The sequence below is a fragment of the Trichoderma aggressivum genome, assembly GCF_033847375.1.
Source record: "Trichoderma aggressivum f. europaeum strain CBS 100526 chromosome Unknown scaffold_051, whole genome shotgun sequence".
Lineage (NCBI taxonomy): Eukaryota > Fungi > Ascomycota > Sordariomycetes > Hypocreales > Hypocreaceae > Trichoderma > Trichoderma aggressivum.
The window spans coordinates 1-253,285 of NW_026946417.1; the positions used below are offsets into that span (position 1 = coordinate 1).

A 253,285-nucleotide genomic window follows, 5' to 3' on the forward strand; every position below is an offset into this window, starting at 1 on the left:
ACGAGAGTGGGACTCGAACCCACGCGGATTGCTCCACCAGGAATTGCTGTTAAGGTAGCCTTAACCTGACGCCATAACCAACTCGGCCATCTCGCCGGATGATGTCGCAGGGGAACTATTTCTTACTATGAAGTGAACAGACCCTGGTGTTGGAAAAAAAACAAAGACTCCCAGGCAAAAAGAAATAGAACAGATAAAAAAAAAGATTTAACGGGAGCGGGACTCGAACCTACGAGGATTGCTCCACCAGGAATTGCTGTTTAAAGTAAGCCTGAACCTGGCGCCATAACCAAACTCGGCCATCCCGCCTTATGATTTTCTATGATAATTGTTTCAATTATAAGGAAGTCAGACATAGAGGTAGCCCTGGCTTTATACAATGTTGATGTTGTAAAGAGTAGAGCTCGCTGTATGTCAGAAGTCGGGTTGGTGGAAGAGAGCGAAGAGGGATAACAATGATTACAGGTACGGAGTAGTTACACAGCGGATACGCAAGTACGCAGCAGCGGGGTGTCTCGGGCCTTTTATAGAACTCAACTGGAGCTGGACTAAGGGGTTAGCGAGCCCCTAGTTTGCGCCTATCGCTTTAGTCTACGCCTTAGTATCGTGGTCGGTGCGGGCGTTCGCGACGACGCGGTTCTAGTGCCGTTGGTTGGCAGTTGGGTCCTGACGCTATAATCACCTATAAATCACCGCTAAAGAACGGGGTCGTAAAGTTTCAATAAATACATGTATTTGGTACTGTATTGTCACGGCAACTGTAAAAGAAGTTATAAAGCTAATGAAGAGTAGAGGTAGAAAATGGTGAAAGATACATGGTTTTGGTGCTGGCGCTCTGATAATGCCCAGCCCGTGATATCCTCCCCATCTCTTGCATAATTCGCCTTGGCTCATTCTGAATCGCCATTGGGCGTGCCAGACGTAATTTGGCCAAGAAATTCCAAAAGGGTGCATAGAAAAGGTAGAAGAGACTGATGCTGCCAAGATACACCATTGGGATAACGGAAAGGGGAACGTTGCCTTGAGTTACGCATGGTGTAAGCAAGATCCTACAGGACAGGAGAGATAATGGGTTGGCATTGTCAAGAAAGGACGAGATGCTTACCAAATAGACCTTCACGGCGCGAAATCGTCTCCCACAACTCGCCAGTCATGACCTCGCAGGCTCCCTCCCATTTCCATGGGCCCCTCATGCGGAACTTCGTGTTGAAGCTCGCTCCCGCGGCCCATATATACGGCAGTCTCCAGCCATTCTTGGTTGTGAACGCCATTTTGAGCACTTCTGGGAACGATGGTGCTCCATCGATATCCTTGGCCAGCTGATATGCGTAACTGTCATGCTCAACGCCGTAACTGACACGTGCATCAGGGGCGTGGATAATGCGATAGTGCCACTCATCCTCCGGGTCCAGTGGCCTTGGGATTCGATTAATCAGATTCATTGTAAAGAGCATTGCCTGCATCTCCGCGAGCGGTGGGATAGCGCCAAAGCCTGGACGAACGAAGCCGATGAAGCCGACGGTTGGGTCGTCCGAGTTCCAAATTTGCCTCACATCTGCGTCAAATGCTACAGGATAAGGCTTGCGTCCGTCGTTTTCTGGAGTGTTGAGGTAAGGAAATGCCGGAAGGTAGCCGGTGGCGAATATGACAACGTCTGGCTTCACAATAGTTTCATTGATGCGCTCGGATTCCGGGCGACCGTTAAGAGGAAAGTGAGCCACGCCATCCTCAGAGATGTGCGAAGGTGTTGGTGCAACCTCTATTATCCGCGAAACCGAAGGGATATCCGTATGAAAGAAGAAGCGACGGATACGAGTGGCAAGGGACCACTTGGTTGGTCGCCAAGGTGTGGAAACATGGTTGCTGATACGCTGCCAAGCCTTGTTGAAGAAGACTATGTCGAATATTTCATTGTGTTAGTAGCACGTAATACTACGTCCGCCGTCTGAAGAGAGCGTTGCTCATACCTCGTGATGCGTGAAAGCGCTCACTATAAATTTGGCCAACCCATTGGTCGATTCCGTATATGGAACCGCCGCAGAGCCAGCCTCCGGCGGACAGTCCGACAAAGTGATAAAAGTTCCAAACGATCATGCTGTCTCTCACTATGGGGTGTACATACATGGAGTCAAACAAGGTGACTTGGGATACGTCGAGAGGAAGCTGCGGATAATCGTACTTGGAGCCAAACAGCCACGGCAGAAATCTCTGTCCGGGAACTCTCTACACGTTGTGTAAGTAACTCTGTGGAAGTGGTGCCGTTGCATGAAGATATAATGACCGAGACATGCCTTGGGTGCGCCGAGCCAACCATCCCGATGGCATAGGATGATCCTATCCGTGCCTCCTGTCACTGCCAAGTGACAAATGTCTGCGCCAGTCTCACCGCTGCCGATAACCATGACAGTTTTGTCCTTGCCAAATTGCTTTCGAGACTTGAAATCAGCAGAGTGCATGACAACAGGGACATGTTCAATGCCAGGCAGATTCGGTATATTGGGGATGGCATGCACACCGGAACATATCGCGATGGCGTCGCACTCCCACTCGATTTCTTCGCCTGATGCTGTCCGGTAAATGACGACATGCTCACTGGAGTCTCCTCGTCGAATTGACTTGACCCATGTGTTCAAGTTGATGTACGGCCACAGCTCAAAATGGGTAGCATACTCATCGAGATACTCGAGATAGCGGTCGGAGCTGAAGAAGTCCGGATCATCACGACGGGGGCGGAAGTCAGAGAAGGCTGTAAGATATCTCGAGGAGACGAGCTCTGCATCTTCGTAGGAATGGTGTGAGAAGATGCCTCCAAGCCTATTATGTGATTCAAAAAGCCTGAGCTCAAGAGGTGGTATGGCAAAGCGTCGGTGTGCCTCGGTTAGGACTTTGAGTTGTACGATACCTGAGGGGCCTCCACCGATAATCGCAACGCGCATTGTGTTTGTTCACAAAGTATGTTGAGTAGTCAGAAGAGGGCTTAGTGATGGGTAGGGCGAATTGGTTGGAAAAACTAGTCAGGAGATGGTAAACAAAGATAAACGCCAATGGGTTTTGGCAGATGTTATTTTAAAAGAAATCATGCTGTAACGAGGAACACGAGGATAGAGACAGACAAAGACCTGCAATAGGTTCGGGCCCCTCCCTTAAGTCCTATATGTTTCGCTGACAAACTGGTACCCCCGGGCTGGCATACAGCATGGTTCGAATATTACCTCGGAGGCTGGCCCTGAAAGCGGTCGCGACCCCGGCTTTGGGATGACATCTCCTAGCTTGTCGTGTCACCCATGCCATACCTATGCTTCAACATAGAGGATGCTACTTTACACTATAGGCAGGCTAAAGTTTGCAGACAACATGTTGCAGGTCTGCCAACCATGAGGAGATGTTAACAAGGAGGCAATTCATATAGTTCTGTGACTTAACGGCGTATATACATGTAGTAGGCTGGATAATTGTATCGAAACTCCAGGTTTCATGGCAATACATGAGCTATCCCACAAGGAGCCATCATTGTCACCAGTGAACCAAATGGGCCCTTAGATTGAGGATACCAGATCCCGAGTTAGCAAATGACAGTTGCGCGTTGCAAAGGAGGGAAGCAGAGGTGACAGCGCCCCGTATTGGTGTGCTGAATCTGACCCATGGAGTTTGCAACCCCTTCCCGGCATTGTGGTTTCAAATGAGCAACCCACATTGTATACATGTAATTAGAGTTGGAGAATTCCAATTTGGGCACAGCTGAGCCAAGGACCCGAACGATCGGGACCAGAGAGCGATGGATTTGCAATACATAAAAAGACGAGAACCAACAACACGATGCGATCGCGATGCTAGCGGTGCTCAAACGGCCGCAGGATGTGACTGATCAAGTAGCGGTCTTACAAGTAGGAGCACACACAAGCCGAGCTCTTGCAGGGACTTGGCCGCGGACAGAATCACTGTGCTTACCATGAGGTTGCCAAATTCATCCACGTACATGATACGAGTTACTCGTGGAACCCGGATCATCTTGAATTTTTGGACGGATACACAAAGAGAGCGCGGGGAACATGAAAAGTAAATGGTCTTGCTATTGGAGAAAGAAAGTAGCATGAGCTTGGATGGTTCAAAAGGGTTAAAAGGAATGCCAGAGAAACCATAATTTCAAGCTAATGATGAAGAAAATGGCCTCCATGATTGCAGTAAAATAGTCACACGTGCCTAATGCATGTCAGAAATATAGGTAGGCACTATGCTGTTTCTTATCACGGCACCTTGGCCTCTGATTAGCAGAAGAACAACCGGGGTCCCAGTCAGGATGATGCCGGAAATGCAGTTTTCGGCGTCAATTTCAGATTCGAACAAGTTAGCAGCTTGAGTAGAACCGAACTGCTTTAAAGAAGATAACCTATCCCTTTTTAGATTACCGGTAGTGCGTTAGATGTAAGTTGGAACGAAGCATCTTGGATACTTCTCCACGGATCAATCAATATGACAGATGACTAACGCGGATAGTCGCCCAAACGCCCCCCCCCACAGCCACCCGGACAATAGCGGGGATAGCGTGACTTCATACTTGGAGCTCCGTCTCGTGAGCACGATTTGCGACATCATCCATACATGTACCTTTGGTAAGCACACTGCCATCCAGATCTTGCATCAATTTCATCTCAATCGCCCCCCCGCAATCTCAAACTCACCGCTGCTGGCTAGCCGGTTCAAACTGAGATGACCTCTCTTATCCCTCCCTCATAGCTACTTCTCTCTCCCTCCCACAAACTCCCCAACCATGGCCATCAAACCATCCGTCGCCCTCGTCTCTCCCCTCTGCAGCTCACACCATCTCACCCACTGCACCCGCCCTTCCTCATCTCCCCTATGTAAACGCTTCAAAAGACAATACGCCACCATCCAAGACGCCAGCGAGAAGAAATGGTCCGACTGGAAACCCTCTCCCGAAGACACCGTCCACGAATGGCCAAAGTCGCCACGGCCCACGCCATACGAAGTCCTCGGCGTTTCCAAGGCTGCCGTCTACGACAAGCGACGCTTCTATCATCTCGTCAAGCTATATCACCCAGACACGCATGACCACAACCATCGTCACGCACCCGTATCACCCTCGTCCGTGCACATCGGGAACATCCCCCACGCCACCCGCCTCGAACGCTATCGCATGATCGTCGCCGCCAACGAACTCCTCGGCAACTCCTCCAAGCGTCGCATGTACGACACCTACGGCCTAGGATGGTCCCACGGCGACCACGCCACGTCCCTGCGCGACATCGACAAGAACTGGCGCCACCAACAAGGCACCGCCGCGAACAACGCCACCTGGGAAGACTGGGAACGCTGGCGGGATGCCCAGGACGGGAAGTCGAGCGAGCCCGTGTACATGTCGCATGGGGCGTTCGCATCCATCTTGGTGCTCATGTGTCTTGCGGGAGCCATGGCGCAGACCAATCGTGCCGAGGCGAGCGGCGCGCAGTACGTCGGGTGGGCGGCCGATCACAGCGCTGAGATTGGAGGCCGGCTGCGGAGGAACGGAACGGCGGTGGCTGGGCTCAGCAAGGATGAGAGGGTCGACTACTTTTTGAAGGAACGCGAAAACGTCAATTTTCAGTTTGTGCCGACCAAATACGAGACGAGTGACCGCCCTAGGCCGTCATAGGCTGTCGAGGTTGGTTGAGCCAGAGATACTGAGTCTCGGCAAAAGGAGAGGTTCATGTTGGAGGACCAAATCCTGTGTACAATTATAAATGATGATATTATGAAAATTTTCCAATCTAACCATCGCTCAGCGATATACCTACTAGCTAATCTATTTACTGATGGTCTATTAGATGCTGAGAATTACAAGAAAAAAGTGATGTTACATTCATCATGACGGCGTTAGTCATTATCCAGCAACTCATACAGTCGTAAAAAAAAAAAAAAAGAGATACCAATATTTTAGTCTCGTCCACCAGAGACATATCTGTCTCCAGGCTCGAAAAATGTCGTCTCCGGTCGGGAGTAGGTCGTTCCCGCAGTCTTCAAATCAGGCCTGAGCGTAAGCGGCTCGTCCGGCCGAAGCGTGATTTCGTCGTCGTATTCTGATATCAGTCTATGGTTTATGATGTTGTCTATACGTAATCGCGGTGGTCCGGAATTGAGTCGTTCGCCGTTCTTTGGCGGCCCGGCTATATACTCGTTAGAAAAGAAGATGCGACAGTAGGACGGGTGGTTTCGATGGAAAAGGACTGGACTTACATATTATGAGGTCTATCAGTTTGACAATGACGGGACCCCAACAAGTGATGGCAATGATCTGCCCATAGGACCATTTGTTGGCCTCGAAGCTCTTTGCGTTAATGACCGTGACGAGAGAAACCATGTACAGGATATTGATGATGAAGTAGGCTATTTCCAAGCCTCTCCAGAAATACATGGTGATTGTCTTCCAGTGGCGCCGGAAACTGTTCTCAGGCCATCGACCAGGCGTCCAGCTACCGAATCTCAAGTGTTTCGTCCGTCTATGTTTTCGCAGTGTCCAACTTAGCTGGTCAACCACAAGCGCAATAAAGGCAATGCTGTCCAGACCCAAAAACACAATCTTATAGAGGAGTGGATGCGGGAAAAATGTCAAGTGTAGTCCAGAGACGCCATGCGTTGCCGCACAATACGTTCGAGGGCTCGGGTTGCCACCGCATTCCTCAATGCTGTGCTGCTGCTTGAACAGGTCAAAAGTAGATGCAAAGCTAATTTTCTGTGTCGATGCAATGATTGCCAATAAATATTCGGCGCAAAATCCGAGAAACGTATGCCAATTGCGAATGCCTTCGTTGTGAAGACACACTTGGACCAGAAACATGGGGAGAACGCCGTTGAGACTGACATGGAAGGCAACGGCGCCGTTGACGATAATCTCGCCCCAGAAGGTGCCTTCCTGAGAGTTGATGACTATGGCAAGGATAGAGGCGATCTGCAATGCAAACACAAACCAGCACTGGGCTTCTTGAAACTCGACGAGAGTGGTGGCCATGGCCACACTGGTTCGTGACAGGGTGGACGTGTCTCTCCAGACTAATGACTGGGCACGGGTAAGACTAAAGGGCTCCCGCTTCTTCTCGGTGCGGCGTGCCCAGATGGTAAATCCCTGGACGGCCAGATACAGAGATCCTGAAAAGCATACTTGAAGCACATAGGAGATTAGCACCTGTCCGAGCAAGGTTAGTCAGTGTCACTTTTGTTCTACAAGTCGTTGATTTTGGGTATTGACGGGGGATTCGCCGGCATGGTAGGTAGTCTTACTCCAGGCCCAAAGATGTCAGGATCAATATTAGCAGGAATATCTGGGCAAAAGGTATCCATTGCTTCGAATATCTGATCAGCACTCGATTTGTCTCTAGAGAGTGCCTTGATCGAGGGGTCGCATGATACGCTTAACAAGTCACTTCCACATGCTGCTTGGGCGCAAGTTATAAACGAGTCGAGAGTAGGCTTATAATCGAATTCGGCGAGGCTGCCAGAGCCCATGATGCTGCTGGCATTTTGCTCCGCCTCGGGAGTGATGTAATAACTCTGAGTGTCATGAGTCCAGTGGGAAATGGAAGATAGCGCGATGCAGTTATAGAACGTCTCGAGAGAGCCGAAGAAGGTGTCAGTGCGGTTGCAGGCACGGGTGCAGTCCTCGACGCCGTCAACCTCGCAACCGGTGCTGAAGAGCAAAATGCTCTGGTCACCATCAATGCTCGATTTGATGAGATTCTTGAAACTGAAGGCGTCATCGTCCGGGTTTCCGATATTGGCAAGGTCGCGAAAGGGGAAAAAATCCAGCGTTCCCCCAATATCAGGCTCGATGACGATTTGGAGCGGCAGCGAAGACGGAACCGGTGCCGCAGTAATCGCGGTGGAAACGACAAAAGATGGAGATAGAGTACTAGTCACTGCCATGGCTCCCCTCAAAGACCGCGCGTCGGCCGCCAGCGACGATTAGGTACAGATGCCAGAAGCATAGACGCCCTACCGATGCCTTGAGGGACAGTTTTGGCCTGCTTAATCAGTCGTCTCGCTAGAGTTGCGCCAACAGCCAGGAGCCCGCCCAGATCTGCTTAATGGCCTGCAACGAGAGTGTCATCTCCCAAGCCAAAGTGGTACAAGGAAGACGAAGTCGGTGAGGCGGGCAGGGCGCCGTCGTTTCGGTGCTTCTTTATATCGCTACTGACAAATATTCCCTGATGACGGATAAGAAAGTGATTTGCTGTCATCCGTCCAGTAGTGGGTCGATACGCGACCATGTCCGTTCTGGCCAATCGAGTCTCTCAAGAGAAGCAGGCATCATGTCCATGGCGAGCTTGGCGAGTTGGGTCCCGGAATCCAGCTGGTAGCCCAAGTCGACATTGGGCTGGCTGGGCGAGATCAACACTCTGGCGGCCGCTGCGAACCACGCTGTCGTCTGCACATCATCATGGACACAGTCGAGCCGGGGGTTGACAAAGCAGATCGATCAGATAGCCAGAGCTTCTGCAGGGTTGCCTTAACCCTTAACCAGCGGCTGACACGATGCTGGCTGCAGTGCTGCGCCTCCCCCAGATTAAGGCACGCGGTAATGATTGTAGTGCATGACTGAGCGTGCCAATGGCAGCTAGCGGCGGAGCGGCGTGGAGGATCGAGCACCCCCTTGAGGGCTTTAGTGGCTGGAGGATGTGCATTGATGCAACATGAGACGGTCTTTTTGGAAGTCGGCGATGGTTTCTAGAAGATGCGGATCCAGGCATCTGAACAGGTACATACTTCAAGCATGACTAATACAATGACATTGTAGAGGTGAAGCCTCGTTGAGGTCAAAGGAAGGTGCGGCTGGCCTTGGTAGTGCGGGGACGGTTCTATAGGTACTTTAATTCCAGCCATTCTTGACCTGTAGGTACTAGTACCTACTAACTAGGTTAGTAGTACCTACCTGGTACTACTAAAGTATTTGATGCTCAGGTACGGAGTAATCTCATCTCATCTTATCCAACAACTCCATCAAACTCGTCAATGACGCTCCTCGGCTTGACAAACGCACCCAGCGGAGTGAATTCCAGGTGGTCGATCCCGAATCCCGCTGGCCCGCCAATTTCGATTCCTCTCTGGCTTCCCGTCCATTTATCACTGGCGGCCAGCCCCAGCACTACTACTAGCAGCCCGTATCTGTACTCTGGAGTGCCGATAGCTTCACCGTTCTGAGCGTCAATCACGGTGATCAGGTCCGGGGCAATAGCCAAGACGTCCTCCTGCTGCTCCTCTTTCCCATCATCTCGGACCTTGAGGGCTGCAATGTTTTCGTTCTTAAAAGGGATCTTGAGGGTCCCTTGGAATGACGAGGGGTTGGTGGCATCTTGCTGTAAGCCGTCGCTGTCTTGTCGTACATCAACTCCTTCGATAAAGCATTCGCCATAGACATATCCTCCCCTCAGCGTCCTTTCAACGCCGACAATCTTACCCTTCCAGAGCACTTTGCCAGCTGCTTTTCCGCCGCATTCCTCAATGATGGACTCGGCTACGTTGTCGACTCTATTCTCCTTCCGAGCACGAACAACGCCTCGCCCGATTCTCCAAGCTTGAGAAATGGTGTGTTCTACTACCCATCGCTTCGTTTCTGCTCCTGTCACCGGCGACTCAGCACAGCCTGCGTATGATCCCATCTGTGTCAGAGCCGCTCGCAGGATGCGCTCAACAGCAAGGTCAGAGGTTGCTTTCGGCATGACAACAACATTACCGTTACCGTCAGACATGGCGATGGGAGACCAGATAGGAGACCGTTCGTTAAAAACAACAGGGGTTGTCTGCCATTTCGTTGGATAAGCCCGTCCCATCCAGTCGCCATCCACAGCTGGGAGATTCATATTCGTGCTGGCGCCCAATATCATCGCTTGGAGGCCATTGCCACCTCCAATTTCGATGGAGATCATGTGAGAGGCTGGGTTAGGACAGGCCTTGAACAATTCGTGCTGAGCTTCCAACAGCTCGTCGGCAGGCAGCTTCTCGATTCCGACTGTGGGACTGCCCACGCCTCCTCCACAACCGATCTGATCGTCGTCGGCAAGATCATGTGGATTTACAACCCTCACAACTGCATGTTTACGGAGCTCCTGCTTCAGACGCACCAGATGGGAATAAGGGGATCCTCCACCGCCCGTTCCAAGGATGTAGCAGCCGGTGGCAATCCAATCAGCATCCGTTTCCGAAATGTACCAAACGCGATTCTTCACTGTTGGTTTATATAGAGCAATGTCGATGTCCTTGTCTATTTGTTCTTTAGATGTGGATTCCGGTCGCTTTGATAATTTCTCATATTGGCTCATATCGGTGTCATTTGCCTCGTCATCCGCTTCTGGAGCTGCGTGAACTTGGACTCGGCCCAAATCAAAATCCCCCGCTGCACGGACGATGAATCTTGTTTTATGAGCAATGTACTACACAAAACGTCGAATTAGTAATGGCTGTTCGTTTTTAAACTTCAACTTTGCGGTTCCTACTTGGAGCGGGAGAGTCTCTTTTTCGACAATCTCCACGGATGCAGGAGATGCCCCGGCTGATATAGTCTTTGCAATCGCCTCTTGACCAACTTCTTCCAGCAGCTGAGCGGTGGTCTTGGACTCGGTGGATTTGACAGTATCCACGACTGCACTGACTCTTGCCATTGCAGCTCCGATTGCGTTTGCAACTTGCGACCACTCCGGCTTTATCACTCGACTCGCACCTTTGAGCTCGTTAGGCGATAGTATAGCTCCACCGCCAACAAGCAGCACTGGGATATCTTCTGGCGAAGTTTTCATCTTGTCAATCGCCTTCTCAATCTTGTCCTTAAGAGCGGTCTTGAAAAGGCTCAGCTGTTCATCAGTAAGCACAGCCCTCACAAGATCTGCATTGCCTATTTTTAAGTCCGGATTCGCTTGCACTATACAGTCAGTCGCGGTGATAATCTTGCCACCGAAAACAACAGACTCTTGCTGGAGCTTATGCCCAACGCTGTCTGGTCCGACAGCTAGACCCTTGTCAGTTCTGACGATTGACCCTCCCCCAAGTCCGATGCTCTTGATATCCGGACAGGAAAAGTTGACTCTGATGCCTGCCAGATCGCTGTAAGCAGCCTGCTGCCGGGGAAACCCATTTGCATACAGCAGCCCAACATCTGTCGTTGTGCCCCCAATGTCGACGACCATGACTGCTTCGGATATCTCGCCCTGGGCGAGGAATGCCGCGCCCCTCATGCTGTTTGTTGGGCCACTTGAAAAGGTCCTGATGGGCAACCTCGCTGCCATGTCCCCTGGCAAGACGGTGCCGTCATTCTGGGTGATGAAAACGGGACAGTGTAAGCCAAGGCGTTTGATTGGCTCTTGAAAAGACCTGATGGTTTTCCTAGCGAAGGAAAGGATAGAAGCGTTCAGAATAGCCGCGTTTTCGCGCTCCAAGAATCCTAGGTTAGCGATGTCTTTGGAACAAACAACATCGCACTCGGGCAATTCTGCTTTGATAATGTCCGCAGCTCGTTCCTCCTGCTTCTCTATGGTGTCTATGGGGCTAAACACTCCATTGACTACAACATTTCTGATGCCTTTTTCGCGAATAATGGCACATTGCTCTTTGATCTCTCGCGTATCAATGTCTGAGATGAGGTTTCCGTCCACCTCCAAGCCGCCTTTGAGCAATGCATAGTGGCCCAGAATCATCTGCCTCATATCATCCGGCCAATCGACGCAAGGAGGGGCATGCTTTGAAAAAGGTCCACAGAGTCGAATAACCGCCACAGTAGACAGTCGTGAAGCATCCCGTTCAACAACAGCATTGACGAAATGGGTCGTGCCAATGGTTACACTCTCAACCTCGGACGGGCTGATGGCAGCGGATTTGAACATGGCGGTGGTTGCATCGTTGATTCCAATGCTTGGATTTGTGGTTGTGGGAGCCTTGTGCCATGCTAGGATGCCTTTGCCCGGAGACGACGCCCGGAGGGGATCGAGAATGACGCCGTCTGTGTTGGTGCCGCCGACGTCGACTCCTATGCGGAGGTGCCTGGAGATGTTTGCAGCGGGCATGGCTGTGTTGTATGTGTACACAATAGTAGGTAGACAAACGCCTTTAGAGCGCATTAATGGAATGATGAGAGGAGGATCTGGAGTTGTTATCAGAGGATCAGATAAGATGGGATTTGCACTTACATCACCTTCTACCGAAGCAGAGCACCAAAGGATCGGCTTCCCGATTGCGGAGAGGGGCAGCGGGGTAATAACGATGAGCACTGCAGCAGCTCGGCATGACTGATGGAAGGGCTATGAGAGATTTCTTGTCTTGTTGATAAGTTGATTTTGGAGGACCCGATGCTACATATGTCAATGATGAGTTGTGGATTGGGTCACAGAAGGTATTAGTCCAGCGATTGCGGTAGATGAGGGGAGCACGTGGCATGTGAAGAGATGCACGATAAAGGGTCTCATCTTAGAAACAGATGTCAATGCTTTCCTCGTCCAAGTTGGATTCTTTCATTTCCATATTTTACACCATGAAATATACTGTATGAGGGCAAGATTTATAGTTAGTTTTCATATCTTACTACTAAGGTGGTAGTTTAGTACCTACTTAGGTAGGCTGTAATTATCGGAGCATGGCGTCTACTAAGGTACGTTTGGAGCAGCCCGCTTTGACTAGGAGCAGTTGGTATCAGATGAACCAAAGTAGAATTAGATGCATGTAGTGAATTAATTTGTTTGAATGATACGCTGATTGCATACTTTTGATGGTCTACAGATACAAGGCAGATGGGTAGAAGGTTGAAGGACTGAAGACAGAGACCAAGATAAGTAAGTATTGGGCGGATGCGAGCTCAGATGAGTCTCTCTTAGATGATCATGTACTTACACGGCTTCTGGAATATTGTCGTCTCTCCCTCTTTCGGGCTTTGGATTGATTTGTTCATGAGATTCGCAAGAATAAAACCAACAACCTAGAATTTCCATTCACTGGAGCAGTGCACTCAATATCCAATTACTGCCGACTCTCCTCTGCCAAATGCCGACTCCTCTACCAAATGCCGACTCCTCTGCCAAATGAAACAATCCACCGACACAAGCCGCGCCAGAAAATTAAGCTCGGCTCATTCCCATCGACGTCACCTTTGAGCCGAAAACCATCAACACCAAAACCCCCTCCCAAAGCTACCTCCAATCCCTTCTTCCTCCAACTTCCCCCCCCCCCCCAATTGAATTCTCCCCAGTTCCAATCTCCACCGCCCAAAAAAATGCCTCCTCGAATCCGCCTCGCCTTCTCCCCCCTCCCCCTCCGCCGCCTCTATTCCACCGCAGAGCCCCTCATCCGCATCACCAACCTTCCCGCGACTTCTCCGGCCGAAGCGTCCAACGGCCACATCCGCATCCTCGAGCTCAACCGGCCCAAGGCCCGCAACGCAATCTCAAAGGACCTGCTGGCTTCTCTGCGCGCCGAGATCCACGACGTGCAGAGCCAGTACGGCCCCGACGGAGAGGAGGTTGCGCCCAAGCAGCAGTTTGGCGGAGCGGCTGGGCTGGACGAAAAGGGCCCGACGAGAGCTCTGATTATCGCGAGTGCGGTGGATGCGTGCTTTTGCGCTGGTGCTGATTTGAAGGAGCGCCGAGGCTTTACCCAGGAAGAGTGCGTCTGACCATGAGATTTGCTCAATCTGCCCCCCAACTCACCTCCTCTCCTCTCTCGACTTCTCCCGTCCTCCAATCTCCATACTAAACAGCATCTCCAGAACGGCCAAGTTCCTCTCCGACCTCCGCGGCGCCTTCACCGACCTCTCCAACCTCCAGATCCCCACAATCTCCGCAATCTCCTCCCTCGCCCTCGGCGGCGGCCTCGAGCTCGCCCTCTCCACCCACTTCCGCGTCCTCTCCTCCAACGCCTCCGTCGGCCTCCCCGAAACCCGCCTCGGCATCATCCCCGGCGCCGGCGGCACCTTTCGCCTGCCCGCCATCGTCGGCCTCTCCCGCGCCCGCGACCTCATCCTCACCGGCCGCCGCGTCGCCGCTCCTGAGGCCTACTTCCTCGGCATCGCTGATCGCCTCGTCGAGGTCCTGCCCGAGGATGAGCGCGACGGGGCTGACATCCTGCAGACGGCGCGCAAGTCTGCGCTCTCAGAGGCCGTCAGGCTGGCGCAGGAGATTTGCGAGGGAGGCCCCATTGCTATCCGCGCTGGCTTGCAGGCCGTTGCCTGGGCTAGGGAGGAGAAGGAAAACGAAATGTACAAGAGGGTTGTCAACACAGAAGACAGAGATGAAGCCCTGAGGGCATTCCAGGACAAGCGAAAGCCCGTCTTCAAGGGCCGGTAATCTGGGAAACACGGTAGAAAAATTCAATTCCAAAGCGAAAACAAAAATAAATAAGCAAGCAAGACAAAAATCCAATCCGAGTAAACAAATCATGATGCAGATACCAATCGCGGGAATTAGAGAATATACCATATTCCCTCTAAGTCTTGCTCTCTAATATACATAATCCTCAGGACTTTCTAATGCCACATTTTCGCCATCTCTCATCATCTCATCATAATGCTGCTAGCTTCAACGACGACGCCTGGGACGGAACTCATACTCCCTGGGTCTTGTCTGGTTACTCCTCGCGTTATTTCTTCTCCTTTGGCCGCTCCCCCTCTCCGTCTTATGCCGTGGACGTGGACTCCTCACATTAGCATTTGTCATGTCAGCGAGTCCATCAACAGGCCCCCCTTCCATTACGGGTTGATGTGTATCCTCCGTGGCAGCATTTTTCTAAGATTTTTCTTCTGACTCTTGTGATACTGCATCCACCGTAGGAGTGGCTTCCAGGTCACTTTGCGGCTTCGCATCGTTGAGTTCAACATCGCCATCCTTGTCTGCGGCCACCGAGGGCACCAACACAGCTTCACCGGCTGGCTCTTTCTCCTCAGTTGCTTTTGTGTCTCCCCCTCCTTGGTTTCCCTGTTCGTCTTGCACTTTGTCTGCGTCTTCCATAGCTGGAGGTGGAGGTTCTCTCTTGGGAACGCTGACGTATTGATCCTTGTCTTCGTCGCGAACATAGCAAAGGAAGTACGGCTCTCCGCTAGTACTTAGAGTCCGGAGTACTTCTGCCGTGTCCTTATTCTCCCTGACGTCTGCGTCGTTGTACCACCTCCAAACATTGGCCTCGAAATCGTGGATCCACACCCAATAGTGGCCAGACGTTAGGTGGCCGCGATGGCAGATGACGGCGTGAAGCCGGTACGAGGCTTGTTTCTGGCTGCTCAAGCTTTCCTCCAGCATCTCCTGTCGCTGCTGTAATTCCTTTTCCATCATTTCCAACATTTCAGCGTGTGTTTTCTGGATATTGCCTAGCCTATTGCTTGATTTCCCAGTTGCAGCCACCACTTTACTATTATTTGCTGGTGTGATGAGCATAAAGTCATCCTCCACGGGCCCGTCAAAATCCCAATTTTCGATAGAGTCCTCTTGCTTCGTGGGCTCAGCGGATCCATCCGAGGGCTGGTTGGCCGTGTCTTCGGCCGGTGCAACTTCGCCCTCATAAGTCTGAAGGAACGTCATATAGCTAGGATTGGCCTCGACCTTGGCCAGTTGAGATTTTAAATCAAGAATCCGTTCTGCTGTGATCCAGTCCTGGACCCTTTGCCGGAAAATGGGCGAATCGTGAGGCGCGTCCATGTATCGGTCGAGGTACAGCGTTTCGGGAATCACAACCGGGTTGCCGTTCTTGCTGCCCATTGACTGTGAGCGCTGGATCAAAACGTGAAGCACGGGAGGAAGTGTCTTGATGGCGGTGTATCGCGAAAGCTTGCTGTCTTCCAAGATCTGCTGGTCAAAGTTTCTTCCCAGGGCGTCGTACAACGAACAGGGACCTTCGGCAGCTGGGAATGCCGTTATCGATCTATCAAAGCTAATTTCATGCTGGTATTCCTGTTCGTCAAATTTCTTGGTATAATTGACCGTTGTCACGAAGAACGTCTCCATGATTTTCTCCAGCTGAATGCCTGTTGTGGCGTCTGTCGAGGTTGGGCGAATCGCCGCCTGGAGGCGATTGATAATGCTGCCCATGACCTCTTCGACGTCTTGTTGGTCTGTTCCTGAAGACCTCTTTTGATGTTCAAGAGCATTAAGGACTTTTTGATCAACCGTTTCGGGCTTCTCTGCGTCAACCATATCGACATCTCGATTATCCGTGTTAACAGGTGCCTCAGTAGCCTCGTCCAGATTCTCAGGGTCTGCCGGCTTCTTGTCGTCCAGTGCAACCTCTGCCATAAGAGTGTCGTCTCCTGGTTCATCCACAACTGTTAGGGCGGGTTGAAGTTGGCTGCCTCTGTCCTCTACTACCGTCTCTACTTTCTCATATGAGTGGTCAGACAGTGCATCATCTTGGCCGACTAGCGTTTGGGTGCTGGAGCTGCTTTGCGTTTCGAGCGGATCGGGCACAGCCTGGACCGAAACGCTGACCATGTTCACGTCATCATGGGTATCCGCGGGGGGAGCAGGTGATGGACGAGCAGGCAGTGGTGGGGGATTCGGAGCCGTGGGCGTTTCAGAAGGCTGCTTTGGACCAGAGAGCAGTGTATGGGTTGACAATAAAACCGCATTTGCGAGCCTCTGAGAAGGTCGAGTGGCAGTTCTGTCAGAAGTTCGAAGATTTTCAAACAAAGTAGCCATTTCTTCCGCAACTATACACTGATGTCAGTCGTCTGAATTGTCAAGACTCGGATGTCCCGTGAATTTGCTGCACTTACATGCTTGCGCAACGACGGCCTCTCCCCTATCCATGTGCATTTTGTTTCCACCCAGACGGCGTTCTTGAATGCTCTCGTCATTCAGGTCCAGTCGTAAACTATCGTAATTGAATACAATGTCTCGGATAGGTTTGACGGTAAATAGATATTGGAGTAGACTATTCAAGTAGCAAGTGTTGCCAATGTTATGCAGTCCTACGGGAAGGTCGAGGTTCGTTGCTCTGGGCTCGCTAGAATTACCACCATCAAAGTGAGAAGCATTGAAGCCCTGTTCAAAGCGAAGTTCGATCACAGCTTGCTTAATAGTTGGTGAAACTGTGTGCTCTGCAATAGAATCTAAAGCGTCGAGATATATGCCCTTGGCCTCGACAGTCATAGCCGTGGCCAGCTGAAAATGCATGCAGTCAGTAAATGTACTTGATGTTTTCCATGAGTGATTGGGAGACAATTATTTTCCCTTGCCAGTTTGTAGTGTGTATACCCGCTGACTTACCTTTGCTTTCGTGGCTTTAACGGCATCCGCCTCTTGCCCATTCTTCAAACCGAGTACCGCCAATGATGTCGGTAGCGACATTTTGGTATCGGCCTCTAGTAGAATAGTAGTCTGGTAAGAGTCGTCGTTTGTAGCCCGAGCAATGACTAACAGCATGTTTCTAGCAGTGCTGGTGTCAGCTGGGTCTCGGGCTATTTTTTCCCGAAATGCGTTGATCAAGGCCTCCGCGCTATAGGTATTCGGCGGGCTCAGCCCAAAGTATTCTAGTGCTTGGGAGGCAAGCCCGTCATCGTCAGTGCCGCCGTGCCTTTGAAGCTGGCTCTCGAAGACGGAGGATTGAGTAATTGCATAATCGGACAGTAGGTCATCATTGGCATCATTTGCAATTGCCATCAAGTTCTCGACCAGATCTCTCCTCCTTGTAGGCACAAGCTCCCACTGTCGTTTATATGCGTTGACAATGATCTCTTTGGATTGGGAAGGGAGAACTCCCAAGAGCTTATATCGTTCCAAATTAACCAGCGCATCTGTGTTCACATGGGGGACTTCAACGCAGCCTAGATGATTATGCAGGGCAGTAACGCAGAATGTCGGGCGCTCTGCGGTGCTACCAGACTTGAATATGAGATTCTGTACTTCGGAGCGTACATCCTCGAGGTATGCGCGATAGGTGCCAATTTCCGTACTCCCAGAAGGACCTTCTGCCGCCGGGGGAGCTGTTGGGGTAAATGAGCCCTCGTCGACCCCATCCTGGATATCAACCTGCTCTTTGAACTCAAGGTCTTGAAATATCGAGAAACAGCGCGGACCAAACAGTACAGCAAATCTCTTATTTCTCTTGGATATACTCCTAGCCGCATCAGAGGTCGTCTCCAGAAGGTTTTTGAGGTATGTGTTGAGGTTAGACGGTGCTTGGTGAGCCCAGTCATCAGTCGCAGTTTCATATCGCGTAGGTTCATCTTTCCTCGCAGCTTCTAATTGCTGAAGAATCGTCTCGTGGTCCAGCAGGAGATTAGCCCACCAAGGCGGCATTCGAGGCTCCGAAACTTCAAGTGTAACCTGAAGCGTACACGGCGGTGCTGAGCAGGCAAAGTATTCTCGAGCCAATAATGGGTAGTACTTTGAGCGATCAGATTGAATGTTGGCCTCTTCATCTGAGCAAACCCAAGCCAGGTGATGCCAAGGAAACTGAGTGTCTCCTATGGGCCACTTGCTGTGGCTCTGATGGCACGAGAAGTCCGACTGCGCATCTTCCCATTCGACGCGGAACATGAAGTGGAAATGGCACTCTAGGCAGATAGCGGACAGCACCTTGCACGACGAAGTCGAATGGGACTGGTTGCCATTAATGACGAGCTGGTGAGGGTGTTCCCAGTTGTAGTGGCTATCCAGGTCGGTACGTCGAGCTCGTTCGAACAGGTCGCATGCGGTGAAGTTGTTGTTGATTAGCTCGTATATCCACCGACTGGGGTGACATCCTATGCAAGACAATTAGTTGAAGTCTGAGCCAGCACATACCAAGGGTTAGCAGCGTACCAAGCACTTCTCGCCCGACAAGAGCAGACTTCATCGGCGTCAGATTGTGCGGAACAAAGTCGGATTGCAATGTTCCCGGCAACGCGGCATAGACGTTGGGCTCCGGGTCTTGCGACCGCAAGTCGTATCTGGTGCCCATGGTGTATTGTATGATGCGTGAGAGGCTGATGAGCGCGAGGAGGCGGTTGTTTGGGTATCGCAAATATCGAAATGGAGGGGTAGCAGGGAGCTGTCGCCCGAGATGCCAAGGGCGAGGATGGCCAGATCCCGCTGTATAATGTTGATCGATGAAGCTGCTGATGCGGGAATCTATACAATGGAAGAAGAGGCGAGCTGCAGGTCTGGAGTCGCTTCAGATGCTCCCTGTGGGATTTTCGAGCTGAAGAAAGCCGGGACAGGGCATCGAGGACTCGGCAGGCGCGCAGCTGGTTTTGAAGCAGGTCAGCCGCGGGGATCGCAAAAAGGAACGTTCCGGTGGATGACGAGCCTCGGGACAAAGAAGAGATGCTGGAGAGAGGGCAAACGGGCGTGTGTAATTGCTTGCGTACGCAGTGGCGACCCGCGTTCGTGGCCCGAGTGCGTTGTTGCAAGGTCTGAAAGGTCACCGGGCTGACGCAGCCTCGTTTGCTCCAAAGCCGATTGTTGTGCCTCTGTACGGAGCACGAAGTAACTGTAGCTCCCCCGCGACGAGGTTTAGCAGTGACGGCAGTGCGTTTGCAGGCTTATCTCAGTTGGGAATGCTCTGACGTTTCGACGGCCATATGCGGGCTGAGTCAGCACTTTGTGCGTGTGATTGAGGCGTCACTGCAGGAACATCTACTAATACGTGTGTTGTTGCACCAGGGAATATATAAAGAGAATGTATTCTCGCCGAGATGATAATAATATGCCTGGGGCTTTTTTTTGCTCCTCATGTACGTTGGACAAACATGGCCAATAGCAGATGCCACGGGGAATTAGCAAGTATTGGGAGACACTATCGCCAGGGGGTAGCAGAAACCACCTCTGGATGAAGACATTCACAATATCAGACACCTCCGTTGAGATGATGAATAGACACTCCCAAAATAAATGAGTGATTCATATTTATCCAAATTACTATACACAGAAACGAAACAGAGAATAACTTTCCATTAAAATATTACATGTCGTAATCCGATAGTTTGTGAATAGTGCAGCAAAGTAGAACATTTAACAGGTACCTTATTCTGGACAAAACCATGCCATGTATTCAGCCCTTGAAATAAATCTAGTATCCATGACAACTCAATGCGCTGCCAGTCACTGGAGACTAAGATAGATGTATACGGGGACTTCACACTAAAATTGAAATAGCATCTAACGCTGCCTAATCATTGGCAGTTGTTGTCTTGGAGGTCGGTCGACGACAATACTACAAGATATCAAGGATACAGCCTAGACTCTTTTGAGGTTCATGAAAATCCATGTTAACCTCAAGATGACACACTCTCGGGTCTAAAAGATATTTGTATTTGTGAAATTCCAATGCCAATTTGCAACTCTTTGGTGCACCAGCCTGTGTATCAGCTCTTCCACCTGTGTCAGCTGTCAACGCTGCCATCAACATCATCCTACTACTCCAGAGCACGAGATTCAATGCAAAGCGCATGTGATTTATCGCTTTTCTCATTACAGCTGCCAAACCTCAATTTTCTGCCTGACAGCCTCAACCACAACTCACCGCTCTCGCCCTTCAAATACAATCTTCACAGCCAGCTGCCATCCTTCAACTTCTTCCTTTCTTTCACTCCAACCATTTTCCGCCGTTGCAAAATCACTTACTCGCTCCGTTAGAGAACCCAAAACCTCGTCTGTTTATTTTTTATAATCTCTTCAGCTCCTTTTTTCTCATTGACATTCTACTCACTCGCACGACCCAAGCATTACCTTCTTCTCTTTTTTTTTCTCATTCAGCTCCAGCGGCCATTCTTGAACAAACATCTTGGAGGAATCAGTCAAACTCAAGCTACTTCCCAAACATCTGCATATTTAGCCTTCGTCAATCAACCTGATCAAGAGATACATCGCTCAGCAGCGCTTTTTGATTAAGCTCGACATCATGGCGTACCTTGCCCAAAAATTCCTTCCGTGGGGTATACCTGAAGATCCAAGAAAACGAGACTATCTCAGCACTGCCCCCCCTGAAATCCTGTCCAAAATCATCCAAATATTACCCGTCAAGACTCTTGGACGCGTGGCTCAGCTTTCTCGATTCTTCTACGGACTTGCTACTCCGGCTCTCTACAAGAAAGACGCCCGCAGCAGGTGGCCGCTATCCATACTCTGGGCTACATTGTATCCCGATACTACAGAAGCTACTGAGAGGTTCATCAAAAAACTGTTGGATCTTGCCGTTACTTATGGCGGGAATGTGAATCGGGTATATCAGCTGCGCAATCCTGTGAACTTCACGCCTCTCCATGTAGCTGCTGCCAAGGGGAACAGAGTAGCAGCTGAAAAGCTCCTACAACTGGGGGCTGATCCAAATGGCTTGGGTCAGCATCTGTTCTACCTTCCACAGTTTTCAGCTGGCCGTAAGGAATTCGAGTCGAGAATGCCAAACAATTCGATAACCATTGTTTCTCGTCACTCCAAGTGGCGCCCCCTATTTATTCCGTTTCTCAACGAGGATAAGAAGATGATCCGCCTTCTTCTGAAGTATGGTGCCTCGCCTATACTTGCTGTTCCTATTGAAGACACCACGGCATCTGCACTTGTTCCATGCACCATTAATGTTTTACATATTCTTTCAGCCCGTCAAAGAGAAGATTTTACCAATGATGCCGGCCTAAAGCGATATTTCGAAAAGTACCCTGAGCTCATCAATGTTCCCATGATGGCAGGATTGAACCCTTTATTTTTCTCACTGGACTGTGGCAACGAAATCGCTTTCAAAGAAATCATGGCCAACGGCGGCAACATTGAGAATGTGGACCAGACGGGAAGAACTCCGTTGATGCAGGCCATCATACACTACTGCAGCAGTGAGGATAAAGAGATGAACGAGAGGTATAAGGAAATTATCGAGCATATGATTGAGACTTGCAACGCCAAAGTTGGTAACGTTAGCAACATGGGCGTGCTGGAGACACCGTTGGTCTGTGCCATCAAGGCAATTCCCACGCCTCTCCTCGAGGGTCGGAAATATATAATCCACAACGTTGTGGAATTGGTCAAATTGCTTATAGGCCATGGGGCTGACGTTAATGAGCTATCAAACGCGGGATTCACCCCGCTCCATGTTCTTGGCGAAGTCATTTGCAAAACTCAGCAAAAAGGATTTCTATCAGAACTCTTTGAGACACTCGTTGAGAAAGGTGCCGACCTCAATATCCCTTCACATAATTCGCAATCTATTCTGGGGACTTGCATCATCAAATACAAGGGTTTGCCCACCAAATTTTACACTCGTCTCCTCGAACTAGGTGCGTCGCTCGCAGCCCAGGAAGTCGACACCGTTTTCGCGGAGTGGGCAGAGTCCTCCAGTTTTCGTAAAACCTTCGATATTACCCTGTATAAAGATCATGTTACTCAGCCTGCTATCGATGCTGCCTATAGGATCGCGTTCGCCGAAGATGATAAGCTGTTTAAACTGCTGAAGGAGGATTTTCCAAAAACGACAATTGCAGAAAGAGTGGCTTCCCAGGCTCTCCTTACTTTAGAAAATTACTCCAAGCCGTTCGATCTCGCTCTCTCATTGGAGTGTTTCGACGGCAGCTACATCCACAGCAACGGAAACAGCCTGTTGCATTCAATTGTGGACAGGTTGGAGAACTATCCAAAGTACAAGGACAAGGATGCCAGAGCTGATACTTATCAAGTGCTTCTCCGAGGCACGCCTTTTGTACTTAGACATGAGGATTCTCAGGGCAAAACTCCGTTGCAGAAGCTGTTCGATCTTCGAACAGAAAGAGACTGTCCATTTCTGAGGCTATTCTTGCACGACGTGACAGCTATTTGGGGGAATGTGAAGAAGGAGGCCGAGCAGCAGGGTGGCGATAAGAAGGTCTCACGGAAGCAGTGGAGGGAGGCTCTTGACAATGCTCTGGAATAGATCATTCCGTAAGAAGAGGGATTGGGGTGGATGAGAATGCTTGGGTCTGCTTCAACAATGATGGTTTGAAGCCATTTACAAAACGATATTCAATATGGGAACATTCGGATGGAATCAGCATTGGGGATATTTTCACATCAAAAGTTTGCATTTACATAAAAAGTTTACTTATCGTTGCTGGGGCTCGTCTATCAATTACATTTTACACATTCGCAGATAATAGGCGCTTCGACTCTCGTCTTGAAAGTGATTGTTCAGCACGCTGCGTTTCAAACTTAGACGTAGTTAGCAGTGGCAGCATATACGAGAAATAAACGACAATAATAGCATTAAATGGTGAGAAAAGCGACAATAGCAGATATTAGAGGAGCAAGTGCTCCTAAACAAAGGGCATTTACTCTGAATCCTATTACGCCATTCAAACTCGATGCGGTGTTTGGTATTGGATAGCCCTCCTTTGTTGGTGGAGAAGACAAAACTAATTAGAGAGACTGATATGAATTGGATCACCATTCAACCTTTTAATCCTGGTAAAACCTCACGACGGAGCCTCTTGGCCCAAATTGTAGACCGAAATATGCACACTTTAGTTGTCTGCGATGCCCGCTACGAAGACCGGCTGTTTCTTTCTTTCATCTCTTTCTCATTGTCTCTCTCTTTTCCTCTCTTCAATCCATGTTATAACTCTACTAGCTTATCTATCTCACAGCTTTTCTTTTTCTCATCACCATCTTTTTCGCGTCCATCTCAGTCACATGTCCCGTAGGAAGCACCTCCTTCATCTGGAGATCTCGGGGTCTAAAAGACCCTTATTTTGTACGCTTCATTTATGCCCCCCCGCTGCAGATCCCGACTTAGAGAGGGGAAAGCCCAGGAAGCTGAACAAAGACGCCAAAAAAAATCACCAACCTTCCTGAAGAGGAAATGCTGAAGCGACGCTGTGGAGATGCGTCGATTACCACGTGTGGCGGCATTGGCTGTGATTGGGATTAGCCTGATATGGCTTTCTTTGTTGGTGGTTTAAAGCCGAAGATTGGATTCTCAGTCAAGGCAACGTTCGAATATAGTATACTCTGCGTCTTTTGGGCGATACTACGTCTCTATCTACCTATCTGGCTTGTCGGATACGGCGGGTGATTTGCAGCGTCTAGTCATGGCAGCAGATGTAGTGCATGCGGCTTATTCTTGGTGAGTCGCACACGCTGAGACATATTATGTGATGGGGGCATGATGTCGCCGAAACGAGCCTATGGGCTTGGTATGCATTAGTAGGCGGCAGATGGACGAGTAAGGAAGCAGGTAAGAAGTCGAGGAGACTATAAAACTGCTCTTCTTGCCCTTGGAACTCGCTCAACGTTGAGATTTCCTGGTGCATTGTTGCGTTGTGAACTGCGGAAGCGACAGACAAAAAGATAGGCGAAGACATCTCTCAACTTCACGTTCAGAAGACTTTATACCAAATTATATTATACGAAATAGTCATCATGAAGCTGTCCATCTCTGCCGCTCTTACTTTAGCCATCGCGGTTCTCGCCGCTCCGGCTCCTATGCCCACGCCGGTATGTAGCATCAATGCAACATGATATATCTTGCATCTCAACTCTTTATATCAGACTAGCTAATGCTTCGTCTCATTACAGCCCGGTATCCCTACCGCAAGCAGCGCCAGAACCCAACTTGCCGGCCTCACTGTCGCCGTTGTCGGCTCTGGAACTGGTTACTCCCGCGACCTGTTTCCCACTTGGGATGCCATCTCTGGTAACTGCAATGCTCGGTATGTTAACATCCCAGCACCTTTCAAGCTTCAAAAGTACGACGCAAAAGCTAACAAAGCGGATGTACAAATAGCGAATATGTGTTGAAGAGAGATGGTGAAGGCGTCCAAGTCAACAACGCTTGTGAATCTCAGTCCGGCACCTGGATCAGCCCTTATGACAACGCCAGTTTCACAAACGCATCCAGCTTGGATATCGACCACATGGTACCTCTAAAGAATGCCTGGATCGTAAGTTTCCTCCTTCTTCACTGCGTATATTCCGTCTCTTGCCTTTTACCATACTATATCACGCCACATCACTAACATGGACAAATCTCTCAACCAGTCCGGTGCCTCAAGCTGGACCACAGCCCAACGCGAAGCTCTCGCCAACGACGTCTCCCGTCCCCAGCTATGGGCCGTCTCCGCAAGCTCAAACCGCTCCAAGGGCGACCGCAGCCCGGACCAGTGGAAGCCTCCTCTGTCCAGCTTCTACTGCACCTACGCCAAGTCGTGGATCGATGTCAAGAGCTTCTACAAGCTGACAATCACCAGTGCCGAGAAGACGGCTCTGAGCAGCATGCTGGATACTTGCTAGATTGATAATGGCAAATAAGTTCTCCCTTGTCTCGATTATGTTCGTTCTCCTTTTGCCTTTTTTTTTTCGTCTAGGTCCCTTTCTCGCTTGTGTTGCCCCTGTTGTTGTGCTTTGTGCCTCCGTGTACGGATGCCCGCAGAGGAAATTATCGCGACGTCCCCCGTTTCTTCCACACGTCCAAAGTGAGGCTATATCGTACTCTTCTTGAGCAACAGCGCGCGCAATCGCGTGGAAGCCATCCGTTCGTTCCGCAGCCGAGAACTGATGACGGCTGGGGGTTACAATGGCATCGCTCAAGGGGAGGCCGGCATTTGTTTGATGTCACCTGTCAAACATGTCCGAAACAGCGTATTGTATTACAGCCTCAAATATACCAGGGTGGTCTTGTTGAGGGCTGTGATATTTATGCATATAACAAGAATACAGCATCGTGTTATTGTTGTCATTCAACTCATTCAATCATAATCATGCTCATGGTGACTCCTCCTGTACATTATGATACTATCATGATCAGCCCAGGCTATTAGTCAGACATTTCCTTGTCTCATATCTACAGCCAGAATCCGGTCCTTTTTTCCCTTACCCTCATCCCATGTCGTTAGTTGTGCTTCATCTCACCAGACATGCTGTGCTATGTGAACAACTGCTACACCTAAATACTGCCGAGAAGCTTGCCCAAAAGAATGGAGCTCGTGATAATGAGAGCGATTAGACAACCCACGTCTAATTTCATTTATATATAAACACAAGCAGAGCTATTCTCTTCTCGCGGACGAGTTGTTAATCTTCTTCTCATATTATCGCCAATCACGTTTACTCCCGTCTCTCATATGCCTTTTAAGCAGTGATAACGCCAATTCTGACTTCCAACATGTTCCACTGGCTCCTCCTTCTATCCATTCATCTAGCTCTCCCCGTGTTAGCCAGTCTAAAGGATCTATCACAATGCGATCCCCTCAAGAAAGATGCTCGTAAAACTCTTCTCCCCATCACCTCACAACAAGGATACAAAAAGAGGAAACTAAAAAAAATGTTACTGCCACAGATTGCCCTCCTGATCCCGCTTTCGCCAGCAAAACCTCCTTTGACTTTACAAAAGCCACCTGGGACGACCAGTTCACTTCCTTCTGGACCGTCGATTCTTCTACATCGCAAGACAAACGCCAGCTCACTTTCAACAACACCGATGGCAAAGGCGCCTCCTTCAACATCTGGCAAGACAGCCAAGCACCCACTCTAACCAGCAACAGATACCTCCTCTTTGGTAAAGTCAGCGTCCAAGTCCAAGCCGTCAAAGGTCCCGGCATCATCACCGCCATTGTCCTCAAGTCTGACTCAGGAGACGAAATCGATTGGGTGAGTCCCTCTCCACCACTTTCTTATATAGCTTGCCAAATCAAGACACCAACTCTGACAATAACAGGAACTCCTCGGAGCATACGAAAACCAAGCCCAAACAAACTACTTTTACGACGGCCAGCCCCTCTTCAACACGTACAACACAACATACCATCTCGACACCTCCTCCTTCGCCTCGACACAAAAGTACGGCATCGAATGGACCCCCACAAACCTCAGCTTCTCCATCAACAACATCATCCGCAAGTCCTGGCACGTCGGCGACATCCCAGCCTACAAATGGCCTCAAACCCCAATGCAAGTCAAGCTCGGCATCTGGACCGTCAGCAACAGCGGCGATCCAGGCACCGTCGTCTGGGCCGGCGGTCTACCCAACTGGACCACCCACGACGCCGACAGGAACCCCTACAGCGCCTATTTCAAGTCAATCGAGCTGGAAGATTATACCGGCGGCTGCAACGAGACTACCAAGGGCGCCAACGTCGAGTATCTGTATGATGAACGCACCACAGGCTGGCAGGACATTGACATCAAGGGATGCGTCAAACGATCAACTCCTGGCGCCTATCCTCCCCCTATTGCTTCATCTGATGGCCCCCAACCCACACATACCAGCGACGGCGATAAATCTCACCCTTCCTCATCGGCTACTACTGAGGAACAGCCATCGCAAACGGGAGAGCAAAATCCAGACTCGTCTGAAAACAGCGGCAATGAGAGTGACAATGCGGCGCTACCCAGTGGGAGACCATCTTCGCCACTCGGTGCAGTGCTCTTCCTCCTTTGGCTTCTCGCTGCGTGAGCAAGGCGAAAAGGGGGGGAAGAGAGGATGTGAAATTGAACGCACTGCAATAGGTTTGCATCTTCTTCCGATGTCATGATGGTAGGGGTTTCTACACTAGGTAGTAATAATAATAATGCTCCTTTTTCTTCTTCCTTCACTTCACATCTCTACTGCATGCAGGTACACAAGGTTTTCTTGAATGCAAATAAATGACCGCTGTGATGCAGTTGTCATTGCTCTGTTATTTTCATAAACAAATGCTCGCTTATGCTTCCAACATTCCAAACGCTTTCTCAACAGCTACTTAAAATACTAACACAATCAAGCGAAATGCAACTAGTAGTACAGTATATATCCCCCCATCTCTTCCCAGTATTAATTGACGAGACTGTTACAAGTAGAAGAAGAAAAGTTCCAAAAGTAGGAGGTATCAAAAAAGGGCCAACGGCCACAGTGATAAGAAAACAGCAACAGAATAAAATGAGATAGAAGAATTAAAATAGAAGCTCCAGCTCCAACGCAGCTCGCAGTATCTTGCCTTTTCCCTCCTTGTCTAGCCCTGGCACAATACGCAGACAAAGCAGGCAATCAAGTTAAACCGTCTATGATGAAAACAGTAGTCAAGGTCGCAGCGTCTCATCACCATCTTCGTCGCTGACGTCCATATCGCCGTCACTGAGCTCACCCCTGGCCGCTCGTCTAGCCAAGTCTCGCTCTTTATAAATCTCCCGTCTCCTACTCTCCGATTGCTGCAGAGTTTCCACGTAGGTTCTGAACTTGACAATCTCCCTAAGCAGGTATGCGCTCTTGCGTTCCCAGTTCGCCATGGCCTTGTTCGCGTTGTTGCCTCTGGGAGTGAAGGCGAGGAGCATGGGGCTGCGAAGTTGGTTGTGGTTTTGTAAATCATCCTCGATGCTCTTGACATATGTTGAGAGCGTCTCTAGCTGCTCCGGTTCCGCCAAGTTGCTCGGTCGCATGCTCTGTGTTGGCGGCGCCCACTCTGAAATAGTGATGCGATCCCCCGGTAGTTTTCCACGTCCACTGGTGAAGGCTCCAGAACCATGGTCCATGCTGGAAGAAGGCAGGTTGACGCTTTGAACGCTGTTTTGCCGACCATGGGTGGCTCGGCTACCAGGGCGCGAGTTCCGGCCGCCACTCATGATGGAAGCGTTGTCATTGATGGCGTTTACGAGCGAGTTGTTGACAACGCCGTCACTCCATCCGTATTCGATGTTGCTTATGCCACCGATGAGCGGATGCGTGCTCAGCCGCGCGCTCCAGTAGTTGGCCGTATTCACGAACTCCTTTATAATCTCGGGAGTTCCGACCTGGAATAGGTGAACGGCCCCCGTGGGCAAGCTCAGCGCCCACACGTACGGCCTCGACCGCGAATAGCCAGGAGACGGGAGTGCTGACGCGAGGGTGAGTCGCAAGTTAAACGTGCCCAGGTTTACGGCATTGTCCTGCCAGTTACCACCTCCAACAGGAGCGTTGGCCTTTTCGGCATTCCTTGTGCGGCTCTTTTGCCGCGTCGACTTGGGCGCATTGAACGAGAAGATGCTCATCTGACCCCTTTGGATGACGGCAAAGACTTCGGTCCAGTTTCGGTCCTTTGCTCTCTTGCCAACTCCATCCAGATGATGCTTGTGCATGACTCTGCCTTCTTTAATCCAGGGAGGGCCCGCCAATTCTAGGGATTCGTCGTCCAGCAGTTGAGTGGCAGGTACTTCAGCGCTCATGATGGACATGCCATCATTGCCGTGCGCGTCGTCATCACGGACAATGGCCTGGCTGAGAGCATTTGCAAACCCAATAGATTGCTGATAATCACCTCGGGGCACTGCTGAGCCAAACGAGTCCTGAGACATGGAGCCTTGTGTTCTCCCCAGCGAGTAGCGGCTCCAAGTTGCTGATGACATGGCTGGGCTCCAGAGAGAATTCGAGTCGTCGAAGCTGGTTCGGCTAGAGTTAAATCCATTACGTCCAAGCCCAGGCCGTGACCGGCTCTTGGAGGCCCATCGCGAGCCTCCGTTGCGGCTGTTATCTGCAACCCGGCCTCGTGTCGACATTTGGCCTTCCGATGGTGCCTTGCTGAGAACACTGGGACTCCTCTTGAGCATTCCCATGACGGACAGACTGCTTTGCGATGGCATGGTGTTGAGGTGCCTCTCTGGCTCCGCACCAAACAATGGCAGTTTGTCATCTCGAATCGAGTTATAAATGCTCTTCAAAACTATCTCGATTTGCTCTTCCCAAGCTTTCATTGAACCATAAAAGGCCGTCTTAACAAGCGGTCCACACTCGTCGTGGGCGTCTGACAGCTGTGTATCGGTGCGAGGGGGAGGTCTGAATGAGTTCCTGAAAGTTTTCCGCTCTTGCGGCTCAGCTGCTGGCCGCGCTCCATCATGGAGCACGGAGCCTTTCTCGGGCAGGATACTGGGGCGCTCAAAGGCATCAGGGACAGACTCTTCAACAGCTTGGGTAATTGTTGTCAGAGTATTCTTCACGAATTGGCTGCGAGTCATCTTTTGTTCAATATCGGCAAGATGGAGATCAGTGTTAAGAAGCATGATAGAGTAGCAAATGGTGTGGATGACGTCTAGACAATGTTAGCATGGCTCGTCTATAAGTCAGTTGAGCATGAGAACTACTCACCAGTCGCTTTGAAGCCGTGGTTCGGATTGCAATCACACCATCGCTTGGAAAAGGCCACCAAGATGCGATCGACTTGCTGTGTCTCACCGCGCAGTATCAAACGGCCACACACTTTACGTAGCGCATTGAGGATGCTCAGCTCTGTGAAGTCATACAATTCAATATACGCCTGCAGAGTCCGCTGGCGAATAGGGCCTTCTTCGCCCATCCAAGAAGCAGCCTTCTCCTTGGGGATGAAGTCTTCCGCTCCATCGAATATCTTTTGCGCCTTCTGTCGATCATCTTCGGTAGGCTCGCCAATGACGAATTCGGGTTCATCCAAGCGACTCTTGAGCATGTCAAGTGTTCCCCTGGCACTTGACTCACTGGATCTTTCGACGCGGACACTGGGCGGTGCACTGGGGGCGGTTTTGTAGTCTCCGTCATCGGTCGATGCCGAGGCAAAGGAAGTCGACCGGCGATCAGTCGGTATTGTTATCTTGGGACGAACAGGTGCGTCACTTGATTTTTCTTGTTCGGCAACATACGGCGATTTCTTGGCGCGAATGGTACCCGTAGAGTCCCTGTTCTTGTATGCAGTAGGAGAGGCCAATATTCCATCATTCTCCTTATCGTCTGCTGAATATGTAGCCCGCTGCCGAATGGGAGAGTCCTCATTATCACTGCCCCCGTCAAGATCCAAGAAGGAATTGTTCCTGTGTTCAAGTCCTTTCTGAGGGCGTCTGGGACCATCAGAGGATGATTGGTCTCGGTCAGAATCAGAGTGGACCGTTCTAATCTTTGCATTGGGACTTGGCTCATAGTCAGGTGAGAAGTCTCGCTGGAAATCTGGTCGGTCGTCATCATCGTCATCGTCAACTCCTCTGGCAGCTGCTTTGTTGGTAATATCGCCAAGAGGGCGCCCTGTGCTCTCCCGCAGGTATGGATTCATGATTTGCCTTAGGCTACTGGCAGGGCTTGCTGGGGGTCGGTCGAAATCGGTATGGAGGTTAGCATCGAAGGAGGGAAGCGGAGGCACTTCACCCGGTAGTGGCGGCGCCTCATCAACAACTGACTTCTTCCGGCGACGGAAGAAGGACGACGGCTTCTTCTGTAATACAGGGGTAGGCTGCTGCTGCTGCGGTGGCGGCGGCTGTGGAATCTCTTTCTGGATAGGGGCGACCGCGTTGCTCACTTGGCCGATGAAGCGTGGAGTCGGAGCATCCGCAGCGGCGGGTGTGGTATTCTTGGAGGAGCCGAAAACACGCCTGAAGAAACCCGGCTTCTCTTTGGGCTGGGAAAGTCCCCCGGCAGTCTGGGAGGCAGCAAGCTGATCTGTTTTAGACTTGCCATAGCTAACGCTAGGTGCCGGGGCGGCATCGAAGTCGCTTAAGGCCATGGCAGGTGCTACCAATTGGTGGTTTACCGGCCGTTTGGTGCGGCCCGAAGAGCTTTTGACGGAACGAGTGTCCAGACCCGAGAAATCAGTTGGATCGGCTGGTGGACGAGGAAGAGCCAAGTTGGAGGCTACACGTCGTGGCCCCCCAGGGATTGTGGGCGTTGGTGCGGAACCGTAGTCGTCAGATGCAGAGTTGTTCGGGAAGTCGAGGTGGAACGGGGACATCAATGACGCATTGAGCTGCGTTTGCGTCTGCGGCGGCCCGAAATCAAAGCTCGCCGAGCGCCTGAAGCCGCTACGGGCCCAGCTGGAAGGGCCAGCAATGTTCTGAGGGTAACCCGCGTCGATGCTGGCGCTGCTGGTGCTGTCCTTGGTGCCGGCTCGGGGTCGAGAGCGGTGGGCGGGATCTCCTGGGCCGTCGACCCTGGGATAGGGCGCCTGGAAGATGGAGCTGCTGTTGCTCCTTGGTCGAGGAGGACTCCGGCTCCGTGGCCTGGGCAGCTGGACCGAGGTTCGGTTCGAGTCGTCTTCGTAGTCGGAGCTGTACGAGTACTGGTGCCTCGATCTCGAGGGTGGTGGGAATCCGCGGGAAAAGGTGTTGGTGTCGTGGGCCCAGGGCCGCGGGTCGTCGTATGTCAGCGCGGTGCCGCCAAACAAGCCGCCTGCGGATGTAGATGTGGATGTGGATGTGGTGTGTCCCAATGAGAACTGGTCGAGGGATAGGAGCATGTTATTCACAAGCGAGTCCCGGGTGACGTTGCGGGGGGACAGCGAGAGGTCGTGAGAGTCCCGGACTCGGCCTCTGCCTCTAGACGCGTGTTGGTCGGCCATGTCGGGTTCGATTGGCGTCGGGTCATCTAAAAACGAAGCATTGACGTTGCGGGTCACAGTCAGCTTCGGGGACGTGCTCAGCGAGTGCAACTCTGGCCTTTGGGCGTTTGGATCCGTGGAAATGAGTGGCTTGGCCAGAGGGCTAGTGGTGGTTGAGTGCGGAACCTCGTTCCTAGGCCGCGACGCAAGGGACGTGACGAGGCTCAATTTGGGCGCAAGAGCCTTGTGCCTTTGGTTTGACTGCATTGTGGGGGCATTTGCACGCCGGTTGATTTGATCAAATGGCGCTGGATCTGCTCCGCCCCCGTCAGTTTGGGGTGGGCAGGGGGCACAATCGCGAGAGGCCGGCCAGGGGGTCGGTTGGTGATGGAATGGTCGCACAACCGATCCGAGCGAGCGATTCGAGGCCGATCACGACAGACAGGCTCATACTCGTACGGTGCTGCAAGTACCAAGGATGGAGAGAGGGAGGGAGAAAGAGGGCTGCGGATCGTGTTTCATCGTAGGAGGGCTAATTACCTTAGTACATAGCAGTAGCAGCAGTAGTAGTAGCACCGCTTATTATCCTCCGCGGCTAGGGCCATGCATGTACTGCAGGTAGGAGCATGTACTCGTACGAATATGTCAAGCCGTAAATGAGTGGAGGGAGAAGAAAACAAAGTGCGAGCAAGGGGTTCAATGGATGTCGTGAACAGAGGGGCCGCTCTGCAGCAGCGTGCCGCGTCCACTAAATCTGCTGTCGAAGTGGGCTTTCTCCCTTCTGTAAACCCATCACATGAAACGCTATACTGTGTAGGTACTTGTACATGGTTCGGGGTGCAGTTGGTTGGCAGCACGTGTCTCGGTCTGCAGCAAAAACCCCAGAAGTTCCAGGCAAGGGGATTGAATGAATTTCGAGGGCATCAGAGACAGTTGTGATGCTTCTACAGAGCCAACTACTACCTCAATAAGGTGTATGTGATGTGCTTTACTGTTCTGAACTTTCATACTTACACACACCTGTCAAACAACCCGTTGCACTAACAAAGCCCTCAGTCTTTAGCGAAACACAAAGCCAGTATAATCAAAACCCATCATCACAAGCTCGCTCAGTTTCCCCCCTAACTCTGTAGTACGAGCACTAGGAAAGCCACCAAAAAAGAATCAATCGCCCTACCTAGCCGTGACAGATGCGAAAGCGGAAAATATCCAACAGCCACCGGCGGCAAGAATCTTTAATTGCTGGCTGCGGTGGTGCCTCATTTCCTCCGAACCTCATTGGCCGACCCCTTTTTTTCCCACTCTTTGACTTAGTACTAAAGTGATGTAGGGAAGCGAAGCGCCTGCAAGGGTCAATCAAAGATCGCAACGATTCGTACCAAAGTATTTGTACGGAGTACAAAGAGGTTCAATTGCAAGCGCGGGACAATTTGCCACTGCTGCAATGCAACACAACACCTTCGTCAGCGTACCCGGCTTGCCCTGGAAATTGTACAATTTGCAAATTGCGAACTGCAGACACTTGTTGGACAGGCGGTAATACAATTGCAGGTTTGCTCTTGTCACAGATTAATTACACTCTGATATTTTGTCCTCTTGCTGGTTGCTTTGAAACACTGCCTTGCACAAAACAGGCACATCTCAGCCGTGTCCAGCTACTCATAAGTACGAGCCGCGCTTATTCACCTTTTTTATGGGCCAGTTCCAAACTATTGAGGCCGAGATAAGGCTAGCTAGGCAAGGGAGCCATATGGCAATTAAAAGGAACTGGATCCCTGATGCTAGTCAACTCATACAAGCACGCCCCATACGGTACTCGTATATTCCAGAAGCTTTCACATATCCTCGGCACGATCCCATCATGTGCTATGATGTCGACTACCCGGTAGCAGATGTGATATTCTATAAAGAACTGATTGATATAGTTGTCTGCAGCGATATACTGGGCATGGCGCATAACTTTGTTCAAGCCAATGCTCACTCAGCGAATTTACCAGATTCAAGGGTAGGTCTGTATGTATACAATCTCAAAATCTGACATTTCCACGTCAGCTGGTGGTAATCACAAAGCATAATATATATCAAAACATTTCATTTCGGTTTTCTGAGTGATATCTCATAATGATCAATGTTGCTCAGTAAAATCCAAATCATCATCTGTTGAGACTTCGAAGCATGTCTCAAGAAACCTTGCACCTCGCTCCTGTTCTCTATACCAAGAGACTGACTCTAACCCTCATCGATTTCGACAAAAAGGACGACAAGGAAGCTTTCATAGAATTACTGGGAACCATGGTCGCAGGATACATGAAAATCTCCGCTCAAGAAGCCAGAAAAAATGCAGAGGAAACCGTCGATTTCTACCGCTCATACGGCCGGATCCAACCAACCTTCTAGGTGGTCAAAGAATTGATCAATCTGCTATTTGGCTCATACCCCTAGGAGCAAATTCACCGCACGGCCAGTGTATTGGTACTACCTTAGTATGTGATTCAAAGAAGCATCATGCCTGACCAAACCTGGATCGTATTGCCAGACTGCCAGGGCATGGGCTATGCTACCGAGGCTTCCAACGCAGTTTTACGATACTTTGTGACGGGCTGGGGCTCCGAGATATGATGGCCGTCATAGCTCCGGGTAGCCTGAAGAGTCCCGGTGTAGCCAAGAGACTAGGATATGTGCTTGTCGAAGGTGGCATACAGTATGGGGATGGATCGACTCTTCTTGTACTTACACTTCCTACAGCCATGCCACTTCCCAAGGACTTGGTATTTCGGCGGTTTGACCGTTTGGAATAAAATTTGCGGCTTATGCCAGACAAAAAGAGAATGCGTGTTGGCCATCAAAGTGAATGAAACTGTGCTGTGCTATACGTCTACATACATGAAGAAAATTGAGCTGTTTTGAAATATGGGAAGATGGACACCCAGAAAGCTCAGTTACTGAATAACATTATTATCAGAAAACAGCACTCCCTATACAGAGTTCAATTGATGATTGTATTTTATGCTTCATCAGATCTTGTCACTCAGTCTGTGTAAATCGCGAGTGTTGGAGCTAGATGACGGCCCACTCAATCTTTGAAGCTAGGCTTCATATAGCCAAAACCTTCTAGACCAACCATGAGCAAATGGGCGGATGGTTTAGTGGTATAATTTTCCCTTAGCATCGTCTGACCTACGAGTCGGATAACCGCATGGGAAAGGTCCGGGGTTCGATTCCCCGTTCGTCCATAGTTGTTTCTTTTTGCCGTTTTTTTGTCGACTTTGATATCAATCATATATACAACTAGATAGATGCATTATCCTCGCCCATTCATTCATTCATTCATTCATACCCTGTTGTTCAGATGTATATAAAACTCTTTCATTCATCATTAATTCGTTCAATCATTTACTTAAAAACTATGGAAAGCACCTTAAAGATCCCGCATCAGATACGCTCAACCATCCTTATCCCAGAGCTAAGCAAGCGGCTTTTCATTCCACATCAAATAATACCAGCAATCACAGCCATTACTCCTCCATATACACCCGCACAAAGAACCCAATCCAACGTGCTTCGATCTTCTGCCAATGAGTTCAACAACCCGGATTGGAACAAGGCGGCAGCTCCTCCAAGACCCACTAGAAAGACGACAGTCATACGGCCGACGAATCCTGGGATCACGGCGAAGCAAATAATAGGAGCGAGCACAATCATCGCCATGGCCAAAACGAGGCGTTTGAGGGAAGAAACTTGTGCCATGTTTTGATAAGTCGAGCTGCCGGCATTAGAGATTTGGCTACTGGGAGGTGGAGGAAACCCAACGACGCTGGATGACCGGGGCATGGGACTGAGAGGATCATCTTGAGGGTTGCCGTTTGAGCGCCGCCTGCGCCGTCCCAGATTGATGAGATCATCGGCGGCTTCGAGAAACTGACACTCGTCCTCTACAAGAGGGTTGATGGCGTTGAGGTACGATCGATAGTTCACAACGTCCTGGATGCTCGGCTCAGCCATGTTGTAAGTTGCGCTGAATGAAGTGATGACTTGATCTGTTTTCTCATTAGACATAACTTGAGTTGACCCATGCGAGATAGGGATGCTCACTATACTGGTATAGCTTTGCCGCAATGTGGCCTATAATTTCTTTCTTCTTCCAGGTTGCGTCAGTCGGGCTCATGTTTTCTTTTCGACGAGATGCTGGGAATATCCCTCCTGGAAATTTTCTCTTTTGCGTGTCTGCCGCATCAAGGTTATGCAGCTGCTCTTCTAATTCTATGAGTTCATCCTGCATATGCAAAAGTAGCCGGTGATGAAGGGATTCAAACCGTCGGTAGATGGGAGCAAGTCTTGGTCCTGACAAGCCCCCTGACAGTTTGGCAGCGAGGAGTTCGTAGCCGCTGAGAGGCAGTCCGCTGAGCTGATGATGTGGCGGTGGCATTGGGGGCATCTGCGGAGGGAACGAAGCCTGCATGGGCGATGGAATAAACACCGGCGGCGGGTCAGGGACGACAAATGGCCTTTCTGGAGAGCCAAATCCGTTGGGGAAGTTCCCTGGGAGAGTCTGTATGGGCGGGAAGCGAGCGTTGTCATTCCTGAGCGGTCCATTTGGCATTGGGGGCCGCCCATTGAAATAGCCGTGAGGTGGCCCTGGTGAACGATGTCAGTGATGGGATGAGATATTAGGGGGCAAACTAATGGTGATATACCTCTTGGTGGATCGTCCGGACTCTGCGGCGCATATTCCATAGGGTTTGGCGATCGTCCCGGACTGGCATGTCTCCTTGAGCTCATACGCCTATGGTGGTGTTTTCTCGGCCTCTCCCTGATATGGCTATTCCTGTCGTCTTCTTCGAAAAAAGCATTTGGCTGGTCTCCCTCTCGGTCGGCTTTTGCTGCAGACGCTGTTGACGAGGAAGGGAATGACGAGGAGGAAACTCTCGGGTTCTCATCAATGCTCCCATGGCGAGAGTGTGTTGCTGCCCCTTTGCTCTTATCGGCTCTGGACGGGACCGGAACCGATTGCTCCATCCCGGCACTCTTTCTTTGATCGTACAGATTAATTCAATCACTTATACGGTTGGATATTTGATGGCGCTTTTAATTGTAGTCTCGCGACGGCGCGGGGAAGCAGTGCGGATGAACAAATCCTTCCACCTGTCCTACCCCAAATCGCATGCTCAGATCTCGTGAGAGGCGCAAACCGCTAGAGAGATGAAATCACATTGATTTACCTTGTCGAGAGCCCAGACGGCGGAGCGGATTACTGGTGGACAATGAGAGCTGAATTGGGGTCTTCACAGGTCACTTCGAGCAAGCTGAGACACTCCAGGATATCCGAAGAAGTGCGGGCACACGCACAAAAACGTACTTGTTGTGAGTATGAGATCATCCAGATCGGTTTCCCTTTGACGGCAAATAGATGAAACAACGGCGGCTAAAAGGATGCGCTTGCAAGGCTTAATTCTTATCTACTAGTTGCAGCAACGAGGACCACCATGTTGTGGCATGATTTGCGCAGCGACGACGACTAACAACGAGGAAGAGAGAAGACAGCCGAGGGGGGAATAATTTCTTCTTGATTGTTGGGGGGCCAGGCTCTGTAAAATAGAGGGAAAACAAGAAGCACTGCTTAGCCCCGATCATGCGTACAATCTTCACACACTTGTGTCAGCTCATGCCGAATCGAGCTGGGATTGGTTGCCTCTGATTCGGGGGGTATGGCAAGAAGGCACATGGCCTGGAAGCCCTGATCAAAGCGCCGCTGATTTTCGTCTGTGGCCAAACACGAGCCGGTGCCCGGCATGGAAGGGCCTTGCCTCGTCGAACTGGAGAGAAATCTTTGCGCATAAGGCAAACTATGGGCGCTGTGTAACGGATCCTTTGCGAGATTCGGTGTGTGATCGCTGGCTGGGCGGGGGAGAGGAGGATCTGCGAGATGGGTTTCTGCTATGTATGTATGTATTCTTGGTTTGGATTCACATTCTGAAGGGATGCATTCCATGCTTGGGTAAAAAGAGGAAAAAGAAGAGGAAGAGCGGGTTGAATAGAGATGCATTCGTTTAATCTATTTATTGGACGAAGCACACCCTCTTATAAGAGCCACGACTTTGATTGATGGACCGACTGGCTGCCGGTGGGTTCCGCCCTGCCGGGTTTTCTAGCGGGCCGGCTCGCGGCCTCACTGCATGTCAATTGATCAAATCAATATCTGGTCTCCACCTGAAGGGTTCGGTTTTGACGAAGCGACAATTTGGCAGCACATTCACATTCACGTTCACGTTCACATTCAATTCATATTGTGGCGGGCAAACCACGCCTATTTGGTGGCACTGCCGACATACATCGAGGGCGGATTGTCCCGGTTGGTGGGTTAGACGACGGCATCGAGCGAACGGCAGTGCACAATGAGTCGCAAATCCGTCGGCGAGCTCAGCAGATATCTGCTCGAGGGCCGTCTATCCCAGCGAGGATGCATTAATGGCCGGCGGCTGTCTTCACGAACAGTGCCCGTCTGGTCGTCTCTTCGTCCGCCTTATGCCCTGCGGCATCTCCATACGCAGCCCGAACCAGCAGCAGCAGCATCATCATCATCATCGTCACAGCTAACCCATGTCCCGCTACGGAAGCAGCTCAAGGAGCAGGCCAAGCAAGCCAAAAAACAAGGCAAAAAGAAATCCAAGGGCGATTCCCAAACCGTTGACGGCTGGGAGCTAACCGTCGGAATCGAGATCCATGCCCAGCTCAACACGTCTCGCAAGCTGTTTTCGCCAGCCGCAACCTCCTTCAACGATGAGCCAAACAGCCACGTGGCGCTGTTTGATGTTGCAATGCCGGGCAGCCAGCCGTTGTTTCAGAAAGAGACTCTGATTCCGGCTATTCGGGCAGCACTCGCCCTCAACTGCGAGATACAGCCCGTCAGTCGGTTTGACAGGAAGCATTATTTTTGGTGGGACCAGCCTTCGGGATATCAGATTACGCAATTCTACGAGCCGTTTGCTGCAAAGGGACACATTACGCTCCTTGCTCGTGATGGCATCTCTGCGGAGGATGGCGAGAGCGTCACTGTCGGTATCAAACAAGTACAGCTCGAGCAGGACACGGCCAAGACCCTCGCACAGACGGGAAGCGTTCACTGGCTAGATTTCAACCGTGTGGGCGTGCCCTTGATTGAGATAATCACCGAGCCTGAGATCCATCACCCTCGCACGGCTGCTGTGTTTGTGCGCAAAATCCAGCTGCTTCTCAACACCGTGGACTCGTGCGTTTCTGGGATGGAGACGGGCGGTCTCAGAGCTGATGTCAATGTATCTGTACGGAGGACCGACGACCCTAGCAAGAAGCTTGGCACCCGTACAGAGATTAAAAACTTGAGCACGATCAAGGCCGTGGAAGATGCCATCATTGCCGAGCGCGATCGTCAAATCCAACAGTTGGAGGCAGGCGGCGTGATTGCTGGCGAGACGCGTGGCTGGACAATTGGATCCAAGGAAACCCGTCGTTTGCGTGGTAAGGAGGGCGAGGTTGATTACCGGTACATGCCCGACCCTGACCTACCGCCGCTTGTCATTGGGAACGACCTTGTGCAACGTCTGCAGGCATCGCTTGCTGTTCTGCCGGATACCGAGCTTGACAAGCTGGTTAATCACTATGGCCTCACGCCCAAGGACGCCCTCTCACTCATCACACTGGACAATGGATCGCGTGTGCAGTACTTTTATCGCGTCCTAGCTTTGCTGGAGAGTAACTTGCAGGCCGAGCTTGACATTGCGGAGCTTCCCGAGGTCAAGTCGTACTCAACATTGGCGGGGAACTGGATCCTTCATGAACTCGGCCGCCTGACGACCTACAAAGCCGGTCCGCTTGCGTCGGGAGACCTGTCGTTTACCCAGCTCGGGGAGTGCGCTCAAGTATCCGAGGAGGAACTGTCGCAGCTTCTATATCACCTTTATCGCAAGCACATCACGGGCAAAGTGGCAAAGGAGCTTCTCATGGCCGTATACTTGGGCGAACTTGAGGGCGGAATTCTGGAAGCCATCAACAGCAACGACCTGTGGTTCAAAGAGATTTCCCAGGAAGAGTACGAAGCCCTTGCTGCCGAGGCCGCCGCGGGTGAGGACAAGGTGCTGGAAGAATTTGCCGACGAGCAAAAGTATCCCCAGGGCAAGCTCATGTATCTAGTGGGCAAGATGATGCGCCTCGGACCCACCGAGAGGATTGATCCCGCAGTGGCAGAGAACGCGATGAGGCAATGGATCGAAAGATTCCACGGTAGGTGAAGAGACAGCCTCAATTGAGGGGAAAGTTGGATTTCTTGGACAATGACACAAACAGAAAAGAATAAACGTCTTCTAGAAACACAATTCAACCATTATCTAGATTCAGAATAAGCTTTTATCCTGCAAAACAGGGTTATTCGGTGTTCAAGGAGCTGCCGGTACTGTAGTATTGATGATGCAAACATTCCTCCACCAAAATCACCACCGCCAAACCACTCCACAAAAACGCCAATCGCAGACCCAATGCTTAAATAAAACCAACAGGTAATGACAAAGAAGGAAAACAGCTGCTGTGCACATCAGAATCTCGATTTAGTCTAGAGTGAAAGACACATGCTAGAAAAAGGGTCACCGTATCTGCGTCATCATTGCGCTGCTCTACATGTGGAGGCATGTGTGGCGATGACATCACGACCTTGGTGGCCACTCACAGTGTCTCGTCTGTTGCTGCTACCCTTTGTTCTTGCCCATCGCAGGTATATAATATACTTTTTTTTTCTTTTGCATTCTTTTTCCCCCTCTTTAATCAATCAATCAATCAATCAATTTACCAACAAAAAACTCATCACAGCTCAATACCGAATAATCGAACTCATCATGTCTTTCCTCACCCGAACCCTCAATGTCAGCAGAACCGCCGCAGTCGTGACCCCCGTGTCACGGATCGCCGCAGTTCGGACATCGCGCACATTCACCACTTCGTTGGCGGCGCAGAGAACCGCCACCGAGGCTGTCAAGGATGAATTGAAGCACATTGACAGGGCTGTGAGCGATAAGCTCGTCGACGGCATCAACATTGCTAGTACGTCTTCATTACCACCACTTTAAACCATTTTACCTGTGACTAATCAATTCCTTTTGAATAATACATAGCCAAGGCATCGCACAAGGTCATGGAAACAGCCGAAGATCTGTCAAACAGCGGCGTCTCCAGCCAGGTGGAAGGCGTGGAGGCCCACGCCAGAGGCAAAGCGGAAGCCGTCAAGGGAACCGTCAAAGGCAAGACCGAGGAGTTGAAAGGAAACGTGAAAGGCAAAGCAGAGGAGATGAAGGGTCAGGCAAAGGGTACTGCCGCCAAAGCAAAAGGCAAGGCAGACGAGACCCTTGACGAGGTGCAGAGTTTGTATGACTGACGAACGAAAGTGTAGGACAAGTTGCATGATTGATGAGGACCATTCACTATGGGAGATGAATGAGGGAAGCATTCATTACTATTGTATTATTACAAGTCATTGCGAGGTTTGCTTTTGGTAATTGGTTTAATTGGAAATATCATTATTATAACATCAAACGAAAAAGTTGCTTCTGTCCTTTGTAGCATTTGGGTATAGTTATTGAACTTGGGACTTCCCTCAAGTTTCCATCCGTATTACTTGTCCACTGCCATTACCCTTGCCACCACCACACACAAAAACAAAAACAAACGAGCCGGTGGGTATCAAAAGCGAGGGTATAATCAATGCACATAGCCAAAGCCGAACAACATTCAACTCTCCTCTTCGTCCCACCCGTTGAACTTATTGTCCTTCTTCGATTAGCTCATTCTTCAGCGCATTACCTCCTTATCAGTAATTGAAAGCCATGATAATGTAAAATAAAGTACTACTCCATAAAGTAGTGGCATACTCTGACCATGAACTGACTTCACTCGTGGCTTTAAACATTCTTCGCTGCGGCCGCCGCGGCCTTCTCTCGCTTGACCGAGGGATACGGAATCTCTCCAAGCGGGAAGGTAACAAAGGTCGTGTCTTTGAGCATGAGGCCTGCCGCTCCAGCATAGAATGCAAACATGGCACAAAAGACGGCAAAGGCACCACCGGCGCGGTTCAGCCGCACCGCCGCAGTGGTGTGCTCCGTTGAGACGAACTGCGCAATGCTGAGGAAGAAGAAAGACAACGCAAGCAGGCCAAGCACCATCAGGATGGTAAAGTTTGTCTTGAGCGCCGCCACGAAGAAGATGATGGTGAGGAAGCACCATATGATGAGGAAAATGCCAACAGCAAAGCTAAAGGCACGTTGATCTCCGTTATAGGCGGCCTGGATGCCCAGCGTAGGGACTGAGAACATGGCAAAGGCCAGCCAGAAAGCCCCGTATGAACAGTGGAGGGTGCAACCAAAGGTATTGCCGAGGACGAATTCCATGACGCCAGCAACAAACTGGGCCATGCCTCCGAAGAAGACAGCCACGCCGAAGACAGCTTGGTCAGGGCCGACATCGCCCAATGGGTTGGAATTAGGGAGGCTGTTGTTTGGGTTAGCGGACGCCAAGGTATCAAGAGAAGGAATGGGGTCATTCTTGGGGGAGCATACCCAGCACCGCACTGGTAGAGTCCGAGCACAAAAGTCGTCAAAGCGAAACCGAGCAGACCAAGAGGACCTGGGTTACCAATCTTACCGAGGGTAGGCTGGTAGACCTGGGAGACCATGGCCTGGTGAGGCCCGCCCCGAGGATCCTGCGCGTTGCTAAACGGAACATATTGTCCATAGCCAGGGTATTGTTGATACTGCTGGAATTGCTGTCCAGAGCCCATGCCATTGGAAACATGATGCCCGTTGGTGGGCTGCGGCACGTCGGCCGCGGATTCTTTGTTATATTGTCCCTCGATAGGGTCGGTACCTGGAGTCGCCATACTTGTATAGAGTCTTGCAATCTTGTATCAAAGCAGTTGTCGACGATGACTGGGAGTAGACAAGATGATGTCTACTTAATGCAAGCGTCTGAGAATGAGTAGACAGACAAGGCGAGAGAGAAGAGCAGGCCATTCCTGGGCTGAGCTCCATACCTACCTCGTTTATATATAGACGACACGGCTCCATCTACTTCTCGTGCCGTGTCCACTGTCCGTACCTCATTTGCGTTCCCCTCATGTCGGGCATGTCGGTTCTAGCCTATTTCCGTTCTCCCGAGTAGGTTGGTGATGTTTATTGGTATGAAGCTTGCTTCCCCTCTTCGCGCCGCGCCTTTAGGCGAACGTCTCGATGCCCCGAGAGCTGGTCCAAGCAAGTAGTGATCAGCTACCCAAAAGCAGCCATCGGAGGTCAAACTCCACGCCGGGATTCAGAATATGCCGTCTTGTTACTAGCTTGGGATGGTTTGGATGGAGTACAACAACTGGCTTCCTCAACGCCGAAGGAAGATGCGAAGCTATCTCCGTAGCCAAGCGTCAAAGATCGTGTGACTTGCCCGGGCTAGAGGCCGGAACTCTCGGGACACGGTCGAGGGGCGAAGTTAGCGACGGTGGTGATTGCGCAGGTCTGTCGATACTTTTAACCCCGGTGGCTGCGGTTGGTGGCAGCAAGTTGGAGCCTTACAGAGACAGCTTCTCGAGCTCCACCAGAGCTCCGGCAAATGGCAGCAGGGGCTAGTTCAGAGCTAAGAGTGCCGAGGCGTCGGCAGGGAGGGTTGGCAGATGGAGATGGAGTTGGAGAAACCAAGCCAAGGAGAGTCGTGGCGCCAATGGTGAATTCCATGGATCTTTTCTGGGTCTGGGGCCCCGCCTCGAAGCCATCACGGCCTGGTCTTTGATCTCATCATGATGTGCCCACTCGACGGCAACGGCGACAAGAAAGATTGAATCAGACGTGGCGCCCAAGCACGTTGGAGAAGCATGGCTCAGAGGTATGAGAGGCTTTTGGAGAGAGGCTTTTGGAGGCCCAATTAGGGACGCGGAGTGGCTCGACTTGGACAACGACCAGCTTTCCATTCTCGGCCATCCTGGTGTGACAGCAGTAGTAAGCACAATTGCCGGCCTTGCATGCGAGGCTAGCTCTCCAAAGTTTAAAGCTGAGACAGGCCATTGGGTTTTGAGGGCATCTCACGCACGAGTCGGGCAAATGTCCGCAGAAAGACCGAGCAGGACATACGAGGCTGGAGTTTCTAGTGAGACCGGGGCAATGGAGATGATGATTTCGGCATAACAAGCTGCCGGTGTTGCGCGCGGTCAAACGGCGATGGAGAAGAACCTCCAAGGTTTTCTCTCGTGTTTGGTGCTTCTGCTTCGTGAGTTGGTTTCTAGTTGAAGAAAGGAAAGTTAATTGATGGCGTTGAGGTTTTGCTTTCTTCCCATCACCTGACAACGGGAGTATCATGTATTTTCGTACTTGTGGGTTATACTTTATGCTCATCCCACGGCCAAGGAACTTAACCGACGCCCCTGGCTTGTGGGCATAATAGGAGCAACACAAGAGAAGAAGAGAAACTAGAGGAGTACAGTGTTTGAATAGACAAGACAAGACAAGCTCAAAGACTTGATGCCTGAGTAAGATGAAACTACTTGGTGCCGTTGTGTCGGCTGGTTGGTGCCACAGAACGGACAGCTGCGTGGCATCGTGGTTGAGACCACAACAAGTCGAAACCACTTCGCATGGGTAGTTTGTAAGACTTGATGGTTTTCTCTGGTTTCTGGTTAAGATTCAATATATGGACTCGTTATATTCTTTGAATTCACCATATAAACTCCTACAACGATTTGCCTATGCTGCATTGGTACATCGAGTTGCGCTGTCTGTAGTGGGTGGTATGCAATTTCGCGGGAGGGGTCAAATGAAGCGGCGGGCGGCAAACGAGATGGCACAGACATGTCGTTTTCCATGTCAATATTCCCGAAATCCGCGACAATGTGCTGCACTGGATTCCACGCGTGTAACATGCAAGTTGATGGGATTCATCTCTCCCCTGTTGTCGAGTATTCTCTCATGTAGCACCTAGGAGTAGTGATATCTTCCCCTTCCTGCACTCTCCCACACTGCCTATCCAACAACACCAAATAGATCGTCTTGCACAAAGACATGGAAATATCTAAAATAACTCTCGAAACCCCTGAAACTAGTCAAAATAACTTAATCGTCATACAATTCTGCAAATCATCGTACCGTATCATCTTGGCAATCGTCAACTCCTGCAGCTATGATTCACTCACTCACTTCAACCATCTTCCGCTGCCAGCTGCCCACCACTTGTCACCCCCGAAATTCCCAATAAACATCTGCCTGCACCGAGAAAAAAAATAGAACCAAATTAAAGACGCGTTTACTGATTTCTTCACAAACACAATTGTGGGGCTGTAGCTATTTACCTCGCTGCTGAATTTCCTCCTCCTCCTCCTTCTTCCTCCCCCGTCACCATCTCGCAACTCCACGAGCAAAACATTTTCACCACACTTTCAAGGTAACTCATTTCAATCACCCTCTCGTGCAACACGTCATGCTTGGAGATGTCGTTTTGATGCCTGCTATCATCTCGATCATCTCTCCGAGGCATCACCGCCGCCGCTAGCCTTCCCTCTCTCCAACTTCTAGCACGCGATGCTCAACACATTTCCCTCCTCAACAAGCTTCTTAACACTAGTGACTCTTTGCTAATAGATTCATTCCAGAAAACTTCCATCATCACAAGTATCGACAATTCAATCTTCCTCTCAACCGACGTCGCAATGGCCACGCCCAAGATGACCATGGCTCTCGCCAGCCTTCTCCTGTCCGGCGCGTTTGCCGCTACCCAGTATTGTGAGCCTCTCCATTTCTTCACCAATCGCCGTGAATAGTTTCACATTAGTTGACAATGACTGACTCTTCTTTAGCGGATAGCCAGTCCACTGTCACTGTTGAGTCTCAGCAGATCGGCACCACCACCTCCAACGGTTCGTTCTGTCCCCCCTGACCATGAAATCTCCCGAATCACTAACCCTGTCTAGGTATCCTCATGTATTCCATGAACTACTGCACCGTCATTGAGAACACCCAGTGCCAGATTTCTCTCTCCACTGCTACCGACGTCGTTGTTGCCGAGTCCTCCATCGGCTACTCTGCCTCTGTCGACTCGACCACCCAGGCCGTGTCTGTCACTTCCGTCATCGAGCCTATTCCAACCACTGCCTGGCCTCACGTTGATCCCGGTGCTCCTCAGCCCACTGTCGTCACGGTGGTTTCGACCACTGATGCCCTTGGCAGCCCCTCGATGGAGACCAACTCCGTCCTTGCTGCCACTGGTTCTGCTGCCACTGACTCTACCGTCATCACCAGCGGCACGGCTACGGCTTCGGGCTCCGTCACGGGTAAGCAGCAGACCAACTCGACGTCGGTCATGAGCCACGACAGCCCTTCTGGCAGCATCACGGCTCCTTCTGCCCCAGACCGCACCAGCGCTGGAGTGGCTCTCAAGGCCATCTCTGGCGTGGCCTTTGGCGGTCTCGCCATGGTCATGACTTTCTTCATGTAACTTGAGCACTTCTATTTACTGTGAAAGAGCCAGCGGTGCTTTTACCAGATTTCGTCACTTACATGGCATTTTCGATGGAACTCGGCAGTTGGGACAGGTTATAAAGGTAAAAACCTGGATTTGCACATTTGGGAAATTTTTCAGTGGCATCACTGTGTGATAGGCGAACAGGAATAGATTTGCTCTGAATTCCGTTAATTGTACCAACAATTCAACGCCTTCTGGTAGTGGGATAAAAATTATATTGACGCGTGATTTCCGATCCTTGCTTCGTCTCTTCTTTGCCGTACAATCCTCAACATTTAGTGTCACAACTCGCACAAATTTGTAAAGGCATCAAAGTTTCCTCAAAAACAAGAATTAATTATCAAATCGTCTATCTCCACCGTGCTTAAGCAATACATTATGAATGGACCCAGGGATATATAAAACGAAACGCCCAATGTACATACATACATACACTTCTAAGCTTCGGTTGGGTGGCAAATTGGACAACCTCCTCTCACTCTGTCCCTCAACAACCTCGCCTTCATCACCTTCATACCAACTGAATACCGACTTCCCTCCTCGGGCCCATTTCCAAGATCAATGTCGTTTTGTTTGCCCTTGTGTAGCATTTCGAGCAAATGGCTTACGTGGAACGCATGTCCGCACACAAATCCCATCAATGCTTCCATCTCGTACTCTGTGAATGTCTCGAGACATTTTGCGCATTGCCCAGGCTTCGGGACGCCTTCAGACTTTTCGTCCTCGGCAGTTTCTCCCTCGTCAGTCGAAAGGACTTCGAATTTGATGCCCTTGCGTTGCCCTGTTCGAAGCTCATTCTGAGCTGTCGCAACTTCACTTCGCAAGACTGTTGCTACGCCCCAGCTAATGCTGTGCTGAAGTTCATGCTCCTTCATCATATGGATTAGTCCTTCTCTTAAACCCTGAATTTCGAGACCCTCCGGTATTCGTCGAACCAAAGTTATTGGATTTATGGTCGTGCCAACTTGCTCAAGGAGTGCACGAATGAAGCTCGGCTTATCCATGCTATAGTTTAGCAAATCTTCCCACAAATCAGGATCGTCTTGCTCCTTCGCGAAGTCTATCGCCTTGTTGACGTCGTTTAACCGGTCTATGATGAGGTACAATGCGCGCTTCATTTGACCAGTCTTGGAATAAAGATATACCAACTCATCGTAGTATGAGTGCTGCTCACACTCTTGGACGGCCTAGTTCATGAATAGTGTAAGCAGCTATCAGGTTTGGGGTGGAGGGGAGTTAAAGACTATACCTTTTCGAATCCATAAGAGGTCGACGTCTTCAAAAACTCCATGAGCAGCGGTCTATCATATATGGCAAAGAGGCGAACGGCCAGATCCGCAAAGTTATCCACCAAAGATTGACTGTCCGAGATCAGCCGTTCAAGATTCTCTCCAGTGTGCTCTGCGATTCCTTGGCCCTTCCATAACCCACGCAAGTAGAAAAATAGGTATAACTGGAGATTTCTTTCTTGCAGCTGCTCTACAACAACCTCAGGCCGCACAAGGCCATGTTGAGCCTCATCAACCAGCAGAGTAATAGCTTCGGCGGTTGCTGCAATCAGTTGATGCTCGTCCATATACTTGAGTCGTTCGGGGGAGACTCGTAGTCCGATGAAGGCGGGAATGTCGTCTGCTACGGCGTCCGCAAGATGGTAGTCACCAATCAACCGGAATGCCGAGTCTGCGTCTTGAAGTCTGATGTAGCATCTGAGCGCATCACGATGTCGGCCGCCAGCTTCGTACAGCTTGGCCAAACTTTCTACGACGATTTTCCAATCCCGACCTCTTTCGCCATCCTCGACGCTGTTCTCGCGAACATCGCGGTACTTAAGCTGATTCTCCAGTGTCGTTGTAATGGCAGGGATATCGAAAAGATCGGTTGGCCATATGTCTAATAATTCTCTGAATCGGGGCTTGTTATTCTGTATATAATGTCCCAAAAGCACCTCATATATGGTCGTTGGCAATGGTGGCTTCATAGGTTTTGTTGGCATGTGTTTGGTGATTTCGTCAAACTTGTTGGCACCTGCAAAGGTCCAAACCCACTTCTCCCAGCGATCGGGAGTCGTGAGAACCTTGCCACAGACTTGGCCAGCCATCTCCCAGTCGCCGTCATCAATCACTTCCCGGATCCACAGCTCACCAACTCGCCTCTTCTCCTTTTCCACAGCCGAGTACATATTTCTTTGAGTTGTGTCTGCCACAGACTCGTCGTCAAAGAAATCATCGGCTCCGCTCGGGTGTTTGGATGGCGTAGGAGGCATCGCTGGATCGGTAATGCCATCGAATGACTCGGCCAAGATTTCAGGGTTTTCGTCGAGAAGTTCCCACGCTTGTCGGTACTGCTCACGCTCCAACAGCCACGTGAGATGATCGGAAAGATCTCTCTTAGTAGCCAGAACGCAGTCGTAGGGACTATGAAGGAATATTTTGACCCCTGGTTTGGACAGCGTAGGATGTACGGTAGGAATTCTGGTTCTGATTGGACTCGATCGTATGGTGCCCGCAATGCTCCCAGCTTTGGAAACAGAAGCGCCGTCATCACCACTGCCTCCGCTGAGGATACTGGCGCCAGAGCTAAACAAGGATCTTGGGTTAACCGCAACATTCCACATTTCCGACCCGATGCCGGCAAGTGCCTCCAATGCGCTCTTCGTTGATGCTACTACGGAGGCGGCATTCCGTGCAGGTAGGAGACACATGTGATAGTCAGCAGCAGAAAGCCTATCGACACGATTAATGGAGAGGCTGTGCCGATCTACCTCAGCCTGAGACTTGAGATCAATTAGCCTCAGCTCGGGAGGCAGGGCGTTCAAACGTTGTCGTTGACTATGCTGTTGCTCAATTTCTGCAGATGATGTGGAATGCTTGGATTTATGGTTCTTAGATGCGTCTCGTGCATGTGATGGACCGGATTTGTCGCCTTCTGCGGTATCGCCTTCATCTTCTGGAGAGCTGAATGCCAACACTAGCAATTGATTCTGGGCATAGAGGGAGATTCCAGAAATGATGCAATCTATATGAAGACTAGACGGCTGTTAATAAGATACTAATTGACTATTTCCATCAAAATGGTATAGAGATAAAAGGGGCCACTTACATCTTGGCTATCTCGGCACGTGCAATGGTCTTTTCGCCAGCTTGCTTACCATGGCCGATGCCTCCTGGGTGGACATGAATAATCCACATTGTCCCTCCCCAACCAACGAGAAGCCTTTCAAAAGTCTTTGCGCTTGGCACGGTAGGTGAAGAAGCGGTAGGGTCGTGGGAGTCCTCCGACTCATCACTCTCGACCGACTTCTCATCTATCCACTCGGCGCGGCCTTTCCAAACGCCAGCCATCGTTTCCCATTCGCTGGTATGTGGTCGGTCAACGTGGCCAATCCTCTTCCAAGCGTCTTCAATCTCCGTGTTATCAAGATGAAGCTTGGATCTCATAATCTTGGTTCCATGTTCGTTGAGCCATGCGACGTATTTTCCTGACAGAGACCATTTGATGGTATTAATCGTTCCCTCACCAGAATGAAGCACCGTATCTTTTCCGCCGCTATTCTTGACGCCTATTGTAGAAAGCCAGTCAGATGCCACAGCAGCCGCAGTGCCAACTGTAGTGGAGGTACTGCGGCCTGGACCACCGCCTACAGTGAGAATGAGTTGCCCTGCCCGCCCGCCCGATAAATATGTTCGATCTGACTTGTAGTCCGGTGACAAAGCGACTGCTTGTACCGGTCTGGCAAAGTTTCGAAGTTGAACATCCTTCAGGTCGACCAAGGACTGCACACAAACATTGCCGTCCATCGACGATGTAGCAATATAGATGTCATTCGACGGTATCTTAGGTACTTGAGGGATCTCCCTCATCCTCTTCGTTGCTGCCGAGGGAGAAGTTTCATATGGTCTTGTTGGTGGCCCAACTAACCCGGTCTGTGCTCGTTGAATCATCTCGGCTTTTTCGTCTGGAAGGGGGGGAGGATATGGCGATATCGATATGCTAGTGACGGAAGCTGAGTGCGCATGATATACTCGTAGAGTGTTGAATCCAGGCAATTGAATGACGTGCTAGGCGGCCAATTAGTTATATGAGCTGCGAGATGGCCTTGGACTTACTCACGATATTGCCATTATGCGTACCGACAATCTATATGCGTTTGGTCAGTAAGTCTCGTATAAAGGCTAGCGGTGGTTGACCCGTACCATCTTGTCGCCCGCGACTAGACAGGCGCTGGTCGCGTCGCCATTGCGATAGACTGCGCCGAGGTGTTGGGTCAGTCTCGTTGATTTCAAGAGTGGTTCCTCGTCGTCTTCCTCTTCTTCGTCCTCTTCTTCGTCCTCTTCTTCGTCGTCGTCGTCATCATCATCATAATCGTCCTCCTCTTCTTCCTCTTCCTCCCCCTCCTCCTCGTCTTCGTCATCCCCGTCCTCTTCCTCTTCATCGTCTTTCTCGTCCTCGTGCTCGTCTTCTTTGCCCTCTACCTTGGCGCTTGGCTTGCCCTCTTCGTCACCGCCATCTTTCCCAGCCGCACCCCCCTCAACGCTCTTCTCCGCCCTTTCAGTCGGTCTGCCCTCAGGCTTCTTATCCTTTAACGACCCCGTCGAGAGGGACTGCGCATTGTCTCTGTTTTCCGTCTCGTTGGCTGCCGTGGAGCTGTCGCTGGGCGCATCGGGTACTGGCAGTGGCAGAGCTTCGGAAAGCTCCGACTGCTGAGGCGACCGTCCTGTCATGATGGCAATAGAGCATGTGTCATGCTGGATTTCAAGCGATGCTGGATTCAATTCGGGCTTTAGAGCTTGCAGCGCCCGGCTGCCGCTCAACAGAGTGGAAACTGGGAGCAAAGCAAGGCGGTGATGATGCTGCTGCTAGGATGCCGATGCAATGCAGGTACTCCGCAGTTTGGGTACCTGATGGGCAGCTATTGATGCCGGGTCGCATCGACGTCACGAGCTACAGAGAGCTGATGCCGCTAGTGCTGCTGGAGAGCTAGAGCCTTAAGGGAGCTGGAGCTCGCCGTTTTAGTGGTCAGCGCCCTGAAACTGCCCTCCACTGCTATCGATCCAGCGCCGGATTTTCAATCGCTGTCGAGTCGACCCCACCAAAGCTTGACCACCAACCACGCGCCGACACGCGAATATCTCGATCTTCAGATGCTTCAGAGTCAACAAAAAGAAACACACATGTCCCGCCAAAGATATTAGCCGCACGTCTATATAGCAGCCGTTGCGTGGGATACGATGCCTCGGCTGGGCTCCAGCAATCACTAAGTGGGCGGCAATATTGACAACCTGAACCGAAGCCATTGCCAGCCGGCGTATGGGGTCCATCGTCCAGCATGGCAACTGTTCAATCTCTGGGGCTGCATCAACCGGCAGGGCTTCGGCATGCTATTGACGAACAGCTGCTGCCTCCCGATCCGCCTGCCTCGTCTTATTCCTGGGAGATTTTCACCGACGATGGAGATGGAAACCAGGTGGAGGACGAGCTGCTCACTACCGACAGGTGTGTGGTTTGGTGCCGTGGGGGGATATTCCGCAAATCGTTCAAATTCGATCTTGAAAAGGAATCCATCACACAAGCTCTTCTCACATATTTTCCAACCTCGGAAGATAAAGGCGGTGGCCGCAAAGCTTCTGGTGCCGCGGGCCAGCGTCCTGCAGCCCTTGAAAAGGGCTTGGTGGTCTTTCTCAAAACCCAGGCCCATATCTACATGCTGTCGGGGACAAGTCACGTAGTCCACATGCCGTTCGAAGTTGAATCAGCCTGTGCCGCCCCTGTTGGAGTCCTCATCCAGACGAAGCAAAAGGCCGAGAACTTGGCGCCTATTGCCTTCAAGTTTCCTCGAGTTCCGCCCAACTCTTTCGTGTCGTCTCAGCTGACTGCATTCGGCAGCTCTCAGCAAACTGCCTTCTCCGTGGAAGGCCTCGGAAAGCCCAAGTTACTACCGGTAGGGCTGAACATGACGCTGGAAAACATGTGGAATGCGCCGTTGGAGCAGCCTGAATCTCACTGGCCTCGGCTTGTGGCTCTCACCGATCCGTTGTTAGACATTGGGCTTGTTGTGACAGATGTCGAGAAAGCGACGTCAACCCGAAGGAATAGAAACAAAGCTTCAAAAACGCATGGCCTCCTCGATCCCGCTGAAGAAATACTCTATGTTGAGAAGGTCGTTATCCCTGGTACTTCCCCTGAACATCCCCATGAGCCTCTGATACTTGGCGTCACCATCAATCGCGAGGCTAATGCCTACACAATCTGGAGATTGTCTTATTTGGAACATGAGGATCACTTCATCAAGCGTCATGCAAATCCAAACACAAAGGCGTCCCGACGTCGAAGCTCCATGCAGCCTGGGTTTGCCAGCGGCGCATCCACCCCGGTACAGGCAAATCATCGCGACAGCTTTGGTGCACCGCTTCCAGGGAAGCGATCACGCAAAAGTGAAAAGCTTGAGAAACCCCTAGATTCGGTATCATCGTTGGAAAAACAATGGGAAAAACAAGACATGGAAAGTGTTGGAGTTGGGCGGAGGAGCTCACGCAGGCTGAGTTCAATGCTAGCTCGTGCGGATCTCTCGGCCTCCTACGACAGAGCAGTTTTCCCAGATCAAGCATCACTTCTCGGAGGTGTGTCTTCCAAAAGACATGATTCTCTTGGTAATCACGGCCGTTCCAGCTCTTCCTATATTCACCAGGCTCATCATAGCCTCGGGAGTCTTTTGGAAGCTCCGTTAGACGGCGGTTTAGATGATCGCATGCATAATATACGGCTTGATGACCATGAGTTTGACGGATTACAACATGAAATACTCTTCAGCAAAATCCACATCATCCCGATAGATAGCTCAAACGTCCACTATTCACCACCCGGCGGCATTTCTCGGAATCAGGCCAAAGTGTTTGTTCTTGCAGCCCCTCCTTTTGCTACAAATGGTTACCATATGGGCCAATTGCTTATAGGTATTCAAGAAGTTATGGAGAAACGCCTCCAACTGGTTACCTTTTCTCTCAAACTACAGCAAAAGACTTATGTTACGACAACCTCGAGGGGTGAGAAGTCATCTTCCACGATTACAGTATCAGTTTTACCAGGCGAATTACGGAGAGCGCAAAATGTGGTCGACTCATGCAAAATAGTTGATGGAGACCAGTCTGCAATTCTTGTGTTGTCGGAATCCATGGACGGTCGACATGAGCTGAGCACTCAGGCACCTTGGAGTGAGATGACAAAACTCTCGCTTTCTCTCCTTTTTGTCGATGACACAAAAAGTCTGCAGTTCCGGGGAAGGGCAGTCGACAGAGACGTCAGGCAGCGAAAGAGCGAAATCATAGATCTCACTAATGGCAGTATTGTGGGCGTCTGCCACTCCAGGCATCGCGGAGTAGTCGACGTAGTTGACACGCAAGGGCGTCTCCATCAGTTGAAAATCCAGCTGCGGCCGTCTTGTGCTCCAGTGTCTGCACTTCTCAACATCTGCAGAAGTGTCTTCCCCGACTCAGTTGGAGAGCGTATTCACACAGGGTGGCTACATGTCATGCAATGGCTCTATAGCCAAGGCAAAGCAGATGGCAATGTGGAATGGTCTGCCTTGACTATCCTGCTCCTGGCACTATTCTTGAACCTCGATCGGTCAGAACTTCGAAATCCCCCGTCTGAGAGACTTTCGGTTCGGAAGCGGAGACATCCTTCCGGGTCATACGCTTCCCTTAAAGATTCCGACGACTGGAAATCTCTTGAAATGGGAGAAACTGCAAACTCTCTTGGGTGCCCAGCATGGATGATCAATCGCGGATGGCAATGGGTCATTGATGATGAAGAGGAGACCACTTCTCAAAACAGTACTCAGGGTCTCGGCACAAAGTTCATGTCCAGACACGTTGTTCTGGCTAAAGAATATATGGGTTCTTCATTTGGTATCAATGCTTTCGGGCCCTCCGGATATCTCCCAACCTCTCTAGGCAGAAGTTCTGAACACAGACGAAAAGCTGCCGAGGACATTTTCATGGCTATCCATCTTCTGTTAGAGGAACAGAAACTTGACATTATGTCCGCAGAATATCTGCCATCTGGTCGAGCCGATCTTCGTGTGATCCTATGCCAAATTGCTAGATGGCTAAAGTGGCACAACTACTCGTCATTCTATGAGCTAGGGATACAAGAGGACCTCGACCCACGTCACGATCAAGGTATGTTTTCGTTATTCTGATTCAATAGAACAGCTCATTTACTAACTGGTTATTCATTAAAGAGCTTCGACTGAAGCCACCCATCTCTGAGCCACCAGCTAGGCCAGATATACTGGAATGGATTCAATCCCGTTTTATAGGGCTCCACGACCAACACTATATCATTCCAGCAGATATATTTTATACTGCTGCGCAATTATCTAAGTCTGACAAATTGCTTGACAACCGCTGGAACTCTATTCTCCCCCGAACTCTCATGTTTAAACGCTTCTTCAAGCTTATAAAAGCAAACACCACCGCAGTGCAAATGGTGGAAGCTATGAAAGAGTGCGGATTGACCAATCATGTCCTTGAGACCCTCCCAGAAGCTATTTTGATACCTCTTCAGGATGCCATAGCACTCTGTCAACCTCACCCTCCTTCTTCCTGGTCCGATGAGATGCTGGAGCTGGTAAAGCGGACGGATATCAGCCTGATTCTCACCTCCAACAAGAGCCATCGTCCGGTCATGTCAAACATCTTGGTGAGTTACTTACTATCATTACTCCACGCTTTAGTGCAATCTATTAACAAGCCAATTAGACGCCAACGCATACTGCAAGTTGGGAATACAAGTTGCTCTGTGAAAGTGTTGAGCAAACAAATAGCCATGGTTATGACGAAGGTGAAGGAACCGAGCGACAAGCTGTGATTAGGACGCTATTTAGGGATGATCGCCGCCTTCAAGAAGCCCGAGACTTGTTGGCAACTCATAAACCTAGAGTTGTGAGTCTGCCACAAGACCCAGGTTTGCCCGAAAGTGAATACCTAGAGAAGCAAAAAGAGCTGGTTTCCAGGATTGCCACTGGAACTTTGGCTATACCAGCAGGGAGAGGACTTTTTTGTTACAGCCTTCGCTTCCCTCTCATTACTCAGAAATTCCATATTGCCGGATTCAACCTGAACTGTCTTGTAAAGCCCAACAACGTCACGGTAGGCGTGGACAAGACCTTATTCACAGAGGAGAAGGTTTGCTGGGGGTACTTCCATCAAGGTGTCGCGGCTGGGCTGGCAATTTCTCCACAAGCAAAGGGCATTGATACTTCGTGGATCCTGTACAACAAACCGAGCCAAGACATGAGCAACCGGCATGCTGGATTTCTGCTAGCCCTTGGGCTGAACGGCCATCTCAAAGGCGTTGCAAAATGGGTGGCTTTCAAGTATCTTACGCCAAAACATACCATGACCTCTATCGGCCTGCTGCTTGGCCTGGCTGCGTCATACATGGGCACCATGGATTCTCTCATAACTCGCCTCCTCTCCGTACACGCTACCCGCATGCTTCCGCGAGGCGCTGCGGAACTTAACCTCTCGCCCCTCACTCAAACATCCGGCATCATGGGAATCGGCCTTTTGTACTGCGGTAGCCAACACCGACGTATGAGCGAGATTATGCTTTCAGAAATTGAGCATGTTGACGATGAAGATGAGGAAGAGCCCTTGAGGAGCGAATGCTATCGTCTTGCAGCCGGTTTTGCACTTGGCTTCATCAATCTTGGCAAGGGAAACGATCTCAAAGGCTTGCACGACATGCGCCTCACAGAGAAACTCATCACACACGCTACCGCAACGAAGAATGTTGAGATTGTCCATGTTTTGGATCGGGCCTCCGCCGGCGCAGTAATGGCTATTGCACTTATCTTTATGAAATCGGAGGATCAGATCGTTGCGCGAAAGATTGATATTCCCGATTCGGTGCTTCAATTTGACTACGTTCGCCCCGACATTCTCCTTCTACGGACTATGACAAGAAATCTCATTCTTTGGTCTCAAATTGAACCCACGTTTGACTGGATTCAGAAAAGCCTTCCTGTTCCGTATCGCTCACGGCACAAACTACACAACACGACCAAGTTGAGATCATCTGACCTGCCCTTTTTCAGCATTTTGACAGGCCTCTGCTTTGCTATCGCTCTGCGTTTCTCCGGAAGTGCCTCTCCCAAGGTGCGAGATTTGCTATTGCATTATCTAGATCAGTTCATGCGCATCACGGGGCTGCCGGCAACGCCGAGAATGCATCCTGATGCCGCTCCACTCTACGATGAAGAGCTCGCTAGAACAAATGCCCGAATGTGCCAGGATATTCTCGCAGTTTCTTGCTCCATTGTCATGGCTGGCACAGGCGACATCCCTGTGCTCCGTCGACTTCGAGCTCTGCACGGAAGGGAGGACCCTGATACCCCTTATGGCTCACATCTCGCAGCCCATCTTGCCATCGGAGCGCTGTTCCTTGGCTGTGGCACCGCTACTTTTGGGTCCAGTAACAAAGCAATTGCAGCACTGCTGGTGGCCTTTTATCCGATTTTCCCGGTAAACGTTATGGACAACCGGTCACATCTTCAGGCCTTTCGACACTTTTGGGTCCTGGCGGCTGAACAACGCTGTCTTGTTGCCAAGGATGCACTCACAGCACAACCAGTCTCTGTGCCCGTACATATCAAGATGCGAGGCAGTTCGTCTATTGAGTCAGTGTTGTCGAGAACAACCCCGTGTCTGCTGCCTCCTCTCGACCAGATATCCAGCGTCACCACTGCCGGCGGTCCACAATACTGGGATGTTGAACTTGACTTCTCAAACGAGGAACTCCGAAAAACATTCGCGCAGACGCAGAATATCTATCTCCGTAGACGGCCACATCGCGAGGGCACCTTCACGTCAACCCTGAGAGCTCTCGGCGAGCAAGAAAAGGGCGAGAATCCCCTCGAATGGGTCCTCAGCCTAGATGCTTTGCAAGATCTCAGCTACGCAGAGAAAGCAGCCTTGTTGGATACCGGTGATGAACAGCAAGGCGGCATGGGAAGCGCCGTAGATGCAAGGCTCGAGATGGAACGGGGCGTCATGGAAGGCGGCGATAGAGAGCGTCTCGAAGGTGCGAGATTGCTCTTCGAATGGGGCGACTCTCGTGATACCCTCCGCCAATCCTCGTTGATGGCCATGACGGATAGCCAGGGCACTATCAAGCCGGCAAATGCCCAGGACGAGTCGAGAGAGGATGCTCCCGCACAACATGAGGAGACGGAGGATGAGGCGGAGGATATTTGGTGGATGAGAGACGGCGCTATTGAGGCTTTGAAGGGAAAAGTCTGGATGGCGGCCCGACACCATGAGCAGTAGTAGATTTTGGCTGGAGTGCGTGGATGTTTTTTTTTGCTACTGGGATGTTGTGGTAGTTGAAATCATGATCATGATAGCGTTATGAATATCAGTGGTATATAATCAGGTAGAGTAGAAAAATGACGATAGACATGCCTGAGAAACATGGGAATTACTTTTATCGTGATGGTTAGCCAGCACTCAATTATTGATTTGATGCAGTAGCAACTCAGAGAAAGAATAATATACATAATCTTCACATTTCATCACAACACACAGCAAAAAGAGTCGATCGAAAACGTTTGAAAAAACTTCTCATCATTGCACAAAAGAATAATTTCATTACAGCCCTGCTCCCTCCCTCAAGAAGACATCCTCCCTTGTCCCCTGGTCTTATCCGAATAAACGCCATGCAATGCAAACCGCATCACTACAGAGAGAGAGAGAGAGGGAGAGAAATAAAGCATACAAAAAAAAACAGGGCCGGTCTACCGTTTTTCTTTGCTCTTTTATTTCCCCTTTTTCTTTTTGGAGGAGCCTCGAAATGCGAAAAAAAAAAAAATCGCCGGTTTTTCTTTGGTGTCTTCAATAAAAAAAAAACCCCCATCCCGTCCGCGAGCAAGCCCAAAAGTGTGTCCTCTTTTGCCTTTTCAAAATCTCGGAGTTTTTTAGAAGTGAGGCATGAGCATTTCATCTGTCCCCGAAAACCCCCCCTCTCTTCCCCCTTCTTCAGAAAAAAAAAGTCGATCTCTAGACGAGTTTTCGCTTTTGCTATTTGATTTGTTACGAATACATCTGCTGGCAGTCCCCGTTACTTTTATTTGGAGACAGCAGCGTTGAGGACTTGTGTCCTGAAGAATCCGCCCTTGGTCTTCTCAATGACCTGCTGGTAAACGTTGTTGGGAGGGTGGTTCATAATGACAGTGCCATCCTGGCTATCAATCTTGGCGTCCAGGCGCGTCTCGCGGATCAGGTTCACGATCCACTTCTCTCCATCGTCAGGGTTCAAGCCAAGCTTGGCGCTCAGGTCCCTGATGTTCATCCGGCTGAAGATCTTGCAGTAGCTCTCGCAGATGAGGTGTCGAGCAGCGTTGACAAAGGCATCAGTGGACGCAGCCAGGAAGAAGTCGCCGCGGCACACCTCCTCGGCCATGCGGAGAGCCTCACGAGCAGCGTTAAAGTCGTGGGCAATGTAGAGGGCGTTGACAAACTGGGTGATGGGGTCGGCGTACTCGTAGGCCTCCTGTCGAACATATCGAACGATGTCTTTGAGCTGCTTTTGCTGGACAGAGCTGTTGCGTGCACGTGTGCGGCCGGTGATAACGGCGGCAATCAAGTACCGCAGAATCCAGGGGCAAGAGGTCTGGACGGTGTTGATGTAGGAAGCAGAGAAGAACATGTCCAGGATGGGTTCCCGGGCACCCTCAAAGTTGAACAGGGGGAAGAGAGACCAGTGGATAAGCATGGTCCGGTGGTCAAGCTGGGCTCGAGGGTTGTTGAAGAGTCTCGTGTCAATGCCCTCTCGGACGTTCTTAAGCTCATCAACAGCAGACTCCCAGTTTGTGGAGAGGATTTCGGAAGCCAGCTTTCCCCATGTAGCAGCGGCCACCTTGTCATTGTCGGTGGAGAGAACTCGGAACTGGTAGAGCATATCGGCAGCAGGGCCATATTGACCGCATCGGAACTGGAACTGTCCAAAGTCGTACAGAGCATTCACCATCTCAATAGTGACCTGCGAAAGAGTTAGTATTTTGGGACACGCAAAGCAATTTCACTGGTTTGCTTTGTGCTAGGGATTTCCACCTACTCCGTGCTGGTTCTTGAGAAACTCCAAGTTGGCCACCTTGTCACTTCTCAGCCCGTTGACGACCTCGTCCTGGGTCAGGAGGTTTGCAATCTGCTCCGTCGCCTTCTCGTACTTGTCCAGCTGTGCCAGCACATCCTGTCTCTTCTTGGTGTACTCGGCCGGGGCCTCGGCCACCCCGTGCAGCTCGCAGTATAGCGACGCTACGTAGTCCGTCATGTTGGTGTCGTCCAGCAGCTGAATCTTGCCCGACAGGATCTTCTTGGCCAGCTCGGCATCGCCCTTCTCCTCGGCCTGGTCGCCCTCGAACTGGATAAGCGGGAAGAGCAGGTGACGGCTTAGGTGCGGCGCAACCTTGGGCATGATTGACGCGCCATCGGCTGGCAGGGCCTTGAGAATATCCTCCATGATTGGGAATTAATTTCGTAGGTGAAGAGTCTGACCGCGGCGGAGGTGAACGGGGGTATTGGGAGGTGTTTCCTTGGGTCGGTCGAAGACGAGGAGGATTTCCGTCGCTAATTCTGCAAAAAAGGATCGCCTGTAAATGGAGGGGCAGATTTTTGGTGAATTTCGCGAATACACAAAGTGGTGTGGGGGGGTTTGCGCTTTTTTTACCCGAACATCCGCCGGTTTCTGTCGCCAAAGAACCAAAGTTTTGCGGCGCATCATGTGATCTGGAGATTTGAAGCAAAAAGCAACTTTGAAGGCTCTAAAGTAGAGACGCAAGACGGCAACCGAGCTGAATTGAAAGCTCGTGCGTCGTTGTGACGGTGGCTTTCGCCGTTTACTAGGTCATTCAGATCTTTTGCTTTTTCAATTCCCTAACGAGACGATCAAATACGAACCCTGCCGCAAGGATCCATCTCCGCCATATGATCGACTTTCACCAAATCCGATCCGAATCACGAACCCAAAGAGCCCAAGCCGTTGTCTAATACATTGTACCGCTACACTCAACATGAGCTACCTTATGCCTAGAGCTCTCCCTTTGAGGAGTGCGGGCCTCTATAGGCCTGCAGTACAGACGCAAATCAGCGCCTTCGCATCAAGAACCGCATTCCTCTCCACCAACCAAGCAGCATCCATCTCGACAAAACCCTCGTCTCGACAAAACCCCAACCAGAAGCTCAAAATTCCCCAACATTTGCGCCAATTGAGTCGCGCTCCTGTACCTCCGCCAACCAAAACCCCAGAAGAGCTTGTGAGCCTTGGCTATATAGTGCGCCGCACACCTTCTGTCCAGCTGCCTATATACCGGAGGTGGCAGTCAGGCGGCACACGCCAGGTGGTCTTGATCAAGAAGGTCGACGGAGATCGTGTACGGCTATTAGAGGATCTAGTTGGTGCGCTTGGTGTCGCTAGAGAGGATGTGCGGATCAACCCAACAACACAGCACATAGAACTAAAGGTAATAATGGATGGATCTTCCTTCTGGCGCCTCAGCGGCTAACAACCCGTTTCTTTGTTCTAGGGTGATTATTTCGACAAGGCCAGGGGGTGGCTGCTTGAGCGTGGTTTCTAAGCCCGTGTATAAAAGAGGAAGAAGCAAACTTCTGAGGCTGAGATGGTGAGCGTTGGCAAGAGATGACCCGAGCTTGACGCTCCTTTGTAAGATGTGGCGCATGTTATGACTTAACATATATATGTACAACAAACTCAATAAACGAATAATCCAGGCCACCAAAAAGAGGTATCAGTGTGTATGTAACATCCCTACTCCTATGTACACAGACGCCGCGATGAGTCCGCGAGAATTCCGCCTTTCCAAAACCCGCTGATATTGAACACCTATGCACCATCGCAATTGTGATGGGTGGTTTAAAACAAACATTATCAACCCCAGACATAACATTTACACGTTTGATCATTGTCGACACCGTCAACTGTAAACCCTCAACGTAACCTCCTTCAACCTTCGCTTCCTGGTTTTTCTTTCTTTTCTTTTCAAAGTGAACGGGACGATGATCCCGCAAATGCTCATATTTTAGACCTTTTCAAAACAAACATTAAAACATTCAAAATCAGGACTTAGCCTGCCAGAGTTGTGATTGTTGACAAATGCTGTAATAAGCCCTCCTTGGACCACTCAGGGCTATGCATACTTAGGGCTTCCAATAACGCCTGCCCGGTCGGTAAGAAGGCTCCGGCGGCTGAAAAAGCCGGGTTATTCGGGTCTCTCGACTTTTCGACCAACCGCCGAAGCAAAGCAATCGAAAGGACAGAGATGTAGACAAGCTCAGGGTCTTTCCTCGGTGGGGCTCGTCCTGCTCCACGACCAAAGGCTTGTTGTGGCTGTTCGTACGTTCGACTCAGCTCTTGGCCGAGACGGAACAGATTGTTCGCCAGGCCGTTACCCGCATTCAACCAGCTCCTGACGAGATTTGACTCAGCCCCTGGAGCTAGAGATGCAAGGATCTCCGCCGACAACAGGCCTTGCATCAAATACGGCTTCCGTACCTCAACGAGCGAGGGGAAATTTGTTGGTCGATCGCGCTCCCGAACTTTGTCTGGAATTGGTGAAATTGCCAGTGCAAATGTCCGAGTGAGAAGCTCGTGCGGAACGGCGTTGGCAGCATCGTAAGCGAAGAGGTTTTTGTAATGGCCTCTATTGGGCTCGTCGCGAGCGAGAAGCTTTGCCAATGCATCAACAGCATGGGGAAGGTAGGTATGAACGCTCGGGTCGTAATTGGTGAAGAAGAGTGTGTCGTTGGTCAAAACTGGACTGGGAACCGGAGCAAATGACAGCAAGAACTGCAACAGACACAATGCCTGTTCTCGGCCGGGTATTTCGATTGAACTGGCAATGTTAGAGAGGAGGGTAACGACATCCTTCATAAAGTCCAGAGTATTATTATGAGTTCGGAGGAGCATTGTCCTGGTGCCGAGATACCTGATGGCAGTGCAGAGGAACTTGATGACGGACTCATCGGCGAGTATGTTATGGTTGTCGTTCTGCTCGCCCGGGAAAGACACGTTTCGTAAAATGGTTGAGATGCAAACTAATCGATCGACGGCTCGGTCAAGTTCATACTCGTCAGTGCCAAAGGCGGGAACGTCCCGAATTGCCCATCGCTCAATGCGGCATGCTCTGACAACTTCCTCGTATGGGGTGAGCTGGATATCATCGGATACTTCTGCCGTGTGCTCTGTTAATAGCTCGAGCTGCTCCTCTGCGCAGTCGATGAGCGCATCCACCAAGTCATCACAGTATCGCAGCTGCAGGAAATGTGCCTGGTTCGGCGAATGGGATACTGTCGCAAGCGTATCCAGAGCAAGACGAACTTCTCCGTGTATCCCACTTTGCAAGCTACGCGTCAGTGCAGCTATATCAATGTTACCAAGGTCGTTTACTGGAGGAACAGTTGGCTTCCACCGCTCCAGCTCTGCGCCTAACAGATTCGCTGCATGGAGGTCGACACCGCCATACGTGGAAAGCTCTCGCGCGCACGGGTTATAGCTATCAGACTTCTGGGGAGGCCGTGGCATTTGCTGCTCGGCATTCATGACACCAACTGCTCTGCCGTCGGCTGGCCCCATAAGCATACTTCCCGCCCGCGAGTGAGCTGGCGATGGTATTGAAAAGTCATTTGGTCCAGTTGGGTCAATACCGCGCGATAAGCTGTTTCTGTTGTGGCCAGGGATGGTGTTTGGTTGCTGAAGCTGCTGTGGAGTTTGCGGAGTGGAGAAGCCGTTGACTGAGTGTTGACCAGATTTCACAGGAGTATGTTGCTGTACATGAGGTTGGGGTGGCGCTTGCTGTTGATGTTGCTGTTGATGTTGCTGCTGATGTTGCTGCTGATGTTGCTGCTGATGTTGCTGTTGATGTTGCTGTTGCTGCGGCTGTGGCTGCTGGTGTTGCACCGGCTGCATTTGGCCTTGATTCATCTGTTGAGGCGGCGCGGCATGCTTTTGCGGCGCGGCTTGGTTCGCGAGATTTGCCTGTTGCTGCTGCATCATTCTCTGCTTCTGCTGAGCTATCCAGACTTCTTCGAACTTTGACAAATTACGCTCGTAGATCTGTTTGAGCGCAAAGGGAACATTAGGCTGCTGCGCCGGAAGTCCCATGGCCTGAGCGACATGACCCCAGCCATTGGCAACGGTCACCGACTTCGAACCGCCCTTTTGTTGTACAGCTTGGAACAGAATCATCAAGTTGACCAGCCGGTCTCCAATCATGGGATTTGGATCAAACGGGAGGCCCTTAGCATTCATGAGCCCTGTTAAATTCTTCATGAACTGCTCTCCGTTGATGCTACCAGTTGGTCGGTGTTGAGGTCGCATCGGTCCTTGGGGCATCTGGCCATTTGGTACACCAGGCATCTGCGGCTGCTTCGCCATCATTCCGCGGCCCATACCCTGGGCTTGCATTTGAGCCTGCATTTGCATGTTGCCTTGGAGTTGCTGCTGGAGCCGCATCTGATACGCGGCCATTTTCTGCCCTTCAGTCAGGTTTTGGGGTCGCTGTTGTTGCTGCTGGGGTTGTTGAGGCTGTTGCTGTTGCTGATGCTGTTGCTGATGCTGTTGCTGCTGCTGCTGTTGCTGCTGAATTTGTTGCTGTTGTTGTTGCTGCAACTGAGCATACATGCCAGCTGGCATTTGGCCCATGGGCTGTCCCATCTGAGCCATTTGCTGGGCCATCATGGGATTGCCCGCCATCGCATTTGGATTTGGTGATGGGCGCGGATTCGATGGGGACTGCGCGAAAGCCGGGTTGTAGCCTTGAGGCATGTTCTGCATGTAAGGATTCGGCTGGGGCGTCCCGTGTTCCGAGGTGATGGGCGACGTCTGAGAAGCAAACTGCTGAGCGCCCGGGGAAAACGGGTGAGGCGAGGCCGTCGCCACCCTCTGGGGGACACTGCCTGGGCGCATCTGGTTGCCCATGATGGGCGAGGGGCTTGCGTTGGCCGAGCCGTTGGTCTGGAGGTGGGAGAACTGGCCAGCATTCTGCTGCGGCAAGGCGCCAGGCTGGAAGCCGGGGAAGCTTTGCTGCTGCGGCGTTTCGGAGCGCGACGTCGGAAGCATGCCCGGATTCTGCCTGGGAGAGCCGGAGATGGAATCCTCACGGGGCCGAGGCCGCTTTGATGGAATGACAGAATTGGTCTGGTAGACCTGGTTCGCCTGGTAGCCGGCGGGCGAGGCGTGGCGCATCGGGCCGTTCTGCAGGGCCATCTGCTGTTGATTGGAAAACTGGGCGGCCGGATTGAACTGGCCCGGGTTGGCCATGAAGGCAGAAGGGTCCATCATGGCACTGGCAGCGCTGGGGTCATTCATGTGCGGGAAGCCGTTGCCATTGTGGTTCGGGACTGCGTCGTTCATCCAGGTGCTCATGGCGATGAGCCCGACAAGCTGTGCGCGGCGACGTCAGCGAAATCAGCAGGCACGGAGGCCAAGAGCCCATTGATGGGCGCAGGGATGGATGGAGACGGGGCCGTAACACGGCACAGTGGGTGGTTTGATGGACGACAACGTTGAGTCGCGTCGCGGGTTGGCGGAGAGAATGTATGTGTATGTGTGTGTGTGCGTGTGGTGTCGGGTGGGAAATGGCAGACAGCCAGACAAAGAGCGCTGGCTGGGGGGGGCTTCGGGTGGGCGCTGGGCAGGTAGCACTAGCCATAGCAGGCTGGCCAGGCAGGCTGTTGGGCCACCTGCGTGCTGGGAGCGGCGCAGCAGGCGCTGAAGCCGGCAGAAACCCAGACACCCAGGGCTCTCGAGAGGGGGGAGCGGCCTCTAATGGGGGTACCTCGCGGCAGGGCGGCAGACGCTAGCAAACGGACGTACCTAGTGATACCCGCGACGGGTCCGAGGGTGTCCAATGGCTGCTACTCGGACTTGGTGCAGGAGATTAGGAGACGAAGTAGCGGCGCTCGTGTACGGATACTTTGCGCTGGGCAGGTCAGCCGCCGCGAGTCGGGCGTGTCGAGGTACCGGTACGGCCGTCCAGCCTATAAAATTATGGCCACCAGCTCCAGTGGATGTAGCGCAGGGGCAGCGAGCGCGTGCTGGAGGAGAAATTTTCGGTGCAGGCGTCGGATCAGCGCTGATGCAGTAACAACGAGCCACCTCAGCGACACCCACGCAGCGCCCAGACTCTCGACAACTCGGGGCAAAAGCGTTCGCTAGCCGTCGCGATGCGATAGAGACAACTCGGTATGTCGCCTGGGGGGCAGCAGAAGGCAAGGAGGTGCAGGCAACGTGAAGTGAATGGCGAGCCAGGTCTTACCTAAGGCGCGTTGAGGTGGATGACTGCGAGTCCTCGCTGGATTGGCAGATTAGTTTCAGGCCGATGTGAAATGCTCCCTTCCTGAGATCGCTAGCCGGTTTCGGATTAGCGCTGACCGGCGCGAATAAGCCAAGTGGACCGCCAGCCAATGGACGTGCTGCGTTAGTGTCGCGATAGTAGCCTTGGCTCTCCGTATTAGCAGAAGCGCTGTATTTGCAGCTGTTGCACTAACAGGATGGACTGATGCTGCTATCAGTTCTCTATTTTGCAATGAGAATAAGATTGTGTCGTGTTGAAGTAACCGTTTTGAGAGGCGTTGGGTTGGTACTTGGTTGTTGGTCTTGAAAGAGAGACTTGGGATAAGAAATTCAGACCGACGTCTAGCCAAAAGCGAGCATCTGCATCGCAAGCACCGATATCCTGCTGGTTGTATCAATGAGCCAACAAGTAATAGTTAGCAGTCTGGTGTTTCCTCTTGTTCTTCCGTCGGTGCAAAATGTATTGTGAAACGAACGCAGATGTCGTCACAAGTAAAACAAAGCAATTGCCGTGATCGATCGCCAAAAGGTCGCACTGAAAGCCAACGTCTTCGGAGCACTGCGAATAGACCGCAGCCATTGCTTTCTCGGCTTTCACAGGCTATATGACGCCTTGCTCAGTTTTCTCCTCGCTTGCTTCGATACAGCGACTGGTGGGCTCAATAACCTGACCAGTACGGCTGCATCCATCTTGAAGCCGCGAAGGAGCCCATAAGCATGCTGCGACGCAATGCTGACTTCAACCAAAGCGACTAGATCCAGTCGTGAAGCACATTCTGTCGGGCAAGCGACTCCCTCGGGGTGCAGGCTCTCCGGATACCACTCTCGTTCCAGCAAGTGCATGCTCTTCCCCTGGTCAGGCCCAGTTTGCGATAAGACAAGTAAGAAACATGGTCGCGGAATTCAACCACTGCTCCTGGGCGTGAAGTCGATGGCATATCCCATTGAATGCTGCCAATGCGGGTGTGTCGAAGAGGATTGGGCTCGACTCCTAGCTGCATCATTGCTTTGGCTCATTTGCTGCAGCTCAAAATGCAGCGGCACTTGGCGTTGATGTGGCGCCGATGTGGCTCTGGTGATTTTCATCCTTGCCACCATGGTTGTATATGCCACGCAGAGTGACGAGCGACCGCGCGCACCTCGAAATCCAGAAAAAGAAAAAACACATCCAATTCCGGGCCAAACTCCTGTCCAGCGTGCCGAGCCAATGGATGCTGCATCGCCTTCCCAACGACTCAGCTTGCCTCTGGTGTTACTTTGTTGATAGGAATCGACTGCAGGCTGACCAAAATAGGTGCCCAGGGCGGCCCCACCAACAAGCCACGAACCAGGCTCGGGCTTGTCCAGCGCATTTTGTTTGGCTTAGACGCTCGCTTCGCTTCAGTCGCTCCAGGCAATTCCAATTTGCGTTTTGCAGCCGCTAAGGCCTCGCAGCGGCATCAAAGCTGAGCAAATCCAGCACGAGAGAGTGGGCATGGCGCCAGCCTGCTCCGAGTCGACTGGGATGGTACGAATCCTGGGGTCGTCGTGTCGCCTTGTGACACCGTTTGATGCCGCTGTCCAGTCTCCACAAGGGTCAGCCACCCCTGTCACAGCGCTCTGATGGCAGCGCCGCTGGGCCATGGTCGAGTCTCTCAGCGGCCCCTCCGACATGACCGGTTCTCGCATCGTGATGTTTTCCGTCTGGCCATGGTGGTTTCCCGAGGGCGAATCTGGGCCATGACGGGCACCTGTCGCCCTTTTCCTCTGCCGTTGGCGATCCGTCACTGCCTCCGTGCTGAGTATTTCGCTGGCCGCTTTTGCCCTTCCCGACTGACACCAGCCCGTGGGGGGTCCTCCACACAAGCTGGGTGAGGTAATCAGATCCTAGCCATGTAAGTGAGCCCGTGAAGCAAAAACGAGCCACGCACGGCAACGCGCAAAGAAAATGGCGTCGAAACCGAGCTGGATAGGGCCGGAAGGAGGGGAGAGGAGTTCATGAAAAAGATTGAAATGGGAGGAAAGCCGGCGAGGAACGGGGGAAGGGGGGGTAGTTATGGGTGAGAGAGGCAGAAGGCCTAATAGCCTGCCTATAATCTGGTACCTGCCTCGGACCTGGGCCTGCCATTAGCCCCAGCTGCCTGTATGTACAGCTACAGGTCAACGGTACCTACAACTCAGCGCACGAAGCTGGCACACAATTAAATTCTCCGCTGCCAGCGACAAACCCGCCCGCCGCCACTGATCCATAGCATCAGCAGTCCTCACTTTGGAGTTCCTTCGTCATCCACGTTGCCGCCGCAAAGAACCTCGAGCAAGAAGGGCAAGTTCTGTTTAAAATCTTATTTTGCCCCTAAGCAGCTCGTTTGCCGTGGCAGCGCTCCGCAGCCCAAAGGGGGGAAACAGGTCGCCTCACTATCGTATATTCGCTCATATTTTTTCCCTCTCGCCCCTGGAGCCCGTCAACTGAAGCTCCTCACGCGGTCCTTTACATACCCCCACAAAGCCCAGCACGTATCATGTACGAGTACTTGGATGGACCGCCCAACCGAACACCACCAACCGCCTGCCCGGCTTGACGCACCATCCCCCCCTTCCCTGTAAGAAATACAGTAACTACTAAAGATGGAGGGAAAAGAAAGCTGGAAAGAAAAAAGAAAATTGGCCAAACGACATGGGCCTTTGTTTGACAAGCGTGCGGATAATGGCAGATTCGCTCCGGTTGTTCTCGTGAGCCCGCCACTTTAGTGTGCGTCTGTGGAAGCACCGTTTGCTGATCACAGCTTGACGGCTGTCTGTACGAATACCGAAGCAGCAAGTAATGTATGCCATCATCTCTGTCACAAAACGCGCTTTAATCATGGCCCGAAGAGCCGATGGGCAAACCAGCCACCAATCGCTTACCGCGCATAACGCAGAACCTTTTTACATCACCTCCCTCTTTGTTTATATTCAATCGCTCTGTCCGACCTAGGTTTCCCCCTCCTTTTTTGCTGGTTGAGCCATGTACTAAGTTGTGTGCCATGCGTGGCCTGGGCTGGGCTGGGCCTAACCACGCTCCCGCCATTCCGTTCTCTCGCCACCCACTTAATCAAAAGAAGCAAAGAAAAGAGGAAGGGGAAGAAGGGATGGGACGGTATTGGCATCAACTAACGAGCCTTTTATCTCGCCGACGCTGCACCAGATTTACCTGGGCTGGGCCATCCACTCCGAATGGTGCTTTTCCACACTCGATTTCGAAACGTGCTACCGGCAACGGCATGAGCCTCAAAGTGTGTCGGCAAAGACAGAGAGAGGATGCCGCATGATGCGGTGACATCTCAGAAACGCTATGAAACAGCAGGCTGATTTCGTCATGGATCTGACTCACAGCCTGTCTTTTTTCCTTTCAGAGTTTTTTTATGCAACGTCTCTGCGAGCTGCTCCCGAGGTGGAAAGTATAGATGGAGACCAAAGACCCCCATCCCGGCGCTAAGAAGGGAGTTTTGCGAGCGCTTTGATGCTCCAAGTCTGTTGCTACGTACAACCAGCCGAGATTACCTCCGCGAGGCCTCGCTTTTGCGCCGCCTTCGCAGCCAATCCCATCGGCAAACCCGCCGTCTGTATCCTCTGGTCGGTTCTCTTAGGCGATTTTCACAAGAAGCACTTGCTTGGGGAGCGAATGCTGTTACATGGCATCCCGAATCCTGGCGATGGGATGCCTGGCCAAGAGGCCATTCACTGTCAGCGGAGGCGTCAGGTATCATCCAATCCAAAGCACCACGGACTGTCCTGCACTAGGCACGCGTCTGCAAGCCCGACGTTCGCCCATTGTCGAAAGAGACGGTCAAGGATAGGTGTCCAATCGCACAAGCCCCCGCATACCACCAACATGGCACTCCCGTGTCCTAAGGGTTCTTCAAGCAGGCCGACGCGAACCTCACCGTTTTTGACAACCCTAGAGTCTCACTGCACATGAAAACCTACAACGGAATGTGCGACATGTGCTTATTTGCCTTGACAAATCGCGGCTCCGGACAGGCACGTGGAAGCGAGCGTTATCACGGCCGCCGGGTTGGGAAGGTTTTTAAAAGTACGGTTTTCGTAATACCGGCAAATCTGCCTATACCAGTGTGGTGATCCATCCATCCCTCTTACATACAACCACAGGCTGCGCCGCTGGGAATTGGGCCAACGAAACATACCGAACCATCCACAATTGTGTCGCTACGTGTTAACAACGCCGTGGCCGCCGAACATAAACACACCTTCATTTACTCATTACCTTAATAAAAGTCCCGTGAGCAAATCACTCTTCTCCCGGACACAGTCTCCTGGGCCATCCATGTTAAACTCCAACGGCAGAGTGTGGTGTGCACGGGAACTAATGCTTGTCCAGGGCTAGCCCACGCACCAACAGGCGCCATTGCTCCTCGCGTGGCTACCTGACAAGTGGCTCTACCTAGCCATGACCTGCGAATACGATGTATCACCTAGCTAGGGGTAGCATCATCGTGGAAGATAAGAATTGGCTGGAACACGTGCATTTTCGCGTGTTGTTCCTGTGCTTATATGTTTGTCCAATGTCTGGGATTTTTGCGTTATGGCTGGTGCGCCAGGTTGAAAATGCTACCTATACCTGTAAGCCTAGACCACCATCCCTTGGCTTTACATTGATTGGCATCTATAGAAACTTGCCCCCTCGATATGACGTGTAACATCCATGTTGACTGAGAAAATATTGGCGAATCTGTCAATGGCAAAAGCAATAAACATACAAGCTACGTTAAACCACGCTGCAGAGGGAAATCTATGAAGAAACCAACGCAGAATGCCTCATAAGCCAGCAAAACCTACAGGGTAGCATTAATATGTTACAAGTTCGTCTAGTCTAAGCCGCCGCCGCCGCCTCCCCACCCAATTTCTCCTTGGTGTGCTCCAGTACCGTTCTAAGCGCCTGGTCTAAGTCTTCCAACTGCAGATATGCGTCTATCCAGGCAATCGTCTTCTTCTCCAACACAGCCTTGTTTGTGGTGGTCTCCAAGTACGATCCTAGCCGCTGCAGGACCACACCCAGGCTTCGAGGAAACTCAGCCGTGTATGGCGAAACGCCCAAAAGTGGCTGTCGGATGTGGCAGTTGCAGGTAGATGGATCGTTGGGGAATTGCTCGTCGAGAGCATCCAGCGCGTGCTGAGATATCCTTGGCTGGACCGAGAGCTTGCTAAAGGAGGCGAACATGAAGTAGAACTGCTCTGCAACCTCGGCTTTGAAAAACGGCTGCCTCCGCGATATATCGAATATGGCCATTGGAATGGCGCCGTCCATGGCAGGGTTTGACCGAAGCTCTTGCGTCGTGTCCTTATCGATGACGGTGCCCTGTGCTTTCGACGGTTCTGGAAGAGACAGGTCGTTATCCTCATCCTCGTCGTCGCTATCACCTAGCAGAAGAAGGTCGTCGTCTTCATTTGCCGGACGAGGCGGCACTACCTTTTCACCCTTGCCCTTCTTTTTCTCCATCCTCTCCAACCACCTCATCTCGCATCTTGCGTACTCGAGCCACAGCGTGCAGTCTGAAGAGCAGAACCGACAGCCTCTCATGAAGCAGTTTCTCGCGGCCGCCATGTCACCGTCGCTCGCGAATCGATTGGCCGCCACCACCCACATCTCGGGATCCTTGGGCATCATTCGAAGGGCCCTGGTCATGGTTTTCCGCCAACGCTTCGCCGCCTTGACCTTTGCCATGTACGCGAGGTATTCGCGCCACAACGCACCGCATGCGGGGTGTTTGGAGACGCTTCTATCGTAGATGGACAGGACGCGAGTCTGACCGGCGTGGGCAGAATTGAGGTTGCGGAGCTTCAGCCTCTGGCAGCGCTTGGAGCGGAGAGACTCGACTGACTGCTCCCACTGGGCGTAGGACGACCATTCGGAAGGCGTGTTGCCCGGGGAAAGCACTCTGTGTTCGAAATCGTTTCGTTTCTGGACGATTGAGCGAATCTCATCCTGATTCGTGGCGTTAGTTCCAGCACTCACAACCGTTTTCCCTGCTGAAAACTTTCAGAGAGACCACGCCCACCTTTGAAAATATCGATTTCTCCTCCCACTCTCGCAGTTGCGGGACGGAGCGTTCGAGATAGAATCTCGCCTTGTCTGCGACCCCAGCCATGTCGAAATGGCCTCTCCCGAAAATAATCGAGCTTGGTTTTTTGCGTAGTCTCCTAGCAAATGCTGAAGCTGGCGTTGGCCGAAGTTTTCATGAGGCTGCCAGAAATTTTAGTGGAACCCGCGTGAACTCCAACGAGCGGGCCTGTGAAATTTTGGCGGGGCTTTTCGCTCTTCCGTCATCAAGCTTACTTGCACCTATTAGTCCCCTGTACGTGATCCAGCCGAGAGCCGCACAGCAGCTAGTCTTGTTTTGGGCGAAGTGATTAAAAACCGTTCGAGCATCTAAAATTGTCTATATGAATCGGACTGATGCTGCGCAGTTTCGGGGGTCGCTTGCTGATTTGTTTTGTCTTATTTTTGACCAATCAAACACTGTAAATGATATAGATGATGCCAGTCACTGCATTTGCTGCGGTAAAGCTGACCTGCGTGCGCAATCTCTTTCATCACTGCAAGGCGTGGCGGCTGAAAACGGACTAGTAGGCTGTGCATTCTCCAGCTGTGGGCGACATTAAATTTTGGTTTCAAACCACAAAACGCTCGCGCCGAGACGTGTTCTGCTCATCCAATCCTTGTCATCCCCACAGACGGCAGGGCACAGGGGGGCAAGTCGCCTGTTGACACGATCGCGAAAGGCCCTCGGCACGGGCGACTAAAAATCCAGTCTCTGATGATTTCAAACCTCCCCTCGTTCAACTCTCCCAGTCCTTATTTCCGGATGCTCCGGACGCTCTTTTGATTGCGACCTGCGTTTCTTTCTTTTGTCGCGATGGCGTCGAGATACAAGGACAAGGACGGCGGCGTTGTCCTCAGCTTTAATGGGCAGTGGGTTAGCTGGGCGCATACGGCTGTAGCTTATAGTAAGTTCGCCGTGAAGCTGGGGGGAGCTCGGGGATTGCGGCGCAAACTAGAGGCCGATGCGATTTTGTCTTTTGCTTGCTAACTTTGTCGCCAGCTGCATTCATCAGTGCATTGATAGTCGGCGTTTCTCTGCATTACCACAAGATCGTAGAGAATGAATTCTACGGATACCCAGACGAGTGGTTCCCGTCGGTCTCTGCGACGATCGGCGACCGATACCCGGAGCGCTCGTTTTTCATGATCTTTATCGCAATCACATCAGGTAGACGCGGCCGAAGAGCATTGTACTGTACGAGAGAGGAGACTGACTTGATTTGACGCTTGTAGGACCTCGTTTTGCGCTCGTCGGCTTGTGGTACATTTTGACTCGTAGATCCGATTCTAAGCTTCCGGGCTTCGTCGCTTCCATGGGCCTTTTGCGGACCCTGACATGTGGTGGCTGGACGTACATCACATCTACGGACGATCACGATTGGCACGATATTCTCATGATATCATACATCGTTTGCACTCTGCCGTGGACAACTGGCTGCATTGCCTTGAGTCCGCCAAACCCCTCCGCCATCATGTGGCGCAAGCGCTTGGCAGGCCTCTTCTTTGGAACTCTGGTTCCTCTGATCTACTTCTTCATCCAACACAAAGTACACCGTGTAGCTGGAGGTATTTCCCCCCAGTCCGTTCATTGGGAGACGACGAATGGGATCTAACGATGTTCTAGCTTATACGACGTATGCTTTTTTTGAATGGTCATTGATTCTCTTTGACGTGGCCTTCGATGCGGTTACGGCCCTCGATTTTAATACATTTGAGATTTCGGTAAAGGATGTCAAGGGAATCAGCAAGGGGTACGTGCAATGGCTTCCCAGATAGAAACTTGTCTTTGTCAATTCTTGTCCAGTGTAGCTATTCTACGAGAACATTTCTAATAAGCCTTCTTTTCCTCGATAGTGAAAACCTCTCCTCGGTCCCATCTGCAGTTTTGGAGAAGGAGTAAGTTCCTCCATGCCTAGGCGTTTGATTTTGCAGTCGCTTACGAGTGGGTTCGCTCAGAAAGGAACAGATTACAGGCGGCTTTTTCTCCATCCGATTTACATCAGCCGACGCTCTCGACACTGCTGCCAGTGTATACCACGGGGTTAGTAATGCTTGATTGAGGATATATATGCTCAACCCCCTGGATGCTAATTCGTTGCAGTTTGTCTTTTGGTCAATGCTTACCAGTCTTGGACTTGTCGTGTGGTGTAAGCTCCCCATTTCTCTGCCCTCTTTTTTTCCCCCTTGAGACCCCTGCTCTGACATGCATCAGACTTCCCACTCTGGCACATGGGCATCTCTGGCTTCGAGGCTTTCGTGATGGTGACCGTTGCGCCATCGCTTTTGGGAATTGGAGTCTTCCGATCCTTTGTTGTGAACAATCTGCGACTGGTTCACCTTTTGTCGCTATCTGGTGTTGCTTCATACCTTGTTCTCGACCCAGTGCTTCGTCTGTGTACAGTTGGCCTCGGCGTTGGGCTTTCATGTCTTGGCTGGGCTAGCTCTCTGCATGCAGACTCAGTTCACAATGTTCGACTGGAGACCAAGCTGCTTGGATGGATGATTGGACTGATTCTGTCGTCTACAATGAAGTTTGCCTGGACGACGAACAACCCGATCTGGCCTATCATGCATGCCGCCAACGGCGGATGGAACGGCGTGGGACTCGTGCTCGGCATCCTGGCTGCTCTCCGATTTACCAGAAAGGGCCCTCTCACCGGCGGCTCTTTATCAGATGAGCCAAAGCAGCAAGGCTCAAACCTTTTTGCTGCTTTTGGTATTGGTGGGTTGTTTTTTGGCTTACACTCATTGTTGTCCGACACCAGCACCATGATTCTCTGGGTATGGGAGGGCTACCCGATTCGAGGACCATATTTCTCCACTCACGGCTGGTTTACGGTGGCTGCCATGTCTGTGGGCATCTTCTTGGGCGTCAACCGGCCAGGCCTTGCGGGAAGCTGGCCCCAGTATGCGATGGGATTCGTCAGCGCCATCATCTTGACGATTTTCAGCCATTGGTTTGGTTATTATGGTGGTCTCGGTCTGGCGGCATACCTCATGGCCGTCTCTGTGCCACTCATCTCCAATGCCGCAAAGAAGGACCCAGCAGTGACATTTGGCCTGGGCTTCCTGTTCTACAACTTCATGGTGCTGTTCCACGTATGGGTTGTCGCCTACGCCTTCGTTCCGGGTGGCCCGCTGGTTCGTGAGCACACCGATTGGGTCATGCTTACCACTATGCTGATGATTGCTGCCGGTGTACACGATTTCAACACGGCGCGGCCTCGACACCAACCTGCTCGCCGCACGTCGCCCTCGCAGCATAAGAAATACTTTGGCTTATCAGCCATCATCGTCAACATCTTGTTCATGTGTGCGGCCTTTAGGCGGTTCCCTACTAACGATTATAAGCCTTACCATCCTGAAGATCGGGTCCTGACGGCAGGCATCTGGACGATCCACTTTTCTCTGGATAACGACATGTGGTCTTCCGAGTATCGCATGCGTGATCTGATCAAGGAGATGGAGGTCGATGTGATTGGCCTTCTGGAGTCGGACCTGCAGCGTATCATCATGGGCAACCGAGATACCACCCAGTTCCTCGCCGAGGATCTAGGCATGTACGTCGACTACGGTCCCGGCCCCAACAAGCACACGTGGGGCGCTGCCCTCCTGTCCAAGTTCCCAATTGTAGAATCCAAGCACCATCTCCTCCCAAGCCCCGTGGGTGAGCTTGCGCCAGCAATCCATGCTACTCTGGACGTCTACGGCCAACTCGTTGACGTATTCGTTTTCCACTCTGGCCAGGAGGAAGATCCGGAGGACAGACGACTTCAGTCTGAGTATCTGGCGAACCTTATGGGCTCAACAGATCGGCCAGCATTCTTACTAAGTTACTTGGTGACGGAGCCGCTCGAGGGCAACTACAACACTTATGTGAGCGAGACCTCTGGCATGCATGATGTTGACCCAACCGACTGGGATCGGTGGTGCGAATACATCTTGTTCAAGAACATCAAGCGCGTTGGCTATGCCCGCGTTAGCCGTAGCACGATTACCGACACAGAGCTACAGACTGCCAAGTTTGTGATTCCGCGCTCAGATGCCGAGATTCGGGAGCTAGCAGCCCAGACGGCCGAAGAGCGGGATCACCGCGTAGAGGAGGAGGACGTGCCGGAGGGATGGCGCTATCCCGCCATGTTCAGGGGAGAGGGTGTGAGAGATCATCGATACCACGTCTTTGACGAACCACGTTACTACAACTAATTTCGGTGCCCGGCGGGATTGTAACACTTGTCTGGACGGAGTTATTTGGCGGTGATGGGGCGGTTGATTTTGGCTTTTTTATTTTTTTCTTCTTCTCGCTTTTCGAAAGGAGCGGGGGGAAAGGGGGGGGGGGAATTGTACTTGATACGGACAACGGCTGTTTATTGATTAACGAATGATTGGGGGAGGAAATAATTCTGTGATATAACTTGTGTAGCTGTAGAAATAATGGCAAATTCCCACTTGATTTCAAACCCATACTCGTATTGTTTTCTCGTTTAGGCAAGTAATACTCGTTACCTAGGTTCTGTCTTGATAACGGCAGTTGAACGTGGTAAATGAGTTTCGGCGCCGTGGAACAAACAGTCTCGCTCTGATTCCCGCGGACTGACTGCCTCCGGTATCGCCCTGCTAAGGCTATCAAATCCAATACTAATCCCTATCACAACCAGCCTCAACAGGCAACATGCAATCCAGCCCTTGCCAATGATTGACCTCAACTCACTCACTTTTTGGGTCCCCTTGAATATTGACTGTTAAAGTGGACGCGAAGGCCGCAAAAACAAAAAACCCCCCCACTCCTCTCCGGTCCGATAAAGTGGGGAGCCCTGTTTGCATCTTTTTTTTGGTTACCGGCGGCATCCGCTTTTCGGCACGCGGAACGGGGGCGGAATTGATTCCAAGGCGCGGCTTCAATCGCCTCTGACGCTCGTTTTCATTTTAGCTGTTTTTTCCCCTATTGATTTTGAACTTTATTTTCGTCTGTCCCTTGTTCTGCCGGCCTGCTGTGTAACGAGGATTGATTATGCACGGAATATATGAGTACTCGTAGTTGTACGGAAGGGGAGAAAGGGGGCTTATGCAATCCATCCATTCGTCATCGGTCAATGTCGGGGAGGATGACGTTTTTACCTTGTTGCTCGGACACTTTTCTTTATCAATTTGAATTTTTGTATTGCCGGGATTTTTGGGGTGGCCACGTGCTTTTCGGCTTTTGAAGCTTTGCGACATCCGTTGTAATACGGTCAAGACAGCCCGAACTTTACTCTCAGTCAACTGCACAGGACCTACCTTTGATTGCATAGACGTCTCCCTCTTCACCGGTTCGAGCATGCTGTATGTACTCGTACTCTCTCCATGGCCGTCCCCGTGACCAGAAGCCGGCGGAAAAGGGAAAAGGGATTGATGCCGACGGAATCTAGATCTCCTTCGCCCTTCCTCCACATCTGGCCCCCCCCCCAATTGCACACGACGCAATTCAAATCGAATCAATCCATGCAAGATAATGCTGGGCCTCCCCCGCACAGGCCCCCCAGAACCGGCGGGCGCCAGACCTTGAAAACGTTTCCCCGCCGAACCTAAGCGCCAGTAGAGCTGATTGGGCCACCGATGTCATCAACTTTTGCCAGCAAAATGCAGCATCAACAGCGTTCGTGGATGTGTAATCGATAAGCCTGGGCACGCTGTGTGCCGTGGGAAGCCGATGAATGCAAGACGCGGACGAGTGAAACACTGTTGGCCTGGGGGGGTTTGTTGCGGGTAAGCATTGGGGCGGATTGTAGAGGGACCGGATGGATTGGCTTTTTTTTTATTTGTAGCTTTTTCTTCGCTCTATTTTTTCTCTTGTTTCATTTCTTATTCTCCAGTCATTCTTCTTTCTCAGCAGAAGAGTCCATATACTCCGACTTTTGGCTGGTTTGAACTGAACTCTGCGGAAATGCTGTCGCTCAGCAATCAACACCCAGTTGCGTGGCTGGGGCTCCTGCTCGCAGCGGGAGCTCTCTATGTAAGTTGTCCACGAGATGAGATGAAGAATCACGAGACGGAAGAGTCGGATGAGCTGGGAATTGTGAAGCTGGCAGAGCTAACGTGAAAATCAAGCTCTTTTCATTCGTCGTCTACCGCGTCTTCTTCCACCCTCTGGCGAAATACCCGGGCCCTCTCATCGCCAAGCTCACGGATGGCTACCAGCTCTACCACGCCTGGAAGGGAGACCGCCACCTTCAGTTCTGGCGACTGCACCAGAAATACGGTAAGTCGCAAGACTGCGAAATCGTCGATATTGGTAGTAGCTGACATGGTTTGATTTCACAGGCAAGGTTGTCCGCTATGGCCCCAACTCCCTCTCATTCAGCACCCAACAGTCCCTCAAGGACATCTACGGCTTCAAGTCCAATGTTCGCAAGGCTGAATTCTACAACTCCTTTGCTCACCCCGTTGCCAACACCCACAACACTCGCGACAAGGAGGTTCACGCCCGCAAGCGACGCGTGCTCTCTCACGCCTTTTCCGAGAGTGCCATGAAGGAGATGCAGCGATACATCCTCAACAACGTCCGCACTTTCTGCGAGCAGATTGGCCTCCAGGACGGAAATGCCGACTCCAAGGGCTGGACTCGGCCGCGAAACATGGCGCACTGGTGCAACTACCTTGCTATGGACATCCTTGGCGATTTGAGCTACGGCAAGGCTTTCCACATGCTGGAGAGCCCAGAGAACCGCTTTGCCCTGGACCTGGTCGAAGCTGCCACTACTAGACATCTTCTTGTAAGCCATTCCATTGCCACAAGAGTTCACACAGTATGCTGACGGTTGAAAAAAAAAGTGCGGTACCATGCCCATTGTCGACAAGCTCAAGTTCGACAAGATCATGTTCCCCAAGCTCGCCGCTGGACGTGCCCGCTACATGGCCTACAGCAAGGCCCAGCTGACCGAGAGAACCAAGCTTGGAGAGGAGACTGACCGCCGCGATTTCTTCTACTACCTCCTCAAGGCTCGTGATCCTGAGACCGGCCAGGGCTTCTCTACCCCCGAGCTGTGGGGAGAGTCCAACCTGCTGTAAGCCATCCCCGAAGATATATATATACCTGATGCACCCTCATGAACCCCTGTACTGACATATAATCACCAGCATTATTGCCGGATCTGACACCACCTCCACCGCCATGGCCTCTACCCTGTTCTACCTTACCCGCAACCCCCACGCTCTGCAAAAGGTTGTTGACGAGATCCGAGGCAAGTTCTCCGACGTTGAAGAGATTGTCCAGGGGCCTACTCTTGCATCTTGCACCTATCTTCGTGCCTGCATCGACGAGGCCATGCGTATGTCTCCTTCTGTCGGCGGTATCTTGCCTCGTGAGGTCTTGCCCGGCGGCATCACCATCGATGGCCACTTCGTCCCTGCTGGAATTGTCGTCGGAACCCCCCACTACAACATCCATCACAACGAAGAGTACTACCCCCAGCCATTCACTTATGCTCCTGAGCGATGGATCAAGGACGCTGTCAACCCCGTCCTCAAGAGGGCGTCCACCGTGGAAGACGTTGCACAGGCTCAGGCCGCCTTCTGCCCCTTTAGCATTGGGCCTCGCGGATGCATCGGCAAGGGCCTGGCCTATGTTGAGATGACCCTGACTCTTGCTCGAGCCTTTTACCTCTATGACATGAGAAGAGCCGTTGGTGTTGCCGACCCTAGCGAGGGCCGCGCTGACCTGGAATGGGGCCGACACCGTCCCGAGGAGTTCCAGCTGGCGGATATTTTCACCAGCGCCAAGAAGGGGCCCGTCGTTGAGTTCAAGTTGGCTCAAAAGTATTAAGCTGATGTTTTGCGTCGTGTACGTTATGATGTTGGAGGAGGAGATGGTGAGCGAGGGCAGATTGGACTCGCTTTTACCAAGTTTAGTTGAAGGTCCACAGGTAAGAATGAGACCATGTATGTACAAAGCATGAAGGCGGCATTGGAGGTTTGCGACCAATTTTTACGAATTTACACAATGATATGAAAAATTCAAATAAAAAATGCAATAAAATGTTTAAATTGAAGTTGATTCGTGATTGTGTTCTGAAAGATATTTGACTTGGCGCATTTGATGTTGTTTTACTGGGCACAGGCAACACAAGCCCAGCAGACTTGAACAGCCAGACATGGAGGAGCAGAATTTTGCAGAATTTTTCAATACTTGTAAGGCAAACAGAATTTTCCAAGAGTGATTATAAAGTGGAAGAGTCACATATGGTGCAGCAAGGATATTGACGATGCGATTTGGGGCGAGTTCTGTCTAAGCTGCGAGGAGAGAAGTCATTTTCCACATAAAATACCAAAGGAGGTACTTTTGTTCTGCATTGCACCCTTCAGTAACATTTGACTTACAGACATCTACGAGCTCATCAGGAATCTAGAGGCTAGATTTAAGATTTCTGCAAGTTTAAAAAACAAACTCAGATTTAATTCAACCCATTTTGCCCAGAGCATCTATTCATTGACAAAAGACAATAAGAGACAATGCAAGGGGCGGACGTGATTGGCCAGCCGCTTCCCGTAGGCGCTGGAGAACCACTAAAAACCGCCCCAAGGCTGCACAAGGCTGCCTACCCAGGCGCTTGCTTTTATCTTTCCGGCCTATCTAATCGCCAACCTTCAATTGCTCCGGATCCTTCGTTTCTTCCACCTTTCTCGCGACAACATCGTGAGACGACGTTGGAACGGCGATATTTCGCGATGGCATAGTTGATGCAACCATCTTACAATCAATCATCTTCCGCTGACTGCCCACCATGGCGGTGTGCAGATTCTACCAGCAGGGCTATTGCAAGTTCGGCAGTACGTTCATTCACCTTTTTCACTTCGACATTTTCACCTTGCAAGAGGTCCTAACGCCCTTTGGTAGACAGCTGTCGCTACGAGCACCCTAATGCCGGTGGCAATCGCAATCAGCCCTCGAACCGCTTCGGAGCCTTGGGAGGAACTAACACGGGTGGGAGCGAGAGCGCGTTGTGTAAGATGATGCATGACGCCGAATCGTTTCTTGATGGAGGCTGACACTCGAGAACAGCAAAATACAGCTTAGCTCCCGATGTGATCGAGAAAGACTTGACGATAGAGGCGCCCCAATGGATTCTTTCTGCGTATGCCCCGGGGCGAGACGCTCCAGACCAGCTCTTCGGAGGGTATCCTCGCGAACAGAGCTTTGAAGAACTCAGACTTCATTACCTCATAGGCAAAGCCTCAGGCAATGAGCAGCAGGCTGTGAGGATGCTCGATACATATAAATTGTTTCATGACTGTTCTAACGATGGTGCGCGCAGCTCAACGAAGCACAACAATTATACCAAAATGCAAAGCAGCAAATGGACGCCGCGGCGCGAAACCCGATGGAAGCGGCACGATTCATCGTGGAAGCGGAAAACCGGCATCCAAACAGACACGACATATGCAAAGAGGGAACCCAAGGCGCACCATTTGGCGAGTTTCAAGTGGGAAGAAGACCCAATGCTGCGAATCCATTTGGCGCGAATACTACAACTACTACTACAAATCCGTTCGGAGGAAACGCTGCTGCAATGGCGCCCACGACAGGCTCGTTTGGCCAACCGTCCGCTTTAGGACAGCTGCCCAACCCCTTTGGACAGCCATCACAACCTGCGTTTGGCCAACCATCTCAACCCTCAGCATTTGGACAGCCATCGCAAACAGCTTCTCCGTTCTCTCAACCATCACAACCGGCCTCGGCATTTGGTCAGCCGTCCGCGCTCGGGGCCAAGCCTAGTCCATTTGGTGCTCCTGCGTTTGGCCAACCATCTCAGCCAAACACACAATCTAGTCCATTTGGACAGCCTCAGGCGCAAGGAGGTGCATTTGGCCAACCGTCCGCTCTTGGGCAGAAGCCAAACCCATTCGGCCCTGCGGCAGGCGCCAGCCCAAGTCCCTTTGGGCAACCATCCGCCCCTGCTGCCAATCCATTCGCGACTCCAGCTCAGAATCAGAATGCTGCAAGTCCATTTTCTCAACAGAAACCTGTTCAGACTCAGTCACCGTTTGGGGCGCCGGCGAACCAAACCTTTGCGCAGAACAATGCGAGCCCGTTTGGGCAACAACAACAGCAACTGCAACAGCCCGCCGCCAATCCCTTTGCTCAAAATCAGACAAACGGCGCATCTTCCCAGGCCAAACCCTTTGGAGCGGCTCAGCAACCTCCGTCAGCGGGAGCTGGAGCCGGTGTGGGCAGCAACAACCCTTACCCTCCAGGCAGTTCGAAACAGCACCCAAATATCGACAGTTATAGCTCAAGGTCTATGGATGGCCGGCTGACCATGTTCAAAGGGAAGCCGGTAACATATAATGGCGAGCTGCCTGGGATCCGCGCATTTGACGGCACATGGACACGGATCTGGTTCCCCAAAGGCCCTCCAGGCTACAACAAGGATACAGCGCTGCCCATTGAAGAATATAGCGACCAGTTGAAACAGCAATGGGCCGCCTTTGCTGAGACGGGAGAATTCGCCGGTGGCCTGATGCCGGAGCTGCCCCCGCCGCGAGAATGTACGCAGTGGGATTTTTAACTAGAATAGAAGGATGTTGAATATGGTCGGGAATCCAATGGATATGAGATGGAGTTTAAGTAATGGATCAATATGGGCGTTTATAAGTACGGTTCCATGTTCTACATACAAGGTAGACAAGCTACGGCGTTCAATGGCTGCTTGGGAGAGAGAAAATCACAAGTCACAATGATTATATAAAGAGACCAAATGGATATATGTCTTGAACCAGTTTATTTTGTGCCTATCTGCTGCGAGGGCTGTTTTACTCGCCCTCGACGTCAGGGTATCGGTCACTCCAACATCTTTTACGAGATTGGAGATTCGCTTAAGCAGCGATGGTGACCTCAACCTCGACACCAGCGTCGATGTTGACAATGATCTGCTTGACGACCTCGGTGGGGGCGTGGAGGCTACAGAACGAGATGCACGGTTAGCAAACTGGCGCCAGTCTCGACGAAAGGGTAGCGAAACGCACTCGATGAGACGCTTGTGAATGCGCATCTCGAAGCGGTCCCAGGTCTTGGAACCCTCACCGCAAGGGGTCTTGCGGGGAGTCACGGTCAGGGTCTTGGTAGGCAGGCGGACAGGGCCCTTTGCGCGGAGGTCCTTGTTCTTGGCGCGGTCGATGATCTCGGAGCAGACCTTCTCGAGGACCTGGACCTTGCGAGAGGACAGGGTGATGCGGATCTTGTGGCTCTTCTGTGGTTCATTGGCAAACGGTTACGTTAGCTGCTGCTATGCTGTCGCAAAGGAGGAGGAGGAGGAGGAGGAGGAGGAAAACTAACAGCCGGCTCCTGGACATCCTTGTCGTTCTTCTGGTAAGACATTTTGAAATTTCGGCTTCACGACTCGAACGGATCGTTATAATTGAAATTGAAAGGGGGACGATCTTCGTATCGGCAAAGTGATGAGGCCGGAAAAAACAGTTGGGCGATTTGATGATGCTGATGTTTTTTGCAAGTCAGCAACAAAGTTCGCGGAACTTTTTCTGGTGGGGTTGCGAATTGTTCCAGCTAGGGCTTTCGCTGTGCGCTGCGCTAGTCCCGTTGCGGCGATGGTGGCAGCTTAAAACTATGCGTTGCGATTGGAGGAGATGCAGCTGGGGCAGTTGGTTGTCAGATTTGGACTAAGCCGGAATGGGATTGTCCAATGAATCATTCGGCGATGATGCCTGAGAGAGAGCTTCATATGAGAGCTCTAGTGTTTGTATTTATCTTGATAGCTGCTCCTTTTTCTACCCTACAATAGCTGCTCATTCTGTCCATTTCACACACCATAATATACCAAGTTACCTGTTATTCGACATACACAAACCAGTAGAAAAAGACGCCATGGTTTCTCTACCGCCCTTTGCCCCGTTCCCAAAGGCCTCGTGGCGGCAGCGCATCTCACCCCAAGACTGGGATGCTCTATCCGAAGCCTGGATTGCGCTATCACAAGCTTATCTGGACCTGGACGATGCCGCATTCAAGCAGGCAGCTGCAGACAACGAGTCCCTGACGATGTTTGTATCAACATTCGTGGAGGAGACGGCCGTCGAGTCGGGCGCAAAGACAATATCACCGCGGCTGTTAAAGACGATCTTCCGCCTCATCTCACGGCTCTTGGCAATATTTCCTTCACCTCGGCTGTTAGACGTCCATTTTCTGGCCGGGTTGGCGAGGACGTTTCCAAAGAAGCACACTGCACCGCTGCTTGCACGGCTCTTCGCCAATCACGCCGCTCCCATCGAATCTTCATTACTTTCTCTCAAAAGGCTCCTTATCCCGCAGCTCGACGCCGGAAGCAAGGGTGATCTCAAACTTGTCGAGCTGGAACTCACACGCCTGAATCCGCTGCTGCATGTTTCTCCCAACGCAGGAATACTTCTTCTTGCTGGGTCCGACTTCTTCGACGGTCTAGTCACCTGCTTCCAGGTCATCAATCCACCTCTACGCAAGACCATCATTACGACCGTCTATCTATGCCTCGTAGGGTTGATGGAAGTAGAGCCTCCCAAGTGGTCCATGATTAGCGATCAATTGTACGCTATCCAGGTCGCTGCGGAGGCACACAAGAGGGGGACACTGAATCCCAACGACTCCTTGGCTGCTGATCTCGTGACGAACACACCAGTTCTAAAGGCCTTGCTTCGAAAAATAGAGTCATCGACAGCAGCGCCATCTAACCTAAAGAATCGCATCACTACCCTGGAATCCTTCAAGACGGGCATTATTGTCCGGCCAAAGAAGTTGATAAAGAGAAAGGTGGACAAAGGAAAGGGAGTAGAATCAGCTGAGGACGTGCATGCGGAGATGCATGTCCACCAGATGAGCCAAATCACCCATGTTCAGGACATTTTCCCGGACATGGGGGCCGGGTTCATAGCAAAATGCTTGGATGAGTATAATGGCGACGTGGAGCAAGTGATTGCGAATCTGTTTGATGAAACCCTACCGCCGCATCTTGCCACTGCGGACAGGACAGAGCCATTGTGAGTCTCTTTCCATCTATGATCCCTTGTGACACGGCTAACAATTTCTTTTAAAGGTCACGTTCGCAACCAGATACTCAACCTCATAAAGACCTGGCGCCACGCTCAACACCGACACAGCTACCTATTAGACGCAACGTTTTCGACGACGACGAGTTTGATCGGCTGGCAGTCGACACTTCCAAAATCTCATTTGGCAAGAACCCCGAGAAGACAGCTGACGACGTCCTCAGGGACAAGTCAACAGCTCCAAACAAAGCAGCCATCCTCTCCGCTCTAGCATCGCTCGACCCAGACGACGACGAGCGTGACGACACCTACGATGCCGCCGACGTCGGAGGCACCGTGGATGCAGGCAACCAGGAAGCCGATGGTGTCAACGACAGCAACGAAGAGCTTCTCTTCCGTGCTTTCCAGGCGGATCTTAGGATCTTCGCAAGAGATGCAGACACGAGGAGGAGCGCTGCCCGCAACAAATTGCGCGATGAAACAGGCATGGCCGACGAGGCCATCGAAGGATGGGCAGTCATGCTGCAGAGGAACCCTGCCCAGAGGAAGCGCCTGGAGGCGAAATACGCATGGAGCGGCCAGCAGTCACGGCTCGAACGCACTTCTTGGAGAGCCAGTCCTGCCGGTTCAGGCGCAGAGGAGAGTGATCCGGACGGAGCAAACAGGGGCGGCAGAGGCGGGCGTGCGAGAGGAGGGCGCGGCAGGGGAGGTCGCGGCAGGGGAGGGAATGTCGCTGGACCGACGGGGGAGAAGGATACGGAGATGGCTAGGAAGAATAAGGAGGCTCATAAAGGAGCGAGGGCGAATCACCATAGACGGGATGCAAGGGCTAAGAAGATGGCTCGCGGAGGGTTTGCGGGGTGAAATGATGATCGGAATGACCTTGTTCTGAAATAAGAAGAGAGGAAGCTTATGAGGACGGGACATGGAATACATGAGTAATGGAAAGGAAAAAGATAAGCTTGACTAATATTTCTTCTAATATTTGCATGGTAAACTTGTTTGGCGACCATGAGATTTATGGACTCTTGCATTCATGAATATATCGACATGGAACTGTTATAAAACCAAGTGCCCCCAGAAAAAGACAACGCCGAATCAATGCCTCTAAAAAGCCAACACACCCCCTAACCATCCATATTTACACCTCTACAATCCCTCATACAGCCCCTCAACCACATTTCCAAGCATCTTCAAGCCATAATATCGCGCCACCCGCTTCATAACAGCCAACTTGCGCACAACCTCATCCCTTGACAACACCTCTTTCCACTCCCCACTACAAGTGCAATGCTCCATAAAGTCATTCACCCTCAGAGCACCGCACCGCTCACACTTGAGATCCTGACTAGCCCACTCCGTCGTCCAGCCCTCCACCATGGCAAGCAGCCGCTCCTCAATGTTCACCCTATCGTACTCGCTGTTGCAGAACCCGCAGTGCCAGCTCTGTCCACCATTCTCTCCAGGAGAGCCAAACAGATCCTCGTCGCGGCAGAGATCTAAATCCCGCGCCATCGTACAGCTGTCACACGACACTTGCAGTAGTTTCAAGCTCTCTGACGGATTCGTAAACGCTCCCTCCTTGGAAAACTCACGAATTTCGAAGAGCGCAAGTAGTTCTTTACGCAGTAATCTTGCCTCGAGCGTGATGTTCTTATCCAGAGACAGCACCTGCGTAATCGACTTGACGAGCTCTAGAATCGGATTGCGCAGTGAAAGGTGCGAGCCAGGCAGCGAGGGGAAGCTGTAGTCTTCTGCTAGTTCTGGATGCATGAGTTCGCGCTTCTGCTGGTTGATGAGACCGATGATGACCTTCTTCATTGGCTTCTCAAAAGCTTTGCCCAGGATGATTTGAGTGTCGTCGTTGGGGTCTTGGTTCCTATTCGGTAGTTGAGTGAGTCGTGGAGTTGAGTCGGGGTCATTGCTTTCCGGTCGTTTCAGTTTATGCATAAGCTGAATAAACTCAATCACCCAGTCTTGGAAAGTAGACTGTAGACGAACGGGCAGGAAAGTGGCCATCTGCCAATGCATGATAGTCTCCAGGTTCTGTTCGTCAGACTCGACAACCTCCTGACAGGCTCGGCCACCGTAGTTGAACTCGTCGTACCACACCAAGTAGTCCCAGTATTCCTTGATCTCCAAGTCGATGAAATGGAATAGAGATTTGCTTTTGATCGACTTGATAATGTACTGACTATACGCAAACGCATTGCCAACTTCAGCCTTCGTCGTCTGTAGGATCAGTCGGTTTGCGCTGGCAAAGATGACTTGCGAACCGACCCGCCTGAAATCTGCCATGAGCTGTTGGAATGCCTTTCGAGACATCATTTGCACATAGTAGTGCAGTGCTCGGTCGTACATGAAGGAATCTGGGTTCTCAACCCATCGGACGAGATGCTGAACAAGCACATCGGCCATCGTACTGCCTTTACAAGCTTCTGCCCACCAGGCTTTGACCATTTCACGAAGGACCAAGACTCCGGCGTTGGCAAATCCATTCTCCGAAGCAAGAATCTCTGATCCATCGGCCGTAGGATTGAAGGATATCGATTCGGCACCTTCAAGCTCGTTGATCAAGGATGAGGTCAATATAGTGTTGATGGCAAGATTGCGAACATCCAAGTCAATACAAACCGAAGAGTACGTTCCAGGGTTGTTGATGCTAGGCATCTTGACAGTGTCGAGTGATCCGATAATGTCATCTTTTTCATAACCAGCGTGGTCTGGTCGAGGATCCGGAGACCACCATAGCACCACCCCGTTTGCCTGTAGCCGTCTGGCGTAGGCAATGTCGATTAGGAAACGGGGATCATCACGCTCCAGGTTGCACAGAGGAACGTCGCCATAGCGCGCCAGGGCTGTAAGGTGCAAGATCCAGGATCCAAGCCCCAGATAGTGACCGACCAGACGTCGCGCAACAACGGCTTGCCAACCCAAAGGCGGTAGTGAGCTGTCAGAAGCATCGTACTTGAGCGGCAACACGGGAAATTCGCCCAGAATGGGAATATCATGAACCAAAAGGTTTCTCTGCGATGACTGGATAACCATCATTTGTGGTCGCGATTCGTCCTTGCGAAGTTTTCGGACGACATCAGCGACCTCTAAGTGGGCCTTGCGCCGTGTTGTCACTTGAGTGATCTTGAAGGTGATCTTCTCTTGATATTTGAAACAATCCTGCCAATTCGTGCCCGCAGCTTCCTCCGCTCTTTTGGCTAGCAGTTCAGAGTACAACTTGGTGATATTCGGGAGATCTGAGCCGGAATCTCTTCCTTTTTGCAGTATCACAACGTGGGCCTGGTCGCTTGTGGTTGAGAACAGACCAAATATTTGGCGATCCCCTGCGGTGATGTGAGATATGTATATGTAAGCCAACGGAGATGACTCCAAATATGTCTTTGGCTTAGTAGGTCGTTTAAGGCCCATCAAGTCGAATGCTTGCTCGAGACCCCTGCCAAGGACAGCCTCTTGCTCCTCGTCGATGGCACAGAGATTGCCCAACCGAAGCACTGCGCGAATATTCAGGGGTACTTGTTTTTCATACACACCCTCTACGCTGGGGTGATTGAACAAGAGAGAGAATTTTTCTGCTTCGTTGAAGTAAATGTCTTCTGGAACAGTGAGTTTGAAGAGATGCTTAGACTGATGCCCGTTGGGGAGAGTATAGTTTACTTGTTCAACCTGGCACCCGGCAATCTCGACATCTGGCAGTTCCTCCTTCTTAAGATTGAGAAAGACCTGTCGAGGAACGTTGATCTTCAGAGTATGGATCTTCGCATCAATCAAGACGTGAGCGGTCACGATACCAGGGGTATCAGTGGCTTTCAGATGAAGCAGCTGCCACGTATTCATAAACGTAAAATGCGCCTGCTTCATAAATGTTTGCTGAATGTTGCTGCTCACGTTGCCTCTTCTCTCGCCAAACAGTTGCCTTCTCCGAATACGTGCCTGCTTCTGCAACTTCCACTTCATTTTCTGATATTGCAAGAAGTCAACATAGTCTTCAGATGGATCAGGTATGGCGTTCGGCAAAGCGGCCATAGGGTCTGGCTCTCGCGCTGGTTCAGGAGATTTGCGCTTTTGAGAGGTAGGCGGTGGCTGGGATGATGCGATGAGCGCGCCGAGCTGTTTGGGCTTCAGCAGCTTGGAGCCAAAGTCCTCCATGTCTTCCGCCCGAGAACCGTTAATATTTGTGATATCTGCTAGCGGTTCTTTGGTGCTGAAGAGGTCCGTAAGCTTCTTTTGCTTCATCTTGTCATCCTTGATGTTTATCCTTCGTTGAAGCCAGTCGGGATGAGGAACTCGAGGAACGGGATTGCGGACTTTTTGCAACGCGGCGGGAATGGTGATGAGTTTTTGGATAACGGATCCTAGACGTTCCAGATAATAATCCCAGTCCAAAAGAGCTCGAGGGTCGGTATCTACAGGTTCTTCCTTGAGCCACTTCTTCAGATATGCGCGTTTCACGGTTTCTTCTGCAGAGAAGATGGCGACGGGAACGGCTCGCTCGGTGACAGGTGCATTTCGTGGGCGAGAACAAATAATGAATTTACAATTCAGACCTTTGTCCTTGACCATTTGTTCACCCAAAAAGTCGGCAAGACGTCGTGCAGTTGTGATACTGGTAGACTTCTGACTACCGTACTCCTCCAGCGTCTTGGACATGCTTCGGTTTTCAGAAATCAGTTCCATCAGCTCTTCATCCGCAAGCGTAGATCCTTTGCTATGCAATACATCTAGCCATTGGTTTGCAACTTTGGCCACGGCAGTGTAGCATTGAGTCAAATCTTCTCCTTCCAGGAAGAACTTGAAAATTTGCTGTTGGAAGATCTTGATCAGCTTAAGCTCACCACGGCGCTTCACCTCGAATCCCTTCAATTCTGCCAGACTGCCATCGTCGTTGAACACGGCATATCGCTTCTTCAGATTTTTATCTTCTTCTTTTGAGGTGGGCAGAATCATGGCCTTGTACGGGCCGTCAACTTCGAAGAAGATGGAATTGTCGCTATGAGTTTCGTACTTGAAAGTTTTAGGGTCCACCAAAGTCTGATATTGGTGGTTGGTGAACTTGTCGTGCACAAGGTGGTTGAGCATGACACAAGGATAAGATATGTTCATCTTCTTGCCATTCTTCAGTTTGAAGGCAAAATTCTCGGGGAAGGTGGCGGGAAGCATACACCAAATACCATCGGTGTCCAGTTCAAGAGGTCGGCCAAGGCGCTCAACAAGCTGACGAGCGAGTTGAATAATCGTGGCTCCCGTCAAGCAAGTAACACCCGCCATCTCCATGGAGTACCAACGAGAGCCCTTTCTCATGACATATCCGTAAAAAGAGTTCAGGATGACCTTGTGCGCAAGCTGCAAAGAGTCATACAAGATAATCATCTTTTTCGCATCGTCAATTTCATTGCCAGGGGCACCAGATGACTTAAGCGCATCCGTCTTTCCTTTCCAGACTTTTGCCTTGCCCTTGTAGTCGTATCGGCGATCACGGAAATCACGGACAGTGTTGATATAAAAGGGATTTTCTCGCTGACAAATAATTGCCTCTCGAACAATAGTCGTGGAGTCGTGGATTTTGTGGTATACTTTCTGAGAATAGAGCTGAAGACGCTTCCTCACTAGGTTTGCCTGTTCATCCGTGCTCAAATCTTGGAATGTTCTCGGCGGGGCATGTGGTGTTTTGCCAGGAAACTTTTCATTCTCGAGCGCATGTCGAATCATGTTATACTCGTCCCTTTTCGCAGGTATGTACTCTCCTCTCCAGGCCCAAGGCATTCTTCGATCACATGTCTTGCCTGGCCGATTAAAGTCGCAGGCCGCGCAATCCGATTCCGATATCATCGAGTCCGGTTGCAGTCTGTTTGTCGTCATGATATTTGGGTACATGGAGGCGACATCCAAATGGTATATGAGCGGCCTTTCATTACGATTAGGAGTTTCTTTCAGGCTCATAAGCTTGCTCACAATCTGCTGCTTGACTTCATCATAATTGGTGACATCGTCTAGAGACTTCTTCTCCTCAACTGTAATGACGAACTTGAGTGCATTGTCTATGTCCCCTAAGAGCTCGTCAACTGCAGCGGGATCAACGGCGAAATTGACAGGGATATCGGACCGAAAGACTCCAGCCTCGATACTCTCGACGTGACCACCGACATAGGTCTCAGAATCGAGTAAATGACCATCCCAGAAGGATTCCTTTGGGGTGATATGCTTATTTGGCAGCACAATCTCCTGCTGATATGCTTGCACCATCAGAAGCATTTCGCAGAGTGTGCCAGTGCCTTTTCTGAGGGTGTCATCTCCTCCTAGTGGCAGAATCGTGCAGAGAGAGAAGATGAAAGGGTGTACGTATTTCATGTACAGATAGTAAGTTGCAACGGCATCGGAGACTGAGTACTCGGCTAACGTCTGCGGCCGCTCCGCTGCATATGGTGTCATCAATTCTGGATCGAGTTCGTCAGGGTCATATCCCAGCTTGGCAACTGTGACAGCCTTCAAGCCTCGGGATCCCTGAGGCAGGTATGAGTCTCGATTAACCCAGTGAAAGCAATCCATATGAATACTGTAGTTGCACTTGAACTGGTCTTCGTTGTCTCTCTTCCAACCAATCTCTTGGTACATGTCGATACCGTTTACGCTTGCTCTTGCCTCAACGAACGGCCAATCGAAAAAGTCACCGTTGTAAGTTGCAATAACAGTAGGACGTGCCTCTTTGATGTGAAGAAAGAACCTCTCAATAACCGACTTCTCGTCCGGTTCATTGAAAATCATGAAAGGACCGGGGTATTCGGGCTTGGGTGTATAGTCGAAATCGCCAATGTCTTCGGAAATGATTTCTCGATTTGTGATCAAAAAACCTTGGCCGTCAATCATGTATGATATCATCATGATCTGATCGGTAGCGGCATCGGGAAACTTCAGGGGCAGTTTTGATGTCTCGATGTCATATGCCATAACTACAGGATCAGCTGGCAAAGACCTGTCCTCGTTTAATGTGACTTTTGTGACGCCATGCTTTGCCTCAACAAAATACCACTTTCCGACTCTTATATCTAAAGTCTCGGTTAGCCAAGCCCAAGTTGCTGCTATAAGCAGGGATATATACCCAAGTCTATCATTACTCTAACGTGGTATGGAACATCATATTCGCGTATATCAACGATGAAGTCGCTTGCTTCAGAAATAGAAGTGCTCGTGTTTCGATCGTCATCTCGTAAATCGTTATCAAAAAGGTCGAAGTCGCCATTAGTCCTGCAGTTATGCGTGTTAGAATCCACCAACGTCCCAAAAAGATATCCACGATAGCGGGCTGTAATACTCACGTAGCAACCTCAGCATAAGCATCCATGGCATTCATGTTTTTCCTGTTCTTCTCCGCAATTGGCATAATGTCTCTTTTCGCTGACATCAGATCGCCGACATTGGCAAACCGAATCTCAATGAATGTCCGTCGGTAGCCCATCAAGTGGTTTGGCATGCTGAGATCCTCTTTTTCCACCCTCCTAAGTGATTTCACAACACCACCACCAGGTACTCTCTTCAGCCACTCTTCAACCTCAGACTCGCGGCCCTTCTTGACGGCAATTACGATATAAGGATCGTATTCGACCGTAGCTTTGAAGGTGCTTCCATCTAGTTCGATGAAGTAGCAGTCTAATGCTGCTCGTCCGCCTGGTATCCTCTCATCTTCGACAGAAGTTGGTTGAACGTTGACCAGCCATCCTTCCTTCTTCTTTCCGCTTTCGTACCGCACAAAACCCATCTTGTCGTCAATGCTCTGGGCCAAGCGAGTACGCTCCCACTTTTCGTCAGCAGAGGTACCTTCAGCCCTCGAGGACGCAGCGAAAGTCCGGGTTCTTGGGCCATGATATGCAATTTTCCCTCCTCTTTTATAGCCCTTTGCTGGGCGGCGAAGAGATGTGTTTGGCATATTGGAAGACGATTTATCGGGCGGGACCGCTGCCGAGCTGGCAATAAGAGAACTCGAACTTAATCGGTTATAATAGGTCCGTCATGGGTTATGGCGTTCTGCACTGGCCGCTGTGATGCTGATACTGAGAATCGGCTGAAGCAGCTGTTTGTCGTTGTGGTTGATTAGTGCAGTGCAAAAACGCACAGCAGCCGTCCGAGCTGGCAAACAAGGTCAAGCAGAGCCCTGACCAAGCAACAATTGGCCTGCAAGGATGTTTCGTGAAGATGTGTGGCAGGGAGACGCGCCGCTACGCGTGAATACGCGAATGGACCTGGCTAGTAAGCGCCACATCTTTAATTGATTTTAGCCACACAGAACATGAACGCTTTGCACAGCCACAGTCCACTACGAGCTACAATTCTCGTATAAATCGTTCGAGCGTCATAACTGCCGTCCAGTGAATACATGCAAATAGCTGGGCCAGCGCCGTCCATGCCACCAATTCGACAAGCGAGGTAGCCAGAAATGGCCCCGACCAACGACAATGAACGCCCCAATGCGAACGAAAAAGTGCTGCACGTGTGGTCGAAGCCGATGGCAGAGGGCGATCAGGTTCCCGGTCTCCAAGGGCCAGACAAGAATCCAGATGGAACTCCGAGAGGTTCAAAGTCTGCCTTTGCAGAGGCGGTCTCAATGATCAAAAAGGATGATTTTGCAAACGTAGCAAATACGCCCTGCGCACGGCAAGGATTGCTGACGGGAATTGGGGCGGGAGCAGGCCTGGGCGGCTTGAAATTTGTGATTCAAGGTATTTTTCATGCCGAACATCTACTTATGCTACATATCAAGTGTCAGTCCTCGTGGCTAACGTTTAGCTTGTCGATAGGCAATGCTGCCAAATCTGCCAACTGGGCGGTTGGCTTCTTCCTCTTGGGTAGCATAGCCTCGTACGAGTACTGCCAGTATCAACGGCGTGCCGAGAAGATTCAGATGAAGAGGCACATCGAGGTTGTCTCGCAGAATAGAAAAGAGCAGGCAAAGAGAATAGCCGAAGAGAGGCGGGAGCAGTTGAGGATAGAGGAGGAGCAGAGAGCCCGGAATAAGGCTTGGTATAAGTTTTGGTGAAAGCCAAGGCAGATGAGCTGCCATGTACCATTATATGTATGAATAAAGACTCTATCTTTGATGCCCCGGCGATCTTTACTTGGATTCAATACGTGAGAGAAGAGTATAGGCCGTATATATTGAAACTTTCTAAGTGCCAATGGAAGTGGTGGCCAGTGTGGCTATTATCATCTAACCACAGGCAAGCAACGTTGTGAGTTCTTAGGAAACGGAAAAAAGAAAGAAGGAAGGAAACAAGTGAGAAAAGAGTAAAAGTGGCAGAGGGGGGAAATCACAACGCCAGGCAGTCTAGTCCGTAGACGCCGCCCATCAATCCGTATCCCGTCTCCGCCTCCCCAAGGTCGTTGTCAAATTATTTCGCTCGTGTCATAAAGAGATTGCGCCCAAACACCGTCGTAAGTCGGGCATATTCCTGATATCTTCGCCCTTGCCCATGCCCATTCCTGTGCCCATACCCATTCCCAGTATACGTTTCAAGTTGGCCAATCGTCAATAGTAGATGTTCATAATCATGCCGTCATAGTAATGTTCCTGCTTTCAGCATCCATAAATCTGACTTTCCTCGAAGGTGGTGACTTGCGATCTCGCCTGGCTGATGCAGCTAGCTCTCCTCGGCGCCTCTGGCTTCTCCTGTTCCTGGCTTCGTTCTCTTCCCGCTTCCTGTATTCCGCCATTTGCTGTCGCCTCTTCATGACCCGCGCATGCGCAAGTGCCGGGGTGGGCTTGAACCCCACGCCGTTGATACCGGTGCCGTCGTCATCTTTGTCATTGGGGTCGTATATTGTGATTTCATCCTCATGCCAGGTTAGCGACGCACGCAAAGGATCTACGACTTCCGCCTCGTCATCGGCGTCGGACAGTCCTTCTTGAGGATGCCCTTTTTTAAATCGGAGGGGGGGAGTGCCAGCTCTCTTCTTCCTTGACTGGGACTCGGACAAGCGGTTGATGGAAGGATTTGCGTTCTGGAGGAGGCCTTCGGACGAGGGAGGCTGGACTTGGGGCTGTAACACGGCGCGATCGGTCATTTCAACCACTGCGGTAGTTTCCATCTCCGGTCCAAACACCAGCTTGGGCTCTGGTTGCGGCTGCACCACCGCAGCATCTTGATCTAATTTATGGCGTTTCCTCGTAGACGCATCGGATTCTACGTCCATCTCATCAGCAGCTTCGACTACCGCGCCGTTCTCAAGCGCAAGGCCGCGGAATCTGTGTACGACTGTCGACGAGCGAGGGCTGTTGCCCCCTTCCTCTGGTGCGCCGGTCGCGGAGAGGTCAAATGAAAACTTCAACGGCGAAAAAGAGACATCTGCTCCTCTTTTCCGCTTAGGCGTGACGTTTACGAGGTCTGCCATGGTCCTAGGATTCTCGGCTCGGTAGTGAGAGGTGCGAGAGCGAGAGCAAGGGTGACGAGGAGCAGGTGGAGAGTGCTGAAGAACGGCCCTCGTTATGGCGTCGGGTGTCAGCGGCTATCGTGAACTGGGGGCCGGAAAGCGGTCAGGCAACTTGTGCTGCCGGAAGGCAGATTCCGAAGCAAGGACAAGGCTCGCGAGTGTTGGGATGAAAGTGAGCGACATGAAATTGTCGTTTGCAGTTGATTGGGCTGCGCTGGCTACTAAGTAACCTGCATAGCAGCGTCACAAGACCAGCGACGCCGCTGCGAGTTGAATACAGCGCCACGTGGGAAGCGAGAGAGATCTGATGGTAGTACTCTGCAACAGGGCGAAAGCGGGCTGTGGGGGGAGCATAAGCCCGCTGTAAGGTACAGCCTCAGCGGAGTTTTAAAAGCCCGAGGTATAAAAGGTAAGAGGGTGGAAAATTTTCACATTGAAGAGAAGAATTGTTGAGATGTTTAAATAGGCAAGGTACCCGAAGTCTTTCATGGCAGTTTCAACAGACGGCAGTTTTAGACGTGATGCTTTGAAGCTCTCCTAGGTTGAGAGAGATCCAGTGCATTTGGCGGTATTCTGCCGGCGTAAGAGCCAAGCCGTGAGCACATGTTTCTCTCTCTGCCTCAGGTGAATACACAGGCTATCGAGAGAAGAGAGGACGTGGTGTAAGAAGAGCTATGAAACCAATATTGAATGAAGAAAGCACCTCAGTATTGGGAGATAACTTGAGCTAGGCACGGTATCCCATGTACTTACATCCAGATTGTCAGACTTGAGACGCAGGCTGCTATCAATTGCTCTACTTAGTTCCCTCAGGTACCTACTTCGTCCTCAAATGGCGTAAAAGACTGTTTAAGAAAAGAAGCTAGTGTTATACAGCTATTACTAGTTTCATAGTCAAATCGTCAACCAAAATCAGATGATCCATATCGCCAAGTAATGACGGATCAAACAACCCCATTCCGGCTATATTGCTTTTCCAGGCGTCGGATCAGGGCCCCAACGGCTTTGGAGAAACTCCCCTACCTAAGTCTGAGCTCCGATAATTCAACAGCAAGTCTCCAACAAAAACCCCCAAATTACCCCGCCATTGCCCCGCCGTCATCGAAGCTTCGCCTGTGTGACTGTGGAGCGTCACTTTCAATATCCGCTCAAAACGGCTCTCGCGACGGATAAACAGGCTGAATGCGATCCTAACAAAGAAACGGGGAAATTTCGAGACCACACAATATATCCGAGATAATCGCCATTAATACCCATAGTAGCTCCATAGGCGGCGTCATCGCATTCTTATTTTTCGAAATATAAACGTCTCGGGCTGGCCCCTTTCAGATTTACAACACATTTCAATCCAACCCGTTTTCATCACGCTACCATGACTGACGCCGCGTTCAAGTTCCTGCCCCTCGGGGCCATCATCCAGTCCTTCAAGGTCAAGGACACAAATATCGTGCTTGGATTCCCCGAGCAGGAGCAGTATGTCAAGTACAACTCGGCGTACTTCGGAGAGACCATCGGCCGCATCGCCAACCGCATCAAGGACGCCAAAATCAACAGCCTCAACGGCAGGGCGTACCCACTTGCAGCCAACGATTATTCCAACAGCTTGCACGGCGGCAACGAGGGTTGGGGCAAGCGCATCTGGAAAGGCCCGACTCCCGTGGGAACCAAGGAAATCCCCGGCGTGCAGGGCTTAAAGGGTGGTGAAAGCGTCGAGTTCACTCTCCGCAGCGAAGACGGCGACGAAGGCTATCCCGGCGCCGTCGAGGCCAAGGTCATCTACACTTCTGGAAACCAGGTGGTTGACGGAAAGGAGGTCATCGTTCTGGGCATCGAGTACGAGGCGACGCTGGTCGAGGGTGCCGACGAGACCATCATCAACCTGACCAACCACTCCTACTTCAACCTCACTGGCGACGACAACATCACCGGCACCACCGTCACTCTTTCGACCAACCAGCACCTCCCTGCTGAGGAAGACTCTATCCCCATTGGCAACCCTGTTCCCTTCCCTGGTGTCGAGACGACCAAGCCTTTCGTCCTTGGTCCCACGGAACCAAAAGTCGACCGCTGCTTTACAACCACCTCCGACCCATCCTCCGTACCGATCGATACCCGATCACAGCCTCTTGCTCTTAACCTCGCCGCATTCCACCCCAAGTCCGGCATCCACTTGGAAGTCCTGAGCACGGAGCCGTCTTATCAATTTTACACAGGTGAGTTGACCAAGGTCCCCGCTGTCGAGGGCCTGCCGGCGAGAGGCGCACGGAGTGCTTTCTGCTGCGAGCCCGGCCGTTGGATCAACGCAGTCAACGTCCCAGAATGGAGGGACATGGTCATCGTCAAGAAGGGCGAGACTTATGGCTCAAGAATTGTGTACAAGGCTTGGTCAGAGTAGAGGGAGGGAAAGGCAAGCGGCCAGCGTTTAGTAATGATGAAATTTAATTGACTGGTTTTTGAAGCTCCATTGCCTGTTCCTGCACCCCAACACGATTATCCGTATGAATTGAAGAAGAAGAAAAGACAGAGATAATGCATTAAATGAAATCACGTTAGCTCGTTCAGTGATATCCCAGTGGTCGCAAACCCAACGCCATGCCGCATGATCCGTACATTTCAGAAACCGCTTACTGAGTAAATCAAAAACTGGCCAGCAGTCGTCTAGTCGGAATCGCTGTCGTCTCCCAGAAACGCCAAATCCGCGTGGGCTCTCCTTCGCCTCGCAGCAAAAGAAGCAGGTTCGCCGTCGTCCTCATTCCCGGTCTCTTCTGCACTCTCCACTTTGGCTTCTGGGGCAGTAGTTTTGGCCTTGCTTCTGCTAGCTCGTCCACCAGAGCTGGTTCCCCAAAGGCGGTCCATTTCTTGAGCAGCCTCAACATCTGCCTGCAACTCTCGCATTTCCTTGATCTCACGAGCCTTGGACTCTGAGAAACGCCCATCCATGCCAATCTCTGCCAGCAGTTTCTTCAGATGGCGAATCTTTGCTCCGGCATTGTCTCCGTGCTGCTTTAGTTCCATGTGCCACAACTTCCGAATGCCGCATTTGGTAAGTTGTGATTGAAGCTTCTTGATTTCCGCCTCCTTAGGATCATCCGGCGCGGCGTCCTTTTTAGCTGCTGGTTTGGAGACCTTTGGCTTCGACGAGGCCTCTTTCTTCTCGCCTCTCTTGCGTTTTGTAGGTGGTGGCTCGTCGATTACATCGGAGTACTCATCCTCCTCGTTCACCTCTGGTTTCGATTCATCCTTAACATCTGCCTTGGCCTCCTCTGCTCCTGAATCGGATTGATCCTTTACTGGCGGCTTGATCTCGTCACCTGGGGTATCCTGTTTTTTGACAGTTGTGTCATCTCCTCCGCTGGAAGGATTGGGTTTCAATTCGTCTTCAGATTCTTCTTTCGCGCTTTGTTTCCGACTTTTGGCAGGTGACGGGCTTCCTTCTAGTTTGGTATCTTGATCATCAGAATCATCCACTTCAGCCTTGGCCTTGCGGCGAGATACAAGCTTCTTGGATTTTGTACTGGGCTCCTTCTTGGGAGCTTCATCAACGTCCGCCTCCTCTTTCTTCTTGGCTGGTCCTGATGTCTTCTTTCGTCGCTTTGGTTTCGGGGATTCGAGTTCAGACGATTGCCGCTTGATGCCAACTTTTGAGTCTGGTTCGGATTTTGGCTCAGAAGCATCTTCATCAAGCAGTTTGTCCTTTTTTAAAAACAGATGGTTTTAGCGGGGTAGGTCGGAAAAGAAGCATGGGCGGCTCGTTTGGAAATTATTGATACTCACAACTTGCTCCTTGATGATTGTCTTGCTTTTCTGCTTCCACGTGTCGCTGGTGAAGAAACCGTCTTCTAACCCAAGCTTGTCTTCGACATGCCGGCGCACTTTGTTGACGGAAGTACCGTCAGGCTCTGCGCTGTACACCTCGCGGGTCCCCTCAATGAGCGCTGCCTTGAGTTGAGCTGCCGAAGGCGCCATGGCAGCTGGAGATTTCAGACGAATTGATTCTGCGTCTTTTGGTAATTCAGCTACAGCTGCAGCACGTGATGTATGCGGGATCCGATGAAGCTGCACTTGCTGTTGTCGACCTTGGAGAAGCGCGTCTGGGACGCGATCGAGCTGTGATTGGAGAGTTTCAATTGAAGCTGAAGCTCCAGCCTGCAGTCGAAATGGGTCTCAGAGTTGAGCGGACAAGGTTCAGTGCTCCAATCAGAACTAGGCCGGATGTGTCACTGCGACCAATGACGGGGCAAGCTCGACTTTTTTATGGAACTCCGGCCTGAGGTTTGCAGGCTGTAAGAAACTGGAATACTTTAAGCTCTTACAGTGAACAGAGGGTTGAATCAAGTCTTGAACTCGGCATCTACCTAACTAGTATTGAAGAAATTCGCATATCAATATCAGTACTTGATCTAGTAGTGCTGAGATTGTCGCTATACAAACGAGCATACCGCATCTATTGGGTGCCCAATCTACAGACTTTTGAGAGATCGATCCAGATCTAAGCCGGAACAAAATGTCGGCATCGCTGGCACCAGAGTGTAATGAGGTGAAGGAGTAAGTGCGCTCATGACCTCCAACAGACAGACTCTCTACATTCCACTTATACAAGAACCAAGGCGCTACGACACATGCTTTTTAAAATGGTATAGCGAAAGTGAGATATTTCCCATGATCGTGCTCAAAGCTGCAATTTGAACTTACACCTAACTACCTACACAGAATATCTCCGCGGGGCTGAAAAGGACAACAAAGAGTGTGCTGGCTTGTTCAACGAGTATCAGAAGTGCCTAAACGTACGAACATGCCAGGGAAGAGAAAAAAAAAAAGAACTACGATATCATGCTGACACCTCGATTAGGTTGCACTAAAGAACCGAGGGATAGATAAGCTTCTCGATGAAGCCCGGGAGGACAACAAGGAAAACGATGTAAGGTTAACGGCGCCGAGGAGTAAGTCCACGAATCAAGTCCAAGAAAGACGTGTTGGTTTTATTAATGGCTGGCCAGAGTAGCAATGTTTGGCTCGATGTATCATTCACTTGCAGGGGAGGAGGGCATGCCCGCCGATGCGTTGGCATGCGGAGAGGCTTAGACTTGTAACCTCGTATTTGCAGCTCAGATCCGTACATATAAATATCGCAACGTCGTTTCCTGGTGGTTTGTAAGTCGAAAGCCTACGTACTCCCGGCGCACGCACGACGCAAACATGCATATCCGGGCCGCAGCATCGTGAGATACACGCAAGCAGAGGGGATGGTCGTCAATTACCGGCCACGTGATTCGCTGCCAGGCGCGAACGCTGCTCGAGAGCCTCCACTCTCGGCGGGCGGTTGTGCTTTTTAGTGGAGGAGCTGCTCGCCTTGCACTTTTTGGCTACGTGCCATCAGGGATAGCCCGCCAGCCAGAGCAGAACCTCTCGACACCCTCGCATTGCGGCTTCAGCATATAATCCAGCTTGCGGCTCGGGCTTCTGCTGGGCTTGTCCACCCCCCAGCGACTGGCCGTCTGTTGCTTCTGCCGAGCTTATTCCTGCCAATCGCCGACGCCGACGCCGACGCAACGCAACGCGCGCAACCGCCGACCATCGATCGCTCCAAGCATCAGCCATCCCACCTTGAGCTCGAGGCGACAAATCACACCGATTCGATCTCTTTTGCTCCCTTGGCCAGCCAGCGGCATGTCCTACAGGCAGCAGTAACGCTCTATGCACCCCTTCTCGACCTTGACCCTCGGCATCTTCGTCGCTGGCTACATCACTGCGCGTTGGGACCTCGTTACTCGCCTCTATGAGCTGGCAATATTTGCCGCGGAATACGGAGTTGTTGTAAGTCGCAATGCCTGCACCTTTTGCGCCCGCGACCCCTGAAGCCTGTCTGGGCATGTCTGACGTCCATCTCTTATTGTCTCTGCTTCTAGTTGCGTGTAGCCCGCGGCATTGTGGTCTTGAGCGCCTTCTTCCTCGCCATCTTTGTGCCAGTAGCCCTAGTCGCAAGGAGGGAAACAAGACTTGTATGTTGCTATAGAAAATCTCCGAGATTGAATTGCGAAACGCCATCGCCCGGGCTGGTCTCAAGGCTAACGCAGAGCAACTACAGCACCCACGAGAACAAGGAGCTGGAATATCTGCGCGAGAGCAGCTCAGGCGACGGGGCTCTTTCTGAGTGCTGTCCCTCGTCTTGTCGATAACCATCCTTTGTCATGGTAGAGCATGATGGGTTGATGAGAGTGTTTTGGCCGACAGACATTCGCAAATCTGATCGCACCGGTGTTGTCGTCGGATGGAGGAACTCAACACTCGATGTTTTCGTCGTCACCATTCTTGAAGATGTTGATGTAAGCTGTTCAGTTGCCTCCCCCTCTCCTCCTGAAGTGAGCTCATCGCTAACGGTCCAAGGCGCATAATGTCGAGTTCCATCTCAGGTCCGGTACTTTCTTCCGGAGTGGCCCCCACTCCCCGAGTCGGATCTATGACCTCTGTGGGCACTCGTCGATGCATGTTCTAGGCATTTCCAATGCGACAAGTCAAAGCGCGGTTGATCCTTCGTGGGTATGCGCCAAGACAAGCACTAACAGCCGATACCCCCGGATTTCCTGCGCCAAGGCCTCCAGTATCCAGCTCATCCTCTACGACCGGCCTCACCCAAAAGGCATGCAGTACATATCCCTCAATCCGATAGCGTTGGCTTTAGGGGACAAGGGATCGCTCCCCGAGGATGCTACGAGCAGTGAAGACGACAGCGAAGAGACCAAGCAAGAAAAGGCAATCAAGGAAAATCGACGTAAACTGGCCGAGAAGCTGAAGCAGCACAGCATCGTTAGGCGAGTTGCCTCCGCCAGAGACAAAGCGCTGCCTAAAATTGTCAGTCAGGTCAATTGGTCCTGGGAGCTGGAGCAGGCGTTGCAGCAGAACGTCGGACGGCTTGGCCCAAGACCAAAGCGAGGACTTAGTGTTTCCGAGAGGGTGGTGGAGTCGGCTACGACAATGCGGAACTATGTGCTCGTGCAGTTGTGGACGCTGTTTTCAGTATACCTCTTCCCAATTGTGCAAAAGGCCTTCATTCTGGTGCTGCTCTTCCATAGGATGGTGGCGGAAATTCTCCTCATAATCTTGGAGTTTCGAGCCAAGCCAGGGTATGCCGCCCTCAAGGATATCTCGGCAACCGCCCAGCAGATTGAGATTCGTCTCCAGCAATTCTGCTATTGGCCAATGCAATACGTTACTCTCCGCCAGCGGAAAGCCAACTGGGCAAGCGTCACTACTAGCCATCCGGACTACATCCGTTTCTACAACAGCCTTTGGCTTGTTGCCAACGACGTGATTATCGGCATGGCTGTAGGCTCGTACATCATTGAGCACAAGGACTGGGTTGCGGATCAAATTCGAGATCTCTTGCGCACATACACGGTAGAGGCACTCCAACGCGGCATATCATGGCTTATGGGATGGCCCGCAGGCCTCAAGCTAAACGGTGAACTGGCTGCCTTTCTTGGAGATTTGTTTCTCTGGGTCATTGACTATTGGTCAAGTAAGTTGCAATTCGTTGCCCTCCGCACAAGTTCTGGAAGCTGACATAGCCTCGCATCGTAGGTTGCATTGAGACTCTGAGCCCCATGCTGCCACACATCATTTGGTTCATTGGGTTTTCGTCTTTTGCAGGGGCAAGCATGCCCATCGCCATGTTTTCGGACTTATTGTCGGTCCTCACCATGCACATCTACTCGTTCTATCTCGCGTCTGCAAGGATATACCACTGGCAGCTCACCATTTTGCGGTCTCTCTTCCATCTGTTTCGAGGGAAAAAACACAACGTCCTCCGCAATCGTATCGATTCGTGCGATTACGACCTCGACCAGCTGCTTGTTGGAACAATTCTATTTACCCTTTTGTTCTTTCTTCTGCCCACCGTGATGGTTTTCTATCTCAATTTTGCCATTGCTAGGATGACCATTATATCACTCAAGGCAGGCTTTGATACGATGCTATCATGTTTGAATCATTTCCCACTTTTTGCCTTAATGTTGAGGTTGAAGGACCCCAGTAGATTACCTGGTGAGTACAAGCTGATACAGAATGACATGAAATACAGCCACAGAGATTGACTCGGACTAGGTGGCATTCATTTTGAACTTCGAGATACCCATGACTCCAAAATCCCCGACACTAATGATAAACTTTTTAATGAGCCCCCTACTTCCATTATCTATCTCAAGGTACGAACTATTATACCTCAAGACTAGTAGGACAATGTATCCCTGACTGATTTGTACAGAATATTCCTCTTCCCTTCCACGACATGTTCCACCAATACTTCCAAATGGCTCACCGCATACGCAAACACTACCTATCACCACGAGTGTTGCTTTGTTTGGTGACTGGGCAGTTTGTCCCTCCGATAAACAGGAAAAATCTGTATAGTTTACAGTACAGCATGTTGCCAGCGAGGAGAGCGACCGTGTGGGAGATGTGGCGGGCAGTGAATATGGAGATTGACATTCCCCAGAAGAAGCCGTTTCATCTACCTAATATTCCCGCGTTGCAAAACGGGGGTAAACGGCCAACGGGGTTTGGAAGGACTAGATCAAGTAATTAGAAGAAAAAAAAAGAAAAAAAAAATATGGTTTTCTTGAGAATGGATCTTCGAAGTTTGTGCAATCGATTGCGGTGGGCCTCGAAAGGGGCTTGCTCTAGGTTTTCATCGGTAAGTTTGAGCTACAGGCATGGCATCAAAAGGCCATAGAGAACCTACACAGTGTTGAACTGCTCTATGGGACTTCGCACAATCTAGAGCATATTTCCCAGTCCACTACAATTTCCTGAGGACCAAAGGCTTCTTCGTGGGAGACCGTTTATGATCGTTTTTACACTGACATCCCACCACGTCGACTTCAGAATGCCATCCAAGTCGGTTGCCAGGTTGCCAGATCCCGCCGAGCTCTCGGCCAAGCTATTACAGCTATTAGATTCCGATAATGACATGTCTGACTCGGAGGATTCGTCCCCGGGTTCAACCTCGCCACAGGCACTCGACATACCTCGCCCCTTAACGCTGCGGATGCCAACGAGAATGAAACCACAGGAGTCGAGAATTCAAGTGATCCCGAGGATTATACTGACGACCCCATGTGGAGAGGAGATGGACATCGACGCAGCGCCTTCATGGAGAAGCGTTCAATTACCAGCCCACTTAGCCCACTTGATGAGGCGTGACAAAAATAGCCCACAGGCCGATGATAACACCGATGGTGATGCAAATGATGGTGCAAATGGCGATGCAAATGATGGAAAGGAAAAGTCCACGTGAGTGTCCTATAAATGCCTTGGAAATCAATCAGGACTGATGTTAGACTCCTTAGGCCGAGTGAACCAACCGTGACCGAAACGACGACAGACCAGCGTCACTCCCAGATTTTCAGGACGTTGAAAGATATCAGGAGGAAACATCCAGGCATAAGTAAGAAGAGTTGGTGGAATCGAAGTCAAGAGCGCTAAGGGATGATAAAGGGGGCATTTACCTCGATCAGCTTGTGCCAGCAACAAGGCCACGCTCTGGAATGACCACCAGCAATTAGGCAAATCTCCCATGAAATCTACAGCCGGCTGCCACGGGGGACTCTTTTGTTGCGTTATAGTGATTTGGGTTGATGACGGCTTCACTTCGAGTCACTGAGTGACAGGCCTTGCTCAAAGCCGATATTCTTTTCAGGGAGTGCTTGATAGGTCTTGTTTGACAACAGCGGTATGCAAATGGCATTGCAGGAGTTAAATCTGTTGGTATTTGGACATGGATTTGGTCAATAGATAAACGCACTACGTATGATACCCCTTGCTAGAATTCTCAATAATGGTTACCTTACCTGTATTGATGCTTCCAAAGTTGGAGTCCATAAGCCAAGTACCGCTGCCTACTACCTATACCTCCCACTAAGGTAGACACCCTTAGTACCTTAGTACTAAGATGCTATCAGATATAGTTGAAAGCACTTTCCGTTTCTCTCTACTCTACCATAGATTTCAGTGCTTCTTGCTTCATCCTGGTGTTGATATGACGACATCTAAGGGGAAAAGTGATGCCTCAGGTATAGACGAGCATATTCACCAAGCAGGACATCGATGAACTCAAATTTCGTTTTTACAATTAGTGACTCTCTCCTGCGCATATCTCGTATCCTCTTGGACTATCTCTAATGGTTTCTAAAAGCACATTCGTGAAACTTCTTCATAACCCTCGGAGTGGTCTCTGTGGCCTCTCCAGCATATCTATTCCAGGTTAGACTCTAACAAAGCAAACGGCCGGTCAGGGACGGCATCACTGACAATGTCCTGCAAGCTACCATTGTTTGACAAACGGCCTCTATCTTGCTCTCTCTCTTCTGGAACATTTGAACTCGGTATGATACCTTGAAATAACAGGCCTGACTCATGACTAACAAAACGTCAGCATCTCATCCCTCCAGCCGTACGAAAACGATAGCATACGTATTCTTTTGCAGCAAACTTGTATCATCGATCATTATAATACTCCCTCTCGGTTTCTCTCAGCGATTGGTGTCCGTCATCTCGGTGTCCCCATCGTGACTCTGAGGTGCTAAATTCCCAGCGTTGGTGTTTGGTGCCGGATACTGCGCAACTCCTCCAGCCGTTGGGTAGTGGGCAAACGACTCTGGACCGGGATGGGACATGGGAAAACTCTGGATTCCATGCTGGCTGGCGGGCAAAGCATAGAACTGGTTGTGATTCCACTGTTGCGGCTGCGGCTGGGCTCCGAACTGTGCAGTCCCAAACGCGGCCGTACTGAACTGTGCTGGGGCGTTTACAAATCCAACGCTCTGGCCTGTAGAAGCTGTCGAGGCAACTCCGGGGAATATCGATGACTGCGCTTGGAAAGGAACAGGATGACCATGCGGTCCACTGATGGGCCTCGACATGAAATCATTAGCTGCCTGAAATGAACTGACGTTCAAAGGGTTCTGGAACAGCTCCTGTCTTGGCAGGAATTGCTGAGTCTGAAATCCTCGCTCAGCCTGCATTACATTCGCCTGGGAGTAGGCGGGAGGGCCACCAGCCGCCACATCTCCAGCGAAGACACCGATACGAGAAGCTCGAGGGGTCGCTTGGTCATCTCCATCATGGTGAGATGGATTGATAGGAGTTCCAGCACGAGGAGTGCGGTTTCCAGGGGCAGCCCTCTGCTTGGCCCGAGCCGCGGCTTCGGCAGCGGGAGTACCTGGGGCGCACCCCGTTACATCATATCCCTTTCGAGGCATCCTTCTTGTTGTTCGTTAAGGATACTGAAACAGATGCCTAGAGAGATCAGTCAGTCACGGGCAAGAAGAAACAAAAACCAGAGCAAGCTTCGATCTCGAGGATGAGATTGGTATGGGACGCGCCTCACTATACGTATGTTATGGATAGAATGGTACTGTTACGGAACGATGGAAGAAATGGTGAACCAAATGCGTTTGAGGAAGTAAAATGCTACGGAGTTAATGACATGGTGCCAAGCTCCCGAAAGTTGCGTCAGGAGGATATGCGCGGTTCCTTGTTGCAGATGGGAAGAATCACTTATTGATCAGTTTGCAAAGGTCGTTAGCCGGCCAACCGAAACGAAACTGAGAAGAAAGTGACAATGCTCATTCTATTACAACGGGACGGAACGGGTATCTGTCAATTTGTTCCAAGGAAACATCAACGGAGCGAAGTGAAGGAGGGACTGAAATTAGAGACGAGAAAAGTCCACCTCCCTGCCAGCAGCAAGTCGTCCACCATGGGATGAATATTTACCGGAAGTTAAGCGAGAAGGAGTTTAGGCAACATCTTTGAGAAGTATTCGAATATGTTGGCCGTTTGATATCCATTTTTTAAAATCTAAATACTCAATATTTACTCGGCTACAAATAAGCTCCCCCGATAAGTGGTACTATTCATTACCACCCAAAACCACAATGAAAGTTTATCTACGCGAGATATTAAACTAAGCTCATGTTGAGAGAGGTATCTCTACCTACTAAAGCAAAAAGATTCTGACACCTTCAGTCTACAAAGACGAGGTGTTAATTCACTCTTCAGCATCAGCCATCTCGACGTCCTCGTCCTTTGACTTCTTTTTCTTCTTCTTCTTCTTTTCCTGCTCCTCGCCATCTTCTTTGACTTTCTTCTCTTTCTTCTCCTTTTTCTCCTTCTTCTCCTTCTTTTCTTTCTTTTCCTTTCTTTCTTTTCTCTCCTTCTTCTCTTCTTTTTCGTCACCATCTTCGACGGCTACCTCGTCATTTTCTTCTGCCTTTTCAAGCTTCTGCTCAACATCCTCGTCGTCCTTGACAGCCTTCATCTCGCCATTCGCCTTGGCCTCCCCCTTGTTCTTAGGCGCAGCCGCAGCCGGAGCCTTGGTCTCATCCAACTCCTTCATCCAGCTCTTCCAGTCAAACCGTCGTGTCTTCCACATATCTCCCTTCCACGTCCTCCAGACGCTCCTTCCCATCCATGACTCTCTCAGCTGGGATTCGTGCGCTCCGAGGGCGGCCATGATCCGATCCTTCATGTGCTGAGGGATGCTCCAATCCTTACCCTTGCTGGGGATTTCGGCGATGGCGTTGATAAGGTTGTGGCCATACTGGGATGTTGCCAGGTCGGGCATGTGTGGCATCAGTGTGTTAATGAGACTCTTTTGGAAAATGGAGTTGGAAGACGGAGTGTTGATGGCGGTGGTGAGGACGGAAACGGTTGGTAGAGACGTGTTGGCGAGGCGGAGGACAATGTCGGACGGCAAAGCAAGGATGGATTCTTGGACACCCTTTGATGGGCCGGATATTGAGAGCAAAGTGGTAAGTAGATTGGCGCCGTGGGATTGGACAGCATATTCGTTCTTGGTTACTTGCGTAACATCCTTCTTCTTTTTCTTCTCTTCCTCTTCGCTGGCTGAAAACGAACACAACGTCATGACTAAATCAGCGGGTTGGCTGCCGCATCCCTCCTTTAAGCCCTTCATCAACTTTTTAATTTCGTCATTGATGTTCCTAGCCGCGCATCGTTCAAAGAGGGTCGACAAAACGTTATATCTTGCTTTGGAGACCAGCTGGGGAATAGTAGGCGCGATTTGATCGACAGCCTTTGCGAGGTCGTCCTTGCCCAGTCGTTGAAGCACCTTGATAGCAGGATAGCATGAGATGTCGTTGCGGACATAGCCTTGTATCCTGGGTAGGAATATATTCTGGTTGAGAGCCTTGAAAATCTTGCCCGGCGCATGTGCGACAAGCGTTTCGATAAGTCGCGAGCCGATCTGGTCGTAGATCATGCCGTTGACGAATTCGGAAGCCGCAGAAGAGCCATCAGACAGTGATCGGGGAGCGTCGGGGAGAAGTAGCTGGAGAAGAGAAGGGGAAGTATCACCAGCGTTTGCATCCTCGCCCTTGGGTTCACCCTTGTTGAGTGTTAAGTCAAGTTCCAGGATGAGCTGAAGGATCGGGTTGCCAATGGGGTGTTTGGCCAGGACTTGTATTCCAGTGGCATCCATTCCTGCTACCGAGTCTCGCATGATCTTGTTGGCCGCCATGGTGAAAGATGCCGGCACTGCTCGCTTGCCGTGGTTTTGCGCATCTGCCGCTGTAGATCCGACAACTGTGATCTTCTCCTTCCTCTTGCTCTTTAATAGCGTACGCGACGACTGCTCTTCAAGAGGCATTCCGGATAATACTAGTAGCAAGACTCGCAGAGTATGTGAAGCGAATCGGTCAGTGATGAGATAACCCAAGCTGCCCTCAAGCTCATCCAATGTCGCCAAGAATAGATGCTCCATGGAAGCTTCAGGCTGCTGCGCATCGACATCTGCACCCTTGGTATCCATGACAAAACCGGTAAAACCAGCAAGCTCTTGAGTGACAACACCAGCAGATCGGAGGAACAGCGCCTCGCAGCAATGACTAGCAAAGCGGTGCTGCACCAGCGACAAAAAGTGGCCACCAAATGCCTCGAACAATTGCTTTTTCTGGGCTGTGGAGGCGAGTTGTATCAGTCGCTCCATCAGCCGAGAGCAAGACTGGCTGCTGGCGACCTTGAGCTCCTTGCCTTTTGCTTCACGGTAGACGCTCTGCAAAAAGATGTCTCGCTCCTCGGGGGTCGGGAATTGGTTCAGTTCCAGCATCTCATCCGCTCGTCGAAAGTATTCTTGCTCGTCATCAGCCAGCATGCCGAAGAATTCCCTCTCGCCAGCATGGCCTTGGTGTTGTGAGAATTCTTCGTCGCCATATCCGTATTCGTTGCCGTTGGCCTCGTCATCTCGACGCCGGCGCTTGGTGTCGGCGTCGAAATTCGCTTCGGTGTCGTCGTATCGCTTCCTCTTGCGCTCGTCGCGGTCGCCTCCTCGTTTTGTTCGTGGTTTCGGCATTGTGTCGAAGACAATACAGTGGACAATATGTTTGGTTGAGAGAGCTGCGATGAGCTTTGGAACTTTTTTTTTTTCTTGGACGAAGATTATCGCTGATAAGATCTTATCGTGGCTAGCGCAATTGGCAGGGGTTTGAGAGATGTCAAAGTGGAGAAAACGAGAAGCATGAATCGCGAGGATTTGTTAACAGAGGAGCAGTAATAAGTGTTGTGAAAATAGCTTTATAAAAAAACGATTTAGTATGTTATATATTCTTCATCTCTTTATCAAAAACGGTACGACTTTGAAATAAAGAGGAATGCCATTCTTCAAGTAGAGTTATCATGACCAAATAAATTTATGTTGAAATATCTAATGTTTCTCACAATACATCATCGGTGTAAGTTTACAGAGTACATGTCAAGCAGATCGGGCCACCAAACCAAAGCATCTGTCTGATAGATGCCATCTACCTATGTTATGTGGATGATATGAGCCTTGCTTCACGGGGAAAACTCCTCACCCAACTCATTCATGGCCTTGACAAGGCCTTCAACGGTCCCCTCCAGGGTCTGCACATTGACCACGACACGCAAGAAGCTACCGTGATCGCCCGGAGCGTAATCAACCATGAATCCTCTGCCAACAAGTGCATGGGCAATCTGCTGCGTTCTGGAGGTGTTCACCTTGTTATCAGAAGGCAACTGACCCCCAGGAGCTGAATAGAAGCAGACCTGGAGACAGGGTGGAGGAAACGACGAAACCATGACAAAGTTGCCGGTTTCTTGCAGAAGCGTGAATAGATAGCTAGCCATGCTGAATGCGTGGTCGATTTGCCGCTCGAATCCGTTGGCGCCATGATATAGCCAGGCCAAGGCAACCTTGAGCGTGTCTCCTCGCCGGCCGCATTGCAGCGTCAAGTCAGCCAAGTCCCAGATTTCGCCATCGTCGCTTCCGTGGAAGAGATATCCTGCCGAGGTGCTGTTTGCCTGTTGAAAGACGCGCATATCCGGGCCCAGGAGCAAGGAACAGGTGACTGGTGCATTGAGCATCTTGTGCGGGTTGACAGTCAGCGAGTCGGCCAGATGCGAGCCCTTCATCTTCCAGCTCTGCGCCTTTGAGAAGATGACGCTACCACCCCAGCTCGCGTCGATGTGCATCCACAGGCCAAACTCTTTGCAAATCTTGGAGATGTCTTCAAACGCGTCATAGGAGCCCTTGACCGTAGTGCCGGCTGTCGCGTTAACATAGAACGGCGTCTTCCCCTGCTGTTTGGCAAGCAAAACCAATTCCTGGAGGGCTTCTGGCTTCATCCTGCCTTCGTCGTCCACAGGAACCGCCCACACGGCAGATGAGCCCATGCCGGTTGCCATTGCGGCCTTTTCCACGGAATAGTGGCCGTGTGCACTTGTGAGGACGACGAAATCATGCTTGCCGTTTCCTTCCGTCTTGCTTTCGGGGTATAGCGTATTGCGAGCTACGATGAGAGATGTGAGGTTGGATCCACTGCCTCCGGGACATGATACACCGCCAGCATATTGTCCGTCAAATCCGAACAGGTTGGCAAATGCTTTGGTAGTCGTCTTTTCGATAATGGTCAACGCCGGGGAGACGTGGTAAACATGTAGCTTGCGAAATGTTAGGACATGTAAACCACGGCTTGAAAGGGGTCTCTTACATTGGTGTTCAAAACGGACAGTAAGAGATCAGCTACAACTCCCACCTAGCACAGTTGTCCGTCAACTTCGAATTCATGAGTCATTCTGATGAGGCAAGCACATACTGGCGTGTTACTTGAGTACAGCTTGTCCATGAAACCTTGATCCCATGTATTAACGCTGTATTTGAGTAGTCTCTCGATACCCTGCAAGAGGCCATCTTTGCCTAGTCCCTCCTCTGGGAGAAGAAACTTCAACCTAGCAACGAGGTCTGAAGGCTTTTTTGAGTCAATCAAGACATTGTGAGGCTCCCCATTCGCATTCAACCCCAAATTCCCCGTAGCCTTGTGAGCCGCGGCATCATCGGCGGCCTTGATGAAGGGAATGATGAGCTGCTGAACAGACTCTAGGAGCTATAAGAAAGACTTAGTGTGCGGGTAAACGAAAGGTTCAAATGACCCAGAACATGGACATACATCGGCCGTCTCCACAGCCCTGTTAAGCTGGAGTTGAGGTCCGCCGTTGCTGGTGAAGCCGTTGCTAGTGGCGGTCATGGTGGGTGGTTTTACGGAGTCAGAGGAAAATTGATGTTGAGAAAAAAAAGTCCAAGACCGCAGACACTAAGATGGAAAAAAAAAAAAAAAAAAAACAGCCACCGTCTTTATTTACTTGTATTAAATCGCTCAGCCTCGCTCGAACAGAGACAACGAAGACGACAGAATCTAGTCAGGCAAAGACGGAAACCCTGTCTCGTCACAGTTCACAGGGCTTACGAAGAATACAAGGCTCCGAATCTCGGCCAAGAGTCAGTCTCTACGAAGAGAAGGGTCACAGATGGATATCCCACGCGGACAGATCCTCATATCAGCACTAGGGTGAAAATTGAGAGGAAAATAGTCATCCGAGTCTTTACCGCATCGACAATCAAAGCACGCCTTCAAGAACAAGTCAAAAATTGGGCGTCCGAAGAGTTTTAGCCTCTCGGCAGAATCGCTCTGCCAATTGCGCCATTGAGCGGCCGTCTGTCGTTTTTCCCTTCGGCCTGTCGGGGATTTTTGCTCACTTTGGGGCTGCGCGGATGTGTCGATACCCTTGCCTTGGTAATTGGCGGTTGAAGAAGCCGCTAACAACCAGCTAACCGACACTATTAGAGCGACGTTCCGAATTCCAATTGCCGTGCCAGTAGATCGCTTTGAGTGCTGGTGAAAATTGATGACTTGCAATGATGACAGCCCTGCCTGAACACCGTACAGTAAAAGTGTCTTGGGGCGAGGCTTCAGTGCTTGGCCATCATGGATATAAATGCGAGTAAGACGTGGAACTGAATCATGTACTGGGCAATAAGCGGCATAAAGTGCCCAGTAGTGACGAGGTTGCCTGTCTGGAGGGATGCCAACATCTCAGCTCTAGCCTCTCGCAGTATCAGTGAGACAACAGGAGAAATAAGGCAACCAGTAACATCGCAGCTCAGTTCTCAGAAGAGAAAGGCATCTAAGTCGTAAGCATCAAAGCTCACGTGTATTGAATATCAGGCTGCATCACGCCAGGTACATGTATAGTCAAGACAAAGAAATTAATTGGTGATAGTTCTACTGCATGACGATTCGCAAATGAACTTGCACTGCGACCAGCCATGACGCAATTGCATGGATGACGATGAATGGCTGCAAGGCTGTTCGCCATGACATGTACCTACCAAAAGCATCATTTTATCTGGTGATGTATAATTACAGTAATTGATGGATGCTGGCGGATTCTACTCCAATGACCCGATACCGAGGCATCTACTGGAGTCGACAAGCCTGATGCCAGTATGAAAGCACTATACCAATTCTACGAGGCGAAATAAACAGCCAAGCCAAATCGAAACTGCCGACGCCGCTCTTTTAATTAACAATCGCCATCATCCCAGTAGATGCTGATACACGACATTACATGCCGTGGGTCGTGGGGCATGTCTATCCGCGTATCCCCACGTTTAATGCCCCGTAGCTAATTGACTGTTTACAAGCAACCCCGATTTAGATCCAGTCGTCTTTTGCATCGACTCTCTTACAGAGAGAGCATGTATCAAAGTCTGATGAGCGTATTGATGTCTTTTCCCCCGTTAGTTTCTCTTTATCTACTAGTACAACTTATATTGGCACCAACAGTGAGAAGATTTAGATGCATACCTGTATTAGCCGATCCCAAGCGCCTTGCCTCTCCCTGTGAATCGAAGCAACAGTGCACACGGGCAAGCACGGTCCATATGTCCGATAGCCAAATCTAAGTAACTTCACGCTGCGTCCCCCGCTCTCCATCTCAGCCATAAGAGCAATCTGAATACTTCACAGTGACGCCGTCATGACAATGCCACAGACACCAGTCCGCATCATAGGGGCGGGAATCGGAGGATTGATCCTCGGCCGTTGTCTGCTCAAATATGGAATCCCTGCGGTTCTCTACGAGAAAATGCCCTCGAATCTCCTTCACGATTACGGAATCACGCTGCATGCTCCGTCATATCTGCCTCTTCTGGACATCCTAGGCATGGAAGAATGTTCCTTCAGGCGTTGCATAGCGGTAGATGGATTGTTGGGCGGAAGCGGCAACATCGAACCAGAATCCTTTGTTACTCCTAGGAGAGTGAACTCGACATCATTTCGTGCTCATCGTGGGAAGTTTGAATACTTACTCCGCAAAGGGCTTGATATCCAGTGGGGAAACTCTCTCGAGAGAGTGGAAGAGGCACCTTCGGGGATGATTCTCCACATGCAAAATGGACAGAAACTGGAGAGCACATGTATCGTCGGAGCTGATGGGCCTCACTCCAATACCCGAAAGTCACTCTCCCCTAACACGTCGTTCAATATTCTTCCTTATGTTGCCTTCAATGGCAAGCGACGGGTGGAACGTGAGCTCTACGACAGCCTTTATGCTCCAGCTTTTAAAGACTCCAACGTTATAGAAAAGAAACAAGGCGACGTGGTCCTGAATTTATCTGTCAACGAGCAGCAAGCAGGTGCCGTGAGCATTAGTTGGATATTCTCACGCCCAGCCAGAGGTTCCATCGATCCGCTTCACCGGCCCAATAGGCCAGTATCCGATGCAACGGATATACCAAAAGAATTCTTCGACGAGATAGAAAGACTCCATGGATTGGATCAGCCTTTCAAGGATGTGTTTGACTCGGAGAAGCTGAAAACGGAACGGGTTTTGCATTGGCTCATGCGGACAGTCTTGGTCAGCCCCCAGGAACTTGGTGCGCTTGCAAACAAGGGCGTCTTCTTTATGGGTGATTCGGTGCATGCAGAGTCTATTCTAGGCGGCGAGGGAGCAAACAATGCTATTATAGATGGAATGGAGCTTGCAAAGTGCATCTCAACATTTGGGCAAGGCGGTATTGTAACATGGTACGAATCTCGATATCCCGCATGGAAAGATGGTATCAGCCAGAGTGAGGAAGCTATTGCTCTCATGCACAGAGAGTAGTTTCAAGACTCCCCAACGCCTACATGTTTCTCTGGGGAAAGGGCTACATCGAAATGACTTTGAAGCAACACGAATAGTATTTGTTTTTGTGGTTGCAATCTCTGGCTAGAGTAATTAAAAGTGCTTTTTAGCCTCTTGCCTACCTAGGTAATGTAGGGTAGGGAATTTTGGAGTTGTGATGATATCCAGACCGGGCTTTTTCCTCTTGGATTTATTGCCAAAACTTGATCAGGAATGTTATGATATCTCCATGGAAGCATGAATGTCAGCTAGGTATGTTCTTTAAACAGTTATTTCTCAAGGAGGCTCGGACTTGATTAAGCCTCTGCGATCCGTCAAGTTGGCTGTATCCATCACGTTTGTTGGCCAGAGTCCCGTCCTCTCAATTACCATCTAGATATAACATCCATGTCATCCATCTCCCCCCCTCCTCTTCCTCACGAATGCAACCTACCTTAGGCGTGGAATAGGGTTAGTGGTGGCAAAAAAACCAGCGTTGCATCATCTTGAGATGGATTGTGCTTTGACTTGCGGCATCTTGCTCGATGATGCATAAGGCTCATGACTTGCAGGCCCCCTGAAAGCTCCACACGGGCGGGCACGTTCAAGTGAGTGCTAGTGCTGGAGCCCGTGCCTGAGCTCCGTTTGGCCAGAAATTGGAGTCGGAGGTCGTGGTGCGTTTGCATGCGTATGCAAGCAGGGAGGTTCGGTATCACAAACCACAACCGCCGACGCACAGCCACCAAGATGTCGCCGACTGGAATAGACTGATGTGAAGGATGAAACCAAGGCGACAATGACACGACAACAACAATTTGATGCTACCTACCTGAGTTATTATCGCAAAGGATCAACCAAATCCGTCTCTCCCCCTCTCTTCTCTCTTCTCCCCAGCCTGCAGTACATGGTTGGAAATGACGCCCTGAACTTTCTCCCCCCCATCGCAACTCAACTCACCACCACTCCACGCCAAACGCCCGGCCAGCAATCATATGCCCATATCCATATCCCACATCCACATCCACATCCACATCCACATCCACATCCACCACACACGGAGCATTTCATTCAAGCCATTCCCCCCTCCCCTGCAGGCCCCGTTAAGGTTCACTGGACAATGGCGGGGACGTGCCCCGAGTGTCTCTCGCCTACGAGCAGCAGCTCCGGAACCCTGTCCTGTCGGCGACGAGCGAAATTGCCCGGGGGATGCAGAACGCCAGAAAGCCGCAGTGGGAGCATGCCATCACCACAAGAAGCCCCCTGGTCTGTCTGCCATCCCTCTCCGCTGGCCGCGGGCGCTCAGGCCGCATTTGATTTGATCCTTTTTTTTCTCTCTCTCTCTTTGCTTTTCTTCCCCTCTCTCTGCTGTGGTCTTGCTCTGTTACCTGTACAGTATGTCCCAAGTACTGATGTAGTAACTCGCAGTAACGTTGTTGTCCTTGTGAGCAACCCAAACCTTGAGACCTCACCACTCCATATCATCATCATCAATCTCCCCCCTAATGTCCGCTCTGCATGATGCATGCATGCATGCTCTACTGTACCTACTGTATACCCGTGCCAATCCAGTAAATCTTCAGCTCGCATTGTGCCCTGGCAAATTCGTCCAATATCCAAACAGCTGCCACGAGCATCCCCTGATCCCTGGCGTCGCTTCCCCCGGGCCCCTGGGCGCACCTTGCCTTGTCCTCTCTCGGCCGTGCAAAATTTCGCCTCCACAGGCCCGCCAACACCCGGCAACGCCCATAGCGCTCCTCTTCCTCTCTCTCTCTCTCTCGCGCGAAATCCCTGCCCTCCATGGTTTTCCTGTTTCCGCCTTTTTTTTTTTTTTTTTTTTTGACAAAATTGCCCTGCTTACCACTAAACTAGGTACGTAGCGGTTGCAAGGTCCCCCCTCTCAATCATCTGCCGGCGAATGTGGGTTGTTGTCTGCTGCTAGTAGCCCGCGATAGCTGCGCAGCTTTGGGTGGTTGGTTCGTTCCCAATTTGTTGCTCGATCCAGAACGCGGTCTCGCGTACGAGTACACCCAATCTTCTCGTGTTGGCGTAAACTATCTTTTTTTTTTCTCAACTAATTTTTCTTGCTTCTCTTTTCTTTTTCGTTACTTGCTTTCTCAATTTTTTCTTCTTACTGCAGCGAGCGAGTTTTCTTGAGTTGAGTAAGCGGACAATTGTGACGCTTGCTTTTTGCATATTCCGGGTTTTGCTATCTCGAGCCAATATCGCATTTTCGTCTTGCCCACGTCAACGAATCACCCTGTTCTCTGAGAGCAATCTTGCCCATCGTCTGTTTTTCTCTTTGCGCTTTGCATAGATCAGATCGCATCGCGAGACTTCAAAAGACTGAGAATCGTTGCTTCAGTTCTCATTGGGTGGTTCCATCTACCTTGCCTATATCAAAACTCGGCAAAAGCAAACTTCTCCCCTTCTTCGGCGCAAAGCAAAGCGCCGCAACAATATCCATCCCCCTTCGCCATGGCAGCACAGACACAAACCCCCGTGCCCATCTCCATCACCATCTGCGGCGATGGAGGCTGCGGCAAGTCCTCCATCACCCTGCGGCTTGTACGCTCCGCCTGGACCTCCGACTACGACCCTACCATCGAGGACAACTACAGCGTCACCCGCGTCATCGACGGCGTCACCTACCACCTCTGCCTGACGGACACCGCCGGCCAGGAAGAGTACCGCGGCATGTGGGCGTCTTCCAACCTCGGCGCCGACGCCTTCCTCATGGTCTACGACATCACATCGCGCGACTCGCTCGATGCCCTGCAGCACTTTGACGAGCTCATCGACATGGAGGCCGAGGTCCGCCTCGACAACGCCGAGCGAGCCCGCGCCGCCGGCATCAACCCGGCCTACACTGGCTCCGGCGCCGGCTCCCGCACCGTCCCGCCGGTCAAGATTGTCGCCGGCAACAAGTGCGACCTGCAGGACAGCAGGACCGTCCCGGCCGCCACGGGCCTCGAGTGGGCGCGCAAGCACGGCTCCGGCTTCATGGAGACCAGCGCTCGCCTCGAGGTCAACATCGAGGAGACGTTTGCCCTCATCGTCAAGCGCGTCGTCGAGCGCCGTCGCCTCGCCGAGGAGGGCGTCCTGGACAACACCGAGATGAGCGCCCGGGGCATGACGAAGCCCCTGACTCCCCTGCCCGCCGACGAGGACGAGAAGCGCGGGCCGGGCGTTCGTGGCCCTATTCTCAGCGGAGACAAAGTCGGTCGCGGACAAGGTGGTTTCTGGAAGAAGCTGCGTTGTTGGTAAGGGGCTAATGATGACGATGATGAGTGTCAGGTATAAACCGAGACGAGAAAGTGGGAAAACAGGGGGAGTAAGAGAAAAGAAAAAAAAAAGAGCCAACGCCTTTCGTTTTTGTTTTTTTTTCGTTTTAATAGTTTTCCTTTTTCTTTTCCTTTTCAAAGTGTCTGAATTTTCCTGCTATTTGCTTACCTTACACAAACTGGGCATATTTCTCCTTTGTTTTTCTTTGTCGTTTGTTCACAGATACCATGGATATGTATGGCGGGCGTCAGGGAGAAATATGATATGGAATGAAAAAAGCATCGCGAGTGGAGATGGTCTGTTTTTTTTCTCTCTTTTTCTTTTTTTTTTTTTACTATTGAAAGCGTCATGTATAAAAGAAAGTTTCATGTGTATGCAGCATAACTGCTTCCTTACGGGCTTCATTACTCGAAGCAAATATCAAGGTGTTCTTGCCTTGCGAACTTGCATCTCTGAATATAATCGTCAGTCTTAATTCTTTACTGGTTCCCAATGTAGGCGATTCAGCCATCAGATATGTCAAAATATTGTTATTTTATTAACAAAGGAGCATATGATGTATCAAAGAGCAAAATAAAACGAAATCTGAGTTGGGAAATTCGTCTCCTCCACTCTTCCTTGCACGACACACGTCTATAAGCGCCGCAAGATTCGTTGTATATCATCCATTACCGTCCCAAATAGTCCCACGTAATACCAATACCCAGTGAAAAAAAGTGTTTGTCCTCTCTTGTCTATTAGAACGCCCGGCCGAGCTACATCACAACAGATGGGGCCTTCATTACTGCTTGCTTTCGACCCAGTCCCTCCACTTCTTGAACTCTGGATAGTTGAGGCTGATCTTCTTGCCCTGGTATCGAGTCACTTTGACGTCCAAGTCCTGCCACTTGGAACGGCTGCCCATCCAGCCTGCTTTGCGGATCAAGCTAAACAGCGTCTCATCTTTGGTCCATCCTTGCTCTAGTGCTACGTCGGGCAGATATGTCGCACCGTAGCGGCGGCCGCGATCCAAAAAGGAGATTCGGATGCCGTGAGTGCCAATCTCCCAATCGTGGGTGTCGTCCGCCTCTTCAAAGTCTGTGAGCAGCGTCACGGCGGCCTGGAGTGTGGGAAGCTCGCGCTTGGAAATCGGGTGGAAGCGTGTGTCTTGCAGGGCGGAGATCAGGGCGTATTCATGAATGCCCTCGGACAGTGGCTGGTTCTCAAAGGTGCCGATGCAGCCGCGGAGGGAGACGTCGTCATCGTCTGGGTCGACTGTGTTCCAGGTGACAAAGAGAGGAGCCGCCGTTGGCGGGGTGTCGGGCAGGGAGGATGTGGACGTTGCGGGAGTGGCAGCTCCTGCGGCCGAGAGCGACGTTGAAGACGATGAGGAAGACGAGGACGAGGCGCCGTCGGCAGCAAGACGCCGGAGGGCCGGGTTCAAGGGAGCGTCTGAGGGGCCGGTCACGGAAGCGGAGCTGGCTTTGTATGCGGCCCACGAAGACTGGATCTGTTCAAGGGAGAGGGGCTTGCGGTTGTTGAGGTCCGCGTCAAGAGCCTCGAAACATACGACACAATGCTCGACGGTTGCCATACTGAGCTGCAGCGGAGACACGGACACGGAAGAGACACGGCAGAAGAATGTCACGAGAAGAAGCCAGAGGCGGGCCAAGATCAGAAGGGGGGCCACTTGGTTGACTAGAGAAGACGGGAACCACAAAACCAGAGGCGAAAGCAGAGGCAAAAGCAGTGGGAGAAGCAAAAGCCCACCCGCAAGACAAAGACAAGGCGGGGAAGTAGAAGCACATGCAAACGGGGGGAACGAGTTTCGTGATTCAAGGACTTCGGAAACCGGCTGGCGGTGCTGGCGCTCTTCCCGAGCAAGCACCCCCACCTGGACTTGGCTGAAATACCCCGCGATGCCTGGCTGAGAGTGCTGGAAGCGAATCCAAGGTTGGTTGCGGAAGAGAGGAGTCGAAGGATTCCTCAGTGCCCTTGCATGACGAGATATTCCGAGCACTAGCCACGCCACGGAAGAAGGATGAGGCGCAGCGCGCGGATTGGTGTGGCGCATGCAATTTACTGTGTTGGACATCAAGTGCCGCACTAAACCAACTGCGGGGAGTGAAGGTGGTGCTCCGTTGGTTTCTGTTTCTGTTTCGACTTGCGTTTCAAAGCCCCCAGGAGATGATTTTCGTCCTGTTTGTCGTCTTGGAACAGGCAGTGCAGTCTCAAGCGCATGGTTTTTCTTATGCAAGTGCTTTTGTTAGTCTACCAAGGTATCTCATGTCTGATTTGGCCCTTGCAGCGGTTCATCTGTCTCTCCATCAGTGTCAGCAACAAACAATCCAGACGGGGGTAAGGCAAGGTTCCTCCAATAAAGCTCGTGGTTGCTGCTAGAAGAACTTGTAGCCCAGCATCATGCTGTTGCGTATATTTTTTTCATTAAATGTTCCTTTCCCATTCATCCTTTCATACTGTCTATGAAATTACTTGTAACAGACATTTCCCACTTCAAAATTAGTCGCCGTGTACGGAATACCATTACCATGTAAACCCGGGCAGTCAATCGGCACTTCATCCGCGCACACGCTGCGACTTACAACAAACCTCTTCTCCCAGCTTCATTTGACAAATCCGTCGCCTCACACCCACTGCAACCCCATCAACCATCATCCTGTTTCCCTTCTTCTTTCCCAATCCATCATTTTTGGAACCGGAATCCTCACTACGCGCTCGCTCAAATCGCCCTGGTTTCTTATTTTGGCCCTGGCCGGCCCCCGGACGAGGGATCCTGAAGCACGCCTGCGTTTCAGGTCCGCTGCCCCCTTTCTCCGTCAAGGCTCTGATCGAAACAATTTCGACCGCAAAATTCATGCTTCAATACCCTTGCTCTACATACTTTCACCTCCTCCTCCCCACGTTGCCGCTGTTCAAGGCGCCAATGCCCATAGTCTAGATTGGACGGAGTCCCAAGTGTCACTGCGCTTTGGAGGCTTGCTTGTTTCGGGCCTCACATCGCCCGTGTTTGAGATGCTTCCGTCTTGCCGATGACAAGGAGGCGTAGTGCGTTTGACATGTTTCGTAGCAAGACCGCGCGACCTTTGTACAAATACACGTCCGTCTGCCCATCCTTTCGTGATTGTTTCCTTTTCTTCATTCCTTTCAAGCATCCTTCACTCACCCCTCGTGTTACTTTCTTTTTTTTCGGTTCCATCTTCTTGACTCTTGTCGCCGGTCGACTTTTCAATCGCTTCTTTCTTCTTCTCGATCCTTTTCGCAACCTTTTTTCGATAAAAAAAAGCATATTTCCATCGTTCAAAATGCAGTTCTCTATCATGACCGTTTTTGCCCTGGCCGCCGTTGCCATTGCCGCCCCTCACGGTATGTCAGCATTGATACTCTCCTACCTACCTACCTGGACAAAATATGTCCTTTATATAGGTACGCGGTATAGAATCCGGATTCTAACTCCTACATAGGCATTGCTAAGCGTGATGTTGTGAGCAACAACATCCCTGCCAACGTCCCTGCCATGACAGACGCCTCTGGCAACGTGAAGCCCTTCAAGGCCGAGGACGTCTACGTCGCTCCCAACTAAAAGGCTTGGGCACCACGCAACAACATCGGACGAAATCATTTAAGGGCTGGGATACAGTTAGGGTGCATTGGTAATATGCGTATATCGCTTTGTTTAGGAAAAGGAAGGAGGAATGTGCAAGGAGAGCCAACGAATGTACACTTGGGGGGAGTGAATAGTTATTTTAGGGTGTGAACAATATTTCAATACGGCGGCGCACTTCGTCAGGGGTGTGCCGTTATTTTTTCTTCATCTATTTGGGCGGCTATTTCGCAAATCCCGTGACGAGACGTCGTAGACGCGTTATAGAACTCCTGTAGAAGTTGATTAATACAGACTTCATGCCCATCGGCCAAAGTAAGCAGAGCCGCAACACACGGTTGTTAGTATCCACCTTTCTCAGTTTAAGAATAGTATTTAGTGATTACTATCGTCGATCCATCGGGAATAAAAAACATCAAATTAATTTAGAGCGACTCCAATAGAAACCAGTTCCAGAGCAATGTGCTGTGGCTGAGCACACCTGAGCGGAAGCTTGAGTGGAAGGCCGCAGCGGATTTTTGGCGTGTGAGCTATGGGGTAAACAAGGTACCTGAATCTCGGGAACATCCACAACTTCGGTGTGACGCTGGAAATTCGGTGGCAACCAAGTACGGAGTACTCGCGATATAAACGCCGTGTATTATGTGTAAGTCTATACGTATGATATTCTCATAAAGTAGAAAAGTTCAACGGATGTGAACATCTCCGGATGTAAATGCCAGACTGGTGTCTTGCTCCTATATCGTGAGGGGGGGAAGGCCATCTGACAGTCCCCTGAGCAGTTTCGTTTCCAAGCAATCATCTGTTATTATTTGCAAATATCTGTTTGTGACAAAGTCCGAAGAGTTCTCAGATGGCATTGTTGTTGACAGTTGGCGCTGGCATCATAAATACATCCTGTGTTGCTTTGTAAATACTAAACACTCAATACTACGTGTACAAGGATGACTATATTGCTTGAAAGCAATGCACCCCCATCCAGGGACTCATCCGTGTGAGAAACTAGACGCCTAAGTCGACAGCTTTCCCACCGCCTCTCTGGATTCCCGTTGCCAATCAAGACTCAACCATGAGTTGAACGACTCCACTTTGGGTGCCCAAAATAGCCCGCAAGGGTGTCATGTCAGCCTGGGTGCCGGAGCCAGGTGGTGGGTTCGATCTGGGAAAGTTTGGCCCCCTTGAGACTCTGCATCTTAGTTGCTGACATACATGCAATTGGTCCAGTCAAGATTCATTCGACTGTTGAGACCGAATGCGGACCATCGCTTCTGGCCCTTGGGTCGCCCGGCAACTTCGATCAGGCAAAAATAGAAATCTCACGCTTCCTCTGCTCCATAGTGAGCTCCGTTGAGGAGGAGGACGGACGAGACTCGGACGAGACAGAATAGTGTGCGCTTACGCCTAGTTAACCATGGCGTGATGTCCTGCTAAAGTCCGTGAGGAATATTACTCTGTGTGTACCAAGCTGGGAGCCCACCCGGCAAAGCACATCTGCGTGTGAATGGGTTCGGGCTCATGCTCATGCAGCCCTTCGCTTCGTTGGCGAGAGCCACTGAAGCTTGTTGGGGCTGCGTGATTTTGACTTGTCGTCGTGGCACAGGATAATCCCCTAGTGTCTCCAATAGAGAGAAGCAGGCTCAGCTCCTGTTCTCAGCCGCAAAAAGCCCCGGCCCCCCGCGCGTCTAGGTGTCCACATAATAGGCTGCCAAGTCCGTAGACAAATCCTAAAGTCCTTCCCTGGTTCGTGAGACGGCGGTGGCTCAGTCACCATCTTGTCTGATGGGACGGATGAGGCGCCGTGGGCGGCTCGGCTAGCCACGTCTAGCGTCTTCAAACAAGCGGTCTCTGATGTTGTGGGTGGGGATTTGCGCCTTGTTCTGGCTCGAATGAGTGGAAGCTGGGCCTGGGCCGCAGGGCAGACTTGATGAGGCTTAAGATGGTGAAATAAATAATCGATCGATAAATAAAACGGTGGTGGCCCGCCTATCGCAAGAGGCTTGAGGACCCAAAGCTGCTGACCTGCGAGCCTAAACAGCCACGGCCCTACCCATACTCGAGCAAAGCATCCGTCACTTGAAGGACATGTCCGAATAGACAGCAGCTGGCCTCGACACTTCCTCTGCTCTCCTGCATCTCCAACCATAGGTTGAAACGTCCGAATAGAGGAGCTATAAGCTGCACGTCAAACCATGGCCAGCCACAGAGCGCAAGCACAGTTCCAGCGTGCAAAATGGCGACCGCTGCTTCTTGTCCCAGCCTGGTTCTTGCAGCTGGCGTTGGCATTTGGAATGCTGGGACTCTTCTCATGGAGACTTGGCGACACTATCCATCACTTTCAAGCCCGAGATAAGGCTGGTAAAGCTCCCGTCATCGAATATGTGTAAGTTCCATCCATAGAGCCTTGGGATCCAAAGCGATATGATATTGATGTTTCGAAGCTGGGAAGCCACCAATGTCGCATTATCATCCGTCGTCGCGTTCTGCACCATCTTCGAGATTGCCAGATACTTTTCTGAGTCGTTGACCCCATGGACAATGCTATTCTCGCACGTGGTCAAATTGGCATGCGCATCTGCCATCCTCGCCCTCGACGTAGTCATATATGTGCAACGAAGCGATGCTCATTATTCTCTGGTTGGCCTTGGCATGGACGCCTTGCTAATGTAGGCAACATGTGCAGCAGTAGAGCCATGGATATGTAAAGCTGACATGTGGATAGGGTCATTGCCATTTCGCTGGCCATTTATGCCATCATGGCGTATCGTCGGCTGTCCAAGTACGACGACTACTCTCATCCTGTCAACGTCAAGCCATACGGCTTCAACGATGGATTGGATGGCGACTCATCGTACTCTTCGTTTTCAAGCCGGACAGGATTGCGAACCTCGACGGACAAGCGGGGATCACTTGGATCCGAGCGTCTCAGCATTGGATCTCTCGGGAGATCCCTCTCGAACCCGACCATCATCCAGCCGGTGGAACAAAGACCGAGGCGCTATAGCCACGAGAGAGACACGCAATTTGACGAATACATGGTTCGCAAGACTTCGGGCGGCTATTCAAGTCCTCCCATCGACACGCCTTTGGGAGATTCATTGACAGCGATCGGTGCTATCCATTCCCGCTCACGAGGGTCAAGTGTATCGCAGACCTTGAGCTACAATAGCGATCACGTCTTGGTTTCGGTGCCAGAAGAGGAGGGCGAGATGGTTGAAACGCCAAAGGATCCTAAACGGGATCATGAGACTTTGCTGGCACACGGTTCACACAAGTGAGGGTAACAACAGGAGATGGAGTGCAAGGTCCAGGTAACAGAACTGGTCGAGCAGCAAGAGGCTCAGCGCACGCGTGGAAGAGGCAACTAGGCAGTTGGCGGTAAATAAAAGATACCCGGGTCAAGGAGGGAATTTTGGCCCCTCGCATATGGTGGTGTACATGGTCTGGCGTTCTGATATGGGTGGAACTGGCGGAAATATTGATGCTACAGTACTACCTTGTATGAATTTAGAGAGACGAACTGGATATAAGAATATATAGAGTTACAAGGGGAAATGAACCAGCCTCGTCCAGCTATTTGGCGAGAGCATGAGTTAATCAACAACTCGACAACAAGCTTGCGTCGAAAACATGAAGCAAAGTTGATTTAAGGCTGTAAATCGGGGCACTGTTTACTCGCGCATCTTATTGACATCGTGACAAGGAAGCGGCATTCTAGCTACCTAAGCTAAAGAGCCCACTTGAGATCGTTCAAGATGCACCATAATCATTGGGCTGGGACTCGGGTCACGTGAATCGAGGCCATGAATCCAAAAGCACCAGTACAAGTACATACATGCATCCGCAATTCCTTATTGGCGACGATTGAATCTGGGGATTGATCTCGACGAGACTCAATTTCCCTCTGCCGCGTCCTCGTCGGGATTTTACCGCCTGTTTTCCCCAGAGCTTCGTAGCTGCGGCCAGCACCCAAAGCCGCCGCCCACGAGTTCCCACTTGGACGGCTAAACCACCATCCCACCTAAACCTCGCCCAGACCGCCTAGGTACTAAGTTCCTCGAAAACGCGCCCAACCAATTTCATGTCGAGCGTCGAGTGCGGCTTCTAGCCCATTGTCTAGAGCTGCGCAAGGCTGACGCGTGGCCAGAGGCGCACCCCAAACACCGTCACCATGAGTCGAACACTGCCCGCCCGGCAGGCCGAGGAGCTGTAGGTATATGGCCACTGTTTACAAGGGTTGGCGGAGGGGCACAGGACGACGGGAAGAGGGAGAGAGAGAAAGAGAAAGAGAGAGAGAGAGAGAGAGAGAGAGAGAGGGTTGAGACAAAAGACATCAGGCGCCAGAGAGCAGGCCTTTGCTAACTATGGGCGCTTCTGTGTAGGCACAAGTCGATTATAGCGTATCTCGCGGCCAACAACCTCGCGAGTACCGCCTCGGTGCTCAGGGAGGAACTCGACCTCGGGGAAGACGTGTTCGATGCGGCCATGACCAAGAAATATGAGACTCTGCTAGAGAAGAAATGGACGAGTATTGTCCGGCTACAGAAAAAGGCATGTCCGTTCACCTTGGCTGCCCAGCGCTTACCCGGCTGTCTAACAGGCGTTGCGACTCCCAGATTATGGACCTTGAGACTCGAAACGCGGAGCTTCAGTCCGAGGTTGACAACGCGACGCCCTCGTCGCTCTCACAGAAAAACAAGGACCCGGCCTCCTGGCTTCCGAAAGCCCCCTCACGACATACCCTCGAATCGCATCGGGCGTCCGTCACCTGCGTTGCCTTCCACCCGAGATTTACGTCGATAGCCTCAGGCTCCGAGGACTGCACCATCAAGGTCTGGGACTGGGAGCTCGGCGATCTGGAGCAGACAATCAAGGGACACACAAGGCCGGTTCTAGACCTCGACTACGGCGGCCCCAAGACCGGCATCCTGCTGGCCTCGTGCAGCTCCGACACGACGATTAAGCTATGGGACCCGGCAGACGGGTATAAGAACATACGCACGCTCTCAGGCCACGAACACAGCGTCAGCGCAGTGCGATTCATCCCCTCTGGCGGCACTGGATTCTTCTCCTCAGGCAACATGCTCGTCAGCGGATGCGGCGACAAGACGCTCAAGATTTGGGACGCCAACACGGGATACTGCGTCAAGACACTCAACGGGCATGCGGGCTGGGTGCGAGATGTATGCCCGTCCCTCGACGGAAACTACCTCCTGTCTACAGGCGGTGACCACACTGGCAGGCTGTGGGAACTCACAGTCGCAAACCCCGAGACAAAAGTCACCCTGATAGGCCACGAGCACGTCGTCGGCTGCTGTGCTTTTGCACCCCCCTCCGCGTACGAGCACCTGGCTGCTTTAGCGGGCCTAAAGAAGCCTCCGCCAGCGACCAGCACATCAGAATTCATGGCAACCGGGTCAAGAGACAAGACTATCAAGCTGTGGGATGCTAGAGGTAACTGTATCAAGACCCTGGTCGGCCACGACAACTGGGTCTCGGGCGTCATGTTTCACCCCGGAGGCAAGTATCTGCTCTCCGTGGCAGATGACAAGTCGCTGCGATGCTGGGACCTTAGCCAAGACGGAAAGTGCGTGAGAACATTGTCCAGCGCCCACGAGCACTTCATCACCTCTCTGAGGTGGGCTCCCGCGAAGCCCAAAGACACACCCACGGGTAACGGCACGGCGAATAACGACAACGACAACGCATCTAGAAGAGCGGCGGCCGCCGCGTTAGATATATCCGATGCCCAAATCCGCTGTGTTATTGCGACGGGCAGCGTCGACATGACTGTCAAAGTATGGGCAAATTAAAGGAGGGAGAGGTGGGAGGAAAAGCTGTAAGGGGGGAAGGGGAAGCTAAAGGGTGAAGAAGCCAATCCAGGTAGCATGCCCATCGCGTCATGAAAATGACGAGCCCAAAACCACGACTACAACGAGCACATACAAACACACACAAATGGAGATGACGGAGCGGGGAGCGGATTGCTGAATACCGCTCCAACGGTGTTATATAATTGATGAGTTGGCTAGCTGAGCGTGGGAATGGGTTTTTGGGTGGACTAGAAAGGGGGGGTTATTTTGGACGGGAGAGAGAGAGAGAGAGAGAGAGAGCACAAGAGCGCGGGAGCCAAAGAAATTTACCACAAAGTTCATTGCAAGCCATTTCGAATACGCCGTATAATTGTACTCCTTTAGCTTTTTGTTTTATGTCGTCTCTCTCCTGTCACCAGATATTTGTATTCGTACCCCTTGATTAGACGTCTGCGTGATTTTCACGGGCCATTAGGGGGTCTACAACTCAGCCGCATAGCGTGGATGTTTAAAACGTCAATTTATAGTAGCAGTTGCAGTAATGTCTATTCAACATGACATAAATGTTCCTGATGTCTTACACAAATAACTCATGATATTACTCAGGCCAACTTGGCAATCCAACTCTGCACCGTCTGCTGAATCTGGTCACTGTTCTTCTCCATGAAAAACATGTGACCGTTGCCGTGGAATCCCGCCTTTGCAAGTTCAAGGTGGGTGGTTTGATTGCAGCCCGCCTGCTTGAGGTAGCTTACTGTGCAGTAGTCATAAGGTGCGTGATAGGACGACTCGGAAGTGACAAACAGAATAGGCTTGCTAGCTAGATTCGAGAGCTTCCGTGGCGCTGGCGAAGAGGCCTGGAGCACGCAATCGGTATGGTTCTGATCAGGAGCAGGATAGATCTGCTGCACGAGGTCCACAGCGGGAACGGTGACAGGGGGTGAGTAGGTGAGCTTAATGTCAGCCAGTCCCCAGGCACGAGCGGGAGTGGTGCTGAAGATGGCTTCTCGGAAAGGAGGCCCGGTGGGCTCCAGCAGGATCAGGGCCTTGGTGAGCTTGGGACGAGCATCGGCAATGACAATGGGCATGATGCCGCCCTGGCTGTGGCCAACGAGAATCACGGGCTTCCCAATCTTGTCCAACAGCGCCGCACCGGCGCTCTGAACCGTGGTCTGCTGGTAGACGGCGTTGTTGATGAACTGGACGTTGGAGCTATAGAAGGTGTCAAAGATGGGATCGCCCATGGAGCCATTGCCCGGCCACTGAGTGTGCAAGGCGGCCTGTGGCCACAGATTGTAGTTTTGGACGGCGGTGAAACGCTGCTGGATTATCTCAGCTGAGTAAGTGGACGGCATGGCTGCCATGTAGGCGGGCTGCCACGGAGAACGCGCTCGGAGCGTCTGGTCAACGAGGTAGACTTCATATCCTTGGTCGAGGAACTGGGATGCCCAGCCTCGACTGCCATCAGGTTTGTTTAGGAAATTCTAGATGCAGGCGAGTCGTGAATTAGCGAGATTCTCCGTCGTTGTACAGGGGGTTCTGTCGGTTTCTGCTAGAGCTAGCATATCATAGGGATAGCATGTTAATGGGCCGTTGCGTCTCAGCTGGGAGCGGCAGAGTAGTGCCAGCGCCCGTGCCACAATACGAATGAATGGCGGATGCAAGACGATGGATATGTATACAGAAAGTGTAAGCAGCTTACTGTGCCTGTCTGGGCCTGGCCGTGGATGAAGACAATGGGCGTTGCTCGGCTGACTCCCTTGGCCGGCTGAAGCCTCTCGACGTACATCTGCTCGCGATAGATGTGCCCACCCGCTCCATCGTCCGCATAGCCGCCGCCAGTGTAGAAAAAGCTGCGAATGGCCGCTACTTCGGATGAGGCCGATGACAGGCTGCTGGCGCCATCGTCAGCATAAGCATGGCCCAGAACAGAAGCCAAGAGCGTGGCAGTTGTGATGAGCCGCATAATGAGGTCTTGGAAGCTCCGATTGGGAACCGGCCTGTCGGTGTCGCTATGGGAGAGATCGGGTTACTTGTACACGGCCGGACGAGGAACTTGTGGGAGGAGAGGCAGTAGCAGCGACTTCCAAGCGACTTCGTGTTTCTGTTGCTGCCGTGAGCTGGAGGGTTGCAATTGAAGCGGGAATTCCACGTGGGAAAGCGCGAGCGTGGCGGCCTAGAATCCTACTGTACAAGGAGATGGTAGCAGCGGCCGTGCAGGAGAAGGAAGGAAGCAAGCGAACCCGTCTAGCCAAGCAGCCAAGGTGAACAGGTTACAGAAGGGAGCGGGAAGGAGAGCTGGAGCTCCCATGACCTCGACGGGGACATGGCTCGCTCGCTCTTTCCTCGACCGGGGCCGTGCAGGTCTACTACGGAGCACAGGATGTAGTTACGAGTACTCGTAGCATGGCGGTCTCGAAGCTGAGCAGGTGCTCCCCCGTGGGCCTGCCTTGTCTTCCCGAAGCGGTCATGTCGACAGAGCTGTTGGTGGAAGATTCGGCTCCATGCCCCCGCAATGCGTCCGGGCTTGGCCGCGACAGCCTCAGTGCCGGCATTCCGTCGCAACGCCGGGGGAAGGCACTTGCGATGGTTGTAGCTTCCACAGCAGTTAGTACCTAAGCTATCGATAGGTACTTGAGACTATACCGAGGTGGTAAAATCTCGCATTGTTAGCCCATATTGATTGCTCCAGTTTCAACGATGGATTTTCTTACCTTCACCATGAAACAGCCACACAAGGTCGCCATCCCCAAACCGGGGCAAGCCAAGTGCCGGGATGAGGATCCGGGGCTTGCAATTGCGACACCGACTTTACAAGCCGCGGAAACTTCGAAGAAATAGTTCGTGCAGCTGGGCTTTTTTGCTTAGTAGGTGATAGCGCGCCTATTTAGCGCCTTCATCTTAATACTATTTGGTACGTTAAGACCGCACCATGCTCTACTAATGCCGCCTTGTAGGCTGCTGTTAATGTGCGGATACTGAACGAGTGCTGCCTCTATTGCTGCTGCTGTACAGCATCCAGGACTTGCTCCCGGTATAAAATTAGAAATCGCTTGGTGATCAATGCACTGCGCAAAGATCCTGGAAGCCCAACACCCGCAGATTCGCCTTGATTCCCGAATGCAGGCACCCTGCCCGCCAAGAAATCTTCCACGCATCTGGGTTTATCCCTGAAACCTGCATTTCCGTTTCCTCGCAGCTAACACGAGACAAGGGTTCGGTTCATTTTGAAAAGCCGAGCTGATGCTAAGGTGGTAGTGCTAGTCCTAGGTAGCTAGCCCTCTCCTATACACGCACATAAAATGATACGCTGTCCAAGGAGTATGCCATAACATGAGTTCATTTACACCCGGCCTGTTTGTATATTCAAAACATCTCATGCTGAATAACGTATCATGACTCGCATTGAATCTTCGGACTCGACTCGGATAGGCTACAATATCGCAACGACATGCTTCGTCAAGTCGGAAAAGCCCGTATGGAGGCCGCGCTTCAAACCACACTGTGTCGACCCATCACGGACGGCTACGGCCCGTATGTACTAGCTTCATGTCGGTCAAACTCTCTTTATGCTTAGAGTTACTGGCTAGCCGTTGGCTAGTCGAGGTAGTAGTTTCTCTTAGGGTCCGGGTATCGCGGGGAAGCTGATGCCAGTCTTCCGCGGCCACTTATACGGGAGAATTGGGTATCTCCAAGCGTCGTATTTTTGTCGCCGCGCCCCTAGCAGGACGAGTTTTGCTCAACTGCCAAATACGCTTCTTCCCGCCAGTTGCGGTTACGCGATTCCAAGGTTCAGGGCCATCCCCTTTGTGGCGACATTAGGATGACTACACTCCGTAACCTCGCTTCAGACGCACAAGATCCTTGCAGGACTGTAACCTCAGCTGCCGATGCTAGCACTCGTATGAAAGGTATCATCCTTTTGAAAAAGGCAATTTCTCCTCTCATGCTCAAGGAGTCCTTGTTGATCGCCAGACACTCCACTCTCTTAATGTGCCGCAGCCCGCTCTCGGCAGAAGATCAACTAATGGACGTGTGCTCAACTTCTTCGCATGGCTGATTCATCCACCTGAATCTTTACAGGATTGTAATTTTTCATCTTTTCTCTCTCTCTATCTCTCTCAAAGCTGCGTCTCAAAGCATCACAGTGATCGCCGGTCGACGGAATAGGATGCTTGCAACGACGCCAGCCTAGCCATGGATCCCACACTTCCTATCCACTGGGCGTTTAGCTGCCTGGCACTCATCATCATGGGAATAAGGCTTTGGGGGAGGAAAAATGCTCGGCAAGACTTCAACCTCGGCGACCGTCTTACCATGGCCGCTGCCGCGTGCGCTCTGATCAGACTTGGAATGATTCACGTTGTCTTGACTTGGGGCACGAATAACATGACTGCTGCCCAGCGCCTGGGCCATCACTTTACCTCCAGGGAGATTTATCAGCGGGAGATCGGCAGCAAGCTGTCCATCGCTAATCGCGTATTTTATAACTCCTAGTCAGTGTGCTCCGTGGAGTCTCTCCTTTACCAGATCTGGGGTGTGATTCAAGGGAATTAACGATTGGGGTCAAATACAGTCTTTGGTTGCAGAAGCTTGTGCTGTTGGATCTCTATCGACGACTTATTCACGACTTGCCGTATGAGAAATGGATTCTAACGTCCTATCTTTTCATCTTCTTCGTCACCTATACCATTGTTCAGGTCTTTACGTTTAGCGAGTGCAAACCCTTTCACCTCTACTGGCAGGTTCTTCCTGACCCAGGTATGAACGAGACCTATTATCCGCGATTAGGCTCCTGTATCTCATCTAACCATCCATACAGGCTCTTGTGCTCAAGCCCAGATGCAACTTATTGTGCTTGGTGTTCTCAATATCATAACAGACTCTATGCTCATCGTCCTCCCGATCCCGGTTATCGTCAAACTCAAGGCACCCCTAGCTCGAAAAGCTCAATTGTTGGCACTGTTCACACTTGGTATATTCATCATTGCTATTACTGTCATCCGACTACCAATCAACTCTTCGCATCCATATAGCCAAGTCAACCGTACGACCTGGGCAAGCACCGAGCTCCTTACAGCTGCCATTGTCGTTAATGCGCCGACACTCTACTCATTCTGGAATAAGAGGCGGCGAGAAAGATCCACGCCTCGTGAACAAGCGCAGGGCGACAGTGATAAAGCCGGAGATCGGATTGCTATGGAAACCATTGGCGGCAGTACGTATTCTGGTAGCGGAGGCCCGAAGCGCAAACCGACTGGAGGGATCATACAGACAAAGGAGGTGATTGTGTCTGAATACAGAAAAAGCGGCGACTACATCAAACTGCCTGACGAGCGAGATCATACGTCGCAGCATTCCAGTTAGAACAAAAAAAAGGAGGGCTCGAATTTAATGATTACAACTACGACTAGCATATGCCTTCTCCACATCGCAATCACACATCTCACATGAGCGACACTATTCCATCCTTTCACTCGCACGATATACGGACCAAGATGCTGCATCTTGAATGCTCGTCAAATGCGAGTTAAAAGAAGAGGGCTATCAGTGAGAATACTGCTCACACATATCAAAAGCCCATCTTACTCTTGCCTGAAGGTCGGAATAGATGCAGGCCACGCAACCCTTCAAAGCCAGCAGCTTTCCTCAGCCACGTCTAATACCTCCTACTTCTCGTCTTACCGCCCTTCCAGCGCAACCTCCCAACCCACTCTGCAAACTTTCTGACTTCTTCTTCCTCCAGTAAGAGCTCCACTGTATAATAATGCCTTGCCAGGTCCTCGTGGTTCTTGAACCGGTGCACAAATCTATGACACGCGCCACAGAGCCACGCCACGTTCTGCAGATCTTCCTTGCGGTGCCATCCGCGCTTTACGGCCTTGTCATGCACAAACCGAGGAATGAGGTGGTGATATGATAGAGGGATCCAAGATCGCTCGCAAAGTTCACAAGCGTCTGTGCGAGTGGACGGTGTGGCTGGCGGCGGTTCGATGAGAGGGGTGAGGTATCCCGTCAAGATGGGAAGCAGGAACGCTTCGGGTGTGGGAGGGAGATGTGAAGGCTGGGTCGGGTCCGGAGCTATGAGATTGTATGTGATGAGAGTCTCCCAGATGGAGGACGGCAAGTCAAGCTTCGCCAGGCTGTCTGGTGTCAGTGGCAAGGAATACTGCGCCTGCAGTGCCTCGGATTCCCTCCACGAGCGGTAGTCCAGCTCCTGTAGATCCTGCGGGAGATTCTGGAAGATTCCGTCGGCCAGGTAATCGATGAAGTCGGCGAGCTCTTCGGCATCCTGGTCCGGACCCGGGACCGGAGTCGGGACTGGAGATGTGCGCCCCGCCTTGGCTCGCCGCCTGCGTTTCGGCTCCGGCGCGGGGACAGGCTGGAGAATGGTGGCTGAGAGACAATCACGGAAGAGCGGGTAGTTGAGGCTGTCCTCGTCAGACATGGTTCCTCTGTTTAGATTGCTTTCTCCGTCGTCGGATCGGGCGGCAATTCGGTTATGCAGAGGTGCTGGTGGTTCACAGGATACTGACGTGATTGGATGGTCACCAGATAGATTGGGGAATTGACTGTTGCCAGTTTGGGACTGCGGATAATTGTTCTGCAGATGATGTGGAATCGTGGGGTACAGAGTTTATATAACATCATAAAGACCATCCTCACGAGCAGTTTGCAAATGTGATGGAATCTTGCAGAATCCTGTCGCGAGTTCTCATTCTACAATTCTTGTTGTTGTTGTCGCCAATTGCATCCAATGCATTGTTCGAATCGTTGCAGCCTGCGTTACTAAATCCGTTGCCGCCTGACTCATCGGTATTCATCTGCTAGGTAGTCGCATGTTACCCCGGTCAGCTGAAACCATGGCTCCAACCATCATCGCATTCGACCTCTACGGGACCATACTATCCACGGACTCGATTGTCAAGGCATTGGTCGGCCTGTTTGGAGATGAAAAAGCCAAGACAATTGCGACACAAGCGCGGCGGTATCAGTTGGAGTATACATGGCGGATAAACAGCATGGGTGAGTCTTACTCCGAGACATTCGCTGCAAAGAGGCACGAGGTTCATTATTTGCCGATGGATACATGTAATGACGATGGTGTTTCCAGGCATGTATCAGTCGTTTAGTGAATTGACTCGATGGTCATTCCGGCATGCTACCGCAGAGGTCGGCGAGAAGCTGTCACCGGAGCAAGAAGAGACGATCATGAATGCCTACAACGGTCTAGACGCATTCCCCGAGGTCGAAGCAGCCCTCAACCTCATCTTAAAGTCTCCCAACATTGAGGCATATGTCTTTTCCAACGGCACCGAATCCATGATTGCATCGTCGCTGAGCACTTCGCCGTCGCTGGCTGGGTCTAGCTCTGTCTTGCCGACTTCGCGGATTGTCAGCGTTGACCCTCTGCGGGTGTTTAAGCCTGATCGACGGACGTATGAGCACTTTGCCAAGGTTGTGAACTTGGAATCTCAGGCAGGCGAGTTATGGCTGGTGACCTCGAATCCTTTTGACGCTGTTGGTGCGAGGGCGGCGGGGTGGAGGAGTGCCTGGGTTAACCGGAATCCGAATCTGGGCTGGATTGATGGGTTGGGCGGTGCGGTTGGATTGAATCCGACTGTGATTGTCAAGGGAGTGGATGAAGCTGTTGAAAAGATTATTGAGACTGATATCCAAGGTTAACAAGTCAGCAGTTTATAGTGGTTGATGTCCGAAAGCTAATCGCAACTGAGCTCTTTCAAAATCACCACCTTGCTCTTGATCTATTAGCTTTAATGCCCTATTTAACATCGTATCTCTGTATTATTCAGTGTTTAAGTGCTTATCATAGAATTAAAATTAATTAAAAAGGGAGCTGATGCATGGGTAGGATTGCTGCTCCCCAAAGTATTTGGATGCTGTTGAAGCTCTTGCGTCCCGAGGCTCCACAGGGCTTGTGCCGGCTTATAGCGACATCCCCCCGGCAATTACATCTGCTATCGATACGCGACGCATTTTCAACAACCTCCTTCTTGCACCTTGCTACTTTAGATTACCTACCATCGGTATTCATCTTCATTTTACTTAGTAGCGGCCTCTCTTCTTCTTTTATCCTACTTGAATTACTGCGAAGCATCAATCTGATCTCGACCACTGCGCGCCCAACCATGGCGTCAAAGGAAGAACACAGCTCTTCTCGTCGACACCGCGATAGAAACGACGATTGTGAGGATGCTCCTAAGCATGCAAAGAATCGTAGATGCTAACGTCAACAACAAGCATCCCGCCGCGACCGAGATAGGGACCGAGAAAGACGTAGAGATCGCGAGCGACGACGATCGAGAACCCCAGAAGAGTCGTCTCGGCGGCACCGCAACCGCGATGAGGATCAAGACGAGAGGAGGCGTCGACACAGAGACCGCAGTGGTGATCGCGAGAGAAGACGACGATTTTCGCCTGAAGAATCAGATACCCATCGGCGCTCACGCCGACATCGGTCGAGAGATGATGATTCGGAGCGCGACAGTCGCGCGTTGGCCCGTCGTCGAGAAAGCCCTGTGAGGAGGTCGGGACCACTGCCCTCCCAAGAAGCCTCATTTGCCGTTACCACGCAAGAAGGCGGAGACCCGGAAAAGCCAAAAGAGAAGCCAAACATAGGAAACACTGGCCGGTTGGCTGCACTGTCCAACTCCGTTGCCCAGGCGGACGGCACATCGATCGTACTCAAGTACCATGAGCCCGCAGAGGCGCGAAAGCCACCCCCACGCGACCAGTGGAAGCTCTTTGTGTTCAAGGGCGGTGATATAATTGACACCATCGAGCTCAGCGCGAGGAGCTGCTGGCTGGTCGGGAGGGAAATGGCCGTTGTCGACATCGCCGCGGAACACCCGAGCATTAGCAAACAACATGCCGTGATACAGTTCCGCTACACCGAGAAAAGAAACGAGTTTGGCGATAAGATTGGCAAAGTGAAGCCTTATTTGATTGATCTGGAGAGCGCCAATGGGACTACTCTAAATGACGGGAAAGTGCCTGATAGCAGGTATCTCGAACTTAGGGACAAGGATATGATCTTGTTTGGACACAGCACGCGGGAATATGTCGTCATGCTAGCTCCAAAGGACTAGGGAACACCTCTGAGCTGGGATACTAGGAGACGACTTAACCTTGCTATGTATGGCACTGACGTACACAGGAGAAGGAAGAACCCGCCGAGGTAAGACTTCATTGGGCTCCCGTTTCAGAATCTTTGCAATTGAGTATATTGTTAATGTGCAGCGTACAACCAGTGTTTCTAGAGAGGACCGTCATCGGAGTCATCATAGCAACGGGAGAATATCACACCGGCATTAGGCGAGCCTCGACAATGGCACATGACGGTTTCCACGTTGGACATGATCGGGTTTTCGATGATACGAAGGCGTCGAGTTAGACTGGATCGGTGTATAGAAACGAAGTGCATCTTCGATGGGGGTCACCAGGGGTCCCTCTCTGGCTATATCTTGTTCACAAAACACTATCTGTAGCTGGAAGAGTAGAATTCAGTTGTTAAATCTGTAGTGGCTGAGCTGTTGTTCCACGGTATGAGCTGCAGGATTCAGATATATATCGCATGATTAAGCAAACTTTCACACACTCTCTCCCTTCGATATCAACCTGTGAATCTTGGCCCTGACTCTAGTGCGATACGCATCCTTATAAAGTTATTACTATTGTTCCCTGAGCATCAACTGTTTGCATGCAACAAGCGATTTACCGAATCAAGCAATATTTTCGTCTTAGCTTCCAGAATAAGACTGAAGCACCGGAAGTGACTCGCATTTCTCGTATGACTTGATTCACTGGCATTCTGGTAATAAATTATTCATTCAGTATTCTTACCGATAGGTTTGTTTGTAGATCCAGATACCAAGCATCAGTTTATATGCTTCCCATCAAGATGTGAGAATAAATATCATCTTCAGGGGTTGGCAACCTTGAGGCCATGGCGTCGGCGCCTGTCTCCAGCTTAGCTGAACCGACGCGGCACAGCAGCCATTGGCGCCCGGTTTTCATTTCCCTTTATTGTACTCCGTACTGTCCTGCATAAGGTAATGCAGCCAAGGAACCTGGCCAGGTCAGCCAGGGATTGAATCGAGCTGAGCTTCTCTTTAACAACTACCCAGCTGTGATTCGCTGACGACACGATCAATGTCTTCCCACCGACAGGCAGTATTACTCAACTATCAAGGGGTGATAACTTTATGTTAGTAGGACAATGTTGGGGTACCTTATCTTAGGTGAGGTCCTCTCACCGAATCTGATGCAATGCAATGCACTGCTACTTACCGCCAGTTGTTTCATTCCAGCCCCAGCCTGCACACATCGCGATAGGCCCACGACCGAGTCAATCGCAGCAGCTGTCTGATTCCATTACCAGGAGGCATTTCCCCGGTTAATTGAAGCCGGTTTGTAACATTACTAGCATCGGATCGGTCATATTTTGGGTTGCACCATGCAGCCTCATCAGCATGCAAGATTAATCAAGTAATATATGAGCCTTGTCTCACACGCCAATGTGCTACGCGAGTGGCCACTCAGGAGTCTCGGCATCGAACCTGGCCGGCGGCTGAATATTGGTGCCACCACGGCAATACACGGAATTGCCCGCGAAGTGCTAATGTGGCCGATTACAAGGCATGGATATCATAGTCTAGACCGGCGCTTGGGTATTCAAGGGAGCTCCCGAGTACACAGGGCGGGAATATGACGACTGGATATCTGAGAGTGCATGTAACACACATCATGATAGCTGAAATATGCAAGGGAATTCTTTCATCAGTCAGATTGACAGGCTTAGTCAAAAGATGGACTCAGTCAAGGAATCTGTTCTATAAATATCAGGTCAAAATAACTTTCCTTTTTTGTTCAGTTAAGCATCTAGCAACACCTACTCCGTACATATATACGTTGTCATCTCGTATGAACCATGCATGTCAATATCAATCCGGAAAGAAGGGAGAAATCACTCTCTAACACCGCCACGACACCACCAGCTGCTCTTCCAGCTCCTCATCAAAAGTCTCACCGGGTCGGTGGCTGGCTGCCCCAGAATCCCAAGCTTCTAATCAGCTGGCTGGGAGACCTGGTCGCCGAAGTTAACAAACACAAGCGTGATGCTTCTATAAGCTCACTGTTCTTGAGTGAGCCGGTACAAGAACTAAAAGAGCTCATCGAAAGCACTGCTGAGCTTCGAATGCTGGCTTCGGGCATGTTTGACGAAGTGCCAGACAGGGCTCCCTACAATGAGGATCCTATTGGGAACAAGCAAATCAAATCATACCGCGAAATGCTCGAGATGTTCGACTTTGTCATGAACAACAAGGCTCCCTCTTGGAAAAAAACTCGAATACGATGCTGGTTTGATTGGATTTCCATTCAACGCCATCTTGGATTGGCCAATGGCTACAGCGAGCGGCTATGCTTTCTTCCTCAAGCCCGAGGTCAATTCGAAGCTCAAACACATCCTCAATACCTGGAAATCCGAAGTTTTAATGACTGCGAAATCTCAACATGTCATCACGACCGGTGAAGATGGCTGGCTTAGCCAAGATTCCCTGATGAGCATCGAAAACGACACCAACCTTGCTGGCCAGGAGTTGACATTCCAGCAGATCTTCCAGTGTGATCCACAAGGAGATCCCAAGCACTGGGGGTTCAAATCTTGGGATGACTTCTTCGTCCGCAAGTTCAAAAATATTGATCAAATTCGCCCAGTCGCTTTTCCGGGGCAACCAGAGTGGATAGCAAATTCGTGCGAGTCCAAACCCTTTGCCTTGCGGTCCAATGCCCGGGAGTACGACTCGTTCTGGCTCAAAGGCCAAGCATACTCAGTCAGTGAGATGCTTCATGGACACAAATTTGCCGAGCAGTTTGTCGGCGGCACCGTGTATCAGGCATTTCTGAGCGCCACGTCCTACCACAGATGGAACTCGCCCGTGTCCGGGAAAGTCGTCCATACCGAAGTTGTTGACGGTACTTACTTCTCAGAGCCCACCACCAAGGGCTTCACGTCTTCCGAGGGCCCTGATCCAGCTTCCCCTAATCGCGTCCAGAGCTACATCAGCCACATTGCCACGCGAGCCATCTTCTTCATCGAGGCTCCGAAGCCAATTGGCCTCATGGCAGCCATGTATATCGGCATGGCTGACGTTTCGTCCTGCGAGATCTTGCAGAAATTCGAGGCCAAATGCCTTCCTGCGAGTGTTGAGAAGGGAAAGGAAATCGGGTTGTTCCACCACGGTGGCTCTACCCACTGCCTCCTTTTCCGACAAGGAGTGAATCTCGCTTTTGTGACTGGAGCCATCCCGGGCAACAGAGAGATGAATTTGCCAATTTGAGGTCCGTTAGCAGTTGCATATTAATGTCGATATCATCCAGTACCTGTAATCTAGCGTCTAGGTACATATTCAAGAGGGGGAAGTAGACGTGATCAGGATACTATCAGAAGCCCATCATTTTCATGTTAAATTAGCAAAGAATTATTCCGCCCCAAGACAAACGCGTCTTTCATTGTATTATAACCCACAGTTCAATTTTCTTCCATAGTGATTTGCAATTTAGGTACATTGCGATAATACAGGTATTCGATACACCTTTGGCGATGCTCAATACAAGTAAGGTGCGGTCAAGTAGCGAGTTCCTTCCAACTCTTGCCCCCATGATTTTGTCGAATCCCCCAACAATTAAATTTTCCATCTGTTCCAGACAACAGCATCTTCTCGAAGAATTTGGTACGGCAGATATTCAGTTCTGTAAACCTCCAGCTGCTGTCGCGGCGTTGATACAGCTCACCGTCTGTCTTCTCTCATCTCTCTAATAATTGACGGAACGCAAAGCTCTCACAATCGTTAAGCAAAGAAATGCGTGACCTCGAGGGAAACAGCGGCGGAAGAGCCGCCCAAGATGCCGCCTCTGAGCCTCCCTTCTTGTCTCTTGACGGGATCGCAGAACCCAAACCCAAAGCCGATTCTCTCAAGGCCATCGCATGGATGGTTGTCAATACTCTGGCGACGGTCGGCATAGCAAGTCATCCCCTAAACACACACTATCACGCCTGCCTTCTAACAAATGTCACAGGTCTTCAGCAACAAGGCCATATTCTCGGAGAAGCGGTGGAAGCAATCTCAGCTTTTGTTTGCCTTCCTTCACTTCTTCATGACTTGGCTTCTACTTTTTGCTCTCTCTCGACCACCATTTGACATGTTTGTGCCTCGTCGTGCTCCTAAGCTGCACCTGATTCCTCTCGGTACCGCAATGTGCTTCAACGTCGTTCTGCCGAATCTATCCTTGGCCTACTCAACCGTCACATTCTACCAAATTGCACGAATACTGCTGACGCCAACGGTCGCCATCATGAACTTCCTCTTATACGGCAGGACTCTTCCCAGAGGAGCTGCTCTCTCCCTAATCCCCGCCTGCGTAGGAGTCGGTTTGGTTACATATTTCGATTCCATTCCAGTGGATGACCATGCCATCAAGACGACCTCTGGGCTGGGAATTATATTTGCGTTTACGGGCATCTTTGCCTCTTCTCTCTACACGGTCTGGATTGCGGGCTATCATCGGAGACTCAACATGAACAGCATGCAGCTTCTCTATCTTCAAGCGCCAGTGGCCTGCTTCTTTCTCATCTTCTTTATTCCACTTGTTGATAACTTTCCAAGCGCCATGTATATGCCAACTCGACTGAGCACACGAGGGCTTGTTATCCTTGTATGCCTCCTCTGCCTAACCCCCAACTCGTGAAATTTCAGCTTACCTGTACTAGTCTACAATATTTGCTGCGCTGATCAATATTTCGCAATTCTACATTGTGGCACAAACGGGACCCGTATCGAGTACAGTTGTCGGTCACGTCAAGACCTGCACCATCGTGGGCCTTGGATGGGCCATGTCTGGTCGTGCGGTCAGTGATAAATCCGCAATTGGAGTTGTGATAGCAGTAGCAGGCATCACTTCGTAAGTTCCACGCACATACACACACATAATGCGAGTGAAGGCTAACCAAGTAGATACTCCATCATCATGTTGAAGCACAAGAGGATGAAAGCACAAGAAGATGAAAGCAAGTAAATCTGAAATTGGGTCTATAGGTGAAAAGTGATGGAAGTCGACGTAGACTAAAGAGGGCATGGCATAGGTACATATGTCGATGGATGTACCTTTTAGTGAGCCCTTTCAAGGGCGCACCTTGGTGTGAAGAAAACGTCAACATGGTGAGTGTAAAATTAGTAGTCTTGTTCTCAATGCCATAAATGAATTACAAATTGAAACGCTTCCTGTCCTTCTCCATCTTTGATTTCCACTCCCATTGAGTAGCATCCTCGCCTTCGCTTCCAGCCCGTCCGATGCCCTTGTCAACACGCCTCAGCTTCAGCGTAAAGCGTGGGCCCAACTCCTGGAGCCCTGCTCGAATGCTCTCGACACCCTCGAGCGCTTTGCCCTCAGCATCGGTGACACTCTTCTCGGTCGCGCGCTTGTCACGGAAGGCGTATCTGAAGCGTCTTACGAAGATGAAATCTCGCTGGTTATGTAACGCGACAACCTGTCGTCCCTCAAACTCTGGGCGCGGGGGGAACATGGTCTGGAAGAGCTTCGCAGTGAGAAGACCTAGTGGCGTCTTGAAGTTATTGAGCATCAGCTCGGGGTAGTGGTTGGTAGGGTTGCCGTGACCGGGAAGCTTTTTGCCCTCTATCCAGTTGGATATTGTGAAGTGGAACGTCGGGCCCTTGGGAAGGTGAACGATGGAGAGACCGGTGGGCTTTTTGAGGTCTTCCTTCATAAGGACGACGGCAGTGTAGTCCTTGCTGGCGGAAAATTTGCAGATTTCGCGGAGAGAGTATTTGTATCCGTAGCGGTGGGATGATCGTGGGATGTATCTAGAATTGGGGAACATAGTGCAGAGAAGATGTGCCTCGTCGTGAAGGGTAGAGTTGAGGGATGTGGTGACGAGAATCTTTGGTTCGGGAGGAGGTTCGTCGCTGAAGAGAGAAGGGAACTTGAGGGCTAGTGAGATGGGCGTAAGGTCGAGGTTCGTGCTCGTTGTTGACGGAGCAATGCTGGGGACTCTCTGAGCTCGCTTCTCCCGTTGCCTCTCCAGTCTAGCCTCTCGTGCCTCCTCGTCTTCGTCTTCGTCTGAATCCAGCATACTGTCGTTGTCATCGTCATCCTCCTCTTCCATCTTCTCTGCTTCCTCGACTGCCGCTCGCTCTTCGGCTTCGGCCTGCTCGATGCGTCTCCTCTTCAATTGCTCGAGGTCCACCACGGCTCCAAGACTGTCATCGTCCACATCGTCCCAGACTCGCTTGTGTTCCAATGTTCGCGGGACATTCTTGGCGAGACGGGCTGCCTTGAGCTCAGGGTCGCGGTTCTCTTCTCTCCGGCGGCGATGTCGTTCCTCGTGGCGTTCTTTGTTGCTGGCCTTCTTATGGGCGATGAACAATTCCTTGCGCTTCACCTTGTTGGCCACTTTGAGCGCCTGGACAGGGGGTTTTGAGAAACCCATCGTGACAATGCTTTGACAGTCGGCGACGGGAGTTTGGTGTTGGGGAAATGGCTGATTGTAAAATCCAAGGCTCGACGCATCAAGTTGTCAGAAAATTTTAGCGGCATGTAACTTTTTTTGCTATATTCACACCACAGCGATTAGATAAAGATAAGATAGTGATCTCATACATGTTTTCTAATTGGCTATACTGCGGGAAAAGATGGGTTTAGCGCTAATATGTAGACTGCTGGGGTTCGTGTATTAACAAAAATTGGTTCGAAAAAAAGTTTTGAGACGGGAGTCTCTTATCGTGAGGCTGGTGTCTATCGCTGAACAAATTGTTCTTCAGCCTCTTCACCTCGCCTCAGTCGACTTCCCATTATCTGGGAATCCAACAGCGAAAATGACGATCAACGGTACCAAGAGGAGAAAATTGGCTCACGATGCCTCGGATGACGAGGCGCAAGCCACAGCATCGAGAAAGGCTCAGAAGGATTTCTTCAAACAGGCCGCCAATTGGGATCTCGAAGACAGCTACGAGACTCGTCGTCGCAAGAGTAAAAAGGCCAGCAAAGAAAGCACCAAGCTGCCAATCAAGACCGCCGACGGCCGCCTGGAGGTCCTTCGGGAGCTTGAGAAGGAGGAAGACTTGGTATCTGTCGAGAGCGACACGGAATGGCTAGAGGGCCGAGAGGACGACATCGAGTCAGAGCCCGAGGAAGTGGAAGAAGAAGAGGCACCCACCGTCTCCGAGGCTCAGCAGATCCGAGAAGCGCAAGAGGAGCTGGCCAAGCTGGCCACGGCTCTGAATGAAAATCCGGAAGAACATGTCGGTTCGCTCAAGACGCTGGCTACGATTGGCGAGTCCAAGATCCCCGCCATTCAGATGCTGGCCCTCATGACGCAAATGTCGGTTTACAAAGACATCATCCCTGGATATCGCATACGGCCTGCCACCGAAGACGGCCCGGTGGAGAAGGTGTCCAAAGAAGTTCGCACAATGCGCCAGTATGAACAGGCGCTCGTGTCTGGCTATCAGAACTATGTCAAGGAATTGGCTAGGTGCGCCAAGGACCAGACCGCTGCAGTGAGAGGAGGACAGAGTGTTTCCGGCATTGCCATTACATGCGCCTGCACTTTGATAGCTGCAGTTCCACATTTCAACTTCCGCTCCGAACTACTGAGGATCTTGGTAAACAAGCTGAGCCGGAAGAAGATCGACAGCAATTCGGTCAAGTGTCTCCAGGCGCTGGAGACGTTGTTCCGCGAAGACGAGGATGGCAAGCCAACAATGGAGGCGGTTTCACTACTGTCCAAGATGATGAAAGCCCGAGATTACGAGGTAGACGAGAGCGTTCTTAATCTCTTCCTCAGCCTTCGCGTGCTCTCCGAGTTCGCCGGCAAGGCATCACAAGACACGGTTGAGCGCCCCGAGGCTGCTAAAGTGAAGAAGGGCAAGCGAGAATTCCGAACAAAGCGAATGAGGAAGGCCATGAAGGAGCAAAAGTCTCTGGAGAAGGACATGGCCGCCGCGGACGCATTGGTCGACCACGAGGAACGAGAGAAGATGCAGTCGGAGACTCTCAAGCTCGTGTTCGCCACGTACTTTCGCATCCTGAAAATGCGCGCCCCCCATCTGATGGGAGCCGTGCTCGAGGGTCTGGCCAAATACGCCCATCTTATCAATCAAGATTTCTTTGGTGACTTGCTCGAGGCGCTCAAGGACCTGATTCGACACAGTGACGACGATGTTGATGCTGACCTCGCTGCCGACCACGAGGACGACGACAGCGTCTCCATGAGAAACCTGACGCGCGAAGCCCTTCTCTGCACCGTCACTGCCTTTGCTCTCCTCGAGGGCCAAGATGCCCACAACTCGCGCAACACTCTCCATCTCGACCTCACCTTCTTCACTACCCATCTCTTCACCTCCCTCCTCAACCTCTCGATCCACCCGGATCTCGAGCGCACCAAGATGACCAACTCCACATCGTCCGTCTCCAAGATCAACGTCCAAACCACAACCGTCCTGCTCCTCCGCTCCCTGACCGCAATCCTCCTCCCCGCATGGAACATCCGCTCCGTGCCGCCTCTCAAGCTGGCCGCCTTCAGCAAGCAACTCATGACGGCCGCGCTGCAGCTGCCCGACAAGTCCTGCCAGGCTACCCTCGGCCTGCTCAGCGACGTGGCGAACACCCACGGCAAGAAGATTGCCAGCTTGTGGAACACCGAGGAGCGCAAGGGAGATGGGCGCCACAACGCCCTGAGCGATACAGTCGAGGGCAGCAATCCGTTCGCCGCGACGGTGTGGGAGGGCGAGCTCTTGAAGAAGCACTTTTCGCCAAAGGTTAGAGAAGGTTTAAAGTTGTTTGAGAAAAGTTTGCCCTCATCATCTTAATACAATATGCAATTAAAGACGAGCAGGGGAGCGCTGATTTAGATGGGCAAAATTGGATAAGGCATCGGTTTACGTCACTGCATTATAGTATAAAAAGTGTCAAGATAATCAAATCATTTCAAATTGATCGGCCCTATCTAGAGCCCATATGAGCAAGTAATGGTTTATGACCATTAAACCGATAGTATTTTTGTCCACCCATGGTATGTTTGCCGCTGGCAACAATGGCCAGATAGATATGCAGCAAATCAGGATCGTATTCGGCCTGAATGAAATAGTTGGCTCCCATAGTTAGGCTTCATGCCCATGACGAGGCTGCCAATCCCTTTGTCACCGTAACAGACGCTTTCGACACTCCATTTGCGCTGATAGCCTGTCCCTTGGCCTTACCATTACTGGATACGACGGCTGTCGCGACGTGAGAAGCCTTGTTCGAGGGCGAATGAGCTGAGAGTCGATCTTGATTTGCTGCAACGCTAGGTCCCTGAGACACATTGTTATCTTTGGCTGAAGTATCGCCGACGGGATGACCATTGGTTGGGGGAGCACCTGAAGCTGCTGGTTCAGTAGCGTTGAGATCCATTGCCTTGGGAAAGATGCTGGCCAATGTGTCGATTTCCTGGCCTAAGCTTGGCTTTTTTGCTACAATGGACAGAAAAGCATCAAGAATGTTTCCAATCGGAGCACTTTCTGGTGCTTGTGGGTGAAGAGTGGGAGGAGGAGCAATTGTTAAGGTAGCATTGCTGGTCTTCTCAGTTTGCTTAATAGTCTCGGTTTGCTTGATAGCGCTGGTTGCTTCAACGGCGATAGTGACTGGGCTCGGTTGAGGTTGCATAGCAACTGAAAGAAGTCAGCCCCCCTGCTACTAAATGATTAGACTGCATATCCTTACCTCGTGCCTTATCACCCGACGCCTTGAGGAAATCCAATCCTGAAGTCCCAATGACGGATTTTCCTGCTCTCCCAGTGGAGAAAGAGGCGGTGGCAGAGTAGTTTCTCATGCTGGGAGGGGGGACTGAGCTGATAGAAGGGGGAGCATTCTGGAGAATTGGCTTGGTGACTGGGGGTTGTCGAATCTTTGGCATCGGTTGGTGATGCTGGGGCACGTAGATGACCTGACGAGGGCCAAAGCTGCTACCGCCGACGTTCTTCTTCTTTGGGGGTTTGGACCTCGAGAAGCTTTGAGCAAGCTCTCTCGCCGCCCTAAGCTTCTCGTCATCACCAAAGCCACTCATCTCTTGTTGTGGATTGATCGAGATGATTGCTGAGGTGATGGAATAGAAAACGTAGTTGAAAGGTTGGGGAGGTGAGGGCGAGGGTGAGGAGTGATGGCAGCTGCCCTTTATGCGTGCACGTGAAAATCAACAGAGCAGCTGATAGGCATCTCAGTGTTGCATGTAGGCCAAACAGAGGGCAGTTTTAGGCAACCTCGGCGCATAGGATAAGGAATACGGAGCGAGGGTGCAGCGTGCTTATAGTGTTAGTGTATGCAAGGTGCCTTGGAAGTGTTAAACTGATGCTGCTGCTTCTTTATCACCTGCAGCATTTGATTTCTAAATTTCTAGCTAGGTATGTAATTAGGAGTAACTCTGGTATCAAAATAGTGTAACGGTCGATTCTCGCCCACCCAAGCAAATAGGCCACTCAGCTCGGTTCTCTATTGTATAAATTTCGCTATTATGCTTCTACATCCCCAAGGTCTGCTTATTAAACCCTTGCTCAATCATAAAACGACACCTTTTCGATTTATTTCTCTCTCTTCGTCCCAATAGTCGTTTCCACAGAGCCAATTCGAGTCGACTTGTAGGCGGTGCTGGGCGTCTCGTTAAGCCAAGGCGAGTCGACTGGGGCCACGAGATTCTGCACAACAGCAAATAGAGCGTCCGCTCCTGGCGCATGTCGAGAAACGGCCACTGACGAGACTCGCGGTATGCCAAGTACGCTACCAATTTTCTCGGAACATGGCTTGGAAAACCCGACAAGCCGTATCTTCTCTTTGTTAGGCATATTTCGAGACGCAGCCGCGACTAGTTGTGGGAAGTGCTGGTTGAACGCTTGTGACTGGCTCCCTCTGGCAACAAAAACCATGGAATAGTCCTTGTGAGACTCGTCTGCCTCATCAGATGTTTGTGTACATGATCCGAGATTTTTGGTAACTGAATTGAAGCCGACATCCACGCTTGCACTGAGCTCTGGGGCGGGCGGAGTCGTTATCTTGACTGAGTTTGGCACCTCGTCCGCCTTGGACTTGGCTCTCTTTTCCCTTTTGGCAGCCCGTTTTCCCTTGGAAGGTTTTGTGTGGACTCGGCGGTGCTGCCCTACAGGGCTCAAAAAGCTGTTGGTATTGATTGTCAACATAATGTCATCTCCAGAGGCACGAGATATTGCGTTTTGCAGCAGCATAAGTGTCTCTGTGGTCATGTCCAAGAGGCAGAATGAATGGGCATACTGGCAAAGGAGCTCCAAGATTGAATCTTGGTCATCGATTGAGATTTCGGGCCTATTGTAATTAGCCACCTTGTCATTTCTATGCTTAAACTACTACCTATAGATATCACTACCTAGTAGTATATACCTAGAGTGGAAGAGGACGTACCATGATGAGGCAGAGAAGGGCGTGTCAAGATGGTGGACAAGCCGTTTCTTCGCTGAGGGCGCAGCCATGACAAGTGGACAAGTGTCAAAGACGTGATTGTATCAAAGAACGGTGACTCAGACCCAAGAGGTAGAAAAAACTAGGTTGGCTTTGAGGGCGCCTCTGGACGAGAGTATGAAAATGGCTGTCCACAGTCACTATGGGTCTGGCACTGGAAATTCTCGAATCACCCGGGTACGTACCTCTAGACTCCGAATGTACAGTGCACATACAGTGTGTGGTTTTCTCAGTCGCCGCAAAACGGCGTGAAAGACTCTCCAACCTGAGTCTATTGAGGAAAGATTACACTGTGGCGCTCGAGAACGGGTCCAAGCCAAACTTACACATTGATTTCTGCAAAATCAGCATAGTAGCTACATGTATTTCTATTAAATGGGTATTTGGAGTCGATTTTCCATTGGTCGATATTGCAAGCTGTATATACATATTGCAGGTAACTTTCACAGGGCTATTCACATGGATGTCACCTATAGGTATTTGTAGGAACGTTGGTCCATACTCCTAGGAAGTGCCTATAGTGCCTGGTGGGTTAGGTAGTATTGAAGTCGGAAACCATTTGAAAGACTTGCCCGTGGAATACTGGTAGCAGAAACATGCAAAGATTCGGCTGTGAATAGGAGCCATCAGGTATTTTCCAAAGCAGGAAAAAGCCCAGCCCCGGTGAGTGATTAAACAAGATACCTAGGGGTTCTTCTTCTTTTTGATATGGTAGTGGACCTGTATCCAGTTGAGCAGCCCCGTAGAAGGTACTCCCAATGCTATTGGCACAGAGATGAGAGTTGTAGAAGTTAATGTTGCCCCAAGGTACTGGTTATAGAGCCCGCACACTCTGGACACGGCTGCAAGGGACAAGGCAGGCACTCACCGTGGCGCATTCAAGCGTTTTGCAAAGTTAATGGCATCAGTCGCAGCCGGAGCAGAAACGCAGCCCAAAGCACTGCTGGGTTTTGCGCCCGACGGACTGGCTGATCGCAGGTGCCTTTTCCTTTCCCCTGCCCTGTCTATAAAATCCAGCCAGGCCGCGCCATTCTACATGGATCAATGCTGAACTCACCTGCTGCCTTGCAAACAAACACCCGCCTGGTCGATTCCCGTACCCTCATCCTTACCTTGCCTTACTGACCGCACGCATTACATTACATCTGGATATTACATCGATACGCATCAATCCGCCACGGCCGCTCAAGCACCTCCCCAGTACCCATACGAGCACCTCAACTGTCGACGCCTGATCCAGTTACCTTGCCGCCGCAGGTACTGCGCTAACACCCGCCCCAGGTAAGGCAAACCATCCATGGATGGCACCTTGATTAGCCGCATACACGCTGCTAAAGCTCGCCCGCCGATTTCCCCACCACGGCATTACCTCAGTTACAGCTACCCCTCGCCTTAGTTCCACACAAGCACCGCGTCCCTCCAATGCCGATTTGGCTTGATCGCGAGTTGCAACCACTTTTTTTTTCTTCCGGGATTGATATTGGGGTTGACGCATCGGTCTGGCTCTCCAGATTGCTTGTCTTGCCATCCACATCCACGGTGCATAGCCGCAGCCTCTCTCAGCCCTGTCATCGTCACAGTCACAGTCACAGTCACAGTCACAATCATCCCGATGCTCATGCCTATCTCAATCTCGCCGCACTCATCCTCTCACACATGTTAATTTTCTGTAGCTGCCGCCCAGACGGCCCTCGCGTCGCCGTGACGTCTTTGGACCTCCAGGCTTCGTGCTGCCTCGATCCCGCACACCGGCCAGATGGGTTTGGCTCCAGCGACGTCCGAGTTCCCGGGGCCCAAGGCCTCTCCTGAGCCAAGCTCGACCCGCTTGAATCCCTTTGACGACAGCGACGTCTCTTCCCGCAAGCGCCGGCGCACGTCTGCCTCGGGCTCGGGCTCGCCGTCGGCGTCGGTCGAAACAGGCGTCTACCTGTCCGACTCGGGCTCGAGCCCATTCTACACCACCGTCAACACCATACCTTCCCTCGATGGCACCGTCCAGCTCAGCCAGGAATCCAAACAGCCTCGCACCCCGCCTCAGAATGTCGACTCCCCGACCATTCCTCCCGACCCCCCGACGTCGAGCCGAGTCACTATTAATCTTAGAAACCCGCCGTCTAGGGCGTCCACAGCATCTCCTACCCGTATGCGATATTCCCCCACTGCCGCCGTGCGCTACATCTCTCCATCAACACTCCGAGAAGCCACTCCAGAAGAGGACAAGGCCAAGAAGAGCGTCGAGGAAGCTGAGCCTGACGTAGCCGCAAATGCCGACGGCGGTCCACGAACTCCGCCCACAGGCTGGCGCGCCTCTCTCAGCCCGCCTATTGAAGAGCTGTTCCCTGGCGATCATGAGATGCCAGACCAGGCGGGCATCGAACTTGCCGCCGACACATTCAGCCCCCTCGATGCTGGGAATCCTCCTCTTCCTGCAGACCCTACCATGCAGTTTCCTTACCATGATTCAGATACTCTACCAGAGACTGTGAACCGTCTACGTCAATTCCTATCTGAACGTCAGTCGTCTTTACCAATATCGTGATATCCAGCTTCGAGAAGCTAATGATTGTGTAGAGCTACCCATAGAACAAGAAATGGGCATCTGCGAGCAGCTCCGGGTGTGGTTAGACCTATTTGTCGAGTTTGCAAAGGCCAGAGACCCGGAAATCATCTGTGAGTCGGCTAACAACAACAGAGCCTTTTGGCAATCATTCCTGGGCCTCTGCGCTCTTATTATAAACAAAAAGTAAGTCGTTAGAGTACGAATACTCAAGGCCAGCCAGCTGACATTACCCAGCCTATCCCCTTCGGCTCCTCCAAGGCTGCCAATCCTACAGAGATCAGCATTGACGCTGTCCCGCTCTTTCGTTGCGCTCACGGCGCGGTTTGTAATCGTCGATTTCCATACTGCCCGCGACTGGCAAACCGGTGCTGTCGAGTCTAGCTCCGGGGCCCCGCCATTGATTTCTCTAGACTATCTTCGACAGTTCCATCAGTTGACGCACCGCAACAACCTCGGACCCGGAAGTGACTTTGGATCGCCTAATGCTCCTTCATTGGGCAGACCAAATTTAGTTGCATATTTCACAGAACAACTAGAACAACTGCATGACTTTACTAGGGGGGTCATCGAGTCTCTTTGCGTCTTTGCAACTCGCCTCATCGAAATCGTAGAGACATTCCCGAGACTGGCCAATATTCTCACGCCCATAATCCAATTTCTCACAGACTGTCTGAATGAGTCTTTTCGTTCTGCACGCCCAGGCACACCCGATGAGGATGTTGCCAAGGCAGATCTGATTCATGTCTACAGCATTTGGGGAGATTTTTCGTCACTGTTACTCGCACTCATTGAAAAGCATGTGGGGACTTTGAGCAGTGACGGTGTTTCTGCGCAAATCCTCGCATTGGCGGACTTGCTCAAACTTTGTCTGCTTTGTGATGACGAGGGCAACATCACGATGCTCAATGATTACAAGGCAGAGTATACGGATCTAGAAGGACCGCTGGTCGTTGATGCCATTGTATGGGGCTGGAAAGTAGGAATCCTCGAGAAGCTGATTCGATCTGGCCAGATGCAAGTACGGGTCAATTCCGTTAGTACCATGTGTTCTGACCTCGTCACTGCTTGGAAACGACATGGCATTCAAAGTGCAGTTCCGAACCGCCGTTACACCAACCATCTGGGCCGTCTCCTTCTCCAAACAAATCTGGTAGATTACATTCTCGGCCCAACATGCCATCCGGAACTCATCACTGAGAGCTCCAACATCATTGGATACTTGGTTGTTACTAAAATGTACGAGAAGTGGCATCTCGATCGTTTGTGGCAGGGAATTACGGAAAGTCAGGATCCCCGCGTGTCGAAAGCCGTTGCCAAGATGACAAACTCAATCGCAAATCTTCTCGACTATCCTGCACTCATCTCCATCTTTGAGAAGCTTCAAGCTCTTCCGCCCATAGAATTCAGCCAGGCAATCAAAGCCGTCTGGGAGACCCTACACCAGGAACTGGTAGCGCGATGCAGAGCGGAAGGAATAACGCTCGGCTTTCTTCCGTATGATATCTGTTTGAGATTGCTAAGACGGGCGTTTTTATATTCACCCACCTCTCCATCGCTCACCCTAGAAGCGCATACATCGCTTATGGATAGGTTCAGGGTCCTTTTGCAGTTCGGTCCAGACAGCCAAGGGCGTCAAGAATTATACTCTAGCTGTATCAAGGATATTGCGGCCAAGTCGCCCACCACGCTGGGCAGCTTATGCTGTTTATCGATGGCTATTCGCCCAAATATGGCTGACGAGATGAACGTTCTCATTCAAGAGCATGATCTTGTACGATTGCTCGTGGAAGAGTTGGAGCACGCTGTTAAGCTGGCGCGGACTGTCGGTCTTCCTTCAGTGCTCTGCGGACGCTTTAACCTGCCACGAAAAGAATTCATCGCCAATCTCATTCGCCTCCGACCCGACGCAATTTCCAAAGAGTTGGGTGGGAAGCTGTGGGATTTGCTCGTCGGGCCGGCTTGTCTTTGCGATGAAGATCGAAATTCAGGCTGGGATATCTTCATAGAGATTGGCCCTGTGAAGGTATCCAAAAATCCGTTTCTGCAGCTCTGTTTTTCTCAATATCTGCCCAAACTCCCTTGTTCCTGTTTCGGCCGAGGAATGCTCCTCTGTGTCAAGAAAATGGTCTTCGCGGCAGTTAATAATGTTGATGTCGACTCCGATCTCGACGACGATACGTTTCTAGAGGAAAACGGCATTGAACAACTCTGGAGATTTGTCATGGGCACCGACCATGCGGCGAATGCGGACGAGGGAATTGGTACTTTGGCCGTTGCTGTCTACATTAAAAGTCCAGTCATTACGGCATATCCCTTTAATCGTGCCCGTCGCGTTCAATCAGCGTTTGTCAATCGCTGCCTGAACCAGTTGAATGACTCTGCAAGGAAAATTAAAGCGTCGAGCGACGGAACCTCGAGCGGTGAAGATGAGCCAATGGTGATTGTCGCAACTGAAGAGGAGGTGCAAGAGCAGGAGCGTATCTTCACCAGAACTTTGCAGATTCTCCGGGTCCTTTTGGAGTTTCACTATACGAAACCCGCCATGTGCGCTCCCGATTTCCGATCAATTTTTTACGAGACGCCATGCCAAGTGGAAGGAGAGCTCACAGCACTCATGTACCAGTCTTTTGACGGTGACCAGGCAACAGAAATAAAACCACTGCGCATCGGAAAGCTGAACACGGCAGCTGATTTGTTATCCAACTTGAAGTTCGAGACCGGCTTCGACAATTATCGTGCCTTTTACCAAGGGCGGCAGTTCCTCCCTCTGACGAAGCAAATGCGTACATCTCTAGAGAGGCTACATGTTGAGGAAGCCGTGATATTAGTAAAACGTGAAGAAAATGACTTTTCAAGCTCGACTCAAGTCCCATCTTCTGCATCTCCACTAGAGATTCAGTTCATGTCTCACTTTCCGGAGCTCTGGAGCCACTTAGGTTTGGAAGATAAGATCGCAAAGGAAATGTACAGCCTCCTAATCAAGCTCCCCACCGACCGTCACATCATCGACTTGTTTGAGAGCCCAACAACCGTGTACACAGATCTTTTCCCCTCGGGCCAGCCTTACAAATGTCTATATGCCGTTCAAGCGTTTTATAAGTACATTGAGTCGGTTCGCTTGGCGGAATCTAGTGGCGACGAAGCTGGAGGGAACAAGGATCGTGGATCCTCCCGAGTCTCGTACAAAGAGGTTCTAAGAACGTCTTCCTCCTTGATCGCACAGGCAATATCTGATGAGAGCCTTTTGGATCAAATAACTCCTGCGTTGCAGATTGAGATCATGGGAGCTTTCATGCATACTTTTGCGCAGCTCTTACGAAGTGCACGGGCGCTGGCAACATCGCCTACCGATTACGAAGTTACGTATCCTGATCCAAGTCGCCTTGTCGACATCCTGGCCGACGCAGTGAATAGTGGGGAAGGGGAGTCCTCGTTGGCTTTAATCGAGACCACGCTCTCGTCCATATTACACCTGTGCCTGACACGCAGCGTCTTTATGGACGGTATTGTGAATCTCCCTTCGTTCAAGAGTCTCCTCCACAGGCTGATCCTTTTTGACTCCCGCCCAGGGGTAAGGAGGCATGTTGTCCATATGATAAGAAAGGCAGTGGAAATGGAAGAAGCTGCTATGATTGCCTTCCCAGAAGATGCTAGGCCGCCGTCTCCCCTGATGCAATACTTTTGGCTGGTTGCTTCAAGCCTTCTCTTAGAAGCAGTCGGTTCTCATCACCAATGCCAGGAGTTCTTTGATGGGCTTGATTACCTCTTTTTCAAAGTTTCTCAGGCCATACCTTGCGAGGTCAATACCCCAATCTTCGCTGGACAGGTCTGTGAGCTGCTGCTCAGCCACACCTCGAAGGAACGGCTCGATCGACCAGAGTCGCAGGATATTGTGGCAGACGGTCTGTTGAATCTTCTTCTCAGATGTCTGCAAATAGATGGCACGCTACCTGCTTCCGCGGCATTGCCAGATGATCTTGCCGAGAGCCTATTTCACACGCACCTCTTCCCACAGCGCCGAGTTCATCCAGCACAACCTGTACAAAGGGTGCTGCTGAGAACCGACACGCGAGCAAAGCTGTATGAAGCAATTTTCTTATTGATCAAGGAGAACAAGGCCAAGTTCGGCTCGTTACTACAATGCCTCAATGATCTTGTCCCATACTATTTAGATGAGGAAGATGCTAGTGATCCCTATATCTACGAACTATCATACCAGTTCGACCGCAATAAGGCCATTCGAACACACGGCTATGTGGGCTTGCGAAATCTCTCAAACACATGCTATTTGAATTCATTACTCACTCAGCTCTTCATGAACACTACGTTCCGTCGTTTCATACTCGAATTCAAAATTGAGGACCCCGATTCTCAGCAGCTGCTATTTCATTCGCAAAAGCTGTTTGGCTTTTTGCAAGATAGTTACCGCCGCTGTATCGACCCTGCTCTATTGGTTGGCTCTATTAAAACGTATGATGACGTTTTAATTGACATTCACAACCAAATGGACGTGGAAGAGTTTTACAGCTTGCTTTTCGACCGGTTGGAAAACCAGCAGATGACAGATGACGAGAAGAAAGCGCTGCGGTCAATCTACGGCGGGCAGCTTGTCCAGCAAGTCAAGTCTCAAGAGTGTGAGCATGTATCTGAACGGCTCGAACCATTTTCTGCAATACAGTGTGATATACATGGGAAGAGCACGCTGCAGGAAAGCCTGCAGGCTTATGTCCGTGGAGAGGTCTTGGAAGGCGGTAAGTGAACCGCACCCATATCATATGCTGCTTTGGTTAGGATGCTTTGGCTAACAAAGGGCGATCCTTTAGATAACAAGTACAAGTGCTCCTCTTGCGATCGGCATGTCGATGCTGTGAAAAGGTTAGTCTTGACGAAGAAGATGAAAAGAAGTAACTTGATTTTGCAATTTACTAATTGAACGTTCGTTCTTTACAGGGCATGCTTGAAAGAAGTACCAGATAACTTGATTTTTCACCTTAAACGGTTCGACTTTAATCTTCGTACGCAGCAACGAAGTAAAGTCAATGACTACTTCTCGTTCCCTTCGACAATCGATATGAGGCCATATACAATCGACCACCTCAGTAACCCAGCGGATACGGATCAGCAGGAGGACATATTTGAACTAGTGGGCATCCTTATTCACGCGGGCACGGCAGAATCAGGGCATTACTACTCCTACATCCGAGAGCGGACATCGACGGTGGACCGTCCCAGCTGGGTAGAATTCAACGACGACGTCGTAACGCCATGGGATCCGCGTCAAATGGCGGCCAACGCCTTTGGGGGTAGCGCAGGTCAGCAAACGGGCCCTGATTCCGGCGGCCTGAGCTTTGACAAGACCTACAGCGCCTACATGCTGTTCTACCAACGCTCTTCATCCCTTCTGGCAGAGCAGCAAACCGCGCCGCCTATACAGGAGGCCATAACTCCCCTGCACGTTGACACCGACACCCCCTTGAGGCAACATATTCTCGATGACAATACGCTGTTGCTCAAGCAACACTGCCTGTATGACCCCAGCCATGTAGAATTTGTGCAACATTGTTTCAGGCAGGCAAAAATCCTCGATTATGCATCGTCTCCCAGCCCAGATCAGCTTCAACCTCAACCTCAAAGCTCAGACCACGGCCCAACAACCACACAGCCTCACGCATTAAAAACCCTAGCAATGGAGATGGCTCTTGGCCACTTTGACCAACTGATTACTCGAGTCGAAGGCACACCGAGTTTTGATTCATTCGCGGCCATGATCCGCTCAGCTGTAGTCGATTGCGGAGCCTGCGCCTTTTCGTTTTTCAATTACTTCCATGTACATCACGAGGCCTTTAGGGGCTTAGTGCAGCGAAATCCAGACGCCGACGTTCGTGCCTTTACTGGTTCTACAATGGCTATCGTATTGGGTAAAATCGCCACCGAGACACCGCATATTTACGATCGACCGGCCATGGTGCAGGATGATGATGGGAGCGAGTCTGCGTCCAGCTCTTCAGGCCACGGAGAGTCTCCTCCAAAGTCATACGTATTAGAAGAGGTGATGGCCTCGTTCGACCGTCTTTGGCGATATTTTCAGTTCCATATCCGCTCTTGGGATGAAGTCTTTGGAATGATGCTCCAGTTTGCCACGCTCGGGCCACGGGAGGTAGCGTACATGTTGGGGAATGACTTTCTGGTCAAGTTGTTGCGTATCATCGCAGCAGATGCGTCCATGGATCTGCCGCCCAACTACGCAAAGATGCTGCACAGCATCTACCGGCGACCTGCTAACCGACCACCGTCGTATGCATCGATCCTAAAGCTCATTAGCTACCTTTTATCGCAGCTTGAGCCTACGCTAGGCGCGCAGTATATCGTCGATGCACCAGAAGAGCGATTGGCCTTCCGCGAGCCACCGTTTCCCTGGACCTCGGATGAAGTTCACCTCATTCACGACCACCCCGAACGTCAGATGTCGAGCATTTTCGTCGAAAAGCTCCTCGCCATTGATCAAGCGCGTGAGGCTACCCACAACATCTTGGGCCGCTTGACGGCGGTGTCTACTCAAATGGATCTCAGGGTATTCAACACGCTACGGAGGAAGATTCAAGGGGACACGACGACGGAGGCGTTGGATCCATTCCTGCGAGGCGCCAGCGCTTACCTGGAACACACTCTGTCTGCTAGCCACGGGCAGACTCTCACACGGCACATTGCTGCTCAGGCGCAGAGCCTACATAGCAGCGAGGGCATGGCGTTTCTAGAGCACTTTCAGGCATCGCTTAATTTGAAGAGGAAAGACGGCTCAATGGCTGAAACCACGGCCGCCAATAGTCTCGAAACTTTGCCAGATTGGGTACCCCATCTTCTTGTATTCCCAGATGGCGAGCTGAGGTACAATACCGAGCGCTTCCTGGATGCAGAGCTCTTCAGCTTGGCGCCCGATGTCTCTGGAGAAGATACGACAATGCACGATGATCGGGAGGGCGTAAGAGATGTTATTCAAAGGTTGGGGATATCGTCTCTGCTATATCTCCGCGATACACATATAAGGCGTCGTATAATCATTGGACGGGACACTGCGAGCGCTGTGGTGCGAGTCATTACTAAATGCGGTGCCTATTTCAGTGACACACCGGGAAGCGACGACAACGGTGCCGATTTCAGAATTCTCCAAAGCGGTACGGACATACCCTTGCACTACTTACGAAGGATGATTCATAGTCCGCTGTATGCTAATGTCATCAACACAGAAGTGGTCGGTTCCTTGAGGAGGTTTGTTGTTGATGAAGAGGTAGAGGATGATGGTTCCGGTATGCTGCCTGCTACCCACCAGTTGCACCCCGTTACTGACCACATTCTAGACTGGGAGGGTTCTTGTATTTCATCAGATCCGGTGGATTGCCAGCCGGACCTTGGAGTTCAGCAAATCGGTGAGCCGGATGATGCAAACGCTATATGAGGCGTGTGTACTGCTTCCGAAAGAAGGGTGTGGTTTTAACAAACTTGCTTGATTTCGATAGAGAAGGCAAGTGTGGAGTTTATGGGGTCCAGGCTGATGTTTACTGTTCTATACTGTTTCGTTTTTTTTTTCCTTTTCCTTTATTGGCATTGTTTCTTCTTCTTTTTTTTCTTCTGTTTTCTTTATTTTACTGCCGGTCTCATCATACGCCTTCCTCCCTATGTCGGGTTTTCCTCCCTCGGACGGACTAATCAGGAAACCGCCGTTGTCTGAAACAAACAGGCACATATAGAAGCACATGGGTGAGCAGGTTCTGTAAGACCGTGATGATGGATTTGGGCATAGCATTGGGGCGAAAGGCGCAGGCAAATCCCAGCTCACTACGAGATAGCAGTTACGAAATCACGAACTAGGGCAAGGAGAAGGGTTTGTTTGTTAATCGCGGCAAGGACTGAATAGACTGGTATGAAGCAATGTTATACCACCGATTTTCTCTTTTTTCTTCTTCTTTCCCCCTTTTTTTGTCTGCCCTTATTGGTCTTGTTGCAGAGGAACACCGCATCACTTTCTATGCAAGCTGTGATGCCAATTGCTTGTGAGAAGCGGCGTCCCCGAAAGATGCCGAGACTGGACCGACAAGACGTGTCTGAATGTACAGCGTAGAGCCACCTCTGAGTAGAGTCGCTTTGATTTACATGACGTATACAGCGGATGTAAGTATATACATATGCACGTACTTTGAAGCGCATGCCATCTAACGTCTTGTTGTTACCAACTCGCTACTATACAGCATCAGATTTAACAGAGCACCTCAGTCCGATCCGAGGCGGTCCAAGACCCAGGCCGGCGGCGTATAAAAGGTGGTTCCTGTCAGAGCCTTGGAGAAGTCGAGGATGCGATCGTGCTTCCCGGGAGGGTCGCCGATGAACATGCGCTCCAGCATCTTCTCAATCACCCACAGGCGGCGCGAGTAGCCGATGAAGTAGGTGCCGAAGACGCCGGCGCCGGGGGAGCCAAAGGGCATGTTGTCGCGGAGGATGCTGTGCTCGTTGCCGTCGTCGTCCTCGATGGTGGCCAGGGTCTTGTGGGCTTGCTGGTGGCCGTCGGGCTGGTCGTCGAGCTCCATGTTGTCCATCTTGGTGCGGCCGATGATGGCCTCCTGGGCTTCCGTGGAGAGGCCGGTCCAGCCGGCCATGTCGTGGACGTACTTTTGTACGACGACGTAGCTGCCGCCAGCGCAGTCGGCGTCCTCGTCGGCGATGAGCACGGCGTCCGGCACGGAGGGGCCGACGGGGTTGGCGGTGCCGTCGACGAAGCCCAGCAGGTCGCGGGCGTCGAAGTAGCGGAAGCCCTGGGTGTCGTCGACGACGGTGGCGGCGTCGCCGAGCTTGAGCAGCAGCTGGCGCTCAAACTCGAAGCAGACGTCGCGGCGGTCGGAGCGGATGTGGAAGAGCAGGTCGCCGGGGGTGGCCACGGCGGTGTGCCGGGCGCCGGCGATCTGGCGGAAGGGGTGGAGCTCCCTGGGGCGGGGGAGGCCGGGGATGTCGGCGGTGAGGGCGTCCCAGGCGTCGGAGCCGATGCCGACGGCGCAGGAGAACTGGGAGTTGAGGTCGCGCAGGGAGACGTTTTTGGAGAGGTCTTGGACGCTGGCGAGGGCGGAGCGGACGGTTTGGAGGGAGGAGGGGGAGGACGAGTTGATGGTGAGGACGAGGAAGGTGGCGGCTTTCGTGAGGGGGTTTTGGACGGCTTGGGGGACGCTCATGGTGTTGGACTTGGATGTGTTATTGGAGGATGATGAGGGTGATGGTGAGTGAAAGGGTCTATATGGGTGAGAGGATCGTGATGTTGAGAGGGACGGGCGGGGTCTTGATTGAGACTGAGATTGAGATTGAGCTACAAACAGACGATGGCACCTCTCAAATCGGACGAGTCTCTGGCTTCGAAGCTGCACGGCGCTGGTAGCAATGCGATTGACTATCGCGGCCATAACCTCAGTAGAAAAGGGGGAGACAAGGTCAATGAGAGGTGGTTTTTTTTGGCGTATTTATTTACAAAGGGGAAAAGAAAGCTCATGGTGTGATTTCGAAGCTAAAGATGGTTCTATAGCAGCGCGTTTTGAATTGGGATTAGCTCGCTCGTCTTGACTATTTGGGTTGTTTAGCTTTAAACATGTGCTTTGTTTTCGTTTCGGGATAGGAAGCTGAAGATGGGTCTGGTGAGATTCAAGATGCCGGGCGAAGTTTGTCTCTGACGTCAACGGTGGAGGGTATCAAGAGATCCGAAGGGATTCCGAGATTCGTGCGGCCAATCGGGGGGTGAGGGATTGTCAGCGGGGGGGAAGGTGGGTTTGGCTCGCTGGTTTTTACTGCTTTGGGGAGAGTACCCTGGAATGGGGGATTCTAATTGTTTACTTTGGTGTTTTGTGGTGCTTTTTATCAATGAGATTGTGTATATTGATGTTAGATAAGAAAGATGTCGTGTTCCCTCTGTGTGTATAGCAAGACTCATTTATGAGATTGTGATAAGAGTGCTTTGAGATACAACGCATGTGAATAGCTCAGTTGTATGCTAATAGTATATCCCCGACCACGATCATACAACCTCAACCCCTACTAATTATACTTAGATACGTTTTTCTTTGATAGCGGATTCAACGTTGGCATCTTGGCATACCATCTTGATGCTTTCGCACAGTTTTTCGTTTTGCTTACGGAACTCACTTATCCGATCGCGAATAACCCCCTTGGTGTAAGCAGAACTAGAAACGGCGTCCATATCAACGGCGAGCGTGTCGAGAATACTCCTCCTTTCATGCTCCGGTAAAGAGACATTCAGGTCTTTCTGCATAACCTGGTCACAGAATATTATCGCAATGGCTTTTCGAGCCTGGTCGGCACAGTCGTCCAGCTCCTTTACGTTGATGCTAACTGTACGCACAAGTGGTTAGGAGACAAAGTGTTGCCAACTCGTAGGTTGCCATTGCATGGATAGGAAAGCATAGCATACATAGCGTTGAGAGGAAAGAAAACTTACACTCTTTGACCCTTTCCACCTTGAGGCAGGCTTCGTTGCCTTTCGAATCGAAGCTGCGATGCTTCTTATATCCTGCAACACCTCCTACTGCAACTCCTGCGGCACCTCCGGCTCCTCCTGCACCCAATCCTCCGATTCCACATGCACCGAGAGCCGCAGCCCATCCGACAGGATTCCACCAGCATAAGGCTGCAACAACTGCCACGGCGGTGACGCCAGCTCCGAGCGCGCCTATGCCTGCCACCTTCTTTTTGGAGCCACTGACCGCAGTGTTGTAATCTTCCTCGAGAAACTTGATCACGGGACGTACAGCTTGCTTCAGCTTGGAGAACTGAAGCGCCGCGGCGGAGGAAATCTGGACGAGTTCGTATAGGTCTTGGTTGGAGATGGCCGCTGGTTGTGAGGTGAGTGCCCGAAACTCGCATCGGATGGAGAGACTCAAAGGGAAGACTTACTTTCCTGTTTCTCTAGTTGCATTAACTTGTCATGCATGCCGTTGGCTAGGCGCGCGTATTCCCTCAAGGGATCACCGGCGTTACGCAGTGCCATGTCCAAATCAATGATTGGAGCTTCAGGCTCCGAGGCGTGATTGTTGCTTTGGATGAACTTTGTCACAGAGCCAGACTTGATGTTAGAAAACACAGCTCTGCATTGGATGCCCAAGTCAAAACGATGAGACTGCTCGTCGAGGAACCTACCTGTTGTAACATTGCTCGCAGCTGGACAAAGCTCTCTGGCAGGACCTCATTGAAAACTTGGCAATACTTTGCCCCTATTTGGCTACTAATCTGACTATTATCCCTCCCTTGCATGATGTTGCTCTGGTACATGAGATAGAGGCTAACAGTGGCAGCCAAGATACCCGGAACGTCGCAGACGGTGTTGTCATTGGCAACAGTTTGGAACCTAACAGAATATGCCTAGTCAGAAGATAATTCTAGTCTTGGGGAAAGTGACCCTCACCAGTCCTGCACGCCATCTGTTGCCACTGTGTCGGGCATCTTAAAGGTGTTGATTGGTATTTGGAGTGGGTTTAGAACATAAACGTGTGTGTATAGCGATTTCTCCTTCTCCTCGACATCAACTGGGAATATGTTCATGTTGTGGGGAGTGCTTCTTTTCGCAATGAAGAACTGGTAGATGAATTGTGGCGCAGTTCTGAAGAACAGCTTCCGGACGGCGGCTATTGGATATTGCTCTGGATCGTCGTACTCCAATCTCTCGTAGCGAAACTTCACCTACATGTGCATATCAGATGAGCTACTCTGTTGTCGCAGAATACGGGGTTATGAAGCTCGGCAGTACATAGGGCTGTCACTTACCTCGACTGGGACATATGTATCCCTCAAATTGAGCTCTGTGGCCGCGGCAATCTCTCCATCAATCACAGTCCAATCTTGGATGGATTGAAAGAGGGCACCAAACTCTCTGTTGGCATCGGGGCTTCGACCTTCGGCTGTGCTATAGTGCCATACTTGAAGATGGACAACAAGTTCTGCCATGGTGCCACAGTCTTTTTTGACAAAATGAATTATTTTCTAGATTAATAGACTCTCCTCGGTGATACAAGGACAGTCATATAATAGAGAAAGCGTTGAGATGATCAAGAGGGATTGGTGACGTTCTTGGTTCTTCGGGAGGCACTTCCCACGCGTGATATCAGAGTAGAGGAGCATCCACGAACGCACCAATCTATCGTAACCATCAATTACTTGTGCATATAGGCAAAAGCACACAATACTGTCGTCAGATCCAGCGCTGCCCAACGGAGCGACTGAATCAGCCTAACTGTTGTGCAATCATATCGCAAGATTATGCCCCAGACGTGCATCAACGGCCATCCTCATCCTCCAATTACTTCACTCGGACATGCACCACAATTATCCCCGCAGTGACGTGGCGGTTAGAATGTTGGTCGTCTAGCCCACCCATTTGTGATATATAACCCTTCTCATTGGCAGAATATAGAATATGACAGGTTTCTCTCGGGGTTAGGCTGGCAAGGCTGGCTCGAGGGGTCGGCTTCAATACTGAAAGACTCTATTCAACTACCGCACATCTCTTCCACTTGTCTTCTCGGTCGACGTGACCATTGATTTACATAATCTCTTTTTCGACGACATTCCTAAAGTCGGGAATTCAGAATGTCAGTGTTCGACGATGACCTCAGGCTTTTTGCAGAGCGGAACCAAACACCTCCCAACGTGACCACTGCCCTTGTTTCCCGAGATTTCTATACATCTCCTCGGCTACAGGCCATCATATCCCAATGTCAAACTGACGATGAAATCGAACGTGAATTGTGGGAGGATTTCGAAATCCATCGTCGCCGCGCGGATAGGTATCTGAATAAATATCTAGACTGCAAACAATTGGCGTATGATGAAGGGCGAATTTCCGAGGTTGACGACTCGATTGAAGAGAACCCTGTGGACCCGTACAGAAGTATACATGTCCAAGAATTTTCGACTCAAGGAGATGCTGATATTAGAATGAATGTAGGCCTAATCGCGAGAGAAGCGTACCCAAATGCTGCAAACGTGACGGAGCCTCACTGGGACCTGAAAATCTCTTCCGACGGTCTTCATCGCGATCTGCTGGCTATGCAAGAAACTCTCGACTTCCTCAAGAGAAGAGAGCCGCTGAAAAACATCATCTTCAACAATGTTGTTGTCCCTGTAGCGAGGTTTTCTTTCGCAGCTGTATTCCCTTTGGGGTTACTGTAAGTCTGGCCCCAAATCCTCCAAACTCCCAGCTCTCCACTCCAGCTGACAAGTAATTTCCTTTTCGTCATCTCAAGGTATAAGAGCTACCTTCTCTGGAGAAATCATCATGTCGGAGCGGCCGAGTGTTGCTTTGGTGCCAGCATCATCCCAGCTGGATCGTACTACTGGATGCGAAGCGGATTTAGGCCAATGACGATTGGGAGATACCAGCAGAAGGTCTCGAATTTGTATACGGATTTGAACAGACGTAAGCTGGGTGAATGGAATCGGAGAGATCTCGAAGATTATAACTTGAGCATGAGGAAATAAGCGGAAGCGTCACTTCGTAGATCTTCTGCTTCCCCAGGTACAAAAGATATACCTATACAATAGGTCGAGGTCTCGAGCGTAACTCGGCCCTGTTGTGTAAAATATGGGTAGGTATGAAGGGTATTTGTAGGAATCGGTGTGCCCATGATGCAGAATTGAATGAGACTTTTGCAACTAACTTTGTGTGCCATCGGAATGAGTAAAACATAAACTCTACCTACCTGTAGTTAACCCACACTCTTGGGTACATGTAGCTCCGCCTATCAAAACTCAGATAGTCGCCATCTATGTTCTCAAATCACAGGCGCATATACTATCGCTAATGGCAGTTTGAGCAATTAGCTCTAATTTACTTTTTTCAATAACCTTTTCATGGCTCCCCTTTGGCGTCATGGTCCATACGAGGCAGAATTCGAATACCTGTATATAACGTCTCCAAGCTTCCTGGATAAAAACCTTGACTTTTTTTTTTTTACTCTTTTACTCTTTTACTCTCTTATTCTTTTATTCTTCACAAAAGCAGAGTGAGTATCTTACCTATGTACAGTTGACACGATGGATCCTCCAATCAGCCCCCTTCCCACGGGCTCACCCTTCACTTCTACGCCTTTAACCGCCCCTTCTACGCCCTTACTCTCTCCTTCTACTACCGCAAAGTTGAGTATAGCAACGTTGGACGCAAAGATTCGTACGGCCATAAACCAATTCCTCTATCCCAAAGAGAGGAGTCCTGAAGAAAAACAAGTGCTCCTTTGGTATATGGATACCCGGCCGATCTCTGCAAATCCTGAGCCAATCCTCTCCTCGGAGGAAATCGAGGTGCGACTAAAACTGATCATCGATATTCGGAAAATTTATGACGACTCAGCCTGCAAGCTTCAACGTAGCGACGAAGGGCGCTTCCAGCTTACGGCTTTACAGTTGGTGTATCTTCTATTGATATCGGTGGATCACCTGCGTGACATCAGAGAAGCACCGATGGTTCTTTACCTGCCTTATTATAAACTGGGGGCTTATGTTTGCCTTAGTAAGTACTATTACGAAGTATTCCACCTACATCTACCTAGTACATCTGCCTGTGTGTAGTAGATTCATCTTTATCCATCACGTCTGATTCTGATTCTGATGCTCGTCTTATAGGCTGGTGGCTGCTTAGAGACTGATCATGTGTCCTAGTGACTCGACATATAATGCCAAATGACATCTTTGTCAATGGAGGCACCCTATCTCCAACTCCCAATAATAAATTTACCTTGCTTGCTACCGGCACGATGAACATTGGCCAAAATGCAATCGAACGAGCCAAGTGTGCCGCTCGAGATGGCGGAGCCTGTATCCTCACTGGAGCGGCTTTCCCCGACGTTTGCCATATTGTGCCATTCGAAATCAACGCAAGCAAGGCGAGCCTTGCCCATTATCGCAATCATTTATTCCACTTAACTTGTCTTATGGGGAAGGAGGCTCGTCCTCAGGTGACGGGGCTTCTTGATTCGGGGGTTGGTTGCTCTGATAAAGCCTGGAATATGCTTTGCCTCCATCCGACTCTTCGGGATTGGTGGAGCAAATGTTTCTTTGGTCTTAAATGCACTGGCATCTGTCCTACTTCATCCGCTGGGCTTGATGCTAAGCGTAAATATACCGGTAGTTACCTCGTTAAGTTGCAATTCCATTGGATGCCAAGGAACAATGGCGTCCATCCACGAGATTATGCTCAGCCAGACCATGATACAATCGAGAAAATGCTCAAGATTAAGGAGCGAGACAACGATATCATCACTCGAGTGCAAAAACACAGCTCCTGCCGTCTCCAGTCTGGGCAAATTTTCACCCTCAGCATGTCGCGTGAAGACGCAACTAAGATGCGGCAGATGATTGATATACAATGGGCCAACGTACGGCTTGCGGCAATGTCGGGTATGTCAGGCAATTGGGGACTGCTGAATCACTCTCCTCAGGAGCCTACTATTGAAATTAGGCTTGACGACAAATGTGAAGGTTCTGTACATGCATGCAGCCCATGCAAATGGTAACGGATACGTGAAGAGGGGAGCGGTAGTTGGAGATATGAGAAGAGAGTAAACGACAGCACCAGATACAAGAGGAGGGGAGTAATTATAAAAAAATAGTAGGGGAATATGGCTGCAATTAGATTCGGCGCTGCCCAACGGCGGTGGGTTAATAAATCAGCCTGATTCCCTTGCATCCATACCGCAACAACGTGCTCGAGACGTGCATCATGGACCATTCTCCGTGTTCCAATGATTCCATTCAGTCGCCCACCATATTCATTCCCCCGCAGTGACGTGGCAGACGGAATGTTGCTCATCTAGCAAATCGTGTTACCGATGCTCTTCCCGGAAGAGCGTGCCGAGTTGTTCTCGTAGCGAGGCTAGCTGGCTCATGAGATCCAGTCACATATGTAGAAATGCGTCTGTAAATCCCGCGCGCGCTGACTACATCTGTCTAGCTCTTGTTTCTTGCATTCTGTCCCCCATTTTCCTGCTGTGATAGTGCGACAAACATGTTGGTTCATGATCCAATGGCATCCGACGAGAACAGGGGCCAGCCGGGGCATCATACACAACCCCCTGACGTGACTACTTCCATCGCGCCCAGGGGCTTTCGAGTCAATCCGCGGACACAAACTACCCCATATCTCGGCAAAGGGACAATGAGATCAACCGCTGGCTATGGGATCATTTCAGAATCCGCCACCGCTCGGCCGGTAGGTACGTCAACAAGTATCTAGACTGTTCACAAGAGGTGCCTGGCGAACAGTCCCGGCATCTCTGTGGGATGAATGACTCGGTCAATGCGTCTCCCCCCACAGGCACAGCTGCCAAAGAACGGTTGGCATGTGGAAATGCTAATGTGTTGCAACTGTACGGGATGGGAGTGAACGTAGCAATCCAAGACCCGAATGCTACAAACAGGGCGAGCACGAAATTGCGCCTCGAAATCCCATGTGAAAGTCTTACGTCTTACCTATGACCTACTAGCCATGAAAGAAACGCTTGGAAAGCTCAAGAGGAGACAATTGCAAAGACCAAGTTGGGTTGTCTCCATTTACGTGTCTTTCATTGCCTCCCACATCTTGTAAGTGAGGCCTCGAATCCCCCACATTCCGCAAGACTCTGTCTTACCCAGACAAAACTTGGAAACCACATTGTCTGGATCTATACCTACCCCTGGAGAGCTCCTGGCATGAGTATAGCTGCAAATCCATGGATAATCTTATGCTACTACTCCGAGATCTGGAATTGGCACAGGACGATACAGATTGGCAGCTGTCAAGAGAAGGTTAGGACTTTGTGTTGGAGCCTCCAAAAAGACGAACTCGGCAAACAGAGCCGGGGGAATCTCAAGGAGGGCCTGTTAGACTGGCACATTGACTCAGGAAGTGTAGGAGGGAGAGGCCTCATAGCCCCTGGTGTTCCCCACCATACAGAAGATTCTTATCATGGATATTTTTAAGAGAAATCAACCATAATTTTGTGGAGCGCGGACAGGTTTAAGCCAGAAATGCGCCGCGTCAGCCGAAGAAGCCAGTAGACAAGCCAGTACATCTAGTTGATGTTGGTAAAGTGAACACGTATGGACATTGGGATGATGATTATGCTGTTTATGGTGCTCTTATTTTCATGTATACTGATCATTACATCCCGAGTCAGAAAGAAATACAACATCCCAAGTATCTTTAGCCACTCCTAGGCATCTATGAATCAATTACAGCCCATGTCCATATCTATCCCTGGCAATTTACGCGGCAACCTTGGCCTCAGTGACTTGGCGGAGGCGAGCTCCAAGATCCTTGTCCACATACGAGAAATATTCTACCGACACACCCCCATTAGCACTCAAAAATCTCCGTCAACGGGGGAAGTACTATTGTTTCGTTAACTCACCATAGACCCTGCTTCGGATCGTAGCGTTCTTGGCTCCAGACACATGGCCAGCCAAATTGTTAATGAACCTGTCCTGGTGGCCCTTCTGGGTGCCGAGGACGTTCCACAGGGCAGTAGCCTGCTCAAAATCCACAGGAGTGATCTCACTCGTGAAGCTGCTGACTTCGCCAACCCACTTCTCGTGCTCAGTGATGGTGGAGGGAACCTTGCCGGCGGCCTTGATTGTTGTGGGCTTGAGCGACGAGTTGACGTAGTTGGGGTCAGCCCCGTAGTTGTCTGTAAAGTTCATGAAGCCATCGCGCTGGTAGGGGGCGTAAACGGGCGCCTGGCTGCGGTTTGTCGGCAGTTGTTGGTAGTTGACACCGAGACGGTATCGGGCAGCATCGGGGTAGGCAAACATGCGAGCCTGCAGCACTGTTTTTGTTGAGAGAGGCATTTGATTAGCAGCTGAAAAAAAAAAAAAAAAAAAGGACCGACGGAGTTTGTAAAACATACTGGGATCAGCAGACGGGGCAATGCCGGGCACCATGGTGGATGGCGAAAAGGCAGCCTGCTCGATATCGGTAAAGTAGTTTTGAGGCTAAGCAGCGTGAAGGTTAGGATAAACTCCTCTTTTTCGAAAAAAAAAAAAAAACCAAGCGAGGAAGCAAGGAACAAGTGAGGGGTAAAAGGGCAAAAGGCTCACGTTGCGGTTCATCGTCAGACGGCCAATCTGACGCAAGGGGAAGTCCTTGTGAGGCCAGACCTTGGTCATGTCGAAAATGTTCCACTTGTACGTCTCGGCCTCCTTGGGGTCCATGACCTGCACGAAGACGTCCCACTTGGGGAAGTTGCCCTGCTCGATAGCCTCGAAGAGGTCCTGGGTGAGGAAGTCCGGGTTCTCGCCCGCAACCTTGGTGGCGGTTGCGGCGGTGAAGTTCTTGACACCATCTTGGGCCTTGAGGTGGAGCTTGATGTACTTGAAGCTGCCGTCCTGTTGGGTTTTGAAAAAAAGAGGGCTTGGATTAGCATCGTTTGCTGCGCTCTAGTCTGAAGTAGGAAGGAATCTCTCACCTCCTTGGTGAACTTGTATGTGTGGCCGCTGTAGGCGTTGATGTTACGCAGAGAAGCTGGAGTGCCTCGGTCGTTGAAGAGGTGCATGAGGGCGTGGATACCTTCGGGGTTGCCGAGGTGGAAGCTGGAGGTGGCATCACGTTAGACGGGCGTTTTCTTGTTTCATCTGAATAGACTACGAGTTATGCTGTTGGTTTGAAAAAAGTTTACGAGTACTTACTCCCAGAACTAAGCGAGATGTCCACGTTAGCATATCCTCTTTGACCTCTAAGGAGCAGTCTAGATAGAAGAAATTACGTACCATATCCGAGTCAGCCAAGTTTGTTTGGGGGTGGCGTTTGTGAGAGCGGTTAAGCGAAGGGAACTTGATGGGGTCTCGAACGAAGAAGACGGGCTATAGGATGCGTTAGCAGACAAACTAAATCAACCCGTTGTCACTCTAACGACGCACAATGTTGTTGCAGACAAAGTCTTGGTTTCCTTCGTCAGTGTAGATCTTCATGCCCCAACCGTGGACATCGCGAGTGGTGTCGGCGGAGCCTCGCTCAGGGCCAACGGTTGAGATACGAAGGAGTACATCTGACTTCTTTCCAATGGTGTTGAGGAAGCTGGCAGAGGTGATGTCGGTACAATCATGTGTACACTCGAATTCACCATAGGCACTAGTTTTTCAAACTGTTAGTTGATTTGGTTGCGGGATATCTGCGTATAAGTGAGAACAGCTTACCCAGCCGCCTTGGCGTGAACAACACTGAAACGGAAAGTATAATGTTAGTCACCATGTACTTTGAATTACGAGATAGATGTTACGTTGGTGCATCTTTTGCGTACCGTTCGGGAATTCTTTCACGGTTAAAGTGAGCCAGCGTCTCAATCAACTGGGTATCCTGAAGCAACACAAGGCCGCCAACGCCAGCTGAGCCGTTGCGGACTTGCACGCTTGTGGTAGGATTGGGGTAGGGACAACCTGGGAAGACATGGTGTTAGTCTCAACAATTGGATGGCTAAAGAGTAAAAGCCTTTGATGTTATTGGGTGGAATTAGAGAGAGATAGGCATACCCTCGGCGCCAGTGTAAAAGGAAGTCATGTTGATGGAGTATGAGATTATGAGAGTGGCGATATAGACTAAGTCTAAGTATCAAGGAGGAAGAGAGTGATATAGATGGATGGAGGATGAGTGATGCGCAATTGAATGAGCTTCGGGGATGAATAGACTGATATACTTGATTTCTCCTTTGCTAGTCTCATCTACGTCCTACTCGTTCTTACTTCGGCAATGACATGTATTCATTTCACACCAACAAGTTGCAACTGCGCTATAGACCCGACTGAGTATACACGTAGACAACTATGTCGTAGTTGAGCATGACGATGGCTCCCGATTCCCGATTCCGAGTTCCAACCGTCGCAGACTTTTCGGCCATAGCAGTGGGGCCGAGCCGTCTCGATCCACAATCGGGACCTGAGCCTGCAGAGCCGGAGCCAATGACAAGATGGCATTAGATAGTACAAGGTCCGGCGTGTGCTTTTGCTTGCCCGTGTTGTATGTACTTTGCTTTTGGGAGAGGAGTCTTGATAATGGAGAGACTGCGTATCCCAGCAACTTCTAGCTTGGTGACATCGTCCTTTGGCTAGCCATCAGCCTTATGCAGCTCAAATTAAGATAGACGAATAGAGTAGTTGCGAGAAATTGCCAAAACCTGCTGCAAATCTCGCCGGCAGGCTCTAGCTCGGAAGTTCGGCATACACGCCAGCTGCACAATGACACTCCAGAAAAAATATTCCCAAGAATTCAGGAGGCATTTTCCACGACCAATCGGAGGCTTTGCTGCAGCCACATCGGCCGAAGCAAGGGAGATGCTGATTGGACGACGAGAAATCTCCGGGCGCCCCACCGACAGCGACGCCGAACCGCAGCGAGCCACCGCGAGCCTGCCGCGAGCCCGACAGGGGTTTACACGCCAATGAGAGGCGTGGAATAGCAGGGGGATGACGTATATTTGGGATTTTCTGCCAATGAGCAGCTGAAGCCCGGCTGTGGCTTGATGCCGAGAAACGGGCGGCTCAGCCTCGCCATGGTGGGGCCTTTGCGCTGTACCCGAAGAAACAAAGTTCGGCTTCTTTTGTGCCTTGTCTTGCACTCATTTTCTCTCACTCACTCACTCCCTACAGCGCCAGCATCGCCATCCAGGGTGGGTGGGTTTCAGCTGCGTTAGATCTTGCATGGCGACGCCCGGCAGGCTCGCGTAGGAGATGCAGATGGCGTATCTGATGCGGTTTAGTGGGATGCCGAAGACCCGAGGGGGGAGAGACGATGACGATGGGTTGGAGATGCGAAGATGTGAGGGTTGAAGGATATAAGAGGGAGGTGGTGGACGGCATGGTTTTGGGATTCATCACTCACAACAGCATCACAACAATCAACAGATCAAAGCAATCAATCCAACAATCAAGCATCAACACCACAACACCAATCCACCAACTTCATCTTGCAAAAATCACTTCAATACAGCATATACAGAGTTGCTCAGTATATCAAACTACCTCACAATCCAATCCTTCATATCCAATCAATCTAATCAAACAACAACATCATCACCATCATCATGCCTTCCATTACTCCCATCAACTCTGGTGACCGCTTCGACTTCATCGTCGTCGGTGGCGGCACTGCCGGTAACACCGTTGCCGGCCGTCTTGCCGAGAACCCCAATGTCCGCATCCTCATCGTCGAGGCCGGTGTTGCCAACCCCGACCAGATGAAGGAGATCATGACCCCCTCCAACGCCATGAACCTCCGTGGCAGCAAGCATGACTGGGCCTACAAGACCACCATTGTCAAGCGTGACGACTACGAGCGTATCGAGAAGCCCAACACCCGCGGCAAGATCCTCGGTGGCAGCTCTTCTCTCAACTACTTCACTTGGATCCCCGGATGCAAGCCTACCTTTGACATGTGGGCTGAGTACGGCGGTGACGAGTGGACCTGGGATCCTCTTGTCCCCTACCTGCGAAAGAGCGTCACCTACCACGACGACGAGGGCCTCTACGACCCCGAGCTTGCCAAGATTGGCACTGGTGGTCCCATCAACGTCTCCCACGCCGAGCTGCTCCCCGAGATGGCTCCCTTCCGTGATGCCCTCACCAAGGCCTGGACCTCCATGGGCGAGCCCCTGACTGAGAACATCTACGATGGTGAGATGATTGGTCTGTACCACTGCGCCGACACCATCTACAAGGGCCAGCGCAACGGCAGCTTCCTCTTCCTCAAGAACAAGCCCAACATCACCGTCCTCACCGAGGTGCACTCCAAGAAGCTCCTCATCGACTACGCCGACCGCACCTGCAGGGGTGTCACCGTTGTCAACGCCGACGGCAAGGAGCTCAGCTTCTATGCCGACCGCGAAGTCATCCTGTCCCAGGGTGTCTACGGAAGCCCTCAGCTGCTCATGCTCAGCGGCATCGGTCCCGCTCGCGAGCTGGCCAAGCACAACATTGAGTGCATTGTCGACTCTCGCCACGTTGGTCAGAACCTGATTGACCACCCGGCTGTGCCCTTTGTCCTCCGCGTCAAGGACGAGTACGGCATGGACAACACCATCCTCCGCAAGAACCAGGCCAATGTCCAGGCCCACGCCGCCTACGACAAGGACCACTCCGGCCCCGTTGGCTCCGGCTTCCTCGAGATGGTCGGCTTCCCTCGCATCGACAAGTACCTTACCAAGGACCCCGTCTACAGCGCCGCCGTCAAGGCCAACGGTGGAAAGGACCCTCTCTGCCCTGATGGCCAGCCTCACTTCGAGCTGGACTTTGTCTCCATCTTCGGAAGTGCCTTCCAGTGGCACTACCCCGTCCCCAAGGTCGGCGCCCACACCACCGTCGTCGTCGACCTGGTGCGGCCCATCTCCAAGCCCGGTGAGGTCACCCTCGCCAGCAACAACTACCTGGACAACCCCAACATCAACCTCAACTTCTTCGAGAGCGAGCTCGACATCATCGCCATGCGCGAGGGCATCCGCTTCAGCTACGACCTCCTGACCAAGGGCGAGGGCTTCAAGGACCTCGTTGTCGACGAGTACCCCTGGGACATGCCCCTCGACAATGACGAGGAGATGAGGAGGGTCGTGCTCGACCGATGCCAGACTGCCTTCCACCCTTGCGGCAGTGCCCGTCTGTCCAAGAACATTGAGCAGGGTGTTGTCGACCCGGCCCTCAAGGTCCACGGAGTCAAGAACCTGCGTGTCATTGACGCCTCCATCATGCCCGTCATCCCCGACTGCCGAATCCAGAACTCGGTCTACATGGTTGGCGAGAAGGGTGCCGACATGATCAAGGCTGCCTACAAGGACCTCTACTAGGTTGCTTTGCGCAGCCTGCAACTGTTGTCTCTGGGATGTTCTAATTGGGTGGATACCATAGATTTCCTTTGTGTGTTTTACACTGGCGCGAGTTTTGGCGTGAGCGAGTTATTAGTTGGATAGTTGAGTACACGATAGTTTTTAATTGATATGATGCTAAACACAACTTGTTTCCACCCGTTGTGGCAAAAGTGAAGTGGCAACTAATTAATATGATGTCAACAAAGAATGCGGACATTCACCAAACCAGATTCCAACATCTGGCTATCCAAAGCCAATATATCATCGGCAAACAGCATCAACTGAAACAGCATATCCAGCCACAGCGTCACTCGTCACAATACAATCCACTCACCGTCAACCATCTGCACACCCTCTTTCGACCTCATCACACGCTACCCTTTTCAGCCGCATCAAACCACACCAACATCAATCCAGCGATCGCATCTAGCCTTGCTCCTCATGCAGGGACAACACATCAAATCAATCCCAAAGAGAAAAAGACAAAGAAAAAAAAAACATCCCCGCCATATCCCCACTAGATTCAGCTTCTTCCTCTCCATGCTTCTCCCACATGGAAAAGAAATGTCAAAAAGGGGGGGGGCCCGAAACAAGACCTCCCATCGCCATCAACTCCGAAACCAACGTCGCACGCAATGCATCTCCATCCCATACAAAAACAACAAAAATAGCATCAACTTTTTGTCCCACCGGTTTCTCCCACATCACATCACCTAACGCCATTCCAGAAAAAGCCCGCACTCTTTTCTCTTTTCCCCTTGTCTCCCCCCTTGCCATCGCATCACATCGCATTACAATCCCAACCGATGGACCAACTCGCGGAAACACAAAACCGCCAGACTAAAGCATCGCATCATGCAGAACTGTTCGATACAAGGTTTCCCAGCGCATCGACAACAAACCATTCCAACCAATCATCATCTAGAAACCATCTTTATAAATAGACCTCAACCTTGTTTAGCCGCCCGGCCTGTGACGCGACCGACGAATCAGACGCCGCTCCCCACCAACGATATCGAATCCCTAGCGGTGACAGGGGTGTGACGGAGCCAAAACAAGAGCATTGCAGAAAATCACCCCCGGGCATGAGGAATACAGCGGTACTACTATGTACATATCTTGTTGCTCATCACTTTGGTTCGTGTGTTTGTTTGTCTTTGCCACGGCTGCTGCCTGTGCTGTAGGACTCTCTCTTGTTGGTAGGACACTCGACGTCTGAGGCTCGTTGTGAAACCCTCCCCCGAATCCTGTCAGCCTTTCACAACACTCATGTTTTTTGCCTCCTTCGTCAACGGCCAGCTGGACAAGCTTTCCGAATGGTTCCCAACTTGCCGTACCGCAGCGGGGCCGCTGACGGAGCGAGTTTCACATCCAATTTCTCTCTGCATGGCGTCCATGTAAGTGGAAACTCTCTCTCGATCCAGGGCCGGCCACATGTTCCCAATCCCCCCCATGTCCCCGCAACAACGTGCGTGAATATGCATCTCTTCCTTTCCCCCCTGCTCCATACAAAGCTTAGCAGCAAAGGCGTCTGGTGTGTCTCCCCCCCCGGTTACCATTAGGCGCCGGGCTCGCTGCATGGGCCGGCCTAGCGTATGGTAGGTATTTCCACTCTTCGAACAAAGCAAAAAAAAGCAACGGTTTGACAAAAATAACTCGACGCAGGGGGAGAGGCTCCGCTGATTTGACTTCTGGGGCTCTTCTTCAGGTGACATTGGCGGGCCCTCGCCTGTGTCATTCTTTGTTCGATAGGACTTGTTGACTTGTTTTGACTTTCAACTTGATCCCCTCCCCCTCCAAAAAAGATTTGATATATCTTGAGAGCGCCGGCCGTCCGTTCTCCGGCTCCGCTCTTCTTCTGCTCTCCACGACGTCGGGTCCCGGACGGCGGCGGTAGCAGCAGCAGTAGCATCGAACCAGAACATCTTCACCCTGGAGGAGGGGCATGACCAAAACGTCGAAGAAGCCGGGAAGAGGCATTTCTGGGGCGACAACTCTCTCTCTCTCTTATTCTCACTCTCCTTTTGTTTGAGCAACTTGTTTTGCGTGATCCTTCAATGAGATCCAGACCATGGCGCCGCTCAAGGACCGCATCTCCTCCCCCCTCGAGGCCGGCCCCTCCGTTCTCGACACCCACCACATCGCGCCTCATCTCGTCCCCGTGCTCGAGTATACTTCTAGCAGACTGGCCAAGAAGGCCGTTCACTTGACCCTCATCGTCGTCAAGAGAGACTACCAGCTGCTCAACTCGGTTCCCTCGCCGATCCCCCATTCGATGCCCGGAACCCCTGACTCGCCTCTGCCTACCGGTGGCAGCTCCGGCAGCAGTCGGCTCGGATTCTCCAGCCCCGTCGTGGCCCTGAAGCATCTCATGCGATCCGCCTCGCAGCATGTTGTTGGCTCGAGTCCCAGGAGCGTCGTACCGCCCATCTCGTACCCCATCGCCGAGCCATCGCCGAGTCCCAGGTTCCGGTGGCCGCTCTCCCCTACCACGCCCTTGTCGCCACCCCCAATGACTCCGTCGACGGCATCGTCATTGACGACTACCGATAGCAATGGGCCGCCAACACCCAATTACACTGGCCTCCGCTGCTTCCATTCGGGCGACGTGTCGCCGCGAACAGAGAAGATTCTGAAGAGCACCCTCATCAAGGCGGGGAACAAATTCGGCGTTGGGTAAGCGCAATACATGCTCCCCCAGTTCTCAATCCTACCAGAGATTCGAAAGAGAGTGTGAAACAGGGGAAGAGAGAGAGAGAAGAGAAGAGAAGAACGTGTATTGACAAAAGCTTCGTCTCCAGGAGCGGATGGCTTGTCCCCTTCACAAGCCCCAGCACCCGCGATCTCACCACCCAGCTCTTCCACAGCTCCGTCGTCCAAAACGAAATCCTCTTCTCGTCAGACGGCCTCACCCTGCTCACTCTCGACCGCCTCTACGGCATCAAGAGCGCCCTGTCGAGCTACTCCAAAACATCCTCGGCCTTGCGCCTCGAAGACGCCGTCGACGAGCTGCGCCGCTACGTCCTGGCCAACAACGGCCGAAAGGTCACCAGGGCGGACCTCCTCCGGTCCTACGACTGGCTCAGCGTCAGCAACACCGCCATTACCGAGCTCGACCGCATGTATCGGCGAGCTTACGGCGGCGCGGACCGTGTCGGCGGCATCGCCGGCATGCCCCTGGACCGTCCGCCGAAACCCTTCGTGCTCCATCTCCCCCCCAAGAATAAGTTCCTCGACGACTGGGAGGACGGCGCCATCAGCCCCTCGAGCACGATCCTCGACGAGGGCATCGTCAAGGTCGCCATGACCGCCGTCAAGCTCTCCCGGCCGCCGACGCCTCGCAGGATCGGCCCCTCGCTGAAGCTGCAGACCGACTTCACGCCCAGACCTGAAGCACCAGATGAAGAAAAGTCCATCATGGTAAAGGCCAACGACTCCGATGAGGAGGTTCACACGGCGCGGCCCATTGACCGATCCACGGCATCCATGTGGAACAGCAGGTTTACAATCGACCAGATGCTCAGTCCAGCCGCCAACCAGGACTTGCAAGCCCACTCACCCGCCATAGGGCCCATGACGCCTCACGCATACGACGATATATCGCCGGTTACACGTGGGGAATGGGGTTTCCTCATGGGCGGCAACGGGCTGAACATAGGTAAAACTGCTGCGGTGGAAACCTTCTGATACCCCCCCTCTTTGTTTCTTCATCAGAAGACATTTGACAGAAGTGACGTGGCATACGATTGTGTTTTTAAATCTTCTCTTCAAAAACCTCATGTTTTATATTATTAGTTCTACTTTGGTTTGGGCAAGCGCGGTGAATAGGCGTTTTCTTTTTCGGGGGAAGGGTATTTTGGCGATGCAATTCGCACACATCTAGGGAGGATAAAAAATACACTTCAATGATTTCATGTCCCTTAAAAAAACACAAAGTTTGACGTCTCCAAATCGCAAAACGCCGTTGATAAATTCATTACCAGCCGTAGCGGCTTGAAGCTTCCCGCCGGTTGCTTCTGCCTTTTGCAAAGCTCTCCTCCAAGGCCTCCCGCTGGTTGGACACATTCCGCACCAACTGCTGGAGACTGTGTTTGCCGCTCGCGATGGCGCGGACGGGGTTGTGCGTTTGTTGTTCGCCAGCTGCTCTGAGCTCTTCGTTGTGTTGGTATTCCTGATCCATGTTGAAGTTGATGAGTGTCTGTGCCGTCTGTCCTCGCCCTCCCCTTCCAAACAGCTCTCGTCTCGCTGCGGCGGAAAGATTCAAGTCATCGGCGATGCTCTCCAACGACCCTGTCCTGTAATCTGGTGGCACTGCGGTGTCAGACATCTGATCACTGCTCATTCCCTGGGAATAATAAACATCTGGCACATTCATGTGATATGAATTGGCGGGATCTGCAGTTTCAAAGAGTGGTTCATAAGCCCCCCTTTCAGCTGATGTCGATTCTGGAGCCGATGGCTCCTCTACATGCAGTGAGAAGAGTGATGTCTTTTTCGGAGGCGGCGCCGGGGCTGCAACCGGCGCTGGGGCTGTGCTGGTCGTCGAGGTCGCAGCTTGAGCTGAGACTACTGATTTCGCCGTTGATGCTTGAGCCGCCGTGCTTTTGATGGGTTTCTTCTTTGTATTCCGAGCAACAGAGAGAGGCCTAAACATCAACGGCTTCCCCACGAGTTTGACTTCCTCGGCAGGCTTCATCGTATTCGGTATTGATGGCTCGGCTGATCGTTTAGGAGGTGGCAAGCCCAGTCCTCCAGACACGGCATCTGAATTGCTAGAGCCGTTCGAAGGCTCTTCATCGCGGCTGAAGCCCTTTTCGGCACTGGTTTTGAGATTGATGCCGGGGCGGGCCTGGCCGCTTGAGGGTTTGCTCAACGTCGCCTTTGCCGCGTTCTTTGGCGGCGGGAGAAACGAGTTGAAGCCGGAAAAGAGACCGCCGTTAGCACCCGTGCGCGCGCGTTTCGCCGGTGGCCCATCGCCATTTGATGCGCCTTCGTCGTTGGAAGAGGCGGCCTGGGGGAGATTGACGATGATTTTGCCCGGGTTTGATCGATCGACGACTTTTTGGAACGCAGGTTTCTTCGGGGCGGACTTGACGGCGGGCTTCGGCGCGTCAACCTCGGGCTCCGATTCGGATTCGGAATAATCGACAAGGCCCATTCTGCTGTCGGGAAGCTTAGAACGGGCGGGTGAGTTGTGTGGTTATGATGAGATGATTGCAAGTCGTGGCTATTAAAGTGTTGTAGAAACAGAAAACGAAGTGACGTGTGGTGGATACATGATACGGCAGCTATTCGTATTCGGTCGCTTTAGCGCATGTGAAGTGCTTCAGGCGCTAAAGCAGGGGTCCTGATAGTCCTACCCCACGATAAGCTTCCCTCGACCTCGACCTCGACCTCGCACCAGCAACGTCTCTCCATCACCTTTTGCTCCCCATCAAGCCCGGCTTGTGCTGGGCAAACATGTGAGCGCTCAATGGCACATGACTAGACATCAAACTCAATCCCATCAACGCGACATCAGCTCGAAATAGCCTCGACCGCCTCGCCGGCTTGCTTCAGCCGCCATCCTTCGCCATGTCTCTCATCCAGCTAGAAGAGTGAGTCTGGAGGTCCCATGAGACGATGGGCATGGTTCATCAGCCATCATTGATGCGCAAAACTAACCAAACACTCCCCTTTAGGCTTGTAACCTACCAGCTTCGCACCGGCTACCTCAACGAAATCGCCGACGGCGTAGGCGAGCGGCTCATCAGCGTCAACGACAGCAGCATCAACACCGTGCCTTTCAAGTCAGCTGGCTGGCGGCCGAACTCTTCACATGTCAAGCGCACACATTCTCCGCCGATCCCCACGGCCATCGCGTCAGAGTATTTCCAGGCGCCGCGGCAAGCTGGCCTGACGCTGGAGGATGGCTTCGAAGATGGAGGTTTGCTTACGGGCGGCGGCGCTGACACCGTGGGCCCGGGAGCAGCAACCAAGAGGCGCAGGCGCCGCGAGCAGATGGAAGAGGACGACAGCAGCGATTTCAGCGACGAGAGTGAGGATGAGTCTGAACATCGGGCGGCTCAGCAGATAAAGTTTGCCAAGATGCCCGTACGACACCGCGCGGGATCCTCGCCTGGCCAGGCATCGCACCTTCAACCCATGAATACTTCTCCTCGAGCCCCCAGACGGGGCTCCCAGTCATCGCTCAACATCGTACCGGGGCGGGCACGACGAGACACGGTGACCAGCAGCGAAGTGTCCTCCGAAAACGAGTTTGACGTACCAGTCGCGTACAGGCACAGAGAAGCTGCGCGAGCGGCAACTAGGGCAATGAGGATGCAAGACAAGATCAACGAAGAGCCTTCGCCAGGTGTACAGCTCGGCGACCCTTCCTTGCTCCGTGAAGAGGAAGAGGACGACGATGACTCCGACGAGGGCTCAGACATGTCGGGAGAGTACGTTGCAAGCATTGACGAGGCCTCCATTCTCGACGTCGTGGAGAACAACCCCATGAACGCATCGCCTACTCGGCAAGTGGTTGGCACACCCCCGAGGAATTTTACCAGGCAGTCTACGATCCGCATCTCACAAGCGCCTGCTCCTTCATCAGTTTTCAAAGCATTACCGCCTCCGCGGCCGATGAGCACCATCCGACCCCTCAGCGTCGTTCAGCCTCAAAGTCTGCTCTCTGCGGCGATCAAAGCCAAGCGGTACAAATCGAGTGTGCCCTTTCAAAAGTTTGCTCATCTAAATGGAGAGGGAACGCAAGGGGCCATGACTATCCGCATCTACGCCGCATTCTCCAAGACACCTAACAAGTTTCTGGAAGTGCTCATCCGGCCCAGAGTGCAAAACGGCCAGGGGGTGGAGAGAGCCGTCACCATATCCGATTTGATAGGGTTGGGCCTATACAAGTACAACGAAGAGAAAAGAGAGCCTCCCATTGCCCCTAAGAAGCGCAATATTAATTGGTACACGCTCAGAATGGTGGAAGAAGGCGGCGATGTCGACGACGATTTCCCGCCGTTTGACCGGACGAAACCTCTGACGACAGCGACTACCGTCAATAACGCCCACATGAGGGGCGGCGGGCGAATGCGCTCCAACTCAAAAGTCTACGACGAGTTTGCCATTGTGGCCGCTACGGAATCAGAGTACGAGGCCAACCAGAGATTAACACCGCAGGAAGACGAGGAAGAGGAAGCACAGCCCTCTCAAGATAGTATTGCAGAAGAGGGAACACCCATGAGAAGGGAGAGCGAGAGCGCAAGCGCCGGCATCAGTGGCAATGTCAGTGGCATGTCTTCTCCGCCGTCGTCTGTGCATCCCCGCCCGAATCCAATCTTGACGACGGCCTACCGGCCAAACGCACTTTTGGCGGATGCCCCTCAAACGCGCACGACTGTGTCAAACGCGATGCGGGGCCAGCAGAAGTTGCTGCGGATCTACATCATGTCGTCTGACGTGGCGGCCGGCCAGATGGTGACGCTCGACATCACTACTGATACTTATTTTGCCGAAGTGTTGGATCTAGTATGCCGCAAGAGACACCTCGACAAGGCCAACCACGTGTTGAAGATGCCAGGCTCTGGGGCACTTGTCATGCTGGATCGACCAGTGTCGTCGATAGGGAATGTGACGGATTTGGAGCTCTACAGACGTCGGTTTGCGACGGACGGCCCGCTGGCCATTACGGGCTCGCCGGGAACCTCGTCGCCCAAAGCGGTGCCGATGATGGACGGGCCGCCGCCGCGAAAGGGCCACAAGAAGGGCTACACGACGGGCTCTCATCCGTTGGCGCGCGAGGTCATCCAACCAGACGAGCTCCCCAGTGCCAACTACAAGAGGTACACGGTCTGGCGCAAGCAGCCGATGCGGATTGTGGGGATGAGCGAAAGGGTGTTGGTGATTGATGGCGAGTACATTCACATTGTGCCGGCCTCTGGGGGCAAGGCCGTTCAAGAAGGCGGAGGCAAGACGACGACGGTGCATTTCAGCAACGTGATAGGATGCAAGGTGCCTCGGAAGCATCCCACCAACGTCAAGGTGAGCTACTGACTGACGCCTTTCTTTACTACTACCCTTTTCTCCCTCTCGCGATGGCTTCCCGCAGCATGTGGAGTTGTCTGCGTGGCGGGCTCACTCAGCCTCGCTCTCGTTTAGATCTGCCGGCTAACCACTGACTTGTCCAAAAATAGCTCGTCGTTTACAAAGCCACAGAGAGCAAGCGCTACGATTTCGAGGCTCGAGGAGCGGATGAGGCTGCCGAGATCGTGGCAGAGCTGAAAAAGGGCATCTCGCCTTACAGGGAGGTCTGATTGCGTGTTGCTTGGGGGGGCGTTTGGAGACTGGAGTTATCCATATGTTTTGGAATATGAGGGCTGCTGCAGTGGGACGTGCGAGTACGCGGCCAATGGCTTACCGTAGGTAGCGGTAGCGTCTGTTTTTTTTTTTTTTCTTTCTTTTTTTTTCTATCTTGCTGCTGCACACATTGTGTAAATGGGTTGGGAATTTTGTGTAACGAGTCATACGAAGCATGCGAGGCGAATTGTACACGCGTTCACGATGTCTTGGTAGCGTTTCCTGCGTAACGGAATGACGAGGCGTGGCTGAGATTTCCATTAGCAAAGTTGACGATGGCGGCACGTAGAAACTAAAGTAGCCGCAGCTTGGCCCGCTGCGGAGCATTTCTTGGGCGGGCCGGAATCTTTTTTAGAGGTACTTTCAGCGCAGGTACCGATCGGTATTACGTACGACAGGGATGATGCGATGACACCCTTGGGGGGAGGCTTGTAATGTCGATCGAGGAGTGAGTTGTTGGTCAGATGCTCGGGTTTCGGATTGATTGAGAGCTTGATTTACAGACGAGGGGTTTGAAATGATGTAGATGACTACCTACCTATGATGATGTTCACTACCTATGTACTAGTAGATTGAGCGGTTCATCATTACAGAGCTGGAAGCAGAAGGTGGTTGGTCCAAGATGTGACATGGAATGTTGTGTAAGTGCATCCAAGTTTGATGAGGGCCGTTTGATCGACACGGCCAAGGCCGACGAGTTTAATGGGCAGTACCATGCTAGACGTGATGATACTCTGCCTACACTAATTAGCACTTATGAAATGGGGAAATCAGTAATCACATGGATATCAGTGCTGACCAGTTACTATATGGTGCACCTTGTTGAATTCCACGACATGCACGGCTTGCACGGCTCCTCAAAGCACGAGCGGTGAATACAAACACAGCTTGCCACAAGGGATGGCAACAATCCCGCGTTGCTCGTGCGAGGGGGCGGCGGCATTATGTGATTTCTTGGGCTCCGAGGCAAAAATGTCTCGGTTGAGGATGCCGCGTCGTGGCACGAGAATGCCCGGCCACCCATGAATGCGCAGCTATGAGACATTGATGCCGTCTTGGATGTAATTGATGCCCGGGATTTTCGTGGTACAAGCCTTGGAGTCGACCATTTCGTTTAAGATTGCGGCGTCGGTTTGTACTACAGTACAGGCGTGGATTGGCCACTCGTTCAACGGCCTCTTTCAAGACACGCCTCATGGGGACCAGAGTCAGTGTCATCATCACCATGACAGGCATATGTCTCTCATGTTTGAGCCAAGGTCTCTTGTTCTGCATCTACCACGCCCTTCTCAAGAGCTCAGATACACTATTACCACAGCATAGTCATCATGGAGGACCATTTTGCGTTTACGGATACAGGCGCTGCAGACAACCCCTGCTGCAGCCGGGTTCTTGCAGGGGCCGGTGAGCTGGACGATCCACACGATTATGATCCGCGCAGGCAATTCTGGCATCGTTGTCGCGATAAAAGCCCGCCAGTGACGTAATTTACCTAGACATCAGATGCGTCTTGAGACTTTGAAAACCTGGGTCCTTTATGAAACGCGTTTAACTTGGGCAGAAGAATACTGCGCTTTACATAAGATACTAAAGCAGCAGAAGAGAAGGATTGCTACGAGCATATCAAGTGTGGCTGAGCAGCGGCTTTTGAAACGGCAGACTACATGTGCATGTACTCGTACGAGAAGCAAACAAACACAGCAACCAACACAAACAACATGAAGAGTCGAGTGATTCATGTCGCTCAACACACCCAAAATCACAAAACAACTGCTAAGCGCGGGCCCATGCAGTGTGCCGTAAAGCCGGCCTCTTCCAGCAGCCTCCAGCTACTATAGTATCTATTCTGTAACAATGTTGAAAACCAACGGAATGAATCCTCCTGAAATGCTCTCTCCCGTCGGGAAAGGCGAAGAAGAAAAAAGAAGGAATCCTGCCACACCCCAAACTTCTGCCCAATCATCACCCAGCCCCCTTTCGGGTAGGTACTTGGCCAGACCATTGCTCCAATCATGCCAGAACTTGCAAAGAAAAAACCTCCGAGACATGGAAAAGCCGCCCTGCGTCGAATCCTACGGCGGCTGCTGAGCTGGCACACGGCGCTTTGGGGATGCTGCGTCTGGACCGGCGGGTACGGGCATGGACAATAAACAGGCAAACAAGACAATGAGCAAAAATAAATCAAAAAGAACAAATAATTCCCAGAGTAGGTATACGATAGCAGTCGGTCAACATACCGAGTAAGGTACCTATGTTTACTTGCCATCGCAGTACTACCAGTATTATTGCTCGATTCTTCTTGAATCGGGGTGGCGGTGGCTGGTGCATCAAAGTACCTACGTACTCGTAGATACTCGTCGCTCCCTCCAAACTTGGCTCTCAAACTTGGCTTCTTTCGCCTTGTCCTGCCCCAGACTCATCTTGGCGCGGTACTTGCCCGATACGTACCCTCGAATATTACTGTACCTACCAGACAGGACAGGACAGGACAGGGATTTCCCTCCAGTTGGGTTAGTACCGTACCGTAGCATCGCCCCTCGTTGATCTTATTTTCATGTTAGTCGACTTCATTCTTCCCGTTGGCTGCCAGAGGGTGTGAGGTACGAGTACATATGATGCCATACGAAAAACACATCACGGCACGGCACAGAGCATGCTCTGGTTCTTGCTTCTACGGCTTGTCCGAGTCCCCTCAACGGCAGCTTCACATCTCTTCCCCCAGAAGAATATTGTTATGACTTGGCGTTAGACCAGCACTGCACCTCGCTTCAACATGAAGCACATAGCCAGCTCTCCATCGCCAATCGCAAACCCTCGTAGGATTCCCAGCCCTGTCCAGCTACAAAACACTTCCATCCATCTACATCTAGCTCGCTTAAATCTAAAATCCAATAAGCAGTCAAAAAAAAAAAAAAAAAAGAGGCCAAAATCGAGGCCCGATCGCTCTCGTTCCCATTACTACCTCCCACCAAGAAAAAGAAGCTTACAACGGCCCAAACCAAGGCCCTCCCATGATGCACTGTAGCATCCCGGATCCACCAAATTCCCATGTCTCATCTTGTTCTTCTTCCTTCTCCCCCCTACTTTTAGCTGCCCTCAGACTCTCCACTGCTCCAAGCCCTGTTGGGTGTTGGTGATGTATGGGGATGGGCAGGGAAAAAAAAAAGAGGCTACCATAATACACCGAATCTGAGCCACCTGCTGTGTGCTGTGTTACATCCCTCCCCTCCACCCCCCCGTGAGGCAGCCCAGGCAGTTTTCCCTTGGTCTCTGTTTGTCTCACAAGTTTTACAGAAGAAAAAAAAAGGGCTGTCAAACGCAACCCCCTCCAGCTGGTTGCACTTGTATAAAATCTCTAGCCTTTCCCACCCGCCGTTTCCAACTTTCCCTTTTCTCTCCACATTGTCCACATTACAAGCCTAGCCAGATCTCCTCGATATCTACTCCGTATCCATCCTTGCAACCCATCCATCTCCTGCAGCACCGAACATCATTTCCTGAAACTTTGGATCTATCACGACAAATCTTCCTTTACACATCCATCATGAAGTTCTCCAGCTTTGCCATCCTCGCCGTTACCGCCCTCGTTCAGGTATGACCAGACTCGCTCATCTCCCTCTCTCCCTCTACTATTCATCCCCTTCATATCAACATACTCTCATATTCATCCATCCTCAAATTCACAAAACCCAATCCATACAAACACTATCGAAAAGTATCACAAACTAACATCATCTCCAGGCCAACCCAGCTCCCTCTCCCGCCCCCTCTCCCGAGCCCGGCCTGGGTGACCTCTTCGATGACGCTTCCACCTGGATCACTGGCAAGGCCGGCGACGTGAAGACCTGGCTCTCCGGAAAGGCAGGCGAGGCCTCTTCCTTCGCCAGCCACGTTCAGTCCAAAGTCGACGCCAACGAGTCCAAGGCCAGCGCCGCCGCCAGCGCCATCCGCTCCATCTTCGACGATGGCCCCTCCAGCGTCATCGCCAGCCTGACCTCCGAAGCCGGCTCCAAGTTCAGCTCCCTCAGCAGCGTCGCCGCCACTGCCACCGGCGAAGCTGCCTCCTCCGTCAGCTCTGACATCTCCAAGCTCAGCGCCTCCCTCGCCAGCAAGACCAGTGAGGCTGCCGCCGCCGCGGCCTCAAAGTCGCATGACGCTGCCCCCGTCCAGACTGCCTACCTTGCCATGGGAGCCCTGATCGGCGGAGCTGCTGTTCTGGCCAACATGTAAAGGTCGCGGATGCTATCATGAGAATCAAGCCCGCGGAAATGGAGAGGCATAGCGGAATATACTAGAGTGTACTTCTATCTGGGAGGCATGGGAACAGAAGACATGGGAAAGGATGGATAACGAAATACCCCAAAGTTCGCGAGAGCACACATGGCACACCTTTGTTGAGAGAGCTTTTTCTTGTTTTTCCTAACTGTTTTGTATTATCTTGGCTCTCGCTAGGACGCATCTTTATGAGTAACGGTCTGAGGCTGCATTAATTGGCGAATTTACTAGTACTGTCATTTCTTGATTGATTCACCTCAAAGTACCCGCTCTTGCAACCGGTTGCTCCATAATGTGATTTGTTCAACCACTCTAAAAAAGCACCATGAGCTTTATCCACTTTGGCGTCCATGGCTCCCGATAAAATATCAATTTGGCAAAAGAGCCAAAAAAAAAATTTGCTTGACCGAGACAGGGGTCGAACCTGCAACCTCCTGATGTACTAATCGTAGTCAGACGCTCTGCCATTGAGCCACACGGCCTTGTTTGATGTAAAGCGACGGTCGCTATTCGCCTCAAAGGACTGGTGGCTTCGCAGGAGTGAATCGTGTCGTGTCTGTTTGAGAAGAACTTGGCTCAAGGCTTCTTCGTCGCTTGTCCCCAAAGCCTATCCACAACCTGGAAGATGGCGGTTACATCCTTGATAACGTCGCTGCCGCTTTGTACGCCGAGTTTTTGCTGTATCTTGTCGGGATGCCAACGCACTCGTTCCTCCTTTAGCTTCGCAGCAAATTCCTTCTCTCCAACATCCTCTAAGCCTATGCCGTGAAGGAAGAACTCGCGAACAGCCTCTTCGTTTACATCCTTTCGCTGCCCGCCTAACACCGGCCAAGCAAGAGTGTCCAAAGCTCCATCCCATTTCGACCAGGCTTGCGTATACGCGTCCCATCCATCGATCCAGCGTCTTCTCCGGCGTCGTTCTTCTGCTCGGCGTCGGCTGCGGTCCATTTCCTCGTGTAGTTTTCGGCTTTGCCGCTCTTCTTCCTTTCTCTTCTTTCGCTCTTCTGCGCGCCGCTCTCGCTCCTCTACAAGACCAGCGTTGGTTTTCTCCCACATCTTTTGTCGAACGTAGGCTGCGTATTCCTCCTCCGTCATCTTTTCAAGCTCGCCTGCTGGTCCGACCTTGTCGTCAGAGTAGACGTGGATGGGTTGGCCATAGACGCTTTCCCAGTAAGCGGCACCCTCGTCATCAGCCATGGCATCAAAGAGCGATTCTCGGAAGGCGGCGTCTGGGTCAAGAGTCGGGGGCTCGTGGGGATTCGGCGGCGTGAGGGAGCGGTATCGTCGCCGGCGATGGCGATGGTGATGGTGATGATGCCGATGGCGACTGGATTCATCGTCTCGCTCGTTGCTGCGAGAGCGGCGACGACGCTTCTCGCCCTTGAGCTTCAGCCGCGACCGTCTGGGCTTTGTCGCATCCATGTTTGCATCGTCATCACCATCTTCGGTTGTTGGCTTGACGTCATTTGATGAAGCAGTCCGTGGATTCTCTCCTCGGCGTTTCTCTGGTGACTGCTCTGGGTTGATGGATGAAAGAATGTGCCGCCTCTTGGGAGACGGTGGTTCATGGCTCATGACTGGAGCCCCATGGCCGACATTAACCAAAGCTGCGCTGCTTCAGATGTTGTTTCGTCGAGGTTGGAAAGGGACAGAAGCCAGGCCAAGCATGGAAGCTAATTGAAGGTCCCTGCCAGGCACCAGAGGCCCCTAGGTAAGTGGGAAAGTGGGCGTGTGGGGTACAAGCCATCCGCCCCGATCTTATCACTCGTTATGTACACAACATTTTCATTTGAAGAAAGCAAAGGCATTAGAGAAAATGGTGTATCCAAACTAGGATGCTTAGAATTGATGATGAGGCGAAGTATGTAAAAAGAAAGAAAAAAATAGCCTAACAAGCATAGAACGATATCCGTTCTCCAAATATTCCACGTATTCCTTCCTCTGTTGCAATCACCACTTGACACTCTACTTATAGCTCCTCTCATCTACAAGAGGCAGACAATATCAAACAACAAAATTCTATACCAGTTTCAACCAAATCTCCGGTGCCATTTACAGTGAACGTTTCCTTTTACAGTACCAAGCGGTTCGACTTACCTGAACAACTTTCGGACCCGCTCGCCTATCCGCTTGAACACGGCAATGCTGATGCCCTCCTCCTTGTCCTTTGGTCGGTGCTGTTGCAGGAAAAGCCACACAATCAGCATCACAACACACGAGGCGAGGACGATGGGCTGTAGCGTCTTGACACCCTTTGCCTGTGCGATGGCACCGACCGCGAACGGCAAAGCAGCTGAGCCAGAGCCTCCAATGGCTGTCGCAAATCCAATGGCGCTGATGTGGAGGGAGCGAGGCAAGACTTTGGTCATGAGGACCACTGCGGTAGGGTACATGGGTCCTGTTATAAATCAGTATACATGTCCTGTATATATGAGTGTGCAGTCACAGCAGAGGGGAGACGCACCCAGAATCATGCCCAGCAAGGCAGATGCCACAGCAGTCACAACCATGTTGGGAACAAGCCAAAAGACGAGCTCGATGGCAATGGCCAGTCCAAGGTACAGAAGCATTGCCCGAAAACCACCGACTCGAGAGGTGACGAAACCCAACACCAGGCGCCCAACCGTCATGCCACCCCAGAATCCCGTCGCCGTGGCACTGCCGGCGAACGGAGAAGCGTTGCGGACTTTGGTCATGAAGACGACGATCCAGCCACCGATAGAGACCTCGGTACCGACGTATAAGAAGATGAAGAGAGAGAAGAACCAGGTCAACTTGCTCTTCAGCGCCTCCCGTGTTCGTCCCGATGTGGCATTCTCGCCGGCCTTTTGGTGCGGGTTCTCGCTCAGGTACACTTTACCTGTCTGGGTCCAGAATGCGGTTGTGCTGGCACCCAGCTCGAGTGCTGAGGCGCTGACCTGCAAGCATCAATTATAGTCAGAAATGTATCCATATTGAGCAATCTTGCGTCGGCTTCATACCATGATGTAGTAAAACGTCCACCAACCACCACGGCCATGCGAACTGATGGAAGTGGCAATCAAGGGGGCTACCGTCGCCCCCAGAGCGTAGCAGGCCTGCAAGACTCCAGAGATCTCGTGTGAGTTCGCCATGTTGCCGATCCAAGCGCTCCAGGCTGCGTCGATAATGCCGTTGCCGAAACCAACCAGGATATACATCACAACGAGGACCGGGTACGGTGGATGAAACGTTATGACGAGGTACGGGACGAGACGAAATAGCGGTGCTATCATGCTCACACCTCGCTGGCCAAGACGAACATGTAGCGGGCTGTTGACCAATGCGGCCAAGGTGTAGCCAACGAATGGGGACAGAAAGATGAGTGAGACGACTGTGTATGTCAAATGGTAATACTCTTCCAGCTAAAAGCTTTGTTAATGTTATCTATTAGTATTAACAGAGCCCGACAGCGAAAGCCATACCTGAGGAACCAAAGCCTACAAGAGTACGGGCAATTAGCAAGTTGAATGTAGCAACGCACACTGCAGTTGAGGTTTCATTTTACTTACACCATAGGAACCATCGTTCATGCCCAATACGAAAAAGGCCCAAAAGGTTGCAAGGACACGATATCTGTTAATAGGCGGCGAGTTCCATTTCACCTTGGCCTCGAAGGCATCCTCAGGAGCTGCAGAATCATCACTCGCAATGGCCGGTTCGAGAATCGGCGCATCTACAAAAGGTTTCTCGGAGTCATGGCTGCCTTTGAGGACTGCCTTTGGCGGCAAGACACTGAGCGGAATCTCCTCTGCAGTGTGAAGGGTCTCGGTGATGGTGGACGTTGCCATGCTGAATGGACAGCAACAACGGAAAGCGTAGCTAGATTGGAATTGTAGCCAGGAGATGCTGTCTCAAGGACTGAATGATGGGACGATAGTTCTCCTAGGGACTCTGCTCGTATTAATACAGTGAACGATGGCGGGGTGGGCCTTCATCGGGATCCAATCGGATGATTCGCGAGATCCGGCACAAGTGTTGCTTTTCAAGTTTGACGGTGAATCGGATATTTAGAACAGCAGCGTGGGTTCCCCTACAACTTGCAGCATTACCCGATTCTGCTCACCGGGGAGCAATTACCAAGCAGCAGGATTCTAGCGGCGATCTGGCGAGTTAGTCTTGTTGCTACGGCTCCTGTTTCCACGTAAAAGACAAAACTTGTCAAGGCCAGATTCGCCAGAGGCGGTCACAAGGGCAAGCCTTAATATGGAAGAAAGCCGGCACGCAATCTTGATAGTTCAACCCATAGGGGCAAGGGTCTGGTGCTAACTGGCTAGCGCTTTTGACGGTATGGAGATCCAATCACACAAATGACTTGTTTGAGCATCCAGAGTTTTCCCATTGGTGGCTTATGTACAATAAGCAGTTCGAAATCCGACTTGGGATTTGATCCTTTGTTGATAGAATATAGACTACTCCGTACCGAGGCTGGAGTTCGGGGAGCGGCCGATCGGGGAATGTCGGGCATCCGCATTGACCACGAGGCTGTGCCGACATGGAGTTTTAAGCTTCTACCGTAAAGAGTCATCCTTTGTTCTGTGGGGTGTCTCTCAAGGTCCATCGCGGTTGTGGAGCCGCTCGATGGAAGCCAAAATGCCAGATTCTCAGTGAAAAAGAGCGTATTAACGGATATTCCGAAGGATCATCATGGGGATTTGGTTTGTAATGAATCGATGAGGGTGATGACAAAGTGTTAGGATGAGTCAATGTAGAGTATCATATGGACAAGATGGGGTTGAAACAGTGGTATGCATGCATAGGGATCCGGATAACTTGGGACTTGTAAGGCGTTGATTTATTCAATCATCTCTATAAATTCATAATTCTGATATTAATGTTTAGAACAGTACGTAAAGAATTGAGTTGATCAAACACTCAAAGTACCTAGTAGGAGGAGTACAGATATTCCAATGTTCTTTGGAGTGTCCATTACATTACACTATGAAGCCAATCTCACTAACAAATTGCAACACGCACCATCTCAGCTGCGCCATGCGTATTTGTAAGAATTCCCGACAACATGAATCCCATTACCCAATGTCAATTCTGATTCGTCTGTAACATCTCCGCAACCGACAATTATGAGTACCTACTGTAATCAACTATCCAATTGATGTCCAGTGCCGGTCCCAGGCAATCTCCATCTCCCTAATCGCCAGAACCCTTAGTACTAAGCCAGCTAGAGGCGGATACAAGGGAAGTGGGGCCTCGCTGTGGCTTTGATCAACGGGGGGGTTTTAGGACACGAATTGGCTGATCTAGGCCAATCAATCGCCTTGTGCACAGAATCGCAAACCGAAAATCCAACCTCTGCCTACCTACTCGTACGTCGCCTCTGCCGTATCGCCTCTTTTTTCAACATCCTCGCGTCTCGTCTCGTCTCGTCTCGTCTAGCACGCCCTGCTTCTAGAATCTCGGCGGCTGCATCCCTTCTCCATCTGCAGAGAGAGAGAGAGAGAGAGGCGAGCGCTGGTCCGGGAGGCCATGCCGCGCAGATGAGCCTGCGATAACAGAACCCCCCTATTCCCACGAACAAGCTCAGTTTGCGCCGGCTCGCTATTCACCATGGGCGGCCTACTCTTACTTGTTGGCCTATGCGTAAGTTGACTCTGTTGATTCTAGGTCGCGTGGCGTGCTAACTGTGGCCGGTGTAGATTGTCATGGCAGTGGCGTATGCTGCACCCCTACCCAACAATTACGATTACGACTACATGGAAACACATGGCTGATATATAACCTCATGGAACAGTTCATTTCTCGCCGGAGCCTTGCCATTATCCATGACACTTTCACAATCACAACTTCGATTGATATCAAGCATTGGAGTTGGAGTGCTGGTTGGCACATCTCTTATAGTCATCATACCCGAGGGCGTTGAAACTGCTGTAACGCCCGCAGAAGCCTCGCACCTTCACAAAGCGCGAAGTTTAGTGCGCAGGTCCCCGTGGACCCTCGGCGTTGAGCCACGCGACATCATCGAGGCTTTTCCCGTTGTACGAACGACAGTCGCCCGAGACACGATCCACGACGACTTGGCCAGCATTTCACCGCGAATTGAGGTTACGGAGAATTACAGACCTACAAAAAGACAAGGCGATGAAGATATACCAGAGGGATTACCTGAGCCTATCCCAGAACACGATGAGCACGAGGAACACGAAGATGATGGGGCCGGCGCAGAGCAGCCGCACGCTCACGACGTACCAACGCTGGAAATTGGCTTCTCGATGATTTCCGGTTTCATTCTCATGTTTCTCATCGACAGACTTCCTAGGCACGCCACCGAGAGCCTACGGTCTACGCCGGAAACTCACCATATGAGTCTGGACGACCTTGGAGGAGGCGACACGGCATCCATCGACGAAGAAGCAGACGGCTTCCTGAACTCCCTGACGCCAAGTCCGCGAAGAGCTCGCAGTTTGGCGACAACCACCGGACTGGTGATTCACGCTGCAGCCGACGGCATTGCCATGGGAGCATCCGCAACTTCATCCAACCTGAGGCTGGGCTTTGTCATTTTCATTGCCATCATGATCCACAAGGCCCCCGCAGCGTTTGGCCTAACGTCAGTATTGCTGAAGCAGGGCTTGTCAAAGCGAGCAGCTAGAGGTCATTTGGTCATCTTTAGTCTGGCTGCTCCTGTAGGCGCTTTGACGACATGGCTTATGATTACACTGCTTGGTGGCGACCATTTGAAGGGATATTCAGGGCAGTGGTGGACCGGCATGTTACTGCTGTTCTCAGGAGGAACATTTCTGTAGGTTTTGTTGTCAAGGGTTCTAAATCAGGGAGAAGTCAGCTAATGATTGGTAGGTATGTCGCCATGCACGCCATGCAAGAAGATGGCGGCGTCCATAGCCACGACCACAGCTCTGGGATGAACGGCTACTCGGATGGAAGCCCGGCACACCAGCGAAAGTCCAAGGGTCCTCAGATGCGAGACACAATAGCTACTGTCATAGGCATGTTGGTTCCTCTCCTTGCTCAGATGGGCCATTAGATGCTGTGCCCAATATCACATACTACTACCACTAGAGACTTGAAGATGGGATGAAAAAGAAGAGATGGTTCGGATTTTTTTTGGTTTTGCTTTCACCCCCTTTTCTTCTTCTTAAATCTCTTTTTCCTTTCTTTTTTTTCTTCTTAAGACAGCACTACTGCGAGTATTGTTGTGGGATGATCTACCACAGATGTAGACGGATTTGCGGATGGCTATAGAATTGCACATTGCAGGGCGAGACATCTAGTCGCTGTGATGATGATCAAACACAGCATATAATTATATAGAGTACGATAGATGTCTGGCATATCTAGCTGACGAAGACAAAAAGTATTAGTGGTTTTGGTCAATTGAATGAGAAAAAGATGCTCGTTAATGCAAGTATGCTGTGTCATTGAGCATCATGTGCTTGATATGATGTGTCTACAATCTCTTCAAGTAACCCAAACCATTGCAAATCACGCCATAACATAAAGCTGTTCTCGTGTAAAAACGTGGCCAGCGCATTACACGCCAACTTTATCCATGAGCCCACTCATTCAACATCACATCAGATTCATGCCCAACGGGGTCAATGCAGTAACACAACTTCAAGGCCCCCCCGTCTGGATTGGCCAGTGGACAAAATGACGTAGCGCAAAAAGGATGCATCCAATTTGATGTTTTAGATGCGTGCCTTTGCACGATGCACGCACCGCCAAAGTAACGTTGTGGAAAGGAAAAATTAATCTCTTACGGAGCAACTGATTTTCTGTGACCAAGTGGACATGCATATGAAACAGCCGCAAGTTGGGATGAAGAAAGGACCCCTGCCGGACGGACACTTTTTTTAGAGGTCAAGATGGGTCTGATGGGGGTCATGTTGGTGCCGATGCCGATGCTGATGCTGGACATTTAGCGGCGAATATTTTTGTAGGGATTCCAGGTTTTTTCTTTCTTTTTCTTTTCTTTGATCCGAGCTAGGATTGAATGCCCAAGTGAAACGAGGCCACGTTGAAATGGAGAAACTGACGATCGGATTTGTCAGGCCAGGGACACGGCAAGGCATCTACTAATACGGAGTAGAGGTAAGAAATACATCAATAGTTGGGTAATGGAACATTGACCAATGCCCCTCCCGCTGAAGGATTTCTTCCGAGCTGCAGCTTCGTGTCTCGTATAATACATGTAGGACTAGGATTGGGCGTTACTTGAAACGGATCAACACCAACATGAACCTAACCAAATCTTCAGCAACGGGCTTTAGGCACATGTACATACATGATGTAGGCTTCTGTGCAACCTCGGCCGCCATGGACTAGACGCAGGACGCAATGGTCAGATGAGGCCACTGATGCGTGTATGTACTGTAGTTGGCAGTTCTGTATGTGCCCAGCAGTACCTAACCTCATGTAATGTACGAGTATGTACTTTTTGATGCGTCAGTGAGTTGCATGTCCCGAAGAGATGAGCTTCCTATCCTAATAAGGGCTCGGTCGGTGCTCCGCAAAGGCGACATGGTCAGCATTCCATCCGGTGGTGTGGGAATGGAGACGGCGAGTAAGCCCGGGCTGCCCCTTGAATAAGGCAATCGACCGAGATTCAGCCATCGACGGCGGTTTCTCAGCGCCCTTATTACTGTACTACTACACTGTAATGTTGATGGCATTCTGTCGTAAGTGGACAAAGTGACAGTGCTTTGTGATCAATGCAGTTCTCGTCTGTCTCAGATCTCTTTTTCTTTGATCAAACGTTTCGCTTTGTTACGTGAGGCTGTAATATGAAGCATTGACCTCTTACATGCTTCCCGGATACCCCCCATGTGCAGTGCCTAATACATTATGCAAGCATACGTGTGGCCAGCCAGTGACGAGCATACACATCACAAGCACGCATGTTTACTTGGGCTGGCTTTGTACAGCTGTTAAGACACGGGCGGTTGAAGCGGCAATGAACAATGAGCACTCGGAATAAAGAGAGAGAGGGGAGAAAGAGGGCAATGCCGAGAGCAATATACTGTCTGGCACCTTTTGGCCTGGAATATGTATGTATGGGGTAGCTGGCGAGTCTGGTGACCACAATCAGCCCAGGTGCATATGTGAGCGTTTTGCATGGCCCGGACAGGCACATGTACCGTCAATACTACTCATACATACCTTACCTATGCACCTGCACATACCTTGGTACCTCAGTATTACCTTCTACCAGCAGAGAGTGTAAACTAGAAGCCCGATGAGCATCAAAAGACAGTACAGCAGAGACATTGAACGGGGCGCAGTGAAAGCCTCCTCCATCCCGTCCTACATCGGGTACTCCGTAACGTTAAAAGGTTCAAACTTGACCTCTTTGGCGCTGCAAGGGCCTCCAGGGCGTCCCCCCTGCCGGGCGCTGGGCCAGTCAGGCGCCGCATCCGGCTGAGTAGCCGCTGTCTGCGTCTCAGTCCAGCAGTGAACAGCGACACAGTGCTGCCCCTAACGCCTGACGCGCATGGGTCGTTGCGTGCTGGCGCCTGTGTTAGCGAGCAGCGTATCTTGTGCCGTGCCTCCCCCGAGCTGCGCGGGGGCATGTGCCAGATCGGTACCCAAAGCGCTAAGACCAGACCCAGCAGGTTTGGCGCCATGGTCATGCTGATGATCCACCCTCACCTTCCGGGTACATTGGTCGCTGGGAGACGCCTTGTACCGGTACGAGTGCGCACGGCATCGCACCGCAGCCTGGCACGACACCCGCGAGGTACAGTACCACCCGCCTGCGCCCGCTGCGACGACGCTCCATGTACCTGTACCACCGCCGGGACGCCCAAAGTCGGTTCGGTCTCAGGTAATTGAAGTCACCCACCCGCTGGAACTCTTTTCGCCCTCCCGCTCACCTCTTCCTCAACTTGACCTTTTGGACGACAACAACCAGGTCGAATCGTGCCTCCAGGCCTCGTCTCTTTCCAACCCCGACCGATCCGACGCCAGAATCCAACTGCTGCGCGCTCTCCCCGGCTCTTGCCCGAAAAGACACTACGGGGGCCCTGCCGAGCAGATCAGGAACCAGGGATTGTCCTGTCCTGTCCCAATCCCTTTCTTAGGCGGTCGACGCTCGAATCCACCACTCCATTTCATCATCCCTTCGATAGTTCGGCACTGCTCCGTCATCCAGACCGCATCGTCAGGGAGTCCAGCAACGCGCGACACGTCTTCCGGGGCTCTCATTCGCCCTAATACTCGTAGTGTGCTCGTGCGTACACCGGCGGGCTTCCACTCGCTTTTGGTCTTCTGGACTTTTGGACCCTTTTGGTCCGCTTCTCCCAGCAGACATTAGGAGGCTGACCCATGTCCTAAACTATCGGTATGCTGCTCTTGTTCTGCTTCTGCTTCTGCTTCTGCTTCTGCTTCTGCTACCAGTTTTCCATCACTTGGCTTGCACTAGTCGTGTACAGTGGTATTCCCTGCGTTCCCTTGGCACTCTCCCCTTTCAATATCTGCTTGGTAATATTGCACGGCGTTGGATTTGCGGTGCCAGTAATGCATCCTTCACTGCTTAGACAGCAAACAAACCAATAATCATTTTCAACACGCTTCATCCCCACCGACATCACCTGCGAGCCGCGTACAAGCACGTATAAGCTGACATTCGCCTGGTGCCAGGCTAGAACTCGGCCAGGGCCTTCTTTTTTGCTTTCTCCATACATTCCGTCATTCGCCTTACACGTCCGAAACCTCCTTTCCTACTCTTATACAGTCAAGCTTGTTGCAGTTTTGATTCCGAATTGGCAGCATACTACTCTCTTGGACCATTTACCCGGGGCGACGACTGCGACGCCGCTTCTTGCTTCGCTAGACGACCATGGCTGGCTACGGTAGACCGATGAGCTTTTCCGAGAGGAGAGGGAGCCTGCTGAGCGAAGAGCTGACGCTCAACACCAACAACTCGCTGCTACATCGAGTCGAAAAGCAGCAGCGCCAGATGAGAGGGCCACCAACGCCGAGCATGCCCACACCGGCCGCCGACTTTGATCAGCAGCTGACGGGGTCGGCTCCTGATCCGCCAACCCCAGCCGCGTCTCCAGGACCTGCGCACTGCCAGCCGGATTGGAGCGATGCCGCCGACGATGAAGATTTCTTCCTCGCCAAAGTTCGACATCACTTTCAGAACTGTTCTGGTCCTCAGCGAACGAGAATCTTGGCCGATTTGTTGAATCTCTGTACCAGCCAGCAGCTCAGCTTTGTTCACCAATTTGTCAGCCCGTTGTTGAAGAAGGACCCATTTACCAGTCTTCCGGACGAGCTGTGTTTGCGGGTACGAATTTGCAGCCTGCGGCTTGCAGATGCATCATTTTCCCTCTTCTCTTTAATATCTCTCCGCTGACATCGTCTCAGATATTGTCATTCATTGATGATCCCAAAGTTCTTGCGCGAGCGTCGCAAGTGTCTAAGCGGTGGCGGGATCTCCTGAGCGACGACATGACGTGGAAGAACCTTTGTGAGAAACACGATTACGGTCGTCGCTTGTCAGAAGTGTCGCCCTCGGCTCCAATCATGACAACGAGATCATCGGCCTACGCCATCGACATGGATAGCGAAATGTCCAGCAGTTTCCCGGGCGCCCTCCCCTTCGCCTCACATGCCTCGAGTTCAATGAGCTATGACAGCAGGAGGCCCAAGATACGCTCATACAAGTCCCACTTCAAGCAGAGATACCTGGTGGAGGCAGCTTGGCGGTCCGGCGGCACGAGCATCACCCGTAACATTACACAAGAAGGAGGCGTGGTTACGAGTTTGCATCTGACGCCAAAATACATCATTGTTGCTCTCGATAATGCAAAGATCCACGTCTTTGACACGGATGGCAACTCGCAGAGGACTCTGCAGGGCCATGTCATGGGAGTCTGGGCCATGGTACCTTGGGGAGACACCATGGTCAGCGGTGGCTGCGATAGAGACGTGCGCGTTTGGGATTTGAAGACTGGGTGAGTTTGAGACTGCGAATGGCAGCCGAATCACGCTCTGTTCTCCTTGTGATACTAACCTCATGACAGCGCTTGTCTACATACGTTGCGAGGCCATACATCGACTGTTCGATGCCTCAAGATGGCCGATGCTAATACCGCCATCTCCGGTTCTCGAGACACCACTCTGCGCATCTGGGACATCCGCACCGGTCTTTGCAAGAACGTCCTTGTTGGACACCAGTCTAGTGTACGGTGCCTAGAGATCAAGGGCGACATTGTAGTATCCGGTAGCTACGATACGTTTGCCAGGGTTTGGAGCATTTCAGAGGGCCGATGCCTGCAAACGCTGCAGGGACATTTTAGTCAGATCTATGCTATTGCGTTTGACGGCAAGAGGGTGGTGACTGGGAGTCTGGATACTAACGTTAGAGTCTGGGACCCCAAAACTGGGTAAGTTATGCTCGTCACATCAGTCGTCGTTTTAAGCTAGAGACTTTATGGCTAACCACGTGTCTCTCACTATTTACAGAGAATGCCTTGCCATTCTTCAGGGCCACACGTCTCTTGTTGGGCAGCTCCAGATGCGAGGTGATACTCTGGTGACTGGAGGCTCTGACGGCTCAGTCAGAGTATGGTCTCTGGAGAAGATGTGCCCCATCCATCGCCTTGCTGCCCATGACAACAGCGTTACGAGCTTGCAATTCGACGACACGCGAGTTGTCAGCGGAGGAAGCGACGGCAGAGTCAAGATTTGGGACCTCAAGACGGGCCACCTTGTGCGCGAACTGATTGCTCAAGGCGAGGCTGTTTGGCGGGTTGCTTTTGAAGAGGAAAAGTGTGTTGCTTTGGCTTTGAGGCAAGGTCGCACGGTCATGGAGGTGAGTTATCACTTACAACTGGGTTAAAATTGGCCCAGAGTGCTAACTACTGATGCTGGAACAGGTCTGGTCATTCTCTCCTCCGGAAGATGTGCTCTATGATCGCCCGTTTTCGCTTCAACAGCGCGTTCTTGAAGATGATCCTGACCGCCCGATGAGTGCCATGGCGTTTGACTATCGAGGCGGCGACGTGACAATGGCGGGTTTGAGCCGAGACGATTCATCTCGAGATATGCACATGGTGGATGCCGGCCCATCAACAGCTCCGCTTCAAGGGGTGACGTTCTTCCACGACGATTAATCGACACAGCTTCTACAAAAAGCTTTGTTTTAATGCGGCCTCAATCGCCGGCGCAATGATGGCTACGGTCCAGGACTTTTGCTGGGAGAGACAGAGATGAGACGAGAATCACACAGGATTCATTAATGAGGCAAGGGCTAAGCTGATTGGAGCGGCTGGCTCGCCCTCTTTGGCTTTTTATATACTTGGCGCGCGGTTTAGGCTATAGATCGCGGCGTGGATCTCGTGGGAGCATTATTTTTTTCTTTTTTTTTTCAATGGCGTTGCTGCGTTGCTGCATCATTCGGTACTTCATGCATAGCTGGGGGGGGGGATTGCTTCGCGTCAAAGGGCATGAAGCTTGGGATGTTTATCAGTTTGAAAACGACAGGGTCGTGGAGCTTTCCTTTGCTGAAGATTGGGTTTTATTTCCTTTTAGGATGAGCGCCAGCGACTCGGGATCATGGGCACTCAAGTATTGCTAGCGATAATACCAGTGAATATAGGATTAGGTAGAAGTAGATTCGATTCGACAGGGGGGAGAAGGAGAGGGAGGGATCAGATGCCAGATTTGATAGCCTCTCGAGATTAGAATATGAATATGCATACCCGTCTATTTAATCAAGGTAGCGTTAGCCCGAGCCCCAGGAATCGTCCGTTCTAGGCCAAGCTGAAGGTTCCGAGCCGATTTGAGTGGATATTACATGTATCCATCTGTGTTGTAGTCCAAGAGTATGATTGACGTCATGATTCCCGAGCGTCATGTTTGTTTCGATGAGCACGGTGAATCTGTGTCTAATAATTGCGTCACCATGTCATAGATCAAATTGACTACTCTGCACTGACATCAGCAATTGAATTGCCATTGGATGCGAACACATATATCTAGGGCTGCCTGTTATAAGTACCTAGACAAATCACAGCACCCATCTTCGTCACTCAATTTCAACCTCACTTCATTCATCACTTCGCCTATCACTTCATCCACAGATCCAATTCATTCACCCACCGCTTTCATCATCCCATCTCCAACATTTTCAACATGATTTCTGCAAGATCAGCCGCCAGACTATCACTGTCTCAGAGCAGAGCAGCTCTGCGAGCCCCAAAACGCCCCCAAATTCGCTTCCAGTCGACCTCGTCTACCTCCTCATCAGCAAGCACCGCAGCTTCCAATGGGTCGTTTGGAACTGGCCTTTTGGGCGGCGTGGCCGGGGCAGCACTTTTCTACGGCATCTACTCCTTCACTCCAGCCGGACGAACAGCGAGCAAGTTGAACAAGACGGTGAAAGAAGCTGAGAAGAAGTACCAAGAAGCTGCCAAGAAGCTGCAGGAAAACACTCCCAGCGCGTCACAGGCAGTCGATTCCATCAAGCAGTTTGCCTACTCCTACGTGGGCTGGATACCTGGCGGCCGCGGCTACGTGGATGCGGCTTTCAAGGATTGGGAGACTGTGAGAAAGGAGCACGGCGAGGAGGCGGATAAGCTGGTCAACGATGCGTACAAGCAGTTTCAGGACATTTCCAGGTCGGGCCTGAGCCTTGAAACAGCTTCCCGGGCGTTTGAAGTCTTGGCGGACTTGGCGAGCAAGATTGCTAGCCTTGCTGGAGATGCCCTTTCGGATGTTGTGGACAACCATCCGCAGCTGAAGGAGAAGCTCGGAGGCAACATCGATCAGCTGAAGCAGATGGGCGAGCAGTACGGCCCAGAGGCGAAGAAGCAGGTGGACGAGACTTGGCGCCAGGTCAAGGACATCTTTGCCGGCGGATTCAGCGCCGCGAGCCTCGCAAAGGCGCGGGAGCTGATTGACGACAAGGTGAAGCAGGTGCAGAAGCTGGGAGACGAGGCTTGGAAGAAGGGCCTGGAAGAGGCCAAGCCGTATCTCGAAAAGAGTCCCAAGATTAAGGAACTACTCGAGAAGAATGGGGATGCTTTGAAGAAGGGAAACATTGGAGAGCTTTTCGGCAAGGTGCGTGACGCGGCCAAGTCTGGAGATGTGGGTGACTTGGAGAGCTACATCAAGGAGGCTGCGAAGAAAGTGAGTGACAAGGCCGACGCAAGCGGATGGGGGTCGTTGAACAAGTATATGGACAAGGTACCGCAGGGCAGCGAGATCTTGAGCAAGTTGGAGGAGATGGGACGGGTAGCGGAGGAGCACAAGGAGGAGGGGGAGCAGTTGCTCAAGGAGACGTTGGGGGATATTCAGAAGGTTCTTGAGGAGAAGGGACAGAAGTTGAAGGAGATTGTGGATTCTGAGAAGAAGAAGCAAGAGGCAAAGAAGCAGTAGGGGTGCATGAAGATTGGGTTAGATGGTGTGGTGTGGTGTTAGTCATTTGATGTGTATAATAGACGTTATCTGGGTTGTGGATCAAATGACGAGGATCGCGGCCTGCAGTGGGTTTCATCGGTCGATAAACCTTGGGGACGTGGGCCATAAACAGTAAAAACTATAAACTATATGTTATAAACAAAGGTTCAGATCATGAAGTCTGTTGAAGCCTTTGAGCACTGCCATGGCAACAGAAAGCCATGCAACGGTGAATAAGATGAACAGGTACTTGATCTACCATGCAAGCTGCAGCCCCAGTGAAAGTACTTGCCTAACAGTGTGATTCAACTAACCCGTGACAGCAGCGATTTAGCCTGCTGATCCTCCGGAACAGACAAAAGACGCACGTTGCGCATTCCTCGAACAAGACTGGATGCTCATGTCGCCGAAAATGTACCCACCGCTCAACCATGTTAATTTCCATCTCCTTTGCATATGCCGTTGTCTTTTCATGTCAACTTGCGGCAGATCACGGCGGCGGCATTGTTCCGTTTGGTCGGATGATCCATTTTCTAGGGGGAAAGCCAAAGCAGCTGCCGAAGGCTATCACATCCCCCCCCTTTTTTTCCTCCTCACTGTGGTAGACCTTGCTCGTCTATTATAGCATTCGGTGGCTGTTTCTGATAGTTTCCCCATGGGCATGGCTGAATTATAAATAGTGTTGCCGTCCGCTGGTTTGTTGTGAGTATAAAGAAGGTTAGGGACGTTTCCCTGGCAATCCCGAAACTTTGTTAGATATATTTTTATATAAAAGGAGAACGTTGAGTGCTTTCTCTGTTTTCTGTTTTGTTAAACAATTCTACAAGAGACATACACAAACAAACAAAGAATCATCATGATGCTTACTTGGTCGCTATTATTTGCTCCTGTGTTGGCGATGCCGACGAGGAGACTTGTTGCCGAGCCGAAACAGGCTCAGCTTATACAAGATGATGGGCTTTTATCGAAACCGCTGAGTTTTACTCGGAATGGGACCTTTCAGATATCCATCTTTGAAGATCTTCATTTTGGCGAGAGTGAGTTGAAGTACGCGATATGAGCGCAAGTACAGCCAACTAATGATGCTTCTAATAGATGCTTGGGACACTTGGGGCCCTCAGCAAGATATCAACTCCGTTGAGGTCATCAACAAGGTGCTCGATCGAGAGTCTCCTGGACTTGTTGTCCTAAACGGCGACCTCATCACCGGAGAGAATTCTTTTCTAGAAAACAGCACTGTTTACGTCGACCAGATTGTCCAGCCACTTATTGACAGACGTCTCACATGGGCATCGACATATGGCAACCATGACTACAGCTTCAACATCTCTGGTGAGCGTATTCTGGAGAGAGAGCAGCGTTGGCCAAATGCCCGAACAAGCAACATGGTTCAAGGACGAGATGCCGGTGTGTCCAACTACTATCTACCGGTTTACGCCGCAGGGTGCAACGATCTTGACTGCGCGCCTGAACTTTTGCTCTGGTTCTTTGACAGCCGCGGCGGATTCTACTTTCAGGAGCGCCATCCGGATGGGAGCATGGTCGGCCAGCCAGACTGGGTTGATGTCAGCGTTGTGAGATGGTTCGAGCAGACGAGCCAGCAGTTTGTGGCCAAGTTTGGACGAGTCATACCGTCGTTGGCGTTTGTCCACATCCCGACCGAGGCCTCACAGGCTCTACAGGTCCAAGACGGGCCAAACACTGTTAATCGGAATTACCAACCTGGCATCAACGACGACTATCCAGTCGCCCAACAGGCACAAGGATGGTGCGCCGATGGACGCGACGATGGGCCATGCACCTACGGCGGACAAGATGTCCCTTTTATGAAGGCCATTGCTTCGACTCCAGGTCTCATGGCCGTCTTTTCAGGACATGACCATGGCGCCACCTGGTGCTACAAATGGGATCGGCTCGTCCCAGGGATGACAGTGGCTGGAACCGGCGTCAACCTCTGCTTCGGACAGCATTCCGGATATGGAGGATATGGCAATTGGATCCGCGGATCACGGCAGGTCACCGTGGACCTCGAGACTCTTCGCGACAATTGGGAGGCGAAGACGTGGATTAGGCTGGAGAGCGGCGATGTGGTCGGCTCGGTGTCGCTGAACGCAACCTACGGGAACGATTGGTATCCTGCGACTCCAAACGACAAGACGTTTTGTCCGACGTGCAATTATTCTGTTATTACTCCGGGGCCGGGATCCCTTCAGAAGAAGGTTCGTCCTGTGCGACGCCGGATTTGAGTGTTGGGGGAGGTTTATGTGATTATGTTATGGTTTGGCTGTTGTTGATTTTTTGATTTTTTTTTGTCTAGGATGGATTGGATAAATATGAGTTTTTCTTTTCTTTTTTTTTTATTCGAGTTTTGTTACAATATGGGGTTGGTTTGCGTTTTCTGGATACTACTGTTGCATCTGTTGCTGTTACTACTAGGTTATTTATATTATTATCAAGATTTTATTCGAGTGTCTTGTTCCATCACTATAGTTCTCTGGTACCTAGTATGACCACTTGTCACCGACGTGGTTGATTTGAGATACGGGATGCTGAATAGCAGACTTGTGATGCTGGCTGGTATTTCCCTAAATTTACACCCAAGATGAGAGGGCAAACAAGATTATAAGAACTAGTCCAGCGAAAGGCTATATCCCAGTGTTCGATTCGATGAGGTTATTATGTGTCATAGAAGTATTGAAAGTATCAGTAGGTTGCATGCAAAGATAGATTCACTTATAATTGTGCTCTTAAAGTTAAATCTCACGAACAAAGTCAATCGGGTTGAGATTGTGGTGGCGCATGGGGAATCTCGATAGTCTTTAGTCTTATAGTTCAGTTAGCCTTTGGGTCTCTTATCGCAAGACTCTGGGCAACTTGTTGTTGTTTGGCTTTGTTTAGGTTTGTTTTCCTTTTCTGGGCCGTTAAATACAGGATGATACCCCTGCCTCCTATCCTGTTGCTTCTCTTCTGCAATTACACACTTTCAGAATATACCGTTCGCAACCCACTACACTCTGTACCGATATCAATCAATAACTAGGCTCATACAGAGGCTACTTTTCACACCGATTCGGTGTTCATCTCCTATCATTCAGCAAGCTACAATGGCTCCAGGACGATTCGGCCGCCGGTTTAATTTCGCCGCGTCTCTATGCCCTCGCATGACGGAGCCGGACACTTTGACGGAGCATATAAGGATCAAAGTCGGAGAACATGTCCGTCGCGGGGACTATTCTGAAGTTGCAGGGTATACTCAGTACGAAGAGTATAACGAACACGATGGGTATACTCCAGGCGAAGAGAACACTCAATACGAACAGCATACACACGACGAAGAGTACACTCAAGACGGAGTAAATACTCGTCACGAAGAGTATACTAGAGACGAGGAACAGAACGAAAATAATATTCGTGTTCCAACTGATGGTCCAGATGATGGAGAAGGGGGAGGACGAGGACGAGGACGAGAACAAGAGGCCGTCTTCAAGGGCGCATATGGATGGTACACGATTGGGAATGAAGATGAGAAAGATGTCGAACGTGGCCTGCTTACACCCCAAGCTGTCCCCATGGTCGAGAAGCGCAAGGTCTTGACTTGCACTCGCGCCGAAGCATTGGAGATGTACCAACCCATCGAGGAGAAATTCAAGGCAAGCTATGGGACTGCCGACGTCCGAATGGAAGTCCGACACAACTTCACCGAGCAACTGGTCAGAGTCCTCCCGCCGTTCGAAAAGAAGATGGTCAAGATGAATGCAGAGTTTCACGGAGCCAAGGACGTCATTCGGTGGTTCCGCAATGTCGATATAGACGATGATCTAAAGGAATATAGCTGGGAGACAACGTACCGAGTTCCCCGTCTGACTCCCAAGCAAATTGACGACACTTGGGAAGATCTGCATCACCTCGCATACCACAGCAGCGTATACTTGATGAGCCGCATGGAACTTAGGACTAGTGTCTTGAAGATGCTTTTCGACGAGCAGACGAAGCGAATTCAGGAGTTGGAGGAAGAGCTCGAGTGGAAGAATTCGGTGGAATTTGGTGTTGTCGAGTTGAGGGAAGACTTGGAGACATTGAGCGAGAAGTCTGCAAAGCGTGGGAAGAGGTCTTTGGTGAAGGATTTTGTTAAAAAGGTATTTTGCCATCGTGGATAGATGCAGGAATTTGTTAAAAGGACAGTTTGCAGTCATGGATAGATGGAACAAGTCTCTGGTTTCGAGGTTATAGGAATAGTTGGGTACTTGGGTAGTTGGTATTAACAAAAATGAGAATTAATATATTTAACAACCCGTGTCTATCATCTATCAGGTGAATGCAAGTGCATCACAGCTACCCTGCACTAAAGTACCATTATTGGAATCTAGCCCCATTTGGTGGTGACATCGCATCGACTGCCGCGTATCGATAAGCTCCTCCAGACATCCGCTCTCGCTTCCTCTCCCAACCGCAACTCAACTTCTTTCCTCTTCACCAACCGGCCGCCGCTCATTCAGTTTTGAGACTCGAACCCGAATACGAAATATATCATACTGCACCGCTATCCATCCTTCACACCTGCGGCCTCCAAGATGGCGGACCACGAGAATTCCAGCATCAAACACAGTGACCACCTGCTCTTGGTAAGCTCATCCTCGTAGTCACTGCTCCCCATCTTTCAAAGCTTCCTCTGCCTCTGAATAACTCCCGATTACTGATGCATCCGTCTCTCTCCCAGGACCAACCCCTCCTACGTCTCCCCCACGAACTTCTCCGCAAGAACTTCCGCGCTGCACACTTCACCATCGAGAAGGACACCTCGTCGCTCAAGTCCCTCCTCAAAGAATCGGCGACCGCGGCTATCGCCGGCAAAGCCTCACAACAAGATGTTCTGAAGAACCTGGACTCCATGATTAGTCGTATGCGAGGCGTCAAGCGCAAGCTCGGCGCTTGTGCCGAGGAAGAAGCTCGCTTGCACGAGCAGACGGCGGCGCGGATCCAGCACCTCAATGAGCTGTACACGATGCAGAGCGTTGACGATGTCAAGTACGAGGCTTGGAGCAGGAAGCGGCTGGATCGATTGTTGACCGACTACCTCCTGAGACACGGCTATAACAACAGTGCGAAGGAGTTGGCCAGCGAGAAGGGCATGGAGAATCTGGTCGATGTCGAGACGTTTGTTGCCATGAGCCGGATTCGGGAGGCGCTGCTGAATCAGAGCGTTGTCGAGGCGTTGGCTTGGTGTACGGAGAATAAAAAGGAGCTGCGCAAGATGGATGTAAGTCGTGCTGTGCTACCATGCTTTTATTTCCCTGTTGATACATCCATATACTAACCAACGTGGCAGAGCAAGCTCGAATTCATGCTGCGGCTGCAGCAGTACATTGAGCTCATCCGCGCGCATTCAGACAAGGAGGCCATCGCCCACGCCAGAAAATACATCATGCCCTACTGGAATACGTACCATAAGGAGGTCAAGCAGGCATGCGGTCTTCTGGCCATCCCCCCAGACGGCACCACTACCGGCATCTACAGCGACCTCTACAAGGCCTCTCGCTGGAACGAACTCGCCGATGTCTTCACCACTGCCCACAACAGCCTTCTCGCCTTGCCGTCCGTGCCACTGTTGCACGTTGCCCTATCCTCGGGACTGTCGGCTCTCAAAACACCGGCCTGCCACTCGTCGAATCCGGACGACGCCTATAACGAGGCGGGATCCTCTACGTTGGGCCACGGCGTTTGTCCCATTTGCTCGACGGAGCTCAACGACTTGGCTCGGAATGTGCCCTATGCGCATCACACGAAGAGCCACGTTGAACATGACCTCTTCTTGCTTCCAAACGGCAGAGTGTATGGTAAAGAGCGTCTGGATGACTATGCTAGAAAGTCGGGCCTGCCGCCTAGCATGGTCAAGGATCCCATCACTGGGGAAGTTTTCTTTAACGAGCTGCTCAAGAAGGTGTTTATCACTTGAGTTTCCGTGCTGCTTTTGCTATTAATCTTTCACTTTGTGTGTGTGGATATGGAGACTGTCGTTTCTCCTTTTTTTTTGTTGACTTGGCATGATAGTCTTGGGCATTAGGAAATGGGTTAGTTGGTTTAATGGTTTTTGTTCTTGGTTGGTACTTTCAGATTCACAGCATGGGCATTTGATTGCGGGACTGTACAGCTTTCTTCTTAGCTTTCTTTTTTTGGTCTTTAGCTAGGGCGTTGTGTTACTCTAAAGCATTGCTGTTGAGTATTCTTGACGATTTTTTCAATCATCACCTCTTTTTGTCACATCATGTTTCACCGTGCCGTGATATCTCGTCATCGTAAAAGGCAATGGATAATAAGGGGCAGTCAATAAAAGCAAAATGCGTTGAATTTCCTCCCTTGACCCTCCAAGAGTACCATACAATACACAGAACACGCATACCATGTTCCTTGACCCAATTCCTTGAACGAAAAGATAAATGAAATGGAAAGCTCCCTTAATACATCCACCACACAAACAAGCCCCTCCCATATCGCAAAAAAGCAACATGGCGAATTCCACCCTCGCCAGTTTAGTTTCTTTGTATGATAGCATTCGCCTCTTCCCATTCTTTTGTTTTTTTTTATCCCCTCCGTCTCTCCCTTGCAAGAGTTCCAACTACACAACCATAGAGAACAACCTCCCCCACCTTTATTTTCACCATCAAAGGAAGAAGAAAAACTCCTCAATCGCCACACCCCGTTTTTTGTTATTTGAGTTTGCTCCCGCCCCAGAATTCCAACTCTACCATTTCCTCCGTTCCCATCCCCACCTTTGCTGATTTCAAAAGGAATACAAGCGGGGTGCGGATAAACGCAAAAAACAAAGTAACGAGGCAAGGCATGAAAACGAAAAACCGTTTGCGAGGGTTGATAAGTAAGCCTGTCTAACGCCTCTGTCCACTCCCTGCTCTTCTTCTTCCACTTCTTCTCCTGCTTTTCGTCTTCCGGGCTACAATAGTATAGTAGTGAAAGTCGAAAAGCCTTTTGGAGAACAGAGTAGAAGAGGGATTGGAGAGTGAAAAGGAGATATAAAGAGCTGCTATACGCACAAAAGTCCCAAAACTAGGACGGATAGGATGTAAAAGCAAGGGGAAAAGAGAAAAAGGAGGTCATCATTCAGTTATAGGATGACATATGCGCCCAGGCAGGACCCTATCTGCCGTTCCCTCCAAATGCAAAATTACCAAAAACGCCTCCTCCTCCACCGGGAGTCATGGGCCCCATATTGGGCAGCCCGTTTGTGTTGTGGCTCTGAGCCGGAGTCGTTGCGAGATGCGCGGTGCCCGTGTTGGGAGTGCTGGGAGTGTTGCCGTTCTGATCGCCGCCGTGGCCCATCATGGACATGGGGATGCCGATGTCAGGGATGCCCAGGCCCCAGACCTTGCCGAGATGGTCGTTGGGGATATCGCCGGTGAATATTCTGTCGCGCATCTGGAAGAAGACCTTGCCGGTGAGCAGGGAATCCGAGCCAGCCTGGTGAGCAGACCCGATGCGCTTGACCTTGAGAGTTTCCGCAATATTCTCCAGGCCCGACTTGTGCTCAAACTTTTGCAGGATTTCCGTGGTGCCAGGGTCGGTGGGGGTGAGCATCCCCGAGTTGTGAAGCTTGATGGCGAACTTCATCAGATGCTTCACGTCGTATGTCATGGGGAAATACAGCTTCATCTTGTGGTCAAAGTCCACCTCGTCGTTTGGAAGGGGGGTGCAGATGAGCAGCTTCGTGAGATAGCCAAAGTCGTAGCCACCGTGGAAGGATATCCATCGGACGTTATCGAAGCATACCAGACCCGACGGTATTAATAAAGAGGCAAAATGGTGAGGGTCGATGCCGTCACGCTCCAGGAGGTTGAAGTCGATGCCGGCCTGCTGGAGAGACTCGATCGACTTCTCGTTGTACATGTCGTCTTTTAGGGAGAATTTGAAGTTGAACTGCCACGAGTAAGGGAATGGGCCCCCGTTAAGATGCCGCCTTGCTGCCGCGCTGAGGCCCAGCTCAGGGCCCGGTCGTGCTGGTGGTGTCTCGCCTTCTTCGTTGAACAGCGTGATGCCGATTTGGATGACTTTGAGCATATCCACGTTGGTCCGTAGACACTGGTAATGGTAGTCACTCTTCCCTCTGAAACCACCCATGGGCCTTGCTACAACGCCAGGAAATTCCGTGTCCTTTTTTTGCGATTACCACCCCACTCGGTCAGCGGGATTGATCCTCCATAAGGAAACAGAAGAAAAAAAGAAGGGCAAAAATCATCATCAAGAGCAACAATGGGCTCGCAACGCCTCAAACAAGACAAGACTCACCATGGCTACATAAGGGTACTTGTCAATGATGTCTCTTAGCACGGCCATCTCCTCCTCGAGGTTGTGTTTCCAGACTTCGCGTATCCGGCCCTTGTTAGCTGGCTGCGACCGCAGTGTGGGATGGTCCATCAAGGCATTGTGCTGCACCTGGCCGCCATGCTGCGGCTGCTGGAGGGCCGCCCCTGGCCCATGCGCGAACCCCATCCTTGCGCTCTGGCTGCCAAAGCCCGTGTCGGGGAAGGCGGCGCCGCCATTGAGGGCTGCGGCGTTGAACGAGTTGATGTTGTTCGGCGTGAAGGGGTTCAGCTGGGCATTGGCATTGAGATACTGGTTGCCTAGAGGCCCTCCCTGCGGCTGGCCGTGAGAGGGGAAGCCGGGCTGGTGGAAAGGCGCGCCGACGCCGGGCCCGCCGCCGAAGGCCCGGAGCTGGGGTGGCATGAGATGAGGTGCTGGATACTGATGATGAAAGGGTTCAGGGTCGACGGGGCCGGCGTAGTAGCCCTGCCGAGGATTGGGAGGCGGGTAGCTGTTGTATCGTCGAAGGCGGCCGCCGCGTCGTCGAAAGTTGTTGTTGTTGGAGTGCTGTCGTTGCGGAGTAGACTCGGGCTGTCTCTAACGTGACGAAGGGGGGGAATATCTCGAATTTCCACGGCCTCTTCGGGCTTGCATTGGGCACGAGGGCTGGGCGCAACAATGGCCTAGGCGGGCGGCAGCGGCTCTCAGCTCTCGGTTCTGCGGCGAGGCTCGTGACTCGGGTGCTGCGGTCGAGACAGCAGACGTCGTCGCGGGACGGTAGATATCAGATAGTGTTGGGTAACAGATAATTGCAGTGTACTGAACAGGGCTTTCTCCGCCTGCGGCTCTCTCTCTCTCTCTCTCTCTCTCTCGCTCTTTGGGGGTTTTTTTTTTGTTCGTTTTCGTCTGTTGCCTGTGCGCACGCCTGGCTGATTAGTCCGTAACAAAATACTCGTGCGGTTGATTAACGCTCTGTGGATGTTGCAGAGGGGAAGATGATTATCAAGATAAAAGAACACGATCGCTGGTGTTTCGTTCTGGAGGAGGTGACGGAAGCGAAAGCCTATCCTAATAGCCGGAGATGGCCCGTGCACTACATGCCGCCAGCAGCCACCAAATTCTCGGCCACCGCATTATTCCGGCCCCAGCATCTTGACTTGGCTGCGGAACTTCCAATCGAGCCATCCAAACGGCCTGTCGAGATCAGATTGCAGGCACCCTCAATCGGCATCATGCTGGCGACAAGGTACGGCGATGATGTCTCTAGCTGACGCTGCTTTTGCATCTACCGGAATGGCTAACCATTGCGCCCTCACAGAGCACTCCGAGCGGCCCACGGGCCCAAGCCCAACATCACCGGCTTCAACATGCGAGCCCTCAAAGAGGCCACTGGCCAGCCCCGATACGACCCTTGGGAGAGAGCGTTGGTCTAACCCTTTCAAGTTCCCCTCTGGCAGACTCCCCCAATTTAAACAAGAGAGAGACAAAGCGCCAGAGAGCAAGAACATGGACGAGTGAAAGCTAACTGGGGATATCATCGCACAGCGAGGCATGGCGATACAAGGGCACCTTTTCCAGATGGAACCGATTCAGGAGCGGCTTCCCCGGCTTGGGAATCGCGTCTGTTGCCTTCGCCGGATACTGCGCCTACGAGTACCTCTTCCTCGACGACGGACACCACGGCGAGGGACATGGCGAGGGGCACCATTAGAGCGTCTTTTTTTGCGAGCGACGGTTGTCAGGAGATGCGACGAGGGGTTTCTGAGAACAGCAACTTGTGTGTGTGAGAGAGAAAGAGAGAGGAAATGTATATACATCTCTCAGAAGAGAAGAAAACTCTGGCCTGGTCTTTCGGCGGGCAAAAAAAGAATCCAACACAAATCAATATAAACTCAATTTAGAACATGGTGTAGCGAAACTATGCTAAAAACAACACAATATTAGGTATATGCCCAGCTGCACAAGAAGATGACTTTTTTTTCTATGCGAAGACACAAATTGTAGTGGGCTTGACTGCCCAAACACATCAATGGATATCATATGTACACTTGAAGCATGAACCCCTTCCTCTTTGAATGAAAAAAAAAAAAGATAAACAACATTTGAATTCAATCATGTTTCCTATCATAATTCTACGTCTCTCATATAAACGCTAGTTTTCATTCTTTGCTTCCGGGATATGCTCCGCAGCTGGAGCTCCCTCTTCTTTTTGAGAGCTCATCCCAGCTGACATGCCTCTACCGTATACCGCGTAGGATGAACGAAGGGAAAAAGGGGGAGAAAAAAAAAAGATCAAGAGATTAACAAAAAGAAAGTCGAGAAAAAAAAAGAAATATGTCATCATAAAAAAAAAGTCCGACGCCAAATTTCATGCCAGAACATGGTTGATAACACCGGCTATTTGCGAAGAAACACCCAGACATGCCAAAAACTTAGATATGCAAGAGGTCGTGTTATTGCCCGACGCCGTTGACAACGTCTAGGACTTCTTCGACGGCGGCTTCCAGATCGCCGACCCTCTCCTTGAGAGTCTTGTTCTCGGCTTTCAGGAGGCCCACCGTGTCCCAGGCGATGCTGGCATCCTGGCCCTGGCAATTGCGGCACCCGTTGATGTCCTTGTTGGGGTCGCCAGAGATGCCCTTGAACAGCTTCTGGAACGTGGACATTTGCGGCGGCTGAGAGTTCCGGAGTGGCCGAGGGGCTGCGGATCCTCCAAAGGTCGATGTCCTTGAGAGAGGGATGGGCGGCGCAGGACTGTCTACATCGGATATGATGCTTAGCGCCGTGTTGGTAGGGCTGCGAGGTCGAGAGAAGATGCTGGCAGCTTCGACGCTATCCTCATCCGTCTCGAAGCTAAAATCGGTCTTGGAGGTCTCACCGCTGCGCCTCCATCCTCGCTTGCGTTGATCGTCTTCGACGCATAGGTCTTCTGATATCGATCCTTCAGATGGCGTCAGGAACTTGTCTCTGGCGTTTGCCCGCTCTTCCATCCTCAGCCTCTTCTCTTTGTTCAGCTCCTCCATCAGCGCCTGCATCACATTCTCAGTGTCGGCCAGCTTCTGAGCCATGCCCTCCAGTTGCATCTTGAGATGTCGTGTTCTCGTGTCGGCCTCGGCCTTTTCGTCATCCATGGCCTCCTTTTCGGCCATCAGCTCCTGGATCGTCATGTTCTGGCGGTGGTAGGCGGTTTGGAATTTCTTCAACAGGCCGGTCGCCGTCTGCTGCAGGTTCATAAAGGCTGACGGCGAGAAAGCCTGTCCATCGGGGGGGCTGCCCTTGGGAAAGAGAGACGTTTCGATGTTGAGGTTGAGGAGCTCGTCGTTGTGCGCCACCACGGTGGGCGCAGGGGCGAGAACCTTCATGGCCGGCATCCTGGAAGTAATAAAGGAGAGGGCAGAGCTGCGGGCGGGCGAAGAGGCGGTATTGGGCCTGCTGTAGTCGCTTTGGTTCGACGCGCGTCTATCCTGACCGACTTCTCCAAATGAAGTGCGACGCGTTGCAAGAGGCGGATTGGGGACCTGAGGATGCGAAAAGGGTGTTGAAGGTACTGTTGATGATGTTTCGGGGGCTTGCCCAACTGCTAAAGGAGTGTTGCTAGTAGTAGCGGTTGCGAATTCTGATCTCGACCTCGAATGGCCTCTGGGAAGCTTGGTATTGTGCCTCGGCTTCAGAAACGGCGGCAAGTCGGGACGTCCAGCGTTGTCTTGATAGGAGATGCTAGTAGATTGACGGAGAGGAGATTGATGTTTCGGAGGAGAAGCTGGTCCCACATTGAGCAGGGCGTCTCTTCGGTCGACGGAGAGGCGAGGATTGGGACGAGGCGTCGGGGTCGCACGAGGTGTTGATGGGTAATCCAGGGCCAAGCTTAAGCTCGGTGAGAGAGGAGGAGTCTGAGTCTGAGTCTGCTCATACCCCTGGCCGGGGGTTGCAGTCGAGCTGCCCATTGCACTTTGTTTGGCGCGGTGTAGAAAAGTAGTGGAGTGGAGAAGTGGACGGAATATTGGACCAGACCAGCAACCAGCCCCCCCAGTATCTTTCGCGATCGCTACCGATGCTAGACGCCACAGCGGACTTGTTTCTTTTATTCGTTTGAAGGATTTCTTCTTCTTCTTCTTCGTCACTGTAACTTTGATTCGATATAAGAGCTGGATTGAAAAGAAGATGTTGTGGTTTTTTCCCGTCTCGCCTGGGAACAGGAGGGAGAAACGGGCCTCAGTCAAGGGTTTAGGGGAGCTCTGGATGATGGAAGCCTCAAGGAACCGGGAAACGTGACCCCGATTTTTCTTGCGGTCCCTTTGAATCCGAGAGTCGGCGCAAGTTTTCGACGTCGATCCCGCGTCCGCGAGTTATTCGCTCTTGGCCAGCGACGGACTCCACCGGGGCGCAATGCAGAGTGGAAAGCGGCCGAGCAGAGCAGAAGCAACGTGTGCGCGCAAACGGATGCAGCGTGTACCTGAATGTAATGCGTATGCAAACCTATGCAAACGTACAAGCAGAGCTGCAGGTCGGCTGCAAGCGCATGCACAGGATGCTGTGAACGGTGTAGCGGTCACGCACAACTCGACTCATGCAGCAAGACTCCAGTCAAGACGTCCAGGGGGGCCTCCTTGTCTTTTTCTCTTGCCCGTCAGCTGTGCAGCACCCAACGGGTCCGTTGTCCTCGCGACCAAAACAGAGTCTGTTTCTGTTTCACTGCGAGAATGTCTCTGCGTCAAGGCACTTGGGCAACCTGTATGTCTCAGATGCGTGGGAGCAACGGCATGTGAGAGGCCCAGCTGGAATGCTGATACACCGGACGTCGGCTCTGGGCGGCCCACCGAAACGGGCAGCTCGAGGCTAGACTTGCGATCAGATGTCAAGCCTTGCGAAGCTAGTTCGGCGTACCTGCGAGCACGAAGCGTGCGGGATGGAATGCAGTTGGGCTCCCCAGATTTGTGCGTTGTCTGTCTGTCACTCGCTGGCTGTGGTGGACGGGGATCCGCAACACAAACGCGGGCTCTGGTTCTGGCCAGTCGGTGAAGCGACAGCACGAGTGCCCGTACCTGACCCAGGCAGCGAGCAAAAAGAAGCAAGCAAGGAAGCAAGGTGGATGCAGTCAGCAAGGCAAAGCGAGACAAGAAAACAAAATGACGGATGGCACAGCACAGGGACGAGTATGCAAGAGTACAGTTGACGTGGATGTGGATGTGGATGTGCAACGTGGACGTGGACGTGAGGGGAAAGAAGAAAAGAAAGTTGGTTGCAGATTGTGATGGATAGCAGGGACATGGGCAGTCACATTTGATCTGTTCTCTGTATCCCACAGGCCAATTGCAGCTACAGCAGGCATCGCAACGTGGCGGCCTTGCGCGCTGCATGCAAAGAGATCCGCGCCAAAAGTATGTGCTCCAGCTCCGTATATCCGTATTGATAAACCACCGGCCACCACTTGTACTTTGCCGTGCCTTGTTTCTGCATCTCGAGCCCATCGTGTGCCTGTGCCGGTCCGAGGCTGGTGGATGGTGGGTGGTGGGTGGTGGGGGGCCGTTCTTCAGCTGCCGGCCAGTCCGGAGCAGCAGCCAGCCAGTGCGTCGGGCTCACTAAAGCTCACTAAAAGTCGCTAAAGATGCAACTTGTATTGGGGTCGAACCATATGTGATAGGCTCGCTCAGCTCTCATTTCCATGGCCGTTGCAAAGTAGAGTGGCTGGGTAGCCTTGATGGATGGCGAAAATAAACTCTTACGATGCTCATTAATGCGCGAAGCTGGCATCGAGTTGCTTCTTTAATAAGGCTAGACGTCATGTTGAGACTCTATCGATAGGTACTTTGGCTGCAGACATGGAACATAACAGGCGCCACAGCAACGCATCCTCTAGAAGAGCCCAATGATGGCTACAAGATGTTACCTTGGTAGTAATGATTCAACATGGAACTTGCTATAGGTACATAGTGAAAGAGTTTATGAATGATCAAGCACTGATAATAAAGATAGCACGCACATGCACGCTGTAGATTTGGGTGAGGGATCTCGGTTATTAAGCTTCCAAGTTGTATATATCCATCCACTGGCATATATATCATTTACAAAAGCTTCTCTTTTATAGGGAATCAACCATCAATCGTATCTATTCCACTGAGCCCAAAGAGTGATTCTTTCCTCTCTCCAAAGATGACGTCTCGTAACTCTGATATCATAGCTTCTCTGAGGTAGGTACGTGCTGTCATCAACTGCACAAGGTATCAAAACCCTCCTCAGTATCAAACTCCTTTGTACTTACATCCACGCCTCTCATCGACTTGCAATCAAACACTCCATATCCAACAAAGAGAAACGTCTCCAATCATTCTCATTCCCACCAAGGCTTCTTTCGTTAATATCACCACTACGGGCACCCATGATATACAACTCACTACAACGACAAATCATTCAGACAACCTCTTTTACACCCACATATCCTCCTCCTCCTCTACTACATCATCATCATCGCCATCCTCTCCGTGATGCCTCGAGTTAAACAAACCCAAGCATCAATACGCTTCCACTCCTTCTCAAACACCCTCCTCGCCTACTTCGTCCCCATCTGGTCCCTCCTCAACCTCGCCCTCGCCCTCCTCTCCACCGCCGCCTGGGTCGCCGCCCGCTCCCGCATCCTCGCCGGCCCCTGCAAAGACTCATCCTACGGCCAGAGCGGCGGCTGCGACTTCACCCGCTGGGGCCTCTACTTCTTCGTCTCCGCCAGCGCCAGCATCAGCACCTTCGCCGCCATCTTCATGGCCTTCACTTCCATCCTACGGCCCAGGCCTTCCGCCCTCGACCCCATCTGGGTCTTCCGCGGCGTCTTCTTCACCCTCATCCCCCTCATGACAATCACCTGGATCGGATGGAGCACCCCCGACAAGCCCACTGGGATCCTCAAGTTCCCTCGCGAGCTCGAGGAGCAGGCCACGCCGCACGCGTTCCAGAAGCCGATGAGAGGCATCGGCGGTGGCTTCATTTTGGAGGTCATGGACCCGTGGAGGGAGACAATGCCTGCCTTTATACTGCTTCACATCAACTTGTAAGTGTATACCTTGATATATTCTCCTACGAAGGACATAACTAGGTATTGATACTCTTTTTTTTCTCTTCAGGTTCATTGGTGCTTTACTCGCTGGATACTCCACCGCTGTCTGCCATCCGATTGCTCCTCCAAATACTCTTGCTCATGCTTGTAAAGATCGGACGTCTGAGGGCCTTGTTTTTCTCCCGATTGCATAATTCAGATCACAGAGGGCATAGGGGAACGGAAGAAGAAATACGGATAATCCCCGTCACACCAGATCGACAGTGCGTTGTGAGTAGTAGTCTGGGTGCACTAACGGGTGCTTAGGATGTTCGCCGGTGCCCGGATGGTTTCATGTTTCACTGGGGCTTGTGTTGGGCTACGCACGTACATTGTTACCGGTAGTCTGATAATTAGAATCTTCAGCACGCAATCCATCATGAGTTGTCCCATTGCTCGCGAGTAATTGCAAACTGAATCATCCATTATTAGGTTGGTAGTCGTATTCGTATGCCAAGGCCGGACAGCGTCAAACAACTAGGTACCTAGTAGGTGCTAAAGCCCTTCGATCATTGCCTCCTCAGTAGTGAAAAAAAGATCCGTCCTTGGTAGTTTAGCAAAGAAAAAGACTGACTCCAGTGCCCACGGCTTCCGCCTCGGGTGCCGGATGGTCAACTCCGAAATGAAAGCAGATGGTGGTACTCGTACCACTCAGTACCCTTACCATGATGAAGCGCCGTGTCATATCCCTCAACAACACCCGAGCGCCTCTTCGCCTCCAAAACAGTCATTCCATCGTTCCAAATCATGGAAACGCCTTGAGTGGGAAATTAACAGAATGGCAAGAAAAAAAGCAAATTCCCGTATATACCCTGCCAAACCCCTGCGCCTGGAATGTCCTCGTACAGTGCATAATTCGCTTAACCCAAAAAAAAAATCAAAGCGGCGTGTCCGCTTAAGCACGTCCATCAGTGTTCGCCCCCTTTTCTTGTAGTTCCTGTCCGTGCTCATCGCAGCTCAGCAGAGGGAAAGTACCGTGGCCCAGCGAAGCCTCGAGTGATGACTGATTGAACATCGATGTTGCTGCCTGGGTCCTGAGACGAGCTCCACATCTTCAGAAGAATGAAGCGACCCGAGACTGGTGGATCGAACTTGATGGTGCACTTGCTCTTCTTCTTCTCAATGTAGAACCGCGCGTGAGGAGCGAGTAAACCACCGCCACCGACCGCGCGGACAGCTTCTTGGGTGGCAGTAGCATGCGCATCCAGCGCCTCAGAAAGCGAGAAGCTGGGCGCACGGTCGTGACTTCTATCCCTTTGCCTATGGATGATGTTGTGGCGACGGGTGTGATGGAGAAGATGATCGTCCGAGGTGTCCTGAGGGCTAAAGGGCATGACGATATCCTCTGCATCAGAATCTGGACTCTCAAAGGGAAGAGAGCCAATGCGATTGGGGGTGCGATGGAAGCGTGGCCCGTCAAAGCCGTCGTCATCGTCGTCTTCCTCATCGCTGCACTCTGTAGTGACGCGGAAATCGGACATCTCCCTGCTGAATTCCTCAGGCATTTCGGGTAGATGATTGTCATCGTCGTCAGGTCGATATACGTAAGAGGTCCTGGTCCTGGTACTTGTGGTGCCGTCGTCGTGGTGCTGAATAGAAATTATATGGCGAGGCTCTCGCTCCAGGACCAATGCACTGTCCCCTTCTCCAGCTCGTGACCGCTGCCTCGAAGTCGGGCCATATTGGATCTGATATTGAGCCGTGCGATTCAGCATATCGTCTTGGTTCATGGTGATGAAAATCATGCCCTCTCGAACTCTGTGGAAATCGAGTCAGCAACAATGAACTATTTAAAACCCACCAAAGGGACAGATGCCGGACAGAACGTACGGGTGGGAAAAGTTGGTGGCGCATGGAGCCTTGATGACGAGCTCTTTCAGTGTGAATACCGTCGCGCCTTGGTGCTGCAGAATAATATTGCATCTGTTCCCCTTGGTGCAGTAGACTGAATTGTCGTCCTTGAGGATGTTCTCGGCCGCGTATGACGACTGGTTGGAGAACATGCCGCCGTCGCAGCTCACAATCTCCATTCGCAAATGGCCCGGCTCTACCTGTCCGTATCTGCCATATCGGAAGGCCTTGACACCTCCGGAGCCGAGCCGGTCCGCGTCCAGCTTTCGGCGCTTGCTCCGGCGGTTGTCCTCTGGCGAATCATGCGAGCGGAGAGGCTGGGGGAGTGAAGTAAGAGAGGAATGAGTGAGGGCGGAATGGGTCAGGTCGAGCAGTGCTCTGAGATTGGAGTTTGCCTCGTCGAGGGAGCGGTCCAGCTCCTCAAAGTTGGAACTTCGGCCCTCCGTGGCATGAGCATGCGAGCGCGGGAAGCGTCGTAGCGAATAGCGCCCGCTGTACTCTGGGTGGCGCTCTCTGTCTTCGGCGCGGGATGCCAGCCGCTCGTCGAGGTTTCGAATCCGCTCGGCTCTGCGGGCGGCCGTGGGAGTCCACTGAAATCGCGGCGGCGAACGGGGAGCCGCAGCGCCATCGCGGCCTCGCGGCGAGTTGAGGGTGCGCAGAGAGGACAGCGTCGACGGCGGAGACAGCGGAGGGAAGTCTTGCAGCGAGTCTCGAGGCCGCTGGGGATTCTGTCCCGAGCCCGACCTCGACGACATGGCGGAACAGCGACTTGAGCTTACCCAGACCCTGGCGATGACGTCGCCGTAAGACAAGCTGCTGTGAGGTTGAGGTTGAGAGGGTCAGGATGGATCCGGCTCAGCGACAAGGACGGTTGAATGGTTGGGCGATTCGTGGTCGATGCGAGCTGCCGGGGTTGGTCGTTGATGCGACTATGAGGCAGAGGCGTGAGTTGGGCGGTGCTCAAGTGACCCAAACGGCTACTGATGTTGGGCAGTCGGCAAATCCCATTCAGCCACCGAGACTAGGAACGGCACCTAGCAGGGGTTTAGATGGACGAGAGGAGATGTGCTGGGAAGTGGCAAAGGATTAGGTAGGTGGATGGATGGATGGGTGCAAGGGAAATGAGGTAAAGATGGAAGAGATAGGGATGTTTTGATGCTGTAAAGAGCAGAGGCGCCACTGTGGAAGAGTCATCGGCCTGATCAGCTCATTGTCTCTTCGGGGGGATTTTTGCCTCTGCCTTATTGGCGGCCTTGGAGGGCTACGAGAGTACACGGCTAATGGCCGGCCTCAGCTCACTCACCCAATCGATGCTGAAGCTGCTGACGGACAGAGATGGATGACAAAGCATTCGAGTCAATCACGGTCTGAAGATCCGGCCGGTTGAGCGAGGCAAGACAAAGAGGACAAAGAGAATAACTGACGCCTTGAACATGTAAGATTGAAGGTCCAGGTCATCAATTCTCAAATTCTCGGCGTGCTGGGGACGGGCATGTTTGGCGAATCCAACGCGGGGTCGCTTAGTGCTAGTCCTGCCGCTACTGGCTGTACCCTCTGCGTTAGCCGCTGAGGACCAGACAAGGTTGGCCTGGAAGATGGATTGATATTGCGAGCTCGAGTCTAGCAGTGCAACATTGCAGGTCAAGATGCTATCTGGGGCCAATGATACTGGTTGATGCCGGTGATGGCGTCTTTGGACTTTCAACCAGCCCCGCTGCTGGAACCAGCACGAGGATGGTAAGATGCTGTAGTTTAGTATTCGTCGTCGTCAAGTTCTAGAGATACAGTACAAGTACTTGGACAACTTAAATCGACCCTGCATACTAACCGTTGTACTGTCCTCTTCCCCTCAGCTGGTGGAGCCATGCGGATACTTTCTCTCGTCAAGGTTCTCACGAGACACGGCATTACGTTGTATCGTAAAGATTGGAGACTTTAGCTTGACGGTTAGCTATGCATGTAGCCGAACCGACCCCATGGTCATGAGAGACGGGAGAAATGCTTAATCACAGCTCCCGGGACTTGCGGGCTGATCTGAGAATGGCCCGTCATTTTTGGTGCTAGAATAATAAACCAGTGACATCAAATCAGCTCAAATGGAAGACGATGGACAAATTCAACCTTTCAAGCATACCCAGTAGTCAATATCTACCTTAATATCTCACCGAAGAAACCCGGCTAGTGGACTCAATACCAAACATCGAATCCATACCTACTAATCTTTACAGCAACTCCCCATCGACCCACTGTTAAAACGCTACCGCAGTCCAGCAATAGAATCGCGCTGCCACCTCCGTACCTTTTTAGCACACTCTCGCCGTCCCCTAGCGCCACTCCCCCCAGCGCATCAACCGCTGCACGGCTGCACGCAAGGCTGCACGCATCTTCAACCGCCTTGATATCCAACCTGCTCTCTGCATCTGCCACCAAAGTCACTCTGCATCGCATTCGTGTGCATGTCTCTGGAGCACCGCCAGTGCCAGAGCTGACGGGGGATATTTAAACGGCCCCAAGTCCAAACTCAACTGCGTCACTCATCTTGAAAAACCGTCACTTGAGATCCCTCCAAAGCTTCGCAGCCTCGCCTCATTCCGAACCTCAAAATCTCTTGGTCAACCATTTTCCGTCTTCTCACCGCACATCTCATCATTCTCTTCACAAACCGGTGACAATGGAGCAACAGCCGAACAACGGCGTCAGTGAAGCCGGCGCAGCACCCATACTAAACACCAACGGCGGCGCTTCTGCGATGAATCCCGATGCCATGGCAGCCATGATCATGTCCACCCAAGGCTTCATACCAGACGGCTCTCTCGCCGCCACGGCCATCACAGATCCCTCAATCATGGCTCCCATCATGTTCAACAACGGGAATCCCGCTGCTGGTCTCGCTATGCCCGACAGGGCCATTACAGCAGGTAAACTCATCCCCCCTCCATGTTTCGCTGCAAGCTTCATTCATCTCACACACATCCTCTCTCTCCAGATGAAATCGCCCTCTATGATCGGCAAATCCGCCTCTGGGGCATGGCCGCCCAGGCCAAGATCCAAAACGCAAACATCCTCCTCATCACCATCAGAGCCCTCGCCAACGAGATCGCCAAGAACCTCGTCCTCGCCGGCGTCGGCTCACTCACCGTCCTCGACAACGCTGTCGTCACCGAGGCCGATCTGGGCGCGCAGTTCCTCCTCTCCGAGGTCGAGAACCCCGTTGGCCAGAACCGCGCCGAGGCCGCCAGCGCCGCGCTGCGCAAGCTGAATCCTCGTGTCCAGATCCACGTCGACGCAGAAGGGGTCAAGGCCAAAGGGCCCAGCTATTTCGCCGGCTTCGACATCGTCATCGCCACGGATCTCGATCCCGACTCATTCAATCTCATCAACACGGCCACTCGTCTCAATGGCAAGGCCTTTTACGCTGCAGGAACACACGGCATGTACGGCTTCATCTTCAGCGATCTGATAGAACACGACTACGTCATTGAGCGCGATCTTGGAAACGTCGCCACCGAGCCCAAGCAGGAGACGCGCACCAGGTCCATCGTCGACGTCAAGACCAAGAAGGAAGGCCCCAAAGTCATCGAGTCCGTCACAAAACGAGAGCTCTATTCCACCTGGTTCCTCGCCAGCGACGTCGCCAGCCTGCCTGAGGAGTACACAAAGTCCAAGCGCCGCCTAAGAAGCGTGTCCCCGACGCTCTCCTGTTTGCGCGCCCTGTGGGAGTTTATGCAGATCCAAGGTGGCCGTCTACCAGGCAACCGCGAGGACCTCAAGCTCTTCACCCAGATCGCCACGCAGAAGCACAAGGCACTAAACCTCCCCAGTGAGACGCTCAAGCCCGAGTTCCTGCGCAGCTTCCTGCAAAACCTGGGCAGCGAAATCGCTCCCGTCACGGCCATCCTCGGTGGACAACTGGCGCAAGACGTCATCAACGTGCTGGGTCAGAAGCAGCAGCCCATCCAAAACATGGTCATCTTCGACGGCACCACAATGGAGGCCCTCATGTACCCCCTGCACCCGGAGGGCATCCTCGGCGCAAATCTGCTCTCCCTTGGCGGCGCCGTCGACCCCATGGCTCCCAACGGGGGCATCATGATGCCTCCCGACATGCCCCTCGCCCTCGACGCCAGCATGGTCATGCCACCGCTGGATCCGACCGCCCTAGCCCAGTCGCACGGCATGCCCATGGGCATTCTTCCTGCTGTCACAGACGCCGATTTATCCGGGCACATTGCCATTTCTCAGCCCAATGCCGGCCAAGTACCTGTGTCAGCAGTTGGAACTGAACCCGTATCCGCACCTCCAGCTACGGAATCTCAGCCGCAAGCTACCACAAGTGCCAACGATCCGACAGGCGCACCAACTCAGGCGGCACCCTGAGATTAAGCATTCATCAGCGGAACACGGGGAGAAAAGGACATTTGGACTCCATGGTATAAATGATGACGAGATCCACGATATACAAGACGTGTTGAGGCATTAGGGAGGTTTATCAATCAGAAATAAAGAGTCGATAAATCTATACTGACGAAGGGGGGTGGACAGGATACAGAAAACAAATGGATTTGGGCATATTGTATGTTAAGAGTGTACTTTCATAGTAATCGGCACATCATCGTGCCTCAAGAGATCTTTGCAAATTTCACAGCACAAAAAAAAACTCAAGTCAAAAATAGTCATCATAGTGGAATTCTCATCATTTATTCCCTCAACTCCTATAAAAGGAAAAGAAGAAGAAACTATCATCCCATCTCTCCTACCAGAGAGTCCAGGCTACCTCTCATGCAATGCACAGGTAGAAATAAAAAACGTAGAGCAAAAAAAGGAACAATGCCAACACCTCCTCCCATCTATCACAGCCGTCGTCGTAGCATCTAATGATCAGAGTCTCCCAAAATTTTGTTGTCCCCTTCCCTTCCATATGCTACCAGCAACCAGTGTCCCAGATTTTATCCCCTCTCCCCTTCCAAAACCTTCTGCCTTCCCAAGGCACGAGTAGACCACAAACAACGGTCCTTCCAGAGGGTAGCTTCCCTATTCTTCCAGACTGACCGATGGGAAACACTATAAAAAGAGAAATGGGAAAAGGTAAGGAAGAAACTGAGATCTCATATTGGTACACCAGAAAAGCGGGAAATCGAAAAACAAAAACTTGGAAGAAATAATGTCGTTAATCTTTCCGTTACTTTCTGCCCTCATCACAGTCGAGAGCCAACGAATAAGTAGTTCACTGCTATCCGCCAAGAAGCGGTCGAAGCCGTGAGTTCAAAAGCAAAATGGGAAACGAGGAGAGGAGCCCCGAATAAACAAGAAGAATAGATTGCGAATCGAACGCAAGTCGAGGCTTGCCGAAGTATAAGCGCAAAGAATAGGAACGCAATGTTGAAAAGAAGAGCTAAGATTCAGTTCATGTCTCCTCTGAACGCCGACAAAATGCCGAATTAAGTAGCTTTTGGTATCTGGATATTTTTCGTGTCTGCCATATCTTCTTTGAACAGACGTCTTTTTTTTCCTGCATGTCCGGTTTGGTCCAATGACTGCTATGAGGAAAGGGTATAATCGTGGCGATAAATCTCGCAAGAGGGGGTAAAAGGTGGGCCAGATGTGTTCGTTTCTATATACGTCATCCGACGAAAGTGAGTGCTTTTCTTGAAAAGTCCATGGCGTGGACTATTTTCCTTTATTTGCTTACAGCCTCTGACTGAGACGTAGAGTCAAGAGCGGTGGCTGGAGTTTCGGTAATAAGTTGCTGTTCGGCTTGGGTGGTGGCCAGGGCAGTCTCCCTTCGAGCAGCCTTCTTCTTTGATGCTGCTCGGCTTGGTTTTTTAGATGTTGTGCTCTTAGCACGAGAACGACCGGGCGCACTTGATTGAGTAGAGGCGGCGACGTTGGGGGTTGCGGGTGCTTTAGCCTTTCTTGGGCGAAGACGACGTGACGAGGTCGTGTCATCCTGAGAAGCTAAGGCTTCAGTAGAGGCTGTACTTGGAGGAGGAATGGCCGGCTCGGTAGGATTGCCAGCACCTTCATCAGGCAGTGTAAAGGGCTGGTCGAGATCCATTTCAAGAGTCATTGTCCGTCGTGGAATAGGAGGGGCATTGCGTGGGAATAGAGGTGGCAGTTGAGTGATTGGCTCGGCAAATCGAACAGACCAGTTGGGGTGAGGAGCCACAGCCTCATAGTTGTTAGAATCCCCTGGAGCCACTGGTTGACCAGGTGTTTCCCGTTTCTATCTGGAATCATCCCGGTCATTTCCTGAGTCTGCTCTGTCCTGCTTATCAGCCTTGCTTCGCTTCCGAGGTTGATTGACATTCCATCCTCTGATTTGCGTTGGGCCAGAGCTCGGAAGGGCGGCCAATGAGCCCGTTTCCTTGTGGTCATAGGGAATTGTCTTCAGCTCGGGCTTGTTTGACCATGCTCGGTGAGCGGGGACTGGGGCGGGTTGTAGTTTGCGATATTTTCCAGATCCCGCATCAGAAGACCCGGAAGGTGTGGATCGATGACGATGCATCGAGCCGTGGAGCCCTTGTGGCGTCCCGGGAGGGCTCTGGGCCATAGGGCCAGACATGGGCTGCGGGTTTCCAAAAGTTGGAGACAGAATTTGAGGCGCGTAGCCAGGACCAGACGGTCCCATGTAGGATTGCTGTTGCTGAGGGTTGGGCAGGATTCTTTCCGGTCCGATCGACGGCATAGGAGCAAGGGGTTCGGCAGCAGGGTATCCATGGTGGTAGGATCGAGCCGGAGCAGGATTATAGTAGTTGTTCATGGTATGAACAGCCGGCCTCATCATAGGGTCTCGCATCATGTCATCCTGGACAGGCTGAGCCCGGCCCCGAGGAGGTCGGAGGGGCGGAAGGGGTTGAGGTGGGAGTGTTTCGGGGTTTGGGTTATGAGAGAAGGGCATCCTTGGAGGAGGAGCCTGTGAATAATGCTGCTGTTGCTGTGGCGGTAGCGGCTGTTGAGGAGGTGGTGGCGGCGGCGCCTGAGTAGCAGGCTGCTGGGACGACCAGTAAGTACGAGGGTATCCCGTGTTGGGACCCGGAGGAGGCACAGGAGCAGCTTGTGCAGGAGCCGGCGCCGGACCGGGGCCTTCGGGGCCATAGTTTGCCATACGGCTACTTGCGTAGACTGGCTCGATCGGCCGTCCAGAGCCCATGTGCATGTCCCGAGGTTCCGGCACGTTATACCCATAGGAAGTGTAGTAGGGTTGGTGCTGTTCCTGGACAGGAGGAGCCTGTGGAGGAAGGGGAGGCGCAGGATGCTGCTGATACTCCATAGCCCTTGGCGGCGGTGCATGAACCATGGACTGCTCGGGCGGAGGTTGCTGGTAGGCAATGGGCTCTGGTATAGCATGGTGAGGAGGGTGAGAGACGGCGACATGACCGGGGCCGACTGGCTGCACCGGCGGGAGCTCTCGTTGCGGCTGAGGATTTCGGATGTATCCTCCAACAGGCTCAATAGGGGCATGCTGGCCGCTCATGGGAGCATGGCTCAAAGGAGCAACGGGTGGCAAATCTTCGCGTTGGGTTCTCATATCGGATTCCAGCTCGGGCATGGGCATGGGCATGGGCATGAGAGGAGTCGGGGCCTTGATGGTGTGGCCCTCGGGTTCCTGCAGACGAGTTTCGACGTTGCACAGCTCAGCAAGGAAATTGAGGTTGAGGTTGTTGTTCGTCTCAACAGCAGGCGCCCCAGCAGGTTTGGAATCCGTGAAGACATCTCTAATGGCATCATATCTTGCAGGCTTTGGTGCAGGCACCACAACTCGCGTGTTCTCTTCCGCCTCAACAAATGCAGTCGCGTAGGTAAGAACGGACATGGCAGCAAGGCCACCCTGAGACGACTCGGCAGATTCCTCCTCGGTAACGACCTGCTCATCAGTCTCAGGCGAAGTCTCCACGACCTCGGGCTTGGACTCGAGCTCCAAGGCTGCCGTGCCTAGAGATCGGCCGCGAAGTTCTTCATCGGTGTACACGTACTCTGTGACGGCAATATCTTCCAAGGGAATGTCGCCCATCTTGCAGAAGCGCCGCATAGCTGCATTCATCTTGACTCTTACAGGCTCATCAACCACACGACGATAGTTAATCGTCCTCTGGAATGAACGTGAAGCGTGAGAGATGCGACCAGAAGGTTCGGCGATATACACCACGGGCTTTCCGGGCATGACAAACGGCATGGTAGGCTCCGGCTCGTTTGTGCTGTTGGGCAAGAAGATGCCATATTTGGGGTGGAGGCCATGCTTCTTGACGAGCTCCTGGTCGAAATCAGATGGACGCGTGTTGGAGTAGTCATAGCCGTTGCACCAGTAGTCAAAGTGCATGCCATTGCTGTTGGGAGTGTCGAGGTATTTACCTCGCTTGGCGCGAGTGTGGCCCTTGGAAGAGTCGTTGGAGCTGTCGCGGAAGCCAATATCATGGTCATCAAACCAGAAGAGCCGCGGAGCGAGAAGGCGGCTGTTAATGCCCTTCTCTTTCATGGACGGTCTCTGATTGTACATGCGGCAGCCGTACTCGTCAGGCTCCGAGATGTTCTTGGGCAGGGGTGGGCTCTTTTCGCGAGCTGACTGCTTGCCGTTGGACTTGACGACAGCAGAAGTGGTGGCACCGTTGGGAATGACGACGGGTTCGGGAGAGGCAGGAGCGGAGTCCTCTTCCGCTGGAGCGCCTTCGATGTGAGCTTCAATTTCAGTTGCCAGGAGGCCCTTGGCGGGAGCAATTGGGGCGGCAGGCAGAAGCTGGCTATCAAAGTTGCTGCGAGTCGTTTTCTTGGGTGTGGGCTGGCCATCCGGCTGGTCTTGAGCACGGCGCTTGTTGCTGCCTCGGCCTCGGCCACCTCTTCCTCCTCGAGTGGTAGAAGAGGTTGTGGTGGTAGGCACGGCAGCGGCGGCAGCCTCAGCATCGCGCACTTTGTGCCACATCTCGGTGCCCTCGACGCGAGAGGGATAAGGCACCAAGTGGCCATCCTTGTAGCATTCATAGATGCCAAAGTCATTGTCGAGCTGATGATCAGTAATTACTTTGTACTCATACTGGTCATCGCTGATCTGTGGTGGTATCGCGTCAGTAAAAGGCGCCTGGATGAAGCTGCACTCATGACCCTCGGGCGGAGGCTAAAAGAGGCTAGAAGGGTGGAAGGGGGGACGGTGTGCCGATCAGGGCATCTCATGACTAATAGAACAGCAGAATACTTACATCGACAGGGAGATCTCTTGATTCCAACGCAGAAAGAATGCGGAGACGGTTGCCTTGACCGTCGTAAAACTGTTCTAGAATGTCCTCAAGACCATTCTGCGAGACGGAGAGCTGTCAGCTAGAGTACTACCACGGAAAGAATGGATGAAAAAAAAAAGGCAAAGCCGAAGGGGGAAAACCCCGGCGTAGTTAGGGATGAAAGGAAAATAGACGTACCTTGAATTCCTGTTCGAGGACATACTGCTCGGCATCGTAAGTGCCTTCAGCGAGCTGAAGATTGGCTTCCAGCTGGCGGTCAAAGAGTCGGAGCTTCTCTTCGAGGCGTTCCTGAAGCTCTTGCAAGACGGGCAGGTGTTCGCTGGTGAATCGATGTGAGTCCGACCTTTGCAGGATCTCCTCGATGGTGCGGTCGCAAAGCTCCTGCAGGGCGGGCTTGAGAGCATGCGCCACGGCCTGATAGGTAGCCTTGAGATCTCTCTGGCGCTCGTAGGCGGCCTGGACGCGGGAATCTGCGAAGCTCTTGGCTCGACCTCTCCGCGTGCCACCGCGGCCAGTCTTGGTATATGTTGATTTGGTTACGCCCGCATTCGTCGTGGAAGCGCCTCTACCGCCGCCTCGACCTCGGCCAGCACGGCCACCGCGCCCACCTCGGCCGCGGCCACGGGTGGCAGGCTCCCGTGTGAGCGACTCGTTCTCAGCAGCCATGGTGAGAGACGAGCCCGACCATGTATGAGGCGAAGGAGTGTGGCGTTGCGGATGAGACTTGGAGATGACGGGAGATGGTGAAAATAGTGAAGATGGGAGGCGAGGGGGATATTTAGATGGGCAGCTGAGTGTGTGAAGATGGGGAGAGAGGCGTAGAAAAGGCCTGGTGTCTGGGAAGAGAAGAGAACAAAACGCAGCTTGTGAGTTGTAAAGCCGGGGTCAGGCCAGCCAACCAAGTGTGTCAAGTAAGCCGAAAGAGCACGCGCGCCGCGGTGCCAGAGGAGAAGCTTGACAAGGAAAAGAAGAGAGATGCAGACCCAAGTGCAGCAATGGGGTGCAAGGATAGAGGCAAGACGAGATGGATGAAGAAGAGGCAGAATCCGAGTTCCGACGATGTTGTGTTGATGGTTTGCGTTTGAAAAAGAAAAAGGCCCGGCGGCTGGTGAAGTGCATGTAGGCACGAGGTACGTACCGCAGTGGCGCTTTATGGGGGGGTGGGTGAAAGTGAAGAGAAGCTGACTTTGTACTAGCAGAGAGGCGTTCTAGTGTACTGCAATAGGCCGGACGAGAGAAAAAGGCTGGGCAGAGGCAGAGCACCAGCTTTTTCGTCTGACTGAGAGGCGGCTCACCGCGCAGCACAGACAATAGGCAGGGCGCGGGAGGGGCAGCTATTGTACTGGGCAGCGAGGGCAAGATGAATAGGATTCGCACGCAGCGGCTGCTGAAGTGAAACGGAATGTGCAGGCGAGGTGCCGTGAGGATTTTTGACGGTGAAAGCGTGCAAGAAAACGCGGCAGCGCTGTCGAGGCGGAAAAGGTGCACGGCGGCCAATCCCTTTTCCCTGATTAGCCCCGGTACAACCGCCAGGCGTGTACTCGTAGCGTCTGGTACCTTAGCTGGGGTCACTCCGTGGTACCGGGAACCTCAGCGGCGCCCACTGGACGCAGTCGGACGCAGCGCCTTGCTCGCCAGCGCCGCCCCCGTGATGGCCGGGCTAGGCCGGTTTTATGCCAAATGGCCTTATTCCCACGCCTCTCATTGGCGCGGACCAGGTGAATCTCCGGCTGCCGCGCTCGAGTGGACTTGCTGGGGAAGGGGACTTTGAGTACCGGTGACTTGCAGGGGACAGGCGAGAACTGCTCTTCACCGCACAGTGGAGAAGCGCGGCTGCGAGAACTTCAACATGCGCTCACTTTTGAGTAACGCCAGAAGAGCAGCTTTGGCAGCGTTGCTACGAGAGAACAAGGACAGCATTTGATGCTTTATCTACACTGCAGCTTGCATTATTGACATGACGGCGAACATTGTGATGATGGACGTGTTCACAGGTATAAGCCATGGTCCATCTTTTCCACAAGTGCCGCGACAACGAACAACGCCGTGGCTACGTGGATAGTTTAGTACATGTGGTTAGATGCCGCCATCGCATGAGAACACGCCATAGCGCAGCTGCAGAATGCAAACCAATGCACATGTCGGGACACCAGATTCTGGCGCTGTCCGCGTCTCCCGCATCGTGCTCGCGGGCCTGCTGTGCGTGCGTTGGGCACGATATGCAAGGCAGAGCCTGATTTCACTTTCATGTCACTAAGTGGCCCATTGAGTTTCTTTGGGGGGGGCCGGATCGCTGGCATCCGTGAAGCCCCGAGAAAAGAAGAGGCTAAAAGCTACATTGCGTAACAAGGTGCCTGGCGAAAATCACTTTGAGCTCACTTTCTGCTGCGTCTCGTACGGTGCCCCAACAAGGCTTCAAAGTTCCTCAAGCGAGCCCGCAACTCCCAGACAGGATCCAAGACAATAGGATCGAGTCGCAGAGCACGCACAGATTCTCTCTCTCTCTCTCTCTCTCTCTCTCTGCGAGTACAAAGACGCCGATTTCCTTTTACGACACGATGCCCCCCCTTTGTTTGAGATGGCTGCTCCCCCTCTGTCTCATTGACGTTGTTTGGCAGTGATTCTTGTGGCCACGAGTACATAACAGGTTCCGTCCTGTCCCACACCCCGCAATTAATGGATGCAATGCCTCACAATACCTCTCGACGGATCTTTAACATTTTGCTTTTTTCCACTTTTAAAGCCAATTACTACTAATAATACCTAGGTAATCAGCAGTAATCGCCGGATGATGGAAAGACTGCCTACTGTCCAAACAGATTGGATTTGCGTTTACGGCACTTGATTGAACGCAGATGGGACAATTAGAGGCAACGGAATTAGGCTTTTCATTCCTGAAGAAAAACTAAAAGCACTCACAAACCACATTGAAGACACGATCGTTGCCAGCAAATTATGCTGCATTCTCCTTGCCATTACCATTTCCAGTGCCACTGCCATTGTAGTTGTACCTAGGTAAAAGTGCATTTTCGAACTCGTGGGTTACGACAAACTTTCGCAATGTGATCCATCTTGAAACAATTGAAGCACTTCTTTCCCTTGTATGGGTTCTCCACGATGGCAAGGCCTTCCATTTGCTCCGTGGTCGCCTGTGTTTGTTCTTCGGTAGCTGTGTTCCAGAGCGTTAGTGCGCTGCAGCAAATGGAAAACAACCTAGGCTGAACATGATCAATATTATTCTTACCCAGTATGACGCCCTCAGAGCTTCTGCCATTAACCCACATATTAAATAATACGCCTCTTCTTTTAGTAACTAAGGTACTACTATATCTATAATTCTCTAGTATATTTATATTTCTCTGCTAATTACCTAGGTACTACACCCTACAAACATCTACTTTGTTCACTTGGTACTTTTCTTAATGCCATTGGCAAGTTGATGACGATCAGTACCAAGCTAATAAAATAGATTCTTGCGCGGTGTACGATATTTATAAATCTCTACTAATTACTACTATATTTATATTTTTATAGTACCTAATTACTACTATAGTTGTGTAGAGTGGTTAAACTCGGGTGCTGGTTGAGTAGGCGTTCCCTTATAAAAGCACTACTTGATGAGCTAATTGAGTGCTTATATTGCTGAATGTATGCACTTATTTTGGGTGCCATCCACAGTGGTGTTAGTACAAACAGCTGCCCGCAATTAATGGATGCAATCCATGCCTCAACAGGTACCTCTCGACGTATCTTCAACATTTTGCTTTTTTCCACATTCAAGGCCAACCACTATAATCATCAGCAGTAATCGACGGGTATTCTCTTTCTTTTACTACAAATTAATTTCTTCCTCAATCTTCTTCGCTCTTTTTCCCACGTCCTTTTGCATCCGCATCCACCCGCCTCACAACTCAGATGTCAAAAAAAAAAAAAAAAACCGCTGCACACGATCTACCGTCATCTGCAGAAGCGCTGTAGCGCAGTGCTCCGCAAATCGTCTTAAACAGCGGTCCAGAATCCGCGCTAAAATCTGTAAAGCCCGGCACCTAATTTGGGCGTCAACCGCTGAAGCCCTGACATTTGATTGGACCAATCTGATAATCCGCTGCCGCCATCCCGCCCGTAGTTGCACGTGAGATCTTCCCCTTGTGCTTTGTACCTACCTAAGAGTTAACTGGTCCAGGTCCCTTTTTTTTTTTTCCTTTTGGCCTGTTTGGAACACATGCCCTAAAAGTGGTTCCACCTCAGCTACCTCAGCTTCCTTTTTTTTTTTCCATGCCGCTTCTTTGCATCATTCGACATTGTCATTGTCCCCACGAATCACCACCACTTGGAGCTGCGCTGCTTCCAGTAGCCGTCCAATGGCAAAAAGACGGAAGCTGGCGCGCCAACAGGCACCACAGCGACCTTCCGGGCGTCCACAGCAGAAGGAAAAGAGCCAATCGAAGAAGCCCCTCCAGCCCAAGCCGGCCAAGAAGCACCGCCAGCAGCAGCACGACGAGCCGGTGATCCCCTTCAGCCCCGGCGACCGCATCCTGCTGGTGGGAGAGGGCGACCTGAGCTTTGCCGCGTCCATCATCGAGCACCACGGCTGCACAAACGTCACGGCCACGGTCCTGGAAAAGGACCATGCCGAGCTGCTAGCAAAGTACCCCGCCGTGGATACCAACATTGCCGTCGTCAACCGCCGCCCGGATCCCAGTCACGGCGCCGGGGCCGATGCCGATGTTGAACCAGACGGTCAATCAGACGGCGATGAAGACGAACACGATGAAGACGACGATGAAGACGAAGACGACAATTCCGATGCCTCTACCAATTCCAAGAAGCATAAGACCGCCGCCGTCGTCAACAACAAGCTGGTCTACAACGTCGACGCCACCAAGCTCCCTCCCTCCGTCGCCCGCGTCCCCCACGACCGAATCATCTTCAACTTCCCCCATGTCGGCGGCAAGTCCACAGACGTCAACCGCCAGGTCCGCTACAATCAGGAGCTGCTCGTCTCCTTCTTCCAGCGCGCCCTCGCCTCGACCACCGCCCCCCTCGCCCGCGGCGGCTCCATCGTCGTCACCCTCTTCGAGAGCGAGCCCTACACCCTCTGGAACATCCGCGACCTCGGCCGCCACGCCGGCCTCCAGCTCGAGCGCAGCTTCCGCTTCCAGGCCGACTCCTACCCGGGCTATCACCACGCTCGCACTTTCGGCGTCGTGAGGAACAAGAAGGGAGAGGAGAGCTCTGGCTGGAAGGGCGAGGACAGGCCCGCGAGGAGCTACGTCTTTATGAGGAAGGACGAGATACAGAGCCAAGTGGGCAAGAAGCGGAAGCGATCTGGCGACGACTCTTCGAGCGACGAAGACGACGAGTAATCTAATCATGCGATTCATCTACCACGAAACTTCATCTCGGCATATAAGCACTTTACCTTGGGCATATAATGGGCTATGCAATGGGACAAGCACCAGCAACACACGTGTACATATAATTGACAACCCCAAGGTCAGCGTTTTATAAGGATCTTCACGGCATCTTCATTTGGACAAGGGCGGCATAGTGGCGTTTTGTTTTGGGACACGGTTTCTACTTTTATTTGTATCCTCTAAAGTTAAAGTTCATCCAGGATTACGTTATCCTGGCGCAGACCTAAGAAATCTTTCCGCGTCATCTTATTCCGACGCCAAATATAATGAAATAAAAGCAATATCCAAGACTCCATGTCCCCGTTGACCGTGGCAAATCAACCTTGGGATGCAAAAAGAAAAAAGAAAAACAACCAAAATCCCGAAAAGTGAGCCCGTTAGCAGCAGCATCATTTTTCCCCCTGTAAAAAGAACCCCCTTCCCGTCCCATTTCCCGCGCCAAGGCACGCCATATGCACAACACATTTTGAACCCACCAACCATTCGAAAACATCCCCTATACCCTGCCGCAAATCACAAGCCCAAACGCCACAAAGCACAGATATATCATCTCGAGGAGACAGAGATAGGTAGAACGAGGTATATCAAATATAGCGAGTCGCTCCCAAGCCTCCAAAAAAAAAGACGCCCCTTTTTTCAAAACGACGTAATTTCGTCCTTGCCCCTGTCCTTTCCCATCGTCTCCTCCCTTCTCCATCCCCCCTCTCATATTACGCAGACACCGTAGTGAACTTCGTTGGCGACGACGCCTCATTGTCTGTAAAAACATCCATTCCATTTCGTAGTAAAATCCCCCTCCCCTGAGCCTCCACCACCTCGAATTTCCCGGTATGCCAACCCAAACCCAAATTACATGGTCCCGAAAAGAGAAAACGTGGGACCAAAAAGATATTCCTTTTTTTGCTGCTTCCTAAAGTCATAAAACAGTAGATATAAAGAGTAAAGAAAGCCAAATAAAAGAGGGAGAAGAGAGAAGAAATGAAGCACATTCCATCTTCTCCACTCCCAGTATAGGTGAAAATAAAACTCGAGGGGTAATGATATACAATAACCCCACGTTTTGAAAAAAGAAGGGGTAAAAGAAGAAGAAAAGTAACCGTATGGTACAATGCAGATTCTATCGTGACCCTTTAAACTCCCAATGCAATCAGATGTTTGTGCATTAACTGTAATATGTGCAATCCAGGACAACCTGATTATGATGATAGTCATCTTAGCCTGGTAACTTTTAATGGCCCAGCAGCTCCTGTTGTCGGGCATTACCATGTTCGTCCATGGACGTTTGCTGTCCGGCCGGACCATCTGTGTTCGACCGCGAGGCGGCCTCTTTCTTCCTTGCCTGCTCTTCATCGTCGAGCCTCTGCGCCTCCTCGTTCTCTCGCATCAGCTCCTCTTCTTGCCTAAGCAAAGCCAGTTCCGCCTCCGTGCGATTTGCACCAGGGTTCTCTGGAGGAGGCGGAGGCGGGGGTGGAGGAGTGGCACCGTCTGCACCATCCTCCTTTAGCCTCTTCACGTCAGGGCCATCAAGGGGCGATCCTGCAGAAGCTTCCACAACGTCGATGTCACGCTTTCGTTTACGATCAGGGGCATCGGGCGAGTCATCTTCCACGTCACTAAGAACAATGTCATCGGCGGCAGCTTCTGGCTCTTGGGGGGAGTCGATCGGGCTATCGCCAGCCTTGTCCGCGTTGGTTGGCTTCCCGTTAGTACCCTGCTCCCCGTCCGCGCCCTTCTTCAGAGTCTCGGATGCCTTCCTTTTGTTATGCGCCTCAAACTTGGCAACTGCACGGTCCAAAAAGTCTTTCACGTATTTCTTGATGTTGCGCTCTTGCTTTTCGGTAAGCGGCGCGGCAGGGTCGCTGACGCGATTGTTCTTGTAATCAGATGCCACAAGCTTCTTCGCGACGTCTTTTCCAAGCCTCTTTAGCTCTTCCTTGGGAAGCTTGTGTCGAAATTTATCGAGTACGTGCTTCACGGGGGGGTAAACCTACGCAGTTGCCATGTCAGTTTCAGCCTATTAGGTCCAAGGGGGAATGCCAAGAAATGGTGCGTGCTGGGCTCGGGTTTGGATTTTGCAACATACCGTGTGTTCGTAGACTTTCATCTGCTTCTCCACTGGTAGAGAACGCCATTTGTCCTTCTTAGGCTCCTTTGGAGACGCTTCAGCAGGCGCCGGAGTCTGCGAAGCTGGCTGTTTAGGTGTGCCCTCTTTTGTCACCTTGTCAATGATGCTTTGAATGAGCAGTTGTTCTTGTATAGCCTTGGACGGAGCCTTGGGTGCCTGCTCCGCGGCTGGCTGCGTGGGCCGCTCCCAAGTTGATTTGCCCTGCTTGTTGTAAAAATATGTGTTACCGCCCGCATCCTTGGCGGTAAACCATCCTGCAGGCAGGGAGCTGTGGAACGGTCTGCGCTGACGATGGCCATTGTTGTTGTAGTATGAGTTGTTCCTTTGTGGCACATTGCTCCGCGGTCCCTTGGGGGCATCGATGGGGCGTGGAGACGCAGTCTTGGGAGTTGGCTGGGACGCTGCCGCTGCTGCCTCCTCTTCACGGGCTTGCCCCCTTCGTTCATCAATGATATTCTGGGTCGGCGCGCTGGAGTCGACTTTTCGCCTTCGTATCCGGTAGGCGACTTCGAGCTTACTCCACTCATCGAGGAGCTTCTTGGACTGGGAGGCCACATCTTCATGTTCGGATTCGGCCAGATTCTGGATGGTCGCCTCGATTTTGGAGTCTTGGATCTTGTTTCTCGTCAATCGGGGAAACTTGTCCAAGATGGACAAAACTTGCAAGACCACGTTGCGATCTTCGATGAATGTGTTGAGAGTTGTTTTCAGGATTTGGTATGCGTGCATGCGCATCACACAGTGAACGACGCGTTCCTCGTCGCAGCGTTGGATTCGCTCAAGCAGCTTGACTGCAATCCACTTCTCCTTGCATTGCATCAACGTGGCCATAACCTTGCGAGCATCGTCCTCATCCAAGCTTCTAGGCTGTATGCTATTGACATACTCCTCATCATCTTCGTCAGGACGCTTCTTGCGGGGCTTCTTGGGGACATGGGTATCCCAATTGTCAGCGCCATCGATACCCAGCGCCTCGACAGTAGCCGTGGGCAGCTTGGTGGCGCGCTCCGTCTGTGTCTTTCCTCCAATGAAGCCGACGCAGTTCGCTTCTCCGCAGTAGCATGGCTGGGGTTCTGCGCCGTAGCGGTCAACATTGTAGTTGAAGACGAGCTCCTCGCCTGCTCGAATCTTGCGCAGAGCAAAAATGCCCATGCGAAGCTTATCGCCAACCACCCACTTGTCCACAAAACAATTGGGGCTGCATGAATGGTTGCAGAACCGACCCAGGTTTCCCTTCTTGGTCGCGTCCACAAACTCGTTCTTGTTAAGCGACATGAAATAGAAGTGCTTGATGCCCTCTTGGTCATACTGGAGCATCCGTCGCCGGAAAGTCGGCTCATTAATGACCTCTCCGATGTACTCATAGATGAAATCGTTGGGCTCAAGGGCCGAATTGGAGCGAAGGCCGAAGCCCTTCTTTTCAGTCTTGATGACTGTCACGTCGGCGTACTGTTTACGTTGAAACCGCCGGTTTTGACAACCGCCACCACAGTTTCCCGCATTAGCGCTACATTCCATCTTGGTCGCGCGATTGATGCAGTCTGAATCTTCGCCACAAGCAAAATTCTCGCCCTCTCCTGCTTGCTGTCAGTAAAAATAGCCAAAGCCAAAGGGGAAGAACGAATGCTGGCTGCAATCAAAAAAAATCCAAGGGTGATATGGGTAAGAAAGGGGGCAGACAAGTCTCAACGTACGCCATTCTTCTCTGCAGTCACAGTCGAGGGCGTCATTGTCGGTCGAGCCCAGGTGCTTGGATCCATAGAGACAGTCGGGGATGACCTGAAAGGTCTGGCAAGACTCGTCGGTAACGTCTGGGAGGTGGGTATACAAGGGGACTTCGCGAGCGGTGGGCTTCTGTGACGACTTGCGCGACGACCGCGCGGGCTTGGCCGTCGAGTTGGGAGTTCCGACGCTATCGCTCTGCGACTTTGTGCCATCCAGCGAGGCAGGGGACGGGGCTTCGCTGCTCCGCGGCTTCGGGGTTGAGGTAGAGGCTCTCGCTGCGCCTTCCAAGTGCGCGCCGCTGTCGGCGGCATCCTCGAGCTTCACTTTCTCCATTCTGGTCGTCGTGTTCTCATCATCCTCCATTTGACGTCCTGGTCCAAGGCGCGGGTGCGGAGAGGCAAGGCAGGCGACGTTGCTCTCTGGACAGTACAGGCAAAAGAGCTCAGTTCAAGGGCGGGAGGCTGAAGAGAAGGGCGTCGCGGTGGCAGCCTTTTTTTTTTCCTCGGTCCCCTTGGGTACGCGCAGGGCAGGGAACCACGTGTAGAAAGCGAAGTGGGCGGGATTGGGTAGAAACGCGAGGACGGCGGGCAAGCGAATGCATCAAGGGACGGGCTGCTTCGGGATTCGCATCAGAGGTCGAGGGCTGAGGGAGTTGGAATGAAGACACAAAAGAAGCTTTTCGACGTCGGGTTTGGACCTGGACGCCGTTCTCCCCAGTCGCTGGCAGGGACCAAGGCCAGGAAGGCGCTCCAGCACTAACGCTTTTTAATTGGGGACGCATCTACCTACCCTGGAGCGGGTTGATGCTATGTAATTTGGATTTTTTTTTAATAATATTGAAACTGAATAAAATGTTGTATCCTATACTTTATGTCATATGAAAAGAGAAATATCATTTATTAATAATTTTTTTCTCCTCAACTTTCTACTGAATCCGGTTGTTAGTAATTGTTGAATAAATGGAAAGAGAAATGCCCTTGGTATTCATGGACTGAGGCAGTCACCGCGAAAAATCGCAACATTTCCAATATACATATCGAATTGCTCAAACAATATAACGATACTCACCATTCTGAAATGATGGGACGATCCAAGTAATCTACTTTGCACAGTCAAGGGCATGGAGTAAAGAACCGGATATAATGGTGTTCTCAAATATCTCCGAGAATCACATTCGCGAAACAAGCCACTTCCTAAACATGTAGTGCGTTCACTTGGGCTGGTGATCAAATAGCGAATCTTTCCTATAATTGGCTGTCCGGTCCGTTGGTTAATCCGCAGACACGTCCAAAGACGTCGATCAGGACATTTTTGAGAAGATCTGATAATCGCTTCACCTTGATATACATATATCGCACTCTTGACTGATGGGCGGAGATAAGAGGGTCCTTCTTGTTCCATTGCTATCGCTTTCAATTAGATGGTGTACAAATGTCCATACGGGGTCATACACCAGCCATCAAGGCTAGAGACCGAAAGTAGTACCAGCCTCTATTATACATGGGCTTTGCGATCGGCTACCAATTGTGGATTCAATTCATTAACCTGCTTTGGATGATCGTGGAAAGTATTCCTTGACTTTGACGTGTACAGCATCATGAATTGTCTTATCAAGCTGGTTCAGTCATCACTGGATGTGTCGAATAGTACGTGCATTGAAATGGAAATTGGTCAAAGCACCTTCAGAGATGACTGAATAAAGTCCTACTCGAATATTCATGACACTGATGTTGACCATGAGCAACTATTCATTGAGGGAGAATAAAAAGCCCGAAAGCTTTTGCATTGGTCAACTTTGGTAGCCTGTTTGCCAGTCGATCAAACTGTAAGAGGGTGGGACCCGGCCACTTGCACAAGACCAAGTATTTAAGAGACTAAAAAAAGCCATGTTCTTCCCAAAAGATCTTATAGTAAAGGCTTAAACCTTCTTCTGCCTTAATGATAGCCAAATTGTCATCTGGTAATGAGAGGCCGTACCAGAGTGATGTGCGAAGAGTGCCTCGTCATGCACTACCTACCTTATATGACCGGAACGACTTCCAAGTTGTTGGTTAGGTACCTTGAAATGAGTTGAGATACATAGTACATGTACTCACCATCATTTGTAGCCACCTTAGGTAGATCGACTAATAGGATGGATGACCTGCCCATCTTTATACATCATCTTGGTATATCTCCATCATCTTTACTCAGATCGTAGGGTAGTGTCCCTCACCGTCGCCTGATAATATTTCTAGGCGATCCTCCTTTCGTCAAACTGACTCTGCTAAGCACTATGGTGAAGCGTCATGGCTATAACTCAATTCTGTAGAGACAATGTCCGTCGCACAACTCCCAGAATACACTTGCAGCTCAGCTTATATCCTCCATGTATACTAAGACGCAGTCAACTGTTTCATTCGAACGTTCAGAAACGTGCAGATTTGGTGTACAATTGAAGTTTTTATATTTTGTTAGAGATGTAGATATCGAAGTACTTCATTTTGAGTAGCTTGAGTGTCAGTTGTAGTGGCACAATGGCCGATATCCCGAGTTACTTCTGCGTCTCTGTACCTGTACACATTTTCTCGGGAGCAGTCGTGTTCCGGAGTCTCGATGCTTTTCTCTACAATTGAGCAGTATTTCCGGATAAAGTTTGCTAAATACGAAAATGTCAATCACATGTAAACCGCAGAGGGAGAAATGATGGAGTGAACGGAAAGGGATGAGCACGGCTGATGTTGGGTGTGAGAGCTGGTACTACCTAGTAGCTCAATGGGCGGCTGTCAATTAGCATATTTTTTTTTTTTAAAAAAAAAACACAAGCAAATAGCATCAATCATCTACCAATAGATGATATTGATCTGTGGTCCAAGTGTCGATATTTACTGCAGGTATACCCGTTTATCTAGAAGATCTACCTACTATATGCTGTAGATCCATCTGCATCTAGGTACTAAGTTGATCCATCTCCAGGCACAAGATCCGCCTATATTTAGTAAAGTATATCTCCTATATGTGCTAAGGTAGGTATCTATATACATCTAGGCATATGTTCATGCCAAATATCTTTATGTACTATCTGCAAAGCACTTTATTTGCTATGCGCCACTTACTCAATCCAGTTCTGCAACTTGCATTGTTTTAAGACCCTCGTGTTAATTCGGGATGTTTACAGACGAGAGGTACCTGCATGAACTCATCACGTGATCGACAATACCTGGCCGATGACGTCTTGAACTTCAATTGATGCGACTTTAGAACTGCGTATAGGTAGATTATGATTCATCTGGTATTTCTCGAATGAAGAGATTAAATTAATTGTGGTATTAATGCATTCACTGAATAGACTCAACACGCGACCAAGAGTCCCGTTACAAACTGCAATTGAATTGAAAACGAGAAAGATGATTGGAAGGATGAGAGAGTTGCATTGCTGGGGGCTGGTGATGGCAGCCACTTAATTTCACGGATATTACACGGAGTGTATATGCAACACATCGTTGGTTGATCGAGAGACGCAGATGCCCATTCAACTGCACTCCGTATAGGCTCTTTTTGGCGAATTGAGCAGGGCTGCAGGGGAAGTTCTAGAAAGGGTTGCTCAGCTGCAAAATGTGCGAGCCACGCTGTGACAGACAGTGCATGGGCCAATGATAGCATCTCAGGCTCAGACATTTGGCGCCAAACATGGAAGCTGTTTAGCGCCTTCGCAAGGGGGTGTCGGGATGAGTTGGCAAGGTTGGATGTCGTCAGAAGCACTGGTTCCCAAGCGATGCGTGCGGCGGCATTGGTTGATTGGATTGGCCGTAGCCTCAGCCTTGCGTCCAACTATCAAGAGTCTCTCAGGGCATCAATTGGAATTGATTTGGTTCACTTACATTAGGCCCTGTTGGCCTTGCAGCTAAAAGACATGCTTTCCCAACTTTGGGAATTTTTGTACCGGCTGGGCGGGAAACAATGACAGGTCGTGCGTCAAGGCTAAAGAAACCGTCGGCCACGTATGGAGAACAACCACAGAATCCCATCTTGACCGCCATTTGAACACTGCTTACTCCAGAGCTGGGAAACATTCGGGATGGCCGACTTCTAGAACGAAAGGGTTAGAAACATGCGGAAAGTCATGGTCGGCGTGCACGCAAGGGAGAAGGGGCCAGAGTTGCCAGATAGACAAAGATTGTTTGCGTTGGGCAGGGTAGTTTGTAAACCGGCGAATTGCATGGAGACTGTCAACCCCAGATTTAACCACGCAGGCGTTTGATGCCGCAGCCACGTGGCGACGTAACAGAAAGACAGGCATTGCAAAGTGGTATGACCATGTTGAATTCGAAAATGCGATTGGAAGGCGGACATGATATACTATCAGTCCAGGGGAGCCCGAGCCGGGAAATAGAAGCAGTCATCGAAGGCCAGCATCATGTTCGGCCTCTGCGCAGAGAATTTTTTATGATGTGTTGTACATGAGTGGGTCTGGTGGGTGCCAACTCATTATGCATGAGGTATTGGCCTCCAAAAAGAACCGGTTCGTCTTGCAAATAGCGAGCCTATATAAGAGAGGCGGACACCGATAGTTGGGCCCTGGCAAGTCCCGTTGTCGTCGAGCGTCCGGCAGAAAAAAAAAATGAAGCAATCGCCGAGTTGTGGTCGCGATGCTCTCGCCCGCCTGGATCGCGCGGCTAACGGGACGGGCCCGCCACCGTCCAAGCATGACCTTCTGTGCAGCCATGCGTTGAGTCTCGCCAGTGACTGGTGACGAACTTGTGGATTGCGCTGCGGCAGAGACATCTGACAAGAGCGCAGAGCGCGGCGTGATTGGTGCGCTGCCATCCAGTGGTCTTGTGGCCATCCAATGTGCTCTGGCTCTGGGACGGGACGCAGCCAGCATTCGCGGCCAATGGGCGAATTGCAGTCAGCTCGACGCCATGCCGCATCACGCGGGCAATCAAACGACATGTTATTATCAAATTTCTTTCCTGGAGCCTTACTTTGCATCATGTACTATGGTGCAAGCACAGGATTGTCGCCCGCCGCGACGGAGCGAATGGCCACCGTGATGCATATCTGGTGCGATGCGGCCACCTGAGAGGCCACCCCCACCTTTGATCAGGATCAGTCAGGTTGGGTCAGACAGACAGACAGACAGACAGACGGGCAAGCAAGAGATGAGAGCCGCCGCCAGTAGCAGCAGCAGCAGCAGCAGCAGCAGCAGCAGCAGCAGCAGCAACAGCAGCAGCCACCCGGGGCAGGGAACCAGGACGAAGGACACGAGAGCCAAGACGCAACAATGGAGAGAGACAGAGACAGCAAGACGAAAAAGCAGGCTTGCCGCTTTTGGTGCTGAGGGACGGGAAGCAAAGCAAGACAGTCAGGCGGCCGATGGCTGGCGTGGGATTGGCCGATTCAGCGCAACAAGGTCCGCCACGATGCAGCTGCACGTCAGGTATGGGCACACCCATTCGACAAAGGTGCTTGACGGCGTCTGGAGCGTCGGCTGTGTGTCGCATCGCCTAGGCGTGGTAGCGCGCAGCAAATCGGATGGCGCCGTGGCCATGCCCAGCACCCGGGGCCTTGCTAGGATCCATCGACAGCAAGACTCAAGGGCCTCTTCGGTAGTTGGCGGTACTGACCAAGGTGGTTCGCGCGCAGCTTAGATTAATTCTTTGGGGGATCTGAGGGCTGCGCCGACTGACTAGAGGAGGAGAGAGGAGGGATGAGAACAAGCAACACCAGGGAGGGAGGAGTTGGAGGGGGGGGATCGATGGATGAGGGTGGTCTAGGAGCGACAGTCGACAGTCCATGGGCCCTCAGACTGCAGAGGATGGAGCAGGGACAGATCCAAAGCCACGACATTCACCGAATTCGCCATGCCCTGGTATGACGGGCCAAACATAGGCGGCCGTGGACGACTGCGTATGTGCGAGAGGACCCGCCCAACCGCACGCAGGTGGACGAATGAAACCTTGGTCATGCTGGCCAGGCAGTGACTTATCATACGCTGGATGACGATGGCGGGATGGGAGAGAGAGAGAGAAAGAGAGAGATGGAGATGTTCCGCTGCGCTGCGTTGCGCTGCGTTGCGTTGCGGGTTGCGGCAGTTGTTTGGCAGTTGGCCTTGGTGTTGATGTTGGTGTTGTTGTTGGGGAGGGTCTTGTCTTTGGCCTGGAGAGAGAGATCCGTGAAGGATGGATGGATGGCTGAGGGAAGACGCCGAGAGCTCACCAGCCGCGCCGATGGAGATTCGAGATTGAGGCGAGGCAATACAGTACCCGGGCCTGGGTCCATCCTGGACCTTGTCTTGTCCAAGCACGAGTACACAGCAAGTACACCACCCCCAAGCGCAATTGCTCAAGGTACTTGTCCGCAACCGCAACAGAGACAAGGGCCTATCCCGCTTTGGAGGCCCTGCCCGTCTCGTCTGGTACCCGTGCCACCGCAAGGCCCGCCCGCCGGCTAAACAGGCGCCCGTCAAGGCATGGCCCATGCTCACTCACTTGCGGAAAAGGAACCCTTGAAGATACAAGCACAAGAGCAGCACAAGAAGCAGCACAAGCAGCCAGACCCAGACCAGGCTAGGACAGGTATTGGCCTGAGGGTTGTTTATTTTTGTTTATTGTTGTCTTTTTTTCCCGCATCGCAGCGCAGCGCATCGCATCGCATCCCGGTTCAGCTCAGCTGTGCAAGCAAGCAAGCCAGTCAGTCAATAGTACCTATTGGCCGTGGTGGATGCGCCTGTGGATGCGCCAGACGCATGTGCAAGTGCAAATGCAACATTTGAACTGCAGCTCAGTCGAGCTCAGTTCACTTCAGTCCAGCTCCCGTTGAGTCTGGCCGTGAAATTGAAAGCGCTCCGCCGTCCGTATAGCGTCAATCCGTCCATCCACAGACCCCGGCTCGCTCGCCCACAGGGGGCCCCTCCAGGCTGCTCCGTCGCGAGCACTCACAGACGGTCCGGATGCAGACGCGGCTCCATCTCACGATGTGCTGCAGCTCCCCGGCAGACCTGACAGACCTGGATTGCCTTTACTGGCCGGCTGGAACTGGCTAGACACGCCACCCAGACGCCCTCCGCCAGCCTGTCGACGGCCCTCCCTACATTAGTGCGGCGGCCTCTGGATCGTTGTGTCAAATCGCCACTGCAGGGTGCCGTCATACTCGACCTTGCCGGGTGCTAAAATAGCTACATTGACCAGACCAGGCCATATCATTTGATGTGCAAAGTACCAGATGGTGGCTCTGGCCGGGCGGGAGTACGAGGTACGGCCCTCGGTACACGTACTCGTGCCGGCCTGTGCTCTACCGGGGATTTGTGTGCGAGTTGGCAGCTTTTGCGCTCTTGCTCGTGGTCACTGTACCTCTTGACTTACTGTACGGTACAAGCACGAGCACGAGCACAAGCACACTCGAATCGCCGTGCTCTATTGATTTTTTTTCACCACTACTATAGGCAGGCCAGGGGGGCCCTGGGCGGGTAGTATTTTTTGGGCTTTGCACCAGAGCAACTCACTCACCCTGGAAACCAAACCCAGATCCAGGGCGAGCATCGATCATCCGGGCCGTGGAGAAGCTGCTGCTTGCTTGCTTGCTGCTTGGCTGCACCAGACTGCCTATCTACCTTGCTATTACTAGAGTAGTACCTGCTGCTGAGGTACCAACCAAACGTGCTGCTGTACCAACCGACTGACTCAACACCGTTTTTGACCGCGTCTACGAGGACGGACGGGTACAGGTCCAGCCAGATCCAGGTTCAGGCTGGCTATAGTGCAGTTCCATTCTCAAACTGCGTGCTCCAGACGTGCGGCGCAGCGCGGCCTGTTGGACGCTTGCAAACGCCTCGCCTCGCCTCGCGGATCTTGGACAAACTGCCTCGCAGGCTCTCTCTGCTCTCTCTGGCCTGGATCCGTTATTCCCCAAAGAGGTCCTGGTTCATCAGCATCCCGCAACAGTGGTGGCTTCCCCCAGCCCACCGTGGCAACCTTTTTTCTCTTGTCCCTCTTAAAAGAGACACGGGCTGGAACTGGACCTTGATTCCTCCTCCTCTCTCAACTCTTCTCTTCTCCTTTCGCCTCTTTGCTGCAACTGTCGACTCCTCGGCCCCGGGCTCGCATCAGGGCATAAAAACCGCCGGGGGTGCGTTACGTACGAGCACGGCTTGACATCTGGCAACCGGCCGTGCTTTTTCTCCATCCCGGCAATCTGCACCCTTCTCGTCTTTCTTTGCATCTGCTCGCTTCATTGCCTGCAACAAGCGTGCTACTGCATGTCGCGGATCGACGCTGCACAACCCGCGCCTCTCCATTTGTTTTTGTTTCTCTTCGAGACCCCCAAGAACCCGCTCGTATTAACCACGAGGGCCTTGGAAAAAAGCCGCGCGCCTGCTAGCCGGTGTCGTGCATCTTTCTTCTTCACGATAGTGGGCTGGAGACGACATTGACGGACAGGGAAACGGGAGGATCCAGTCCCTCCACCACTGCTTGCCGGGGGAGCAACGCCCATCTGCAAGGCTTTTTTTTTTTTTTTTTTTTTTTTTTTTTTTTTTTGACCAGGCCTTGTTTCTCGACTAGTTTCTGGCCTACTTTTTTTTCTGTCCTAACTGTTGACCCTGCGAGATCTGCCTGGGAGGGGTCTCGTGGAGGAGTGGCTGCACAACCACCACAATCAGGTTATCTTTGATCAGAGCCGTGCTACGACACTCTCTCGCCCTGCCTCGCAGCGTCGCAGTTGGACGATAACTCCCTCATCTCGGCTACTTTCTGGACTTGTATCTTTCGACTTTCGTCATATTCTTCTTCTCGCCGGTCCTTTGAAACCCTATACTTGCCGCAGCGTCAATGTTTGCACGAGAACCGGCATCACGTTCTATTCTCCTTTGCTCTTCTCTTCTCTGACGTCCACCACACCATTTCCCCCACCTTATCAGACACCATGGCTGCTTCGTTTTCCCTAGACGAGAAGGTATGTTGGATCACATAGTTGTTGGAAACCCTGTTGAAAACCAAAATCTAACCACGAGTGTCCTCGTCTAGCGGTTTGTTCTCGCCGAGATGATCAAATGCAGTACCGTTGATATCGAGAGGCTGGCACGATTTGTCGAGTCCAATGTATTCGACCCAAAGTGGATGACCATGCAAATACCATCAGGTATGGTGGCGATATACCTTTACCGCGACAGGTTCGGTTTTCTAATTCTACATAGGCCGCAACCTAGAACAGTGCATGCAAGTCGCGAACCTCCTATCGGCAGCCCCAGGTCATAGATCCGCAATGTCTCAGAATGATCATTTGACCAACAACGGTATGAACCACCCAAGGCAGATAGCGCCGAGAACGAGTCCCGGCGGCCAAACGCCTCTGGCCATGCCAACGTCGCCTGGCAATATGTCCCCATGGCAGCTGGCGGATGGCGTTGAAGATAGACGACCGGTTCAGTACGAAGCTCCTAGCTCTCAAGTTCCAAAGAAGAGAGGACGCCCGTCGAGAATAGACCGAAAGACGGCCCCTCCGGCACGACTTGCCACCATCGCCCCCAAGCCTGCTCAGCTCGCCCCGGGTCCGAATACGCCTCGAACTATTCTTCCAGCAGCTCAGCGACAGGACGATACTCAAACCTCTCTGCCATCTCCTTTGGTCCATACTCTACCGCCTCTCGATTCGCCCCCGGGTAGGAAGAAAAGACGGACGGCCATGGGTGCAGTGTCGGTTTCTACCTCTCCTCCTGCCCCTCCTCCTGGCCCCTACCTACCTCCTGTTACCACCCCTCCATCGTCTCTAGACTATGGTAATCGGCCGGTAAGTTGCAAGACGCAAATGTTACGTGTCCTTTGACTAACTCCATCGCCATAGCGAGCATCAAGTGAGACAGACTCCATAGGCGTGCGCGAGTCGGGGCAGATACAGCCCTCTCGCCCAGTCCCGCTGGAGCCGGAACCACGACACCACCCTCTCATGCCGGTTGGATCTGCGGCACCGCCATCTCAGATCAAGGCCTAGCAGCAGAGCCATGACGTTCTGATTTCGATTTTCCAAGCATCTCGGCCAACGGCGTCAGAGAGATGCCCTACAAGGATACATTTTATGTTTTCGATGCAGCTTCTCAGCTTTCTTTCCTTCACAATGACTTTATATACCCTCCAACTTGTCCTTTTTATTGCATTCTGCGGCTTTCTGTTTTTCTTTTCACCTGCATCTTGTTGTTTCCCCCTTCCTTTCTTTCCCATGATTTTACTGTGTGGGGATGAAGCATGCCAGCGGCGTCTGGTGGCTGCATGGCCTGAAGAGTCGGCCGCTTTGACCTTTGGAATCTACATGGATGGATTAAATGAACCATGATGAAATTGGGCTTGGCAAATGAGTTAGGCAATCATGAATGATATGCTCTCATGATAGGGTGGGCTATCTGCTATCTTGCGCTTGCTTTCATTCTTTTTACATGTTACGGATAGATTGGCTGAGCTTGCCGTTGAACGGCACCTCGGCCCCTTTTTTTTCTTCTTCACAACCACGGGTAGCCTTCATTTCTGCACCATAGGGAATCCGACGATGCGAAGTCTCTTTTTTTGGCATCTGAGGATTGTATGATTACTATTCAGGTATGTGGCTTAGATGGGCAATACGAGGTTGGCTGGTAGGTATCTTTTGTTTATAGAGGCGCTCGGGGGTAAGGTTGGGAGGTAGTACTCCGCAGTTTGTCCATTCTCGACGTATCAACTGCAGTACCTTTTGGCCTTTGGAATGTGCACACGTATACCAAACATATACGTATTGGTGGTAGTCTCTACTGGATAGCGACGAATAGAATGCTTTTGTGTCTCTATTTTGCTCAAGGGCGATGGGAATAAATTGCTGCGCTGTGATTGCACGAAAAAAAGAGGCGTTGTCTTGGGTTGACATGGGTGTTCGATTGGAGCAGCAACGCAGGCAAGGGAGGGAACTGGTCTATTGGACAGAAATCGTTGGCAACGGGAGGTGAGTTTTGTGTTTCTAAAAATAGGGGCTCGATCTATTTTGATGCTGGGTGTCTCAGATTTGTGTTTGATTTAGATTGTAGGAAATAGATGGTATTGTGAGTGAGAAAGAGATGGCGGTATTAAGGGGGAGATTGATATCTTTCTCTATAGGTTGTAGAGAGAATGACGAGAGATTATGTAGGTAGTTTGTTGTAGGTAGATGTATTGGATATATTCTTGGAAGAAGTTGATGTATATTTCTATTTATCACGCTTGATCAATGGTCACGATACATGCTCTTGGGTAGGTAGGTAGTTTTCTCAAAAAGGCCATTAATGGCGACTTTCAATTCTGTTGTAATCCAATTGTTGTAAGAATCATTGCAACTATAACAGAATACATTACTTTTTTTTTAATACATCAAAAATCGCTATTTTTTTCTTCTTCTTTTTTGCTTCCCTTTTCATTCCACCTCTTCCCTTTACAGAGCCTTGACGACCTTCTCCAGGGCGTCCACCAGGAGATCGGCGTGGTGCTCCTGGAAGGTCAGCATGGGGCGCAGGCGCACGGCGCTGGCTCCGCTGCCGCCAATGTTGATGCCAAACTCCTTTGCCTTTGCCAGGAACTGGTCGCGCTTGGGGTTGTCAAAGGCGATGAAGGTGCCCTGGCCCTTGCCGCGGAGGTCCTGGAACTGCTCCGGGTACTTGCGCTGCAGGCCCTCGAGCTTGGTGAAGAGGTAGTCGCCGACGCGGGCGGTGTGGTTGACGAGGTCGAGGCGCTCAATCTCGCCGATGATGGCGCGGAAGAGCAGGGCGCGGGCCGGGTCGCCCATCCAGGTGTTGAACTGGCGGTAGGGCTTGTTGGGCCGCAGCTCCGGGTTGCCGTAGTAGAAGCCGGCCGTCTGGGCCTTTTTGGAGAAGGTGACCATGTCCGGGGGGTCCTGGAGGTTCCAGTGGTCGTGGGCCCAGAACTTGCCCGTGGCGCCGACGCCCGTCTGGACCTCGTCGACGATGAGCAGGACGTTGTGCTTCCTGGTGAGGGCGCGCAGGCCGCGGAAGAAGTTGGGGGTGGCGTGGTTGTCGCCGCCCTCGCTCTGGATGGGCTCGACGATGACGGCGGCGGGCGGGATGTGCCACGTCTTGATGAGCTTCTCGACCTCGTCGAGGCTGGCCTGCTCAATCTTTGCGTTCTCCTCGGCGTGGTCCTCCAGCGGGTACTTGAGCTTGGGGAAAGACGCCTGGGGCCAGTCGAAGGCGGGGATGTCGACCTTGTGGATGGGCTTGGAGCGGGTCGTGGACAGGGTGCCAAACAGGCGGCCGTGGAAGGCGGTCTTGAAGGACAGGATGGACAGGGACGACGCTCCGGGCGCCTGGTTGTTCATGGCGGAGTCGAGCTCCTCTTGGGTGAACTCGACGTCGGGGCCACCACGCTCTTGCTGGCGGCGGTAGATGAAGGCGGCCTTGAAGGCGGTTTCGTTTGCGTCGGAGCCGGCCATGGCGGTGAAAACGTTGTCGAGGCCCTTGGGCGCCACCTTGAGGATGCCTGTCTTGAGGATCTCGGCCCAGTCGTGCGAGGGGAAGTTGCCCAGGGCAGGGCGGTTGATGATGGCGTTGACCATGTCGGGTGTGGACGCGGCCTTTGCCAGGGCGGGATTGTTGTAGCCAACGGGGATGGAGGCGATCTGGGCATAGCTGTTTTACACGAGGTTTGTTAGCAATTGAAGCAACGACAGGAGATCGCGGGGTTTGTAAATTGGGCGTCGTTTCGGCACTTACACGTCGAGCAGGTAGTTGCCATCGGGGTCGGCAATGTAGTTGCCCACGCTCTTGGTGTAGTCGGTCATCATGTTGATGCTGCGCGTGTCAAAGACCTCGCTCAGCTCGGCGATCCTCTTGGAGCTCTGGGGTCCGGGGATGCTGGCCTTGAGCACGGGGGCATCGGGCTCGCCCTGGACAAAGGCCTTGGACGAAGCCATTCTGACGGCGAGGCTGCGGTTGAAGGAGGAGGAAACGCGCAGAGGAGATCGGATGGCAGGACGCAATGCCTGAGCAGCACGGAGGGCGGGCATCTTGGGCGATTTGATGCGTGTGTGTGCTTCTTTTTATGTGGTTTGTCTTGGTTTGTTTCGTTTGTGAGAGAGTGTCGCAAGCTATGACAGAAGCCTTGCGTTCCGTCTCCCCGCTTCGAAGCCACGTGAGGGTGCAATTGGCGAGGCTTCTCACTTGTATGGCCTGTTTGCACCTAGCCGATGTCTCTCAAAAAGATTGTCACACACGCAACCAAACGATTCCGTCACTCTCTCTGGTGGGTTGGTGCGACACCCCTTCGACCCTTTATATCGACGGATGGCGGCGGCTTATCAGTGGGGGGGGGGGGGGGGGGATTGCGGGGGAGAAGAGAGGCCCGATGCATTGGACGACGGCGTTGTGACTAAACCGCTACAAGCAGCAGTACAACATCAATTGCTTTGGGTTTGTCTTGCTTTGGGGCCATTCAAGGAGCCGCAATCGGGATCCGGGGTGGACGCCCATTGGCTGCTCAACATGTTGGATCCTCCGGCCGTGGTGAAGAGTTGGCCAAGTCGGGCAGGCGATCTATTTGGGTAATTGTTTGGCCGGAATTCTACGAGCGTTCCTGTGATCAGATCCCCGTGCTAGTCTGAATAGCGCCCAAGCCTCGATCCAATTCCATCAGCTCTACCGTGAGTCCAAGTGAAGACGGAAAGACTCCATCACAACATTGTTCGACATCAGCTTTCCAATCTCCATAATCCCATCCGACCTCGGCCTCCCTTCCCCTTTCGCCCTCCTCTCTCCATCCCCAGTTAATTGTCCAATCTCTTCCAACGCCGCCCTCGCACCTGACCATGCATTTGTCTTACGTTTTAGTTGGTTCCTCGCGTCAAGGGCGCGCCAGTACAAGTCGAGTAGTTTATGGCGGCCTGACTGACGCCATTTTTGCCGTTTGGCTACGAGTACATGGACACACGTGGGGCTGTTTCGTGTCCGGTGTAATCGAATCGATCCAAGATAAGGCAATAAAATGTAAAAGCGTGCATGAGTAGCACGCCGTATCGAGTGTTGCAGTTATTACCACATTGTCCAGAACGGGAACAACAGGCTGTTTCCTCTTTTGTATTTCGTGTCGTTATTTGAACGGAATTGAGTAATGCCGGCAGCCATTGAGTAAATGGTTTGTCCTTCTTTTTTCCCCAAAGGGGTGTACAAGAGCCCGTCGCCGGAGCTTTATCATCGCCGGCTCCGCTCTTCATCACCGCCTCCGGCTCCGGCCCTACTGGACGCCAACGGATAACATTACGAACCTGGTACGCTTTTCACATGATAGTTACAACGAAAGAGATGGATTGTTTTGCTATACGGTCATGTTTTGGTTCAAAAAGAAGCATCTAGAATGTAATTTCTTTCAATCTTGTCGCCAAAAAAGAATCCTGCAGCACAGCCTGTAATCCTGCAGCTGCGCAATCACAATGCGTTTCCCATCTCCAAAGATGTTCCGTCAATGTGCACATCTACACATCTTAAAAAAAAAGCAATATGCCGCCCAATAGGCAGCGCAAGTCGACATGCTTGCTCTCTGTAAAGAATAAACACAACAAAAAAACAACCCATGGTTGGCCAACTAGAATCCAGTCGGCCACACCAGATGCGCCATGAATATGCATGCAAAGCAACAAGTCCACCTCTTCCATCCTCGGATGTACAACTTGTTTTCTATACTGGTACAATTGACAACGTCCACGCCCATAGCCCTTCTCAATGGCCGCCTTGCTCCTCTTCTAGTTCTCGAGTATACTTGGCGAATGTCTTTTTGTGAATCTATCGCACACGCATGGTCAGGGCTTCATCATCTGGACATGATTGATACGGATTGTGACTTACCATGCCGGCATATTTGCCGTCTCTCAAGACGCAAATGTACCGCAGGCCCAGCTTGACAAAGCACTCATACGCCAGATCGATCGGCGACCTGATATCCAGGGCAACAGGTGCCTGTACGCCATTAGCACGGATCAAAAACAGTTTCCACCTTGTGTCATTAACAAATACGTACCGGATCGATGAATTGGGTAAAGTCCGTGGGATCGGGTACGCTGCCAATGTCGTCGTCATCGATGCTAGGGATTTGATCCATCAAGCAGAGGTTTGAGCCTTCGTCTCGAAGCTGGTCCAGCGCAAACTGAAGGTCTGGAGCGGGAATGAGGCCCACCAGGACATCTTCTCTCAGGATGGGCAAACCACCGTCGAGCTCACCGTGGCGATGAAGGAGTTCGAGCTTGGTGCGGAGACTCGAGGCGGGGACCATTGGTGAATTCGTAATATCAATCACCCGCTCTCTTCGTAAACGCCGAACCAGCTCCGTCAAGTCGCCGGTGAAGATGGGCTTGTGTTTGTTGTCCAAGAATGGATAAGCATTCATGTTTGTAAGGAGATCCTACCATCTTTGAGTCAGCACGTCACACTTCATCAGTGTCCGGTTGCACTTACATAAATACTGCTTGGCTCAATGGCATCTGCTGTCCATTTGGCCACAAGAATCGATAGGGAGAATGGCAGCACGTAGTCGAGACTGCCAGTGAGCTCAAACAGAATGACGGCCAACGTCACCGACAGCCGTGTGACACCACACATGGTTGCACCGGCAGCGATGAGACCATAGACTCCGGGCTGGATACAGGTTCCGTCCGATGCGGTTGCACAACCACCCCAGACACTCCAGTCGGGTGTGACGAGAACCAGCCACTGTGCCAGGTGACCAACAATCCGTCCCATTAAGCCGCCGACAACCATGGATGGGATATAAATACCGGCGGGGACTTTCTGTTGAGCGAATTAGCATGAAAATTTCGGAGCAACCAGGGGG

At 51.6% G+C, this 253,285-nt stretch overlaps 83 protein-coding genes across 83 annotated transcripts; 46 read left to right on the forward strand and 37 right to left on the reverse strand.

Moving 5' to 3' along the window:
* Positions 1–1,082: 1,082 nt before the first annotated feature.
* On the reverse strand, positions 1,083–2,936 carry Triagg1_9259 (uncharacterized protein; the record flags this gene model as incomplete). The annotated part of the gene is made up of 2 exons (XM_062904197.1): positions 1,083–1,894; positions 2,123–2,936. The coding sequence occupies 2 exons, from the start codon at positions 2,934–2,936 to the stop codon at positions 1,083–1,085; spliced, it is 1,626 nt and encodes a 541-aa protein (XP_062751704.1).
* Positions 2,937–4,768: 1,832 nt separating this feature from the next.
* On the forward strand, positions 4,769–5,650 carry Triagg1_9260 (uncharacterized protein; the record flags this gene model as incomplete). The annotated part of the gene is made up of 1 exon (XM_062904198.1): positions 4,769–5,650. One exon carries the CDS (start codon positions 4,769–4,771, stop codon positions 5,648–5,650), a length of 882 nt encoding a protein of 293 aa, XP_062751705.1.
* A 281-nt stretch (positions 5,651–5,931) lies between these two features.
* Triagg1_9261 (uncharacterized protein) lies at positions 5,932–7,914 on the reverse strand (the record flags this gene model as incomplete). The annotated part of the gene is made up of 3 exons (XM_062904199.1): positions 5,932–6,161; positions 6,232–7,177; positions 7,273–7,914. The coding sequence occupies 3 exons, from the start codon at positions 7,912–7,914 to the stop codon at positions 5,932–5,934; spliced, it is 1,818 nt and encodes a 605-aa protein (XP_062751706.1).
* A 1,058-nt stretch (positions 7,915–8,972) lies between these two features.
* Positions 8,973–12,095, reverse strand: Triagg1_9262 (uncharacterized protein; the record flags this gene model as incomplete). The annotated part of the gene is made up of 2 exons (XM_062904200.1): positions 8,973–10,418; positions 10,482–12,095. 2 exons carry the CDS (start codon positions 12,093–12,095, stop codon positions 8,973–8,975), a joined length of 3,060 nt encoding a protein of 1,019 aa, XP_062751707.1.
* A 935-nt stretch (positions 12,096–13,030) lies between these two features.
* Positions 13,031–14,309, forward strand: Triagg1_9263 (uncharacterized protein; the record flags this gene model as incomplete). The annotated part of the gene is made up of 2 exons (XM_062904201.1): positions 13,031–13,629; positions 13,733–14,309. 2 exons carry the CDS (start codon positions 13,031–13,033, stop codon positions 14,307–14,309), a joined length of 1,176 nt encoding a protein of 391 aa, XP_062751708.1.
* A 438-nt stretch (positions 14,310–14,747) lies between these two features.
* Triagg1_9264 (uncharacterized protein) lies at positions 14,748–18,894 on the reverse strand (the record flags this gene model as incomplete). Its single annotated transcript, XM_062904202.1, has 4 exons — positions 14,748–16,660; positions 16,727–17,114; positions 17,220–18,697; positions 18,756–18,894. 4 exons carry the CDS (start codon positions 18,892–18,894, stop codon positions 14,748–14,750), a joined length of 3,918 nt encoding a protein of 1,305 aa, XP_062751709.1.
* Positions 18,895–20,835: 1,941 nt separating this feature from the next.
* On the forward strand, positions 20,836–22,830 carry Triagg1_9265 (uncharacterized protein; the record flags this gene model as incomplete). Its single annotated transcript, XM_062904203.1, has 1 exon — positions 20,836–22,830. One exon carries the CDS (start codon positions 20,836–20,838, stop codon positions 22,828–22,830), a length of 1,995 nt encoding a protein of 664 aa, XP_062751710.1.
* A 1,484-nt stretch (positions 22,831–24,314) lies between these two features.
* On the forward strand, positions 24,315–25,184 carry Triagg1_9266 (uncharacterized protein; the record flags this gene model as incomplete). The annotated part of the gene is made up of 4 exons (XM_062904204.1): positions 24,315–24,389; positions 24,471–24,604; positions 24,679–24,835; positions 24,933–25,184. 4 exons carry the CDS (start codon positions 24,315–24,317, stop codon positions 25,182–25,184), a joined length of 618 nt encoding a protein of 205 aa, XP_062751711.1.
* Positions 25,185–26,055: 871 nt separating this feature from the next.
* Positions 26,056–27,345, forward strand: Triagg1_9267 (CAZyme family GH16; the record flags this gene model as incomplete). Its single annotated transcript, XM_062904206.1, has 3 exons — positions 26,056–26,155; positions 26,230–26,540; positions 26,608–27,345. 3 exons carry the CDS (start codon positions 26,056–26,058, stop codon positions 27,343–27,345), a joined length of 1,149 nt encoding a protein of 382 aa, XP_062751712.1.
* A 602-nt stretch (positions 27,346–27,947) lies between these two features.
* On the reverse strand, positions 27,948–32,437 carry Triagg1_9268 (uncharacterized protein; the record flags this gene model as incomplete). Its single annotated transcript, XM_062904207.1, has 2 exons — positions 27,948–29,926; positions 29,983–32,437. The coding sequence occupies 2 exons, from the start codon at positions 32,435–32,437 to the stop codon at positions 27,948–27,950; spliced, it is 4,434 nt and encodes a 1,477-aa protein (XP_062751713.1).
* A 3,248-nt stretch (positions 32,438–35,685) lies between these two features.
* Positions 35,686–37,186, reverse strand: Triagg1_9269 (uncharacterized protein; the record flags this gene model as incomplete). The annotated part of the gene is made up of 4 exons (XM_062904208.1): positions 35,686–35,739; positions 35,798–36,207; positions 36,263–36,805; positions 36,865–37,186. 4 exons carry the CDS (start codon positions 37,184–37,186, stop codon positions 35,686–35,688), a joined length of 1,329 nt encoding a protein of 442 aa, XP_062751714.1.
* A 1,376-nt stretch (positions 37,187–38,562) lies between these two features.
* Triagg1_9270 (uncharacterized protein) lies at positions 38,563–40,434 on the forward strand (the record flags this gene model as incomplete). The annotated part of the gene is made up of 1 exon (XM_062904209.1): positions 38,563–40,434. The coding sequence occupies one exon, from the start codon at positions 38,563–38,565 to the stop codon at positions 40,432–40,434; it is 1,872 nt and encodes a 623-aa protein (XP_062751715.1).
* Positions 40,435–41,031: 597 nt separating this feature from the next.
* On the forward strand, positions 41,032–41,567 carry Triagg1_9271 (uncharacterized protein; the record flags this gene model as incomplete). Its single annotated transcript, XM_062904210.1, has 2 exons — positions 41,032–41,236; positions 41,308–41,567. 2 exons carry the CDS (start codon positions 41,032–41,034, stop codon positions 41,565–41,567), a joined length of 465 nt encoding a protein of 154 aa, XP_062751716.1.
* Positions 41,568–42,090: 523 nt separating this feature from the next.
* On the reverse strand, positions 42,091–43,064 carry Triagg1_9272 (uncharacterized protein; the record flags this gene model as incomplete). The annotated part of the gene is made up of 2 exons (XM_062904211.1): positions 42,091–42,676; positions 42,745–43,064. 2 exons carry the CDS (start codon positions 43,062–43,064, stop codon positions 42,091–42,093), a joined length of 906 nt encoding a protein of 301 aa, XP_062751717.1.
* A 2,802-nt stretch (positions 43,065–45,866) lies between these two features.
* On the forward strand, positions 45,867–46,651 carry Triagg1_9273 (uncharacterized protein; the record flags this gene model as incomplete). The annotated part of the gene is made up of 3 exons (XM_062904212.1): positions 45,867–45,939; positions 46,014–46,073; positions 46,128–46,651. 3 exons carry the CDS (start codon positions 45,867–45,869, stop codon positions 46,649–46,651), a joined length of 657 nt encoding a protein of 218 aa, XP_062751718.1.
* Positions 46,652–47,115: 464 nt separating this feature from the next.
* Positions 47,116–51,399, reverse strand: Triagg1_9274 (uncharacterized protein; the record flags this gene model as incomplete). The annotated part of the gene is made up of 5 exons (XM_062904213.1): positions 47,116–47,865; positions 47,928–49,704; positions 49,778–50,736; positions 50,789–50,815; positions 50,872–51,399. 5 exons carry the CDS (start codon positions 51,397–51,399, stop codon positions 47,116–47,118), a joined length of 4,041 nt encoding a protein of 1,346 aa, XP_062751719.1.
* Positions 51,400–52,004: 605 nt separating this feature from the next.
* Triagg1_9275 (uncharacterized protein) lies at positions 52,005–58,008 on the forward strand (the record flags this gene model as incomplete). The annotated part of the gene is made up of 3 exons (XM_062904214.1): positions 52,005–54,855; positions 54,918–55,378; positions 55,438–58,008. The coding sequence occupies 3 exons, from the start codon at positions 52,005–52,007 to the stop codon at positions 58,006–58,008; spliced, it is 5,883 nt and encodes a 1,960-aa protein (XP_062751720.1).
* Positions 58,009–58,804: 796 nt separating this feature from the next.
* On the reverse strand, positions 58,805–60,199 carry Triagg1_9276 (uncharacterized protein; the record flags this gene model as incomplete). The annotated part of the gene is made up of 2 exons (XM_062904215.1): positions 58,805–59,719; positions 59,795–60,199. The coding sequence occupies 2 exons, from the start codon at positions 60,197–60,199 to the stop codon at positions 58,805–58,807; spliced, it is 1,320 nt and encodes a 439-aa protein (XP_062751721.1).
* Positions 60,200–60,749: 550 nt separating this feature from the next.
* On the forward strand, positions 60,750–61,241 carry Triagg1_9277 (uncharacterized protein; the record flags this gene model as incomplete). The annotated part of the gene is made up of 1 exon (XM_062904217.1): positions 60,750–61,241. The coding sequence occupies one exon, from the start codon at positions 60,750–60,752 to the stop codon at positions 61,239–61,241; it is 492 nt and encodes a 163-aa protein (XP_062751722.1).
* Positions 61,242–61,819: 578 nt separating this feature from the next.
* On the reverse strand, positions 61,820–65,119 carry Triagg1_9278 (transcriptional regulator family: ARID/BRIGHT; the record flags this gene model as incomplete). Its single annotated transcript, XM_062904218.1, has 1 exon — positions 61,820–65,119. The coding sequence occupies one exon, from the start codon at positions 65,117–65,119 to the stop codon at positions 61,820–61,822; it is 3,300 nt and encodes a 1,099-aa protein (XP_062751723.1).
* Positions 65,120–70,898: 5,779 nt separating this feature from the next.
* Triagg1_9279 (uncharacterized protein) lies at positions 70,899–72,174 on the reverse strand (the record flags this gene model as incomplete). Its single annotated transcript, XM_062904219.1, has 2 exons — positions 70,899–72,011; positions 72,085–72,174. 2 exons carry the CDS (start codon positions 72,172–72,174, stop codon positions 70,899–70,901), a joined length of 1,203 nt encoding a protein of 400 aa, XP_062751724.1.
* Positions 72,175–72,942: 768 nt separating this feature from the next.
* On the forward strand, positions 72,943–76,334 carry Triagg1_9280 (uncharacterized protein; the record flags this gene model as incomplete). Its single annotated transcript, XM_062904220.1, has 8 exons — positions 72,943–73,033; positions 73,129–73,296; positions 73,362–73,694; positions 73,753–73,879; positions 73,965–74,024; positions 74,085–74,169; positions 74,230–74,275; positions 74,341–76,334. 8 exons carry the CDS (start codon positions 72,943–72,945, stop codon positions 76,332–76,334), a joined length of 2,904 nt encoding a protein of 967 aa, XP_062751725.1.
* Positions 76,335–78,051: 1,717 nt separating this feature from the next.
* Positions 78,052–79,929, forward strand: Triagg1_9281 (uncharacterized protein; the record flags this gene model as incomplete). The annotated part of the gene is made up of 5 exons (XM_062904221.1): positions 78,052–78,120; positions 78,216–78,366; positions 78,429–78,880; positions 78,939–79,171; positions 79,245–79,929. 5 exons carry the CDS (start codon positions 78,052–78,054, stop codon positions 79,927–79,929), a joined length of 1,590 nt encoding a protein of 529 aa, XP_062751726.1.
* A 958-nt stretch (positions 79,930–80,887) lies between these two features.
* Triagg1_9282 (uncharacterized protein) lies at positions 80,888–82,672 on the forward strand (the record flags this gene model as incomplete). The annotated part of the gene is made up of 4 exons (XM_062904222.1): positions 80,888–80,933; positions 81,001–81,108; positions 81,166–81,359; positions 81,419–82,672. 4 exons carry the CDS (start codon positions 80,888–80,890, stop codon positions 82,670–82,672), a joined length of 1,602 nt encoding a protein of 533 aa, XP_062751727.1.
* A 307-nt stretch (positions 82,673–82,979) lies between these two features.
* Positions 82,980–83,481, reverse strand: Triagg1_9283 (uncharacterized protein; the record flags this gene model as incomplete). The annotated part of the gene is made up of 3 exons (XM_062904223.1): positions 82,980–83,064; positions 83,130–83,353; positions 83,440–83,481. 3 exons carry the CDS (start codon positions 83,479–83,481, stop codon positions 82,980–82,982), a joined length of 351 nt encoding a protein of 116 aa, XP_062751728.1.
* Positions 83,482–83,985: 504 nt separating this feature from the next.
* Positions 83,986–86,000, forward strand: Triagg1_9284 (uncharacterized protein; the record flags this gene model as incomplete). Its single annotated transcript, XM_062904224.1, has 2 exons — positions 83,986–85,127; positions 85,184–86,000. The coding sequence occupies 2 exons, from the start codon at positions 83,986–83,988 to the stop codon at positions 85,998–86,000; spliced, it is 1,959 nt and encodes a 652-aa protein (XP_062751729.1).
* Positions 86,001–86,285: 285 nt separating this feature from the next.
* Positions 86,286–93,069, reverse strand: Triagg1_9285 (uncharacterized protein; the record flags this gene model as incomplete). The annotated part of the gene is made up of 3 exons (XM_062904225.1): positions 86,286–92,191; positions 92,245–92,390; positions 92,462–93,069. 3 exons carry the CDS (start codon positions 93,067–93,069, stop codon positions 86,286–86,288), a joined length of 6,660 nt encoding a protein of 2,219 aa, XP_062751730.1.
* Positions 93,070–93,576: 507 nt separating this feature from the next.
* Triagg1_9286 (uncharacterized protein) lies at positions 93,577–94,176 on the forward strand (the record flags this gene model as incomplete). The annotated part of the gene is made up of 1 exon (XM_062904226.1): positions 93,577–94,176. One exon carries the CDS (start codon positions 93,577–93,579, stop codon positions 94,174–94,176), a length of 600 nt encoding a protein of 199 aa, XP_062751731.1.
* A 509-nt stretch (positions 94,177–94,685) lies between these two features.
* Positions 94,686–95,528, reverse strand: Triagg1_9287 (uncharacterized protein; the record flags this gene model as incomplete). Its single annotated transcript, XM_062904228.1, has 1 exon — positions 94,686–95,528. One exon carries the CDS (start codon positions 95,526–95,528, stop codon positions 94,686–94,688), a length of 843 nt encoding a protein of 280 aa, XP_062751732.1.
* Positions 95,529–96,939: 1,411 nt separating this feature from the next.
* Positions 96,940–97,962, forward strand: Triagg1_9288 (uncharacterized protein; the record flags this gene model as incomplete). Its single annotated transcript, XM_062904229.1, has 1 exon — positions 96,940–97,962. The coding sequence occupies one exon, from the start codon at positions 96,940–96,942 to the stop codon at positions 97,960–97,962; it is 1,023 nt and encodes a 340-aa protein (XP_062751733.1).
* Positions 97,963–98,225: 263 nt separating this feature from the next.
* On the reverse strand, positions 98,226–99,533 carry Triagg1_9289 (uncharacterized protein; the record flags this gene model as incomplete). The annotated part of the gene is made up of 2 exons (XM_062904230.1): positions 98,226–99,260; positions 99,342–99,533. 2 exons carry the CDS (start codon positions 99,531–99,533, stop codon positions 98,226–98,228), a joined length of 1,227 nt encoding a protein of 408 aa, XP_062751734.1.
* A 538-nt stretch (positions 99,534–100,071) lies between these two features.
* Triagg1_9290 (uncharacterized protein) lies at positions 100,072–103,127 on the forward strand (the record flags this gene model as incomplete). Its single annotated transcript, XM_062904231.1, has 10 exons — positions 100,072–100,112; positions 100,208–100,212; positions 100,278–100,351; positions 100,417–100,507; positions 100,672–100,786; positions 100,945–101,330; positions 101,484–101,566; positions 101,642–101,735; positions 101,799–101,890; positions 101,952–103,127. 10 exons carry the CDS (start codon positions 100,072–100,074, stop codon positions 103,125–103,127), a joined length of 2,157 nt encoding a protein of 718 aa, XP_062751735.1.
* A 2,966-nt stretch (positions 103,128–106,093) lies between these two features.
* Triagg1_9291 (uncharacterized protein) lies at positions 106,094–106,822 on the reverse strand (the record flags this gene model as incomplete). Its single annotated transcript, XM_062904232.1, has 1 exon — positions 106,094–106,822. The coding sequence occupies one exon, from the start codon at positions 106,820–106,822 to the stop codon at positions 106,094–106,096; it is 729 nt and encodes a 242-aa protein (XP_062751736.1).
* A 791-nt stretch (positions 106,823–107,613) lies between these two features.
* On the reverse strand, positions 107,614–109,935 carry Triagg1_9292 (uncharacterized protein; the record flags this gene model as incomplete). Its single annotated transcript, XM_062904233.1, has 1 exon — positions 107,614–109,935. The coding sequence occupies one exon, from the start codon at positions 109,933–109,935 to the stop codon at positions 107,614–107,616; it is 2,322 nt and encodes a 773-aa protein (XP_062751737.1).
* A 482-nt stretch (positions 109,936–110,417) lies between these two features.
* On the reverse strand, positions 110,418–112,126 carry Triagg1_9293 (uncharacterized protein; the record flags this gene model as incomplete). The annotated part of the gene is made up of 4 exons (XM_062904234.1): positions 110,418–111,542; positions 111,593–111,637; positions 111,698–111,985; positions 112,049–112,126. 4 exons carry the CDS (start codon positions 112,124–112,126, stop codon positions 110,418–110,420), a joined length of 1,536 nt encoding a protein of 511 aa, XP_062751738.1.
* Positions 112,127–113,918: 1,792 nt separating this feature from the next.
* Triagg1_9294 (uncharacterized protein) lies at positions 113,919–115,046 on the forward strand (the record flags this gene model as incomplete). Its single annotated transcript, XM_062904235.1, has 1 exon — positions 113,919–115,046. One exon carries the CDS (start codon positions 113,919–113,921, stop codon positions 115,044–115,046), a length of 1,128 nt encoding a protein of 375 aa, XP_062751739.1.
* A 2,475-nt stretch (positions 115,047–117,521) lies between these two features.
* Positions 117,522–118,310, forward strand: Triagg1_9295 (uncharacterized protein; the record flags this gene model as incomplete). Its single annotated transcript, XM_062904236.1, has 1 exon — positions 117,522–118,310. The coding sequence occupies one exon, from the start codon at positions 117,522–117,524 to the stop codon at positions 118,308–118,310; it is 789 nt and encodes a 262-aa protein (XP_062751740.1).
* Positions 118,311–119,109: 799 nt separating this feature from the next.
* Positions 119,110–120,381, reverse strand: Triagg1_9296 (uncharacterized protein; the record flags this gene model as incomplete). Its single annotated transcript, XM_062904237.1, has 1 exon — positions 119,110–120,381. One exon carries the CDS (start codon positions 120,379–120,381, stop codon positions 119,110–119,112), a length of 1,272 nt encoding a protein of 423 aa, XP_062751741.1.
* A 3,737-nt stretch (positions 120,382–124,118) lies between these two features.
* On the forward strand, positions 124,119–125,204 carry Triagg1_9297 (uncharacterized protein; the record flags this gene model as incomplete). Its single annotated transcript, XM_062904240.1, has 3 exons — positions 124,119–124,309; positions 124,368–124,592; positions 124,649–125,204. The coding sequence occupies 3 exons, from the start codon at positions 124,119–124,121 to the stop codon at positions 125,202–125,204; spliced, it is 972 nt and encodes a 323-aa protein (XP_062751742.1).
* Positions 125,205–126,097: 893 nt separating this feature from the next.
* Triagg1_9298 (uncharacterized protein) lies at positions 126,098–127,739 on the forward strand (the record flags this gene model as incomplete). Its single annotated transcript, XM_062904241.1, has 3 exons — positions 126,098–126,135; positions 126,309–126,485; positions 126,527–127,739. 3 exons carry the CDS (start codon positions 126,098–126,100, stop codon positions 127,737–127,739), a joined length of 1,428 nt encoding a protein of 475 aa, XP_062751743.1.
* Positions 127,740–128,341: 602 nt separating this feature from the next.
* On the reverse strand, positions 128,342–129,705 carry Triagg1_9299 (uncharacterized protein; the record flags this gene model as incomplete). Its single annotated transcript, XM_062904242.1, has 2 exons — positions 128,342–129,223; positions 129,442–129,705. 2 exons carry the CDS (start codon positions 129,703–129,705, stop codon positions 128,342–128,344), a joined length of 1,146 nt encoding a protein of 381 aa, XP_062751744.1.
* A 2,231-nt stretch (positions 129,706–131,936) lies between these two features.
* Positions 131,937–133,106, forward strand: Triagg1_9300 (uncharacterized protein; the record flags this gene model as incomplete). The annotated part of the gene is made up of 3 exons (XM_062904243.1): positions 131,937–132,235; positions 132,316–132,500; positions 132,562–133,106. The coding sequence occupies 3 exons, from the start codon at positions 131,937–131,939 to the stop codon at positions 133,104–133,106; spliced, it is 1,029 nt and encodes a 342-aa protein (XP_062751745.1).
* A 292-nt stretch (positions 133,107–133,398) lies between these two features.
* Positions 133,399–134,187, reverse strand: Triagg1_9301 (uncharacterized protein; the record flags this gene model as incomplete). Its single annotated transcript, XM_062904244.1, has 1 exon — positions 133,399–134,187. One exon carries the CDS (start codon positions 134,185–134,187, stop codon positions 133,399–133,401), a length of 789 nt encoding a protein of 262 aa, XP_062751746.1.
* Positions 134,188–134,602: 415 nt separating this feature from the next.
* On the forward strand, positions 134,603–135,425 carry Triagg1_9302 (uncharacterized protein; the record flags this gene model as incomplete). The annotated part of the gene is made up of 2 exons (XM_062904245.1): positions 134,603–134,765; positions 134,854–135,425. 2 exons carry the CDS (start codon positions 134,603–134,605, stop codon positions 135,423–135,425), a joined length of 735 nt encoding a protein of 244 aa, XP_062751747.1.
* Positions 135,426–135,889: 464 nt separating this feature from the next.
* Positions 135,890–136,849, forward strand: Triagg1_9303 (uncharacterized protein; the record flags this gene model as incomplete). The annotated part of the gene is made up of 2 exons (XM_062904246.1): positions 135,890–135,947; positions 136,002–136,849. 2 exons carry the CDS (start codon positions 135,890–135,892, stop codon positions 136,847–136,849), a joined length of 906 nt encoding a protein of 301 aa, XP_062751748.1.
* Positions 136,850–139,162: 2,313 nt separating this feature from the next.
* Positions 139,163–140,101, forward strand: Triagg1_9304 (uncharacterized protein; the record flags this gene model as incomplete). Its single annotated transcript, XM_062904247.1, has 1 exon — positions 139,163–140,101. The coding sequence occupies one exon, from the start codon at positions 139,163–139,165 to the stop codon at positions 140,099–140,101; it is 939 nt and encodes a 312-aa protein (XP_062751749.1).
* A 522-nt stretch (positions 140,102–140,623) lies between these two features.
* Positions 140,624–141,836, forward strand: Triagg1_9305 (uncharacterized protein; the record flags this gene model as incomplete). Its single annotated transcript, XM_062904248.1, has 4 exons — positions 140,624–140,776; positions 140,841–141,476; positions 141,532–141,722; positions 141,776–141,836. 4 exons carry the CDS (start codon positions 140,624–140,626, stop codon positions 141,834–141,836), a joined length of 1,041 nt encoding a protein of 346 aa, XP_062751750.1.
* A 187-nt stretch (positions 141,837–142,023) lies between these two features.
* On the reverse strand, positions 142,024–143,268 carry Triagg1_9306 (uncharacterized protein; the record flags this gene model as incomplete). Its single annotated transcript, XM_062904249.1, has 1 exon — positions 142,024–143,268. One exon carries the CDS (start codon positions 143,266–143,268, stop codon positions 142,024–142,026), a length of 1,245 nt encoding a protein of 414 aa, XP_062751751.1.
* Positions 143,269–143,653: 385 nt separating this feature from the next.
* On the forward strand, positions 143,654–145,648 carry Triagg1_9307 (uncharacterized protein; the record flags this gene model as incomplete). Its single annotated transcript, XM_062904251.1, has 1 exon — positions 143,654–145,648. The coding sequence occupies one exon, from the start codon at positions 143,654–143,656 to the stop codon at positions 145,646–145,648; it is 1,995 nt and encodes a 664-aa protein (XP_062751752.1).
* Positions 145,649–145,946: 298 nt separating this feature from the next.
* On the reverse strand, positions 145,947–146,883 carry Triagg1_9308 (uncharacterized protein; the record flags this gene model as incomplete). Its single annotated transcript, XM_062904252.1, has 2 exons — positions 145,947–146,488; positions 146,541–146,883. 2 exons carry the CDS (start codon positions 146,881–146,883, stop codon positions 145,947–145,949), a joined length of 885 nt encoding a protein of 294 aa, XP_062751753.1.
* A 511-nt stretch (positions 146,884–147,394) lies between these two features.
* Triagg1_9309 (uncharacterized protein) lies at positions 147,395–148,312 on the reverse strand (the record flags this gene model as incomplete). Its single annotated transcript, XM_062904253.1, has 2 exons — positions 147,395–148,148; positions 148,245–148,312. The coding sequence occupies 2 exons, from the start codon at positions 148,310–148,312 to the stop codon at positions 147,395–147,397; spliced, it is 822 nt and encodes a 273-aa protein (XP_062751754.1).
* Positions 148,313–150,057: 1,745 nt separating this feature from the next.
* Positions 150,058–158,314, forward strand: Triagg1_9310 (uncharacterized protein; the record flags this gene model as incomplete). The annotated part of the gene is made up of 7 exons (XM_062904254.1): positions 150,058–150,814; positions 150,873–151,044; positions 151,096–155,612; positions 155,685–155,736; positions 155,812–158,033; positions 158,106–158,165; positions 158,217–158,314. The coding sequence occupies 7 exons, from the start codon at positions 150,058–150,060 to the stop codon at positions 158,312–158,314; spliced, it is 7,878 nt and encodes a 2,625-aa protein (XP_062751755.1).
* Positions 158,315–159,125: 811 nt separating this feature from the next.
* Positions 159,126–160,076, reverse strand: Triagg1_9311 (uncharacterized protein; the record flags this gene model as incomplete). Its single annotated transcript, XM_062904255.1, has 1 exon — positions 159,126–160,076. One exon carries the CDS (start codon positions 160,074–160,076, stop codon positions 159,126–159,128), a length of 951 nt encoding a protein of 316 aa, XP_062751756.1.
* An 860-nt stretch (positions 160,077–160,936) lies between these two features.
* On the reverse strand, positions 160,937–162,849 carry Triagg1_9312 (uncharacterized protein; the record flags this gene model as incomplete). Its single annotated transcript, XM_062904256.1, has 6 exons — positions 160,937–161,241; positions 161,348–161,740; positions 161,803–161,971; positions 162,046–162,253; positions 162,311–162,585; positions 162,670–162,849. The coding sequence occupies 6 exons, from the start codon at positions 162,847–162,849 to the stop codon at positions 160,937–160,939; spliced, it is 1,530 nt and encodes a 509-aa protein (XP_062751757.1).
* A 642-nt stretch (positions 162,850–163,491) lies between these two features.
* On the forward strand, positions 163,492–164,073 carry Triagg1_9313 (uncharacterized protein; the record flags this gene model as incomplete). The annotated part of the gene is made up of 1 exon (XM_062904257.1): positions 163,492–164,073. One exon carries the CDS (start codon positions 163,492–163,494, stop codon positions 164,071–164,073), a length of 582 nt encoding a protein of 193 aa, XP_062751758.1.
* An 864-nt stretch (positions 164,074–164,937) lies between these two features.
* Positions 164,938–166,461, forward strand: Triagg1_9314 (uncharacterized protein; the record flags this gene model as incomplete). The annotated part of the gene is made up of 3 exons (XM_062904258.1): positions 164,938–165,409; positions 165,559–166,296; positions 166,358–166,461. 3 exons carry the CDS (start codon positions 164,938–164,940, stop codon positions 166,459–166,461), a joined length of 1,314 nt encoding a protein of 437 aa, XP_062751759.1.
* A 1,680-nt stretch (positions 166,462–168,141) lies between these two features.
* Positions 168,142–170,428, reverse strand: Triagg1_9315 (uncharacterized protein; the record flags this gene model as incomplete). Its single annotated transcript, XM_062904259.1, has 11 exons — positions 168,142–168,215; positions 168,288–168,701; positions 168,783–168,867; positions 168,973–169,260; positions 169,341–169,464; positions 169,561–169,568; positions 169,642–169,734; positions 169,792–170,002; positions 170,068–170,091; positions 170,172–170,307; positions 170,401–170,428. The coding sequence occupies 11 exons, from the start codon at positions 170,426–170,428 to the stop codon at positions 168,142–168,144; spliced, it is 1,485 nt and encodes a 494-aa protein (XP_062751760.1).
* Positions 170,429–171,947: 1,519 nt separating this feature from the next.
* On the forward strand, positions 171,948–173,699 carry Triagg1_9316 (CAZyme family AA3; the record flags this gene model as incomplete). Its single annotated transcript, XM_062904260.1, has 1 exon — positions 171,948–173,699. One exon carries the CDS (start codon positions 171,948–171,950, stop codon positions 173,697–173,699), a length of 1,752 nt encoding a protein of 583 aa, XP_062751761.1.
* Positions 173,700–175,791: 2,092 nt separating this feature from the next.
* Triagg1_9317 (uncharacterized protein) lies at positions 175,792–177,407 on the forward strand (the record flags this gene model as incomplete). Its single annotated transcript, XM_062904262.1, has 2 exons — positions 175,792–176,396; positions 176,438–177,407. 2 exons carry the CDS (start codon positions 175,792–175,794, stop codon positions 177,405–177,407), a joined length of 1,575 nt encoding a protein of 524 aa, XP_062751762.1.
* A 289-nt stretch (positions 177,408–177,696) lies between these two features.
* Triagg1_9318 (uncharacterized protein) lies at positions 177,697–178,878 on the reverse strand (the record flags this gene model as incomplete). Its single annotated transcript, XM_062904263.1, has 1 exon — positions 177,697–178,878. One exon carries the CDS (start codon positions 178,876–178,878, stop codon positions 177,697–177,699), a length of 1,182 nt encoding a protein of 393 aa, XP_062751763.1.
* Positions 178,879–179,294: 416 nt separating this feature from the next.
* Triagg1_9319 (uncharacterized protein) lies at positions 179,295–182,023 on the forward strand (the record flags this gene model as incomplete). Its single annotated transcript, XM_062904264.1, has 3 exons — positions 179,295–179,317; positions 179,402–181,751; positions 181,904–182,023. The coding sequence occupies 3 exons, from the start codon at positions 179,295–179,297 to the stop codon at positions 182,021–182,023; spliced, it is 2,493 nt and encodes an 830-aa protein (XP_062751764.1).
* Positions 182,024–185,610: 3,587 nt separating this feature from the next.
* On the forward strand, positions 185,611–186,296 carry Triagg1_9320 (uncharacterized protein; the record flags this gene model as incomplete). Its single annotated transcript, XM_062904265.1, has 2 exons — positions 185,611–185,658; positions 185,808–186,296. The coding sequence occupies 2 exons, from the start codon at positions 185,611–185,613 to the stop codon at positions 186,294–186,296; spliced, it is 537 nt and encodes a 178-aa protein (XP_062751765.1).
* A 621-nt stretch (positions 186,297–186,917) lies between these two features.
* On the reverse strand, positions 186,918–190,150 carry Triagg1_9321 (uncharacterized protein; the record flags this gene model as incomplete). Its single annotated transcript, XM_062904266.1, has 6 exons — positions 186,918–187,953; positions 188,439–188,739; positions 188,806–189,259; positions 189,323–189,724; positions 189,785–189,799; positions 189,872–190,150. 6 exons carry the CDS (start codon positions 190,148–190,150, stop codon positions 186,918–186,920), a joined length of 2,487 nt encoding a protein of 828 aa, XP_062751766.1.
* Positions 190,151–191,924: 1,774 nt separating this feature from the next.
* Positions 191,925–193,359, forward strand: Triagg1_9322 (uncharacterized protein; the record flags this gene model as incomplete). Its single annotated transcript, XM_062904267.1, has 4 exons — positions 191,925–191,957; positions 192,014–192,030; positions 192,109–193,116; positions 193,173–193,359. The coding sequence occupies 4 exons, from the start codon at positions 191,925–191,927 to the stop codon at positions 193,357–193,359; spliced, it is 1,245 nt and encodes a 414-aa protein (XP_062751767.1).
* A 2,211-nt stretch (positions 193,360–195,570) lies between these two features.
* On the forward strand, positions 195,571–196,647 carry Triagg1_9323 (uncharacterized protein; the record flags this gene model as incomplete). The annotated part of the gene is made up of 3 exons (XM_062904268.1): positions 195,571–195,647; positions 195,707–195,990; positions 196,052–196,647. The coding sequence occupies 3 exons, from the start codon at positions 195,571–195,573 to the stop codon at positions 196,645–196,647; spliced, it is 957 nt and encodes a 318-aa protein (XP_062751768.1).
* A 525-nt stretch (positions 196,648–197,172) lies between these two features.
* Triagg1_9324 (uncharacterized protein) lies at positions 197,173–199,456 on the forward strand (the record flags this gene model as incomplete). Its single annotated transcript, XM_062904269.1, has 5 exons — positions 197,173–197,625; positions 197,706–198,295; positions 198,365–198,727; positions 198,807–199,155; positions 199,220–199,456. The coding sequence occupies 5 exons, from the start codon at positions 197,173–197,175 to the stop codon at positions 199,454–199,456; spliced, it is 1,992 nt and encodes a 663-aa protein (XP_062751769.1).
* Positions 199,457–200,477: 1,021 nt separating this feature from the next.
* On the forward strand, positions 200,478–201,722 carry Triagg1_9325 (uncharacterized protein; the record flags this gene model as incomplete). Its single annotated transcript, XM_062904270.1, has 1 exon — positions 200,478–201,722. One exon carries the CDS (start codon positions 200,478–200,480, stop codon positions 201,720–201,722), a length of 1,245 nt encoding a protein of 414 aa, XP_062751770.1.
* Positions 201,723–202,599: 877 nt separating this feature from the next.
* On the forward strand, positions 202,600–203,989 carry Triagg1_9326 (uncharacterized protein; the record flags this gene model as incomplete). The annotated part of the gene is made up of 2 exons (XM_062904271.1): positions 202,600–202,780; positions 202,839–203,989. 2 exons carry the CDS (start codon positions 202,600–202,602, stop codon positions 203,987–203,989), a joined length of 1,332 nt encoding a protein of 443 aa, XP_062751771.1.
* Positions 203,990–204,847: 858 nt separating this feature from the next.
* Positions 204,848–205,900, forward strand: Triagg1_9327 (uncharacterized protein; the record flags this gene model as incomplete). Its single annotated transcript, XM_062904273.1, has 1 exon — positions 204,848–205,900. The coding sequence occupies one exon, from the start codon at positions 204,848–204,850 to the stop codon at positions 205,898–205,900; it is 1,053 nt and encodes a 350-aa protein (XP_062751772.1).
* Positions 205,901–206,314: 414 nt separating this feature from the next.
* Positions 206,315–207,696, forward strand: Triagg1_9328 (uncharacterized protein; the record flags this gene model as incomplete). The annotated part of the gene is made up of 3 exons (XM_062904274.1): positions 206,315–206,365; positions 206,461–207,000; positions 207,070–207,696. 3 exons carry the CDS (start codon positions 206,315–206,317, stop codon positions 207,694–207,696), a joined length of 1,218 nt encoding a protein of 405 aa, XP_062751773.1.
* Positions 207,697–208,892: 1,196 nt separating this feature from the next.
* On the reverse strand, positions 208,893–210,476 carry Triagg1_9329 (uncharacterized protein; the record flags this gene model as incomplete). Its single annotated transcript, XM_062904275.1, has 2 exons — positions 208,893–209,831; positions 210,039–210,476. 2 exons carry the CDS (start codon positions 210,474–210,476, stop codon positions 208,893–208,895), a joined length of 1,377 nt encoding a protein of 458 aa, XP_062751774.1.
* Positions 210,477–211,150: 674 nt separating this feature from the next.
* Triagg1_9330 (uncharacterized protein) lies at positions 211,151–211,764 on the forward strand (the record flags this gene model as incomplete). Its single annotated transcript, XM_062904276.1, has 3 exons — positions 211,151–211,299; positions 211,372–211,476; positions 211,599–211,764. The coding sequence occupies 3 exons, from the start codon at positions 211,151–211,153 to the stop codon at positions 211,762–211,764; spliced, it is 420 nt and encodes a 139-aa protein (XP_062751775.1).
* Positions 211,765–212,506: 742 nt separating this feature from the next.
* Triagg1_9331 (uncharacterized protein) lies at positions 212,507–213,997 on the reverse strand (the record flags this gene model as incomplete). Its single annotated transcript, XM_062904277.1, has 1 exon — positions 212,507–213,997. The coding sequence occupies one exon, from the start codon at positions 213,995–213,997 to the stop codon at positions 212,507–212,509; it is 1,491 nt and encodes a 496-aa protein (XP_062751776.1).
* A 2,206-nt stretch (positions 213,998–216,203) lies between these two features.
* Positions 216,204–217,096, forward strand: Triagg1_9332 (uncharacterized protein; the record flags this gene model as incomplete). Its single annotated transcript, XM_062904278.1, has 2 exons — positions 216,204–216,241; positions 216,466–217,096. The coding sequence occupies 2 exons, from the start codon at positions 216,204–216,206 to the stop codon at positions 217,094–217,096; spliced, it is 669 nt and encodes a 222-aa protein (XP_062751777.1).
* Positions 217,097–218,084: 988 nt separating this feature from the next.
* Positions 218,085–219,743, reverse strand: Triagg1_9333 (uncharacterized protein; the record flags this gene model as incomplete). Its single annotated transcript, XM_062904279.1, has 2 exons — positions 218,085–218,895; positions 218,968–219,743. 2 exons carry the CDS (start codon positions 219,741–219,743, stop codon positions 218,085–218,087), a joined length of 1,587 nt encoding a protein of 528 aa, XP_062751778.1.
* Positions 219,744–221,659: 1,916 nt separating this feature from the next.
* On the forward strand, positions 221,660–223,365 carry Triagg1_9334 (uncharacterized protein; the record flags this gene model as incomplete). Its single annotated transcript, XM_062904280.1, has 2 exons — positions 221,660–221,906; positions 221,975–223,365. 2 exons carry the CDS (start codon positions 221,660–221,662, stop codon positions 223,363–223,365), a joined length of 1,638 nt encoding a protein of 545 aa, XP_062751779.1.
* Positions 223,366–224,665: 1,300 nt separating this feature from the next.
* Triagg1_9335 (uncharacterized protein) lies at positions 224,666–228,881 on the reverse strand (the record flags this gene model as incomplete). The annotated part of the gene is made up of 4 exons (XM_062904281.1): positions 224,666–225,211; positions 225,293–228,094; positions 228,177–228,272; positions 228,393–228,881. 4 exons carry the CDS (start codon positions 228,879–228,881, stop codon positions 224,666–224,668), a joined length of 3,933 nt encoding a protein of 1,310 aa, XP_062751780.1.
* A 3,695-nt stretch (positions 228,882–232,576) lies between these two features.
* Positions 232,577–233,581, forward strand: Triagg1_9336 (uncharacterized protein; the record flags this gene model as incomplete). The annotated part of the gene is made up of 1 exon (XM_062904282.1): positions 232,577–233,581. The coding sequence occupies one exon, from the start codon at positions 232,577–232,579 to the stop codon at positions 233,579–233,581; it is 1,005 nt and encodes a 334-aa protein (XP_062751781.1).
* Positions 233,582–234,860: 1,279 nt separating this feature from the next.
* On the reverse strand, positions 234,861–237,845 carry Triagg1_9337 (uncharacterized protein; the record flags this gene model as incomplete). The annotated part of the gene is made up of 3 exons (XM_062904284.1): positions 234,861–235,619; positions 235,716–237,334; positions 237,452–237,845. 3 exons carry the CDS (start codon positions 237,843–237,845, stop codon positions 234,861–234,863), a joined length of 2,772 nt encoding a protein of 923 aa, XP_062751782.1.
* Positions 237,846–242,459: 4,614 nt separating this feature from the next.
* Positions 242,460–243,743, reverse strand: Triagg1_9338 (uncharacterized protein; the record flags this gene model as incomplete). Its single annotated transcript, XM_062904285.1, has 3 exons — positions 242,460–242,558; positions 242,603–242,968; positions 243,456–243,743. 3 exons carry the CDS (start codon positions 243,741–243,743, stop codon positions 242,460–242,462), a joined length of 753 nt encoding a protein of 250 aa, XP_062751783.1.
* Positions 243,744–246,383: 2,640 nt separating this feature from the next.
* Triagg1_9339 (uncharacterized protein) lies at positions 246,384–247,448 on the forward strand (the record flags this gene model as incomplete). Its single annotated transcript, XM_062904286.1, has 4 exons — positions 246,384–246,413; positions 246,485–246,599; positions 246,655–247,247; positions 247,302–247,448. 4 exons carry the CDS (start codon positions 246,384–246,386, stop codon positions 247,446–247,448), a joined length of 885 nt encoding a protein of 294 aa, XP_062751784.1.
* Positions 247,449–248,885: 1,437 nt separating this feature from the next.
* Triagg1_9340 (uncharacterized protein) lies at positions 248,886–250,472 on the reverse strand (the record flags this gene model as incomplete). Its single annotated transcript, XM_062904287.1, has 2 exons — positions 248,886–250,095; positions 250,180–250,472. 2 exons carry the CDS (start codon positions 250,470–250,472, stop codon positions 248,886–248,888), a joined length of 1,503 nt encoding a protein of 500 aa, XP_062751785.1.
* A 1,705-nt stretch (positions 250,473–252,177) lies between these two features.
* Triagg1_9341 (uncharacterized protein) lies at positions 252,178–253,212 on the reverse strand (the record flags this gene model as incomplete). Its single annotated transcript, XM_062904288.1, has 4 exons — positions 252,178–252,240; positions 252,304–252,414; positions 252,476–252,856; positions 252,910–253,212. 4 exons carry the CDS (start codon positions 253,210–253,212, stop codon positions 252,178–252,180), a joined length of 858 nt encoding a protein of 285 aa, XP_062751786.1.
* Between the last annotated feature and the right edge of the window lie 73 nt (positions 253,213–253,285).